At 49.5% G+C, this 283,567-nt stretch overlaps 7 protein-coding genes, 1 long non-coding RNA gene and 2 pseudogenes across 24 annotated transcripts; 6 read left to right on the forward strand and 4 right to left on the reverse strand.

Moving 5' to 3' along the window:
• Nucleotides 1–11,611: 11,611 nt before the first annotated feature.
• On the forward strand, nucleotides 11,612–26,556 carry ASPHD2 (aspartate beta-hydroxylase domain containing 2). The gene is made up of 4 exons (XM_022551081.2): nucleotides 11,612–11,807; nucleotides 15,376–16,473; nucleotides 21,669–21,782; nucleotides 22,379–26,556. The coding sequence occupies exons 2-4, from the start codon at nucleotides 15,591–15,593 to the stop codon at nucleotides 22,486–22,488; spliced, it is 1,107 nt and encodes a 368-aa protein (XP_022406789.1). The 5' UTR covers nucleotides 11,612–11,807; nucleotides 15,376–15,590; the 3' UTR covers nucleotides 22,489–26,556.
• A 4,991-nt stretch (nucleotides 26,557–31,547) lies between these two features.
• HPS4 (HPS4 biogenesis of lysosomal organelles complex 3 subunit 2) lies at nucleotides 31,548–56,834 on the reverse strand. Of its 5 annotated transcripts, none has more exons than XM_089894627.1 (14): nucleotides 56,656–56,834; nucleotides 54,613–55,132; nucleotides 52,187–52,277; nucleotides 50,249–50,392; nucleotides 45,470–45,577; nucleotides 44,897–45,013; nucleotides 43,324–43,418; nucleotides 42,678–42,750; nucleotides 40,753–40,789; nucleotides 39,983–40,079; nucleotides 38,441–39,353; nucleotides 34,015–34,147; nucleotides 33,454–33,562; nucleotides 31,548–31,825 (listed from the first exon to the last, which is right to left on the reverse strand). In XM_089894627.1, exons 2-14 carry the CDS (start codon nucleotides 54,651–54,653, stop codon nucleotides 31,654–31,656), a joined length of 2,130 nt encoding a protein of 709 aa, XP_089750753.1. In that variant the 5' UTR covers nucleotides 54,654–55,132; nucleotides 56,656–56,834; the 3' UTR covers nucleotides 31,548–31,653. The 5 variants fall into 5 exon arrangements, 4 of the variants coding, with proteins under 4 accessions (XP_089750753.1, XP_022406774.2, XP_089750754.1 ...); XM_022551066.2 differs by having other exon boundaries at nucleotides 56,611–56,715; XR_002641617.2 differs by lacking the exons at nucleotides 31,548–31,825; nucleotides 33,454–33,562 and adding an exon at nucleotides 37,930–38,115 and having other exon boundaries at nucleotides 34,034–34,147; nucleotides 56,611–56,716.
• Nucleotides 56,452–92,455, forward strand: SRRD (SRR1 domain containing). Its single transcript, XM_022551082.3, has 7 exons — nucleotides 56,452–56,880; nucleotides 72,259–72,299; nucleotides 73,840–74,099; nucleotides 74,186–74,284; nucleotides 75,967–76,121; nucleotides 76,628–76,673; nucleotides 77,083–92,455. The coding sequence occupies exons 1-7, from the start codon at nucleotides 56,708–56,710 to the stop codon at nucleotides 77,305–77,307; spliced, it is 999 nt and encodes a 332-aa protein (XP_022406790.1). The 5' UTR covers nucleotides 56,452–56,707; the 3' UTR covers nucleotides 77,308–92,455.
• Nucleotides 77,121–99,415, reverse strand: TFIP11 (tuftelin interacting protein 11). The gene is made up of 13 exons (XM_022551062.3): nucleotides 99,308–99,415; nucleotides 97,408–97,628; nucleotides 85,706–85,859; nucleotides 85,243–85,399; nucleotides 83,954–84,081; nucleotides 83,405–83,557; nucleotides 81,421–81,948; nucleotides 81,211–81,317; nucleotides 80,410–80,578; nucleotides 80,063–80,306; nucleotides 79,494–79,636; nucleotides 78,914–79,079; nucleotides 77,121–77,794 (listed from the first exon to the last, which is right to left on the reverse strand). Exons 2-13 carry the CDS (start codon nucleotides 97,617–97,619, stop codon nucleotides 77,439–77,441), a joined length of 2,517 nt encoding a protein of 838 aa, XP_022406770.1. The 5' UTR covers nucleotides 97,620–97,628; nucleotides 99,308–99,415; the 3' UTR covers nucleotides 77,121–77,438.
• A 4,811-nt stretch (nucleotides 99,416–104,226) lies between these two features.
• TPST2 (tyrosylprotein sulfotransferase 2) lies at nucleotides 104,227–160,512 on the reverse strand. Of its 10 annotated transcripts, none has more exons than XR_016387526.1 (8): nucleotides 160,439–160,490; nucleotides 124,521–124,592; nucleotides 119,234–120,139; nucleotides 115,032–115,230; nucleotides 109,858–109,908; nucleotides 109,377–109,515; nucleotides 106,306–106,354; nucleotides 104,227–104,727 (listed from the first exon to the last, which is right to left on the reverse strand). XR_016387526.1 is itself a non-coding variant. In XM_022551069.3 (7 exons), exons 1-6 carry the CDS (start codon nucleotides 124,625–124,627, stop codon nucleotides 106,313–106,315), a joined length of 1,344 nt encoding a protein of 447 aa, XP_022406777.1. In that variant the 5' UTR covers nucleotides 124,628–124,638; the 3' UTR covers nucleotides 104,227–104,727; nucleotides 106,306–106,312. The 10 variants fall into 10 exon arrangements, 4 of the variants coding, with proteins under 4 accessions (XP_022406777.1, XP_022406779.1, XP_022406781.1 ...); XR_016387527.1 differs by lacking the exon at nucleotides 160,439–160,490 and adding an exon at nucleotides 138,558–138,764; XR_016387524.1 differs by lacking the exon at nucleotides 160,439–160,490 and adding an exon at nucleotides 130,153–130,189.
• Nucleotides 123,360–126,586, forward strand: LOC111162840 (uncharacterized). Its single transcript, XR_002641619.3, has 3 exons — nucleotides 123,360–124,286; nucleotides 125,194–126,181; nucleotides 126,261–126,586. It is a non-coding gene; the product is annotated as an uncharacterized LOC111162840 (long non-coding RNA).
• A 6,284-nt stretch (nucleotides 160,513–166,796) lies between the features above and the next one.
• CRYBB1 (crystallin beta B1) lies at nucleotides 166,797–181,095 on the reverse strand. 4 transcript variants are annotated; one of them, XM_089894633.1, is made up of 6 exons: nucleotides 179,507–179,708; nucleotides 178,238–178,395; nucleotides 176,363–176,481; nucleotides 172,441–172,573; nucleotides 169,416–169,558; nucleotides 166,797–167,502 (listed from the first exon to the last, which is right to left on the reverse strand). In XM_089894633.1, the coding sequence occupies exons 1-6, from the start codon at nucleotides 179,586–179,588 to the stop codon at nucleotides 167,319–167,321; spliced, it is 819 nt and encodes a 272-aa protein (XP_089750759.1). In that variant the 5' UTR covers nucleotides 179,589–179,708; the 3' UTR covers nucleotides 166,797–167,318. The 4 variants fall into 4 exon arrangements, with proteins under 4 accessions (XP_089750759.1, XP_022406570.1, XP_022406569.1 ...); XM_022550862.3 differs by lacking the exon at nucleotides 179,507–179,708 and adding an exon at nucleotides 180,112–181,095 and having other exon boundaries at nucleotides 166,801–167,502; nucleotides 178,238–178,418; XM_022550861.3 differs by lacking the exon at nucleotides 179,507–179,708 and adding an exon at nucleotides 180,112–181,094 and having other exon boundaries at nucleotides 166,801–167,502; nucleotides 178,238–178,425.
• Nucleotides 181,096–181,157: 62 nt separating this feature from the next.
• CRYBA4 (crystallin beta A4) lies at nucleotides 181,158–190,472 on the forward strand. The gene is made up of 7 exons (XM_030764269.2): nucleotides 181,158–181,319; nucleotides 183,803–184,045; nucleotides 184,658–184,708; nucleotides 185,364–185,482; nucleotides 186,368–186,509; nucleotides 188,403–188,545; nucleotides 190,148–190,472. Exons 1-7 carry the CDS (start codon nucleotides 181,158–181,160, stop codon nucleotides 190,293–190,295), a joined length of 1,008 nt encoding a protein of 335 aa, XP_030620129.2. The 3' UTR covers nucleotides 190,296–190,472.
• A 17,080-nt stretch (nucleotides 190,473–207,552) lies between these two features.
• LOC111162733 (uncharacterized) lies at nucleotides 207,553–215,989 on the forward strand (annotated as a pseudogene).
• A 32,523-nt stretch (nucleotides 215,990–248,512) lies between these two features.
• On the forward strand, nucleotides 248,513–250,661 carry LOC149747567 (lactoylglutathione lyase pseudogene; annotated as a pseudogene).
• Nucleotides 250,662–283,567: the final 32,906 nt, after the last annotated feature.

A 283,567-nucleotide genomic window follows, 5' to 3' on the forward strand; every position in this document is an offset into this window, starting at 1 on the left:
TCATGTACGTATTCAAATATATGTACCGAGTCTCTGCTGTGTGCCATGCTCTGTTGTAGGGGCCGGCGATGCAGGAGAAAACAAAAGAGACCAAGTCCCTGCCCTCCTGGAGTTCATATCCTAGTGAAGTAGCCAAACAACAAACCAACAAATATACAATAAATATGCAATATGGTGATAAGCGCACTGCAGGGGAGCCAGGAAGGACAGTGGCTCAAGTGCTGTTGTATATCAAAGGACAAGGAGGTCCTCTCTGATCAGTGGCATTTGAGCAGAAACCCAGCCTTTCTAAGTGCCCTGAGACTGCTGGCTGATTTGCCCATTCCCTGAGTTCTTCCTCATCCTCCAAATTCATTCCTTCACCAATACTGAGGGCGTCTTGTGCGCCAGTAGGATCTCTGCAGCACCTGCTGCCCAGCCTCATCGGGGCTGCTTTGTTTTTGTTCCTGCCATTCTCAGCAGTTCCACGGTTTTTCACAGCCCCTGCTGATCGCCCAAGTCTCTCCCACACCCTCCCCACCCACTGTACTTCCAATCCATTGCTCTGAATTTCCATCTTCCCAAATCAACATGGTGCTCCAAACATCACACTCTGTAGGACACAACCCGCAGAAGGCTTGGCAAGGGGCTAGATGATGGCTGGAGCTCCAAGGAGTAGGGAAGTCTGTGAACAGCAATAAACTGCATAATCACGCCGGCTCCTCTTGTGGTTAAGCAAGATCCTGAAGGCAGCAGCCTGGATGAAAAGGGTTAAAATGTGTGAATAAGGAGGCTGGGAACAGGAGGACACCGGATACCTGCTAAACAAGACTGTGTAAAGGATTCATGTCATCCCATTGAATCCTTATAGCAATACTATGAGGTTGGTATTAAGCCCATTTTGACAGGTGGACAACTGAGGCTCAGTGAGCTTAGGTAACCTGTGTCTAAGGCCACACAGCCAGTGATGGATGGAGATGGGATTCAAACCTGGATCTGAGTCTAAAGCTCCTTGCTTTCTTCCATCAAGTGAAGTGTGAGTTTGTAAAGGAAAAAATTCTCAACAGTGCATCTCAGGTTAAGGGAAATCATGACAACTTTGCCAGCTGAAGACTCAGAGGAACTTGGAATACAGCCCTTCAATTCTAGGTAGGTCATATGTGTCAACCAGCAGGTTGAGTTGATAACAATCACGTCGTGACCTGACCACGCTCCCATGCCACTGCCAGATCAGCTAGATAGAATCTGGCAGGGCTGATAAATTTCTACCTTAGCCAGGTAGAAGCAAGGGAAAAATGCAGACCAAAAGACAGCAAAAAAGGAGCTTGCAACAAAACAAAACAAACCTAAACTAAACCCTAAAGCATCTGGTTCAAGCTGTTGCACATTCCCAGATGCATGAAAACCAAGTTCGTTAATAAGAAATACAAAAAAGGGGAATTCCCTGGCAGTCCAGTGGTTAGGACTCTACACTCTCGATGCTGAGGGCCTGGGTTCAATCCCTGGTCAGGGAACTAAAATCCCACAAGCCACATGGCACAGCCAAAAAAAAAAAAGAAATGTGAAAAAGGCTTAGCTCCATGGAGCTGTCCTAAGTTCATTTACTGAGCCGGAGCTTGTAACAGTGATCAGGTGATTTCCAGTTGTGGCTCCACAGCACTCATCTCCTTCCTCTGGGAATGTGACCTGCAACGACAAGACGTCTACTGTCTGGACTCTTCCAACATGCTTCCTTTTCCCTGGAACCCAGGAAATCCTGGCTACCTGCAGTGTGCAAAGGCAGCTGGCCAGGCAAGGAAGCTGGCGCCAGGTCCCGGGGGCCCCTCCCTGGAGGGAGCAAAGTTTGCCTCTCAGGTTGCAGCTGCAGAAAGAGGGAGGAGACTAGGGGGATGGGTTGGAGAGCCGTGGAGGCAGTGGTTTGGACATCAACTCAGTGAGTCATGCCCGGGGCAGCTTTTTACAGGAGTTGCAAATTCCAGTAACAGCAGATGAGGGACATCTCTCGAGGGACTTCCAACCAATCGAAAGCGCCTCTTGCTCCATTTTGGCAGTCCTGAGTCCACATCCAAATAGCTTACCTTCAAAAGCAGATCCCGAAGTTTTTCCTTGCATGGGTCCCTGGGCTTCCTGAAACCAGGAGGCTTTTCTGCCCTGAAGTTGGAGATGTTGGGTGATAGCCATTGTCAGCAAACACTGCGCCTGAGTCTGGCCCCTCTTCCACACAGGGATGCGATTTCCATTTCCTGTGTCCTGGAGGGTGAGCTGGGTGTTTTTCTTTTGCCCCTCCAGATCCACTCCCTGGCCGCCTCCCTGTTCTCAGCCCTGGGGAGGCTGACCTGTGTGATCTCCATCAATGGGCTCCCTCTCTTGTGGCGTCCAGTTGGTAGAGCCCCAGCAGGAGATGAGAAGGCAGGCAGAGAGTGAGGTCATTCTTCCCAGCTTCCTGTATGTGGGGCCCCACAGGCTGACAGGGTCCCTTATGGGAAGAGTACAGCCCTCTCTAAACAGTATCTCTGTCTCTAGATTCTGGTAACCACTCTCCGTGTCCTTTCCAGCCTAAGGGAGTAACAGCTCCCCCTGTTACTTGCTCTGGGTACTGCACCATCCTTGAGGTTTCCTTAAACTTTGCCCTCTCCCTTTATCAAACCCACCTCTTTATTCTGTTCCACGACAGTGATATCCACCACTCTGTCTTCCAGCTCACTTATTTGTTCTTCTGCCTCATTTATTCTGCCATTGATCCCTTCTAGTGTATTTTTCATTTCAATTATTTTATTTTTTTAAATAAATTTATTTATTTATGGCTGCGTTGGGTCTTCGCCGCTGCACGTGGGCCCTCTCCAGTTGCCTCGAGCGGAGGCCACTCCTCGCTGGAGCACGGGCTCCAGGCGCGCGGGCCTCAGCAGTTGCAGCAAGTGGGCTCAGCAGTTGTGGCTCACGGGCCCAGCTGCTCCGCAGCACGTGGGATCCTCCTGGACCAGGGCTCGAACCCGTGTCCCGCACACTGGCAGGCGGACTCCCAACTGCTGCGCCACCAGGGAAGCCCCTTCATTTCAATTATTGTTCATCTCTCTTTGTTCTTTAGATCTTCTAGCTGTTTGTTAAACATTTCTTGTATCTTCTTGGTCTGTGCCTCCATTCTTTTTCCAAGATCTTAGATCATCTTTACTATCATTACTCTGAATTCTTTTTCAGGTAGATTGCCCAGCTCCACTTCAGTTAGTTGTTTTTGTGGGTATTAAACCCAGTGGGAGTGTGCCATCTCCCCACTTCTGGGCACCTGAGTGATACCAATTATTTAGGTAAAAGCCATCTTGACCCACACCTCTTCTCCCCTGCTGTTACTGCTACTCTAACCTACCTCCGTCTACAAGGACTAATAACCAAGTGTCGTTCAAGAGCCTTTGGAGCCTTTGTGGCTGTCGAGCAGAACACATGTCAAGCCACTTAGAATAAAACCCAAGCTCCTTCCCAGGGCTTAAGAGGCCTGAGCCTGCTCTCCAAACCCCTCTCCCTGCACACTCCCCCAGCCACATGGGCTTTCTGCCATTTCCTAAACGTGCCGAGATTGTTCACACTTATAAGCCTTTTGCACTCACTGTTCCTGCCGCTACCAGGTCCCAAGGTTGTCAAGTTTAATCCTCACTCCTGCAAGTTCCCAGAGGCAGAAATTCATTTTTTAAATTTTTTCAAGTTTTTTTGGCATCGTTTCGTTCCAGGAGCTACAAACTCAAGTGCCTGTGGAACATGTCAGGTAACATAAACAGGGGAAGTGGCCAAGGCTAATAAAAATCATTCAGCTCTCTTGGTCTGGCTTTTGTTTTCCCACTTTTGACAGAGACATGAAAGCAGAGAAACAGTTCTTACTATAAAAACACACACAGTGCAGAGTCAGTGATGGGGGCAAGTGACAGTCCTCCTTGGTGTTGGGGAGCAGTAGAGAGCGGGTGGTGACTGCAGCAAACCTCCTACCAGCCAGTTTGCTGTTTTGCAGAAATCAGTCCCAGTATGACCAGAAATTGCCATTTTTCATGAGAAGCTGGAAATCCTGGTTTGTTTGTGGTGTCTCCTAATTTTTTAAGGTTGACAATTCTTTAAAATTAAAGTGTAGTTGATTTACAATGTTGTCTTAGTTTCTGGTGTACAGCAAAGTTTCATATATGTGTATATATATGTATGTATACAGTACATATATTCTTTTTCAGATTCCTTTCCATTGTAGGTTATTATAGGATATTGAATATAGTTCCCTGTGTTATCTAGTAGGTCCTTGTTGTTTATCTATTTTATACGTAGTAGTGTGTATCTGTTAATCCCAAACTCCTAATTTATCCCTCCCCACCCTTTTCCCTTTGCTAACTATAAGTTTGCTTTCTATGTCTGTAAGTCTGTTTCTGTTTCGTAAATAAGTTCATTTGTATCATATTTTAGATTCCACATATAAGTGATGTCATATGATACTTGTCTTTGTCTGACTGACTTCACTTAGTATGATAATCTCTGGGTCCATCCGTGTAGTTGCAAATGGCATTATTTCATTCTTTTTATGGCTGAGTAATATTTATATATATATACACACCCCACATCTTCTTTATCCGTTCATCTGTTGATAGACACTTAGGTTGCTTCCATGTCTCGGCTATTGTGAATAGTGCGGCTATGAACGTAGGGGTGCACATATCTTTTCGAATTAGAGTTTTGTCTGGGTGTATGCCCAGGAACGTGATTGCTGGATCATATGGCAACTCTCTTTCAGTTTTTTAAGGAACCGCCATACTATTCTCCATAGTGCCTGCACCAATTTACATTTCCACCAACAGTTTAAGAGGGTTCCCTTTTCTCCACACCTTCTCCAGCATTTATTCTTGGCAGACTTTTTGATGGTGGCCATTCTGACTGGTGTGAGGTGATACCTCACTGTAGTTTTGAGGTGCATGTCTCTGATTATTAGCGATGATGAGCATCTTTTCATGTGCCTGTTGGCAATCTGTAGGTCTTTGGAGAAGTGTCTACTTAGGTCTTTTGCCTTCAGTTTGACAATTTTTAAAAGCCCCTTGTGGGCCACACTGAATGTATATTCATGCTGGATTTAACACAGAGGCCACCAGTACTCAATCACTGCCATATATTCAGTGGGCACAGCACAGAGTATATGTTCAACAATTCTGTGTAGAATAAATAGTTCTTCCCATGTGACTTCTCAGCTTCCCTCTGTTGGGAATGTAGAAAAAGTGGGTTCAGAATGAGAGGACGCTTCTCCTTTCTAGCTGGGAGTTTCAAGATATGTCTGCTCCTGAGCTCAGAGGCAGCCTGGATGAGTTCCATGAATATGAGATTTCTCTACCACTTGGTCTGAGGCTGATGTGGCATTGATATGGCCGTGCCTGTATTTTAATAGTCTGCATCCATTCTGATGGTTGGTGCCATGATGTACTGGTTGTTAAACAATTTTAGTATCAACCCCCACTGCGTGCCCAAATGGAAGGCTGTATTGGCCACAGTTTGTGTCCACCAACAAAGACTCTTAGAGGTGGGAAAGGAAGCAAAACACACGCTAGTTCATTTAGAGGTTGAAGTCTATTCCAGGTTTGGTAGAGGGCTGATTCTCCTAAAGACCTTATAAACCTGCTCATGCTTCTAATGGCTGTTTTTCCATCACAGAGGCTGATAGGTTCTCACACCTACCTTCCCTGCCCAGCCAAAGCTACTCCAAAGCTTCTGGAGATTGAGGAATGACTGGTGTAGTCCAGTGAGCCAGGTCAAGCGGGGGCTGGGTGGTGACCCAGTGGAAGACAGTGGCAGAAACAGGTGATGGCTTTGGGAAGAAATTTTAATTAATTCACTTACTCCAATGTCTAAGGCAAGCTATCCCAGTCTTCACAGCAGCAGGCTCACGCCTGGTTCTACCTGTTTGCACTGTAAGCAGAAGTTCGCCGTCTGTTCAAACGCAAAAGAGATGTTAGCGGCATTTCATTGGATCAGCTCAAGGTGATTTAGATTTGTTCTTGGAATCCATTAAGCATTTAATAACGCGCAAGTGTGGCTCTGCTTTCTGGACAGATAGAATTACTCCTCTGTATATGCTAACCAACCAAAGTGTATCATCCAATGTGATAAAGCTATTTGGAGAGATATGCAAACTCATTCCCTAGGATTTCTGACTCAGGCTTATCCTAATGTTGCTCAGAGCACAGCTTCCCAGCTTTTTTTTGTTTTGCTTTACTGAAGTATAGTTGATTCACAATGTTGTATTAATTTCTGCTGTACAGCAAACTGATTCAGTTACACACATATATATTCTTTTTCATGTTCTTTTCCGTTATGGTTTATCATAGGATATTGAATATAGTTCCCTGTGCTATGCAGTAGGACCTTGTTGTTTCTCCATCCTAAATGTAATAGTTTGCATCTGCCAATCCCAAACTCCCAATTCTTCCCTCCCCCACTCCCGCCCAAAGCTTCCTAGTTTTTATTTGGGGTAGCCTAGGGCAATGGTATACAAACTTATTTTAGTTTTAGGAACTAAAATACAAGTACAGAAGCCAATGAAAACCCAGCTGCTCAGAGGCAAGCAACTAAGAGACCCTGGGAGTGTGCCTGTCACCCCACTATCTTCATCCCCTTTCTCTTGTTGCCCCTACCAGGGCTACTAGGAACCTCAAAGTTGGAACACAGTTGAAGCAGCTGTTCTGGAAAATCTCCAAGTAGCTCAAGTCATGTTGGAAACCTGTAACCCAGACCTTTAAAAACAAAGTTCGTTTTACGTAATCAAATTGCCTCCTTGGGCTTCCCTGGTGGCGCAGTGGTTGAGAGTCCGCCTGCCGATGCAGGGGACATGGGTTTGTGCCCCGGTCCGGGAAGATGCGACATGACGCGGAGCGGCTGGGCCCGTGAGCCGAGGCCACTGAGCCTGCATGTCCGGAGCCTGTGCTCCGCAACGGGAGAGGCCACAACAGTGAGAGGCCCACGTACCGCAAAAAAAAAAAAAATTGCCTCCTTATAATTTATAATTGTGTAATAGTTCAAACATTCATAGGGATAACAGGACAAACATTTATGTACCTACCACTTTCCTTTGCAAACTTAACATTTTGCTTTGTTGCTTTGGTTTTTGAAAGGAATAAAATATTTAAAATATTGTTGAAGCCCCCCCCACCACATACCCTTCCCCAATCCTACTCCCTCTCCTGTATGCTCCCTCCCTAGAAATAACCACTCTCCTGAATTTGCATTAATTGTCCCCATGCAAGATTTTTACTATTAATACATATATTAATATATGCATTTTTCCTGAATGTATATATGTGTATATGTACACATATGTAACATATAATATTACATACATATTCCCCAAACAGCATATTGTATTCTTTGCATGAGTTCACACTTAATATCAGTATTATGCTATAATACCAATCTGTTGTTTCCTTTTCCAGCTCAACATTATATTTTGGAGATTTATCCATGTTGAAACATTTAGCTCTGTCTCAAGCACTTTACCTGCTATATCATATTCCTTTGTATGAATTTATGGGTGCATTTTCCTCTTGATAATGTTTGTTGCCTCCAATTTTTCACGAAATGTTGCAATGTATATCCTTGTATGTGTCACACTCTGCAAACTTCTCTAGGGCAAAGGCTTTCAAATTGACCTGACTGCCACCCACTATCAGAAGTGCATTTTACACTGGGACCCAGTGCAACACAAACACACAGTACTCTTAGGACACTTTCAGAAACACTCTTTGTAGTTTTTGATTGTCTGTTGTCTATTTCGTTGTTGCAGATCGTGGTCGTGACTCACTCTGTCAATTCTACAACCATCAGTGGAACCCCCAGTTTGAAAATCAGTGCCCTGGAGCATATACCAGGAAGTAGCATGGCAGGATTGGGGGATGCGCACACCTTCAAACTTTACAAAAGAGGGCCAAAGTAGTTGTGCAAATTTACACTCCACCAGCAGTGTACAAGAGCACCTGTTGCTCCACAGCCTTACCAATACTTGGCGTCAACTGGCCTTTCCATTTTTGCCAAGAGGATGAAAGCAAAACAGCATCTCACTGTGGTTTTAGTTTGCCTTTCCATGATGAGCAATGGGCACGGCACCTTCCTAGTTGTTTACTGGCCATTTGTGTTTCCTCTTGTGTGACTTGCCTGCTCTTATCCTTGGCTCATTTTTATTAGATAATTTTATTTTGTCTTTAGCTTTCTTGGCCCTTTGCTTTTCTCTATAAATTTTAAGATCAGTTTATCTCGTTGCATGAAAAACATTGGGATTGTCATAAAAATTGATTTAAATTTTATAGGTCAGTTGGGGAAACTGACATTTTTGTGATGTTGTCTCTTTGGGGGTTTTTGCATACATTGTCATAATTCACAATTTATTCTGTGCCCTTCAATATTTTTATTTCACTTTTTTCCCCCATCTTTCCCATTTTAGTTAAATTCATTCCTGAGTTCTTTACAGTTTTGTTTTGTTGCTACTATGAATTTTTTTTTTCAGTTACTCTTCCAAATGCCTCCTATTTCTTTTTCTTGCCTTATTGCACTGGTGAGAAGGCCCAATACAATGTTGGGTAGGTGTGGTGAGAGTGACCATCCGTGTCTTTTCCTTTTTTTAAAGTTAAAATACTTCTGTATATTTGCAAATGCATAGCATTTTCCTGGAAAAATGGGTAAGAAATTGGTTATAATGATTTTCTCAAGGAAAAGGAACTGGGTGGTTGAGGGATAGGGAAGAAGGGTAGTCCTAATAAGTCATTTGTCCTTTTTGCTTTTTGTTCCAGGAGCATTTAAATCCTTTTGAAAATATTAAATGAAGTTAAAACATTACAGAAAATGCTGGAATTCCTTTTGTCCACTGTGTCCAATTCTCATTCCTTCTTGACGTCCCTCTAAGTTGCTTTCTTTGAGGGATAGTCTTTATATTTACAAACATTGTATTACTTTAAGTTTTAAAAAGGAGGACATACTAGGGTATTCTGCCAGTGCTTTTCTCCTGCTTTTACATAAATATGTGTATACATCCACAGAAACCATAGAGTAACGTTTTGTGTATATGTGCATATTATGTAAATGAAATTATACTGCACGTAGAATTCTTTTTTTTTTTTTTTTTTTGCTTTATCATTTGTTCAGGAGCTTTATATTGTTATACATACATCTAGCTCTTCCTTTTTAATAGCTGCCCAGTATTATATAACATGAAGATGTTACTATTACTTTATCTACCCTAGAATTTCTCTAGGGCAGATATAGAGGAGTGAAATTATTGGTTCTTAGGAGAAACAGATTTTTTGTTGTTGTTATTTTAGCAAATACTACCAAATTGCTCTATAAAGTGACTATACCAGTTTCTTTCACCCACCAAACAAGTATTTTGTCGAGGGTTTACACATTCCCCTACTGACTTGCTGTGACCTTGATTGAGCAGGGCATGTTTTCTCTCTGGACCCCTAGTGACTCCATCTGTAGGAGGAGGGAGTTGGGTGGACCCCACGAGTGTACGAGATGGTGTAATGATAGGCTGTGCAGCCTCAGAGTGGGTCGGGAATGACTGCCCTAGAGACAACGGGGAGAGGAGGAGGACGCGGGTAACAGCCAAGCTGAAGCCAGGCAATTTATAAGCACTTGGCCCTTATCTCAACTCCTCCATTAGCACAATGAACATTTATCATGAGCTTTCACCCAAAAGCCCCCTCTGGAAGGCCCGGATACCCTTTTCTGGGGGGAATTCACCTCCCAGGGTCCCCCAGAGGAAAGAATGGCAAGCAGGGTTAGCAAAATGTGTGTATGGTAATTTTGCCGTTGAACAAATAAATGCTCTTAACAAATACAGAGCGATATAATTGCACTGGTCAAAGATAATTACAAGATTTATAGACAATATTAATTCATAATGTACTACAGATGGTGTGGTCCAGCAATGGAACACACATTTACAACTGTATGAAGAATATTTTTCTTTTTCATCCCTGTCAGTGTGATGCAGTGACTGAGCATATGTGTCTTTGGAGAAGTCTAAATTTGAGCAACTTTCTGAATATGAGATGCACCAAATACCCTCCCATCTTCTCCACCCTACCCAGGCTCAACCATTCCGAGGCTGGCAGTGAAAAGATACAACATGTTTAATGTTTCTAAATCTGATGCCTGTGTCGATTACCCACACTTGGAGCAAATCCATATGCATTTTATGTTTTCCCAATGTATGCATCCGGAATAAAAGAGAAAAAAAGAAAAGTTCTTCCTCCTTTGGACTTAGAAAAGGGGGGAGATGACAGGGATGAAGTGGATTTTAAGACATGGTAAAGGTAGATTCTGGGCCACAGTAGATGTGGATTCTGAGCAATAATAGAGATGGTAGAGGTGGTTTCTGAGAGAGACAAGGTGGATTCTGGGACATCCTAGAGCTAGGCTCTGGGACATCCTAGAGGTAGGCTCTGGGACAAAGGTGAGGTGGATTCTGGGGCATGGAAGAGGTGAGTTCTGGGACAGGGACCAGGTGGGCTCTGGGAAGGGGCAAGGTGGATTCTGGATCAGGGAGAGGTGGATTCTGGGTCGGGGGGGTGAGAGGTGGATTCTGGGAAGGGGCAAGGTGGGTTCTGGGACACGATAGAGGTAGGGTGTAGGGGTGGGGGTGGTGGGAGGTGGGGTCTGCGAAGGGGCAAGGTGGATTCTGGGACAGAACGGATGGACTGTGGGCTGGTCCTCCCACTCCGTGTTCCCAAAACCCACTCATGCATAGTTCCCCCGGAGCCCACAACACGACCCATGGCCCCTGTTATTTGTCTCCCACAAGCCTTCATTCGAACATCACTTGCTCAGAGAGGCCTCCCTGGAGACTCCAACCCCGCATTAGGCCCCCCTGTTACACATTCTCATCCTGTCCTGTCCTTTCTCTTGGTAACCACTCTGCCTGGTAGGTGACTGTAGATGTGTACCTGTGATTACTTGGGCACCGCCTACTCCTGGCTAGCCGGTGACTCCCTGCGGGCAGGGGCCACGTCTGGACTGCTCGCCAGAAAGCGCAGGGCCAGCCCCAGAGAGGTTGCTCAATAATCATCTGTATCAAGCGAATGAGTTTTTCTTCCATGAAACTTAAGGATCCTGTTTGATTTGCGGTTTCATTCGAAGTGCCTGCGAGGCCTCAAGTAGATGAATGAATCAATAAATAGGGTGTCAGGGCAAGAGGAAGTGAGGGAGGAAAGAAAAGGGAGGGAAAGTGAAAGAGAAGGAAAGGAGGAAATGTAGGAGGGAGAACCAGAGAAAAGAGAGAGACCAAGGGAGGGAGAGCAGACAGAGGCACAGAGGCAGAACCAGGAGCGGGTGAATTAACGCCCGCCGGACTTCATGAATTACCCAACGCCCGCCCGCCTGCGCGCGCCCTGGGACTGGGCGGGCAATGCGTCTCCCCGCTCGGGCCCACGGCCGCGCCCGCAAAAGCCACGCGAGCGGGCGGCGCGATCCCGGCCCCGGGTCACCCCGCGTGCGAGTAGCGCCGCTGGCCGCTGGGGGTCTCGGCCCCGCCCCCCAGGCCGCCGGCGCTGGCCCCGCCCCGCCCGCGCCCGCATCCCCTCCTCGAGCCTCCCGGCTGCGCGCGGCATTGTGGGAGTTGTGGTCCCCGCGGCCCCGCGGAGCGCAGCGCGGCGTCGGCACCGGCTGGGAACCGGCTCGGCTCTGGGTCGGGCTCCGGCGGCGTGGGCCGGGCAGCAGCGGGGCGGTGGCTCCGTGGCGTGGGCAGGGGGCGTCCGAGCGTCCGCGCCCTCGGGCGGCGGCGTCGCCCCGGCCCCAGCGGCCGCCCCCGCCACCCGCGCGCTCGGGCGCAGGTAAGCGGCTTCTCCGGGGGCTGCGGGGCAGGACGGCGGCGCAACGGGACCGACCCTGAGAGAGGGGAGGAGGCGGGGGCCGGGCGGCTGCAGGCCCGCGGTCCCCACGCCCGGCGGCGCGGCCGCGGAGGGTGCTCAGCGCCCCGCATCTCGGCCCGTACGAGGGGCCCCCGCCGCCCAGCGCTCGCTACGTGCTGAGCGCCGCCGCCTTGGCAGTGTACGCGGCCCGGGCCGGGCATCACCCTCCTTGTCCCCTTGCTTCCTCGCGACTCTGTTCACCGTGTTAACATGCCCCATCACCATCACCTTCTCGGTCACCATCCTCCTTGGTCCCTTCTCTTGTTGCTCTTCCCCTCCCCCCCATCCCTGTGCATCACCCATTTCCCTTATTTCCCGTGGTGACCCTCCTCCCCTGTTCCATGAGCCTCCTTCCCTAATCGCCCACTTTTCCTGTCAGTACCTTTCCATCGTCCCATTCCCCCCACCCCACCCCCACTCCCGCCCCGACCTCCTGGTGGTCACCATCTGTATTAACCTATTCTGTGCACTCCCCTTTTCCCCCACTCTCCTGAGTGGGTGGATACTGAAAAAGCTGGACAAGAAAGTGAGGAGGAGAGGTCTCCGGTTCCCCGCAGCAGAGGGCTGGCCCCAGGGCAGCTCTCAAGCTCCTGGGTGCATGCATCACACTCCTTGCCCTGCACTTGGGGGGCTTCTAGGGTACCCTGAGAGTGAGCAGAAGCTCTCTGGCACTGGGCAGCCTCTCGGACTGGTAATGTGAACTGGATTAGCCAGGTTTGAGCCGAGTGTCTCTCTCCCTAGGTGTTCATTGTATCAGAAGTTATATTTGATTGGACTTGCTCACCAAAAAGTGGCCATGAATTCGGACCCTATTCCCCAGAGCTGGCTGACTTTGAAGATCTGGAGTTGCGTATTATTAAAGTGCAGAACTGCAATGAGGTGTCCCCATCCCTGATGAGGACAAGAAATGGAAACAGATGTGTAAAGGAAGCTGGAAGTTACTGTGGTCACAGAGACAAGAGCGGGGGGGGCGGTGGGAGTGGGGGGTGGAATTCATGCCCTCGCAGCTGCAGGGCTGGGGTCTGTGAGGGGCAGGTGTTTGAACCAGTACTTGATAAACTGGCAATCACCCTGTAAAGGTGAAGGTTTAACTTAGTGTCACGTTTCAGCTGTGAGCTTGTTAATCCACCTCCGGGCTCAGGGTCCTGCCAGCGTAGCTTGGGTAAAAGTAAGTGGCAGATGTGAGAAGTCCTTACTTGAGCTCTCAGTGCCGTTTGTGATCTTGTGAGCAGGGTCTGAAGCTGGGGTCCAGGGCCTGAGGATCTTCTGCGTTTTGTTTATAGCTCAGCTTAGGGACCGTTCATGGCCGGTGTTGTACAGAATGAGGCTTCCCTGGGGAGAGGGTAAGTGGTGTGACTGTCCAATGGAGGGTTTCCCTCGTCATCTACCCGGTACTCCGCGTCTTCATTTTGATTGACTTAAACTTCAAGCAGGGCTGATGGGAACTGAAACTTAACAGGTGTTTGTTAAATGATCATCATGTCACTCTTAGAACATTTAAGAGAAACCTCTCTTCCTGAGAGACTGGGTTTTCAAAGTTCCAGTTAGGGCTTCAGCTCAGTGATGGGGGAAATCCTTTTAGTAAAAGTGCTTGTTATCATACAGATGTTAGTTTCACACTGAGCTTCCAGAATCCTGGGGTTCTGTTTGGCAGATGGCTTGCAAACAAAATACCTTTTGTCATGATTTTCCTTCCCTTTTCCTCAAGAGGAAACAGCTGCCAGTTATGGGAGGACTAGTCAAGAACCGGGGCCCCGGGGTGAGTGGGGGAGGGGGCCCGTTTCCATCCAGGGGGCCCAGCCTTTCCCTCTTCTCCCAAATCTGTGAAGACATGGAGAACGTATGAGGAAAAAATTTAGCTTCTAACCTCCCGACTCTTGTATTTTTCCTAGAAACATAAAGATGTCCGTGAATATTCAGCATATGCGTTTCTGACTGAATATGACAGCCAAGCAATTCTTTATCCAACCTAAGCTGGGAAGATATAAGTAGGGAGTTAAGGACAATCTAAGGTTTCCCTTTAGTTTTAATAGCTTTGCACGTCTGGGGACCCGCCCCCCCAAAAAGATTCCTTGAGATGTGTGGCAACAAGAGTTTACCTTTGGCTGTTGGAATTCTCAGACCTGAGATGCCTTTCCCTGATGGCCCACCTGTGGTTTGCTGGCTACTAGAGATGGGAATCCACATGTCACAGCGGTCACTAGCACATTCTGAACTGTCACCATGATGTGATCATCAGTGCTTTCAACCCATCGTTCCCCTTGATCCAGTGAGAGGAGCATTACCCCATCTTAACAGATGAGCAAACTGAGACTTAGAGAGGGGAGTGACCTGCCCAGTTTGGGTTCTTAACGTCTCTGCTACGTTGCAAGAATGTTGGGGCCAAATTTAGTCCCCGGAGAAGGGGGAGGGTACAGCTTTCCTGTTTTTGTTAGTTGCCTTCTCACATTCCTGTGAGACAAGGGAGAGCATGGTACCAAGTGAAATTTCTGAATTATTCTGCTCCTCGAGGTGAGGGAATGTATTACACATGTAGTCGAACATAGACCTGGCTGTTTTCATCCAACTAGAGCAGGATGGACAGAGAGTTTCACCTGGGAAACACGGCCGGGGTTCTATAGACACAGGCAATGAGACAGCTGGGCTTCGATCATCTTTTAGGTTGTTAGGATAATCAACATGCCAGACACCGGCCCAAACCATCGGCAGGATACGTGGCAAAGCACAGCACTTCTGTGTGTTTTGGAGACAGACCGGAAAGGGCTTCTATTTTCATTCTATCCGTCATTTCACTTTCATAATCTCATGGGTGAGGCCAGTAGATAGCCTCCCAAGTGAGTAGACAGAAAATGCCTGGTGTCCGCCACAGATGTGACCCCGGGGAGCCCACTTCCTTTTCCAGCTTGATTTAAGCCCAACCTATGTCAGAAGGGCAAGAGAGATTAAATAAGAATGATGAAGTGCTGTGAAAAGAGCAAGTAAAATGGAGAATATGCAGTTCCAAATTCCTTTACCATTTGTAAGATGCTTTTGAATCCAGATTTCTCTTTAATAAAAGGTACAGAGATTTAAGGAGAATAAGCATTTATTACATACCTACTATGCAAGAGCATAGCAAAATGGATAGATACGGCTTTGAAGTGAGATGGGCTCTGTGTCCCTGTCCCGGCTGCATGAACTGGGGTGAGTTATAGGACCTCTCTGAGCCTCAGTTTCCTCATCCATAAAATGGGGATCACAGCACCTCCTAAGGATGACACAAAACAGATGGGACTACTGTAATGATCAAACAGTACTTGATGCAGATTAAACACTACTGGCCTTTTGGGAAAGGGGGTGGTGATAAAATGGAAGGAGAAAGTACAGGATTGAGAAGCGTGTCCCCTTCCAACAGAGACCTGACAAAACGAGCTGGGGCTTTGCGTTTCACTTGAGGACTTTTCCAGGAGTAAAAATTTATGCCGGTTTATTATTATTTTTTTCATCTCAGGTTTGGACTGCCTAAAAAAGTCATTTCACGGTGACCAGCCCCACTTGCCGACGTGACCTAAAGCTGCTCCTTTGCCCCCACCCGCAGTGACTTTTGCCAGGAGCGGGGGGCTGGGCACAGATGTCTGTCCATGCCACCCTTGGCAGGACCCGAGGAACCGTGGCAGCCATGCCTCCGCCTGCCCCAGCCGCCCCTCACCCCCTACGCTGACCTGCATGGTATGCATGCCCTCGGGACTCCTGAGGACTGACCAGCTGACCTCGCTTCGGATCCCCAACAGCTCCCCCAAAATGTCACTCGAGTGGCTGGTGGCCTGGAGCTGGTCGCTGGACGGCCTGAGGGACTGCATCGCCACCGGCATGCAGTCCGTGCGGGACTGCGACACCACGGCCGCGGTCACCGTGGCCTGCCTGCTGGTCCTGTTCGTGTGGTACTGTTACCACGTGGGCAGGGAGCAGCCCCGGCCCTACGTCTCGGTCAACGCCCTGATGCAGGGCCCCGACGCCACGGGGCTGCAGAACGGGTTCGTGTACTGCCAGTCCCCCGAGTGCGTGCGCTGCAGCCACAGTGAGGGTCTCAACCAGAAGCTCTACCACAACCTGCAGGAGTACGCCAAGCGCTACTCCTGGTCCGGCATGGGCCGCATCCACAAGGGCATCCGCGAGCAGGGCCGCTACCTCAGCAGCCGGCCCTCCATCCAGAAGCCCGAGGTCTTCTTCCTGCCCGACCTCCCCACCTCGCCCTACTTTGCCCGGGACGCGCAGAAGCATGATGTGGAGCTGCTGGAGCGCAACTTCCAGACCATCCTATGTGAGTTTGAGGCCCTGTACAAAGCTTTTTCGAACTGCAGCCTCCCACAGGGCTGGAAAATGAACAGCACCCCCAGTGGGGAGTGGGTCACCTTTTACTTGGTCAATCAGGGGGTCTGCGTCCCCCGGAACTGCAGGAAGTGCCCACGGACGTACCGCTTGCTTGGAAGCCTTCGGACCTGTATTGGGAACAATGTTTTTGGGAACGCATGCATCTCCGTGCTGAGCCCCGGCACCGTGATAACGGAGCACTACGGACCCACGAACATCCGCCTCCGCTGCCATTTAGGTACGTGGCGGGGACAGGGCCTCCCGGCATGCGCTGTTCTAGTAAATACATCCCAGCCCGTCTGCCGGCCGGGAGTCCAGACACCACGAGCTGTAGTCAGTGGCCAGGATTGGGCTTTTTCACATGCCTCACTGTACCCTGATCAAAAATGGATGGGTCACGTGTGAGCAGTGTTGGCAGCAGAGAACTGAGTCAAAAAAGAAACGTGCGGTCAGTATAAACCTAATTTGTGACAGAAACTCCGTCCAAAGGAACTGTCTGCCGAGATGGGAATGGTCTCCATCTACGCTGTCCAGTGCAGGAACCACCAGCTGCATGTAACTTGAGTGCCTGAAATGTGGCCAGTGCAACTAAGGAGCTCAATTTTTACTTGAATCCAAATTTTAAAATATGACACTTGGCTACTGCATTGGACAGAGTAGTTCTAGAGCCAAAGGCTATTGGGGTGGTTCAGGAGGCTGAAAGATACCCAAGTGCTTTCCGAATCTCCAAGGACGAAGTGACGCTTTGTGTGAAGTTGGTTTTATTTGGCTTCTAGGGAGGTTGGTAATACGCGAAGTGTGTGTAGCAGTGGTTTTGAGAACAGGGTCTGGAGTCAGATTGCCCGTGTTTGCGTCCTCACCCCACCATGAGCTGGCTGTGTTACTTTGGGCAAGTCAGTCCACCTCTCTGGGCCTCAGCTTCCTCATTCTGGAAGTGGAGGTATTATAAAAAGATCATCTTTTACAGAGTTATGTCGAGGCTCTGGTGTGATAACGCGCGTCGTGAGGCATTTGTTCAAGCAGAGCCTGATAGTACTTGATAAAAGCAGGCTCAAAAACTACTCGGTGAAGAGGGATGTTAGTTCTCCAGAATGCCTCCTTCCTAGTGAGTCATGATAACATATTGGTTACCAGGGCAGTGGCACCACTGGTTAGCATCCCAGACTAGAGGAGCTGCCAAGAGCCTGAGCAAGGTCCCGCTTTGGAAGTCCGCCCCAGCTTTGTGTTGGAGGGACGAGAGGCGCATGGAGGAGCCCCAGTATAGCCTGGAGAAGGGGGTTCATAACCATGGTCCACAGGGCAGCCTCGGGGCTGCCTGGGGGACCTGAGCCCAATGCCCCGGGCCCTCCAGCCCCTCTTTGCCCAGAGCCCTCTGCTTCTCCCGCTCTCTCTGTGGGGACTGGACAGAGGGCTTCACTGCTTTAAAAAAACAGAAGGAACTAGATTCGAGCAATTGACATCGTTTTGAGTATTTCAAGAGTAAAAGCAGGACAGGGTAGGGGCTCTGGAGGGAGTGGCCTGGCTTCGTGGCTGGCTGTGAGACTTTGGGAAATAACCACGTCTCTCTGGGCCTCAGTTTCCACATCTGTAAAATGAGGAGATAGTACTTACTCACAGGAATGTTGAGAGCTTTCAATGAAGTCATATCTGCCATGGCTACTTGACACGGCTCCTGGCATGCGACGGCATTCGATAAATCGTAGCTAGTAGCTTTTATGATCAAACACTGTGTCGGGCAGTGTGAAAAATGACCCATAAGACATAGTCCCTGCCCCTGGGAAACAGTGGAAAATGCACAGGCTCTGGAAGCAAACATACCTGGACTCAGATCCCGGCTTAGCCCCGTTTGCCGGGTGACCCTGGGCAGGCTCTGAAACTGAGCCTCCGATTTCTCCTCTCTGAAATGGGCGTAACACCTACCTGGAGGGCTGTTTGGAAGATTAGAAGTATGTCCTGTGTGTGAAGTGCTTGGCAGGTAGAGGGCAGTCAGTTAAAGGGGGCTCTGGTTGATCTAAGAAATGAGATGATCGTCTTAGTGATGATTATTGTAATAAAATCTCTGTGTGAGGCACCAGGGCGCACTCTGAGCCCAGGGGACGCAGGGGCTGCCTGTGGGCTGCTCCGGGAAGGGGGCCTGACCCTGCAGGACCTCTGGGACCGCCGGGGTGGAGCAAAGCAGGAGGCTTCCCCTGGGGCTGGGGCGCCGTATCTGGGCTAGCTGGGGAGCCCGCTGGTGGGGCTGAGCTTGACCAGCTCAGTGGGAGCAAACCGCAGGGGGCCTCCCTGCCAGGCTGTGGGCCTCGGGGAGCAATGCTGTTCTTTTTAAAGGTTTCCCTTGTAAGTTTTCTAAAAGCTTCAGAAGGACGTGTAGGGAAGGGCACTTGAGCTGGGTGTGGTAGAATTCCGGGCAGGTGTGTTGAGTAGGAAGGGCTGGTGGACCTGCCTCCTGGGTGTTCATGCCTGTTGTGTATGTGTGCAGTGTACGTGTGTGTGTGTGTGTGTGTGTGTAACATGTGCCCACATGGGCCTCTTTATGATCCGTCATTCCCTTCCCGGCCCAGAGAGTCACTTGCCACCAGAAAAACTGGGTCATCTGTGTCACCCTGGACAGCAGGCGGTGTTGGAAGGCGTCCCACTAGGCGTGGGCTGTCCCCATGGCAAGGGTGAGCGCCAGGGTTGGGTTTGCTCCGTTTCCTCCTCTCCTCTGTCCTTCCACCCAGGAAGGAAAGAGAGGGGTGTGAGACTCACGTGACCTCGTGTGTTGACATAGGGGGTGTCCGGAGAATGAGGTCAGAGGCAGGAAGGGCCTGGTACGTGCCAGCAGCCACACCTCCGCCAGTTACCTGGCAGACGTGGGGAGGCACCTGCGTTCCAGAACTGTGTCCTTGAAGTGCCCCGCAGCCTCCCTTTCTGCCTTCCGTCTTGAGTGGGGGCTGGGGGCGTCGTCCCAGCCGCTGCTCTTCAGCCGTCAGCGCCTCCGGATGGCACACGTTTGCCGAGCCTGCTCCGAGCTTCCGCTAGAGGTGGCATCGCTCAGCACCCCATCCATGCGGCCCAGCCGTCACCCAGCATCCTGTACGGGGCTGCGAGGTCCCCACCCACTGTCACGAACCTCCAGGGAACAACCTCTGAAACTAATGAGGCAGGTGTTAGCCAGGAGGCAGATACCGGTCCAGTGGCAGACCCTCAGGAAAGGGTAGATGAAAGTGTGTGAGCGTATCCAGATTCTCGCTACAAAAGCCCGTTAGGCTCTCATTTTCCTTTCATGAGTGTATTGTTGGATTTCTCGGCCATCTGGCTGGGTGACACAAGCTGGTCAGCTCCTGTCTGCCTTGCCCACCCTGAGTGCCAGCTGCCAGCCTCCTGAAGTGGTGGACAGAGCCCTTTCTCCACCCGTCTTGCGCCTCTGTCCATGGGCATTGGGGACAAAGCAGTGAGCCCTAAGCCAGAGGGGGCCTGGGGATATGGGACTGGCCGAGGCCATGCGTGGGGCCTGTCTGTCCCCAGGAGCTGCCCGAATGCTCTGTTTGGGCGAGTGTTGATCATATCTGCCAGCCAGGCTGGTTTATGGCAGTAGGCGGGGATGGTGGGCCGCTGGAAGGCTGGGGCGCAGTGAGGGGAGGCGGAGGCGAGTGAGCAGGGGCTGGGAAGCCGGCAAGCCAAGCCGTTTTTCTGTTGTACCATTGGGGTGGTGATGAATCATTTCGTGGCCCAGAAAAAGGGGAGCTTCTTTTTGGAATCCTGGGGTGTTCTCTCCCTGCAGAGAACCACCTATCCCTAAAGGCCTTCTCCACTGAACCGAGTGGTGAGGGCACGCATGGAAAGATGTGGTGTGTGGGGCTCTCTCCATCCAGGCCAGTGAGCGGCAGGCGGAGCTCCTTTACAGCCCTAACCTCCCCCAGCAGTTGTTAACAGTAGTGGGAGATCCTGGTTCCAGAGGCAGAACGGACAGTGTCAGCTGATTCAGTGAAATGTACTATTGATAGTTGAAACATATTAACTACAGGGAAGCGGACAACCACTTAGCCTCACTGCTACCGATGTAACAACTAGCACTTATATCCTACTGTCCAGTGTTGTAAGAGCCTGTTCCACGGAGCCAGGACTAAACAGCGACTTCCAGCAGGTCACTTAACCTCTCTGAAGCTCAGTTGCTCCATCTGGAAAGTGTGTGAAGTGATGTCCGTAAAGTGTTTACTTAACACAAACCTGCTCACGGTAAGTCTTCAGTGATTGGTAGCAAGGACAGCGGTCACACAGCCTGGAAGGCAAGTGTGCTCATGGCCTCTCTTTACAGATGAGGAGGCTATAGCTCAGAGAGGTTGAGTGACTTGCTCAGAGTCACCCAGCACGTAAGGGTGGTCGTCTGACCTGAAGTCCTCTCTCCTGCCCATTACTCCACGTGGCCTCTTTGTTTGAATTCTTACTCCATATGTGCCTTCTGGCGCCATCCACTTCTGGTTCAGAGGGTGTGTTAAATCCTCAGGCTGTTAGAGAGTACGGTGTTTCATGTGTGTCATAGGGACATTAAATCAGAGCGGGGATGCTGACTGGCCCAGGGTCGTGATTGTCAGGGTGGGTCACTGAAGACAGACAGAACGCCTTGATCCCAGGCCCTCTTGCAGGGCCCACTTCCTCCCGGCTCAGGGCCTACCCAGCCTCCTCTGAGTCAGTTAGGTGGCTGTGCCGGTGCCTTCATTCACAGATGACCAGGTAGTGCCAGGGGCCAAGCGTTCCTTCAGACCCTTGAGTTGGAAATGGGGGTGTGAAAGTGCATGCACGGCAGCGTTTGAAGAAGACCCCCCTTTCCGGGGTTATATACCCGAGCTCGGGTCCCCCACCTGCATTTTGAACATATGGCTCCCTACGAGGGTGGCAGTCCATTTCCTCTGAAAGCTCAGGTGTTTCTTTAGGGGTGTCACCATTTTCCCAGAATGAGGCTGGGGAAACTTGGACTGTGAACATGCCATCCTCAGGCCTCACAGTGGGTTTAAACGTTGGACCCTAAAGAGGAGGGCACTGTGTGACTCTCCGAGTCTTTAATCTCGACGGAAGCAGCCTTTGCCTATCGGGCAGGCAGGGTTCTGAACCTGGCCTCCCTCGGTTTCCGGGGCCCCACGACTGGGCTTCAGGAGTCTCACACGTGGAGCGCAAACCTTGGTCTGTGCTTTAATCAGAGTAGTCCCTGGCCCAGAACAGATTAAGCCACCAGAGGAATGAGTTTCTCCAGGGAGCACAGTGAGGGTGCAGGTGCACGGCCTGCACCTGTCCTAACGGACTGCCTCCACCCACCCACCAAGCGGGGCTCCCGAGGGGTGAGGCGCAGGGTCGGGGCTTTGGAGGTCGAGAGCTCCCTCCAAAGCCTGCCACTCCCGACTTCCGGCGTCCCTGGCCTTGCCTGCCTTCATTTTCTTTTCTCTGCTTTGCCCCCAGGTCTGAAAACTCCGAGTGGCTGTGAGCTGGTGGTGGGCGGGGAGCCCCAGTGCTGGGCAGAAGGCCGCTGCCTCCTCTTCGATGATTCTTTCCTGCACGCCGCGTTCCATGAAGGTGAGTGTCTGTGAGTGCCCCGTGGCCGCCTTTAAAAATATAAATATATATATTTACATGTATCTTTAAACTTTCTTTTTAGAGCAGTTTTTGGTTCCCAGAAAAACTGAGCAGGAAGTACAGAGTGTGCTCCCTGCCGTGACCCCCATAAATTTCCCGTCTCTTAGCACCTTGTAATAGTGGGGCACGCTGGTTACAATGGCCGCGCCAATTTCGACACATCAGTAACTCAGGTCCGTAGTTTACATGAAGGTTCACTCTTGCTGTTGTACACTCTGTGGGTCTGGACAAACGTGTGATGTCACGCGTCCACCATGACAGGATCGCACGGAGTAACCTCCCTGCCCTAAAAATCCTCCGCGTTCCACCTACCACGTTTTCGCCCTTCCCTCCCTCTGCCCGTTCCCTTGCGTGCACTCTGCTCACAACCTTCTGGGGTCTTCTGATAATGTTGTTGATCAGAGAGAAGGAGAGCTTGCGATCTGTGCCGGGGTCAGCAGGGGTCCCTGCCCGAAAGCTGACCGCGTGGGTGTGGCTCTGCCCGGGTCCTGGCTCCGGGCGGTTTGAACCTCTCCTCTCTCGCCGCCCTCCCCCAGGTTCGGCGGAGGACGGCCCACGGGTGGTTTTCATGGTGGATCTGTGGCATCCCAACGTCGCAGCGGCCGAACGGCAGGCCCTGGATTTCATCTTTGCCCCAGGACGATGAGAGCATTGGTCGTGCTGCAGTCGCCGAGAGTGGCCGCGGTCCGCCTGGGCAGACAGGGGTGCGGCCCGGCCCCTGCCCCTGCCCCTGTTCCAATTCCATGCCTCGACAGAATGCTCTCATTTGGGATTTGGTTTTTAGGTCCTGTTGGGTCCCTCTTTCCTTCGGTTATTGAAAGTGGGAAATTTTCAGCTTGTATTTCCTTAGATTTTTTTTCCCTTCCAATCATTTGCTTCTGCGATTCCTTTCTGCCTAAAAGCGCATTACTTTGCTCTGTGACCAGAGGCTCGGGGTCCCTGTCGTCTGTGTCACGCTGCTACCTGGTTTCGTCAGTGCTCTGAAATAGGGTCGCCAAATGGTTACTTGTCTGGATGTAATAACGTAAATCTTCCTGTCATCTTAAAAGAAAAAAACAAAAACAAAACAAAACACTGCAGATCAGAGAGCTGGAGGACGTGGCCTCTGCTGCTGTCACGGTCACGCTGGGCCTCAGACGCCCGGGTGGGGGGAGCCCGCGGTCCGCATCCCCAGCTGTCCCCTGCTGGCTTCCTCGGCAGGGTGGCCCAGTCAGGGCGGGGCAGACTCACCATTGCTCACCTCACCCTGAACCCAGTCGGGTCCCTGATGGCAAGAGCATCGGGCTGGTGGCAATGGAGGCTTTTCTGTAGACGTTGCTTTCCGACAGAGCTGAGGCTGGTGTCTTCGAGAGCCAAGCTGGGGCTCCCTCGGTTCAGCAGCTGAACATGTGATTCGATTACCTCACTGCCTACAGAAGCCCTACTGCCAAGCCGGGCCTGGAGAATTCCCCATTTGAGCTGTTTGGAGTCCAAGGTGATGAGCATTCAGACCACCAGGCTGGCTGATGGGCGCCGAGGTGGGATAAGACCTCACTCATCCAGTGACGTTCTGGAAAAGCCTTTCTCTGGCAAAACTGGAATCGTAGGTCCGCCCAAAGTGTCTGTTTTGCTTTGGAGTTCTGTCTCCTATCCTATGATTTCCCATTTGTCTGTACATAAGTGTTCAAATGCTGGGCTCAGAGATCATGGCAGCGGCGGCCTTGTGTCTCTGTCAGTGCACAAGGGTGTGGGGAGGGCCACCTAAGCCAGCGTGTGCACGTGAGGACACTGGGGGGGCCTACATACCCAAAGGACCCACGGTCGCGGCGCTGGGTCTCCTGTGAAGGACGTGGCCAGTTTGAGGCACTAAGTCTAGAAACAGCCCCCCATTAGCCGATGTGTGAAGGAGTCTCCTCCAGTCACACTAGAGATGCCTTTTTTGAATAATGTATTACGGCGGAGTCAGGTTTATAAAGCCTTGGAGCGGTACGGAACATACTGCTTGTCCCCCGTCTGGGTCCAGTGTTTCTATCCGAACGGAAACCAGCAGCTTCTGGGAGGAACAACTGTCAGAAGTAAACGCGGTCTGAAACGCACTAGGTAGTTACTAGCAAGTGTGCAAAGAAACCGTGTCTACATTTGAGTACAGTTTCTACACAGATATTTTTCAGCGATTAGAATGCAGGAAAGGGCAGAAATGTCAAACACACCTGAAGTCTTTTTACTTGTTAAGTTTCTTATTAAAGAATCACTGAGGTGCATGATTTCTATATGTACTGACTGCTCTACGTTTACAAAGCCAGCAGCCCACACAGGTCCCTGGCTCCCTGTGCTCACGTGACGCGGTTGGGGAGCAGGGGGTAAATAAAAGATCTTGCTGAAAACCAGAGTGAAGTGGTAAAGCGGTCTGTTGGAGAGGTGAGGTGGGACTTGGGCAGAGGCTCTGAGAGGGCCACTCGTTGCAGGCTCTTGGTTTCTGGATCGTGTCACAGAGACAGGCGGGCCCCTAATGGTGATCATGTACAGGGAATGAAGCAAGATGTAGTTCTCAGCAATGGGCACGGAGTGGGGGAAAGGAGCAGATGCATGGAATGTTCAGGAACTGCAGGTGTCACTCTGGACAAAGAACAAGGACTGTGCTTCAGGAGAGCTGAGGATTCGGGACTCAGTGCCAGGAACTTGCTCCCACGTCACCTTGTGCAAGTCATGGAGCCTCAGTTTCCTTCACTGTAGAGACAGTGCCTGGCACGTGAAGCAGCGAGGTTGGTTCCCTTCCTGACATAGCAGTGGTTCTAAGTAGTTACAGACAAACAGGTGAGGAGGAAGGATGGGTGAGGAAGAGATGGACGAACCCACCGGATCGGTGGTAGAGGCGGCCGGGGAGCTGCGGCTTCTTTCTGTTGTCTGTGTCTAACCTCGGGGAGAAAGAAGCAGGGCCCTTGGTGGCTCTGTTTTGAAAGTTTCCCCTTGTCTTAGAAGAAGGACAGGGAGTTCTGGTGGCCTGGAGCCCCAGGAGATGCCTGGCTGCCAGGTGTTTTCATAGCAAAGCTGGCCAGGCTGCCACAGCAGGTGGGAGGGAAGAGCACCGTGCGCCCTGGGCCACGATATTTCTCGCTCTCCTGAAGCGCGTGTTGCCAGCTAGGCAACTGCTAAAGTAATTTACATGTTGCAGCCGGGGATGCCCAAGGTGAGAGAAGGGAGGCAGCATGCCTGCCCAGCTTCGAATGGGAAGCCCTGCCTTCCACCCAGAGGCAGCCTGCCTCGGCTGCAAGGCCGGATCGGTGACTCAGTTTGACAAGGTCACCTCCCAGGTCTCCCAGGCACCTGCTCATCATCCCCCAGAGTCGCCTAGATTGTCTGGGTTCTGAGCCCTCCTTTGCTGACAGCGGCCACCCTGAGCAGTGCCCTGCAGCGTGTGGTGGGGAGGAGAAGGGCGGTCCTCACCCACCGGCTCTGGACTTCGGCTGCACAGCAGAATCACCCGGGGAGCTTTTGAGAAACACTGACGCTCACACCCTGCCCCCAAGGCATCTCAGTTCTCTGGCCAGGTCTCGGTATTTGTTTCACCTCATCTCCTGGGCTGACTCTAATGTGTAGCTGGAGCTGAGGGTCGACGCCCTGAGTAGCAAAAATGGCAAGGCCTTTGAAATCAGCCAGCTGGAGGTTCAAGGCTCAGCTGTGCCCCTGTGTGATACTGGGATAGGCCACCTAACCTTGGCCTCTAGGGGATGGTCACTGTTTCAGCACTCTCCTCCAGCAGTACCCTGACGAGCCTCTTGCAAGACCGTAACATTCCCCTTTCTCAGTCCTTGGATTTCCAGGACCTGACCCAACCCCAGCTGCAGGGCTAGGCACATGACCCACACCTGACCAATCATCAGAGCCTTCCAAACTCCTGGGTACTAAGGGCTGGGCACATGATCCAAGTTCTCTCCTGGGACCATTGAGAAAGAGAGGCTACTTTTCGAGGGATGGGAGTGGGGCATCCAGTGTAAGAAAACCTGAGAGTGAAACCCACAGAGGAGAGCAGGCCTCTCATCTTGTGGAGATCATCTGAGTCCTCATATAGCTTTGCCTGGAACCAGCCCTACCTCTGGACTTTTCCGTACATGAGCCAATAAACTCCCTTTTAACTCTTAAGTCTGAGTTGTGGTTTCTGTCTGTTGCTACCAAATGTCCAAATCCACTCTGTGAGCTTCATCTCGAAAATGTGCCCAGTGCTTCCTCTCATAGGCTTAAAGTGAGGTCTGAATAAGATAAGATTATGGCAAGTTGTGGGTGGGTGGGAAGTGCTTCTTACATGTTTTTAAAATGTAAATATGAGAAGCAGAGGCTAAGTACAAAATGCTGTTTTTAAGGACCGTCATGCCCTCCTGGCAGCCGCCTCCCCGTGACATGTATGTCCCCGGCTGAATCTTGCTAACCAGACGTAAACACAGGGAACAGGAGAGAATAAGGCTATATACTTTAGAGCTGCTGACAGATAGCAGTGAAAATACTCAAGCAGACTGTAGCACTGGGTGGCAGGAGGCAACACACACAGAGATTGATTGACTTTCCGCCTCCTTCCCAGGCACACACGTTGGTCCTAACTTCGGATCACCTACCCTTCCCCATGTTTCCCACTTCCGCCGCGTTAGCCACCCCGGATTCAAGGTGAGTGTGTTTCGTCCTCGAGTACAGACAGCACTGTTCCCTCTGGAAGATTCTATTGTATACATTATTATCCCATAATGCTTGTGGCCCCGCGGGGGTGGGTGCTGGGACAGTTATGCACACTTAACACGAGAAAACGTAGGCTCGGGGCAATGGGCGAGCACAAGGCTGTGGTGCCGCTGGAGGGCGAGCCGGAAACAGAAGCCAGGTGTCCTAGCTCACGGCTCAGCATCCCCAGGCTTTTGAACTCTGGTCATGGGTTCAGGCCTCTCTCTCCACGGCGGGCAGAGGGACCCCCGTGGGGAGGCCGTTTGCCTTCTCAGGACACACAGGACACTGTTTGCCTTCTCAGGACACTGAGCCCCACTTTCTGTGGGTCCACGACATGCCACACTTTTACGTACATCGCCTTTCCTCTGCATTTTAAAGAAGATACTGAGAGTTTCCAAAGCACTAAGTGGTAGAGCTGCGATCTGAACCCTGGTCTCACACCAGAGCCGCATGCTCCTACTGCCCCAGGAACCAGTTGGGGCTGGTTGGAGAGCAAGGACGCACCCTCTGAGCACACGGGAGATGGAGTGGGGAGAGGGCTCGTCTCACCGTCCCCGTGCCCCGTGCCCTTCCCGGGGATCCCTCAGCCCCGCCGAGTAGGAGGGCAGGGCAGAGAAGGGCTAGCACTCAGCTTGGACCCGAGCGCACTCAGGCTCTCATGACATGGCCTCTTCTTGGCGCCTAACAGGATTCAAAAGGCACTCTGGGTTTTGTTCCCCAGAGAAACACAGCTGGTTTCAAGTTAAGACATTGAAAATAAACAGAGAGGAAGTGTCCTTTTTCAGCCTTGAAGCCCTTGGAATCTTCACCTTAAGCTTCCCAGTTCAGTGGATGTACCGAGAGGAGATCCAGCGTGCCTTTTCTTCCTGAGCTACGATGCCATGCCGAGTGTGGACCTTACACCCCGCCCTCCCCAGGGGGAGGGGACAGGGTACTTCCCCTCCCGCTGCTCTTTTCCCAGGACAATCCACAGTGAAGGGGGTGTGTTTGTGTGTAAGGCGGGAGGGGGTGAACAGATGCTAGCGTTGCACGCAGTTCGCGAGCGTCAGCCATCGGTTCCCTGCTCACCCCCGGGCACCCCTTATTAGTAGGGGTCTCCCTCTCTCCCTCGTGGCTTCCTCCGTCTGGAGACAGTGCCTATCATAAAGCAGGCACATCCCTCCATCTGCCCCAAGTGAGGCGCTTCCAATCTCCCAAGTAGTCCCCAAACCTGCCCATCTCTCTCAGTCATGTCACCTGCCTGCTCCGCGCCACTAACCCTTCCCACCTGGACAGCCACAGCCTCCTGGTGGTTCCACTCCTGCCCTGCTTCTCGCCCATCTGAGAGCCAGTGACGTTTCCAACGGGAACCAAATTGAGTCACTGCCCTGCTTAAAGGCTCCCCTTCGCCCAGTGTCTCGGCCACCTTGCAAGGGCCTTCACGGTGCGAGCCCTTGCTCCCGGCCCGCGCTCCGTGGCACCGCACTGTTGAAAGACAGAGGCTTGGAATGGCCAGAAGGACAGACACATCAAGTTTGCAGGGTGGGCGTGTTAGTTTCCCATGGCTGCTCTAACAAACTACTATGAACCTTGTGGCTTAAAACAACCGAACTCGTTCGCTCATGCTTCTGGAGGCCAAAGTCCAGAATTGGTTTCGCTGGGCCTAAGTCAGTGTGTTGACAGAATCCTGCTCTCTGGGGTAGAGTCCATCCTTTGCCCCTTCTGCATCTTGTGGCCGCATCACTCAACCTCTGCCTCCGTCCTCACTTCTCCTTCTCTTCCGTGAATCACCTGCTTCTGCCTCTCTGACAAGCACACTTGTGAGGGCACTCGGATGACCTGCATCTCAAGATCCTTAATCACACCTGCGCGACCCTGATCACACGACGTAACGCTCACAGGACCTGGTTGGTATCTTTGGGGGCCACTGCTGGGCCCACGACACAGGGCCTGTGGTCCGGTGTGAGGACGCACACTCAGCGGGGAGCAGCCGCACCCCACTTCCTGCAGGATGGGTGTGAGGAACGCAGTAACTGGGGGAGTGTGCAGAGCGTCTCGGCCACATGAGAAAGGCCCACCATGGGGCTTCAACGCTCAGGAGAGGGTGACTGCAACCAAGAGCCAGTCCCCACTGGCTATACTGTCAAGGTGACAAGAGCCATAAGCCCAGATGCTTCCCTCCAGCGGGAGGCAGTTTGATTAGGCTCAACATCCCTCCGGGGACCAGAGAGCCTTTCCGGGCAGGAGTCTGATTGATTGCCACTGTTAATCACACCATGGGACCTTTTTCCCTGAGGTTCACAGAGCCTCTCACTTCTCTCCGTCCTCCCATGTTCCCCGCTCACTGGCGGGAGGCAGTTGTCCTGGATGGGGGGGGGGGTGTGTGTGTGTGTGTGCCGTAAACCAGGGCGTCCTGCAGACACGCCGTCCCTGGGGGGCACCGGTGCGGAGGAGTGGGGCTCGCCCCCGTGGGAAGGATCGGACTCTGGAACTGGCAGGAAGAAAGGGGAGGGAGCGCTCGGTTCCTTCCTTAGTGGTGTGGCCCGGTGGGTGCTGGTGGCTGGATACGGACCGAGGCTGAAGGGTCCCCGGGCCAAAGCTGCAGGGAACCTGGTCGGGGGCTAAGATGTGGGCTTGCGAGTGTACTGTCTATTGCTGTAACAGATCACCCCAAGAGTGGCTCAAAACAACACACATTTATCATCTCCCACACTTCCTGAGGGCTAGGAGTTCAGAAGTGGTTCGGCTTGATGGTTCTGGCTGTTTCTTACGAGGTTGAGTCACATGTCGGCAGGGGCTGCAGTCCTCTGAAGGCAACCGGGTTGGGGGACCTGCTTCCAAGACGGCTCACTCACGTGGCCGTGGGCAGGAGACCCTCACCACGAGGGCTTCTCCATAGGGCTGCCCGGATGTCAGCTTCTCCCCAAAACAGGTGAACTGAGAGAGAGGTGGCAGCTGTGATGTTTCATAACCTACTCTCAGAAGTCACACTGTCATTTGTGCCACATTCTAGTCATTAAAAACGAATCACTAAGTACAGCCCACACTCAAGGGGGAGAATCAGGTCCCTAATTTGTAGCAAAGAAATTGTGGACTTATTTTAAAATGGCCGTCGCACGCAGGTCTCACATTCTGCTGTGCGGACCCGAGGTCACAGGACCTCATACCTGTGATCGCTGAGACTCAGCCCAGAGGGAAGCACCGGGCTGCCTCGAGCACTGATTCTCAGGAACAAGCATTTTGTATTACACGCATTTTAGGCTCAACAGCAGCCCTGGGAAATTAGATGGGAAGAGAGGTTTCTGAAAGCAAAACAGAGGAGATTAAGCTCTGCCAACGGCCTGACAGCCAGGAAAGGGCTCAGAGACAGGCAGGAGATTTCCTTGTGAAGCAGATCTTGTTTGGAAGAGTCCTTGAGCCCAGGTAGTTAGCTGAGGTACCGGGGGCGCAGATGAAAATGGGCTCAGGGGCTCCAAGTTCTGTCCCTGTGTCAACACGTAACAGGTCAGAATTTCACCAAACTCAGGACTTGGAGATCTCACAATTCTGGAGCATCAGTGGCAAGAGGAAAAAAGTGTGGATGCTTGAAAATACCTCAGGACGGAAAGGGAACATGTTCTGTGTAAGGCAGTCACGGGAATGTTCCGTGAGATCTTGGCCCCGGGATTTGTAAGGGACTTTTCCTTGGAGAATCCAGGCAGAGAAGTAGGACACTGTACATCTCTCCTAGCTTGAGGTGTGGTCCTCCTCCATCTGGGAAGCTCACCTCTTAGGCCAGCCAGTGGCAGGAGGGACCCCAGAGAGGTGACAGAAAGGGTGACATGGGCCTGGTGTGCGGTCCAGCCACGCTGAAGCTGGTGCTCCCTGGAACAGCGCGCCGCCCTCGCACGGACCGTTCTGACATGCGCTCTTCCTCACCTGGCCAGGCTGGATCAGGCAGGGCAAAGAGAAACGTGACCACGTGAAATACACACATATGTACACATATACGTACATACCTTCATCCTTACTTTGTCACTAGAGATGTTACTGTTACTCAGAACTCATTAGTGTTTTTGGCTATTTTTATTTTTAGCCCTTAGAAACTTGTTTCAAGAAAAAGACACCATGTCTGAAACATGAGATAATGGTTCCCTGACATGAAGTTACTAACATCACAATTTTCAAATGGAATCTCAGGTACTTCAGTAAACATCTGGTTAGGATTTTGCGAAATATTTCCATCCTGTGACCTGCATCGTATCATCATAAAATGTCAGGCTGTAACGTAATAGAACTGATGTTCTATTACTACTCCAGCCCAGAAACACACACACGAATGCTGTTCCCTTTCATGCAGCCACCGCTGAAAAGCACAGTCCTGCTTTTGCACCAAAACCTTTTAGAAACTCCCGTTTGGGACACTCGCTCGGGAGGAACCAGCAGCACAACCCACTTCCACCCGGGGGCCCAGTCTGGCCTGTCGTCACCCAGCTCTCGGTCCCGGCACCCCAGACTCCCTTCCACGTCATTGAGCTCTGCCCCCACTGCGGCTGAGCCAAAGAACAGGCTGCTCCTTTTGGATATGGTTCCAGAAGATGCAGACAAGGTGGTTTCAGCATCCCTGACTGCTTCACCGCACGAGGCGCCCCGCCCTCCCAGCACGACTGCCGCCCGCTGACAAATCCGCCTCCTGGCTGGGCGCTCACACCTCAGACCGGCCCCCTGGACACAGGGCTGGACAAATACTCTAGACAGGGCCAACCAGGTTCTAGAAAAGATGCCAACCTGGGGTTTTGTGGTCCTAGTTAAGGCTGGGGTGGAACAGCAGCAAAAAATGTCAGGCGCCCGGGGCTCAGTGTGACGGGGGGCTCACTGGCCCTGTGCCCCTTGGGTGTAAGGACCAAGGCGCGCCCAGTCTGGCCGCAGTGCTGCCCACATCATCAAGTTCTTTACCACGTGCTCTAGGTCTGCTGACCCGGAGAGCTACCTCCTCCAACGCCAATCTGCAGAAGGGGCAACAAACACTTAAATATCATTACATTCCTAAAAACAAGGGGCTATTCCAAGGAAAACAAAATAGCGGGACTTTTCCATTTAACAAGGCAGAGCTTCCTTTGCTGGGATTCGATGTGAGAGGCATCTGCTGGGGTCATGAACCCACGGTTCAAAGTAAGTTCACCCCGTGCTTCAGCAGCTTCTGCTTGGCTTTGCCCGGGAGGCTGAAGGCGCTGTCCTGCGGACTTGGGAAGCCGGAGCTCCGCCCCGCCGGCGCCAGCTGCTGGAAATAGGTTTCCTGGACAGGGCTGCAGCAGGCGTACACAGCCGTGGAGGCATTCCTGTTGGAGGAAGAAAGGAGACCACAGTCCGACGCTGCCTGTGAGCCTTCAGAGCTCGGAGACCCGCAGAGGTGCTGTCAGTGACCCGGCAGGACGAGTCATGGACCAGTCACTACGGCCTTGGAGAGGGGGCACCTTGGCCTTCAGGTAACGAGCATGGATCTGGAGTCACACAGACCTCGGTGCTCATCCCACCCCTGCGACTCCTGGCTGTGTGCCCTTGGCTAAGCTGCTCCAGCTTTCTCGCCAGTAAAATGAATATGACAACGGTAAATTCCCTCACTGAGATTTTATAGAGAGCAAATGAGTAGGAATATATACAAATTGCTTAGCCCATGGTGAGCGGTTAAGAAATGGAGCCTGTTTGTTCCGTTTCTATTATTCAAATGAGCTACGTATCCCAACGCTAAAACCCTCTCAGCTCCGAGGAAGATGAAATACTACAGGGCCACAAGGTGGGTGATGGATCTAGGTTGCCAGCGTGGGGCAGCTGTGACTTAAAGCCAGAGGAGACACATTTATTACGGAAGGATATACAGAAATATTGGCTGGAGGTGGCGCTGGGCAGCAGAAGTGTCCGCATTCCTGTGTGGCCGGTGACAGGCATTAGAACCTGGTCAGCACCAGAGCCGAGACCAGAGCCCACACGCCTCCTTCTCAGCCACACTGTCCCCGGAACTGGAAAGGTGTGCGGCCGGGGCATGTGCTTAGAGCTGAGACACCTGGGCTCAAATCCTGACTCAGCCTCTGAGTAAGAATGCGACCCTGGGGCGAGTCGTTCATTCTGTTTGTGCTTCAACCTCCTCGTCCATAAAATGAGGTTCAAAAGAATGCGCTGGACCAAATCATTCCAAGGACTTAACTGAATGATATACACAGAGCAGGCACCCCCCTTCTGACCCTCTAACTTGCCTTCTTTTCTGCTACCGGTTTCATAAGGGAAGCGTGTAGAGAGAAAAAGTAGAAATTCGGTTGGTTAAAGACTGTAAATGACAATAATAACAATAATCTAGATCTGCTGGTACAGCAGCGTTCAGGACATGCAACAAGGTGAAAAAAGGAAAACTGTAAACCAGCACATTAGTATGCTCCAGTTTTCTAGAAGAAAGACCATTAAATAGTCAAAAATTCGAATCGTCTTTTATATGCAAAAAATAAAAACGAAAACCAACGAAACCTGGAGTAACGTACACCGAACTATTAACTGTGGGTGTCTTTGGGCCATATTGCCGGCGAGGGGAGGGCAGCATTTGACTTGGGAGACTTGGCCATGAGCACGTGGGGCTTGTTAAGTTAGCAGATGGAAGACAGCACTTCAGCATCGTTTATGGCAGAGACCGAGGCCCCTCCTCCCTCCCCAGTGACGGATGGAAGCACTGAGGTGGTGAGGGCCTTAGGTCTCCTCCCTGCTGTACCCCAGTGTGTAAAGCAGTCCGAACCCCAGGATGGGACCCAGCAAATACATGACATGGGAAGCATGGGGGCAGATGACAGCAGCCACCGGAGCAGATCAAAGAAAGCCCTGACTGGTTCCTGGACTGTCCTTCATTTGGTTATGAATGAGGCTCTGCCCGGACCCGGGAAGGCGGCTCCTGGCGCAGGGCTGTCAGTGAGCTGGGGACGCTCACCTGATGGTTACTTCGTACAGCGCGGGCAGCCGGGCGAAGTCGGAATGCATCAGGCTGACGGCCTGGAGGAAGCGGCGGTCCTGGGCTGTGGCCACCTGTGGCAGGTTGGCTTCCAGAAGAGGACACAGAAGTCGTGAGTGGCAGACCGCCCCCCTCCAGCAACATCCCCCAAACCCAGAACCATAAACTGGGACAGGGTGAGGCCCCGGCTTGGGGTACAGGTGCCCAGGGGCAGCGGGACAGAGGCCGGGGTGCTGGGCCCTCCAGCTGCGCCCCGCCACGGAGCACACGCCGCCCCCGATGGTGGGCAACACCGGTCTCTGCACACGAAGGTCCGAGTCGGGAGGCGACCTCATCACAGACATTTGAACGTGTGTGCTTCTCTCAAGATGTTGGAGAAACGGCCAAAATAAGATAAACGAGAAACGAAGTGTTTGCCAAGAGAATTTAAACCCCGTGGGAGCTGGGCTCCAAGTGAGAAAGCAGCATCCTGACTGCAGGGCACTCACCCCGTGCGCTGGGCCCCGGTTCCCACTCCCACCCACTGGAGGCGCCCCTTACCCGCCAGCACGTTCTGGACGCGGTCGTAGTGCGCGAAGCCATAGGTTCTGGCCGCAGGGGCCGCCTGGTCCCGGGGCAGCGTCTCGTTCAGGTGCACCTCCAGCCCATTGAGGGACGCCAGGCTGCCGTGGTACTGCGGGGCAGGGAGGGGACAGGCCGCCGCTGAGCAAGCCACCCAAGGGATATCTGCGTGCCTGCCTGACTTAGCAAGAAGGACTCTGACCAGTGCTTTGACCTGTTGTTGGAGAAGTCCTGACTTCGGCCCTTATGTCCTAATGCATTTCAAACTTGTAGAAAAATCAGAAAATAGGGGGGAGCAGAAAAATAAAAGAAAAAAAAAAAAGCAAGGAAAACTGGCCCAGAATCTCACCATCCAGGCAGAGCCACTGGTGGCGCCCTGGTGCATCTCCTATAACCAGGGCTGGCGTCTGTGCCCCGCTCCTCCCCCACCCCGTGCTTCTTGACTGTCTGCAGGGAGGCCACCTACCTCCCGTGTACCTAGAATGGTACCAGCCACTGTTCTCGAAGGACTGAGAAGTGTGGGTGAAATGGTTTTCTGTGCTCTCTGGCTCAGAGGAGGAACCCAGCTGAGGAAGGCTGTCCGGGAGGTGAGGCCCAAACACCTGTATTTTAAAACACCTCCCAGGGGATGTCACCTGCAGGTGCAGTTGGGAACACTGGACTGTCCCACTTTGTACGATTTGTTGTTTATAAACTAAAGATGGAGTCAGACCATAAATAACGACTGATGCTAGTTCTGTGACCTAACGATACAGCGTGAACTTCGTCCTTCATCCGTGAACTATTTTCCCGCAACGTCATTTTCGAACGGCTGAACTCCATCTTGGGCCCCGCCAAGTACGTCCGTCACGTCCAGATGGACTCAGCCTGAAACAGGGCCTCCTGGGGCTGCCCCGGGCTGCTAAAGCCACAAGGAGGCCGCGGGCCCTGGGCAGCAGCTGGCGCCCAGGTGAAGGACCTCCTGGCTCAGCCTCTTCCCGACTAGATGACCCGGGGCAAGTTACTGGCTTTTCTGCGCCTCGCTTTTTTTCATCTGTGAAATAGGGATACTACAGGGCTGCTGAGTGGCTGAGGTCAAATAGCATCTATCCATTCTGTCCGCTCTGAAGTGCCGGGAGCGAAGGCATTTTCTTAAAGTCAAGAATATGAAAACTGTCGTTATTAAAGAAGTGGGACCTCTTCCATGAGCACTCGTCCCTGGACTAATACGACTTGTCTGTGGGTTGGCTTATTTCACGACAGCTGTGTATAAAAATAAGCTCACATAAAAGGACCAGAGATGTAAAGAGAATGTTCTGAGGTGAATGTCATGAAACTCAAGTGTTATTTTGGGGAGTGTCCTGGACTTAAAATTAGCATTTCTATCCCATGTCGTAGAAATGGTACTTAAAGCCATTAGGTTTGGCACCAGGGTTTACGTGACACCCTCATCTCTGCGTCCCCAGGGCCCAGCAGCGAGCCTGGCTCCCAGGAGGTGCCAGTCAACAGCCACTGGGTGACTGGACAGCCAGTGTGACCGACACCAGGCACCGTCCACCACGAGCTGTGCGGGCTGAGTCGAGGGTCCATAGTAACGGAACAGGAGGACAAGCACACTGTCCCCTGCTCAGATCCCTGGAACAGCCTCACCAACGCAATTAACAGAGGCAGCTGAGGCTGTGTGTGTGTGTGTGTACAGGATTTACCACGAAGTCAAACCACAGCCTCGCTGAAAGTTTCTGGATCTCAGGAATCTGCAACGGTCATCCCTCCATCCCCAGCGGGTGCCCAGGGAAAGGGAAAACGGGGACAGAATGAGCCATGCCAAATCTTGAGCTTTCTCTGTAGGCACCGGGCCACTTCTGGAATCTTCTGCCTAACTTGTCCTCAGGATAAAATCACTTAACCATCAACGCAGTTAAATCACAAGACGCTATACCAGATGACACGTGGGCAATTTTCTACTGGTAAGCAAGTGCTTTCATATATACGAGGAGTCAGCAAACCATGGCCCGTGGACCAAATCCAGCCTACTGACGCTGTTTTAGATAGCCTGAGAGCTGAGAATGGTTTTTATATTTTTGTATGGTTAGGGGAAAAAAACTCAAAAGAATAATATTGTTATGTGAAAATTATATCAAGCTTCAATTTTTGTGTCCATAAACAATGTACTGGAACACAGCCACGCCGTTTATTTACATATTGTTTATGGTTGTTTTTGTACTACAACAGCAGATTCCAGGAGTTGTACAAAGCAGAAAACACCTGCTATGTGTTCCTTTACATTAAAGTTTGCCAACCCAAGACACACTACCACATACGAGAGCCTCACAGCAGCCCTAGGAGACACGGAGCCGGGGCTGTTCCTGGATCCTCCGCCTTCTAGTCCACAGCAAAGCAAGCGGCTCAATGTCAGTGTGTCCCCAAACACGCAGAAGAAACGATGCAGGAACCCACATTTACTCAGAAGCACCAGTTTCACGGGAGAGGGGTGCTTTTTTGTATTTTATGCTAACACACTATACCCAGGCTTTGTCTACTGTACCCATAGCTCCGTGTCCTACTGTAATGATGAATAATTGAAGGTCAGTGAGAGGATTATCTTGGGTTTTGAGCAGGAAACTATCAGCGGCTCTCTGCTGCCCCCTGGCGTGAGCCTACTCTGCTCCTCTGAACCAGTGGGTTGGCTTTTTCTAGACAGCAAGCAGCAGAGGGTCTGGAGGGAAATCAGGTCGACTGTTTTGTGTGCAGAACCGGGACAAAAAGGCAATGAAAGCTCTCTGCTGATTATAAAATAGACAGCCTTTGGGTCTGATCAACCGACTCCACTCACAAACCAGCAAGCTGATCAAAGTTCGTTAACGCCCTACTCTTCTTAGAAAGGACTAGTTTTCTTTTTCCATAAAATTGCGTTCTCTTTCCTGCCCAACACCAAACCCTACTTTCCATGAAAGCCCAGGGAGGTCGTTGCCCTGACAACAAGGATGGGCTGTGACAGACCAAGTCCCATGTCCGAGTATCAAGGGCCACAGAAGGCAGGGCCTCTACTCCTTCACCTTCCCACCTACCATGCCAAGGTCAGATCCGCGGGGGACAGAGGGTTGAGGGTGGGAGACAAGAAACAGGCAGAAATCCTGGGCCCCACCATGTGCATTAGGTCTTGATCTCAAAGAGGTGGTTTTCTTAAGGGCAAAATGGGAGTTACCGTGCCTGCCCCCAGAGCTAGCTGTTCCAAGGTTTGGCTAAAGTAGCAGATGTAAAGTATTTACCTACAGCAAATGCAGAATATATCTTAATTTACCTTCTTCTCCCCGCGCAGCCTGCACTATTCTTTTTCTTTTTGGGGGGGAAAGTAAAAAAAGAGGGGTGGTATCCACTGTACTGCATGCCAACACTGGGCCTGCAAAATGCCGCATCTAAGCTCGGTGCTAAGCAGGACAGACCATGAAACTAAGGCATCGGCCGGGAGATGGATGCACAGAACTGCAGCCCTGGATCCCTGAGCTGTTGTGAGGAGGTGGAGATGTCGCTCAGAGCCTTGGGGAAGGAGGTGGCGGGAAGCCGCCACTCGGGGAGGGTGCTGCGGGGCCTGTGGAAAGGGGAGAGGAGCCAGGCAGGTGCGAGAGGCGCAGGCTCTGTCTCCAGGCTCCGCGCGGAGGACCCGCCGCCCTCCTCCACTGCGTTCCAGGGGACCCGCTCATGTACGGAGGGCCACGGGCCTGCCTGCTAATACGATGGGCTTAGAATAATATAGATTTAAGAACAGAAACAAGGCAAGCCCCAGGACACCGTTCACCCTGCAGCAATTTTAACCTGCTGTTTTTATCGCTGCCGTTGCCCGGCCAACTAAAGCAAGGCTGTTACTATGGCGACTGGATCCAGCGTGGGCCCAGGCCCCAGAGAAGGTCAGCTTACCACTCGAAGTGGGGAAGGGGCTGCAAAGGTTTGAGAGGAGCCTTCTGGATCCAGTTAGCATTTCAGACGTCCTGGGCCTTCTAGGAAGGAGCTCCAGATGGACGGAAAGTCAGGGCTGGTGGAAAACTCCCAATCCAGGCGGTGACACGCACAGACTCCGGCCATACAGAGTCTAGAGCTGCCGGGCTAGGGAGTGAGGCCGTGTGTGGTCATGGCCTGCATGGCTGCACTGCACCCCACACTGCTGATGACGAACCAGAGGTGCTGAGAAAATGGAAGAAGCTGGAAAGGGCAGCACTTGTTGATGCCTTTGCACTTGGCTCTGTGTTCAGCACTGGATGCTCACTCACCCCCCACAAACAGCCGAGGAGGTGGGCACCACCCGCACCCCACTGCATGGACAAGGATGTTTGGCACGAGGTCACACAGCTGCTGGCCGAGCGCCCCTGCCTGTCCCCACTCCGAGGAGGCGGGGGCGGGCTGCCAGGGGCCAGGGGATCTGCACACTCACCACGTCCTCGACGGCCGCGCCATCTCCCAGAAGCGGCTCCTCGGCCAGCAGCAACAGCGCCAGGCCTCTGACGCTGTGAGTGTAGAGGTTCATCCGCACGAGCCGCGCGAGGGACACGGGGGTCGCCCTGGATCCGGTTCTGTCTGCGGAGGGGCCGTCGCCTGGGGGGTCTGCCGAGCCCGAGGCGCGTTCCGGGCTGGAGGCTGAGCGGCCCTCAGGAACCCCATCGCCGTGCTGCCCCTCGCCTTGTTCCCCCACGGGCAGCTCAGACCCCGTCTGCCTCGAATCCAAGCAAGGCGACGGCAACGGCCCGCTCGTCGGGCTGAGGAGGTGGTCCCTGGGGACGGGGGCTTGGCTGCTGTTGCCAGGATGGTCTCTGGGCCGTTCTAGGGCTCCATTCTGGGTGAGCATCTCAGCAGTGGAGGGAGGGAGGGGGCCGCCCACAGCTGTGCCCACAGGCAGGGCCTCGGGTGGCTGGCTTCCGGGGTTGCCAGAGTCACTGACAGATGCCCTGCAGCCAGGAGGCCCGCCATCGGAGGCAGAATAACCCAAGGATGCTCCCGTGTCCTGAGCTTCTGGAACGTGGATTTCAGACAAGTCCAGTTCCTCTTCCCCCCTGGACAAACCGGTTTCCTTCACCAGGGAGAGGCCGAGCCCAGGCCCCCGGCCCCCGGCGGCGTGGTGCGGTGTTGGGGGCTTGGTGCTCTTCACATCACAGCCTGACCAGTGTCCGTTCTCCCCCCTGCCATTTGGCCAGGTGACGTCAGGAGACGTGGGCTCAGGGCTGGTCGCTGAGATCCGAGCCGTGGATTCCACGTGTCTGGGGGCGTTTTCTTTCAGGGCAGATGTGTTCAAACCCTTTGGAGGGCGCTGGGCTGGGGGCTCCGGGAGTCTGGCTGGAGATGCCAGAGTGCTGGCGAACAAGGCGGGCATGAGGAAGGGCAGGCGACTGAGCGTGGGCAAGGGCCCTGCCCTGGGGGAGACTAAAGCAGTGCTTCCCTAAAAAGCATGGGCATTGGTGACAAGTGGGTGCTGAGGCCACAGAGCCTAAGAGGTCATGGTCAAAGCACAGGAGGAAACCTAGGGCAACGCCTAGCCCTCGGGGCTTCACACAGTGACACTGGGATCACCTACAGGAAACAGCAGAGCCCACTGAATCAGGGACACCCACGTTTGGAGGCCGACTGTGAGTCAGGCCCTATACTGGGTGCTACACACATACTATTCCCAACTTTCGCAAGGAACCCGTGAAGTAGACATTACTGGGTCCATTTTACAGTTGAAAAAACTGAGGCTCAGGCAGGGAATGGACTTGCTCAAGGTCACACAGCTGATAAGCAGCAGATCTGGGATTTGAAACCTATGCTTATCTCACTCTGCCAGATACCTCTGATCTCTATGCTGAAGCTCCAGATGCCCCTGCCAAGGCAGAGCATGGAGAAGACGGAATCAGTTATCAAATGCCAGGGGCTCACCTGGATAAATCCTTGGGAGGGAGTGCCCAATGCATGGGTTAAGAGGAACCCCTGTGAGCTCCCTTACCTGGTCGTGGGCTCCCGGGGGAACTCACGGAGACTGACAGCTTCCTCTTCGGTCAGGAAAACAGGCACAATCTGGACGTTTGGAGGGAGTGCTGCTCCTAGAATTGCAAAGCGGTGTGGCCAGGGCCCTCCCCTGGGCCAGAGAAGACAGAGGGGCAGGGACTGTTCTTGGGGTGACGCATCCAACCCACAGGCGGGCTCAGAGAGCAGCTCTGGGCTTCGTTCCTCAACCCAGAACAAAAGCCACAAAACTGCAGCTACAACGTCAGCCATCAGCAGGGAAAAGCCCGTGTGGGCAACTCTGCACCCAGGGTGACGTTTGGTGGAAGAAGGTTTAGTGGCACTTAAAAAAAAGACAGAAGCTGGAAAAAAGCACTTCCACCTGACCAAACGGGTCTGCCCTGACTTACGATGCAAAATAAAACAAATCCCCCTCTTGGGGGCACCTGCACTGCTGCAAAAGGTCTTCCTGGCAGGGGCTGCCGATGGCAACCATTCCTAATCGTGACCTTCTGGAACTCGTCTGAGTAGTCTCATAATGGGGAGTTAAGGAGGATCTGAAAACGGGGATTTAAGAGGTGTGCCTAAAATCACGAGCTTTACAACTGGGATTTTGATGGGTAACTTTGTCCTTGAAGCTCTATATATTTTCCTAATCTCACGAGCTGATGGAATTACCATATAGGACTACTCGGCCTTTCACGTGACTTGGATAGGGCCAGGCAGCTTAAAGACCATTCCCAAGATGTAGCAAGGCACCTGATTGCTTACCATGTTCCTGCAGGGCATCCCCTCCTAGAGGTTTTCTCTGAAAATAAACACACAGAGAAGTTGGTGCTGGGCACCGCGTTCTCCCCCCCCCCCCCCCCGCCACCTAACCATCAGGACCGTGCGGTGCCATCTGTTCATGAAATGTAGCCAGGCCCAGGATGCTGGTCCCAGCCGCATGCCAACAGCAAAGCAGATGGAACAGAAGCTCCCCCAAGCTGCCTGCCCCCCGCCGTGGCTGGGGTCAGCCAAGAGCCGGGCCCACGCTGGCTGGGGCGGCCACACCACCCAGGCTCACACCAGGCTTCTTCCCGTTCTGATTTCTCAGTTTCTCCTCTCTGGGAATAACAGCAAGCATTCATTCATGTTAACCTCTCAGACCTCCAGGGAAGTCATCTCCTGGAATAAAGCCACATCTACCACAGCCCTGGCCTAGAGCTCACACAGATCCCATTATAACAAAAGTGTGAAGGGCCTGTGACCCTCACAAGGGAAGGATTCAACCTAAACCAGATGTGAGGTCAGATCTCTGGTTCTGATTTACAATCAAGGTGAGAAACCCAGGAATCTCCTCAAAAGAGCTTTCCAGCCATCTCCACCTAAAGGTTCCAAAAGGACCCACCAAAACAAAACAAAAACTGCTCTTCTCACCAAAATGACTTTCACTCCTAAGAAGTGTTGTGGCTTTCTTTTTTTCTTTACATAAACTAACTCTAGACAAAAATTCTTTTCCAAAATATCACATATAATTCCCTCACCCGCAAGCTAATCCTGTTAACATTGGGCACATTTTCCTTTAAGTCTATGCATTTTTTTTATACTCTGAGGCCACATTACGTAAAACTTTCTTTTCTGCTTGAAAGAGTGACACACAATTTCTGTCATGAAGGCATCTTTGGCCATTTGCAACGGCTGACCACAATCTTATGAAGTTTACAGTGGTGCAGGAGAATTCATCGTTTCCGAAAATAGTGAATATTTTCGGCTTTGCGGCCATACAGTCTCTGTCCAACTGCTCAACCTGCAGATGTGGCTCAGAAGCAGGCCAAGAAAATTCTGTCAGAAGGCGACTGGCCCACAGCCCACGGTCTGCCAGCTCCTACCGTAGACATTTAAGTTATATCTGATTTTTCACTTTCGTAAATCCTGTTGCGATAAATTTTGAGTATAAACCTCCTTCAGCAGTCAGATGATTTCCTTAGTGTGGATTCGTAGTGCTGAACAATGAGGAAAAAGGAAAGGGCATCCTCAAGCCTCTCATTATCAAATAGTTTACCAGGAAGGCTGTTCTAAGGACCCCTGCATCACGGTGGGAAGGAGCCGGCGAGAGCCACACACGTGTTTTAAATGTCTACTGATTTAATAAGTGTAAGAAGCTAGCCTGATGACACACTTAAAACCAGAGTCTCGCACAGTAAGAATCAACTAGTAAAACAAAAGAAAAAAGAACTCAAAGGAAATATGCCAGATGCTAGCAGTGATTATCTCTGTGCAGTCCAGCTGTGGGCAGTTTTATTTCCCATGAGCACATATGACTTTTCCTTCATTATAAAAACAGTTAAGTAAATATAAGAAGGAAGTATTTTTAAAGTTTCTGTTGTCCTAAGCCATCTTTTACAGTCTCTCTCTCTCTGAAAAATCCAACATCTCTTTGACATAAAGCCCATCCTTGAGGGAAGTCAAATTCTCATAGCTCCACTTGGATCGAAGAAAACCCAACCAAGTCTACCACGCAGAAGACAACATTTTCTTTCGGCTTTGCCAGTGACCTCACTCGAAGGAAACCACACGGATGGCCCTGGGGTCCTGAGAAGGACAAGGCAGCAGCAGCTGACCCCATCCATCTAGCACGGGGATCAGCCTTGCCCGATATAAAGACAGACTCGCCGGATGAACCATCCCAGCCAGCGGGGTGGGCTTTGCGATACCTGGTCCCGACGTGCAGCTCGATGAAGCAGAACCTTGGCTGTGACAGAGGGTGGGAGCTGGGTGCTAACGATCCTGGGGGGTCAGACACAGGAACAAGGACACCGTGAGAAGAAACACACTCAGGACTCTGAATTGGAATCATTCCTGACACCCTGTGGTGGCGAGGATCTCGGGGACACAGCTGGTGGGAGTTTCAACTGGGAGAGCCCCCGTGGAGGGCTCTTGGGTGCTCAAGCTCACTAAGAGGCCCTCCAGCTGTGTGAAGAGCTGCAGTGAGACCTCAGAGGCCAACTGGAGATGGACCCAGCCGAGAGGCTGCAGGAGCCTGAGCTGAAGCTATGGCCAGCACACCAGGGCCCTGGGCAGCAGAGGAAGGTGCTGTGGGCCTCCTCCATGCCCTATCTGAGAATTTCACGGATCTCTTCAAAGCTGCCTCTTATATTCCCAACTCTTTTCTGGACACAACAGTTTGCAATTTCCCAGCTCTGCCCAAAGGCAGGGACCCTATATCAAATCTAAACTACCCGCTAGCTGCCCAACAAGACCACCCGGAACTGGCCACACACAGAGCTCCCCGCCCCCGATCGGGGTGGTCAGTTCTGCAGCAGGGGCAGGGCTGGAGGGGCAGGACCCGGCATTACTCACAGCCCCTTATAGAGGATGCAGCCGGCTAGAACATGGGGCGAGCGCTGGCAGGTCTGCAGAATGAGGGCCGCCTTCAGCAACAGCAGGGGCTCCACCTGTGCCGGGCAAGAAGCATGCCACGAAGTCAACACGCTTACCATCAGCGAAGGAGGAACAGGAAGGGGGCTCTGGAGAGCAGATGGACAGCTCAGAGCCCAAGCCTGGAGGGAGAGTGTGCCGCACGGTGACAGCTATGTCACGCCTCTGACGCCCAGAACGGCTGCCACCACAAATGCCAAATTCTGGGGACAAGGAGGCCTCTCTGGAAGCTGGAAGGCAGAGCAGATATGGCATATGGCTCTTCACAGGCGACAGTGCAGATGGCCAAGGACACCCTGACGATCAACGCTGAGACCAGAAGGCAGCAGGAGAGGAGAACCTACCTCTCAAATTCAGGTCATGGTGTCGGTGAACCCACCCACCCGTCCTCCACCGTCGCCCTGAAGCTCAGGCACCCCTGTGACGCAGCTGGCTTGATGTCTGACCAGATCCCGTAACTCTGTTGCGTGACAGAAAATGATAACATCATGGCCTTTCACTCAGGAGTATACGCCTCAGTCCACGGTCCTTGTAAAAAGTCCCGAAAAAGACCAGAAAAGGATCTGAGCCTGGTCAAGAATGGCCAGCAATAACCAAAAGCCTCTTCCTGCTTCCTGCTGGGCAGCGGTTAGAACCCAGTGCCAAGGAGCCAAGCATGCAGTTCATTCTTTCACGCTCTCAAGACGCGCCCAGGCCCAGCCAGCCAGTCTGGAAAGCTCTGGGCCAACTCCAAGAAGCCCTCCAAACAGGAGCGGGAAACCCGTCCCTGTTTCTAGCAGCATCCCAGTGCCACATCCCTGTTAAAGGGACACAGTCAACGACAGCAGCGAGAGCCAGCCCACACATAGTGGAAGGCTCCCGTCCCCCGAGATGCTCAGGGCACGGGCCGGCGGTTCTCGAGGGGCAGTGCCTTGCACCTCCCTTTGGCTACCTGACTGTGAGGATGTGATACTCAGCCAGATCAAGGCCAGTGAGCAAGGGGCAGTGCAGGCGGCCAGGCCAGCCACGCAGGTGGCCTCCTGTCACCACGTGCCAACGGCAACAGCGACAGCTCAGGGACAGAACACCTCCCAGCCCCGCAGTCCCAGATATGGCAACCCTGGTTTTAAAATGTCAGCCCTGGGCCTTTTTGGATGTCGAGAATAATTAAATCACATAGTGGTACTATCGAGAAGGGCCCTTCAGATTACTGAGTTCAGCACTCCTGGGCATTAGCAAAACAGTAACACCCTTTACTGAGTATCTGCTTCCTGTCATTTATGTACTGTCCCATTTCATCATCACAACAGCTCTGGGAGGCAAGCCTTATGCTGTGGCCATTTTACGGGCCAAGCCATTTTACTTGTCCAAGCCCACACGGCTCGTGAGGGCTGCATGGAATCTGAGTACAGGTCTTAACAACTATGCGCCCTGAGATACACCTCATTCAAGGGGGAAAACGTGTCCAGAAGCCCTATTCCTATCCATGCAACGAGCAGGGGGCTGAGCCTGTTACTTTCGTTCGGTCCAGGTTCCAGAGGGAGTTGAATATCTTATGCAGGTCACTGGTGTTTCTCAGGATCTGGTCAATGAAGGTGTCCCACTCCCCGCTCAGTTCTTCCCGAGAGCAGCTCTGAAACAGAACAGCTGGAGGTGAACACCCAAGATTCCAAGAGACACACTCTTCGGCAAGGACTCCAACCACCAACAAAATTGTTCCTACACGAAAAACTGGCCAGAAGGGAGGGCCTGTTCTGAGCTTCCCATCCAGGCGAGGCCTCACCCCATGCCCCTGATAACCTGCCCCCCACAGACCAGGGCCCCTCGGGGCGGGGAGTGGGGGGAGGGCGTGACCAGGCCCTGCTCTTCCCAGCCATCCTAGGAAGGAGGGAACGGGCATAAACATTTGGGTGAATGGGACTCAGGTCACCAGGGAAGAAAGGCATCTGAGAGGGGCTCCAAGGGCCCATGACCTTGTCGCTGACATGGTGTGTTTCTGTCAAGTGTACCAGACCCCTGGGTGAACGCTGTGTTCTGCCGATATCGATTTTGCTAAGGAGGTTCCTCTTAAGACTCCTCAACACCATACCTTGTAGGCCAGAGAAACAGGCCCATTGTAAAAATTGAAGAAGCCGATGAGCTGATCCAGAAGCTGCTTGCAGCTGACATCAGGGAGCTCAACAGCACAGCCCAGCACCTGTAAAGGAGGACAGGCATCTTCCTTTTCTCTGAGGCCAAGCTCAGAATCCTGGCATCCAGGGCTCACTAAAGCTGGACTCCACTGGCCCATCAAAATCCATCTTCTGCTGTGTGACCCCACACCCTCCGCCAGCCTCGCTGGTCTCCACAGGAAACAGATACTTTTTGTACCTACTCATGTTGCCCAAGCTGAAATCCCCCCGCCTCCCATTCTTGTTCATTTGCCTGGGACTCCCCCCTGCCTTCCCCCCGACCCCGTGCCTGCCCCCCCAGATGCCAGCCCCCGCAGGATGCCTGTTTTCATCACTCCAGACAATGCCGACCTGTTTCCTGATCCCTTGTATTGTTAGCACTGTTATTTGGACACTGGATGTTTCATTTGGGTTTCACAGCAAACACTGGACCCAGACCGTTTCATGAATGGCCAATCCCGTCTCTCCAGCTGGATGGAGTACTTCCAGAACGGGGACCGACTGCATCATCGTGCCAGCCACAAAAGATAAACACTTGCTCAGTTAGGAAATAATCTGGGCCTATGTTTAAAGCGCCTGAAAAACCTTCGTATTCTTTGACTCAGTAATTCTGCCTGTAGAAGTCTTTCCTAAGGGACTCATCAGAAACTTAAAGCAACCCTGAAAGAAAACAAATAAACAAAAACAAAAATGCTCTCTGAATGTAAGCTCCACCGAGGCAAGGATCTGCATTTTGTTCCCTGATGTAATCCAAGTGACAACAGTCTGGCACCCAGTAGGTGCTTATGTCTCCCCTAATTAATCTATAGAGGGAATGAAATCCTAATAATCCCACCAGCTTTTCTTTAGAAACTGACAAACTGATTCTACGACAGAAATACAAAGGACCTAAAATATCCAAAGCTGTCTTGGAGAAGAATAAGTTTGGAGGACTTCCACCATCTGATTTTAAGACTTACTATAAAGCTACAGACATCAAGACAGAGTAGTACTTGTATAGAATCTTCAGAAAGATCAATGGGAAAGAATATTGAGCCCAGAAGTAGAGCCACACTTAAATGGTCATTTGATCTTCAACAAAGGAGCCACAGGAATCTAATAGGAAAAGGAAAGTTTTCAACAATGGTGCTGCATTAACTGGACACCCATATGGAGAAAAGGACCCTTGACCTCTGCTTCGCACCATACACAAAGATATATCCAAGGTGGATTACAGACCTAAATTTAAAAGCTAAAACTGTGAAACTTACAAAACCAAAAATTGGAGAATGTCTTCTCCAATGGGGTAGGCAATGGTTTTAGACAGAATACAGAAAGCAATAACCATAAAAGATAACACTGATAAATTAGACTTCCTTAAAACTAGGGCTTCCCTGGCGGTGCAGTGGTTAAGAATCCGCGTGCCAATGCAGGGGACATGGGTTTGAGCCCTGGTCCAGGAAGATCCCACATGCCGCAGAGCAACTAAGCCCATGCACCCAAACTACTGAGCCTGAGCTCTAGAGCCCACGAGCCACAACTACTGAGCCCACGTGCCACAACTACTGAGCCCACGTGCCACAACTACTGAAGCCCGCCCACCTGGAGCCCATGCTCCGCAACAAGAGAAGCCACCGCGGTGAGAAGCCCGCGCACTGCAACGAAGAGTAGCCCCCCGCTCACCGCAACTAGAGAAAGCCTGCGTGCAGCGACGAAGACCCAACGCAGCCAAAAATAAATAAAATAAATTTATTTTAAAAAAAAACTAAACTAAAAACTTCCCATCAAAAGACATTATTAAGAAAGTAGGCGCACCACAAACTGGGAGAAGATATTTTTAAAATGTATATCTGACAAAGAACTGGTATCCAGGATGTACGAAGAAACCTATAGCTCAAGAAAAAAAGAAAACCCAGTTTAAAAAATGGGCAAGGGCTTTGGACAAATACTTTGCGAAGGAAGATATACAAATGGCCATGAAGCACACGAAAAAGCCTTAATATCACTAGTCATTGGGGAAATGCAAATTGAAACCACAACGAGATACCGCTTCACATCCAGCAAAATGGCTAAAATTAAACGAACTGGCCACATTACTGCTGATGGAGATGTGGCAGTATCTGAAATTCTCATACACTGTTGGTGGGAACGTAAACTGGTACAACCGCTCTGGGCTAAAGTCTAGCAGTTTCTTGTAAAATCAACACACACCTACCCTATGACCCAGCAATTCCATGCCTAGATATTTACCTATGAGAAATGAAAACATATGTCCACAAAAAGACTTGTATAGGAATGTTTCTAGAGCCTTATTCCTTTTTTAAATTTTATTTTCTTGAAGTACTGTTGATTTACAATGTCGTATTAATTTCTGCTGTACAGCAAAGTGACTCAGTTATACATACATGCACATCCTTTTTCAGATTCTTTTCCATTATGGTTTGTCATAGGATATTGAATATAGTTCCCTGTGCTGCACAGTAGGACCTTGTCGTTTATCCATTCTCTGTATAATAGTTTGCATCGGTTAATCCCAAACTCTCAATCCTTCCCTTCCTCTATCCCCCTCGGCATCTAAAACTCCGTTCTCTATGTCTGTGAGTCTGTTTCTGTGAGTCTGTTTCTGTTCATTTGTGTCATATTTTAGATTCCACACATAAGTGATATATGGCATTTGTCTTTCTCTTTCTGACTTACTTCACTTTCTGACTTACTTCACTTACTATGATAATCTCTAGGTCCATCCATGTTGCTGCAAATGGCATTATTTCATTCTTTTATGGCTGAGTAGTATTCCATTGTATATATGTACCACACCTTTTTTATCCATTCGTCTGTCGATGGGCATATAGGTTGTTTCCACGTCTTGGTTATTGTAAATAGTGCTGCTATGAACACAGAGGTGCGTGTATCTTTTTGAATTAGAGTTTTGTCCAGATATATGCCCAGGAGTGGGATTGCTGGGTCATATGATAATTCTATTTTTAGTTTTTTAAGGAACCTCCATACTGTTCTCCATAGTGGCTGCACCAACTTACATTCCCACCAACAACGTTAGGAGGGTTCCCTTTTCTCCACACCCTCTCCAGCACTTATTATTGGTAGACTTTTTTTAAAAAATTAATTAATTTATTTATTTTTTGGCTGCGTTGGGTCTTCGTTGCTGCGTGTGGGCTTTCTCTAGTTGCGGCGAGCAGGGGCTACTCTTCCTTGCAGTACATGGGCTCCTCTTCCTTACGGTACATGGGCTCCTCATTGCGGTGGCTTCTCTTGTTGCGGAGCATGGTCTCTAGGCGCACAGGCTTCAGTAGTTGTGGCTCGTGGGCTCAGTAGCTGTGGCTCAAGGGCTCTAGAGCACAGGCTTCAGTAGTTGTGGCACACGGGCTCAGTAGCTGTGGCTCAAGGGCTCTAGAGCGCAGGCTCAGTAGTTGTGGTACACAGGCTTAGGTGCTCCGTGGCATGTGGGATCTTCCCCGACCAGGGCTCGAACCCGTGTCCCCTGCATTGGCAGGTGGATTCTTAACCACTGTGCCACCAAAAAAGTCCCATTGTTGGTAGACTTTTTGATGATGGCCATTCTCACTGGTGTGAGGTAGTACCTCATTGTAGTTTTGATTTGTATTTCTCTAGAGCCTAATTCTTTTTTTAAAAAAAAATTTATTTATTTACTTATTTATTTATTTGGCTGCACCAGGTCTTAGTTGTGGCCTGCAGGATCTTTGCTGTGGCGTGTGGGATCTAGTTCCTTGACCAGGGATTGACCCCGGACCCCCTGCTTTGGGAGCAGGGAGTCTTAACTGCTGGACAACCAGGGAAGTCCCTCTAGAGCCTTATTCTTAAGTGCCCCAAACTGGACACAGTTCATGTGTCCACAAAAAGGAGAATGAATAAGTAGACTGTGATACATTCAGACTATGGAATACTGCTCAGCAATAAATAGGAATGAACCGCCGGTACATGCAACAATGTGGATGAATCCCACGAGTGTTAAAATAGAGGATAAAGGGATGAATATATAAATGTGTGATAAAGCAACTATAATGAAGTGTTCTGTAGAATCTAGCAGGTATGTGAGTATTCACTGTAAAATTCTCTCAACTGTTCAGTATGTTAGAAAATTTTCATAACAAAATGTTGGAAATAATACCTACGAAGGTGAAGATACTTCCTTACCCTTAAGCATCCCATCCCCTCAGGAATAAATTTAAAATAAGAGGAGGCATGAGACAACAGTACTTTAGAATCTATAGTACTACTAGCTGTAAATTGTTCTTTTTTTTTCTTAATGGTTCTTTGAAACCTAACATATATGCACCAGTGTCTTCAAGTTTCTGGCTCCCTTCCCCAGTAAGCGTGGAGAGTATAGAGAGTAGAAACAAGAAAAGATGGAGATTAAAAACTCAATTTGCATCACAGAGCAAAGAGAATTTCCAGAGGATGACCAAAAGAGAAGACAAAGCAGGCGTGTGCAATGCAGGATGTGTTAGCAGTGTTTTGGAGAGAGCACTCAGTTCTGATGGGCACCTGCAGAAAGTGACACGAGAATCGCAGATGACCGGGGGCGGGGGGCAGCACACGCGGGGAGAGGAGGAGGTTCTAGGCTCAAGATCCATGGCAAGCATTATTTCTAAACCCTAGCATCGCAATACTTCTCACAAAGACAAAAGACTCTTGGTAGAGGCTACCCTGCAGGCACTGGTTCAGCCTGGTAAACTTACCCAAAGGTAATCGCCGTCAACCTTTATGGCGAACTTAAGTTTCCGCAGACGGACGATGGTGGGAGGAGAGCCGGAAATGTCAGAAATGCAGTGGACAACCCCGGCGATCTGTCCACAGAGCAGCTCCTGTTGGTCAAGCAGGGTCTAGGGAAAAGAGCCAATTCCAGACATTACGTTGAAGTTCCCGAACTCCTGTGTCATTCCTTAGAGCAGGGGTTGGCTAACTATAGCCTGGAGGCCAGATCGACTCTGCTGCCTGTTTTTATATAATCCGGGAACTAATGATGATTTTTACATTTTTTTAAGGGTTGTCAAAATAACAACAAAGAAGAATACGTGATAGAGACCTTACACGGCTTGCAGAGACCAAAACATTCCCACATTGGCCCTTTTGAGACAAAGTTTGCTGAACCCTGCCTGAATTGTCACAAAACACCCACAGTGAATGCATAAGAACTACGTTTTTGTTCCTAGGATTATAGGCCTGTGCATGGGTAGAAGAGTGAGCCTTTATCCCCATTCAAATCCCCTGCAGAGTGGCCAGAGCAGCCTAGACTAATCCCCCCTCTCCAAGTCAAGTGTGATCACATGAGTGAATACACAGGCCTCCTAATCGATCTTCACGTTGACTAAACTGTGGGGCAGACAGACATCATGTGATGCAACGGAAAACAGAGAACTCTTGACTGAAAGAGCTGAACTTGAACCGAATCAAGGCTCTAGATCTTACTACTAGTTTAAAGGAAATGCACTGGGTAGAAAGCATTAAATGATACCATCGTGAGGAAGTAATCAGCCCAGTGCAGAGTGGGGGACGTGCTGACATTCTGCTGCATAAGAGACCTGGTTTCTTCAATAATTCAGTGGCACAGGGGGAAAAAAGGACGTGGGGAGGGGTGAGGAGTGTTATATGATACAAGGGACTTGAAACACAAAATAACCGAATGGGGTGTGTGGGCCTTGCTTGGATGCTGATTGGGAGAGGCAGGGGGAAGGAAGGAAGGACTAAGTAACATCTAAGATAATAAAGGCAAAATTTGAATATAGACTGTATCAGATGATACCATTGTTACTAATTATTGTAAATTTTGCTGCATGGGATGTTAATAAAATACACCCTTTTCGGTTAGAGATGTTACTTGATATTGGTGAGATGACACCATGTCTAGGATTTGCTTCAAAATACTTCAGGAACGGACTTCCCTGGTGGCGCAGTGCTTAAGAATCCGCCTGCCAATGCAGGGGACACGGGTTTGAGCCCTGGTTTAGGAAGATCTCACACGCTGCGGAGCAACTAAGCCCGTGCGCCACAACTACTGAGCCTGTGCTCTAAAGCCTGTGAGCCACAACTACTGAGCCAGCGTGCCACAGCTACTGAAGCCCCCGCGCCTAGAGCCCGTGCTCTGCAACAAGAGAAGCCACTGCAATGAGCAGCCCGTGCACCGCAAAGAGTGGCCCCCACTCACCGCAACTAGAGAAAACCCACGCGCAGCAACGAAGACCCAATGCAGCCAAAAATAAATACATTTATTTAAAAAGAATACTCCAGGGAAAAAGAGTGGGGAGGAGTTAGGATAGCTCATATCACACTGGTCAAGTGTTGGTTATCACTGAAGCTGATGATGGGCACGTGAGGGCCGATGATTCTCTCCTCTTTACTTTGGTATATGTTTGGAGAAAAGTTTTCAATCCAGCGGGGCAGACAGAAAATCATGACGGTAACAGAGAGCTAGAGAAGGCGGAAGTACTGGGCTGCCTGGGCACTTCAACACCAGAACAACAACAAATAATACAACTAAGAATAAGAGAGTAGAAGTGGCGAATGCCTGGACTACGCAGAGAAAACTGTCCACATGTAACCCTCCCCAGACCTTTGGAAAAGTCACCACTTTGAGGCAGTGGGATCCCCACCAAACAAGAAAATGCTGTGTGGCTTACCTGAGGGGGGAAAAAGTAACAGATGGCAGCTCTGGTTGGATCTCCTTCTCCCTTCACCTTGGAACCATCATAAAGGAAAAAATAATTCCACCTGTCAAGAGAACAGAAGGGAGCTGTGTTTCCTTCCATCCGGTGAGCAGGGCCTTGTAAAACACAGCTTCCTTTTGCCCAGCCGGAGAGGGGCTCATGATTCGGCATTTAAAAAGCCCTCTGGTGGCCCCAGAGGAGAAGGGACCCAAGAGCTACAAAGAGATAAAACCATTTCGTAAGTGCAGCCAAGTCAAACTAAAAATACGCCCCTATCCAGCCGTCAGACCATCTGCCCGAAAAGACAGAAGAGCAGCTAAGGAAAGACAGGGCACCCACAATGATGCCTCTTATTTGAGACACTGAACCTTAACTCTATAACCATGTGGTTTGGTCAACTGTCTTTTAAAGCTCTGATAATGAAGTAAGTTAGGGATGTCTTAGTTGTCTTCATAACTGCTGGGCACGAGGTCTCTGGAAATTGCCCTTCTACCAGGAATTCATTTAACACACATTTGCTGAGGGCCTGCGGTGAGCGCTGCGTGTGCCAGCCTCGGGGGCCATCGCGAGGAGAGGGAAACAGGACACATGCAGTTTGCCCGCAGGGCAGCGAGTCCATAACGGGAAAAGCGGGGACATCTGAGAGCTCAGAGAGGCACCACACCCCTCCCTTAACACAGTCCCTCATCAAACTTCTGATTCCCTCCCTGCAGAGGAAGCTCTCTCCTCAATACCCATAACCCTCTGCTCCTCCCTAAAGACTCGGGGTCTCCTCTCTGGTGTAGCTACAATTACTTCTTTAAGACCGCAAAGCAGACTACCCGGGCTGGACCTGGGTTTAAACCTCTCGGTCTCCGAAAGCACATCCATCAGGCCAGAGCAGTGAGTACTCTGTCACCTGCACTCTTCTCGCCTGATCTACGCCCTCCCCGGCTCCCACCTTATCTTCCTACGACAAGCACTAACTCTGTTTCTAGCACAATCCACTTTCCCGAGTTCTAGGTCCCAACGTGCAGCTGGCTGCAGGGCCCGGACAGATCAAAGAGCCTCAAAGAATGTTTCAAACCCAGCTTGGAAACCCCACTGCCAGGTGGTGAGCGTACTGTAATGCATAGAAATAGCAAATCACTGTGTTGGGTACAGTGTTATAGGTCAATTATACTTGAAACAAACTCATAGAAAAAGAGTTCAGATTTGCAGTCATCAGAGGCAGGAGGTGGGGGAAGGGGGATTGGATAAAGGTAGTCAGGGCTTCCCTGGTGGCGCAGTGGTTGAGAGTCTGCCTGCCGATGCAGGGGACACGGGTTTGTGCCCCGGTCCAGGTAGATCCCACATGCCGCGGAGCGGCTGGGCCCGTGAGCCATGGCCGCTGGGCCTGTGCGTCCGGAGCCTGTGCTCCGCAACGGGAGAGGCCACAGCAGTGAGAGACCCGCGTAGCACACACACACACACACACACACACACACACAAAAAGTAGTCGAAAGGTACAATCTTCCAGTTACAAAATAAATAAGTACTAGGGATGTAATGTACAACATGATAAATGTAATTAACACTTCTGTATGTTATATATGAAAGTTTTTAAGAGTAAATCCTGAGTTCTCATTACAAGGAAAACATTTTTTTTCCTTTTATATCTATATGAGATGATAGATGTTCACTAAACTTGTGGTGATCTTTTCATGATTATGTGTGTTACAGTGCTGTATGTCAACTATATGTCACTAAAACTGGAAGCTAGATAGATGAATAATTGAATGAATGAATGAAACCCCACTGCTGGGCCCCATTCTACCCTTTCCTTATGTTACCTGGGTGAAAGTGACCCCACTCTTACAGGCACACAAAAGAAAACCTGAGTGTCGTTTTCAACTGCACACATATAATCAGTCATAAATCCTGCTCATTCTATTGAAACCATGCCTCTCACTTTCCTCTCCTTCATAAATGTTTGCTGAGCCAAATTAAGACACGCTTAACCCATTTGCGGTTGAGAAGGGAACTGAGTTTCAGGCAGACATTGTATAATACCCTTGAAGAGCCAGCCTGGCCAAACCTCTTCTCGCGGTGTAATTCTGCACCGCCACAGCTTCTTGTCTCTCAAAAGTGAAGACTTCAGTGCCCACGGTATTATCAAGGCCGGCTGCGGGATCCAGCCGTGGCTCTCTTTTCTACCTTCTACCAGCAATGCTGGACTCGTCAAACCCTGCAAGAGGCTCGTGTGGTTACAGTACATCAGCTTTGGAGAGAAATGGCCCTTGATTCGCTGCTCTGAGGAAAATGGTATTTTTTTTTTTTCTTAATAAAATCAAGACAGTCTGGCTGGGGATTCTCAGTTCACCCAAAACATCCGTGCAGCAGCCTGCAGGAACTAACCCCCTGCAGGCCCTGCTACTCACCAGGAGGCTGACGTGGTCTCTGTCGAGGTGGAGGTGGCCATTTACTCTTTGGTGGCCCTCATTCTCTTTATTTGGGTTTTCTTTTCCAGTCTGGCTTCTTTCTCCCCAGCAGTGACAGTTCCTCCGCTGAATCCGGATGTGGGACGTTTAGGTGTTTTCAGTCTCCAACAGTCACTTGTCTCGTTCTCATTCAGCATGAAAGTGCTTCTTCCCTTCCTTCCAGGCCCTTCGGTCCCATCAATACCTCCAGCCTCTCAGAGCTCTGGGAAAAAATCAATAAAGCAAGAGAATTCTACCAGAAAGTCAAATCCACCAATCTGGTTCCGTGAGCATCGTCTCCCTGGCCCTCTGCAGAACGACCCCTTCAAAGAACGACCCCTTTGCCAGGGAAGCCTGACAGGGCAGATGCATGCTGAAGGCGGTGCTCTGAAGCGATGTCTAGCTTGTCGGGTTCAAAGCCATTCTGAAGGTTTCTTTAAAAAGTTTTGAAGCTTTCCGTTCAAACATCAGTCCCTTGACCCTAAAATAAACACAAGGAATAGATTATTTCAGAATCCCATGAGTGAGCATGTGACCCAGCAGGGTTAAGCAAATGGTATGCTTCAAAAGAGTTTTCCAGAAAGCTGAAAAGTGTGTTTCAAAATCCAAAAGTGAGGGGAGCAAAACTTCAGAGTAAGTCCCATAGTTAATGTGAAGAGATATATCACACAGAAGATAGAATTAAATAACCGGTGTGAAAAAGCTCTGGGTGTCAAGGACAGCTATACAAATAAGGCGGTTGGTGTAGTAATAACGGAACTCAAATTAAGGAACTGTCACCTTGACAGCCCAAAATTAATCTTAACATGTAGAATCCCAGAGCTGGGCAAGTTTCCAAAAGTCAAAAAGAGAATTTAACAAGTGGCTTTCAAACTCCCACAAGAGGAAAGAGAACTCAGAGTATCAAGAAATTTCAGGCTCAGAAGGGACGCTGGCATCACACACTCTAATCCTTACTCTCCTTCAAAAACTACCTGGACTGGCTCTTGCTTACTCCCTCCAGAGACAGGCAGTTCTCAGTGTTCAATTTATCCTTCCACCAAGCTGAAACTGGCCTCGCAGTAACCTCCACACACTCTCCAGGAAAAAAAAACAAGGTCTCATCCTTCCACAAGTCAACCCTTTGGTCACTTCAAAACTGTATCCCTACTGTCACTTTCTCCAAGCTTAATGTCCCCAGCGACATGGTTTCGAAAGCTTGCTCACCATCTGCCATCCTCCTGGGAACACAAGAGAGTTTTTTTAAGCTCCTCTGGTAGAGGGAAGTCCCTAGAGAGGACACCACCAAATCTTTGATGGCCTGTAAAACCTCTGTCTTTTCTCAGCTCTGGATACCTTGGGGTGGGCCTCCCTAGGGTCATATTCATATTCGGGTGCCTGTGGAGGCGGCATCTAAGCCCGTGGAACCAAGGACTGCAATCTGAAACCCCCATCCCTTGTTCCCATAGGACTGGGCCCTACACTGCCAAGGTTCACTCGCTTAACTCTGAAAGGTCCAGAAGAAGCCGCTAATGGTCCGTCGGGGACAGGGCAAGTGTTGGGATGTGGCCAGAGAAGGCTCTGGCCTGGGAAGTGGCAGTAACGATCGGGGGAGTCGAGACGTGGCCGGCAAAGGCCTGTGGGTGGTGGTGATGGTGTAGGAAGTGGCCTCAGTGTGTCAGCAGAGCAGGAAAAGGGGCGCTAATGAAAGCGATCGGTAACCGCCGGCAGCAGTGGGAAGTGTCTGGCCTCAGCTCCAGGGGGCTGGGACTGGTGGGCAAAGGTGCGGGGATCAATCGGGGCCGGGTCACAGCGCGGAGGGGCCGCCAAAAGGCGCTCTCGGCCGGGGTCCCGCCCTTTGGTGTCCCCGCGCCCCCGGGCGCCGCCCACCCGCCGGAGTAGCCAGGCAGCCCGGGGATACGGGGTCAAGGCTCGGGACTCGGGACCCTGAGGTCCCAGCGACTCCCGCCCGATACCTACGCGCGCGGCGGAGAGGCCCCAGGGTCACGCGCCACCTGCGCTTACCGCCCCCTAAAGTTCCCGCAGAGCTGGCGCGCGCCGATGACGTCAGAGACCAATGGCGGCGGCGGCGGCGGCGCTGGAAGCCTGGCAGGCGGCGTCTCGTCGGGGAAGGCGCTCGGCGGCTCTGCGTCCGCGGCGTAGGGAGGCGGCGGCGGCGGCGGCCCGGGACCCGGGAGCCCAGGCCGAGGTGGACGGCGGAGACGTGCTTCGTCGCATCCAGGAAGCCAGGTGAGTACGGGCTAGGTCCTGGGTCCGAATCTTCACGTCCGTGGGAACCTCCCCAAGCCCCAGTCTCGCCATCTGTAAAGTGGGAATAACTGCAAACTCTTTAAGGGTTATGGTAGGATTTAACGGAGGTAAAGAGCTCGTTACAGACTGGAGCATAGTAAGCGCTCAGTAAAGTTTGTCATTCCTCTTATTGCAGTTGTAGCTGCGTGACCTTGGGCAAGGTATGTAATCTTTGTGCCTCAGTTTTCTCATTTGTGAGATGGACGTGGAAATAGTACCTATATAGGCTTGTTTTGAGGATTCAGTGAATTAGTCAATGGTTTACCATCCCCAACAGTGTCTGGCGTGTGGTACGTGCAGTACCAGTGTTTGGTATTAATATTATGTTAATGTTGGTTATTAGCGGTTTTGCTCACACCGCGGCCGCAACCTGCACACGTGATTGTCATCTTCACGATTATCATCACGCGTTAATTGAGGAGCTGCCCCGTGCCTGGCGCTGGCTTGAGCTCTCTACACACTTTGTCAGAATGAACATCTCAGCCACGCTAGGATCCTGGCAGGGCGCCCATTCTCAGAGAAACATAGGTAATGTGTGGAACCAGGTTTCAAACCCATGTCTTCGGTAACTTCAAAACCTGTGCTTAAAAGCTCTCCGTTATTCTGGTTTATCCCACCCCTCCCGCCATCATTGCTCCGTGCCTTGCTGTGTACCTTACATAGTGTTGGGGAGGAAAAGTTTTTCCTCTACCCTTCTAGGTTCTTTTGGCTGGTCTAATAAGAAAATTGACACAAGACAGGTTAACAGGAGGGAAAACCAAATTTCATCAGGAATGTGCAGGAGTCCCATAATAACATGGCACCCAAGAAAGTGGCCAAATCAGGCACCTTTTATATCTTTCAGACAAGGAAACAATTATTTGTTAGAAAACAGAGGGGCTTGGACTTAGGGTAGCAAGTTCATGAAGTAACAAGCGTCCTTAGCCTTGACTCATCTATCTCTGGCGATAAAGATGCCTTCTATTCTCCTGGTATTTGAGGATCCTTTCATATGCGAGATTTATTTCCTGCCTTCAGGGGAACAAAGTAGGGTCAAAGTGATCTTGCAGTGAATGTTTCTCAAGTAACTATAATTCCAGATAATCAATATGCCACAGTGGCATATTGGGGGTCAGCCTGCCCTGAACCCCACCAATATCACTTAGAACAGTGCCTGACACCCAGGAAGCACTCAATAAATGTTACCCACTTTGGTTATTCAGCATTGTGCCTTTATTTTCAGTCCTTTAAGGGCTCAATCAATAATAGCTTTTGTTAGTGCTTCTTCGGATCAACAGCTGAAGGACCTTCACAACTGAGAGAAATGAGACTAATTTTATGTATTCCCCTCCCCCAGAATTAGGGCCTAGAGTCAGTGGTGACTGAGCCCGAAAAAAAAAGCATCAGTGACTTTTTCTAGGATCTCAGGTGATGCCATTGAGAATGAGTGTGCCTCGGGGCTTGGAGATATCTTAAGAGGTGTCCTGACACTGTTATTCCTCTTCAGCTTTTTCAGTATCCCCTGGAACTCCCTGCTTCTCCCTGTAGCCCCAGGTGTGGTGCAGTCCCCATTGCCCTGAGTAGAGAAGAGCCCAGCACTTTACACGCTGTCCTCCTGTGCACACGCTCACCAGTTTACAAAGCACTGCCTGTACGTCACAGCCCTCCTTTACCCTCTGGGCAGAGCCTGAGGGCAGCCTCTTCAATTCTGTCTCCTCTCTGAGTCCCCTGAACACTGGCTTCTGGCTTGTCCGTTCAAATCCAACAAGTTCAGTTTTTTTTTTCTTTCAATTTTTTTTTTTTTGTGATGAGAGCTTAAGATCTGTCTTAGCAACTTTCAAGTACACCATACAGTATTTTTAACTGAAGTCGCGGTGCTGTGCATTACATCCCCATGACTGATTTATTTTATAACTAGAAGTTTGTACCTTTGGGACCCCCTTCACCTGTTTCACAGCGCCACCCCCCTCCCCCCCACTCTTAGCAACCACCAGTCTATTCTCTGTATCTGTGAGCTTCATGTGTGTTTGTTATATTCCTCATATAAGTGGGATACAGTATTTGCCTTTCTCTGACTTATTTCACTTAGCATAATGCCCTCAAGGTCCATCCATGTTGTCACAAATGGCAAGATTTCATTCTTTTATGGATGAATAATATTCCACTACATATATATAAGTATAGTATGTGTGTGATATACATATATATATATATATATATATATATATATATCACGGTTTCTTTATCCATTCATCCATGATGAACACAAAGGTTGTTTCCACATCTTGGCTATTGTAAATAGTGCTGCAGTGAACATGGGGGTGCATGTATATTTTCAAGTCAGTGTTTTCATTTTCTTTGGATAAATACCCAGAAGTGGAATTGCTGGCTCAAATGGTAGTTCTGTTTTTAACTTTGTGAGGAACCTCGTACTGTTCTCTATAGTAGCTGCACCAATTGACATTTCCACCAGTGGGGCACCAGGGTTCCCCTTTCCTCCACATCCTCACCAACACTTACTATTTCTTGTCTCTTTGATATAGCCGTTCTAACAGGTATGAGGTGGTAACTCATGGTGGTTTTGATTTGCACTTCCCTACTGATTAATTATGTTGAGCATCTTTTCATGAACCTGTTGGCAATCTATATGTCTTCTTTAGAAAAATGTGTATTCAGATCTTCTGCCCATATTTTAATTGGATTGTTTGGGGTTTTTTGGTATTGAGTTGTGTGAATTCTTTATGTTTTGGATATTAACCCCTTATCAGGTATATGATTTGCAAATATTTTCTCCCATTCAGTATGTTACCTTTTCATTTTGTCAATGATTACATTTGCTGTGCAGAAGCTTTTTAGTTTGATGTGGTTCCACTTGTTTATTCTTGCTTTTGTTGCTTTTACTTTTGGTGTCAGATTTTTAAAAATCATCGCCAAAAAAATAAAATTAAAATAAAAAATAAAAAATCATCGCCAATACCTATGTCAAGGAGTTTACTGCCTGTGTTTTCTTCTAAGAGTTTTATGGTTTCAGGTCTTATATTTAAGTCTTAAATCCATTTTGAGTTAAGTTTTGTGTATGGTGTAAGATAGTGGTCTAATTTTACTCATTTTTTGTATGTGGCTGTTGATTTTTCCAAACGCTATTTATTAAAGAGACTGTCTTTTCCTTTGTATATTCTTGGCTCCTTTGTCATAAATTAATTGACCATAGATGCATGGGTTTTTATCTCTGCTCTCCATTCTGTTCCATTGATCTGTGTGTCTGTTTTTAAGCCAGAACCATACTGTTTTAATTAATATAGCTTTGTAATAGAGTTTGAAATTAGAGAATATGATGCCTCCAGCTTTGTTCTTCTTTCTCAGGATTACTTTGGCTATTTGAGGTCTTTTGTGGTTCCATACAAATTTTAGGATTGTCCTATTTCATTAAAAATGCCATTGGAATTTTGATAGGGATTGCATTGAATCTGTAAATTGCTTTGGGTAGTATGGACATTTTAACAATATTAATTCCAATCCCTGAGCAGGGATAGCTTTCCATTTATTTGTGTCTTCTTCAGTTTCTTAATGTCTTGTAATTTTCAGTATGCAGGTCTTTCACCTCCTTAGCTAAATATATTCTTAGGTACTTTATTCTTTTTGATGCAATTGTACATGAGATAGTTTTCTTTTTTTTCTGATAAATATTTTTTATTGAAGTATAGTTGATTTACAATGTTGTATTAGTTTCTGCTGTACAGCAAAGTGATTCAGTTATACATATATACACATTCTTTTTTTAAATATTCTTTTCCATTATGGTTTATCATAAGATATTGAATATAGTTCCCTGTGCTATACAGTAGGAACTTGGTGTTTATCCATTCTATATATAAAAGCTTACATCTGCTAACCCCAACCTCCCACTCCAGCCCTCTCCCAACCCTCGTCCCCTTGGCAACCACCAGTCTGTTCTCTATGTCCATGAGTCTGTTTCTGTTTTATAGGTAGGTTCATTTGTGTCATATGTTAGATTCCACATATAAGTGATATCATATGGTATTTGTCTTTCTCTTTCTGACTTGCTTCACTTAGTATGATAATCTCTAGTTGCATCCATGTTGCTGCAAATGGCATTATTTCATTCTTTTTTATGGCTGAGGAGTATTCCATTGTATATACGCACCACATCTTCTTTATCCATTCATCTGTCGATGGACATTTAGGTTGTTTCCATGTCTTGGCTATTGTACATAGTGCTGCTATGAACATAGAGGTGCGTGTATCTTTTTGGTTTTGTTTTTTATAAATTTATGTATTTTATTTTTGGCTGTGTTGGGTCTTCGTTGCTGCACACGGGCTTTTCTCTGGTTGTGGAGAGCAGGGTCCACTCTTCGTTGCAGTTCATGGGCTTCTCATTGTGGTGGCTTCTCTTGTTGCAGAGCACGGGCTCTAGGCGTGCAGGCTTCAGTAGTTGTGGCGCGCAGGCTCAGTAGTTGTGGTGCATGGGCTTAGTTGCTCCATGGCATGTGGGATCTTCCCAGACCAGGGCTTGAACCCTTGTCCCCTGCATTGGCAGGCACACTCTTAACCACTGTGCCACCGGGGAAGCCCCCACATGTATCTTTTTGAATTAGAGTTTTGTCCGGATATATGCCCAGTAGTGGGATTGCTGGATCATATGGTAATTATATTTTAAGTTTTCTGAGGAACCTCCATACTGTTTTCCACAGTGGCTGCACCAACTTACTTACCACCAACACACCCACAGTGTAGGAGGGTTGCCTTTTCTCCACATCCTCTCCAGCATTTATTATTTGTAGACTTTTTAATGATGGCCATTCTGACTGCTGTGAGGTGGTACCTCATTGTAGTTTTGATTTGCATTTCTCTAATAATTAGCAATGATGAGCATCTTTTCATGTGCCTGTTGGCCATCTGTATTTCTTCTTTGGAGAAATGTCTGTTTAGGTCTTCTGCCCATTTTTTGATTGGGTTGTTTGGTTTTTTGTTGTTGAGTTGTATGGGCTGCTTATATATTTTGGAAATTAAGACCTTGTTGGTTGCATCATTTGCAAATATTTTCTCCCATTCTGTAGGTTGTATTTTCATTTTGTTTATCGTCTCCTTTGCTATGCAAAAGCTTATAAGTTTGATTAGGTCCCATTTGTTCATTTTTGCTTTTGTTTCTGTTGTCTTGGCAGACTGACCTAAGAAAACATTGGTACAATTTATGTCAGAGAATGTTTTGCCTGTGATATTTTCTAGGAGTTTTATGGTGTCATGTCTTATATTTAAGTCTTTAAGCCATTTTGAGTTTATTTTTGTTTATGGTGAGAGGGTGTGTTCTAACTACATTGATTTACATGCGGCTGTCCAACTTTCCCAACACCATTTGCTGAAGAGACTGCCTTTTCCCATTGTATATTGTTGCCTCCTTTGTCAAATATTAGTTGCCCGTAGGTATGTGGGTTTATTTCTGGGTTCTGTATTCTGGTCCATTGATCCATAGGTCTGTTTTGATTACTGTAACTTTGCAGTATTGTCTGAACTCTGGGAAGGTTATGCCTTCTGCTTTGTTCTTTTTCTTCAGGATTGCTGTGGCAATTCTGGGTCTTTTATGGTTCCATATGAATTTCAGGATTATTTGCTCTAGTTCTGTGAAAAAATATCATGGGTAATTTGATAGGGATGCATTAAATCTGTAGATTGCTTTGGGTAGTATGGCCATTTTAGCAATATTCTTCCAATCCAAGAGCATGGGATATCTTTCCATTTCTTTGAGTCATCTTCAGTTTCCTTTATTAATGTTTTATTGTTCTTGGCGTATAAGTCTTTTACCTCCTTGGTCAGGTTTATTCCTAAGTATTTTATTTTTGGGGGTGCGATTTTAAAAGGTGTTTTTTTTTTCATTCCCTTTCTGAATTTCATTGTTGGTGTAAAGAGATGCAGCCAATTTCTGTATGTTAATCACGTATCCTGCTACCTTGTTGAATTCGTTTATCAGGTCTCGTAGTTTTTCTATGGAGTCTTTAGGGTTTTCTATATATAGTGTCATATCGTCTGCATATAATGACAATTTTACCTCTTCCTTTCCAATTTGGATACCTTTCATTTCTTTTTCATGTCTGATTCCTGTGCCCAGGACTTCCAATACTGTGTTAAATAGAAAAGGTGAGAGTGGGCATCCTTGTCTTCTTCCAGATTTTAGCTGGAAGGCTTTCAGCGTTTCACCATTTAATATTATATTGGCTGGGGGTTTGTCATAACTAGCTTTTATTATATTGAGATGTGTTCCCTCTATACATACCCACTTCAGTAAGAGTTTTTTTCATGAATGGATATTGAATTTTGTCAAATGCTTTTTCTGTGTTTATTGAGATGATCATGTGGTTTTTATCTTTTCTTTTTGGTTATGTGGTGTATCACACTGATTGATTTGCATATGTTGAACCATCCTCGTGAACTTGGGATGAACCTCGGTTGTGGTGTATGATCTTTTTTTTTAATTAACTAATTTTATTTATTTATTTATTTATTTATTGGCTGTGTTGGGTCTTTGTTGCTGCACGTGGGCTTTCTTTAGTTGCGGCGAACAGGAGCTACTCTTCGTTGCAGTGCGTGGGCTTCTCATTGCGGTGGCTTCTCTTGTTGCAGAGCACGGGCTCTCGGCACGCGGGCTTCAGTAGTTGTGGCTCATGGGCTCAGTAGTTGTGGCTTGAAGGCTCTAAAGCACAGGCTCAGTAGTTGTGGCACATGGGCTTAGTTGCTCTGCAGCATGTGGGATCTTCCCAGACCAGGGCTTGAACCCATGTCCCCTGCCTTGGCAGACGGATTCTTAACCACTACGCCACCAGTGAAGCCCATCTTTTTTATGTGTTGTTGGATTCAGTTTGCTAATATTTTGTTGAGAATTTTTGCATCTATATTCATCAAAGATATTGGTCTGTCATTTTCTTTTTTTGGTGGTGTCTTTGTCTGGTTTTGGTATCAGAGTGATGGTGGCTTCATCAAATGTCTTTGGGAGTTTTCCCTCCTCTTCATTTTTTTTGGAAGAGTTTGAGAAGGATTGGTATAAGTTCTTCTTTGTATGTTTGGTAGAATTCACCTGTGAAGCCATGTGGCCCTGCATTTTGTTTGTAGGGAGTTTTAAAATTACAGATTCTATTTCACATCTAGTGATCAGTCTGTTCAAATTATCTATTTCTTCTTGATTCAGTTCTGGTGGGCTCTATGTTTCTGGAAACTTAGCCATTTCTTTAGGTTGTCGAATTTGTCGGCATATAATTGTTCATAGTATTCCCTTATGGTTTTTTGTATTTCTGCCATATCAGTTGTTATGTCTTGTTTTTCATTTCTTATTTTGTTGATTTGTGTTCTCTCTCTTTTCTTCTTGTTGAGCCTGGCCAGAGGTTTGTCAGTCTTGTTTATCCTTTCAAAGAACCAGCTCTTGGTTTTACTGAGTTTTTCTAATCTCTTATTTTATTTATTTCCTCTCTGATCCTTATTATTTCCTTCCTTCTGCTGATTTTAGGTTTTGTTTGTTCTTTTTATAATTCTTTTAGGTTGTAGGCTAGGTTGTTTATTTGAGATTTTTCTTGTTTTTTGAGGAAGGCCTGTATCTCTATGAACTTCCCTCTAAGAACTGCTTTTGCTGCATCACATAGATTTTGTATGGTTGTGTTTTCATTTTCATTTGTCTCAAGGTATTTTTAAATTTCTTCTTTGATTTCATCATTGACCGCTTGGTTTTTTAGTGGTACGTTGTTTCGTCTCCATGTAATCATTTTATTCTCATTTCTTTTTCTGTGGTTAATTTCCAGTTTCATGCTTTTGTGGTCAGAAAAGATGCTTGACATAATTTCTGCACCATTAAATTTGTTGAGGCTTGTTTTGTGCCCTAGTATGTGGTCAATCCTAGAGAATGTTCCATGTGCAATTGAAAAGAATGTGTATTCTGGGGTTTTTTTGGATGTAATGTCCTAAAAATACCAATTAAGTCTAACATTTTCTGTGTTTAGGATCTCTGTTGCCTTGATTTTCTGGGTAGAAGATCTGTCCATTGATGTGAGTGAGGTGTTAAAGTCTCCTACTATTATTTTATTACTGTCAGTTTCTCCCTGTATGTCTGTTAGTATTTGTTTTATGTATTTGGGTGTGCCTATATTAGGTGCTTATATGTTGATGAGTTTAAAATCCTTTTCTTGTATTGATCCTTTTAAAATTATATAGTGTCCTTCTTTATCTTTCTTTATGGCCTTTGTTTTAAAGTCTATTTTGTCTGATATGAGTATTGCAACCTCTGCTTTTCAACCTGTGTGTGTCCTTTGCCCTAAGTGGGTCTCTCTTGTAGGCAGCATATTATAGGCTCTGTTTTTAAAAATAAAATCCAGTCTGCCACTCTGTCTTTTGATTGGAGCATTTAGTCCATTGACATTTAAGATAATTATTGATAGATATGTATTTATTGCCATTTTAAACCTTGTTTTCCCATTGATTTGATGTTTCTTCCTTGTCCTTTTCATTTTTCCTTTTGTGGCTTGATGATTTTCTTTTGTATTATGTTTATGTTCTCTTCTTTTTGGTTTTTGTGAATCTATTGTATGTTTTTGATTTGTGGTTACCCTGTTTTTCATGTATGTTACCCCCTTCCTATATCTACTTGTCTTAGACTGGTACTCATATAGGCTCAAACACTTTCTAAGGAAAAAAAATTAGCATTTTCTTACTCTTCTTCCCCGTATTTTATGATTTTGATGTCCTCTATTACATCTTCACGTTCATCCTTTTGCTGTTCACTGTGGTTATCATCACTGTCACAGAAATTTTTTGATTTTTTTTTTTAATCTGTGTACTGGCTTATTTAAGTGATTTACTTTCCCATTGTGATTTTTTCTTTCCTATATGTTCTTACTTCTTTTCTATTTAGGGAAGACCTTTCAATATTTCCTTTAGGATAGGTTTAGTATTCTTTTAGTTTTTGCTTGTCTGAGAAATTCTGTATCTCTCCTTCTGTTCTAAATGATAATCTTGCTGGGTGGAGTATCCTAGGTTGCAGATTTTTCCCTTTCAGGACTTTGAATATATCTTGCCACTTCCTTCTGGCCTGCAACATTTATGTAGAGAAATTGACTGATAGCCTCATAGTAGTGTTCCCTTGTAATTACCTCTTTGTTTTTCTCTTGCTGCCTTTAGAATCCTCTCTTTCTCTTTAACTTTTTTCCATTTTTATTATATGTCTTGGTGTAGGTCTGTTTGGGTTTATCTTGTTTGGGACCCTCTGTGCTTCCTGTACCTGCATATCTGTTTCCTTCTTTGTTTTTTTTAATTTATTTATTTAATTTATTTATTTTTGGCTGTGTTGGGTCTTCGTTGCTGCGTGTGGGTGGGCTTTCTCTAGTTGTGGTGCACGGGCTTCTCATTGTCATGGCTTCTCTTGTTGCAGAGCACGGGCTCTAGGCACAGGCTTAGCAGTCGTGGCACGTGGGCTCAGCAGCTGTGGCTTGCAGGCTCTAGAGTGCAGGCTCAGTAGTTGTGGTGCACGGGCTTAGCTGCTCCACGGCATGTGGGATCTTCCTGGACCAGGGCTCGAACCTGTGCCCCCTGCATTGGCAGGCGGATTCTTAACCACTGCGCCACCAGGGAAGCCCCTGTTTCCTTCTTTAGGTTTGGGAAGTTTTCAGCCATAATTTCTTCGAATTCATTTTCGATCCCCTTGTCTCTTTCTTCCCCTTCTGGAATCCCTGTTATGCATGCTGTATATTATCCTGTAGGTCTCTTATGTTGCTTTCTTTTTTTTTCATTTGGCTTTCTGTCTGTTGTGCTGATTGGGTGATTTCCATTATTCTATCTTCAAGGTCACTTATTCGTTCTTCTGCATTATTCATTCTGCTGTTCATTGCCTTTCGGTCAGCTTTCATATCTGTAAATGAGTTTTCTAATTTTTCTTGGTTCCTCTTTATAGTTTTACAGTACTCTGCATTTCTGTCAATAGCCTTTCTTAATTCCTTCCGTATTTTCATTATCCCATTTTTGGAACAGGTGTCTGTTAGACTGAAGAGGTCTGCTTCATTGTTCTCTCAGGGGAATTCTTTTGGTCTTTTAACTGGGAGTTGTTCCTCTGCTTCTTCGTTTTACTTACATTTCTCTTACTCTGTGAGTTTAGGAGAAGCAGTTGTCTACTGTGGTCTCGGAGGGCTATTTATATGTGGAGGCGTCCCTGTGTAGCTTGTGGAGTGTTCATATATTTGGTGCAAGGGTTGTTTTTAGTATGGATGCTTGTCGCCTCTTTCTTCAGCGTGTGCTAGGCATTGTCCCCTTGATAGGGGTGTACAGATGTGTGGTGGCTGATGCCTGGTCCTGGGGTTCTTGGTGGCAGTGTTGGCTTAGGCGCACCCCCCGAGCACACAGTGGGAGCGGAGGCGGCTCTCAACCGCTCCTGGCATCTGGGTGGGTGGCAGCGGCAGCTCACGACTGCCCCTGGAACCCATGCAGTGTCCTGCCCTCTGCGAATGCGCACACAGGGAAAAAGGCTACAGTGGTGGGTCCCGCCCCTCCCCTGTCACACCCCCCAAACAATGTCACCTGGCCTCTAAGGTGGTCTGGGCTTCCTCTGCATACACCCTCAGTTGTGGTCACACAGATTCCAGCCCCTCATGCCCCCGCCCCGAGCTTTTTTCCACACAGCCACCCCCAGCCCTCTCTCAGGGTCTGATTGAAGCCCAGGTTCCAGCACCCAGCCCTTGCCTCTGCCGGCGGATGCACATCTCAGGCTGGGGAGTGCAGGGCAACGGCACTGACCGTCTGTGAAGTCCTCTGTCTGCCACAAACCAGCTGCTGTGTTCTCCCCAAGGCTCTGAAGCTCTCTGTCTGTCCTGGCCAATCTCCCGACCGGTGAGGGGGCTTCCCAGGGTGTAGAAACCTTTCCTCATTCACAGCTCCTTCCCAGGGGCACAGGTTCTGTCCTGATTCCTTTCTCACTTTCTTTTTTTTTTTTTTTTCCTTTCGTCCTACCTGGTTACATGGAGATTTTCTTTCTCTTTTAGCAGTCTGAGGTCTTCTGCCAGCATTCAGTAGGTATTCTGTGAGAATTATTCCTCACGTAGATGTATTTTTTTTTTTTTTGTACTGTGTTTGGTCTTCATTGCTGCGTGCGGGCTTTCCCTAGTTGCGGCGAGCGGGGGCTACTCTTCGTTGCGTTGCGCGGGCTTCTCATTGCAGTGGCTTCTCTTGTTGTGGAGCACGGGCTCTAGGCACGCGGGCTTCAGTAGTTGCCAACCCACCTGATCTTAAAAGGGCACTGGCCTCCCTGTCTTCCCCATTGGTCCTGGGAATCCTCAACTTCCAGGAAAGCCAGTTGGTCTCCAGTCACCTTTAGGACCTGGTGGACCTATTGGACCTGGAATGCCTCGTGGACCACCACCTCTACTGAGACCTCTCTCTCCTTTTTCACCTGAGGGTCCAGGAGGACCTTGAATTAAAGTGATATTTTTCAATGTCTGAGAATGTTCCCAGTCTTTTAGCCTGAAATCATTAGTGCTATTATTCAGTAGTTTCACTTCTCCTTTTATTTCCTGTTCCAAATGCACTTTTTTTCCCCCAGAGACATAATTTCTGCTTATGCATTATACACATGCTCCTTTAACTTACTCATCTCCTGCCACTATTCTGATGATAGGTACAAGAACTGCAAACACAAGGAGATAAAGGGCAATCAATGCAGCTTTGAAAGACTTAGTTTCTCTTGAAGGGCAAGGCCATTTTTAGGATTCAGAGGAAGCAAAGCTGCCACTGAGCAAGCATCAGACTTCACAAATTCTGAACAGCTATCAGTGTTCTCCTGTTGACTGGGAAAGCTATCCCACTGTGTCATACTTCTGAAGCAGAAGCCACTAGAGCCATAAACTGGTGAGGACACTTAAATGATCATTTTGATGAATTCCTGGAAGCTGAGTGAGGACTCGTGTGAGAGTCTCTGAGAGACTTCTGGGGGCTTCAGTCCTAGGGGCACCCCCAAACTTTCCTGGGCTTTACCTGCAGGAACCCAACCAGGGTCTTACAGTGAAGAGCCAAGAAAAATCACCTGGTGCCTCTGGCAGAGGGAGGGGAAAACTAACCATTTAAAATACATCCAGAGCATTCTTCATAACAAAGGCTTGCTCTCCAGTGAAAAAGCCATATGTATATAGCCTTTACTATGTTATGTTCCCTCTATACCTGCTGTGTTCAGAGTGTTTATCATAAATGGAGGTTGAGTTTTGTCAAATGATTTTTCTGCATCTATTGATGTGATCATGTGATTTTTATCCTTCATTTTGTTAATGTGATGTATTACGTTGACTGATATGCAGTTGTTGAGCCAACCTTGCATCCCTGGAATATTACATCCCACTTAATCGTGGTGTATGATCCTTTTAATGTATTTTTGAATTCGGTTTGCTAATTTTTTAAAAAGATTTATTAATTTATTTTTTGGCTGCATTGGGTCTTAGTTGCAGCACACAGGATCTTCATTAAGGCACGCAGGACCTTTCGTTGTGGTGTGCAGGCCCTTCGTTGTGTGTGGGTTTTGTCTCTCTAGTTGTGGTTCGCGGGCTCCAAAGCACAGGGGATCTGTAGTTTGCAGCACGCGGGCTCTAGTTGAGGTGTGCCAGTTCAGTAGTTGTGGCGCACGGGCCCAGTTGCGCCGCGGCATGTGGGATCTTAGTTCCTTGACCAGGGAATGTGTCCCCTGCATTGTAAGGCGGATTCTCTATCACTGGACCACCAGGGAAGTCCCTGGTTTGCTAACATTTTTGATGAGCATTTTAGTATCTATGTTCGTCAGGGGTATTGGCCGGTAATTTCCTTTCCTTATGGCATCCTTGTCTGGTTTTGCTAGGGTTATGCTAGCCTTATAAAATGAGTTTGGAGGTGTTCCCTCCTCCTCTATTTTTGGAAGAGTTTGAGAAAGATCAGTATTAATTCTTCTTTGAATATTTGGTAGAATTCGCCAGTGAAGCTATTTGGTCCTGGACTCTTGTTTGTTGGGAGTTTGGTTTTTTTTTTTTTTTTTGCGGTACGCAGGTCTCTCTCACTGCTGTGGCCTCTCCCGTTGCGGAGCACAGGCTCCGGACGTGCAGGCCCAGCGGCCACGGCCCACGGGCCCAGTCGCTCCGCGGCATGTGGGATCCTCCCGGACCGGGGCACGAACCCGTGTCCCCTGCATCAGCAGGCTGACTCTCAACCACTGCGCCACCAGGGAAGCCCGGGAGTTTTTTGATTACTGATTCAACCTCCTTACTAGCAATCAGTCTGTTCAGGTTTTCTATTTCTTCATGATTCAGTCTTGGAAGGTTATATATTTCTAGGAATTTATCCATTTCTTCTTGGTCGTCCAGTTTGTTGGCATGTAATTGTTCCGAGTGGTCTTTATGATCCTTTATATTTCTATGGTATCAGTTGTTATATGTCTTCTCTTTCATTTCTATGGTATCAGTTGTTATGTCTCTTTCACGATCTTCCTGGACCAGCCCTGTTTTTTTTTTCTTGGTGAGTCTAGCTAACGGTATGTCAATTTTTATCTTTTCAAAGAACCAGCTCTTGGGCTTCCCTGGTGGCGCAGTGGTTGAGGGTCCACCTGCTGATGCAGGGGACACGGATTCGTGCCCCGGTCCGGGAAGATCCCACATGCTGCGGAGTGGCTAGGCCCGTGAGCCATGGCCGCTGAGCCTGTGCCTCCGGAGCCTGTGCTCCGCAACGGGAGAGGCCACAACAGTGAGAGGCCCACGTACCGCAAAAAAAAAAACCAACCAGCTCTTAGTTTTATTGATCTTCTCTATTGTCTTTTTAGTCTTTATTTCCTTCATTTCTGCTCTGATCTTTTTTTTTAATATAAATTTATTTCATTTATTTATTTTTGGCTGCACTGGGTTTTTGTTGCTGCGCGCGGGCTTTCTCTAGTTGCGGACAGCGGGGGCTACTCTTCGTTGTGGTGTGCAGGCTTCTCATTGCGGTGTCTTCTCTTGCTGCGAAGCACGGGCTCTATGCATGTGGGCTTCAGTAGTTGTGGCGCATGGGCTCAGTAGTTGTGGCACATGGGCTCAGTAGTTGTGGCACACAGGCTTAGTTGCTCCGTGGCACGTGGGATCTTCCTGGACCAGGGCTTGAACCTGTATCCCCTGCATTGGCAAGTGGATTCTTTTTTTTTTTTTTAATGTATTTATTCATTTAATTTTTGCCTGCATTAGGTCTTAGCTGCTGCACGTGGGCTTTCTCTAGTTGCAATGAGGGGGGGCTACTCTTTGTTGTGGGGCACAGGCTTCTCATTGTGGTGGCTTCTCCTGTTGCAGAGCACAGGCTCTAGGCGCGCGGGCTTCAGTAGTTGTGGCCCGTGGGCTCTAGAGCACAGGCTCAGTAGTTGTGGCACACGGGCTTAGTTGCTCCGTGGCATGTCGGATCTTCCCAGACCAGGGCTCGAACCCGTGTCCCCTGCATTGGCAGGCGGATTCTTAATCACTGCACCACCAGGGAAGTCCCAAGACTTTTCTTGTTTCTTGAGGAAGCCACTTATCACTATGAACATCCTTCTTAGAATAGCTTTTGCTGCATCCCATAAATTTTGGTATGTCTCTGTTTTAAAGTCTATCTTGTCTAATAGAAGTATAGCTCTCCCGCTTTCTTTTGGTTTATGTTTGCATGGAATATCTTTTCCTAGCCCTTCATTTTCAGTCTGTGTGTCCTTATGTCAGAAATGATTCTCTTGTAGGTATGGGTCCTGTGTTTTAATCCATTTACCAACTCTATGTCTTTTGATTGGAGAATTCATTCATTTCATTTAAATTAATTATTGACTGTGTTTTGCTCTGGTTTGTGGAAAACAGTTGACTTTAAAGAAAGCCGAGACACTTGGTTTTGTCCCTTTTACTTTCACCTTGGAATTATTTGTAATAACAAAGGCCATTTATTGAGTACCTGCTCTGTACGAGGCACTGTGTTGAGTGTTAACCCATTTCACTCCTACCGTAACCCTTTGTAATGGGTACGGTTCTTATCCCTATTTTAGAGATGAGGAAACTAAAGTTCAGAGAGGCTAAATCTCTGCATCTAACCACCAATTGTGGAGCTGCACCTGTGTGCCAAGACCCAGACCAACGTGTCCCCAGGGGTCAGGGGCCTCCTCCAGGAAGCCCTCTCTCCTGCCATCTCTGAGCCCCAGTAGCTCTGCTCTGGCCATATTCACCTGGTACCCTCCTCCAGTCTCACAGGTGGACTCTGTGTCTGAGGGTGCTCCACCATCCTCACATCCCAGCCAGGAGGAAGGTCTCTGTTAGGGCAGCCCTGAAAGGGATGAGAGATGACCACACCATTTTTTCTCAACAGGGAGGACCTGCTTATCTCTGATTTCTGGAGTTCAGCACTAGGTGGGTACCATCTGGCTCAGGCTGGAGGCAGTCAGGGTGGGAGGAGGGCCTGGATGTGGGCAAAGCAAGGAATCCAGCTCTCACTGGATGAGGTTTTGCTTCACAGAGTGGTGTGCATGCTGGGTTCTAATTCTGACTTCCCCCTTACAACTGTGTGTCTTTTGGCACTTAACTCTGGTCCTCAGTTTCTTTATCTGTGGAATGGACATGAAAATGTGCATATCCTGTAGTGTAATTCTGAATATTAAATGAGGCATTCAGTAACGTGCTTACGACAGTGTGTGCCTGCTGCACAGGAGGCAGTAACTGTTAGTTGTCACTATCAGTGTTGTTACCTTCCCCTTGACTTTACATTGTAGACCCCACCCCCTGCTGTTATACTCTCTTCCTAAACATAATCTGTGGCAACATAAATATTAATACACAATGTGAATATACCATAGTTGTAATTTTTATTGAGGGACACTTAGTTTCCTTTTTTGTTGTTTTTTTAAAATTGTACATAATTTTTCTTTTTTTAAACAGTAATCAAAACTTAAAAATTTGTTTTTAATTAAAAGAATTTTTTTAGCCGCACCGTGCAGCATGTGGGATCTCAGTTCCCCAACCAGGGATCAAACCCCTGCCCCCTGCGGTGGAAGTGCAGAGTCTTAACCACTGGACCACCAGAGAGTTCCCAATATACATAAATTTTCAATGAGCACCCTTATGCATAAAGTTTTTACCAAATTTAGGGTAATCTTCTTAGTATATATTCCCAGAGGTGGAAGTGATCAACCTGATATCCACTGTCAAGTTGTTTTCCAAAAAAAGCTTTTACTGATTCTTTGACCAGCATGGATGAAAAGAGCCAGCTTTTCGTGCAACCTTTCCTAGCCTGGGTCTTACATAAAGGTATCCTTGCTGGTAAGTCAAAACTGGTATCTTATTATGGGAATATAGGGCTGTTTGCTTTTTGTTTTGTTCTACGTACAGATCTGTTCTGCTAAATTCAGTACCAGTGTAAGAGGAGAGACGAGAACTCACCACTCCGTGAAACGACTTAGACAGAGTATTTTCCATTACTGTCTAGAAGCCCCAGCCTACCTTTTTTTCTTTTAGCTTTTTACACATTAAATATTCTTATTCCCAGTTATTTATAGTGTCATTTTGAGAGCTCTGCTCCTCTATTCTTTTTTATTGTAAAAAAAAAAAAGTAGGTATTTCAGACCATCACTTGCATTTACCTGGTTGCCTCTTATTAGATTAGAATGAGTTGACAATGAGCGTTAGATGGAAACCATGCCCATGAATGAAACCTGATTTTTGCTTGAAACATTCTTTTCAGTTGTAGGCTGTGGGTAGCCAGGGAGCGGACAGCCATCAGTTCTGGGTGGACGTGGTAGCATGTCCCGGGCACGTTTGGGAGCGAGGCCAGCAGCCCTTTTCTCTGAGGAGCTGAAGCCTTTTCAAGCCTGCTCCTCTTCTCCCTGGGTCCATGGAGGATTTGGTTCTCAGGGTCAGAGCATGCCCTCTGACTGTACTGGGCCTGCTCTTTCAGAAACCATCAACAGGTGTCTTAGGAAATATCTGGAACAGCTGAAGGCCCCTGTGGGGCCTCTTTCAGAAGCCCTTGGAAACCTGCATCTCGACTCATCACCAGGTGAGTCAGATGTGGCCCCTGGCTCCGTCCCAGAAGAGACCCCTGTCACAGGATCCTGCCGTTTGAAGTGTGTGTGTTACGGCGTTGGGAACTTCGCCACCTGCATCATAGCTAGAAACCAGCTCGCATTTTTGCTTCTCTTTCTGGAAAAGTGCCAGGTAAATTTTGGTATCCTTCTTTATTGTCTCTTTCCTTGGTCTTGTGCACACAGATGTTGACTAAGCCACTCATTTGCCCTCTGCAGATCCCCAGAAGTCACTGCTGGGTGTATGACCCTCTGTTTAGCCAGCTGGAAATTGCGGTTCTTAGCACCCTTGGTGTGGTTGTTCTCAGTGAGAATGAGGTACGTGGTTTAAGAGAGGGGAGCAGGGAGGGCTGGGCAGCTGCTCACCAAGCTGACCCCGGGCCCTGTCCCGGGGCGCCAGGCTCTGTGACTAGCGGTGCCTCCTCCCCAGGGCGTCCGTGTGTGGCTGGTCTGATACCCCGTTTGGACCTATGTTGTGCCTGTCAGAAGAAAAAAATCACACAATGGCACAAACGTTAGGTTTGCAAAATTCTCGTTAAGAATTGTGTCCCAATTTTATGCTTAGTTGGTAGTTACTGTTGCTGCAGGAGAATAGAAGGCACAGTCTCCGCACCTCAGACGAGGTCCTTCCGGTTGGAAGGTGCCCTGTCCTGGGGGAGGGAAGCCGTAGACCAGTCACACGCATAGCACCCGGCTGAGAGTTGCGGCTAGGTCCTTGGCCTACCCTGCACCCCCTAAAAAGGCTGGGATTCAGATTTCTGAGACCTCTGGAAAAAACATCATTGCACAAGCCAAGGGCTGGAGCGACTCTATGCAGGTACCCCTACATTTAGTCAGGCATTGTCTTGGGGATCACAGAATCATCATTTTGTTCCTCTCGGTTCTGAAACCGCCATCCCATTGCTTATTATGAAACGTGAAAATTAAGCCCAGCTGAGAGGAGAGTCAGTCTCTGATGTTGGCGGGGTCCTAAAACACTGCGGTTCAGCTCAGGTCCTCCCGAGCTCTGAGTGCCTGCTCTGTGCGAGGCAGGGAGCTCTGGGGAGCCCGAGGGCGGTGGGCGCTGCTCTCCGCCACTGCAGGGCACGTGGCTGTGAACAGGCGCATGACGAGTGGACAGCGAGCAGAGCCACGCCTGGGAACTGAGACAGAGGACACCTGTGCTCTTCCGGGGGTCCAGGAAGGCTTCCTGGGTCTGAGCTGGGATTTGAAGGTCTCCCGGGAGTTTGCTGAGAGCCAGGACTGCAGGCAGCCTGGGCAGAGCCGCTGCTCAGGAACCACGGCCAGTGTGTCATGGGCCGGGGAAGCTGCAGGGAGAGAAGAGAGGCCTAGGGTCGCCGGCGCCAGACAGCAAGGGCCAGGGGGCTTGTTCCCGCCAGAGAGGTGGCAGAGATGGCATAGAGCAGAGGTTCTCCAGAGGCGGTGACTGGACCCCCAGGGCACGTTTGAAAAGGACTGAGTTACGATAGGGATCTGCAGAAAGTGACTCAGGAAATCACAAGTACCTGAGGGACAGTGACCTCTGCTGTCCCTCCTGCCCTGCTGTCACGGACCCAAGCTGCCCCTTCATTAGTCCAGAGCCTTCTGCGTTCATGGGGCACGTATTTGTTAAGTAAATGCGAGTTCTTTCTGGACTTCATGATTTCTTGACTTTTAGTCCCGTATAATCCTATAGATTTCACATGCACTGCTTATGTAACTATTCCACAAGAGAATGTAGTAGTTTTTTTCCATTTGATGCTTCAACTCGCCTTCCCCTCAGCTCATCATTTGTCCAGCTACATTGACCTGTGGTGACATGTAACGTGTAAGTTGAACGTGCACTAGTTGATTTGATGCATTTTTTTGTAAGATGATTGCAAGCGAGCTAACACATCCTTCAGCACCACACAGGATTACGTTCATTTTTTGGTGGTGAGAACTCACAGCTCATTATCACTCTGCCCTTCCCTCACCTTGTTGTAAGAAGTGTGTTTACACCTGTGCACGTTGTACCCCAGGAAGGAAAACGGAGTGTGTACGGTGAGCCCACCGTCTTTTACATGCTCCACTGTGGGACGGCGCTCTACAACAACCTTCTATGGAGGAACTGGTCCATAGATGCCCTTTCCAAGATGGTCATCGTTGGAAACAGTTTCAGAGGACTCGAGGAAAGGTAAGCCTGGGAACGCCGAGGTGCCACCAGGCCCTGAGGTGAACCCATTCCTCAGACTGACCTGCAAGCAGGAAACGTTGCACACTTGGTGGAAAGGCTTTTCCATGGGAACCTGGACAGGGGGTTGGAGCTGGGAGATGTCAGCCCTGAGTCAAGCTGGGAAGCAAGTTAAGGAGTCTTTCTGCCAATAATTCCTCCCTTCCCTTAGGACAGGCAGAAACGGCTTTTTAAAATGGGGGAAAAAACATTTGATTTCTCTTCTTAAAGCTGCATAACATCCCCCTCCTGCTTCACGATGCCTCGGTGTCTGCTGTCATTTTTCCCTGATGAAAATGGGCAGTGACTGGGGCGTTCACACCTTCTACTAAATATCCTACTCTGCATCCCACATTTTTAAAAGAAAGATTTTTTGATCTATTTCAGTCACCTTGCCCCTCTGTGTCTTAAGTTGAATGAAACCACTCTCAAACCACCTAATCAGATTTTTAAAAAAATTTTTGTTCTAGGTTGTTGACAAGGATTCTGCAGAAACATTATCCGTATGTTGCAAAGGTATCTGCCTGAGTGAAGGGGCTGGGGTGGGACATCATACATACCTCTCCATTACCCTGGAGAATTCTGCCTTCACCTGTAGCAGCGGGAGCTCCCGAGGGGCTAACCGAAGGCACGGCGAGGTTACAGCACCGTCAGCTCTCGCGAGGGGTCTGTGTTCCAGAAAGCTAGGACGTTTTAGTGCATTGCTTCATTTTTTCTTAATTATTTCCTCTATTCTTAGTATCTGGTCTGCAGTAGGCACTGCCCTTGGGGCTTCCAACTCATTGCACAAAGCACTTAAAATACCTTACTCCTTATTTTTTAAAAAAAGTGAGGTGGGGGTGAATAGTAAAACGGGACTAACCCAGGAGGGTGGGCCTTACTGGGACTCTCAAGGTTTTGTTTTACTTCGAATTTTCCCGCTCAGATTTTGAAAGGACGGGAGGAGCTGGCATTCCCTCAGACTTCACAGTACACGGACGTATTTAATGACACCTCCGTCCACTGGTTTCCTGTACAAAAGCTAACACAACTCTCCACGGACACTTGGGCCTTCCGGGAAGAACCGGATTACCAGGACTGTGAGGGTCTCGAGATCATCAGGAACAAGACAGAAGAAGACCCTTCAGCCACTGACTTGAACCCGCTGTGATGTGTCGGCAGAGGCGGTCGCCATGGAGGGACTGCAGTGAGTCCCCGTTCAGACAGGGCAGGAAGTACGTCAACTGTGATTTAAAATACTGTTTGTTTATTCACCAGTCTGTCCGTGGCAGGTGCTGCGGTCTACTTGGCCATGTCAATCAGGCTCTGCAGGGAGGTGGGCACCCAGGTCTTCTCCCCCTGCACGAACACCACGCCCCTATCGATGTAGATGACGATGCGGCCGAAGGTGTACAGCTGCTTCCCTTCGTGTCGCTTCCCGATGACGGGCATGAAGACGATGTTGTGCTCCTCGGCCTTGGTCTCAATGAGGTCTTTAAAGTTCATGGGCACGGAGCTGGCAGCCACGCCGATGCCTCTCTGGGCCATGTTCTCAGCCTCTCGTCGTTCCTGCATGGCCTCGTACTGGAAATCCTTCCTCCGCTCCGTGTGGGTGAGGTAGGCGATGTTCTCCCGTGCTCCGGGCTGCATGTAGGCACCTGGCAGATAGAGGGGGGTGAGGGACAGGTCCCAACATGACAGAAATGGAGACGCCGACTTGGCCTAGGGCTGGGTATGCCACAGGCACCGTCTCCTAAGGCCTCCTGGTGCCTCAGAGCACGGGTTTAAAATAAACCAGATGATCAAGCACCTTGGGGGAAATGTGGCCAGCTGGCTGCAACCAGAGATTATTAAATATTCCACATAATAAAGAAGCATCTATTCTTATGGGCCAGAAACCTTGACAGTCATTAGCCACTGTTCTGTTCCCTTCTTGCTAGAGTTTTCACTCCACACTTCCCCCAGGGCAGCTTTTAGAACCCTGAAGACAATGGCCTATACATTTAACTTACTTACCCATACAGGCCCCTAGCCCTGGAAGAACTTTATATCCGGGGAGCTGAAACACAGATGCTTCAGCTTCACAGATGAAGGGATGATACAGGACCATATTTGCCTCATTAAATGCAGTATGTGTCTATGAATTCTAACTCTGTTTTCATGTAATAGGCTAAGTAGAAAGAATTAAAGCCTCGCCTCGGGAAATAGAAATTACAATCCCAGCTGCCACGCTGTAGTTCTGTGACCTTGAATGAGCTCTTGACCTTCTCTGTGAAACACGGCTAGACTAGGTGCTCCATTGGCCTTTGCTTTGAGACGTGAGCACACTCTTCACAGAGGACTGGCTGAGTGGCTCCCAGGCAGAGGGACTTGCCTAGAACTGAGTAGTTCGGGAATAGATTAGATAGTAAACGAACCAGCTGCCTACTTCTGACACACCAAAGACACCATCTACTGAGTGCCATCCACGAACAGTACGTACCTTGGTCCCCCTAGGTGCTTAATAAAAACCTGGAAGTGGGTCCTTACTACTGCTTTACAGGTGAAGAAAATGGGCTAAAGAAGTTAAGCAGCTACTAAGCGTTAGACTGTCGCCCAGCCCCAGGAGGTGGGGGAGTGGCTGCTAGCTAAATAAGTAATGTGATGGGTCTTGTGGGCAAGAGTCTGTGTGCCCTGCAGGCGACGGTGAGCCCACTGGTACCTGAAAACTCCGTCATTTCCATGCTCAGAAACGTGGAGCTGGCCCAGGATCTCCATAAAATGGAACCCTCACTCACCGACATTGGAGGACACCGCCCTGTTCATGATATCAAGTGCCTCGTTAAATTTGTCCTTGACGGATGGGTGCGCCAGCACTTGGTCTGAGAACATGGACTTCCAACCCAGGTACCACTTGGTGATCTCCTCGTAATTTGGGCTGTTACTGAGCCAGGAGCACAGCACCTGCCAAAAGGGAACAAACATGAAACCTGCATCCACAGTGGCAACGAAGGGGAGCAAAACTTCCAAAGGGGCCACTTGTTTTGTTTGGGTCCTGCTCCTACAAGCTGATGATACCTGCAGGGGGTCAGCTCGGTAGCTAAGCGCCCTGCATGTAAACTGCATCTCGGCCTCCCACCTACACACGCGATAGCAGTCCCCACCTTACAGGGCTGTTGAGGAGGGGGTGGTAATCAGGCCCAGTGCTTAGAACAGCATCGGGCACATGGCAAATGTCCAATAAAGTGGTGCTCGCTGTTCCTGCCCGCCTCGTTCTTACCTTGCCGTGTAGCTTACCTTCATTGTGTGGCCACAGCACTGCCACCCAAGGCTCCAGTGACTCCCTCCCTGTCCCCAACGCACCCCAACAAAGCGTACCTGAAGCCACTTGGGGAAGAAGTGCTTTTCAAGAAGCCCCACCAGGCTGGAGACAGAGATCATCCCTTCCCAGTCGATGACCCAGTAAAAAGCATCCATGTGCTGCTGGTGGGGGTTGATGACCAACTCCCCGAGGCACATCCCTGGAAGAGAAACCCAGCCTCTAAGGCAAAGCCGCATAGCAGTGGCATCACCAGACAATGTCAGCTTTCGATCTGCTTTTAAAGGTCAAGTTTAAGCTCCTGTGGCAATTCTTAAAAATTGTTTTCTTCTCTAATCCAGAAATAGCTCTATTTTTAGAATCCAGTACGACAAAAATTTCAGAATACCTGTGGCTACACTGTCAGAAAAGGCCCGAACCGGACCAATCAGGAGGCAGGCAGGGTCTGATGTGGTTAGTGCAGAAAGGGACCTGGTTAACATTTATATTCGGCCTCAGCGCACAAAACGCCACCTCTTATACTGAGAAATATGCGCTCAGAGCTCAAAGGCCATGTTTTTAAGCAGCACCGTCATTACCGCCAGCCACAGAAACCAGGCACCGAAGCTGCATCTCCCCGTTTCCTTACCCAGTTTGGGCACTATGTTCTTGACCATGAATGCTTCCCAGGAGCCGGGGGTGAAGACATCTTTCCAGGGCTGGAGGATGAGCTTGGCCGAGGAGTCGCTGGGGTGCCACTTCTGCAGGGCGCTGGCCAGCTTGCTGCGGATGGGGGAGTAGAGCGGCTCCAGGCGCGCCTGCATGAGAGGCAGCCACGGGTGGATCCACGAGTGGATGGGGACGGTGTCTGTGAGCGGGTTCCAGTTTTCCACCTGCAGGAGGAGTGGGGGAAAGGCAGCAGTGAGAGGATGAAGAGAAATGCGAAACGAGCCCCCGTGCTTCCTGATGACAACCGTTTCCCACACCCGGCCTCACCTCCTTCTGCAGCTTGGGGAAGACGAGCTGGTCCAGGATGTTATCCAGGATCCACACGGGAATGATGTGCACCCAGCTATCCAGAAAGTCCACCATCGGGTCACAGTTCCTCGGTTGCCAGTGAGTGACGATATTTCGAACAAACGGCATCCAGACTTCCCATATCAGCCTACGCGAGAAAGGCAGGGGGCGGCTGGCTAAAAGCACTGACTGGTTTCCATGTGTGCAAAGTACATCGCCACCTACTAGAGTAAGAAAGAAAATGCCAACAGCGGGGCAATCCAGTCACGGAAAACCACCGGACCGGCCCATGTGTTGGCCAGACGTGCGCCTGCCTGGACCCCGCTCTCCTGGCCGCCCACTCAGCCTTGGGGCCTGTCTCGTCAGTAGCACCTGCCGGGTCCCACCCTCCAAGCGTCGTGTGCTTCCCCAGCTGGAGCTCTATCTGCACAGCCAACGCCCCTCATGCTTTAGGGTCACAGCTTCAACGTCACCTCCCCCGAGAGACCTGTGCCCCCCCCCACAGGTGTGCACCCTTGTCATTCTCTACTGCTGGACCCAGGTGGCAGCCTGGATTTATCTGTCCACTTCCTTGGTTACCACCTGCCTTTTCCCCTCACTGGAAACAGGCTGTCTCTTCACTCCCAGGGTAAGGCAGCACGGAGCACAGGCAGATCCTCAACGGCAACTTGACAGGTGTGGGGTGAACTAATGAATGAATTTAAATTCCCCGAGCAGCATCGGCACGTGGCCAGGGCTCATACAGGCATTGCCCCCCCCCGTCCCCCCCCCGAGGAGCACCTGTGGAAGGCATCTGCAGAGAGGTCCTGCCCCCCGTGGGACAACAGCTGGTCGTTCTCCAGGAGGCTTTTCCACTTGGAGATGATCTCGGTGCCATACGTACAGTCCTGAGGAGAAACACAGCAGCTGAGAGGCAGCCGGCTGATGGCCCCCTTGCCCCCGGGCCTGCCCCGGAGGAGAGGCAGCGCGGCGGACTCCCCGCCCACTCACCTTGAGGGGGTCCCACTCCTTGAAGTAGTCCTTCATGAGCGGGTAGACGATGGCCACGGCCAGGTCCACGCGGTCGGACATCCTGTACTCCTCGTAGTACTTGTCCTGCAGGGTCTCGAAGATGTGGGCGCACTCGTCCAGGGTGAGGGGGTCACTGCAGCCGGGCTGCAGGCGCCGCTCGCACTCCTCCACGAGCCCCAGGACCTTGCTCAGGTTGGAGATGGCCCGTTCCTCGTGCTCCAGGACCTCTGACACCTTTTCCAGCTCGTGGGACAGGTTGACCACCATGTCTCGCTCGTACTGCAGCTGCCGGTCATTCTGGATGATCTCCTGCTCTGTGAGGTCGATGAGCAGCTGCAGGTTGTGCTCCAGCTCCGGCAGTGCGAAGCCGGGGGCCTTGGCCTCCTTGCCGGGCTGGGGCGGCTGCTGTGACTGCAGCGGGAGCCCGTCGTCGGGGACGCTGTGCTTGTGGCTGATCTGGCTGTAGCTGTAGTAGACCTTCTGCTCCCGGCCCGTCATGTCTATGACCTTGGAGAAGGCGGCAGAGGGCACGTGGGTTAATGCTCACCGCTGCTGCCCTGTTAGACACACACCTGAGCCCGGGGAAGGCACAACGCTAGTGGGAACGTGTCAAAACCACACCGTTCAGCAGAGCTGGAGAAGGGCGGTGTTTCTCAAAGTGGGGCCTGGGCTGCGCTAGATTGGAAGAGACTCCAGGGACAAAACAACCAACCGGTTGTTGATTCGGTCCCTCTGGACCAACCGGATGAAGACGACTTTTTAGCAAAACTGATGAAATATGAATGTGGACTATTTAGTTGAGATGAAAATCTATTTTCATGGAAAAGTAGAGGCTGTACTGATCAAAGCAGAAAAAAATGCATATTTAGACAAAAACACCTGGAAGGATGTACATCACAGGTGTGAAAAACAGTCATTTATGGGAAAGGAAAGTTATTTCCTAATTGTCTAAAACGTACTGCATACTGCTCTGTAGTAATAGTTTTTTAAATTTAAAAACAACATGAAACATACAAAAGGCAACCGAGGAAATGAGCTAACTTCAATGTCTGAAGGAGACTGAGGAAACGAGAACGTGGCTGTGCTGAAACAGAAGCATCGCCATCACCTGAGGTGAGAGTGTAATCTCTGAACCACCTGTATAACAAATACCTGGGGGAAAATAACGGAGCATGAGGCCTCAGGCCCCATCTAGATCTACAGCCTCAAAATCTCCAGCTGTGACCTGGACATCTGCGCTTCTCACCAGGTCCCCAAGTAACCTGATACACAACACCCTGACCTTTGAGAACCCACTCGACTTTCTGTAATACACACACACTGTATCTCCTACGCTACGTCCCCTACAACAGACATCTGTCACCAATGTTCTCTGGCCACTAGGGACAGTAATGGAAAAGCTCAGAGACTATCCGTACAGAACAGTGGTAATCATCTTAAATGCGATGCTGGGACGCCCTGAGGGCCCACTCCTGCTCGAGAAGTGAGTTAGTGCAACCTTCCCACGATTTAAGAGCCTTGATGACTTTAACCTGTGACTGCACTTCTAGGACTCTATCCTTAACAGCTGTAAAACAAAGACAAGCCTTTATACACAAACTAACCTGCCCCAAACCAAACCAGAAATGTTAAAGGTCTAGCAACAGAATGACAGGAGCATCATTAAATTCACTGACAGCAAGCTCCAGAAAGCTGGGGACATTGTTCGATTTAGCACTCTCACGCCACAAGGAGCGCTTGGCACAGGGGTGGGACGGCGATGAGCCTGAGCGTGAGTGCGGGGAGGGGGCACAGGCTGCTTCATGCCACAGATGCAGCACACACACAGCCGGGATGGAAGGCTCGCGGGATGGAAGGCCTGCGGGAACCTTACGAGCAAATGTTCGGTGACTGCTCTGGTGTGTGGGATAACTTTGTGTCTTCCAAGCCCCCATCCTGGACCAGGCATCCACGGGCCCCATACCTTGACCTGAGAAAGCTCCTTCTGGGGAGCAGCGAGCTTCTTGCTAATCCTGCCCTTGGCTTTCAACTCTTCCACTGTCTTGTAAGAGTATCTGGGCTTCTTCTTGCTTCCACTGGGGTCTTTCCTCCACTGGCTCAGCTCCTTCTGAAATTCCTGAGTCAGAGGGATACAGTCCATCACAAGAAGGAAGAGCCACTTTTTACCACAGGTGGGGTCGGTGAGACTTTCACAAGGTTCTGTGCTGAGGACCGTGCTGTGTTAACACTAAACCCAGCCAAGGACACTGCTTGACACCCGCTCCCCGCCCTTACCAATGCTGAGACCCCTTCCCCACACACCCAACCTTAAGTTCTCCCCAGGACTTCCTGCAACCACACTGCGGTTACTTGTTGACCGCGTCCCTGTCCACCAGGCTCCACACCCGTTCAGCGTGGGACACCAGCCTCCAGCACGGCGAGTGGCACGCGGTAGCTGGGCGAGTGAGCGAGCAGATGAACAAACACCAGTTGAAAGGGGCACAGACAGCACCCGGCCCGTCTCCTGACTCACCTCCTCGGCTTCTTCTTCGGAGTCAGCCATGGGGAAGTCTTGCAGGGGCTGAGTGGTGCGCTCCGAGCCGTAAGCCCCCACGGCGCCCTTCCCCTTTCTCTGCTTGGCTTCGATTGGGTTGATGATACCTGACAAATTTCAGCAAAAGACGGAGACTTCAGGTCACGGCAGTTGCCATGTGTGTGAGCCACTCGGGGGGACCACACTCCTGGGTCCTTACTCAAGACGACGCACCACCCAGGAAGGAGAGTGCACTTCTGCCCTCATGACGCTGTTCCGCTCCCGGGTGACCGGAAGTGTCTGTGCATTTATGCCGCCACAGAGCAGGGTGCGGATATCACCGTACGTATGTCCTGAACACAGATTTCCATTTCCACTTGGATTCATTGTTTTAGTGGATGGGAATATTCATTTATAACTGGAAACTCTGGCATACTAGAGTCTACACTTCGTTAATTTGGAAGCCTATTAATACAGAAAGGGCAGAAATTCAGATAATATATTAATTCTGATTAAAGTAAGGTGAATCTGCCGTTTAATATGAAACTCCATCTATTTTACTCAGTACTTCATGTCTCCCATGCTTAACTTGTTCTATAACATGTTTAAGCCTTGGAAATAAATGTGTCTTTCCTGTAAAAAAGACACACAGGACTACAGCATTTCAGTGAAGAACTGCCCTCACTCCAAACTTCCCACCACACCCCTTCCAGCTAGTACCGTGGAAATGCCACGTTAGAACGTCCCTCATGCATTCCAGGTCACCTTTTCCATCTTCACTCAAGTCCATGGATTTTTCATACAGCCAACAGTTGCCTGTCCTGCCCCTTTGTGAGCAGGGACCACAGACTCCTATGCCTTCAGGGCCCAGAAACATTAACAGGAACAAGGAAAGTGGGCTGGGGTGTGGAGAAGGCTTCCACAATAAGGCCGTGGCTGCTACCTGGGGCAGGAAGATTCAGCGAAACCACTCACCGCCAAGCATAGAATTCAGATTTTTAAATACTGGCAACCAGTTTGATTTTTTTAGAAAACAGTGGGCGGGCCAGAAAGAAGCCTGTTTTCAGCCTATCAGCCTGCAGCCTATTTGAACCCTAACCTCTCCCTCCTGCTAAAGTAAGTGTATTTTATGTGACTTGAGTTCTGATAAAGTGCAGTGGCTTGGAGCACAACTGTCACGTGCTGCCAGAAAAGCGAAAAGGCAGAGAAAAGGCAAACCACGCCCCAGCTGCTCTTCCGGCCTCTGCCTGGCCGCCCTTGTGTGAGACGGTGGAGTGGGGGTACCACACCTTGTGCATTCTTCCCGAGGCCTCTTCCAGGGACATAGCCCATCTTCTGAAGAAGCTTCTGTCCAATTCCTTTTGTGTGTCTTTCCCAGCTGCCAAAATCCATGAAAGACTTGGTTCCTCCTGCAAAACCTTTCTGGCTGGGTTTAAAATTGCCACCCTGAAAAGAGGAAGAAAAATCAAAAGAAGGAAAAATCTAAGGAAGAAAGGTTGGCTGATGGGAACATGGCTGGCAGTCACAGAGCATTGTGAAAAGTATCCTATTGTACAAACCAAACATATCTGTGATGTGTCTCAGGAAAGAGACAAGACTGCACTGCACATATCACCCCTCAGGGAAACCTACCTCACAGGGAGAGACCCACACAAGCGGCCTCCAGCTGAACCCCTCCCCCAGCAGATGCTCGGGCCAAAGTGATCTTCCAGGGGTATTACTAAGGTCACAATCCTTCAATAAAAATGCTACCGTTTTTAACTTCTTTGGTCCGAAATCCTTAGGAAATTCATCCTGCTTAACAGGTTTCTCCTCATCGTCGGAGCCGTCCAGCTCCGGCTCTTCTGCCGCCCCTTTCTTGAGCCCCGCGCTGATGAAGTTGACTGGCGCCGAGTAGTCGCGGGCCCTGCGGGCAAACACAAGGCCCCACGGGTCCGTGAGAACTCTCTGCAGGCATCCCTTGGAGCAGCTTTGCTGGCCAGAGAACTTCCTTAGGGCGGACCTCGTGGGATCCACTTTAAAGACCAACCCATTGACTCGTATCAAAAGGGCCCCAGTAATCACGTTTGGCATTTTTGCCTGATGTGTTCAAGTCAACTCCGTGGCTTAAGAGTTACCAATAACAGAGTTGACTTAAAATTGTAAATATGATGTGACTGTCCACCTTCCTTTTACGTTTTTAAAAAATTAACTTACTTTAAAAAGCATTTGTGACATTGAGTCGAGATGGCATTCCCCCCAAGACGCCAGGAGCACATGTACAAATGGAGCGGCTCTCAGAGAACACCTGCTGGACACCAGCAGAGGACCTCGGACACCAGAAAGGACAAGAAGGAGCTCCGCGGAACCAGGGAGGACAAAGAAAGACAAAAAAAAAAAAAATGCAGCAGGACAGGACCTGCGCCCCTGGGAGGGGAGGTCTCGTCACAGGCGGAGACCTGCACCCCTGGGAGGGGAGGTCTCGTCATGGGCGGAGAGATCAGCCGGGACAGAAAGGGAGCTTCGGAGGCTCAGAGGAGAACGCAGCAACCGGTCCGTGACAGGCAGGACAGAGTGAGAACTAGGCGGACGGTCTGTGCCACAGCCCTACACACCCCAGCCTGAGGCCTGTGCCCGCTGGGACGGGCAGGGGCTGCGTGCCCGAAAGTGGGGTTTAAAGAACAGACCCGGGAAGAGGCCTGCTGCTGGCTGTGCAGAGACGGGCTGTAGGGGTGGGAGTGCAGAGCTCTGCAACCAGGAATGCTGGTTAAAGCAGCCCAGGCCACCACAGAAGTGAAGTGCCATTTTTAAGAGGCACACAAAGCGCAGGGCCACCACCGCAGCCTCTTCCCCCACGCACGGCCCCTGCCTCCCCGGGCTCTGGGAGGGGCTCCTGTCGAGGCAGCCCGCTCACCCGAGCCGGCTCGTGCGCTCCAGCAGCCTCGGGAGCAGATGCCCGTGGGTGGCCCGCACGCAGAGGTGGGGCTGAAGCCACAGCTGAGCCCCAGGGGCCCTGAAACTACGGAAGAAGAGCTGAAGTCTCTCGTTGCAGCTGCGCGAACTGGATTTACACCTCCGCTGGGGGCTTTATAAACTCAGCTCCTGCTGAATGTCCAAGAGGACATCCGAGAGGACAAGTGCCCCCTCGGCTGAAACAGGCCTGGCTTCAGCAGCCGAGGGCTCCGTGGGCACATACACGCGGGGCGGGGCGGGGCTGGGCCAGGCCGGAGTCGGAGCTGCCCCCACAGCAGGTCCAGGTGCAGCACTGCTGCGGTCCTGGGACCTGAGTTCAGTGCATGTGCACTGCTGGCCTGGTGAAAACAATGCCTGAGCGTCACCGGGGCCAACTGCCGGCTCACCGCAGTTAAGGTGGGACCAGTGCCAACAACAGCGTACTTTGTAAGCCCACGCAGCGGGGGAAGAGTGACACAACAGAGCACATTCACAGGTGAAAGCTCCCATGGAGGAATACTCAGTGGCTCCTCTCCCAGTGGGAGTGCTCCAATCCCACCTACCTTGCACCGCAGATCAGAAACAGCTCAGAAACAGCTCAGAAACAGATCTGGGGGCTTCTACTCCAACAGCTAGGGAGTAGACCCTGCCCCTGACACGGCAGTGACAACCACAGAGCAAAGAGGAGGCCTCACTCGACAGCCAGTGTAGGCTCTGGTCACAACATCAGTCACACCACCTATCGAAGGGATAACGGCCAGCATACACTGAGGAAAGAGGTGGCAGACATCCATACTAAAGGCAACACTTGCACTAAAAACATATTAAACCCACGCAGGCTACACAGGGACATTCCCACTTAAAAAGAGCCTTCCAGGGACTTCCCTGGTGGTCCAGTGATAAAGAATCCACCTCGTAATCCAGGGATGTGGGTTTGATCCCTGGTCGGGGATCTAAGATCCCACATGCTGTGGGGCAACTAAGCCTGCACGCCTCAACTACTGAGCTCACACACCTCAACCAGAGCCCGCATGCTGCAAACTACAGAGCCCAGCCCTCTGGAACCCGTGCACCACAACAAGAGAGAGAAAACCCACACCCACAACTAGAGAGAAGCCCACGCACCACAACAAAGAGCCCGTGCGCCACAACGAAGATCCCACGTGTGCCGCAACTAAGACCCAACACAGCCAAAAATAAATAATAAATGAAATAAATAATAAATATTGAAAAAAAATTGCCTTCCAAGACAGTCTGAGGGCCTGGCGTCAGGAGGAGGAACCTCCAGGGCATTTAGCTTTGAAGGCTAGTGGGGCTTGAGTGCAGGAGTTCCACAGGGCTGGGGAAACAGAGACTCCACTTTTGAAGGGCACACACAAGGTCTCACATGCACTGGGACCCAGCACAAAGCAGTACCTCCATAGGAATCTGGGCTAGACCTACTTACAGGTCTTAGAGGGTCTCCTGGGGAGGCAGGGGTCAGCTATGGCTCACTGGGGGGGGGGGCAAGGACACTTGTGGCAGAGGCCCCAGGGAACACTGGTCAGTGTGAGCTCTCCTGGAGGTCCCCATTTTGGCACCAAGACCTGCCCCCACCCAACAACCTGCAGGCTCCAGTGCTGGAACGCCTCAGTCCGAACAACCAGCCAGATAAGAACACAGCAGAGAGGCTGCCTAAAGTACTGAGCTTAAAGCCACCTCTTGACACAGCCCTCCCCACCAGAGGGAAAACACCCAACTCCACCCACCACAGGGCAGGCATCATTCCCTCCCACCAGGAAGGCTGCATAAGTCCCTTGACCAACCTCACCCACCAGGGGGCAGACACCAGAATAAAGAGGAACCACAATCCTGCAGCCTGTGGAAAGGAGACCACAAACACAGAAGGACAAAATGAGATGACAGAGAAATATGTTTCAGATGAAGGAACAAGATAAAACCCACAAGAACAACTAAATGAAGAAGAGATAGGCAATCTACCTGAAGGAGACACTTCAGAGTAATGATAGTAAAGATGATCCAAAATCTCAGGAAAAGAACAGAGGCACAGACCGAGAAGACACAGAAATGTTTAACAAAGAGCTAGAAGATCTAAAGAACGAACAGATGAAGAATACAACTAAAATGAAAAATACACTAGAAGGGGGACTTCCCTGATGGTCCAGTGGTAAAGAATCCGCCTACCAATGCAGGGTACACAGGTTCGATCCCTGGTCAGGGAACTAAGATCCCTCATGCTGCAGGGCAACTAAGCCTGTGCGCTCCAACTACTGAGCCTGCGTGCCTCAATGAGAGAGCCCACGTGCCGCAAACTACAGAGCCCACGCACTCTGGAGCCCATGCGCCAAAACTAGAGAGAGAAAACCCGCACACTACAACTAGAGAGAAGCCCACGCAGAGAGAAGCCCACATGTCACAACGAAAAGCCCGCGTGCAACTAAGGCCCAATGCAGCCAAAAAATAAATAAATAAATAAATATTAAAAAGATACACTAGAAGGGATCAATAGCAGAATAACTGAGGCAGAAGAACAAATAAGTGAGCTGGAAGACAGAGTGGTGGAAATCAATGCCATAGAACAGAATAAAGAAAAAGAATGAAAAGAAATGAGGACAATCTCAGAGACCTCTGGGATAACATTAAACACACCAACATTTGCATTATAGGGGTCCCAGAAGGAGACAAGAGAGAGAAAGGGCCTGAGAAAATATCTGAAGAGATTATAGCCAAAAACTTCCCTAACATGAGAAAGGAAACAGTCAACTCCAGGAAGTGTAGAGAGTCCCATACAGGATAAACCCAAGGAGGAACCCACTGAGACACATATCAATCAAACTGACAAATACAAAGAAAAAATATTAAAAGCAACAAGGGAAAAGCAACAAATAACAAGAGAATCCCCATAAGGTTATCAGCTGATTTTTCAGCAGAAACTCTGCAGGCCAGAAGGGACTGGCACGCTATATTTAAATGACAAAAGGGAAAAAAAACCTACAACCAAGAATACTCTACCCGGGACTTCCCTGGTAGTGCAGTGGTGAAGACTCTGTGCTCCCAATGCAGGGGGCCTGGGTTTGATGCCTGGTCAGGGAACTAGATCCCACATGCAAGCAGAACTAAGACTTCACATGCCACAACTAAGGAGCCAGCAAGGCTCAACTAGGGAGCCCTCAAGCTGCAACTAAGGAGCCTACCTGCCACAACTAAGACCCAGCAGCACCAAATAAACAAACTAATTAATTAATTAAAAAAAAAAGAATACTCTACCCAGCAAGGCTCCCATTCAGATTTGAGGGAGAAATCAAAAGCTTTACAGATAAGCAAAAGCTAAGAGAATTCAGCACCACCAAACCAGCTTTACAACAAATGCTAAAGGAACTTCTCGAGGCAGAAAAGGCCACAAACAGAAACAAGAAAATTATGAATGGGAAAGCTCACCGGTAAAGGAAAACATACAGTAAAGGAAAGAAATCATCCACACACAAATATGATATCAAAACCAGCAACCATGAGAAGAAGATAGTACAAATGCAAGAAATGGGAAATGCATCTAAAATATCCTTGTGTGTGTGTGTGTGTGTGTAGGCTGCCATATCAAAACCTCATGGAAACTGCAAACCAAAAAACTACAATAGATCCACACACAATCCAAAGCAATCCGAACACAACATTAAAAACAGTCATCAAAGCACAAGAGAAGAAAACAAAAGGAAAAAGACCTACAAAAACAAACCTGAAACAATTAAGAAAATGGCAGTAAGAACATACATATTGATAATTACCTTAACTGTAAATGGATTAAATACTCCAACCAAACACTGGCTGAATGGATACAAAAACAAGACCCGTAAATATGCTGTCTACAAGAGACCCACTTCAGATCTAAGGACACATAGAGACTGAAAGTGAGGGAATGGAAAAAGCTATTCCATGCAAATGGAAATCAAAAGAAAGCTGGGGTAGCAATACTCGTATCAGATAAAAGAGACTTTAAACACTGTTACAAGAGACAAGGAAGGACACTACATAACGATCAAGGGATCAATCCAAGAAGAAGATATAAGAATTGTAAATATTTATGCACCCAACATAGGAGCACCTCAATACGTAAGGCAAATGCTAACAGCCATAAAAGGAGAAATCGATTTTACAGCCCACTTTTATCAATGGACAGATCATCCAGACAGAAAATCAATAAGGAAACACAGGCCTTAAATGACACATTAAACAAGATGGACTTAACTGATATTTATAGAGCATTCCATCCAAAAGCAGCAGATTACACATTCTTCTCAAGTACACATGGAATATTCTCCAGGATTGATCACATGCGGGGCCACAAAGCGAGCCTCAGTAAACTTAAGAAAACTGAAATCATATCAAGCAACTTTTCTGACCACAATGCTATGAGATTAGAAATCAACTACAAGAAAAAAACTGTAAAAAACACAAACACATAGAGGCTGAACAATATGCTACTCAACAACCAACGGATCACTAAAGAAATCAGAGAGGAAATCACACAACACCTAGAGACAAATGACAACAAAAACACAATCCAAAACCTATGGGACACAGCAAAAGCAGTCCTAAGAGGAAAGTTTATAGCAATACAATCTTACCTCAGGAAACAACAAAAATCTCAAACAACCTAACCTTACACCTAAAGCAACTAGAGAAAGAAGAACAAACAAAACCCAAAGTTAGCAGAAGGAAAGAAATCATAAAGATCAGAGCACAACTAAATTAAATAGAGACAAAGAAAACAATAGAAAAGATCCATGAAACTAAAAGCTGGTTGTTTGAAAAGATAAATAAAACTGAAAAACCTTTAGCCAGACTATCAAGAAAAAAAAGGAGAGGGCTCAAATCAACAAAATTAGAAATGAAAAAGGAGAAGTTACAACGGAAACCACATAAATACAAAGGATAAGAGATTACTACAAGCAACTACAATTCAATAAAATGAACAACCTAGAAGAAATGGACAAATTCTTAGAAAGGTACAATCTCCCAACACTGAACCAGGAAGGAATAGAAAATATGAACAGACCAATTGCAAGTACTGAAATTGAAAATGAAAAAAAAAATTGCCAACAAACAAAAGCCATCCAGGACCAGATGGCTTCACAGGCAAACTACATCAAACATTTAGAGAAGAGTTAACATCTGTCCTTCTAAAACTATTCCACAAACTTGCAGAGGAAGTTAACATTCCCAAACTCACTCTATGAGGCCACCATCACTCTGATATCAAAACCAGACAAAGATATCACCAAAAAAAAAGAAAAAGAAAGAAAATTACAGGCTAGTTTCACTGATGAACATAGACGCAAAATCCTCTACAAAATACTAGGAAACCAAATCGAACAATACATTAAAAGGATCATACACTATGATCAAGGGGCACTCATCCCAGGGATGCAAGGATTCTTTAATATCTGTAAATCAATCAGTGTGAAACACATCAACAAACTGAAGAATAAAAACCATATGATAATCTCAATAGATGCAGAAGAAGCTTCTGACAAAATTCAACACCCATTTATGATTAAAAAAAAAAAAAAAGAACTCTCCAGAAAGTGGGCATAGAGGGAACATACCTCAACATAATAAAGGCCACATATGACAAACCTACAGCTAACATCATACTCAACGGTGAAAAGCTGAAAGCATTTCCTCTAAGATCAGGAACAAGACAAGGATGTCCACTCTTGCCACTTTTACTCAACATAGTTTTGGAAGTCCTAGCCATAGCAATCAGAGGAGAAAAAGAAATAAAAGGAATACAAACTGGAAAAGAAGAAGTAAAACTGTCACTGTTTGCAGATGACATGATACCATACATAGAAGATCCTAGAAAACTACTAGAGCTCATCAATGAATCTAGTAAAGTTACAAGATACAAAAATACACAGAAATCTGTTGCATTCCTGTACACTAACAAAAGATCAGAAAGAGAGATTAAAGAAACAACCCCATTTACCATCATCAAAAAGAATAAAATACCCAGGAATAAACCTACCAAAAGACCTGTACTCCGAAAACTTTAAGATGCTGGTGAAAGAAACTGAATATGACACAAACAGATGGAAAGATATACCATGATCCAGTACTGGAAGAATCAGTATTGTCAAAATGAATATTCTACCCAAGGCAATCTACAGATTCAATGCAATCCCTATCAAATTACCAATGGCATTTTTCACAGAACTAGAACAAAAAATTTTTAAATTTGTACGGAGACACAAAAGACCCCAAATAGCCAAAGCAATCTTGAGAAAGAAAAATGGAGCTGGAGGAATCAGGCTCCCTGACTTCAGACTACACTACAAAGCTACAGCCATCAAGAGTATGGTACTGGCACAAAACCAGAAATACATATCAATGGAACAGGATAGAAAATCCAGAAATAAACCCACACACCTATGGTCAGTTAATCTACAACAAAGGAGGCAAGACTCTACAATGGAAAAAAGAGTCTCTTCAATAAATGGTGCTTGGAAAACTGGACAGCTACATGTAAAAGAATGAAATTAGAACATTCTTTAACATCATACACAAAAATAAACTCAAAATGGATTAAAGACCTAAACGTAAGACCTGATACTATAAAACTCTTAGAGGAAAACATAGGCAGAACGCTCTCTGACATAAACGCAGCAATATCTTTTTCGATCTGTCTCCTTGAGTAATGGAAATAAAAATAAAATAAACAAATGGGACCCAATTAAACTCAAAAGCTTTTGCACAGCAAAGGAAACCATAAACAAAACGACAACCCACAGAATGGGAGAAAATATTTGCAAACGATGTGACTGACATGAGATTAATCTCCAAAATCTACAAACAGTTCATGCAGCTCAATATCAAAAAAAAAAAAAAATCAAAAAATGGGCAGAAGACCTAAACAGACACTTCTCCAAGGAAGACATATACATGGCCAAGAGGCAACTGAAAAGGTGCCCACCATCGCTAATTATTAGAGAAATGCAAATCAAAACTACAATGAGATATCACCTCATACCAATCAGAATGGCCATTATCAAAAAATCTACAAACAGTAAATACTGGAGAGGGCGTGGAGAAAAGGGAATCCTCCTACACTGTTGGTGGGAATGTAAATTGGTACAGCCACTTTGGAGAAGAGTACGGAGGTTCCTTAAAAAACTAAAAATAGAGCCATCATATGATCCAGCAATCCCACTCCTGGGCATGTATCTGGGGAAAACCATAACTCAAAAAGATACATGTACCCCAATGTTCACTGAAGCACTATTTACAATAGCCAAGACATGGAAGCAACCTAAATGTCCACTGACAGATGAATGCATAAAGATGTGGTACACACAATGTTCACTGCAGCTCTATTTACAACAGCCAGGACACGGAAGCAACCTAAGTGCCATCAACAGATGAATGGATAAAGAAGATGTGGCACATCTATACAATGGAATATTACTCAGCCATAAAAAGAAACAAAATTGAGTTATCTGTAGTGAGGTGGGTGGACCCAGAGACCGTCATACAGAGTGAAGTAAGTCAGAAAGAGAAAAATACCGTATGCTAACACATATATATGGAATCTTAAAAAAAAAAAAGGCTCTGAAGAACCTAGGGGCAGGATAAAGATGCAGACGTAGAGAATGGACTTGAGGACGTGGGGAGGGGAAGGGTAAGCTAGGACGAAGTGAGAGAGTAGCATTGACATATATACACTACCAAACGTAAAACAGATAGCTAGTGGGAAGCAGCTGCATCGCACAGGAAGATCAGCTCGGTGCTTTGTGACCACCTAGAGGGGTGGTATAGGGAGGATGGGAGGGAGACGCAAGAGGGAGGAGATATGGGGATATATGTATAACTGATTCACTTTGTTATAAAGCAGAAACTAACACACCATTGTAAAGCAATTATACTCCAATAAAGATGTTAAAAAAAAAAGATGTGGTACCTATATACAATGGAATATTACTCAGCCATAAAAAATAATGAAATAATGCCATTTGCAGCAACATGTATGGACCTAGAGATTATCATACTAAGTGAACTAAGTCAGACAGAGAAAGACAAATATCATATGATATCACTTATATGTGGAATCTAATTTTAAAAATGACACAAATGAACTTATTTCCAAAACAGAAACAGACACACAGATCTGGAAATCAAACTTATGGTTACCAAAGGGGAAACGTGGGGGGAAGGGATAAATTAGGAGACTGGGATTAACATATACACACTACTGTATATAAAATAGATAACTAATAAGGACCTACTGTGTAGCACAGAGAACTCTACTCAATATTCTGTAATGACCTATATGGGAAAAGAATCTGAAAAAAAAAGAGCATTTGTTTCAGACACTATTTCAAGTAGAAAAATCAAACAAGAAAGACATTCTCATAAATAAAAATCATAAATAAATAAAATATATTAAGAGAGATTATATGAATGTAAATTACATTCGCAATTATATCAATCAGATTCTTAGAAAATCTCATGTCCATTAAATTTGTTTATGAAAACTAAAATACCTAAGAGGGACTTCCCTGGTGGTCCAGTGGCTAAGACTCCGTGCTCCCAATGCATGGGGCCCAGGTTGGATCCCTGGTCAGGGAACTAGATCCCACATGCTGCAACTAAGAGTTCGCACACTGCAATAGAGATCCCACATGCCACAACTAAAATACCCCACGTGCCACAACTAAAAAGATCCTGCGTGCCGCAACTAAGACCCAGCGCAGCCAAATAAATAAATAAATAAAAATAAAATATTAAATAAATAAATGAATAAAATACCTAGGAAATTAACTCCGTGAGATGGAAAGTATTGATTTTAATCCTGAATGCCTCAAGAACAGTAGTTACAATAAGTCATTAGCAACAGTTCCCTTCTGTATGAACTGGAGCTGATAGCTTTCTATTATGTAGTTAAAGGGAGAGAAAAGATTCCAAAGAAAAGCCCCGGGAATACAGCAAAATAAGGCGATGCTTTACAAAATGACTAACGTAGTAAATAAACATCCCCATGGCAGCAGTAAAATTCAGAGAATTTTTTCCTAAGAGATGCAATATAAGAGCCCAACTCTAGAGTCAGACAGGCCCAGATTCTCAGCTGAGCTGCGTGACTTTTGGCTGCAGTTTCTTAATCTGTAAAATGGGGTGATAATAATGGTACCGTTCTCGGACTTCCCCGGTGGTGCAGTGGTTAAGGATCCACCTGCCAAATGCAGGGGACACAGGTTCAAGCCCTGGTCCGGGAAGATTCCACATGCTGCGGAGCAACTAAGTATGTGCACCACAACTACTGAGCCTGCGCTCTAGACCTCGCGAACCACAACTACTGAGCCCATGTGCCACAACTACTGAAGCCCACATGCCTAGAGCCCGAGCTCCGCAACAAGAGAAGCCACTGCAATGAGAAGCCCGCGCACCGCAACGAAGAGTAGCCCCCACTCGCTGCAACTAGAGAAAGCCCGCGTGCAGCAACGAAGACCCAATGCAGCCAAAAATAAATAAATAAATAAATAAATTTATTTAAAAAATAATGGTACCATTCTCATAAGGTCAGTGAGACCAGGCCTGTTAAGAACCCAAAGATTTTGGCTGCTATTATTATCTTATGATCTTGCAATTCTTGACCCCTGATCTCCTCATCGTCTGCTGTTAGATTTCTTGCCAGAAGAAAAAAGGTTGAACTGATCTCTCCTCTTTCTCCCCAGTTTCTTTTGTGAAAAATGTACAATATCAATGGGCTGGAGCCTCCAAGCCTCAGGTGGGGACAGGGAGACAAGCCCAAATCTACTACCCACTCTGGTCAAGTGAGTTGCAGCCAACACACACACGACTTCACACCAAGGAGGAGGCTTTCAGCCTGAATCCTCATCCCTGTGCTGCCCTCTTAGCCCAGGTCTCCCGCACCTCTGCCAGGACCACTGCCTGGGCCTCCTCACAGAGCCCCCTCTTCCACTGTGGCTCCCCGCCAACTTTGCACATGAGCAAAAGGGTCTTCTACCCTTCTCCCCAGGTCATACCCTCTCTACACAAACCCACGGCCTCTTCTCAAACTATACTCCCCACTCTCCCCCCGCTTCAGCCCACAAAACCTCTCATATCTTCGTGGGTGCCCTGCTGCCTCCCATCAAGGGCCTTTGCTTACTTGTGCCTCCCCTACCGGCCAATCTTCCCTGACCTCCCAGAACAGGTCATACTCCCTAAAATGTGTTTCCCCTCAGGTCCTAAATCAGTTACACCCTTCCACTGTGTGAGCCTGTCTCCATCCACTAGGGTCTGGGCTCCTGGAAAGCAAGGACTGGGTCGACAGCACAAGGCTTAATATACATAACTGCTCACTTAACACCAACTGATGATCAACCAGTCAGAGAGCAGCGCTCTAACCTAAAGCGGAACTGGGCTCCCGAGCTGATGCCCCAGCTAAGGGACTCAGTGAGGCTGGGAGAGAAATTTACTTAGCTGGGTAGCTCCCCAATTCTTAGGGAAGCAGCCCATGCCAGCCATACCGTTTGCCTCCAAAGCTGGGCCTCTCTTCATCCGAGTCTCGCTCTGCCCACACTCCGTAGGTGGCCTCTTCCTTGGTCTGCCAGTGGCGCTGCCGGTTGGGGTTGAATTCATTCTGGAGATCCCAGTCGGTGATCTCAAAGTTCTCCCGCTCGTCCTCGTCATCCATGAGGCCTTGGCCTTCCCCGTCCCGGTACAAGTGGGACAGTGACATGCCCTGTCACTAAAGGGAGGGATAAAAAAAGGTACAGTCTGTGACAAGTCCTGGGAGCAGCAGCATGCTCCCCTCTGAGTTCCCACTCCTTGCTGCCTTCAGAACTTCCTCCAAACTAAAATTCACTAACATCATTGTTACAATTCAATAAAGCAGACACTAAAAACATATTGTAGAAAACAACAGGTACTAAAACAGGTGGAACAAAAGACCGGTCACAACAGTCCATGTGATTCTTAAGCATGTATTTCCTTGTCAATGTCGTAAAACATCACACACACTCACATACACACAATCCACATAAAAACAACTAAGAAAGTATGTTGTTCTATGTATTATTGCCTCAGAAATGAGGCAGACATCTTCCTGGACCCCAGATTTTATTAGTTTTTTCTATTATCGAGTAAAGGGTTTCAACTGGACCTCTGATAGTCGCAGCACAGTGAGTTTTTTTCGAAGACGCTTTCTGAAACACATTATTTGATGAAAGCCTCATCAAATGAGCCTTAGTTTTCTTCACAAAACATGAACCTCTTCTGAGGCGCCAGAAGGCAGTAGTAATTATGAACACGACCTTAACATTACACAGCTGTGAAGTGGAATACAGCTGTCATCTCAGGGTGGCTGGGTGATGAGATTCAGCTGTCTCCTAAGTGGATTAACTGCAGTACCAACCTTAGAGCGTGCTTGTAAGGCAGATTCAACGAGATGGTGCTTTAAAATCACTTAGCTCACAATAAGTGCTCAAGGAAGAGCTTGTTATGGTAATTCCATGATTAGGTTCATAGCCCTTCCTATTATTGGATTCGGGAATGAGCCGAGCAAAGTGGCTGTGAAACCAGCTGCTAAAATCACAGCCCGAGTTCAAATCTCCACTCTACCAGGTACTCAGTGTATGAGTATTAAATGCAGATGAAGTGCCACGCATGGGCCACCACACAGCAACACATTCAATATATGACAGCACTGTGATTCGCCTCTAGCAGTTGCTGCAAACAGCCTTCAGGGACGCGGGGTGGCTACTTCCCCAGGCGGTGTTAAACTCTGGTCAGCTCTGTTTGAAAGTTTTCCCTGCTCACTCTACTCACTGGTGCACTGGTTGGGTGCTGCCGGTCCCAGCCTCATCCAGGAGCGCAAAAGAGGGAAACATTCTCAGAGGAGGCGGGGAGTCCCAGATACATGGGAGTCACTAACACCGCCGCCTCCTTGGGCACAGAGCATGGGGATAACCACATAGTTGTCACGAGTAATAGAGCCCCCGGGGGGCGCTAAGCACTTGCTGGACACTTCAGGCCGATAATCTCACATAGGAATCAAGACACTTCTACGAGGAAGGTACTACTAGCGTCCTCAAGCTTCAGATTAAGTAAAGTGAGGCTAAGTTAAATAATTTGCCCTAGGTTCCACGGCTGGCGGGGCTCGAAACCAGGTGGGCCTGAAGCCGGGGCTCGGGTGTCTCCCTGCCATGCTGTCCAGGCCCCGCGGCGGAGACTCGGTGCCTAACTCGGCCCAGGCCCCGACTGCCCGGTGACCCCGCGCGGCCCGTCCCTCTCCCCGCCTCGGCAGAGCCGTCTGCGAAAGGGAAGCCCAACTGGCGAGGCCGAGGCCCACCTCCCCCGAACCGGAGCCCCCACTCCCACCGGCACAGAATCCCCCGAGTCCCCTGCCCACTCCCGAGAGCCGCTCACCTCTCTCCTGCTCAGCGTATCAAACACAACTGCCCGCACCGGGTTAGAAGCGCGCCGCTTGGGGCCGGAACCCGGATGTGCCGGGACAGGCGCGCCGGAAATGACATTTCTCGACAGCGGAAATGTCGCGCAGGTTGCCATGGCAGCAGGGGAACGCTAGGGCGGCTTTGGATCTAGAGTGGCTGAGCTACCAGGGAGGGTTTTCAGGGCCCGGAATGGAGGAGGGCTGATTTCCCTGTTGCGCCCGCTTCGGGGCGACGCCCAGCCTGTGACGACGGGTGTGGACGTCGTCAAGCCACCCTAGCCTAGGGAGACTCCTTTGCCAGCCTGAGATTCTAAATCTGCAAAATGGGGATATAGGAGTAGCTCATGGGATAGCTGTGTGTGAGACATTTGCGGGGGGCGGGGGGCGAGTTAGAGGTGGGGACGAGACATGGCATTCAAATAGAAATAATGAAGGTCAAAACTGTCTCCTGGATCTTTGGGTCTCTCAGCATAAGCACTGTCGTTGGCACAGATCAGTTGCCTTATACAGGTGTTTGAGGGAGTGAAGGAATGAATGGGCAAACTCTAGAATTCCCAAGTATTCCCGCCAGAAAATCTTTCCATTCTCTTCCTTTCCAACAGGTTGGCAAATAAATCCATTCAATGATCTAATAAAAATGTACTGAGGGCCTACACTGTGCTAGGCTCCAGGGATCCAGGGAACAAATAGGCACCAGGCACTCCCAGGGAATCCCTCACCAGCTCTGGACTCTGTGTGGGTACACAGACTCCAGAGTTCTGGTCTCAGCTCTGCCACTTACCAACTGTGGACCTCGGGCAAGGCATTACATACATACATCTTAAGCCTCAGTTTTCTCTTCTGCAAACGGTTGAGATAAAATATGTAAGCAATTAAAACTGTACCTGGTACGTAACAGGTGCTTAGAGAGTGTTAGCTGCTAATTTTTGCTTTGTTTTCTCTCACTCTCTCTCTAAGATGAAAAGATCCAGGAGGCATTGTTAGAGTATACACAGAGCACTGGACTTGGAGTCAAAAGACTTGGGTCTAAGTTCCCATGGTTGTTATTAATTAAATGAGAACCTACATGAAGCCAATTACATGCCAGCCTCTTGCGAACAGGGACTGTGACTTAATGGTCTCTGTATCCCAGTGACATGTCCAGTCCATGTGCCTTACACATAGACACACACTTACACATAGTATGTACTCAGGAAAGAATCTGGAAAGTGAGGTTTTAGTAGAGGAGAAGGCGGGGGAGAGAGTCTTACAGACTGAAAAGTCTACTACGGAGCAGAGTGAGGGAAACACGGAGACAAGATAAACCATGTTGAGCCTGGGCCTGAAAATGTGTATGCTTCTATTTATAAGTCAAAGTCAAAAATAAAAATAAGCCTGGCTTCTCAGTAGCTATGTCCATAGCTCTACAGCAGATTTTATGGATCTGAGTTACTTTGCTCTTGACAGACGGATGCTAGTGGATTTGTTTCACCAAATGGACCCTACCATGTGGCTTCTGGAAAAGGAAACCTTCTGGATGGTTGTGGGGTCATTGAGAATACAGGCTCTGATCAAGTGTGTGTCCCCTAGAATGGGGCAAATGGGAATCACGTGATAGGATGTCCTGAGAAGATGGAAGCATCACTCCTGTGATTTCCTGCCAAGCTGCATAACCTGAATGGAGTCATGAGGATACAGAAGACAAACCCCATGAAAGGGACTTCTACAAAACCACCAGTCTGTCATCTTCAAAAGTGCCAAGGTCAAAAAAAAAAAAAAGTGCCAAGGTCATGAAAATGAAAGACCCTACAACTGTTCCAGACTGAAGGCGACTGAAGAGACATGACAACTAAATGCAACACATGACTCTGAACTGGATCTTTTTGCTATAAAGGAAGTTATTGGGGCAGCTGTCAAAACTTAAATGGGGTAAGCTGAGGTTTCCATGGTAGTGATGTGTCCATGTTCACTTCCTGATTTTGATGGTTGTCCTGTGGTTACGATGGAGAATGTCACTGTTTGTTGGAAATACTAAAGTATTTGGTGCAGGGTGGAGGGGCATCACATAGGCAACTAAGTCTCAAATGATTAAGAGAAATAATGTTTTCTCTATGTACTTAGAATTTTTTAAAAGTGAAGGTTCTGGAGTAAAACTTTAGGGATCCAAATCTCCACTTTGCTGCTTCCTAGATAGGGGACCTGGGGCAGGTTGCTTTGCTTCTCTACACCTCAGTTTTCCCACCTCTAAAATGGAGATAAAGATAGCACTGCTCTAAAAAGGTTGTTCCCAGGACCAAAATAAAAAGGGGGAAGGCTAATTAATGCATGTAAAGCCCCTGGCATAGTAAGATCTCTTAAATGGTTGTGGCTATTTTCATTTAAAAGACCCAGTCTCATCTCTCTGCATAGATGGTCTCTAGCCTCAAAGATAGTGGTTTTTCCAGATATTTGGACTCAAATGCACAGCCTCAGGAAAAGAAAGGAGAGAGGTGGCCAGAGGTGTAGTTTCATGATCTCATACCCAGCCTGGTCTCCTGGCACTGCCCAGATAAACCCTTGATTTGGGACCCAGGGACATCCAGGCCCATGTCTAGATTCCCAATGAGGTGCTCAGACATGTAGCCTTCCCAGGAGGGGGTTGCCAGGCAATAAGGTCCCTCAGCAGAAGCCTGGCAGGGCTCTCGGACAATCATTGGTCCAGCCCTCCCTTCTCACAGAAGAGGCAACAGAGGAGGCCATGCCACAGGGGAGGTACCAGGGACACACAGACGACTGAAGGACACAGTCAGACCAGTCCTTTCTTTGCTACCCGGTGCGTGCACCCACCCACATCATTTCTGTCCACTTACTTGAGCTAATACTTATAGGGTGACTACTGTCTGTTCAGGGTCACAAAGACCTCTGCATATGTCATCTCTTCGATTCCTCAACCTTCCAAGGTCGTTTCTAAGCCGAATCCACACTCCTAATCACCCCTTAGGCAGCTCACACCGTACAGCACTGTTTCCGTATTGCCTTCAAAAGATTTGGCGGGGGGGGATCCTCACTCAGTTACAACTTTAAATAGGTTGGTACCATAGAAACAATCTGTAAGTGGCATTTCAAAGATGATATATTTAAAGCCTAGCACAAGTACCTTTTCTGGGACATTGACATTCTACAGTTGCACATGGCTTAGTCTTATTTTGAGTTTTGTTCAAAAAATATATATATCATGTCCTGAACTTGGCAGAATTGAAGATCCAGATCAACTGAGATTAGCAAATTTGGTTTCCTTTCAAGTGTTTCTTACAGATGGTTTCTACCCTACTTATCTTCCAAGAATTTGTGAACACTATCCTTAGATAGCAAGCTGGGACAAGGTTCTGCAGGCCTGGGACATTATCTGTAAAGCAAGCGTCCTCAAAAGGACACAGGTGAGGTGAAGTGACACTGCACCAGCTCCAGGCATATCCCTTAACTGCGTGGCATCTACTCTGGGGGAGCCCAGCCGCCATATAAGGAGTCTGCCTAACCATGCTACAAGGAAGTCAAGGCTCGCCGTGTGGAGAGGCTACATGATAATGACGCCTCCAAATCCTCCAACCATCCGCAGCCCAGGCACCAGACATGTGACTGCAGGAGCCTTCAGTGGACAGAAGCCCCAGCCACCATCTGACTGTGAGAACCACTGAGCTCGCTCTAGTTGACTCCTAGAACTGAGAGATTCAACAATAAATGCTTTTGAGTCACGAAGCTGGGGGCTGTTGAGTCATGCAGCAATAGATGTGTAGAGCAGTGAATGAGGCCGGATGTCTTCTGCTAACCCTTGAGGGGTGATCATGAGCTTCCTGTGTCCATGACTCCATCAGCTACCCAGCCCACCTCTGTCTCAAGACAAGGAGAGACAAGAGCTGCCTCACACTGCGGGCTCATCACACACCAGGCACCACAGCCCACGTCACCCATCGGCCCCTCCCAATAAACCCAGGAAGTTCTACCTTCCTCATTTTACAGATGAAGAAACAGGGGAGCCAACCACACAGCTGGTACTTCGGCCTGACTCCAAAACTCCATACCCCACGCCACTGTGAGCCTCACTACCTCCCCAAAGCCTCACTACTGTCAATGAGAGCTAAGGCAAGGCAGTGTGGGTAAAACAGTTAACCCTTAAAGGATAGCAAACTATTCTGGGCCTGGTTGATCCCTAAGCATTTGAGCAGCCAAGGATGAAGTCAGCAGGCTTGGAGAGTTCCAACAGACCCTGCATGTGACAAAGGACCAGCCTGGACCAGCTCCTGGGAGCTCACCTCTGAGCCCTTGGGATGTCCTCACTAGAAGGAGTGCCTTCGAATACCTAGGACCCTGGACCACAACAGGCCACAGAGTCTATGTTAACAATGTGATTTATGGGGGGTCTTGGATCACACTGTATCATTTGACCCCTGGAAGGGCTGGAGACCAAGTAACTATGGTCAGTTGCTGCATACGTTTGTGACTGACGCCAAGTAAAAAATGCTGGACACTAAGCCTCAGGTGAGCCTTCCTGGCTGGCGATACTTCATACATGTTGTCACACATTGTTGGTGGGAGAATCGAGCGTGTCTGTGAGACTCCAGTGGGAGAGGACATCTGGGAGCTTGTGCCTGGGCTCTCCTGGACTCTGCCCTATGCGCCTGTTTCCCTTGCTGATTTTAATCCGTATCCTTTCGCTGTAATAAACCGTAACTGTGAGTCCACCAGGTTTTCTGAGTTCCGTGAGTCCTTGTAGCAAATCGCCAAACCCAAGGGTGGCCTCGGGGCTCCCTGACACAGGAGTTCAGCTGTGCCCTTGTGTGGACCTATTCTCCAGCCTTTGTTCATCATCAATCCACCTGACAACACTAGACATGGAAGAAAAAAATCTATTCACTCTGTAAAGTAAGGCACAGACAAATGAGTCCCTGTTCAGTTTATTCAAATAATATATATATATATATTTTTCTCTGTGAGTAAAACTGAGGAGGAATCAAAGAAAGTCTCATATATTAAATTCTTAAATAGATTCTTTGAATTCAAAAGTAAGGGTCAACAGGAGAGGCACGAGTGGTGGGCCTTGTCCCAGCAAACAAAGCCACCAAGGCAGTCCTGCAAATTAAGGAGGATGGCAAATCCATTTCTTAAAAAAAACTTCTCGAGGGGAAAAATATAAAATACCTAAGTTTCAAAAGCCGGACTACCTCCACACTCTTGGTTCTCTACCCCAGACTATCCTAAGATAGAATGTTTCAAGGTTAAGTTTTCAATGATTCAGCTTTTGCAACCATATGCAAATAGATTCCTCGTGAGCAGTCCTGTTTTGGCGATTAATAGCAAGCAATATGCTTGGATTTGAGGTCCGATTTCCACTCAAATGCAAAGTTTCTTCTCTTCTGGCAACAAAGCCACTTGCAAAGATCTGAAAGGGGAGAAAACGGGTGTTAGGCCCAGAGTCGCAATTCTGAAACAGATCTTGTATATTTATATGTGTGATTGCAGGACAGATGGTCTTCATGCATTCATGTAAGCATGTGAGATTTTCTATAGCATCCAGATGGCTGGAGAGAATTTACCTTTAAAAATGTTTCTTGGGTCCTTACCCACATCTCAACCTGTCGCCACTTGACCTCAAAGATATCACTTTTCTGATTTATGAAGAGCAGATGGCAATGATTAGCTAAAGTACCCTGTCTCTGGGCCCTCATCTAAAGAGTAAAGCGAGAAATAGATCTGGTTTTCGTCAACGAGAAGGTTCAGGATTCTACTAATGAACCTGCAGAAAGAGAGAGAGGGAAATCGAGTTGGGGAAAAACTTGGAAAAAGACTGCTTTCAACGTGAGACTTCTTAGGAATTAAACGGAAGTCCTGGATCTTAGCACAACTCAAGATGGGAATGCTGAGAGTCAGGGTGACTTCGTGTCTCCAGCCTTGTGGGCTGGTGCAAAGTGGATTTCAAGAAAAATGAAAAAATATGCTGATTATTTAAAAATAAGATAAGGAAACTAAACATCGACTAGAGGCTAGAAGCTCTTTTACAGTTTAAAAGAATAGGCCAAATACCCAGGCAAGTTGGTCCTGGCCTCTCTGACTCCCCCAGGTTTCCCTGAGCCTGATCAGAGAGGCTGGGGAGCATAAGGAAGTGAGCTCACTCGCTGGAGCCTTAACTCCAGGGCCCACGTCTGCCGCGAGGTCCCAGCGCTCCCACCCGGGCCGGCTCACTTCATCTCACGACCACCCTTGGAGGCGGACAGTGATGAATCCCCATTCTCCAGATGGGGAAAACAGAGGCCAACAGGAGTTGAACCTCGAGTGAGTCCTTAAATCTTTGACTTCCCAAGTTCAGAACCTGTTTCCCTGCCCCTTGGCAAAACATGGATGGATAAATATGCACTTAAAATCGTTTGTTAAAAGCAAACTCTGGGGGAGATGACCTTTGGTGGCCCTGTGGCCTTAGGCCAATCAACGCCCTTCTCTGGGCTTTGGTTTTCTCCTACATAAAATGGGACAGTCATGTCACCTGCCTCCCAGGGATGCTGAGGGTTAAAGGAGTAACACAGGAAGAGCACTCAGCCCAGTGCAGTAGGGGTTATTCTTAGACCAGAACTGCTTGCGACTATTATTACAACATTAATTGCTTTGGGCCAACCTGATGCTGTTTATAGAAGCTGGGTTGGCAGACAGCATTCTGTGCAAAATGGTTCTAGAATCCCCCCATCACACCTGTCCTCTGTACCCCCTCCCCAATGCCAGATAAACCTTTTTCTGGCTGGTTCAGCATTGATCCCTGCCCACACCCCCGATCCAGAGCTAGGAGACTAAGCCTTGATTCTATAAGTAGCTCCCCAGGCTGGGGCCAGGGAAACCTCCTGATGGGGCTGGGTCAGCCCACCTTGGTGGCCACTCCTCCCCAGGGAGGCTCAGGAAGGACAAGCTTTTCAGAAAAGTGACTCCTGGGCTCAGAAGTGTCGGAAGGTCCCGGCAAAGTCCGCAGGCCTACCTGGAAATCATGAGCTTCCTAGGTGGGAAGAGGTGCTATTCTGGTTCACCTGGAGGAAGGCAACACACAGAGGAAGGGTCACAGCCAAGTGGTGGTACCAGGGCCTCACTGCCCTGAGGTTCAGCCCTCAGCATCACTGAATCGGGCACACTCCTCACCGAGTAGCTACCGTACACCTACTATGTGTCGGGTGCTGGGGCTACTGTGAACATGATAGACCCTATCCTATCCCCACCCAGCTCACATTCTAGTGGGGAGAGCCTGCTCCACAAACATATCCGTAAGACACTATTAAGTCCAGGCAATACAATGGGCTGATATGAGTGACTGGTGTTGGGGCTCCTTCCGATAAAGTGGTTCGGAGAGGCCACTACAGGGGGATGACATTTAAGGTGGAGTGTAATGAAAAACCTACATGTGTTTGCCCTTGGGTTCCTGGCACCAAGCTCCTAGAACCCTTGGAATCTCCCTAGTGAGAAAAAGCATCTTTTGTATGCAAATGAGGTGACTGATGGCTGGGGGCCCCTGGCTTCAGGATGTGGGCTTGGTTACCAAAAAGGCTAAGGCATGATTAAAGGGCTGGAAATTTCAGCGCCCTCCACCCTAACCTCTGGGGAAGGGAGGAGGCTGGAGGTTAATAACCAACAGCCAATGATTTAATCAACCATGCCTACTTAATGAAACCTCCATAAAAATCCATAAGTGATAGGGTTCAGGGAGTCGGGGTGGGAGATCACAGGGAGGTGCCGGGAGGGTGGTGCACCCAGAGAGGGCATGGGAGCTCCACGCCCCTTCCCCCATACCTCGCCCTACACATCTCTTCCACTGGGCTGTTCCTGAGTTACAGCCTTTATGATAAGCTGGTGATCTAGGAAGTAAAGTGTTTTCCTGAGTCCTGTGTGGTGTTCTAGTGAATTACCAAACCTGAGTGGGGGTGGGGCATGGGGACCCCGCAAACGTGTAGTTGGCTGGGCAGAAAGGTAGGTAGCCTGGGCATCTGAAGTGGGGGCACTTTTGTGGGACTGGGCCCTTAACCTGTGGGGTCAGAGGCTATCTCCGGAAATCAGTGTCAGAATTGAACTGAATTACGCAACACCTAGTTGGTGTCCAGATAATCAGAGAATTAGTTGTTGGTGTTGGAAAACACCCCATAAGCAAAGAGCTAAAAGATGAAAACGAAGCCGGCCATGCACGGATGTGGGTAGAAAAGCATTCCCAGCACAGGGATTAGCAAAGCCCTGGAAAGGAGAGGGTGTTTGGAGTTTAGGGATTGAGTATACATTTTTGCATGAGTTGCCATTCTAACGTGTGAGCAGCTTTGTTTTGCTTGCTTCCTATCTTCCTATTTTTGGGGTTTCACGATTACCATTTTTGGATGGCTACATAATATTCTATACAATGTACACACCACCATTACTCAACTGTTGCCCTAAGATTGTTTCCAAGTTTTGCAATATCCTGCAGGAGATCACGTGCACAGTGGGGGACAGTGGAGGAGAAAAGGGCAGAAAGTAGGGGTTTGACGTAATTTGTGGGTCAGCTCTCCAGAGGGTGGGACTGCTCACGATGATGGAGCATATGCTATTCCTCTACATTTTGCTCCTAAGAGAGCAAAAAACAGTCCCAGGCCAGCTTGAATACGCCACACAGTGCAGGAGAGTGTAAACGGGTCCAACTCTTCTGTAAAGCAATTTTAACCTTGTAGTTCAAGAGTCTCAAAAAAGACCCTCCCATGGGGAATGCCCCGGTGGTCCGGTGGTTAAGAATCCACGATTCCACTGCAAGGGGCACGGGTATGATCCCTGGTCCAGGAACTAAGATCCCACATGCCGCACGGCCAAAAAAAAAAAGACCCTTCCATTCTCTGATTCCACTCCTTAAAAATGTATCTGGGGACTTCCCTGGTGGTGCAGTGGTTAAGAATCCACCTGCCAATGCAGGAGACACCGGTTTGAGCCCTGGTCTGGGAGGATCCCACATGCCGCGGAGCAACTAAGCCCGCGTGCCACAACTACTGAGCATGCGCTCTACAGCCCGTGAGCCACAACTCTACGGAGCCCGAGTGCCACAACTACTGAAGCCTGTGAGCCTAGAGCCTGTGTTCCGCAACAAGAGAAGCCACCGCAATAAGAAGCCCACGCACCGCAACGAAGAGTAGCCCCTGCTCGCTGCAACTAGAGAAAGCCCACGCGCAGCAATGAAAACCCAATGCAACCAAAAATAAGTAAATTTATATAAAAAAATTGTATTCGGAGGGAACAATTCCATAGAGGCGCCCCCAGCCCTCGCCCCACAGAAGAGAGGCAAAATCAGGATGATAGGTGCGTGACATCATTTGAAATATCGCAAAATATTGCAAAAATTACATAGGGCAACAGTTAAGTAATTGGTGGCACATAATGGATTCCAGAGAAAACTATGTAGCCATCCGAAATGGCCACGTGAGACCCCCAAGATGGAAAAACAGTAAGAAAGTAAAACAAAGCAGCTCATACAATGGAATTGCGAGGAACATAAAAATGGATATCCAGGTGGGCAAAAAAAAAAGACTGTATGTAAAAATGAAAAGAGTTTCAGACTGTGGCTAATTCCCCTTACCCCACTTCTGTTTGTTGTTCTTGTTACATCCTCTTTGGGCTAAAACAAATAACAGATTAGTGCTGATTAATTCTGGCAATATTTTTTCACAGTGGCAAGAGATGGGTTTCTGATTCCCACAAAGGGAGTGTGGACTCGTCCCCAAAGGACCAAAATCTCATTGCCCGACCCGTCAGTCTTGTGAGTTAGATGATTAAACTGGGGATTAGCATAGCGTGACCCCAACCTTTCCTGGCCAAGTTAAATAAAACACACACACGAACTGAAACTACTGGTTGTAGCATCACCACCCTTCATTTAAAAAGGAGCACTTTGGCACCAAAAGGAGGATGCTACGTCAGTCCTGGGAGCGGTTCTTCTTGACAAGATTCAGGGACAGCCTCCATGGACACGCCCAGGATGCATGGGAGGCCAGCCTGTGGGGATGCGTGTGGGGACACAGGACTGTATTATGTCTACATTTGCACACATACCTGCATCACATGACCCTCATTTTCTGGTAGACTGATGAAATTTTTGTGCTGGGCTGGGAACTGCCACTTCATACTTTTTTATTTTGGCCACACGGTGCGGCACACGGAACTTCCCTGACCAGGGATCAAACCCACACCCCTGCAGTGAAAACACGGAATCTTAACCACTGGACCTCCAGGGAAGCCCAGGAATTGCCACTTTAAATGAAGCTGAATTTAAGGCTAGAGGCAGAAAGTTTGACAGCAAGTCCCCACTAAGTTCCTCCAACTGCTTTCAAGCCAGGGGACAAGGAAGGGGCTCAGGCTGAAGGGCTACTGAGATGTCGCTCCAGGTGGATCAGACACTTGAGAGCCTCTGACCGGAATCCCACCCCCATCCAATTTTCTGATGGACAAACCATCAACCATATGAGAGAAGTGAAGCGTTCAAGGGCACAGAGGAAGCTAGTGGTGACGCAGAATTCCCCCTGGGGTTTCTGACCTGAAGATAGCCTTTCAGATTGGCTGGTGTTTTATAGTCCCCTTTCAAGACCTAGGAAAGAAAAAATTATTGCTATTGTAGAAATGATCAAAAAATAAAATTTAGTCCATCATTTGCACACCCACCCATCCATCCGGGTACCCATCCATCCACCCTCCCATCCATCTACCTCTCCATCCACCCACAACCCCCCCATCCACCCTCCCATCCACGCCCCCCATCTACCCTCCCGTCCACCTACCCACCCATCTACACACCTATCCATCCATCCACCCAACCCACCCATCCACTTATCCACCTGCTCATCCATGCATCCATCCAACAAACATGTATTAATAAGCTCCTCTTATTCCGGCATTATTCTAAGCTCGGGGGTGGGGAGGGGGTTGGGGGCCATTACAACACTGCCCAGACAATTAGAAGTCCCATCCTCCTGGAGCTTCCGTTCTGGAGTGGGGAGGGCCAGACAATCCACAGGTGACAACAAACACAATTAAACAAGAACATATCAAACCATGGGAAGTACTACAAGGAAAGTATGTGATTAGGAGTGCCCAGGGGGCTTCTTCTGAATGGGTGGTCAGAAAGGGCCCCTTGGAACGCATGGCCTTTGTGCTGAGACCTGAGTGACAAGGAAATCCTGCCAGGCTACGCTCTGAAGGAGAAGCATTCCAGCCAGAGGGCACAGAGAGGACAAAGGCCCTGACGTGGGAACCAGAAAATTCCAGGCCTTTCCACTATCTCTCGAAATACAAGGCACTGGATAGACCAGCACTGTCCAATAGAATATAATGTGAACCTAGTCTGTAATTTAAAATTTTCTAGTAGCCACATTAAAAAAAAAAAGTGAAACAGGTGAAATTAATTCTAGTGGGTTTTTTTTTTTTGGCCACACCGTGCAGCTTGTGGGATCTCAGTTCCCCAACCAGGGATGGAACCTGGACCCTCAGCAGTGAAAGCATGGAGTCCTAACCACTGGACCTACAGGGAATTCCCTCTAGTGGTATTTTTTATTTAACCTGATATAGCTAAAATATTAATACCTCAACATGTAATTGATGGGGTTCAGGGCAGGTCGCCCCCAAATCTACCATTTTGGCATATTCATTATTTTGAATTAAAGTTATTTAAGAAGCAGCCGGTGCCAAGGCACTCTGACCCTCCTTTGTGCCCTTGAGAGCAGGGAATAAATCTCCCAGGTGAAAGGTACCCTCCCCACAACAGGAGGTAGAGAGCCATCCTTATCACCAGAGATGGAGAAATCAGGGCCAAAAGGGCTGTGTACACAAACCTTGTTACTTCTTCAGTAATTTACTACCCCAAGCCCAGATGTCTTTGTCTTATCAGTACTTCACAAATGTATTCTTTCTTCGTCTAAAAGGTATGAAAGATGCCTGCTTTGGCCCCTTCTTATGAATCTCCTATTTTTATGAGCCCCTGTATGTACGATATTAAATTTGTTTTGTCTCCTATTAATCTGTCTTATGTCAATTTCATTATCAGACCTCAAAATCCAGTGTGTGTTTCACACTTACACGGCAGCTTTCAATTTGGACTCATCACATTTCACTGGCCACACAAGCCTAGTGGCTGCAATGAACAGCACAGGTACAGACAGTTTCATTAGCACTGGGATCATTTCAGAACTGAGTGTACTGCCTAGGATCCAATACAGGAACATTCTGTGCCTTCAGTATACACACACACACGCACGCACACACACTCGCACACCCTTGTGGCTTTCAACGAGGGGACTTATCTTTGTAGTTACAGCAAAACCACTGTAAAGACTAAATAAGGTGTCTGGCACTTGTTAAAACTTGTGGAACCCCCAAGGAGTAAAGCTCTTTTGTTTTGTTTTTGTTTTTCCTTTTTTTGCTTTCTTGATTTTATTTTAAAAGTACACAGGGTCACAAAACTAGAGCAAGTTTTTGGCTTTTTTTAAACCCAATTTAGTTCTTACAAATGTAAAAATCTGCACCGTTGGGTATTTAAGCCAGAAACTTGAAATGCAAAAAATCACTTTTGAAAGTGACCCTATCAATTCTCTACTTGCATAGATAGATGAAGTGTCAAAATATTTCTTCTCAGTAGTACAAGTGTATTTGTCACAAAAATTCACAGTTAGGGATGAGAATAAGTGAATCAGGGAATTGTGGTTCTCTTAACACTTGTGTCATTAAATAAGTTAGTAGAAAACAGAGTTTTTCTTTGGGGAGTAAACCTCTTTGGAAGAAACCCAGAGACATCTGCTGTTTTAAATAAACAACAGAGCTCCAAACAGCTGTTACTACCCATCACTGCTCATCAGAATATTTTTTATACAACACTCAAGGTCAGGCCTTGCTCTGGGAGCTTCTGACCCATAGTCTAGGACCTGCCAGGGGCCTCTGCCTTTTAGAGGGACTTCAGAGGAGCTGGGCCCCTGGCTTAAAAAAGCAGGTAAGGAGAGGCCAGCTTTCTCTGATGCCCTCATCCTGTCCCAGCCACCCCTTCTGAGAAGCATTTGGGGGCTGGATTTCAAGGTCATCACCAGTTGCTGCTGCTTTTTTAATCCCGTTAATGAATTTTAAAAAATAATATATTTATTTATTTATTTTTGGCTGTGTTGGGTCTTCATTGCTGCGCGCGGGCTTTCTCTAGTTGCAGTGAGCAGGGGGCTTCTCTTCGTTCCAGTGCGCGGGCTTCTCATTGCGGTGGCTTCTCTTGTCGTGGAGCACGTGCTCTAGGCACGCAGGCTTCAGTAGTTGTGGCGCACGGGCTCTAGAGCGCAGGATCAGTAGTTGTGGCGCATGGGCTTAGTTGCTCTGCAGCATTTGGGATCTTCCCGGACCAGGGCTCAAGCCTGTGTCCCCTGCATTGGCAGGTGGATTCTTAACCACTGCGCCACCAGGGAAGTCCCTAATCCCGTTAATGAATTTTTTATTATGAAATATAGCATATATACAGGAAAGTATATAAAGCACCTAAGTACAGTTTAAAGAATGATAACTATTATTAAATAGTAAACATTAAAATTAATAATAAATATTTAAAACAAAAATAATAAAATCATAAAAATAAGCCACATCCAGGTTGCCAACACCTACGCTCTCCATGCACTCTGGGTATCTACCTTGGATCCCTGAGTGTTTCCACAAGTAGATGTTTACAAAATCAACTGATGTCAGGGCAAGAGGAAGTAATGAGACCTATAGATGGGCTTGCATTTCAAGGACAAGGGCAGAGCCGCCTACGCTCAGTGTTAGTAAATTCTCTCCGTTAAAAAGAAAGCTTGCAGGAATTCCCTGGTGGTCCAGTGGTTAAGACTCCGCACTTCCAATGCGGGCGACACGGGTTCGAGCCCTGATCAGGGAACTAAGATCCCACATGGTGCACGGCGTGGCCAAAAAATAGAAAAAGAAAGAGAGAGAGAGAGAGAGAGAGAAAGAAAGAAAGCTTGCACATGTTAAAGACTTGTTGGCATCAAATGGAGTCTTTCTCCTTGAGTCCACTGAAGAATTAAAGGAGAATAAAGAGTAATGACTCTCTTCCTTTCTGATTCAATACAAGAACTGTTGGGTTGGGGGGGGAGGTGAAATGGGTGAAGGGGGTCAAGATAATATAAAATAAACAAGCCACAGGGATGTAATGTACAGCACAGTGATTATAGTCGGTAATATTGTACCGCATATGTTGTAAATTTGTACAGTGACAGACAGTGGGTAACTAGACTCAAATTGTAGTGATCGTTTTGCCATGTGCACAAATATCAAATTGTTCTGTCATACACCTGAAACTACAATAATATAATAAGTCAGGTATAAGGCAATAAGAGAAAGAAAAAAAAGAACTGTTTACTTTCTAAAATCAGCATGTGCTCGTAAATGCCAAACTCGGGCTTCCCTGGTGGCGCAGTGGTAAAGAATCCGCCTGCCAGTGCAGAGGACACGGGTTCGAGCCCTGGTCCAGGAAGATCCCACATGCCACAGAGCAACTAAGCCTGTGAGCCACAACTACTGAAGCCCATGTGCCACAACTACTGAAGCCCGTGCGCCTACAGCCCGTGCTCCGCAACAAGAGAAGCCACCACAATGAGAAGCCCGTGCACCGCAAGAAGAGTATCCCCTGCTCACTGCAACTAGAGAAAGCCTGCGCGCAGCAATGAAGACCCAATGCAGCCAAAAATAAATAAATTAAATAAATAAATTTAAGATGCGTGCCCTTTCTTCTCTAGTTCAACAGACCAAACACAAAGTAGTTCTCTGAAAGTAGAATCAGAGGACTTTAGAATTAATTTTTAAAAAAATGAGAAAAAAAGAAATGCCAAACTCAGCTTAAATTAAAACTCTGGGTCTCAATGACATAAGGGGTAGGAGGGCTCTTCCTCAGGCCTGGGTCCCATTTTCAGATATTTTCATTAACTTCGTGTCTCTGAGGAAGTCAGAACACAGCAACCAGAGTGAAGGAGAAGCTGTGACAGTGACATGTAAATAATATCGACTTGGTAACTGTTCCACACCCAGGATTAGCCTACTTTTATGCTCCAAAAACATCTTCTCAAAGTCATTTCCCCTTGACCACCTACACTAAGGACAACTTAAAAAGTAATTTAACCACCCTAAACTTACATTTGTCTGAGAAGTAAATATTAAACCTTATGGGGGCAGGGACTTCCCTGGCGGTCCAGTGGTTAAGACTCTGTGCTTCCACTGCAGGGGGCATGGTTTCGATCCCTGGTTGGGGAATTAAGATCCCACATGCCTCGAGGCAGGGCCAAAAATAAATAAATAAAATTAAAAATTAAACCTTACGGGGGCAATAAAGGGACCCATCGTTGATTTATTCACACCCAGTCTCAACAGAGACTTGAAGTGCTTTACAAACAGACGAACAAACAGCCAGGGAAGCAGGGGGAAAAGGGTAAATCAAAGTAGAGAAATAGGATGGAATTAGTGCATGAATGGGCCTGCCGTGAGATGCTATACAGTGTGAGAGGCAGCCTACCAGTTGGTTTTGAGCTTCCTTGTGGCCCAAGCAAAAATGGAAATACAAGCAGCCGTACAAACCACCGTGTCCCTGAGACAGAAACAGACCAGCTGCATAGGAATCAAGAAACTGTTTTCTGGGGTAGCTGGAGCCTCCACCCCCACCACAGCCTGAGCACGCATCTCCCTGTGTGCATGTGCACTCACCCGGTGTGTGTTGTTGATGACGATGGGATCGGGGTTGCCGTAGTTGGGCGGGTTTGCATAGGGGTCATAGCCAAGCCGAGCCAGCATGGGGGCGATCTGGGCCATGTCCCTCAACACATCTCCAGGGATGTGGCCAGTCCACTTGGAGAGAGCTTCCAGGTTCACGGGCTTGATGACCTGGTCTGTGGATCGCTCGATCCTGGGGAGAGAGGACAGGCTGGACGGGGCACGGGCAGACCCAGGTGGTGCTCAGGTGGGCTCCCTGCTCAGGGACTCTGGGGCAGCAGGAAAGGTTGGGGGGACTGGTCCCCAGGGCCCACTCGGCTCTTATCAAGTATAAGAATGTGGGCAAGTCATATGGCCTCATCATACCTGCTCTGTACAATGGGGATAAAAGCATGGGGTGGGAAGCTGGGAGAAAGGGCTAGACAATGCACACCACTTCAGTGGTGTTGAAATTCTGCCTCCTTGACCTCTCTGACTTTTTAAAAATTACTTTTTATTTATATGACTAAGATGAGTATTTTGTTCTTGGGAAGTAATTCTAAGACACAAATGGTAAGGCGAATAGCCCCTGGGGTCACCACTCTGAGTCCTTCAGCTCCCTACAGGGACCTGAGCATAGCATTCTGAAGCGTACCCTATCAATCTGTTTTCTGTACTTTTAAAAACAGAGTGGCTAAGCGCAGACTCAGGGGCCAGACTGCCTGGGTGCAGATGCCAGCTCTACCAACACTGGCTGTGTGGCCTTGGGAGACTGACTGAACCTCTCTGAGCCTCAGTGTCCTCACCTGTAAAATGGGAATCATAATAGTACTTACCTCACGGGGCTGTTCTGGGGAGTAAATGAGTTAATAATAAAAGAGTATCTGGTACATTTTAAGGTCTCAGTATTAGCTCTCTCTTTCTCTCTCTCCCACACATATACACACTGAAAATCTGTGGTTTTGCTTGCATATTTAAAAACAGAAATTATATACTATACATAGTACTGGTTTGTAGGTGGGGTTTTTTTTTTTCCCCCGCTCTCTCAATACCTCATTCTTTTTCCATTCCCCTAAAGATGGATATTTACGTTGTTTTCATTTTGCTGTTAGGATGAAACGGTCATCATCTTATATGTGCTTCCTTGCTCTCCCATACAACAGGGTTACCAAGCTGTGTGAATCATGATGATCTTATCAATTATAGTTCAGAGGCTTTATAGGATACAGGGTGGGGAACTCCTAGGATCGAGGACCTATTTCTAGATGCTTCCATCCCAACTAAGAGATAACTTGGGAACAAAGAACAGAAGCAAACAGATGGAGCAAAAGGAAGATGGGAGGGGGGGGTGAGGGGAACTGGGGAGGGGAGAGGGTGTGGACTGGTGGGGAGGGCATGGATCTGGAGTCTGAAGACCCGGATTTAAATCTCAACTCTAGCCAGTGTGTCAAAAAATCACAAATACGGTTCTAGGTATTTTCACCATAAACATCCTCACTGCAAACAGTTTCACCCTACAATTGGCCATAAGGCCATTCTGCCATAAGGGATAAAATCACTGGTTGACAGCTACGTTACACGAGAAAGTGATAACATATCAGTTTCTGCAAATCCTTCGGTGAGCTACTCTAAGCCAGATTCTGTTAGAATTTTCACCGTTTTCAAGGCACATCAGGGATCAAGTAACCATTCCTTTCTGAGGGGATAGGAGGAGCTTGGTTCTTCTTTTGCCTCTTTTTTTTTTTAATTGAAGTATTTACAACGTTGTGTTAGTTTCTGGTATACAGCAAAGTGATTCAGTTATACGTGCGTACGTGTGTGTGTGTGTGTGTGTGTGTTCTTCTTCACAGTCTTTTCCATTATGGTTAGTACAGGATATTGAATATAGTTCCCTGGGCTGTGCTGTAGGTCCTTGTTGGTTACCTGTTTTACATACAATAGTGTGTATCTATTCATCCCAAACTCCCAACCCATCCCTGCCCTACACCCTTTCCCCTTTGGTAATCCTAAGTTTGTTTTCTACATCTGTGAGTTTGTTTCTTTTTCATGAATTAAGTTCATTTGTGTCACATTTTAGATTCCACATATAAGTGATATCAGACGGTATTTACCTTTCTCCGTCTGACTTAATTCACTTAGTATGATAATCTCTAGGTCCATCCATGTGGCTGCAAATGGCGTTATTTCATTCTTTTTTGTGGCTGAGTACCATTCTATTGTATATACGCCACATCTCCTTTATCCATTCATCTGTCGATGGACACAGGCTACTTCCATGTCTTGGCTACTGTGAGCAGTGCTGCTATGAACACGGCCTCCAATGTCTAATACTGTGTGATAAATCTGGCAAAGATGGCCGGAGGGAGAAAGTAAGTGTATCTAAATTAGCTAAAGAATCATCATTAACGCTCTCAAAGGCAGCTGTCCCTTTCCTATGAACCACAGCTCAGTAACCTTTTGGTTTTGACAGGTGGGAGGGATAACTGTGCTCAATGAAGTATTTGCAGAAACTGATACGTTAACATTTCCTAGAGTAATGAAACCAGAACTGTCAATCAACCAGTGATTTCATCTTTTATAACAAAACGCTTGCTGCAAAGATGTTTACAGTGGACATACCAGACACGATCAAACATGTACCTGGCCTTTGCCACAACCCTTGTGTCTCCAGGGCTTCACAGGACAGAAATCACACAGGTACATCCCAGAACTTGGATAGGAGCCAGGCTTGATACGAGTCAATAAACGAAGTGTCCAAAAGTAGATGTTAAATAGAATATGGTGATCGTGTAGTGGAATATTATGCAGCCATTCAAAATGATGTCACTGCAGAGTGCTGGGGCCCATGGGCAAGCGTCCCAGATACAAGGTGAAGAGAGGTTACACAGGAACATGACCAGCAGGACTCCAGTTTTATCAATATACCCTGATCAAGGACGAGCAAGCCACAAATCAAAATCTGGGTGTTGGGATTATGGGTGGGTTTTCTTTCCTGTTTTATGGATTTTCCCAATTTCCTGCAATCAGGATGTATTCCTTTGGTCATCTGATGTCTTGTCATGATGATTTACAAAAATCCCGGCTCCAGCACCAACTGGTGGGGGTACCCAGCCCATGGGCACTTCGCTGCCAGGAGCTGCTGAGAGCCTCCCGCTCTGCTCAGGGATCAGGAGCTCTTGGGGGCAGAGCCTGGGAGGGTCCAGCCATGAAAGAAATGGGAGGCGTTGTCCCAGGAAGGACCGCCCTTCCACTGGGCTGTTAAAGATGCTTGCAACTGACCAGGATGGAGACATGGGGATGGCACACTCTGGTGCTGCACTGTCTCAGGAAAGGGACAGCCTCCTCAAAGGAGGAAAGCAGACAGCAAGGGACAGAAAGGGAGGGAGGATGGGTCCCAGCCACGGAGGGCTTGAGAACACAGGCACTGGAGTCCAACAGACCTGCGTTCAAATCCTGGCACCACCCTTTGCTAGCTGTGTGGCCTTAGGCCAGTAACTTTCCTGAGACTCAGTTTCTCCATCTGTAAAATGGGGATAAGAGCAGTTCCTATGTTCTAGGTGGCTGTGGGGATTAAAGGAATAATGATTGTTTGTGGCTGCACTCAGTGCTGGCCACACAGCAGACACTCAATAAACGAGAGTGAAGGTGAGCCTGATGAGTATTCCAACAAAAGCAAGATCAACACTGAAACGATGATAACGGGAATAAACCACCTAACGTGTATTAACCCATTTGATGTTCACACGTGAACATAGGTAGATTCTATCCCTATGCTACAGATGAGGAAATGAAAGCACAGAGAGGGAGAATTACTTGCTCAAGGTCACACAGCTAAAAAGTGGCAGACCTGGGATTCAAACCCAGACAGCCTGGTTCCAGAAACTATACTCTCAACCTCTACCTGCTACAGCTCACTACAAAGCATATTCACAGTTTGGAGAGGAGTGACTGCCCCATTTTTTGGATAATAAAGCCGAAATTCAGAGAGGTACAGTGACTTATTCAATGCCACAGAGCTATGAGGTGGGAGATCTGGTTCAAGGCTGTGCTCTTAACCACTCTCTTCCCAGATCTTCTCCAGTACAACAGAGGAGGCTCAGAGAGGCACCCTGACTTGCCCAAGGCCACACAGCTTGGAGGGGCAGAGCCGACCTTCCCACTGAGCGTCTCTGACTCCGGGATCAGGGGTCTGAGCGGAAGGTGGGGGCTCCACTCACTTGGACAGGGAGACGCCGCCGGGCTTGCCGATGAGGTCCTCATGGTGCAGGACGGCGTCGCTCCAGGAGATGCCGAGGAAGTCGAGGATGAGCTTGAGGGAGCGCCGGGGGTGCAGTACCAGCTGCTCGTAGTACACGGGCAGGCACTTGTCCTCGCCCACTTCCATGCACTGGGCGTACATCACCTCAATGGCCTTGTTCCACTTGGCAAGGCAGTCACGGTAGCTGCTGAGGTCGAAGCCGGCGATGGTGACCTTGCGGGTGATCATGGAGTGCACGGAGGCCCGGCCGTCCCGCACCATCAGCAGGAACTTGGAGTTGGGGAACAGGCGCGACAGGTAGACAGAGGACTTGAGCGTGAAGGGGTCTTTGTTGCAGAGGACGCGGGCCGGCTCTCCGTGCTTGGCGATCACCTCCAGGATGAAGGCCTGCATGGCGGCGTCCAGCACCTCGTCTGTCACACCCGCCTCGTCCAGCCGCAGCTTCTCCCGGCCCGACTTGGACCAGGCCTGGCGCATGGCCAGCACGCGGGGGATGATGCGGGTCTCCTCCCCGCAGCGCACCTCGGGGTGGGCGTCCAGCATCGCACGCATGAGCGTGGTGCCACTCCGGGGCACGCCCCCCACGAAGATGAGCGGCATGGCCTTGCCATAGCGGTACTCCACGTGGTCCGTGCCCACCATCACCAGGTCCTCCTGCTCTGGCCGCATGGCCCGCCGGGGGCCCCGGGGGCCCCCCAGTGCCACCCGGCACTCCAGCACCTGCTGCCCCAGCTGGACCGCCAGCACCAGGGCCAGGGCGAAGCCGGCTGCCAGCAGTGCCCTCCGCACCGACAGGCGCATGCTGGGCCCGGGGCGGGGGGCGCGCTTCAGCGACAGGTGGGCGGGAGCCCCGCCGGGCTCACATCTGGGGAGAGAGAGGGACACGGGCGGTCAGGGAGGCCTGCGGGCTGCAGGTGCTTTACCATCCAGACCCCAAGAGCGGCAAGTGTGAGGGTGCTGACGTTCAGAGCAGAACGCTGCGGGGCACTGCATCCATCTTAATTCATGAGATCCTCCAACAACCGTAAACGTAGCTGCTACTATTACCTCAGGGGGCCCGATGGCCTGGGTTCAAATCCCTCCTGGCTACTTCCTAGCTGTGAGATCTTGCCCAGTTCCTTAACCACTCAATGCCTCAGTTTCCCCAACTGATAAATGGAAAGAGTAATAATTCTTTCAAAAATGGACTTTCTTGAAATACATTTATGTGAAATTCTTTGAAATGTGAAAATAATAAAGCACTAGAACCTCAGATTTCAGCAGCACACTCGTTTGATAAAGACATGGGTTTTGCCTGTTTTGTTCACGGCTGTCTCCCCAGCTCCTAGCACGGTGCCTGGCCCCTAGTAGATGCTTAACAAATATTTACAGAACGTGCTTGGGTCCAATGAGCGGGGCCTGGCCCAGAGTAAGTGCTAGGAAATGATTATGGTACAGCGAGGAGGGAACCAAGGTACAGAGCGACTGTTCACCGTTGTCCAGCTGGAAAGCGGCCAAGCCAGGGTCCATGATTTTGACCCAGGCCAGCAGGCTCACCAGCCGGCTCTGTGTCTGCTCTGAGTGACCACAGTCTGCCTCTGCAGGAGAGGCTTTTCAGAAGGTGCAAAATATCCTGGTCTGGGCTTCTTCCAGAATCGCCGTCCGTTCGTTCAGCCTTCACTCGGAAGCAATAAAAAGGTTTCAGGCACCCGCTCGAGGCTGGAGACAGGACAGTGGACGAGACAGCCCGGCCTCTGGCCTCAAGGAGCTTACAACTGAGTGGGGGATGTGGACGGTACACAAGCTACCGCCAGACCGTGATAATGGCTTGCAAAGAAATAAGCTGGACACCGTGAGAGAGATCAAGAAGGGGAAGGAAGAGGGAGGTTAAGGAGGACTTCTTGGAGGAGGTGACGTCCAAGCTGAGACCTGGATGAGAGGGAGCTGGCAGTGTGAAAATGTGTGGGAAGGGTGCTCCAGGCAGAGGGAACGGAGAGTGCAAAACCCCAAGATGGGAGAGAGAGGGTTTGGTGTGTTCAAGAACCTGAGAGGAGGCTTCTGGGGCTGGAGGGGAGGGAAGGGGAAGATGGGGTGCAGCTGCCAGGCATGTCCTCAGGGGATGGGGAAGGAGCTGGACTTACTCTACGGGCAGCCCCTGGGGAGAGGGCCTGCAGGGGTGGGAACGGAGGCGGGGAGGTCAGTCAGGAGGCTCCTGCCCGTGTCCTGTGGAGACTTGGGGATGCTCAGACTGGGGGGGTGACGTGCGAACAGGGGGAGGGGATGACTTACGACATGAATTATGACCCTGAGCCTAGCTCCTCACCCCTCCCAAATGTCACTAATAAAGGTGATGAGACCTCAATGCCAATTCTTTAGGTAGGGGCTGTTTTCAAAGAGCAGGGGTCCACCCAGCCCAGCCACCCCTTCTCTAGTCACTCAAATGCCAGATCTATCCTCCTCCCCAATTCACCCTCAAGGCCCTTTGATTACGCAACCTCAGCCCAACGCAAAAGGTGCAGACCCAGATGCTGGTCAGACAGCCCACCTCCGACCACCCAGCCCTTCTCTGCCTCACCCCCGCTGTGTTTCAGAACCTTCGTTTCCTCTCTCACCTCTTTCTAGAATCCAAGTGAGGGCCTGAGGTCTCTGGGCATTCAAGGAGTCAGACAGACCTGGGTTCAAATCCCAGCTCTGCCATTTCCTGTGTGGCTGTGTGAGCTTGGGCCACAGACTTCACTTCTCTGAGCCTCATCTGTAAAATGGGTCTAAGAGTGTCCACCTCAAAGGGCTATTATGAACATTAAATGACCCCCTTTAAGAACTTAAGAATGTGCCCGGCACATTGGGAGCATTTGAAAGAATATTAGCCATGATCACTGACTGGTTATTCATTTACCCCAACATTTCATGAGTTCCTACTGTGTGCGGGAGTTGGGCTATGGAGTTAAGAGACACAGCCTCAGCCCCCCGAGTCCACTCATACTGTGGACCCACACTAGGGAGGGGGTGACAGGTTCGACCTGTGTAGGTGAGGGAAGGCTTCCTGTAGGAGGCAGCCCTTGTGCCGAGTTCTAAGCAGTGGACAGGGAAGTTTTGAACAGCCAGGTGGAGAAGAGAGAGAAGGGAGTTCCTGGCAAAGGGAACAGCCAGTGCAAAGTAACAGGCAGGAAAGAGCCCAGCATGCTGGGGGGTTTCAGGTGGCTTGGCGAATGGGACAGGGTCTGAAGGGAAAGGAGTGGGAGGTGGCTTTCTTCTTTGGATGGGAGGTTCACCGGAAACCACTACAGGACCCGGTTGGCAGCTGGACCAATCCACCCACGAGGGCCTGGGCTGCCTGGGGCCCCTCAGGCCATAGCAAGTGGAAAATAAACATCAAAGCTGAAGAAGCACACAGCCTCGGGGCCTGGGGTCGAAACTGCTAAGAGGCCCTGGCATTTCCTGGCCATGTGTCTTTGGGAGAGTCACTTCCTCCATCTAAGCCACAGTTTCCTCAGCTACAAAGACGGGTGGGTCCACTGACCTCAAAGGCTGCTGTGAGGATTCTAGAAGCAACTGACAAAGCAAAGATGAGTCTCATCCGGGGGTTGCTGGCTTCTCTGAGCATCAGAAAATAGCTGGGGACCCTCTCCCCAGAAACCTGAGCCTCTCATATGCTGCTGAAACTGTTGGCAGTTAATGTGTACACTGGATTCATGTCTGGCATGGGGAAATCTAATTCCAGGGCTACTTTCAGCGGGGAAGCAGGCTGGACAGGACACAAAGTCCCTCAGAAATCCCTCTGTGGAGCTCTCGGCTTCTTTAAATGCTCACTGAAATTCTCCCCTTAGACCTGAGAGTAGAATTCTGCCAATGATTATTATTTCAGTGTCAAAAGCCTGGGGGACTGTCAATCACACTTGAGCTTGAATTAGTACAATCACCCTTTCTTCCTGACACTTGGTGGGGCGTGAGAGACTGAAGCTTTGGGGAACAGATGGCGATGGGGGATGCAGAGAAAGGGAGAAAAGGGGATAATTTGGGAAAGTGGTTTCCAAAAAGGATAGACACAGTGTGCCTGCCCGTGTGTGTGTGTGTGTGTGTGTGTGTGTGTGTGTGTTTATGTACTCTTCGAGCTTCTGTTTGGGGTTGGAAGTGACTTGGATACTAAATACCAGGGGAAAAGGCCTGGAAGAAGGGATAGACAGAATTTTTTTAAATGTTATCAACTCATGAGTTTTGCTTAATACAGAGCATTCATCTGGCTACAGCACTTCAAAACAAAGCAGTGAGTTATGTGTTTTTACATTGACTGAGCACGTCCTCTGCTAAAGCTTATTCCATGCCTCACGTAGCGGGAGCAGCTCAGAGAGAAGAGGCAACTTGCTCGAGAAGGATGGCATGGCTGGAGTGGCAGGCCTGGGTCAGACCAGGCTGAGGCTGAGCTGTTCACTTTCCTTGGACAGCACCCAGCGAAGGGCTCATCTCAGTCGCCAGGAGAAAACAGCTCAAAGCGGGCAAGTCAGCCGTGAGGAGGAGACTGCACAGACCTGGAGGATGGCTTGAGAAGCAAAGGCAGGGCCACGTGGCAGAGGGAAAGCAGCTGGGAGCCTACGAAGCAGAAGGTGGCTTCCTGACCACCCAGAATCAGAGACTCCGCCCATTCCAGGAAGGGCCAGAGGGCCCAGCCCAGGGACTCCGGCCTGCCCTCCGTCCCCACCACCCTGTTGGACCCTGTTGAGGGAGGTGTCTCGGCATCCTGGCAGTGAGGATGGTGGCTAAGACCCTCAGACTTGGAGTCTTACAGCCCCAGGTTCAAATCCAGCCCCTGCCACTTGCCAGCTGGAGAGCCGGACAAGGGACTTCGCCTCTCTGAGCTTCTGTTTTCTCCTCCCAAAAAAGGGGGGATGATAAGAAGCTTTTCTCAGGGAGCTATTATGAGGTTCAGGGAGCTTTTGTGTGAAGGGCAAAGCAAGCACGCCAAGAACACTGAGGCTGGAAGGTGGCACGCAGAGGGCTGGATTCTGGCCGTGCTTGAATCTGCCCACTAATGCCGGGTAAGTCCTGCCTGCTCGGGGACTCAGCCTTCTCCCATCACCAGGAGAATCACTTTCCTAAGGGGTGAGGAAGAACAGAGGCCTGCCCTCTCCACGCTGCTGGGATCCAGCTTTGTCTGGATTTCTAACAGAGGAGAGAGCTGCCTGGGGGAGTTTGCTCGGCTGCCCAATCAGGAGGCTGGGGGCTGTCCCTGGAGAAGCCGGGTCTCTGGGGGACGTTCGGGAAGCACTTACCTCCCCTGGACACTATCATCCCTGGGATCTAGCCCTCGTGGCTGCTTGCTAAGACTCTCCACGGGTTGAGCCCTGCAGAGGCAGAAGAGATGCTGCATTAGGTGCATTAGGGGTGGGTGCTATGGAGAGGGGCTGGGCCCCCTCGGAGGGGCAGAAGGGGATGCTGGGCTTCCCAAGGGTGCCCGACAGTGACTCTGGGAGACAAGTGGCAAGGCAGGGACAGGCCACCTCCGCCCAAGATGTTGAAGCTGGGGTCTAAATTCACTGACTCAGCCAGGGAGTGAACTGGCCCACTTCTCAGGCGGAGGGGTGTCAGCTGAGAACCTAAGCTAAGGCACTGCTGCCTTAGGAAGTAATGGGTCTCTTACAACTGGGCTCTCCCTTCTTGGCCCAGGGACCTTGGGCTTCAGGAAAAGTAAATATAACAAGAAGCAACAACCACCACCACTGTACCACGAATCACCATCTGAAATTGCTGGGTATGGTTGAACAGGCTGTGCACTGCTCAACTCCAAAGGGCACTGCGTACCCAGCCTATGACAAATATGGCGCCCCCTGGAGTTGGACAATGCCGTGCTGCCACTGCCACCTAACACTGACCAAATGCCTGCTGTGAGTGCCTTGTGCCATTTAATCCCCCAACGAGGAAAGTACGATACTCCCAATTTTACAGGTGAGGAAATGACACCAAGAGGAAGAGCAATTGACCCGGGGAACCAGGATCGCCATCCACATCTGTGAGACTCTGACGCCCAGCTCTTAACCACTGCATTAAAGGAATGGGCTGTGAACTCGTGGGGTCTGGCATGAAGCCTGGCTGATGTGGAACCAAGGGGATCTTGGTGTACATGTCACTACTATGTCCTTACCATTTACTGGGGGAGGGGGTGGGTGGCAGATTTTTAGTCCAATTCTCGCCTTCTCCCATTTTACAGATGTGAAAATTGAGGTTTGGGAGCAAAAATCTCTTCACAGAGTCACAGAGTCAGGCTCATCTTCCCTCTGCTTAGTCCCAGCCCAAGAGGTGGGGTAGGGGGGTTTAAGGATGCAGCTCTGGAGTTGGATGATTCCCTGACTAGGTAGATTGTTGTTCTTCCGAGCCTCGGTTTTCCTATGCTGTAAAATGGGCTATCGGGAGGTTTAAACAAGACAATAGCAAATACTCAAAACTCTCAGCAATTATTTTATTTGTGCCATGATGCAAATACATTGGGCGTAGGACCATTTTTGGGGTCCTCTTTCCCTTCCTATTCGCTCTCTCCTTGCCTCCATACAGTTTTTTTTCCTCTCCCTGAAATACCAGGGATTAGTATATTTAACCCCAGGAGGAGAAGGGTTCCCAGACCCTCCCCCTCCTCCCAGCTACAGAATACACAGGCTTGGCATTCTCAGGGCACACGGGTGGCCAGTGAAGAGAAGCCTGGTTCTTGGAATAACAACAACAAACACAATTAGGGACCAGGGCCCTTGAAGCTTTTCCGGAGACGAGATGGCTCAGGCCCAGCTGCCCTCAGGCGGCCCTTGAAATGCCAGAGAGTTCAAGAGGCCTGCCAGGCGGGCAGCTCCCACGGCCCCTTTCAGGGCGGTGAAACGGGGCTGTCAGAGCCTTCAGTCACTCAGAACTGCAACGCCAAGACTCCGACATGACGCTTTAGCCACAGGTCAGTATTTAAATTTAAATTAAGTAAAATGGGGACCTCCCTGGTGGCGCAGTGGTTAAGAATCCACCTTCCAATGCAGGGGACATGAGTTCGAGCCCTGGTCCAGGAAGATCCCACATGCCACGGAGCAACTAAGCCCGTGCGCCACAACTACTGAGCCTGCACTCAAGAGCCTGCGAGCCATAACTACTGAGCCCACGTGCCACAACTACTGAAGCCCACGCATCTAGAGCCCGTGCTCCACAACAAGAGAAGCCACCGCAATGAGAAGCCCATGCACCTCAATGAAGAGTAGCCCGCGCTCGCCGCAACTAGAGTAAGCCGGTGCACAGCAACGAAGACCCAACGCAGCCAAAATAAAATAAAATAATTTAAAATAAATAAATAAAGTAAAATTAAATAAAATTTTAAATCCAGCTCCTCATTGGCACTAGTCACAATTCAACAGCCCAGTGGCCCCCTGGGGGCTACCATACTGGGCAGAGCAGATTTAGGATGGAGTCCTCACATGATGGCCCTTGGGCCAAATCCACCCCTCAGCCTGTTTTGTAAGGCCTGTAAGCTAAGAATGACTTTTACATATTTTTTTTTTTTTAAGGGAAAGAGGAGGAAGAGGATGCAGGGCGGGGCTGGGGGGAGGGGGAGGGGGAAGCAGCAGCAATAAGAAAAATTCTACGTGTTCCGCAAAACCTGAAATATTTACTATCTGGTCATTTATAGAAAAAGTCTTCAGGCCCCTGATCTAGAATATTCCCATCATTCACACAAAGTTCTACTGGACAACGCAGACTTGGAAGACACATGAGAGGCATGGGGAGGGGTCACTGAGCCCTCCTTTTCTTGCAGGAGGAACATCAGCATTTATTAAGCACCACTGTATATTTAACACCTGACCAAGGGAGTTCCACACCGCTACCTCATTTTATCCTCACAATAACTCAATGGCAGGGCGGAGGGGGGAGGGGGCGCCTTGGTTCTCCGATTTACGGATGACAAAGGCCCATGGGGGTTCAGGGTAAGCATGACTGTGCCAAAAAGCGAAACCACCAAGTCAACCGAACCAACCAGCAAACACAAACCCCATGTACGAAAAATGAGACGGGAACAGACTCAAAATGCCACAGGGGTGGTAGGTGATAATATTTTTCTCCTAAAAACACATGGTGCTGGGCTTCCCAGGTGGAGCAGTGGTTAAGAATCCGCCTGCCAATGCAGTAGACCTGGGTTCAAGCCCTGGTCTGGGAAGATCCCACATGTGGTGGAGCAACTAAGCCCGTGAGCCACAACTACTGAGCCTGTGCTCTAGAGCCCGCGAACCACAACTGCTGAAGCCTGCGTGCCTAAAGCCCGTGCTCCGCAACAAGAGAAGCCACCATAAAGAGAAGCCCGCGCACCGCAACGAAGAGTAGCCCCCGCTTGCAGCAACTAGAGAAAAGCCCCTGCGCAGCAACAAAAACCCAACGCAGCCAAAAATAAATAAATAAATAAATTTATTTTTAAAAAAAACAAACAAAAAGAACACATGGTGTTGTTATATTACCTTGATCTATATAATAATAAAATGGCTAATATTTTTTGAATTGTATGCCAGCCATAGTAGGGGGTCAGACTGCTTGGGCTCAAATCCTGGCTCCACCAGCTACTGGCTGTGTGATCTTGGCAAGTCACTTAACCGCTCTGAGCCTCAGTTTCCTTCTGTACAATGGAGATGACAACAATAACTCCTAGGAGGCTCATGTACGGCCCCAGGGCACTAGAAATGTGGCCAGTGTAAATGTGGGACTAGCCTCATATGAGTATTGGGAAGTATAAATGTTAGAACGTGTTAGAACAGAACCTGGCACATAGCAAGTGTGCCTTACTAAGAGGGAAACCCAGTTTCCAAATCTGGTTCTGTCTTAACAATAACATCCTTGGTCTCGTGTCACATGGCTCATAAAATGGGGGCAGCAGGAGAGGATGGGAGAGGACTTCGCTCCCTTCCCACTGACCCATGGGCTGCCCTGAATGACCACTGGAAGGAAGGGGAGGGGAGGGGGGCTTGTCAGTCTTCAAGATGCTCTTAGGCCGGATTCATTCATTCCCCAAATGTTTACTGAGCACGTACTATGCTTGGAAGTAGATGCTGGAACACCTCAAGGGCGGCACACCAAGGCCTCTGCCCTTAACGGAGATGATGTTCTAGTGGGGATCCAGGAAACCAGCACATCAGATAATCACGACTGTGATTGTGTAATGCCCTCCGTGGGAGGGGAAGACATGCCCTAAGGGGTCAGACTCATTTGAACTTTCCAATTCTGCATGATTTCTCCAAGCTCGGCAGATCAAGAGGTTCCCAAGAACCTCTTGAGCATAAGAAGCACCATGGGGTGGCTCAAGAGGAAAGAAGAAAAGCCAGGCTGGAGCGCGGCCTTAGAAATATCAGCTCATACTTACCAAGCACTTTCTGTGCACCAGGTACTGAACTAAGGGTTTTACATATATCACGGAATTTTGTCCTCACTACCCTGTCCATGATCCCATCTGACTCTCCCTTATTAACCATCTCTTTTTTTTTTTTGCGGTACGCGGGCCTCTCACTGCTGTGGCCTCTCCCGCTGTGGAGCACAGGCTCCGGATGTGCAGGCTCAGCGGCCATGGCTCACGGGCCCAGCCGCTCCACGGCATGTGGGATCTTCCCGGACCGGGGCACGAACCCGTGTCCCCTGCATCGGTAGGCGGACTCTCAACCACTGCACCACCAGGGAAGCCCCCTTATTAACCATCTCTTTACTGGGGCTCAGAGAAGTAGGTTCACCTGCCCAAGGCCACACAGCTGGTAAGCAGGGGAGTAAAAGGAAAACCCAAATCTTCCTCTCTCTCCATAGCCCATGCTCCTAGATCTCTCCTTCCTGATGAGCTTTGCATTTTTTTTTTAACCTAAAATGATCAAAGCTGGACCCCCACGTGCCACCCTGCCTCCCTCTCAGAGGCCCAGTTCAGCACCCTGTTGGCACAAGCTCAGGGTAGGGAGTGATGAGGGCGGAGGTTACTTCTTGTACTCAGAGGCTGGGTGTCCTGCGTCAATCCAGCTCTCCAAACCTCAGTGTTGCCATCTGAGAAATGGGAGTAACACTTGGGACAAATAGAGTCATGAGGAATTCCATAACTTCATTGTGCCCAGCACGGACGTGCAGAAATGTCAGCACTGAATATTATGATCATTGTCATCACAGCACGCGGATGAAGACTGGAAGGAACCCGAAGACGAAGAAGCCAGTGGCCCGGTGAGGCAGGGTTGGCAAACTTCTGTGAAGGGCCAGGAAGCCAATGATTTTGGCCCCGTGGGTCAGAGGGTCTGTGACAGCTACCCACTCTGCCTCTGCACCGTGAAAGCAGCCAGAAACAGCACATCCAGTAACACACACGGCTGGATTCCAGCGAGACTATTAACGAAATCAGGCGGCAGCCTCGATGCGTCCCTCAGGCCATCGTGGGCCAGGCCCCTGCTCTGTATGAGCTCCCAGGGGAACTAGGACAAACTCACAAAACGCAAATGCCGTGAGTGACCGTGGAAGCCGGTGCATATTCGGGTTCTGGGCCCAATCTCAGAAGGCCTAGTGGGAGGACTCAGGCAGCCGGCCTCTGGTGAGAAAAATGGACAACTTGGGAAAATATTTGATATTTTTTAGAAAAAGAAATGCATGTGTGCACACAGAATCATCCGGTGTCTGGCCTGTTGCCAAGTAAAGATTTAAGCAGAGACTTGTGTGTGCCTGGCACTTTGCCTCTAACAACCCGGGGAGTAGGGCGAGGCACGCTTATTAGCCCCGTTTGACAGAGGCGGAAGCTGAGGCTCAGAGAGGTGAAGCGTGCAGCCCGAGGTCACACAGATAGGAACGGTCTGAGCCTGAAGTGGAACCCAGCTCGGTCTGATGCCAGAGGCCAAGCTTTTAACCATCACCCCCAAACCTCTACCCTGCCCAACTCACGGATGGGGGCGATGCATGTCCAAGGTCATGCAGCTGCCCGGGGCAGTAACCAGCTCAGCCTCTTGGCTCCCATGTCCCAGCCTTGCCCCCAGTGCCTGGTGCAGCCCTCCCTCTGGGCTTCCTGTTCGGGAACACACGGGCCCCTGCCTGATCAAGAGTATAAACAGGAAAAGGCCAGGGTGACCTTGCAAGGCCCGGGCTTCCTTCACTCACGCCACACACACACACACACACACACACACACACACACACACACACACACGACCTGTCTCCATTCCCCTGTCTAGAAGCTTCCAGAAGTAGGGGTTGGGGGGTGGGATGAGCACTGTAGTGGGAGTTGTACACACTGGGCTTGGAGTCCGGTTCTGGTGGTTACTAGCAATGCAGCCTTGGTTGGAGCAGGGGAGGTAAACAGCGATGTTACCTAACTCCTCTGTGCCTCAGTTTTCTCATCTGTGGGTGCTAACGTGAACTGATAGCGCTCAGAGCTTTGTTACTGTATCACTGTTATTTCTCCCCTTTAAGGTGGTTTGAAACCTCTGCGTGCATCAGAATCACCTGAAATTCTTAAAAGGCAGATTCCTGGGTCCTGCCCCCAAATATTCTGATTTGGAAGTTCCCCGACGGAGCCCAGGGATCTGCATTTACCGAGCGCTGCCCCTCCCCCTGAGCTATGAAACACTGTGTGGGGCACTGAATTCAGCATTTGAGGGCTATGTACTGGCCAGGCTTGGGGACTGCAGTGGTCCCAGCATGGAGGCCAAGAGCCGGACAGGCCCAGGTGCAATCTGGGCTCACCCACCCACTAGCTGTGTGACCCTGAGCCAGCGACTTCTCCTTTCTGGGTCTTACTTGCCTCCTCTCCAGAATAAGGGTGCAAAGCGCACCCGCCTGGTGGGCTGTCGTGAGGCTGGCACACCGCGTGAGCTTAAGTGACATCGTTTCTTAGGAGAGACACAGGTCTGCCAGTGAGGAGTGTCAGGGCAACAGACACAGGACAGACAGACAAGCCACCCAGAGGGGGATGGACCCCAGGACAGGGAGCGTGCACATCCGGGTGCTAGAGCTCCCAGGGCCACACCCAACGGTCAGCCGGACGGAACCCGCACAGGGCAGCGTCCAGCACCATCACTGACTCTCCCACAACCCGGAGGGAGAAAGCACCTCTCTGATCAGGGCACAAATAAGAAATGCAGACTAGGGAAGCAGCTGCGCATGCTCTCAGGGCGGTGCCGGGCAGCGGTAGGACTCGAACTCACGCCCAATGGGGTCTTTGACCTTTCTGTTGCCACGGACCCTGTCAGCCATCTGGTGAAACCTACGGACCCCTTCCCAGAAGAGTGTTTTTAAATGGAATCAATTACGTAAGAGTAAAAGGAAACCATTTATAGTCGAGTCCGGCTAAGAACACACTGATGAAGACGCTGTGATACTGTCACCTATACGCTGCTTGATTAGAGCCATGAATAACCAGATCGAGCGGTGGGCCTCATAATGACCGTCATTTGCGTGTTGTGACGGGTAGAGGTGTCTGCGGCAACAGGAATATATGAAGATACATACGGTTTCTATTGGTGACCAAGGCCCAACTACTGCTGCTACTACTATGACTGCCATTTGTCACTTACACTGATGCCTGGAGATGTTAATTAGTATAAATAAAGATGTCATTTTTTTTTCCTATCCAGATTCCCGGGCCCCTGGGAAACAAAGACTGTGACTCGGGGAGCCAAGAGCTGCACCCCTGCCTCAGGAGGGCCCTGGGTCCCATTCCTCCCTCTCCCTGCCCATTTCCTCGCTCCACCATCAAACGAGAGCACGGGAAGGGTGTGTACCAGGAAAAGCTCAATGGCATATTCTGGGGTGTGGTTTAGCCGTTTTGATTTTATTTAAAAAATAAAAGACACTTCCCTGGCGGTCCAGTGGTTAAGACTCTGCGCTTCCACTGCAGGGGGCCCAGGTTTGATCCCTGGTCAGGGAACTAAGATCCTACATGCCGTGTGGCACGGGCAAAAAATAAATAAATAAATATTTAAAATAAATAAATAAAAATCAGAGACAATGGAACTATTATGAAAGGCATGTGACATCCACCCATGCTGGCCTCACACGCCAGCACGTGACCTTGGAGAGTAACTCCAGTCAGAAGTGGGTGGAGGACATCAGGGACCGGAGTGGGGGTGACCTTGGCCTCAGACACTGCACACAGGGCCCTGAGGGGAACCAGGACAAGGCGTGTGCACCTCCATTGCCAGCAGAGGACAGAGTCCCAGGTATGTGGTCAGTTGGCCCGGGTGTACACCTGCCTCCGCTCCAGGCCCCTACCGGTGTCCTCTCCTCTCCCTGGGCCTCAGTTTCCTCATCTGTAAAATGGGTCCACCAACTCTTACTAGCAAGGCTGCGGCGAGGATTTAAGTGAGATGGAGGCTTAACTGTGAGAAAGCACATAGGGCTGAGGCTGATGCTGTAGCTCTCGGATAAATATGGGTTCCACACGAACATGTGAGACAGAAGTCAGCAATGGGGGGGGCAAGAGGGTGGGCAAAGGAGGTTGGCGGGGCCCAGGCTGCAAGTAAGGAGCTTGGGGTTATCCTGGGGGCAGTGGGAAGTGGTGAGTGCTGGTGAGGTTGGGGCTCTGGGGGTGGACACGGCTTTTTCTAGTGTAGGATGGCTTAGTAGACGAGGGCTGGAGGCCAGGTGAGAGGTGCCGGGGGATCCAGGGACCACCTCAAAGGAGAGGAGAAGGAGGACAGAGGGAAGAAGGTGGCCAAGAGGCCAAATGCTCTGGGCCAGAGGAGGTGATACAGAGACCCCACTCTAGCCTCAGGCCAGGCAAACTCACAGCCTTTCTTGCCATGGGCCTCACCAGCCTCATCTGCCCAATGGGAGCTGGAAGGGGGAAAGTGGCCAGGGAGCGCCTGGCCACCCAATGGAGAGCGAGAGGTTTGCCTGGCAGGGTCGGGATGATGAGGCTTTGACCGCAAAATTTAAGGGGGTGCCCCCAACTCAGTAATCAAGATCAATAACATTTTAATGCAACGTTTAAAAACGAATGCCCAAAAACAATGACGAACAAAACATCACATTTTTAAATAGGATAAATAATGGCGCTATGCTAAGCTGTATTAGAGCCCGAGGCAAAAGGGAAACAAATCAGTAATACTGATCCTGTCTTTGTTTAAAATGTGGACATACTGTTCATCATGGATATTTTTTCATCATTTAGATTTTTTTTGCTAACGGCTTTACTGAGCTCTAATTCATATATTGTAAATTCACCTAATTAAAGTGTACAATTCAACGGTTTTGCGTGCATTCACAGAGTTGTGCAAACATCACCACGATCAGTTTCAGAGTATCTTCAACACCCCACGGAGAAGCCCCGCACTCAAGCTACACCCCCTACCCCTCCTCCCCCCAGCCCTTGGCAACCACTAATCTACTGGGTTGGCCAAAAAGTTCGTTCTAGTTTTTTCATAACACTTTAGGGAAAAACCCGAACAAACTTTATGGTCAACCCAATACTTTCTGTCTCTATGGATTTGCCTCTTCTGAACATTTCATAGAAACGGAGTAACATAAAACAGGGTCTTTCGCTCCTTTCCTTTAGCATAATGTTTTCAAGGTTCACCCGTTGGTTTTGATTTTTTTAAATTTGCATTAAAATAGTATTTATCTTGATTGCTGAGCTTTGGGGCACTCACTCCCTTAAATTCTGTACCCAAGTCAAGTGCCTCATATACCTAATCTCAGCTCTGGGTCTTGGGATCCCCCCAGACTAAACCCAGGTATCTGCAAACCCTAAATTGAGTACACAGTTCTGTTCACACTGTACCCAGGAGCCGGGGAGCTTGGGACACCCCCCAAAACACTCCCGGCCTTGACAGCAGAGGCTGCCGGGAGTCCCTTGAGGAAATCCATGTGGAGTGGTGGAAATGGGTCCCCACAAAGCCCCACTCCTCCTGGAGTGATTCTGTCTCCACCTGCCCTGAGAAATCCTACTGCAACTTCTGCTTTGAGATGAGCATTTACTGAGCTCTGGCTGTATACATCATGTGTCACCTCTCCACACACTGGGCTCAGTGGGCAGCCACTTCATTCCCTTTCCTTGGACAGTCACAGCGCACCCACCTCAGGGACACAGGGCATCTGAGAACACGGGAGGTGAGGCACATGGCAGGGATGCCCAGTGGCTAAGGGCCTGCATGGAGGGCTCGGGAGGGGCTGGGGCCGCATCCGGCTCTGCCAAGGACAGGCCAGGAGACCTGGGCCTGGTTAACGTCAACAGCCTCAGTTTCCTCATCTGTAAAATGGGGCTGAACTGCCCACCTCAGAGGGTTGCTGTGATGACCACTGAGGCAAGTGCTTAGGGCAGGACCCGACAGGAGGATTTCAGTAAATGTCAGCTCTTAATTTATCATCATCTCTAACTAGACACCCTAGTGTCTAGTTAAATATTCCACGGTACAACAATAACAGACCTGTTATTTTTTACGGATACGACCGTATAAAAAGGATTCATTACCCTATGGGTCATCTGGGATGTGATGTTAGGTGATAAAAAGGTTATCTGATTCCACTCTGGTAGACATTTATGTTGGGAAAATACTCCAGAAAGGTATACCCTAAACTGCTAACTGGAGCTTCACTAATTTCTCCTTTTTTCCCTCTGGATTTTCTAACTATTCTACAGTGGATGTTTATCAATGGTGTGATGTAAAATAAAAGAATGGAAAAAAGAAATTGGGTGATTTCTAGGTTTGTTGCACAATATTGAGACCTGAAGCCTCGGAAGGTAGAGCTGGCCTTGGAGGAAGCCTGGTGAAAGCCCGGAGAGTCTGGCCAAGGTCACACAGCAAGGTCATGGGGCAGCCAGGCCTGGGCCCAGCTCTCCAGACACCCTGACCCAGGCTCCTCCCTGCTGGCATCATGCTGGTTCATTCTCCTAGTAAGATGAGATAGGCTGGCCTCTTGGTTAAGAGCCTGGCTCTGGAGTCAGGCTGCAGATCCTGGCGGGGCCATGAGCTATGTGACCCTGGGCAAGACGCTTAACTTCTGTGGGCATCAGTTTCCTCCTCTGTACAATGAGAATCAGACTTGCAGCAGTGCCATAGGGCTTTTGTAAGAGTTAAATAAGATAATGCATGAAAAGCATTTTGTACCATGCCTACCAAACAGTAGGTACTCTAGGCCCTATTATTATTATTGTTACTATTATTATTACTACCAGTATTAGTATTTGGAATCTAGCAATGTCATAGAGAGTCTTTGGTAGGGCATGGAATGCTAACTCAACAGGAAGGAAATTTCGACTTGGGTACTAGGGAGCCATGGCAGGTGTTTGAGCAGGAGAGGAGCAGTACGACTCTGCAGCTGCACAGGGCTGGCAGCCAGCGCCCACTGACAGGGACTGTCTCCGCCAAGGTCCTCCATCACAGGCTCCACATCCTTGGCAGTCCTCCCAGAGTTGCTGGGCCAAACCACAGTGCAACTGCCACAGGCTACAGCCCTGCCACCTCCGGCCTTGCCCGCTTCCTGGGTGCCAGTTGGGCTGGTGAACATCAAGTGATCAACAAGCTGGGGGACTTGAAGCAGCCCACACAGCCTCACACGTGATGATCAGGAGGTCCAGATGCCCGGCAGGGAACACAGGGTGGCAGAGGAGAAGTGGCCCCTACATCAGAGCCATGAAGACCGATTTTCAGTCAAGCCTAGTTCCTACTTTGCTGTGTGACCTTGGGAAAGTCCCTTCCCATCTCTGAGCTCAAGTTTGCCCATATGGAAAGAAGAGCTTAACTGCTTCATATGCTTAGGGGCTGCCAGAGGGATGCAACACAGTAAAACAACGATGGTTTCCTCTGACTGCGCTCCTGCTAGGTGCCAGGCGCTGTGCTGAGCACTTCAGGTGTGTACTCTCACTAAATCCCTGCACTCTAGAAGTGGGTCCCTGCACCATCCCTCTTTTTAAATTTATTTAATTACTCAAGTCACACTTATAACCTCCATATTTAAAAATAATAGAAAAGGCTTAAGTCTCCTTGGAGCAAAATCTCCAGTCTTGTCCTCTTGCCTCATTTCTAAGAGGTAACCGCTGTCTATCATCTTAGGGAGGAGCCCCCCACACCTGCTTTCTATGAAGTTACAGCCAAAATCACATCTGAATGGAAATCACATAAGTCCTCTCTCCCACCCTCCCTGCCACCCATCCTTTCGTCCTTCCATTCACCCTTCCTCCTTCTAGTCACATACTGTCCTATCACACAGTAGATCTCACCTCGGCCTGATTTTGCCCCTCTGGGGCCAACTGGCGATGTCCGGAGACAGTCTGGGCTGTCACAACTAGGGATCATCTGATGGGTAGAGGCCAGGGATGCTACAATGCCCAGCACCCACCACAAAGAACCATCCAGCCCCAAATGTCGGTAATGCTACTAGGGCTGAGAGGTCCTGAATCACACGTAACCTGAAACTGGCTCGGTTCACTCCACACCAGGTTGGGGAGATTTTCCCATGTCAGCATACTGATTCTGTCATTCAGTAAACACTGCCTGAGCACCTACTGTGCGCCAGGCCCTGTTCTAGCACGGGGCCACATCAGTTAATGACACAGGCAAAGCCCTGGCCATCCTCTCGGGAGACAAGACACATCAATGTGCAGGACCCCAGTGGGTCTCCCTCCCTCTTTTTAATTGCTCCAGAGCATCCCCGGCAGGGATGGCTGACCATTCAGCCATCACAAAGGGACATGCCTCCTTGTGCTCGTGAGTGAGAGGCACCCCACGGCCTTGACAATGCATCAGCAGGGTTCCCTGGAAGCTTGCTAGTCCCACTCCAGAGGTGCAGGATTAGAGTCTGCATTTTACCCAGCCCCCAGGCATCCCCAGGCACATTAAAACTTGAGAAGCACGGCTCCACTCTAAGTAGCCACCTAAAAGCAGTTGGCTGGCTTGGGGGCCAGGCATCCTCTACGTTTCAGCAGAAGTGCCTTCCAAAGACCCTCCTGCCAACGGTCTGCAATTTCCCCGTCTGCACCAACTCTGTATTGTCAGATGTTACTGTTTTTGCCGATTCCTCCCATTTTCCAGATGTGCAGACTGAGGCTAGACAACCAAACCCCGGGGCTGATGACTTCTAAGGCCTCTGCCATCTCTGGCTTTTAGGATTTGGCCACATCCTGGGCACGTGCCATGCCAGCTTCCCTCCCAAGCACTCTGGCTCTCAGAGAGCAAAGCTGCTTACCTAGCAAAGGAAAACGTCCTGCGGGAGAGCAGCTCTGTAGAGGGAAGGGGAGCTTCTGAAAATACCACCGGGGAGGCTGCCCTGTGCCCATTCATGTCCAGTCATCCAGGACAAAGGACCAGCTGGATCCTGGTGCCCACTTGCCCTTTAATGCACAGGAGGTGACGCCAGGACTCTGGGATAAGGGCAAGGATGGGGGAAGGAAAGGGCTCTGGAGCCAAGGAGCTGGTGGGGACCCCAGCTTTGCTCTCACATCAGTTTCCTCTCCTGGAAAATGGCTCATGCCACTCACTTCGGAGAGCTGCCGTGAGGACTTATGTGCAGATCAGTCACCGAACAGCAGCCGCCATCTGGAGCCCTGCCTTGGGCTGGCACTGCGCTGCTGCACTCAACTTACGACCGCCACACGGCAGTCGGCTGTGCTCAGCATCGCCATCCTCCCCACTTGACAGATGAGGAAGCTGAGGCTCAGAGAGGTGCCGCACCCTGCCCTTCATCACACACCGAGCTATGGCCATGAGAGCGGTGGCCGTGGACCTTATAGGTCAGGCTCCTCATAAGAAGCCTGCCTCTGCTGTGCCGTGTGACACGGGGCAAGCTGCTTCGCCTCTCTGGGCTTTAGCTTCCAAAGCTGTGAAATGGGAACGTAGTGCAGGGATCGGAGATGGGAAAACCCTGCAAACTGGAGAACGTACAAGATGTTCCTCCCCCCCGGGCTCCATGCTGTCATCCCCAAAAGACCCAGCCCAGGAAGACCCGTTACCTGTCAGCATCTATAATCTCTCCTGTACTCTCTGTACAACATGGGTGAGGTCAGGCAGAGCCGGTGGCCCGCTGGGAGGGAAAGCCACCTGCTCAGGGTCGCACAACTGGTAAGCAGTGGAGAGCAGGGCCAGGCAGCAAGAGGCGGGGTATCCAACCTGAGTGGGGTGCAGGCAGCAGCCAGCGTAGGGGTGCAGGCCAGGCCGGGGCTGGTGGGTGTCTGGAGCGGTGGCCACCAGGAACAGGTGGACCTGTACCGGCTGAGGTCTCTCCTACCGGCTCTTAGCAGTGAGGCCCCTTTGAAGGACTGGTCAGTCCCAGGACGTGCCCGCTTCTCCCCAAACGCTCCTCCTCCCTGGGGGCCCAGCCTGGCCACCTGTTCATGGGCTGGCAGTGGACACTACCTGTCTGGGACATCACAGCTTCCCTCTGCGGCCAGAGCTCAGGCCTTCCAGGCTATTCGGCCTCCCTATGGCTGGTCTTGACCTGTTATCTGGAATCTTCTCTCACCACTGTGGCCAGACGGTGTAGCTGCAATGGAAGCCTGACCATGTCCCCCCCCGTCTAAACCCTTCCATGAGCCCTCAGCCTCGGCACGACGCTGCAGCTCCTCCCCACGGTTTATAACAGCAACATCCAGTAGAAGTTCAAGGTCAGCCACACGGTGAAAGTCAATTTTCCAGCAGCCACATTAAAAAGGTAAGAAGAAAAAGGTGAACTTAAAAACTTCATAATAGATTTTATTTCACCCAGTATATCCCAAAATATTATTAATCAACATAAAAATGATTAATGAGACAATTTACGTGCTTTCTTAGTACTAATTCTTTGGAATTGGGGCTGTATCTTCTATCATCAATGCATCTCAATCTGGATGATCAACTTGTCAGTAGAAATACCCAATCTGTAGCTAAAGTTCATAAAATTCACAGATGGAAAAGTACATCCACATCCCCGAATAGTTCTACACATATTTAAAAGTTTGCCAAGAATGGAATGGAGTATCTGTTTTGAAATCTAAATTTAAATTATATTAATAGAAAATTCAGTGCCTCAGCTGCATTAGCCACATTTCGAGGGCTCAACAGCCACAAGAGGCTTGTGGCTCCCGAAGCAGACACACAGGTTCAGTCCTTAACTGTCTGGTCCCCACAGCCCTCTCACACCTCCTTTCCAGGCCTGGCCTAGACACGAGTGGAATCTCCAAGCATGCCCTGAGCTCACATCACCGTGATTCATCCGCATTCTTCCTCGGCATCCCCCATTTCCTGCCAGTTCCACTTCCTTCATCCGCGTCCTTCCTCGGCATCCCGCACTTCAAGCCCTCTCTGACATCCACTGCACAAGATCACATTCCCGGTCCCTCTGCTCATCCCATCACATGGCATTGGCATTGGCCATCTAGAGGTTCCCCAACCTCACCACTATCGACATTTGGGCCAGGTAATTCTTGTTATGGGGCTGTCCTGTGCATTGTATAGCAGCATCCCTGGCCTCTACTTACTAGATGCCAGTAGCGTCCCCTCCCCAAGTGGTGACGGCCAAAACTATCTCCAAGTGTCCCCTGGGGACACAATCACTCCTGACTGGAAACCAGTGCCTGGAACACAGAAGGCACCCAAGCGTGCACCTAAACAGAAGAGGCTTACCCAAGTATACTCCACTATGAAGCTCGCCTACTCTGGGAAGCCTTCCATGATGCCCTAGCCCGGTTAGTGTTCTTCTGGGCTCCCACAGCCCCCCGCACTCACCCTGGTGCAACCTCCTCCAAGGGCAGGAACTGGGTCTTGTTCACTGCCATACTGTCAATCCCTAGCTCGGCGACTGGTATATAGTAGATGCTTAATAAATATTTATAGAACTGATCCAAGAAACAGGGATGACTTATGCTGAAAAGCCCCACGGGGCTAGTTTTGCCTGTTTTAGTTCAGGGCTTTCATCCCTGCAAAGGTGCTAATAACAGTCCCAGCTCTGTTTACACACCAAGCACTAGGCTAAACACTCCAGCCTAGCAGAGTGTCGAGAGAGGGAAACTGAGGCTCAGACAGGTGAGTGCTTGACCTGTGTTCAAATCAGTGACTTGGAGGCTCAAAACTCCTGGTTCTACCTCTTACTGATCAAAAGAAGTTACACATAGAAGAAGATATTTGCAATATATATGGCAAACAAGATATCTGTATCCAGAATATATAAAGAACTCTGGGAAATCAATAAGAACAGGAAAGGCAACCCATTAGGAAAAGGGGCAAATTTTAAGAGACACGTCATCCAAGACGTTATCTATATAGTTAATAAGCATGTGAAAAGGTGCTCAATCTCATTATCCAGCAGGGAAATAAATGCAAAATAAAAGTACAACGTGGGGCCACTATACCTCTGAATGGGTTTAAAAAAAGAAAAAAAAGAGCGTAATACCAAGTGTTAGCAAGGATGTGATTCGATCAGAGCTTTCATGTTCCACGGGTGGGAGAGTAACCTGGCACAGTCTCTTTGGAAATACTCTTTGGCATAAGAGACAAAAGCTGACCTTGCACCTTCCCTATGACCAGCAATTCCACCATTAAGGACATATCATCAGAAATGCATCTAACTGTTCACCGCAGAGCACATGTCATGTTCCTGGCAGCATTATTTGCAACCGCCCCCAACCGGAAACCACTCAAATGCTCACTAACAAGAGGATGGATAAATAAGCAAATACAAATAAATCCATCCATACTGAACAGCCAGGAGAGAAAACAAGCCAGAACTTCACAAAATATGGGTAAATCGCTCAGATATTATGCTGAGATATTAGCCCCAAAAGCCAGTACAAAAGAGAACATAAGCTTTTATGTATGTAAAGCATTTTTATGTATGTAAAGCACTTTGTATGTAAATAAAGTACAAAGACAGGTGAAATTAATCTCTAGTAGGAGACTTTGGGATGGTGGTCACCCTTTGTGGAGCCTGGAGGGGGCACAGATGTCTTGGGGGGCAGGTGCCGGTCATGTGTTTTTCTTGATCTGGGTACACACGGGCATGTTTATCTTTTGAAAATTCATCGAGCGGTCCTCTTATGATGTGTGCACATTTCTGTATGTCTGCTTGACTTCAATAAAAATAGCCTTAAAGAATCACACTTTGCCAAATGCAGCTGGGCATCCTCCCACCCACACCTTTCCTGTCTGTTCCAGAGGAACACACAGGACTCCATTCATTCATTCAAGGACCTCTGGCTGCCAGACACTCTCCCGGGGCCCAGTTTGGTGCCAGGTGCCAGGGACAGAAAAGTGGATTGAGCCTCGGCCCCCGATTTTGCCACTCACACCCCAGTGCCTGGCACACATACGCCCCAAACCCACACGCAAAAAATGAACCACCAGGCCGGGGCGGCTTCTGATCAGGGGCCAAGGAGGTGATGTCTGCTTCTTTTGCTCTCTCTCTCCCACTTGGTGCGAGAAAGTTTTCAGGCTTTTTCCTTATGCTGGACCAATCCCGGTCATTCTGGCACAGGTAGAAAGGTTTCGTACTCTGCTACTTGTCTGCCACCGTCTTCCCTCCCTCCTGCCAGGTTTTCCTCTGCTCCCCACAGGATGATGACTCCTGTGTTGTCACCTCCAGCCCAAATCTCTCTCCTCGACACCAGACCTGGCCAGCAACTGACTCCGCGTCACCTCCACTTGGCGTTGAGCTGGGACTTCAAACTTAACGTATCCAAAGCTAATCTCCTCGTTTCTCCCCCTAACTCACTCCACTCCAGTTGTGGGCAGCTCATTATGCCCGGGCCAAAAGCCTCAGAGGCAGCAAGAAGGCCTGACCCCTCTCTGTCTCTTCCAACCCAACCCAACCTTGCGGCCAATCCTGTCAACTGCACCTTCAAAACAGAGCCAGGCAATGATTTCTTGGATCTGACACCAAAGGCACAGGTAATAAAAGAAAAGAAATAAACAAACTGGACTTCATGAAAATGAGAACGCTCTGTGCTTCAAAAGATACTATCCACCGAGTAATAAGGCAAACCACAGAACGGGAAAATAATATTTGCAAATCACACAACTGATAAGGGATTCATATCCAGAATCTATAGAGAACTCCTAAAACTCAACAACCAAAACCAAGCAACCCGATTCAAAAACTGCTGAAAGACTTGAAAGGACATTTCTCCAAAGAAGACATACAAATGGCCAAAAAGCACATGAAAAGATGCCCAGCATCGCTACTCATCAGGGAAATGCAAATCAAAACCACAATGAGATGCCACCTCACACGGATCAGGATGGCTAGTGTTAAAAACAAAGAAAACCCAGAAAAACAGAAGATAACAAGTTGGTCAGGATGTTGAAAAACTGAAACCCTTGTGCACTGTTGGTGGGGGATGTAAAGTGGTACAGCCGCTGTGAAAAACAGTATGGAGGGTCCGCAAAAAATTACAAATATAATTACCATATGATCCAGCAATTCCAGGGCTGGGTATCTACCCAAAAGAATTGAAAAGCAGGGTCTCAAAGAGGTATTTTTACTCACAGTATTACTCACGATAGCTAAAATGTGGAAGCAACCCAAGTGTCCATCGATAGATGAATATATCAACAAAATGTGGTAGTTTATATAATGGAATATTATTCAGCATTAAAAAGGAAGGCAATCCTGATACATGTTACAACATGGATGAAGCTTGAGGACATTATGCTAAATGAAATAAGCCAGCCACAAAAAGACAAATACCGGATGATTCCACTTATATGAGGTCCCTAGAGCAGCCAAATTCATAGAGACAGAGAGCAGAATGGTGGCTGCCAGGGGCTGGGGGAGGGAGGATGCGGAACCAGTGTTTGAAGAGTACAGAGCTTCAGTTTACAAGATGGATGAAAGAGTTACTGGGGTGATGGATGGTGGTGATGGTTGAACAGCAATGTGAAGACATTTAATACCACTGAACTGCACATTTAAAGATGGTTAAGATGATAAATTTTATGTTGTGCGTATTCTAACACAATAAAAAAAGAGAAAAAACTCCCCCCCCCCCAAACCAGAGACAGAACCCACTTGCTCCACATCACTCACACTTGCTGGGCGTTTGTATTTTGTGTATCCATGTCTCATCACCCTGGACCAAGGTACCCAGGTCTCTTGTCTGCCTAATTCCTAACTGGCCTCGCTGATTCCACCCTAGTCTCCTCCGTCCATTGTCAGTGAGCAGCCAGTGACTGGATGAACATGGAAATCAGGTCTCGGCCCCTCCTCTGCTCTGAATCTTCCCATGGCTCCCACTTCACTCGGGAGAAGCCAGTCCCCACACGGCCCACAGGCTCTGGAGGCTCAACCCTGCCCACTGCCTTCTGTCCTCATTCCGCACCTGCCCTGCCTCGCTCTCCGCCAGCCACACGGCCCCCTTGCTGTTCCATACACACACGTGTGCGCACACACACACGCACACTGCCCGGATGCCCTTTCCCCAGACATCCACTTGGCCTTCCTGTCCTCGTTCATGCCCCTGCCCCATCACCCATTTCACACTGCAACCTGCCCCCAACAACACAGCACCCCAGACCCCCCTAACCTGCACCATTTGTCTTTCCTCCCCAGCACTTCCCAGTAGCTAACACGGCCCGTAACTGACTTCCCATACTTAACTGTCTGGGGTCCTTGAGTGCTTTGCTCGCCAGAGTGGAGCATAGTACATACTTAGCACTAAATACTTACTGAACAGAATTCTCACCCTGGGCCCCTCTCCGAGCCCCTCTCTGCACAGCAATCATGAAATACCCAACTTCCCAGGGCGACCTCAACTCACCATGTTATCTCCTGACCTTGGTTCCCTTCCAGGCTTCCCTGTCGAACAAGATCCCTGTGAACCCCTTCTCTTCCATGAGCCTGGTCCAGCTCACCACTCAGCCCTGTCCAGCACCCCAAACCTGGCCCCCAGCTCTTGCCCATCTCTACACAGCGGGCCTGTCACTTTCTGCTTGTACGACACTGCTCAGACTCCCCAAGGCTCCCCACTACCTTCAGGAGGTAATTCTTCACATGGCTTATGGGGGCCTCACCATCTGACCCCGAGCTCTGGCCAAACAGAACTACTATCAGCCCGGAGGGTGGCATGCACACCTGATTTTCCTATCCACATTCTCAGTCTACCTTAGACTCCAGGTGCAGACACCTGACCCGGGCCTGGATAATGATAGCATTCTGCTCCCAGGTCACAGTACTGGTTCAGGGATGGATACATGACTCAATCTAGGTCAATGGCAGTTGGCTAGAGACTCTTGCAAGATCCTCTGGGGAGGCGAAACAATTAGGGTACAGGGCCATTTCTAGTCACCACTTCAGAGCCTTCCTGAGACTGAAGCCAACCCAAGAAGGTGGTGCTGAGAGATAGAGACATGAATCACTGATATTAGTTGGGCTCCTGGATCCAGCCATGCCTGAAGCCATCCCGACCCCTCAACTTTTTACATGAGCCTATAAATTTACTTTTTTGCTTAATTCCATGGAAACTGGGTTTCTGTCTCTGTTACTCAAGAGCCCCAACTAACTGGTACCTACATACCCTCTCCTCATCCTTACCTTGGCCTGTTTGTTATTGCCTTTGCTTAAGCATCACCTTTTCCAGAAAATCTTCCCTGAACACCCAGCCTGTAGTAAGCACTCCACTATGTCTCCCAGTCCCCTATGTCTACCCCTTACCATTCTCTATGATAACTGCTGTTTGCACCTCCTTGAATGTCGGGAGCTCATGGACTGAGGGGTCCTGCAGTCTTAAAATAATTTTTTTTTCTCTTCCCAACCTTAACACAGAGCTTGGCCTACCCAAAGGCATTCATATTTTATTTTTTGAGCTCACTTTGCAGGTTACTAAGTTTCCCCAGGTATCAGGGAGCTGTGAAAAAAAATGCGTTTTGCAGGAAGATGGAGGTGAGTTTAAATTCTCCACCTGTCAGCTTTGTGACCTTAGGTGAGTCACTTAACCTCTCTGAGCCTCATTTTCTTACCTGTGAAAGAGGAGAACAACTAAATACACATAAAGGCTTTAATACCATATTGGAGCAGATTAAATACTCCATTAAGGGCGGTGCCTGCTTCCACTTTCTCCCCCAGGACATAAACCCTGCCTTTTCCTTTCATTGTTGCTCCACCACTGGTGTGGGCATCTGTCAACCTGCCTGCTGAGAATGCATTCTCCAGTCTTCTGGGATCTGTCCTTGTGACTGGGGTAGGGCTGACCCAATGCCCAAGACCAGCAGCTGAGGTCTGGTCAGTAAGAGGGTACAGATGCTCATGGATGGGTAAGAGACTCCAGGTGGATGAATCGGAATCAATCCCAGGATTTGCAAGAATTATTAGAGAAATAGTTCTCTTATAGCTGAGATAGCTAAATTAGCAGGATGTATGCCTGGAGATGTTACTGGGGAGAGCATGCCTGAGAAAGAAGCCGTCACAGAAGAAAGCCCATCTGAGAGACAGAGAGCAAAAGAGAGAGCGCTCTGAGACAGTGGAGTACCTGGATACAGCTGTACCTGAAGGCAGTCTACCTTTGGACTTAACCATTTACCTAACTCAATAAATGCCCTTATTTTTCACCTTAACTATTTTAAATTCGGATTTTACCACTCAAAGCCAACTGATACAGACACATAACAGGCTCTTTTTGACCTTTGCACACTTAGTACTCAAGTGGTCTTCTCCCAGGCCCTAGCATGACTTTTTAAAAAATTTGTTTTGACAATCTAAGCAACATTGATTTCCAAAGTCTTATTTGAAGACTCACAGTGATGGCTGGAGCCAGCTAACCACTCTCACTTCTGCCCCAAGGGTGTGGATCTGAGTTTTCCTCAAGCAAAACTAACCAGAGAATATCCTTACCAGACGTCAGAAAGTTGCTCTGATACTTCATGCTTAGAAAGTCTTTGATTAACTTCCCCCTTCCCCTGCCCCTTAATTGTAGTTTATGGCTTTTCTGATTGCACTTCTTTGTTGTAGAGGTTTTGCAGTGGCAGACAGCCAAAAAGGTAGAAAGGCTTGACCAAGGACAAAGCAAGCGGGTTATAAATACTTGCTGATGTAATGTTCCCAGATAAGACAGGTCTTTCGTCCAGGTGATCTTTAGGGCATCTGAGCAGGGGACAGGGGTGGGATTTGGGTGGGGGGTCTTAAGAGCACAATTTGCAAGCAGCACATCCCTGGGAATCTAGTTTCCTGGGACATCAACCTGCCCTGCTGCTTCCCTCTTGGACAAACACAGCCCAGGACTGGGAGACCCTCCTCCCTCTCACGTGCTCCTGAAGCAGGTGGAAGAGAAAGAATTTCAAAGAGCTGCTCAGAACAAGAACACTTCAAAAATCAAAGGGAGGAACCCATGAGGAGAACCGTCTCCTCACAGTCCACTGACTTCTGGAAGCCAGATTCAGAGTGAGTGAATGGCCTTTCCTTAAAGGAAAATGGTTTGGGGCTCTGAGGGGGCCTGGGACCTTGTTGGAGAGTACCTGAATCTGCAGACTTGCCCAGACATCAATAGGAACAGAGCCAGGGAGCAAGATGTGGTGGAGAGAGTCCCTGAACTTCTCTGAGTCTCAGTTTCCTCATCTATAAAATGGGTGAACAACACAATCCTTATTGCTGTGAATTACTGAGCATGTCTATGCATCAGGCACCACATAGCCTTATCTATAATCGTGCCAGGAACTCAAGACATGGTCACTAATATGATCCCCATTTTACAGGTGAGGAAACTGAGGCCCAGAGAGGGGAAGGGGCTGGCCCAAGGTTTCACAGCTTGTGCACGAGCCAACTCAAGTGCGTCTGACCCAAAAGCCCCATCTTTCCACCAAATAAGGGCTCCTCTTGATGGCTGCCTCATGGGTCTTTGTGAGGGGTCAATGACATCACACACAAAAAGATAAAGATGCAGCTGTTTGCTCAGAAACTGGCAAGTCATAGGGATTTAGGTATTTGAGAAATGGATGGATGGAGACACAGAGAAACCTCTTGAGTCCTCATTACCCACTTCATCTGGGCTCCTTCTGTCCCTAGTCCTAAGTGGAGGAGGTCCCAGACAGCAGAGCTGGGAGACAGTGACAGTAAGCAATCACATCCTTTCAGTAAAGGTGCACACACCTGGGTGTCCTCACCCTCCACAATGTGGGCTTTCCGCCATGGGTCTGGCTGTGCCCACCACTTCCTGCCACACTCCCAGCCCCATGGGGAACTTGCCACCCACCAGCCGACCTCACCAGAAGCGGGCCAGGGAAGAGCCATCCCTTCTCACCCATCCGTGTGGGGCTTTACCCCACACTGGTTTTTCTGGACCATAAGATGAGAAGATGATGTGCTGTGGATCTCCCCGCCCCAAGCAGCCCAGGACCACCCAGGGTCTCCAGTAGGAAGACATGCTAAACGACCTCTGGGGTTCAAGGCAAGAGTCCAGCCTTCCCCACCTGCCCCGGCCCCACCAGTTTCACCTCCCACCACTCACCTATGGAGCCCGCAGGCCCCCCGAAGAAGGGCCCGGTTCAAATCCCATCCCTCCACTTCCCCAGATAAGAGGCCCAATTCCCCTCATCTGAAAATGGGGATAAAAATGCACCTCCCTGGAGGGTGAGATGACTTTTGACCCTAGGAGGCCCTCAGCGGAATACCTGGCACACACTGGGGCATCAGTAAACACTGGCTACGAATATCATGATTGTGACACCAAATGCCTTCTTGTCCCTATACTGTCACTGACACTATACCTTCTTCCTATGACACTTCCCTTCCCTTCTCATCTCCTCTAGTAATTACGGTAATAACAATAGCAATAATCACAATTACCAATTGCTGAGGGCCTCTTATTTGCCAGACTGTGCCCAGAGTTCTTCACACGGACCACCTCCTTCCCAGCACGTCCTCCTGGAACAATGCCACTGTGATTCCTGTACTTCTCCTGTGATGGTTAATTGTATGTGTCAACCTGTTAATTGTAGGGGCAACCTAAGGGATGCCCACATAGCTGGTCAAACATTCTGGGTGTGTCTGTGAGGGTGTTTCTGGAAAGGATTAACGTCTGAATTGTTAGACGGAGTAAAGATCGCCCTCAGCAATGTGGGTGGGAATCGTCCAATCGACTGAGAACAAAAACATGGAGGAAGGAATTTGCTCTTTTTCTGCTGGAGAGGCACCTGCTTGACATCCGTCTCCTGCCCTCACACGCAGATGCTCCTGGCTCTCGGGCCTTCAGACTCGGACTGAGTTACAACACCGGCGTTCCTCGGGCTCCAGCCTGCGGATGGCAGATCATGGGATTTCTCTGCCCCCATAACTGGGTGAGCTAATTCCTGCAATAAATCTCCTCTTAAAATACATCTCTCGGGCTTCCCTGGTGGCGCAGTGGTTGAGAGTCCGCCTGCCGATGCAGGGGACACGGGTTCTTGCCCCGGTCTGGGAAGATCCCACATGCCGCGGAGCGGCTGCGCCCGTGAGCCATTGCGTCTGAGCCTGGGCGTCTGGAGCCTGTGCTCCGCAATGGGAGAGGCCACAGCAGTGAGAGACCCGCGTACCGCAAAAATAAAAAAATAAAAAAATACATCTGTCTCTCTATATAGGTCCCATTGGTTCTGCTTCTCTGGCAAACCCTAATACATCTCCCTGTGCATCTGTCTTTCCCCCTAAAACGTCAGCGCCCCAAGGGCAGGGATGGTGTGTCTCGCTCACTGCTGGATCCCCAGTGCCTAGCACGGGGTCTGGCATACAGAAGGTGCTCAATATTCGCTGCATAAATGAGACCCCATTGAATCCTCACAAAAACCTACTGACATCAATGATGATAGTGTCACTTTAAACTGAAGATATGAAGGGTACAAATAACTAAGAAAATTACCCAAGGCGGCACAGCACTGAATGGTAAAACTCAGATGTGAACTGGGGCTTTCAGACGCCAAGTTCATACTCTTACGAATTAGGGAAATCTCACATCCAAAACAGGGCTCCACCTTGCAACCTGGGAGGCTGCCGATGGGGCCGGCCTTCTTGAAACACATCAAGGCTGTACTTTGGGGGTAACGTTTCCAAGGGGACCTTCCTCGTGCCATCAAAGCCTGGAGAAGTCGGCTCTGAAGGAACTTGTGGGTCACCACGGGAGACTGATGCCCAAGTAACTGGATGACGGGCTGAATGAAGTGAGAGCTGGATTAGGGAAGTAAGTCATGTGATCAGGGAAGTCAGAAGGCTGTGGATTCTGGCTGGGGCGTGGGGTGGGGGGCGGTGTGTGTGTGGGGCGTGGTGAGGCCCAAGCAGGAATCTGTGCTGAGTCTAAAAGGATGGGCTGCGTTTTAGCAGGTGCAGAGGGGAGGGGAAGCACCCCAGGGGGAGGGCAGAGCTTGATCACAGAGTCCTGGAGGTGTGAATTTGCGCTGGAAATTAGGAGACCGGCAAAGGATTCCCCGTAAGCAGAAGTCTGGGGGTGGGAGTGGGGGAGAAGCGAAATTATAATTGTAATAAAAATAACAACAACAGTAATTGTAATAACAGCAAACATGGATATAGCGCTTACTCCGTGCCCGGGCACTGTTCTAGGCAGTATACACGTATTAGCTCATTTAATTCTCACAGCTAATCTACGAGACCGGTGCTGTTATTATCCCATTTTACAGACGAGGAAGCCGAGGCACAGAGAGGTAAGTCCTCGCCTGAGAGCTCAAGGCAGGGAGATAGTGGAGCAGGGTCTTAAGCCTACACTACCTGGTTTTAGAGCATGCACTACCATGGTGGTTCTCGAACTGGGTTCCCAGACAGCTGCATCCTGCAGCACCTGGGAACCGGTAAGAAATGCAAATTCTCGGGCCCCTTGCAGACCTGCTGGATGGGGGATTCTGGGTATGGGGTGCAGCAAGCTGTGTAGAACAAGCCCTCCAGGGGGTGCTGCTGCTTGTTCAAAGGCACTGCACTACCAGGAACCCTCTCACAAGGGGTGGGGAGGCGACAGGCGGGCGGGAGCCGATCTCGGGGCCTGGAGTCGGGGGAGGAGGAGTATCCCTCAGTCCTCTGCAGGCAACAGGGAGCTACGTCTTCTCCTGGGTTTCCCCAGCGAACCCACAATAGGCCTGTGATTACAACAGCACCCTCCGTGTGATGCAGACCAGGCAACATATAACCAGAGGACTGAGGTTCCCAAGGCCAGGGCAGCCACAGACCCTGCTGAGAACAAACACGCTGTCCACCCGCTGTGAGGTCAGCAGCCTCTGACCCCAGAGACCCGACCCCATCTGCAATCCCCAGGACTGTGCGTCATCACCTGGAGGGTATGTAGAGACAGAGAGGACCTCCAGGGAGGAAAAGCTTGCCCACGGTCCCCCAGCAGGAGGGCAAGGTGGCCTCAAACCCGAGTCTCCCGCCTCCTAAGAGGTGGTTTTCACAGGACACCTACAGAGGGCCACCAGAGCACCCACCTGCTCTCCCTGTCTTGCTGGGGGTCGGGGACCCAGACTCTGCTCTGTGCTCCAAACCTGTCTGCATGACCCTCAGCAAATCACCTCAACTCTCTAGACATCAGTTTCTGCATTGGCGAAAGGAAGGGGCTGGACCCAACCTCTAATCTGGCTATGCTCCCCCAAACTCTCAGCCCTTAAATATGCACTGCTGGCCTACTGTGTGCTCAAGGGGAGCCAAGGACACACTGCCTGGTGCCTGCCCATGGAGCTCACAGCCTCTCGGTGGCCCAAGGAAGGCCGAAGGCGACATGCCATGGGCCTCGCACCTACTCCTGGGAGCCAGGATCCTCGATCAAACCCAAAGCGGCATTCAGCCCTCTTGCTGTCAACCCAGGCTTCCTCTCCGCACCCCGGGCCCCCACGGCCCTGGGTCCAGCTGGGCCGGGCGAAGGGCCCGGGGCCAGGGCTGGATTCCAAACCCTGGACTACGGCATGGCCTCCACAGACCTCCTAATCTCCCTCTCTTCACGGGGGACGTGGCCCACACCAAGTCTCCCACACTTCCACTGGGGATGCTTGGCCGCGTCCCCGGGCTCTGCAAGGGCTCTGATGGTTCTGAGGCAGGATATCACTCACGGCCAAAGGAAGTGGGACGGAGATGGAGGAAGGGAAAGCAAGGAAGAGTGGTGTTAGGGTGTGTGCGTGTGGGGAGGAGAAGGGGAAGCAGTGCAGGTGGGGGAGGGAGACGACAGACAGACAGGGATAGAGATGGGGGAACCAGGGATGCGGAGAGACAGAGGTGGGAGAGAGATGTGGGGAGAGAGAAACAAGGAGAGACAGAGATGAAGGGAGACAGAGGCAGGGGAGACAGAGTCAGGGGAGAGACATAAACAAGAGGGAGACAGGGATCGGAGAGACAGACAGGGAGCAACAAAAACAGAGACGAAGACAGACACACGGCGTGGGGGAGGAGCAAGACGCGGAGAGGGAGTAGCCTGGAACAGGAACCCCAGCTGCCCAGCAAGAACCAGGACCCGCGCCTGCACCACCATGGCTAACGGAGTCCTTCCCCACCCCCACCCCAAGTCAAGGCCCCTGCGGCTTCAGAGAAAGAGCAGAATATTAAGAGGAAGGCTGCTGCTGGTCTGGCCCCCTCCTGCCACGGGGCTCCCCAAATTCCCACCTGCTGAAGACCACCTTCATTCATGACGCTGGCTACAGCCAGAACCCCCTTTACTCTCACCTACTTTTTTTGTTAAATGGATTCAATATCGTTAAAACATTTTCAAAGGAAACTCTACCCCCCAGCTTAAATTAAAAACACACTCTAATTAAAAAGTAACTGCAAAAACACACGCAAAGGAAGCGATCCCTCTCCCTTCTAGCTGGAGACTGCCGCCTGCCCAAGGATCCCAGGGGGGCCCAGTGGGGGTCTGGGGTCCACAGGACTCTGGAGAGAAACATTGAGGTAGCACCTAGTGAAGACTCTGTCCAGGGAGTCATCAGAGGGTAGAAGGGGACTTGGAGAGGAAAACTCTTTTTCATTCTCCAGGGTAAAATCCAGGTTCTCTGACCTGGCCAATTTTAACACCCTCCCACCCCCAACATACACACGCAAACATACTAAAATCTCAGTGCCATGAACTCTAACCTACAAAGCCCACAGTTTTGTGGCTGTGGTTCCCTTCCCCTAGAAAACCTTTCCTGCCTTCCTCTACCCAGCTAACTCCTATTGGTAAATTTATACCCCCTCCTCCAGGAAGCCTTCCCTGACTGCCTCCCATTCTTGCGTCAATGGGAGCGCTTAGCAGCCTGCATGGCCTCCTGCACCGCAAGGCGAAGGGCTAGGCATCCCCCACATCTTCTCAGGACTCAGCAAGGCCCCCAACTCCCAGCATGGGCTGCGAGGATATTTGTTGACTCAATGGAAGGACAAATAAAGAAATGAGGGTACCTGAGCACCCTTGGATGGGTTGAAATCAAAACAAAAGCTTCTCTGTGCTCCGTAAAAAATGTCCAGGCAGAAGCTCTCATGTAAAAAGAATGAGCTGACCTGGTTCCAACCGGCCTCACCCAGCTCCTGGCCCCCCAGTCTCTGGGCCAGCGACCCAATCCCTATGAACCTCAGTTTTCTCACCTATAAAATGGATACAGCAGTGAACTACCCGTAAAGAGCTAAGTACCCTGGAGGCCCTCAAATGTTAACTGCAATCATTCTTTTTATCACCACCTTATACTCACCAAATCACAAAATATTATTACTTGAAGGAACCCAAGAGATGAGTAGATTGAGACTGCCAGACTTTCTGTAAATCGCCCAGTAATTGTTGTATTTTCAGTCCTGTGGGCCACAGGGCCTCTGTTGGAACTACTCTACCCTGCTGTTGTAGCATGGAAGCAGCCACAGACAAAATGTAAGTAAAAGCATGGCTGTGTTCCAATAAAACTTTACTTACACAAACAAGCAAATGGGCCGGATTTGGCCCAGGGGCTGTAGTTTCCTGACCTCTGATATAGGCTGTCACTGCTCCAAGTGTGGTCTTTAGACAAGCAGCACTGGAGCCTGCTAGGAGCTGGCAAGAAAGGCAGTCATAGGCCCTGTCCCCACCCGACTCAATCAGAATCTACACTTTGGCAAGAGCTCTAGGCGATTCGTGAAAGTGTTTAAAAGTTTGAGAGGTGTGGTCCCCAATTTCCCAGCTTAGCACCTCGGGTCAGAGATGTGGTTTACCCTTTTTCTTGTTTGCTGCCTCCACCAGAAGGTGCACTGCGGAAAAAGTGGGACCTGGTGGCTTCCTGAATCCTGCACCCAGCCTCTAGCTGAGAACCTGTAGCATGTCCCTATTCAGCAAGTTACTGAGTGCCCAGTATGACCCAGGCCCAGGGCCAGGTGCAGGGGACACGCCAATTACTGCAGACATCACTCCGTGGCTCTCCGTGCAGTGATGGGATGGATGGATGACTCGCTCGGGCAGCCAGTGGAGTTGGGCAGATCTGGGTTCGAATCCCGGTGTTGTCACTTCAGGCCTGTGTGACCTCGGGAAAGTGACTTGAGTCTCAGTTTCCAGGAAATGGAGTTGTCAATAACAAAAATGTCTCCCTGTGAGGACAGGGAGAGGGTATGGGATGGTGTCCCAGCAACTGTGCAGCTGGTGTGGATGCGCTGGTACACAGACACACACCCGCCAGTGCTCATGGCACAGGGACCTCGGCTGGCCCCAAATAGCTCTGTGGGTTAAGCAGGGACCTGGACCAGGTAAGGCGGGACCCTGGGGCCCAGAGACGGGGGCTCCTCACCCGGGGAGTGTGGGACGGGGACAAGGGTGTGTTAAAAGCCTTGAGGGTTTACAGTGGCAGAAGAGGTATCAGAGGCCTCAGACAGCCTCCAATAACCTAGAAAAGCAGAGCTGGAAAGACTCTTGGAGAACATCAAAACCAGTGGTTTAAAAAATATATCAATTTTTTTTAACTTTCTTTTTTAAATAATTAATTAATCATTTTGGCTGTGTTGGGTCTTTGTTGCTGCGCGTGGGCTTTCTCTAGTTGCGGTGAGCAGCGGCTACCCTTCATTGCAGTGTGTGCGCTTCTCATTGCGGTGGCTTCTCTTGTTGCGGAGCATGGGCTCTGGGGCGCTCAGGCTTTAGTAGCTGTAGTGCGTGGGCTTCAGTAGTTGTGGCTCACAGGCTCTAGAGCACAGGCTCAGTAGTTGTGGCGCACGGGCTTAGTTGCTCTGCGGCATGTGGGATCTTCCCGGACCAGGGCTCGAACCTGTGTCCCCTGCATTGGCAGGCAGATTCTTAACCACTGCACCACCAGGGAAGCCCTATATTATTTTTTAAAGCAACGGATCTGCTTGTTCAAGTGACACCCAGGCAGGTCCCTGGCGTCCTCAGAGCCCTGAAGGCGTGCACTGGGCCAGGGGGCTCTCGGGGCCAGGGGACCGTGGGGAGCGACCAGGACAGCCCAGGCCATCGATGGGGCAGCTTCAGGCCACTCTAGTTTTGCCCAAGCTCTTGAGTTTCCATAAGAAACTGGAATTATTCTCTAAAAATATTTGAATGTTTTCTCGTTTTAAAATACAGCACTAGGGGCTTCCCTGGTGATGCAGTGGTTGGGAATCCGCCTGCCAATGCAGGGGACGCGGGTTCGTGCCCCGGTCCGGGAAGACCCCACATGCCGCGGAGCGGCTAGGCCCGTGAGCCATGGCCGCTGGGCCTGCGCGTCCGGAGCCTGTGCTCCGCAACGGGAGAGGCCACAACAGTGAGAGGCCCGCGTACCGCAAAAAAAAAAAAAAATACAGCACTAGATTGGGATTGACACATATACATTATTGATACTATGTATAAAATAGACAACTAATGGGAACATACTGTATAGCACAGGGAGCTCTACTTAATGCACTGGTAGTGTCCTAAATGGAGGGGATATATGTATATGTATGGCTGATTCATTTTGCTGTTCAGCAGAAGCTAACACAACATTGTAAAGCAACTACAGTCCAATAAAAATTAATTAAAATAAAATAAAATACAGCACTGTGGGAGCGACACAAAAACCAACCTGCAGGGCAAAGCCATTGACTAGCAGCTTGCTACAGCCCTACCTGCCCATTTCACAGGTGGGGAAACTGAGTCTCAGAGAGGGGAAGCACCTTGCCCAATGTCACACAGCAATGTGGAAGCAGAGCTGGGACTCAGTTGCCTCCAAGCTCTTGTCCAGCCCCCAACTGCTCATGAGAGTGGGGGGAGTGGGGGGACATTGGGGAGGGGGGTAGGAATCTAGTCTTCACAAGCCAAGAACCCTGCTTGTTCTGTCCGTCCAGGAAAGAATGTGGGCAAAGAGGCAGGAAAAGGGATGAACAATTATTAATAACATAATTTTACAATCATATAATATGTAAGAATAATTCTATAATAATGTAATAATAGCAACTGACATTTTCTGAGCGTTTTCTGTGTGCTAGGCATTGAGACAGGGTATCAAGAAGGGGGTAAGATGAAAATTAAGAGTGTAGACTCTGGATTCAAACCCTATCTCTCCCACTTCCTAGCTCGGTGACCTTATGCAAATTACTTCACCTCTCTGTGCCTCAGCGTGTACATCTCAGAGGGCTGCTGGGAGAATTAAATGAGTTCAAGTACATAAAGTACCTAGAACATTGTCTGGCACCCAGTAAGCCCTGTTGACATTTTATTTATAATTATTGCCTCTGGACAGATGGGGAAGCCGAGGCTCACAAAGGGACACGTTCAAGTGTATCCGAAGATCCTGTCTGACCTTGGGGCCTTGCATTTTGCCCGATAGAAGGGTAGGTATTAGGTTGGCGAAAAAGTTCGTTTGGGTTTTTCCATAAGATGTTATGGAAAGGGACTTCCCTGGTAGCGCATTGGTTAAGAATCCGCCTGCCAATGCAGGGGACATGGGTTCAAGCCCTAGTCCGGGAAGATCCCACATGCCGCAGAGCAACTAAGCCAGTGCACCACAATTACTGAGCCTGCGCTATAGAGTCCGCGAGCCACAACTACGGAGCCTGAGTGCCACAGCTACTGAAGCCTGTGTGCCTACAGCCCAAGCTCCACAACAAGAGAAGCCACAGCAATGAGAAGCCTGCGCACCACAATGAAGAGTAGCCCCCGCTCACCACAACTAGAGAAAGCCTGTGTGCAGCAACGAAGACCCAATGCAGCCAAAAATAAAAATAAATAAATAAAATAAAATTAAGAAAAAAAAAAAGTTACGGAAAAACCCGAACGAATATTTTGGCCAAGCCCAATACTTTATTCCCAATCCCTCCCGTCAACAACTGCAGGAGGTAGGTCCCATTTGCACTTCTGTTCTGCAGATGAGAAAACTGAGGCATAGGAAGGCAGCTAGGGAACCCAGACCCATTGCCCCTAAGTGGAATGGCCGGATTCTAACACAGGCCTGAGCCCTGGAGGATGCTATCACCCAAGCCCACTTTCTGGCCACCTGCCCACCTTCTGGCTACAGCCACGTGGGTCAAAAGTCTGGTTGATGCAAAATTCACTTGGCAGCCAGGGCAGCTGCCCTGCCCTTGCTGCCCACCTTCTGAGCATGCAGGATAACAAGCAGCTTCTCCGGGTGGCAGCCCCAGACGTCCCCCAGGGCACGTGGGCACTGCCCTCTTCGGTCCTTCCCTGCAATTTTTGGCCCAGCTCTCGGGCTGCTCTGAATGAATCATTCCCACAAATCATCCTCGGGCCGCAGTAGCCCAGGGTGGAGGAGACCCAAGCAGGGGCATGGGAAGGGGCAGGCATCCCAGAACCTTCTCCGGAGCAGCCCCATTCAGGGTGGATGTGTCTGCAGAGAGCAAGGGGCTTTGCTGCAGGCAGTAGGAACGGGCGGTAAGTGGGGAGGCCAGGAGCCAGCTACCCAGACAAGCTTCCACGCCGCCATAGGGCAAATCAAAGCCACAAAGGCCACACCCGGGCTTTCAAGTCGTCAATACCAGCCACTTCTGATCTGCCACTCCTGCTACAAATTGATCCACAGAGTCACGTCGATAAAGCATCTGAACACTTTATGATTCCCAAAGTGGTACTGCATTCAGTCCATGCCCATTCCCCAGCAGGGTACACTGAGGCCCAGCAAGGGGCAGCCCCTTGACTAGCCTCCTCAACCCTGTTTCCGTTTCCCCAGGCTGCCTTCTTCGTGCACAGGAAATCAGGACTTTAAAAGGCCAAGAGAGTGAAAGTATGCACAAGTGAATAAAGCGGGAGGGGCTGTACATGGCCACCAGAAGGCCTGGTCTCCACAGCCCTCCCAAAGAGCAGCTGCCCAGGTGGGAGGAGGCCGGTGGCTGGGACCCGGGAACGCAGAGCCCAAGGCTGGTTGAAGTTCCCGAACCAGCAGGTTACAGGTTGAACCTCATGAAGAACGGATGACCTTCAAGCCCCTTTGTTATCCTGTGATGCTGCCACCCTCTGACCTAGGATCTTCCCTGCAGCCTGGCCTCATGGAAGGCAAAGAGCATGTGGGAAGAGGTGGGCGTCCCAGGTGGGGGGACGATACCCGAGAGGAGGGACGGGGGTGTGTGTGTGTCCAGCGTGTCACGGGTGGGGCATCTGTCGCTCAGGACTGCTGGCCTCAGGCCTAGGGGTGGCAGCTCTGGAAATAAGCAGTGGCTCACTTAGGGTATATCTAAGGGAACCACGTGGCCACCAGGGGAGGTCACCTTCAGAATGAGCATAGAGTAGCGGGTGGAACACAGGCAGGACCAGACCCCACTTCCGAGCCAAGGGACAGGCCTTCCCTTAGAGCTGCAGTCTAGGAAACCCGCCAAGGGTCTCCCTGGCCTCCACATGGAGTCTCAGCTGTCAAAGGACCCCCGCTGGCCTGGTGTGGGAAGGTCTGAGCTGTCCCCGCCTCCGCTTTACCTTCATCCCATGCAGAGGTCCCTAAAGGCACCACCAGATCCTGTGCTGGGTCCTGGGTTGGGCACTGCGAGCCCCTGGGTTCCTCATGGCCTCCTCTGGTCCCGCTCAGGAACAGAAGGGACACAGTGCACACGTACCTCGGCTAAGAGGCCCACAGGCTTGATCTGTTTCCCTAACTGATGGTGCCAGAGGCATTCCCAGTTACTCTGCTAAGGAGGAGCTTAATTTCATGTGTGTTAGTTTCATGTACGTTAATTTCATGTACGTTAATTTCATGTGTGTTAATTTCTAACTAGCACATCAAAGCCAGTGATTTCAAAGATTAGGACTGCTGAAGACTAAATTTGTTTAAGATTATACCCCAACCCTCATATGCTGCTGCTGGGATTATAAAATGGTGAAGCTGCTTTGGAAAATGTTTTAGCGGTTCCTCAAAAGGTGGAACACAGAATTATCATATGACCCCCCGATTCCACTCCTAGGGCTGTACCCCAGAGAACTGAAAACATACGCCACACAAAGACGTGTACACGAATGCTCACAGCAGCACTACTCGTAACAGCCCCATAAGTGGCAACAACCCAAATGCCCAACAACTGATAAATAAAATGTGGTATAACCATGCAATGGAATATTCTTCAGCCACTAAAAAGAATGAAATGCTGAAATAAAATAGTAATGAAGTACTGCATACTAGCATACGGACAAACGCTGGAAACATTCTAAGTGAAAAGCACCAATCACAAAAGGCCATAGTGCATGATTCCATTTATAGGAAATGTCCAGAACAGGCAAATCCATAGAGGTGGAAAGTAGATTAGTGGTTGCCAGGGGCTGGGGTGGGGGGGTGGGGGGATTAGGAGTGACCACTGATGGGCCCAGGGTTTCCTTTTGGGTGATGAAGATGTTCTAAAATTAGACAGTGGTGACGGTTGCACAACTCTGAAAATCCTAAAAACCACTAAATTAAATACTTTAAAAGGGTGAATTGTATGGCATGAGTTACATCGCAATAAGGCTACTATAAAAAAATTACATGAGATTTAAAAAAAGGTGATATATATATTAAGTAAATAATAGTATCAATATTATACAATTGGGATTCGATGAGTTAAAACGGTTCATTTATAAATGACACAATAAACCCGATTTCACAGTCATGGAAACTGAGGCTGAGTGAGGGGGAATGACTCGTCCAGGCCACATCACTATTAAACCAGAGTGAGTCACACCAAAATTTGTCCAAACACAGAAGCTTGGCCTAACCATCTAGACACGCAGCTGAATGAAGGGATTTGAGATGGGATATGGGGAGAGGTGCCCACAGCCCAGAATGGGGGACAGACCTGCAAAGAGGTTAATAAGTGAGGGAAAGGGCCAGATACCTCTGTGGGATTCAAAACACGAAGCACCCAACAATGCCTGGGGAGTGCCAGGGAAGGCTTCCAGGAGGAGGTGCTGCCCAAGGAGGCTTCTGAAGGATGAGTAGGAGTTTACCAGCCCTCCTGCCCCAACACCTCTATAAGACGCATGAAGTCAGGGGGCCTAAGGGTGAGTTTCAGCTCTGCCACATAAGGGTGAGTTTCAGCTCTGCCACATCCTAGCTGTTGGACCTAGGGCCGTGGGCACAAGACCTCTCTGAGCCTCAGTTTCCCCGTCTGTAAAAGGGGAAGTAGACAAGGTGATCAGCCCTTCTAACTACTGCACTCAATCGGATGGTTCCCACCCTTCCTCCCGAGGGGACCAGCCTTTGAGTGGAAAAGCCAGACCTCGACCTCTGTCCCACATAATAATAACAGGCTTTGCCAGGTCAGGCGTGCCCAACCTTGATGACCATGCCCCCTTTCCCTTGCTGCCACTCACGTCCCAGCTTTACAAGGCACCTCCCGTTCAGCTGTGCACACTGAGAAGGGGAGGTTACTGGGCGGTGGGATCCTCTGGTCAAATTCCGCCCCCCCCTCCTTGCGGGTGACCCCCAAGTTCACCAGGGCTGCCCCTATCCCATGCTCTCGTCGCCCCCCTCCCCAGGCAGCGATTTCCTACCCCCACCCCCTTCACTTTAGATACGCCTGGTAACTCCACGGCGGCTGCAAGTTAACTTCAACGCGTCCCCCGCGCGTCCAGGCGCCCGCGTGTGGGGCGCGCCGGGGAGGGGTCCGGGGCTCAGACAGCGGAGACACGCCGCCTCCCCGCCAAAACACACGCACGCTGAGCGTCTCCCCCGCGCAAGGTCCGAAGCGAGAATCGCGGTCACGGGGGCCGGGTGTCCGCCGCACCCGGGGGAAAGCGCTCGCAGCGCCGGGCGGGTGAGAATTCGCGAACCTCCCGCCCGCCCGCGCCGCCTCCCTACCAGCACCCAGCCGCGGAACCCGAGCAGCTGCGCCGGGCCCGGGAAGAAACTGCGAGGGCCGAGGGCTCCCCGCCGCCCGAGGCCGACCCGCAGGCGGCCCCCTGCCGGGAGCTGCAGCTCTGGCCCCCCCTCGCTGCCCCGGAGACACCTACCACGAGAGGCACGACGCGGCAGCCCCGCGTGCCCAGCGACTCAGTGCTTGCCAGCCGCACCGGCCGGGGGAGGCGGGACCATGGCGCCGTGATGTCGCACGGGGGCGGTCCGGGACGTGGCCCCGCCCCCAGGTCCGCCCACGGCCGCTCCCCGCGCCTCCCGTCCCGCCTCCAGACCGCGCTGTGGGGCGGGGCGTCCATGGCAGCTGACTGCCCGCCCCGGAAACTCTGGTCGGCCGGCCGGCTTACCCACAGGGCGGGCAGCTCATCGCTTTCCCCACCCCCTGCTACTACTCTGCTTAAGAGAAGTTCCCTCTGTCTACAAGCAGGGGAGTGGAATGATCGCCAAGAAGTGGTGTGAAAGAAGAAAACTAGACCCTGAGCAGCGAGTTTTAATGCTACTGTCTGTAGAAAACAAAAGGAAAACTGGGAAGGGCTATCATACAATTCATATACATCACTGGTTCTCAAGGAGGGTGTGATTTCGCCCTGCGGGCCACCAACCTCCCAGGGAGACATTTGGCAATGTCTGAAGACATTTTGGGTTGTCACAACTGGGGGGTTGGAGGGGATACGTTTCTACTGGAATCTAGTGGATAGAGGCCTGGGATGCTGCTAAACATCCTACAATGATCAGGACAGCCCTCCACCCTGCCAACCAAAAGCCATCCAGCCTAAAATGTCAGTAGTGCAGGGTTGAGAAACCCTGTTAGATAAGAATAAAATAAAACTCCAGGCTGGTAGAGCTCAACTCAGTCTAACCTCTCTGTGCCTCTGTTTCTCCGTCTGTAAAACTGGGAAGATAATAGATCTATCTATGCATCATATGCATATGCATTGAATACCTGAAGGAAGGGGAGGAAAGGATGAAGGCTTACTTCTCACTGTGAACCTTTGTTCTTTTTGAATTTTTTTTTTTTTTTTACCATTTGTATATATTACCTATTTAAAATAAATTTCTAGGACTTCCCTGGTGGCGCAGTGGTTAAGAATCCGCCTGCCAATGCAGGGGAAACGGGTTCAAGCCCTGGTCCCGGAAGATCCCACATGCCGCAGAGCAACTAAGCCCATGTGCCACAACTACTGAGGCTGTGCTCTAGAGCCCGTGAGCCACAACTACTGAGCCCACGCGCCTAGAGCCCGTGCTTTACAAGAGAAGCCACCGTGCTCCACACAAGAGAAGCCACCGCAATGAGAAGCCTGCGCACCACAACAAAGAGTAGCCTCTGCTCGCCGCAACTAGAGAAATGCCGTGCGCAGCAACGAAGACCCAACACAGCCAAAAATAAATTAATTTTAAAAAATTAAAACAAAAAATAAAATAAATTTCTATAGTAGTTACCACCATAACAGCAAATGCATATATATATATTATATCTCTATAATTACCTTTATAGTATATCTATATAATTACATACTATTTAGGCATTGCTCTAAGCACTCTATATTTACACACTTAAACCTTTAATAACCTTGTGAGAGGTCTATTATCATCCCCATCTTACAGATAAGGAAAAGATGACATACAGATATGAAGTATTTTGTCCATGACCAACCATGTGTTTATTCATAGCTCATTAATTCATTCATTTATATGTCTAATAAATAGTACCTGCCATGTACAAAGTGCTGGAACTGACAAAATGAATTCGCCTGCTTCCATGGAGCCAGCTGTTACTGGCCTGGAAACAACGGAATAATGTTATATAGTGTTTATTGTGCACGTATCACAGGCTTTGTATGACTCACTATGGGGTAGCCCTGCTGGATGTTTTATAATGTCCCTTTCTGGGTGGAGAAATGGAGATCAAAGGAAGAGGTCTGAATGGGGCATGTGTTTAAGAACATTCTAGCAACATGCATTTCCTGAGCGCCCTGTGCTGGGCGTTGGGAGTCAGCAGGTAACAGGAGGTCTAGGGTCCTGCATCCAGTTGGGGTAATCTGGACCCTCCAACAATGGAGTTGGGAAAAGGGTGATCAACCTGGTCCAAGGAGGGAGGGCCGGGGGTGTTTACACTGAGGCCTGAAGCACGGCTGAGGGTTCATAGGAGATTGTGCTAATCACAGGGCCCCGCAGGTGCAAAGGTCTGGCAGGAAGGACCTTTGTCAAGGGGCCCTGCATGAAGTGCAGAGTGGACAGGATGTGGGGCGGGTGAGAGGAGGTTGCGGGGGTCTGCAGGGGCTGATGCTGCGGGGCTTTGTGGGCTAGAAGGAGTCAGGACTTTATCTTGCAGAGGTGGAGAGATATGGAAGGCGTTCAGCGGTGGAAGGACGTGCCAGCTTTGCTTTCTGCAGAGATCCTCTGGCTATTGTGCAGAAGAGGACAGGCAGGGAGACTGGTTTGGAGGCCGTTAAAATTCTCCGGGGGAAGCCGGTCAACCCAGGTGGGGCTGGGGACATACTCGGGTTCCAGAGATGTCTGGAAGACAGAACTGGCAGATCTCAGCGGCGGCGCTAAAGAAGGGGACCAGAATGATCGCCTGGTTTCTAGGTTGCACCTCTCCTCTCAGCACCCCAACTCAGCGAACCCCCTCAGGTCTCAAGCTGGCTGTCCCTGCCTTGAGGAAGCCTAACCCCACCTCCCCACCCCTGACAAATGTCCTGATGAGACGGGCACTGGACCAGGCAGCCGGGGAAATTGATGTGACGTTGAAGGCAGATGAACGAGCTCATTACTGTTTGCTCCTCCAGCCTGTGAACAACTGGGTCAGGGGCCTCTTTTCTCTTCCCCAACCTGTCTCCCCAGCTTCTAGACAAAGCCTGGCATATGGGAGCCCCTCAGTCAATATTCATCGAAAGCAGGAAGAATAAATGTAGCATAAAGCACATGGATTCTGGGACTTCCTGGTGGTCCAGTGGTTAAGACTCCGAGCTCTCAATGCAGGGGGCACAAGTTCGATCCCTGGTCAGGGAACTAAGATCCTGCATGCTGCACGGTGTGGCTAAATCAATCAATCAATCAATCACGTGGATTGTAAACCCCTTTCCATCTCGGACATTCAAGAAGATGATGCCAATGATGATTCAGACGCTTGCTATGCTCTAAGCACCTTATAAGGATTACATTCAAGCTAATCGTTTACTCCTTCCAACAACCTCCAAGATTCTATTACCATTACTCCCGTTTTACAGATGAGGAAACAGAGGCTCCATCAGGTAACTGGGCTTGACCAAGGGCAAGAGCTAGTAAATGTCAGAGCTGAGATGCAAACTCAGGACAGTGGGGGAAGGAGGTGGTCCAGCAGCAGGCAGGAAGCTAGGATAGAGGGGCAGGTTCCCTCCTCTTGCTGGAAGGATGTGGGGTTATCCTTCCTAGTTGGGTACCCAGGCTTCATAAAGTACCCTGATCTTGGGTTCTTGATCCAGATGACTGGCTGTCATGGCAACATGGCCCTAAAAATATGTTCATCTCTCTAAAACCTCCTCAGGGCACCCTGGCACCATGCCCTCTTTCCAAAACTCAGTTGCTGTGTATCCATCACCATCTAGCGCTGGCACAAAAGGGATCACGCCTCAGGTGGTCCTTCTGTCCCCATCCTGCTCTTGCACACACATCGCTGACTTTGTGTCCATGTCTCTATGCCCAAAAGGCTGTGGGCTGCCTCTGATCACTGTGGGTGCGAGATGATGTTCCATAACCAAGGTGCTTTATTTTCCCAAAGGCCTGAGACTCAAAGATTCATGAGCTGAGATCTAGCGTGGAAACATGGTGACGTCCCAGCTTGCCCAGGCATTGCATCCTGAAGCCAGCGTTTACAGCAAAACTCATGCAGAATCAAAACAGCGCTGAGAAGCCCCTGAGAAGGCTGTGAGCACCACGGCCACTCAATCAAGTCCAGCTCTACTGCTATCCTCCAGCATCGTACCCATCATCACTTCTGCTGAGCACCTGATGAAGTCGAAACTGAAAGTTTGTGTTTTGAGGCAAATATGTGACATATTTAAGCTCTGAAATTCTGTTCCAGGTGGTAAGATGCTCACATTTCAAGAGACGTTTTGGAACTAGGACCCACGGAAGGAACCATAGGCTTATAACTCTCATGTCACACTCCTGGCCCTTTTAGATGTTCTTTTCTTTTACTTGTTTCTTTTTATCTTTGTTAATTATTTTTGCTTGTAATTTTTATTTGTTCTCTGTTTTCTATTACCGTGTTTCATTTATTCATAAATTCAGTAGCAAAAGTTACATAAATGTATGGATAAAACAAATTAAATATAAAATAATTGCTTTGTCATTTTCTTCCAAGTTATGTTGGTTTGTTTTGCCAAGTGTGCATATTGTTTCAGCAATGCTAACGTGCATATTTTTTATATAACACCTGTGAGAAAATAAGGACATCAACAGCTTTGAGTTGAAAGCAATCTGGAAGGTCTAGACTATGAATGCAAAGAAACTTAAGGACTCGCTTCATTGATGGATGTCTATTGTGTTTTTCTTTTTTTAAATATTTATTTATTTATTTATGGCTGCATTGGGTCTTAGTTGTGGCGCGTGGGCTCTTCGTTGTGGCGCACGGGCTCCAGAGTGCGTGGGCTTTGTAGTTGTGACACGTGGGCTTTGTAGTTGTGACACGTGGGCTCTCTAGTTGTGGCACACGGGCTCAGTAGTTGCGGCGTGCAGGCCCCGCGGCATGTGGGATCTTAGTTCCCAGACCAGGGATCGAACCTGCGTCCCCTGCTTTGGAAGGCAGATTCTTAACCACTGGACCACCAGGGAAGTCCCCTATTGTGTTTTCCTTTTATAGGACTCACAAGATTGATACACTGAAAAAGTTATGTCTAAATAAGTTTAAATAGTTCTTTCAATAAGGACGAAATAAAAATTCTAAGTGATCAGAAAGCAGCTGTGTTATATTTGAATGGATAGTAATTCTCTTTTTCTTTCTCAAATCATAAAATCATGGGGCATCTTGCCATCGATGAAGTCTTAGCATTGAAGAAATGTGAAAGTTGGTTTTGTGTGATTCCACCACAGTAGAATTTTAGAGCTGTCCTCACACACCTTAGGAATCGAGGATGGGAATCTATGTAGCTCGACACCAGAATCAGAGAATAGTGGACACTTAGACATAAATTACAGAATCTTGGAGAATCACAGAACTTTGGAACCATAGAATCCCAGCATCAGAATCTTGAGGCTGGATGGACATTGGAGCTGTCATTTTACAGATGAGAAGAATAAGTCCCCGGGAATGGAAGTGATTTGCCCAACACTTGGTAGCTTCTAGCAGTAGAGCAGGGCTGACACCCATATCTCCTGATTCCTACCCAGGAGTCCTATCTTCTGGTCCAAGACAAGACAGCCTGTCTTCTAACACAAGATGCTGGTCAAACTGGAGGGTGGATGTTGGGAGAACTAGGGTGGGAAGAAGATGGAAAATGCATGTCTCAGAAGGTAAGATCTGAGGTGGTGCTTCAACTTTGAAGCTCAGCAAAACCACGGAGCGGGGTGTCATGAGGTCCCACTTTTCTTTCCGGCTTCCTCTTCTGCCACACTTAGCATTCCCTTCCCACCCCTGACATCCATCCACACAACCACCAAACTACTCCTCCCACCTTAATAAGCTTGGACCCACCACAAGCTCTCTCAGCCTCTGTGCCTTTGTGCATGTTGCTACACGGCTGCCAAGTACAGCTGTGCAGGTTGGGCACTGCACAAGGGTACCATAATGACATCGTAGACATCACAGATTTATTCCAATACTTTCTGGCAGATGGCCGTCAAATGTCCTGAGGAAGTAGCATATTTTTATCATTTGCACAAAGGTGCCATATGGGGTAGCAGGGACCACACTGTTTGCTCTGCCTGGGATGTCATCTCCCTCATTCGCCACCAGGCAAGCTCCTACTCCATCCTTCAAGACCCTCTTCAAATATCCCCTCCTCCAGGAAGATATCCATGGCAACACCTCCCCTAGGCTTTCTGCATAGATTAATGGTTAATAACATCAATCAATGCTACTTGTTGACTCAGGAGTCAATACTGCCTGATGGAGATTTCCAGAGCAGGGCATGTGCCATTTGTAGCAGGAGAGATGATTCTAGGTGGAACTTGGACCCAGGATTAAATAACACTAAATCAGATACAAGGAAATAAGCCTCTTTTTACTCTTCTTTGATTAAACCAGGGAGAAACATGTCAGTTTGGGCAAGCGTGTCTTTCAGACCTCTCTCTGACTCTTGCTAATCACCCATTTTGTCAAAGAGCAAGCGGGATGCAGGCTAAAACCTTCAGCAAGCGGTGATGTCTGCTGAGAATTCAATACTTGGCCTTTTTAAATTGTATTTACTTATATGACTGCTTTCTATCTATACCATATGATGCCTGTTTTCCACATCCTGTAGAGTTATCAAATTTTATTTACAAGTCAGTGCATTTAAGCACACAATATTATTTATTTAAATAAATATATTAAGTAACTAACAAAACAGGTGGTAAGCAGAGAAGGCAAAAATCAGGAGAGCGGTACCTGAAGGAGTAGAATTTGAAAACACAGATTTGTTTAAGAGCGCGGCTCTGGAACCAGACTGCCTGGGTTCAGATTTTGACTTGACACCTCTGTGACCTTGGGCAAGTCACTTTCCCCCTCTGAGCCTCAATGTCCTCACTTTTTAAATAGGAATAATTATATAGTACTGGCCTCCTAGAGTAGTCCAAAATATACACTAAGAGAATGTAAAGAACTTAGCAGTGCTCACTGTTTTGATTATTATTATAATTATCAAGACAGAGGAAGTCACATGCCAGCAGTGACAGGGGACCTTGAGGCATCCATCTGTTCACAGACCCAGGAGACATTTTGGCTTCAGGAACTTTTATTTGCATGGGGAAGATGAGCCTCCGGAAGGGTGGGTCACGAGGGAAGAGTGGTGTGTAGACTCACTTGGGGGGCTCAGCAGCCAGCACGGGGAAGCAGCCTTCACGGTGCCACTGTCTGTCACGCAGGCGGCGCACAGCCTGCATCTGGGGCTGGAAGGCTCCCCACTCATTCCAGTGCCGGAAGTCACCAGGCTCCAGGAGGTACTGGTACCCGCGGTAGCCAGGATACTGATAGCCGACCCAGCTGGTAGGAAAGCAAGGACAGCATGGAGATGGCTAGCCTCACTACCTGGCACTTGGACCCCCACCTTGACCAGTCAGTTCTCCATCCATCCATCCATCCCTGCAGTCTGCTCTCCAGCCCTCACCTGTGAGGGTTTTGGCTTGGGTTCACCGGGACCTCCTCTGTCCTGGCTTTGCCCCTTCCTGCTGGCTTTGGCCAGTGATCTCACCTCTCTGACAGATCTCAGTTTTCTCCTCTAGAAAGTGGGGATGGTCATGGGAGCTGGTTTATTAGGGTGTTTGGGGGCCAAATGGGAAAATGCATCTAAAGTACTTACTAAGTGGGTTACATGTACATGGTAGGGAGATTAATACACATCCCACTGAAAGTGGTGACCCAGAGCTCAGAGAACAGGATTAAAGGGAGTGAAGATAGGGCTTGGGGACTGGTTAGCAATGAGGCAGATAAGAAGGGGGAGCTTTGTTTCAAAAAATGGTTTCCTTTGTGTGAAAGTGAATTTGCCTGTAGTGGTTGGGATCACACATTCTGGTATTGGATATAATCGGTTCAAATCCTAGCTCTGCCATTTACTAGGTAATGACTTATCAGAGCACCAGCTTGCTATCTATGAAGTGGGCATGATGACATACCTGCCTCATTGGTGTGTTGTAAAGACTCAATAACTATTCATTGAAAGTCGTTAGCGCAGTGCTTGGTCCACAGTAAGCAATTAATACCAGTTATTATCCATGATTTATTTCTAATTCTGTCCTTGCCTCTGCTGGGAGGGTTTTTCCAGGCCTCTCCCAGAGCCCCTGCCCATCTTTCAAAGTCTGATTTAAGTTCCAGCCTTGCCAGATAAGCCTCGGACCCACCCTCCACTCCAGCACACATACCCCGGTCCCAGAAACCAACCTTCCTCCTCTGACCTCCTGTGGGGACCATCACTTACCTATTATTGTTGGACATCATCTCACAGGTGTACTGACATCTCCCTGCTAGACTGAGTAAGCCCCCTGAAGGCAGGAACTGGCCCTTCTTCATCTCTGCCTCCCCCAGTGTGCTGAGCACAGAGCCTGGCTCACAGGCAATGTTTAGTAAATTTCAGATTGCTTGAATGCAGGGATACTGGGTTTCAGGGAAGGAGAAAATAGCAAGAAAAAGGTCAGAGCCCTGACTGTGTTACAGGAGCTCAGAAAGAGTCTGGGGTGGAGAGGTAGACACCTTACATTTGCCTAGAGGAGACCAGGGGTGTCTGGCATGGTTGTTTGGAGGCAGGGGCATCGATAAAGTGACCTCCTTCGGGTATCCGGCCCTTCCCTGTGTTCTCATGGACATGGGGACGTGGGGCTCTGTTTTGAAAGCTTCAAATCCTGAGAGTTCAGAGCAGAAGGAGTCCTTTGGAATAAGGAGTCTGCTGAGCCCATTGTATAGATGGCAACACTGAGTCACAGAGAGGGCATGTGGATCACCCAGGTCCCACAGTGCATCAGTGATGCGGTTAAGGACCTTTCATTACCCAGTCTCACCTCTCAGATGTCATTCTACTCACGTCCCTAGAGGCTACAATTTCCCTGAATATTCCCTTTCCCTAGACACATCCAGACTCATCTACTCACGTCAACTCTGCCCCTTGCACTTAATTATTCCTCCAACCCAAATACAGGGTTAGAAGCCGCTATTCGCTCCATCTTCCCACTTTTTAGAACAACTTGCTAGGTCTGTTTACATTGACATGTAGTTCGTCAACAAATGACTCCACTCCCCAGAGGGATGAAGCTCTCTTTGTGGAATCCCAGCCACTGGCACAGAGAGAATTTAGGAGGAGCCGGGGCCTTTCCTGTATGTCTGATGTCGCATCCTGTAAGGGGAACGGCGTCCGACTCTGTCTGAGCTTGAAGCAGGGGATGAGGGCCCACAGGAGGGACTCTTACGTTCCGCTGGCGACCTTCACGCTGCCCACGCGGTCACAGAAGCCATAGACCCAGAGACTGGGCACATCGTCCTCCTGAATCTCCATGGTGTTGCCCTTGAAGTTGGCACCTTCAAACAGGCAGAGCTTGTGCGCCTGGGCGTCCTAGGGAAGGAGAGACTGGGTCAGGGCTGTGAAGTATGAATGGGGCAAAGAGAAGTGACTTAGCAGGGCCTTCTGGGTGTGGAAAGAGAGAGCGGAGTCTGCTCAGGCCACCATGGGACTCGCCCAGGATGGCAGTTGTCCAGCCTCAAAGCGCCCTCCTCATCTGGGAAAAGGGAGTGTCAGCCTCTACTTCCTGGAGTTAATCCATACAGAGCACTTAGCATGATGTCTGGTATACATACACCAAGTGCTCCAAGCAAATTTATTATTTTTATTATGATGATCAGGGATGCAGAGGCTCAGAGAAGTCAAGATTCTTGATCAATGTCACACAGCCAGCGAAGGGCAGAACCTTCCAGAGAAGGATTTCATTCTTCCCATCCCATCTTGCACCCTGTTCCCTTCCACTCCCTCTGCTGCAGCCACAGTGGCCCTATTTTAGTTCCTTGGTCCCACCCACTCCACCTTCATTCCAGGAACTCTGCCCTAACTGTTCCCTGGGAGACTGTTCAAATGGCTGACTCAGTTCCCATCCTTTGCAAGCTGTCTCTCCTGATCACCCCTGACCCCTCCCACCCCCTCTTCCCCAACATCAGAGCTCCGGTTTCCTCTTCCCCTCTCCTAGCACACTGCATGGCCCCCGTGCAGCACGTGCAACAGCTGTTCACCATTACAGATTCATTTTTGTGATGAGGTTTTCAGTAGATACCTCCCACGAGGGCAGGGACCTTGCCTGTCCCAAGCACAGCTGCACACCCAGAGCCTACGACACAGCCTGGCAGAAACACATCAATGTGTTTGTGGTTGAATGAATGACTGTAGGTGGAAGATGGTTGAGATAGAGATCCCTCTAACTTCCCAGGAGAGAGGGCTGGAAAGGAGTCAGGGAACCAGCTGGCAGGGAGTTGGAGCCACTCAGATATGAGAGAAGATGGGCCACGTTAGGATGGTGGCAGGGATACAGAGGAGGAATTAGACCAGTGGCTCTCAGCCCTGGCTACCCAGAGACTACCTAGGAGGCATGAAAAGATATCAGTGCCTGCGACTCAGCCCCAGAGATGTGGATTTAATTGGTCTGGGGTGGGGTCCAGGCATTGGGAATTTTTTCTTTGTTTTAAAATTTTACTTTTATTAGAGTATAGCTGATTTACAATGTTGTGTTAATTTCAGGTATTCAGTTATACATACATATATTCACTCTTTTTTAGATTCTTTTCTCATATAGGTTATCACAGAATATTGGGTAGAGTTCCCTGTGCTACACAGTAGATCCCCGTCAGTCATCTATCTTATATATAGAAGTGTGCGTGTGTTCATCCCAAGCTCCTCATTTTTCCCTCCCCCTCGGGGATTTTTTTCTAATAATATATTTTATTTAAGCAAATGTGTCTAAATTATGATGATTTCAATATGTAGCCAACATGGCAATATTAATGAGGTATTTTACATTCTTATTCTTTTTTTTTACTATGTATTCAAAGCCTGGCATGTCTGTTACACACCTCCATTCAGACTAGCCAAGATTCAAGTGTTTAATAGCCATATATGGCTATTATATTGGACAGCAAGGTTCTAGAAGCTACTGGAAATGCCCTAGCTGATCGCTCTTCCAAACAAGGTCCGTTGACATAGACCGCCTTATAAGGACCATTGACTGAGAGATTTCTACGAATTCTTACGAAGAGTCCATTAGTAAGGCTGATAAGGTTCTAGAAGCTACTGGAAATGCCCTAGCTGATCGCTCTTCCAAACAAGGTCCGTTGACATAGACCGCCTTATAAGGACCATTGACTGAGAGAGTTCTACGAATTCTTACAAAAAGTCCATTATTAAGGCTGATAATTCAGCCTCAATTTGAGAAAAACACTAGGAATGATCGGAATGGATAATCCATTAAGGTAAGTTTGGTGGTGCCAAAACAGCTGGCTGTGGGCACATGATAGCCTCAAAAGGACATGCATGAAAACTCTTCACGGGGCTTTCCCGGTGGCGCAGTAGTTGAGAGTCCGCCTGCCGATGCAGGGGACACGGGTTCGTGCCCCGGTCCGGGAGGATCCCACATGCCGCGGAGCAGCTGGGCCCGTGAGCCATGGCCGCTGAGCCTGTGCGTCCGGAGCCTGTGCTCCGCAACGGGAGAGGCCACAACAGTGAGAGGCCCGCGTACCGCAAAAAAACTCTTCACGAAAATTCCCATCTCAGATGGCAAAAGTTGGTTACCATCAGATACTAACATTGGTGCGTGAAGATGTGGCTGGTTCATGAATCATCATCAACATAATTCTAGAAGAAACCTGTGATTGGCTTGGAGATAACTCCACCTATTTTGGCTTTGAGTCTTGAAGTTATGCTACCTACTTAGTTAAACATTATGAAGGGGCGAGTTCAGTATATAGTCTTATCATCAGGATAAGGTGCCTTTCATGGGGCCTTTCTACAATATCCCTCTTTTCGGCTATCACACGAGCTTCAACCTGCATGTCTGATGATTTGGATGGACCTTGGGATTTTTCGAAGCTCCCCAGGACTGCCTAATGTGCAGTCAGCAATTAGAAACATTCCACAAAGAGAGTCAAGGAAGACAACAACTGAGAGGTTCAGTCCATTCTTGACAGCAGCAGAGAAGGAAAAAACTAGGTTCCATTGGCCCTGGGCTCCTAGTAGGAGCTGGACACACGATGAGTGTATCAGGGATGCCTTATGAATTGTTGAGCACAAGAGCCAATTGCCCTTGGACAACTCAGAGGTCGCTGAGCCTCCCTGCCCACCATTCCTTCTTTATTTTTCTTGCTCACCTGACTCCTTTGCTCTCCTGGCCATCAGACCTCACGCTTGCTGCTGCCCTGCCGCACTAATCCCCCAGGCCCGGTACAGGAGCCACTCACCATCCTGATGGGCCGGAAAGACATGAGCCGGTCGCTGCGGTAGCTGCTGGACCACGTGTCCCATCGCGGGTACTCGCCCTTCTCCAGGATGAACATCTCCCCCCGGAAGTTGGACTGCTCAAAGGCAACCCAGCTGGACATGAGAGAGATGGGGAGGGCGGGGAGAGTCAGGAGGGGCAAAGGCAGAGAGGAGAGGAATCCTTAGCAGAAGCCCCTCCCACCACTTGCCTTCCAATCTTCCCCTTGCAAGGCAGCCCCAAGGCCGGTGGGTTTGATCCCAGGCTATGCCACTGACTGGCTGTGTGACCACAGGAAGTTGCTTCACTTCTCTGAGCCTCGGTTTCCTCATCTAATACGCCTATTTTCTTGAAGTTGGTGAAGGATTAAATGAGACAATGTGTGTAATGATACGAGCAAAATGTTTCCCCAGATGTAGGATTTACATATAATTTAAGTATTATAAGGACTTGGGAGAAATAACACACAAGAAGACATTTTTTAAAAAATGGATTCCAGCTAGGAGAAAGTCTTTGTTGGATACTAATGTGTCTTTAACACTTATTAATCTCTCTTTGTAGCAAAGGAAGAACAGGCCACCAGCCCGGAGCCTTGAGCAGGCTATTATACTGTGTTCATTGTATAAATTTGTTTACGGATACCTTTTACTTATAGAAGATGATATCAGCTGTCCATTTGTAAAAGTGATGCAAAGGTTCTTTTGATATATGTTTACTTGTGTCAAAAAAGGGTCATTTAAAATGAAATATATTAAATAAATAATAGTCCTGGAGGTATGGGGGTAGGGAAAAATTGATACAGGTGCTTGAATCACCTGTATTTTTGGTAAAGACCGGCCTGGCATACAGAAGGCAGTAATCGGTATGAGGGCAGTGGGAGGGAAACGATAGTAATATTCACCTCTCAGATACCTATGAGAATTAAATGTGATTGCGCATATGCAGGTGTTCAGTTCTCTAAAAGGACTAACTAAGCTTGATGTCAGATGGGGGCTTTCTCAGTGCAGCCTGATTGAGAATGGCAGTGAGCTTGTGTTAGAGGGACCAGGGATTCCGGGGGAGATAAGATGATCCCCATTTCATAGATGAGAAGGCTGAGACTAAGGAGCCTCTTGAACTTTGCTCTCTATGTGTTCAGGAGTTCTGAGGGAACATGAGAGGGCTGAGGGGTCACTGACATTAGTCTTATCTCCCTGGGGGCTGCTGGGACCTTCCTCTACCCAGAAGGAGATGCGGCAGATGGAGGAGGGATGGGCTACCACCACAGACTGAAACAGAATGTGTCCCAGGAGCCTCAAGTCTTGTCTGAGGAATGCACCAACCCACACTGGAGTGACAGAATTGAAGATGCAGACTGATTCTTCCAGAATAGAGGTGAATCTGCCTCAGTCCTCCCTAGTCTAGAGTAGAGGAGAAGAGGGGAGGAGGGAGGGAGGAAGGAAGGAAGCTAAAAGGAAGGAAGGAAGGAAGGAAGGAAGGAAGGAAGGAAGGAAGGAAGGGAGGGAGGGAGGGAGGGAGGGAGGTTAAATGGATGAGTAGATAAGTGGATGGACAGGTGGATGGGTAGGTGGATAGAAGGATAGATGGCTGGATCTATGGATGAGTGTATTGATGGATGGATGCATGATGGAGAATGGATGGATGGAGGGAGGGGTAAATAGAGGGATAAAGAAATGGGTGGAGAATGAATGGACAGATGGATGGATGGGTTGATCTACAGATGGATGAATGGGTGGATGGGAAGGGAGCCTTGGAAGATGGTGCCTTGTAGGAGTTAAGAACATAGACTTTGGAAACAGATGGACCTGAGTTCTAATCCCAGTTCATCATTTATTTTCTGTATGACTTCCGGCAAGTCACTTAAGCTCATTAAGCCTCCGAAAAGGAGAAGAAATGATTGCATCTACCTTGTCAGGAGGTTATGAGAGTTTAAAAGAGAAAGCATAATCAGTAATATCTTTCATGACTAAAGAGGAAGGGAAGCTGCTGGAGATCTGAGCTTATGGAAAGACAGACACTGATGTGGTCCTGCCACCCTGCCACCCTCCCCCAAAACTGTCTTATTCAGGAGTCATAATGCCCAGTGAGGACCTGTTACATGAGTGAGGAATTGTCAATATTTATTTTAGTGCCTTTTCTCATCTCCTACGGTTCATTTGAGTCTTACAAGCAAGGAGAGAGGTAGGGCAGAAATCTGAATTCCCAGATATGGAAACTGAGGCTCAGAGGGGCTAAGTCACTGGTCTAAAGTCACATGATGGTGTCAGGTGTCAGTTGAGGCCTCCTAGGTTTCAGGCAGGCATGCCTCCCCTCCCCATCTATGTGAGGGCACACCTCTCCTCCCCTCCCCCGGCCCACCTCATCCCCTCATTTTTTTTTTTTCCACCACTGTTTTTCCCATGACTCTGCTGGTCCTGACACAGAGCCAGGGCCCTGGAACACAGGATCTTTTCTCTCCCATCAGGTGCAGTCCCAGAGCACACACCAAAGACCAGCCGCATCTTTGTTTGAGGAGAGATACTCTGGGTTTGAGTCACAGACAATGAAAAAACCTGAAAACCCAAACTGGCCACATCCAGCAGCTTCTGCTCCCAGCTGGGCAGTCTGAGGGTGGGGCTGAGGTTACCAGCCTACCCTGGCCCAGGGTAACTTGGCTAAACTCACAGGGCAACAGGGTGGGTAAATAATCCTCACTGCCACCTGCCATGTTTGGGCACCCCCAAAGTGCCAGGCCCATGCTGCATTATCCCCTTCAGACCTTAGAATAATCCAGTGGAGGGTAGTGAGGACCATTACTCTGCCCATTTCAGAGATGAGGAAACTGAGGCTTGGACACTGAACAAGGCAAACAGGGGAGCTGGGACTCAAACCCAGACCTGTCTGACCTCAAAGCTTATCTCTGCTCTTTGTATGCTGGGTGTACAGGCTGATCACACTCCTTGAGGGCTTTTTTGCTGGAGAGACAAGAGGCAAGGGGGCCCTGTGGGTCTTATCCGGGGGCTGGCCCTGCACCCTGAGCTTAGTGCACAGGGGCTGAAGTTGGTGCAGCCACTATGTCCAAGGGACAATTATTCTTGTTTTATATGGGGGTCACTAAGGCCCAGAGAAGCCCAGAGAGTTAGGGGCAGGCTGTGGAGCATGGTGATTAAAGCGCTAGAGATGAAACTGATCAACCTGAGTTGAACCCAGGGTCTACCACTTACCACTAGGTGACTTTGGCCAAGGGACTTAACCTCTCTGAGCCTCGGGTTCCTCATCTGTCAAATGGGAATAAGAATCGCCCCTACCTCATACAGCACTGTAGGATCATCTAGGTAAAGCCCTCAGTCAGTGCCTGGCACTAACGGGTACTCAAGAGATGCTTATTATTACCTTTAAGGCTGCTTGATGCCCAGGAGAGGGGACAGCTAATGGACACCTGGCTCTTTGGCCTCCTCCTGCTATCAGCGATGGGCAGGGTTCCTTCTATAGCAGAAAAAACATCTCTCTAGAGCCTGGAATCATGACTTACTGTCAATGTGACCTTATGTTAATCAAATCACCTCTCAGAGTCTCAGTTTCCTCACCTGTAAAATGGGAAGGAGAATCATACCTCTCTTTCCTCCCTCTTGGGTTTGAAAGAAGTACTGGAAATAATATACAGTTGGCCCCAGTACCCATGCATCCAACATCTGCAGATACGGAGGTTCGGCTGTACTACGGGGACTTGAGCATCCGAGGATTTTGGTATCCACTGCGTATCCTGGAACCAATCCACCTCGGATACTGAGGGATGACTGTATGTGTCTCTAATAGCATGGTGATAGGCATGGAGTGGAGCAGGTGGCCAGTGAATGGCAGCTACGGTCGTTTTCTTATTACTTTACTAGGGCTGTGGGAGCGCCCTTCCACTGCCCAACACTCACGGTCCTGAGATGACAATGAGGCTGCGCACTCGGTCGAAGCCGTGGTCTCCCAGGTTCAAGCACTCCCCGGAGAATTCCACCCGCCGGCCCTGGAAGTTCTCCTGCTCAAAGACCACCAGCTGCAGGAGAGAAGCCCCCATGTCAAGGGGGTAGAGTGAGCAGGGAGAGGCTCCAGGTCAAATATGCATTAAGTACCTATGTAAATAAGAGCAGGCTGTGCCCAGATCACACGAGAGCTTGCCATGAGCCAAGATCTGTGAACTTAATATCTGTACCATCTTTAGGAACTGATGGATCTTCCTTCCAGGCCATTATCTGTGCTCTTTCTCCTGTCTGGGATGCCTTCTTCGTCACATATCCCCATCCTGGAGCTCATGTCCCCTGTCCTGTCCTAGGCTCAGATGTCACCTCCTCCAGGAAGCCCTCCCTGATACCCTCTCCCTGGGTGAGCTTGGTTGAGTGCCCCCCCCCACTGTGCTCATCCCATCAGCAGCACAAGTAACACACCACACAGTCACTGCTGCTTTGCTTCTGGGTATCTCTATGCACGCCTCTCCCCTTTCACTCAACCCTTCCAAAGACCAATGGGGTGGATCCATTTCTTTATCTCCAAGCCCCAGCCCCTGCCACAGAGCTGATGCTCAGGAAACATTCACCAGTCTACCCAACAAACCATAGGGGAGGCCAGAAGCAGGGGCCCCTGTGTAAACGTGGGCTAATCCCCTCCTCTCACTAAGCATCCAATTTTGGTTTTTATCTGTTTGTTGTCCCAAGTTGGGAAAACGCTGCCATTCACTTGGACCGAGGCAAGTGGATGCCTTCTCTTGAGCCTCAGTTTCCAGCTATAAAAGGGAAAGAGGTTCACATACCCTTGACCCAGCCCTTCCACTCCTACACTTATCTGCCCAAGAGAAACTCTTGCAGGTGACATGGCTGAGAACACCCTGACCAAGCCGTTCACGACAGCAAAGTTACCAATCACCCAGGAGTGACGGTCACACTCTGAAACATCACACAGCAACCAAAACGAATGACCCACAGCAGTGCACAACAGTATCAGTGACTATTAGAAATCTCATAGGAAGAAAAAAGAAAAATCCAGAAAGATTACATATGGTACATTTCAGTAAGTTAAAAACAAATAAAATACACATGTATACTTTTAAAGGGACAATGCATCAAAGTACATAAAAAAGCAAAGCAAGCAGATAATGGACGGGGTGAGGATGGCAGTTGCCCCGCGTAGGGGAGGAAGGAGGTGGGCTCACGGGACGGTGCGGGGCGGGTAGGCGGCTGGAGAGGTGGGAACGGAGTGGGGCGGGAACACTTTGAAGTTAGATTGAGGATGTTTACCAAGTCCTGGCTTTTCACACAAGTGGTGGTTTGCAGGTGTGTGTTGTATTATTAAAAATTAAATTGAAATTAACCGTTAAATAAGCGACTACATAAATAAAATCTGGCCAGGGGTGGACTGCATGACAGCCTGTCATGAACCAAGGGTGGTGAAATGACCCAGTTCTGTGCACCCGAGGTTGAAACCCAACCCAACCCAATCCAAAGGGACCGGATGCCTCGCTTTCCAGGGGCCCTTTCAGCCTGACCGACCGCTTGGAACACCTTTCAAGAGGGTCTGAGGCCGGCCTTCTGCCCTGGAGGACCTCCTGGGACAGCCGTTTCCTGCTGCTAAGCCAGCCCGCTTTCTCTCCTTCTCCATCTGTTTCTTGCATGCGACAAACTGCAAGCAGGTGCAAGCCGGTTGCGCAGACTGGCGGGGAGGGGAGCGGAGGAGGGGGAGGAAGAGGGAGGGGCGGGGTAAGGGGAGGAGGGAGAGGAAGCGCGGGGTGGAGCCCAGCCACCCCGCCCCCAGGTTCTCACCTTGTAGCTCCCGGGAGGCAGGTCCCCTTTGGCAGCGGGCACCCGCTGGGCTGGGGCCTGGGCGGGGCCGGAGCCCGGGGCTGAGCCCTTCCCATCAGTCCCTGGGTTCACCGCAGCTGTTGCCGAGGCCTTGGCCGCTGGCTGAGACATGGTTCCCAGCTGCAAAAGTCTGTAAAGAACCCTTCGGCCTGGGTTCAGTCAGGGATGGCGCCCCCAAGCTGCCTCCCTGGCTCTCATCCCCCATCACCCTGTGTGCTCAGGCTTCTCTGAATTCATCTAGTCTTTCTCCTTCTAAAACAGAAGCCTGAATGTTTTCTGTCCCCATCTCCCTTTGCCGTCAAGGATTTCCTGTCTGGGGACCACTCATCCCTGTTATGCTTTTCTCCAGGCCTCAGACCCTGCCGGTGCCTCCACCAAGCCGTGTCCTCGCTGTCCCCCTGTATGTCCTTCCTCTGCCCCCCCGGAGTCACTTATCATGCTTCTCACCACTTATCATGCTTCTTGGCTTGGGCAACCTCCACTTGCCTCAGCAGATTCATAACAAGAAGTCCCGTTTGGGAAAGCCTAAGGGAGGCCAGGCTCTGTTGCATTCATGAATGAACACATCCGTCCCTCACCGTAACCTCTTATCTCCTCTGAGCAATCTGAGGCTGGTGGAGGTGGTGGGGGTGGTGGGATGACCTGCCCAAGGCCACATAGCTACTAAGTGGTAGGACTCCAATTTCAGTGCAAGCAAACCCAGCAACTGGGCTTTGCCATTTTCTTATTCGGATTGATTCATCCTTCCATCCCCAGCACCTGGCTCAGCACCTGGCCCACAGGAGATGCTCAGTTAACATCTGTTCAGAGATTGCATGAATGCATGTTCCTCTCTCCTTTCCCAGTCAAACTGCTCCCTCTGGTACTGCCTGGGAACGGGTGTGTGGGTGCAGACACAGGCCTGGGACTGGGGCGTAAAGGAGGCTCCAGGAGGACGTGTTTAGCCCATGGCAGGGTTCTAAAAGGAGGCTGTGGCTGTGTAGGCTTTGGGTGGAGAGGACTTTGGTCAATTCCAGTGGTTCCTCATTACTTTGGGGTCATGGATGCCTTTGAGTGTTTGAAGAACGCCTTGTCCTTGTCCCCAGGGGAAAAAAATGCCCCCTTTAATTTTGGAGACAATTTCCAGGGGGCTCCAGGACCCCCTGATGGCGCAGATCATCAAGACCCTCTGGCAGTGGATTCCTGAACACTTTCTGTAAGAAAGAGCTGGTTGGGGCAAGCAGATCCCTCCCTGAGTCTCCCTCTGAGAAAGACTGCGGTGACTCTGGGGTGCTCTGCCCACGATGCGCAAGGCCACACATCTGGGCCACATCTGTGGCTTCCAGGCTCTTGCTTACCCCCACCCTGACCCCGGCCAAGTCCGTCTATGAATCAACATTCCCCTCGTATGGTAGCTGGGTTCCTTGCTTTCTGGACATGTGCTCATTCCTTCAATATTCTCTGTCTCCTCCCCCCCCCACCCCCCGCCTCCTCCCTTTCCCCTCCCCCTCCCTCTTGCTGCCTTCCTGTTTATTTCTGTTTTTACTTCTCTCTCTGCCTATGCTTCTGTCTTTCTGTTTCTCTCCCCAGTATCTTGCTCTCTTTATACCTCTGCATCTCTCTATCTGTTCTTTGTCTTTCTTCTCTTTCTTTTCCTCCCTCCCTCTCTTCCTCTCTCTGCCTGTCTCTATTTTTATCTTTTCTCTCTCTCTTTCTCTCTCCCTCTGCCTTTCTCCTGATTACCCGGTCTCCCTGACTCTTTTCTGTTCCTGATCTCTCTGCCTCCCCCTCTCTCTGCCTCTGTCCTGTCCCCTCCCCTCCCCTGGGGCTCTTAACTGCGGTGGGTCCCCTCTTACCTGGGGCCCTGCTACTTCCTGCTGGAGGGCAGGCAGGAGGGCAGGCTGGTGCAGTGGGTGACGAGGGCCCGACCCCCCATTTTATAGTCTGGCAGACACCAGACCCTGTGGTCTGTGGCACAAAGGGGGAGCTGGCTCAGCAGGCCCAGGCAGAGAGTCAGGGGCCTCAGAGGCCTGACCCTGCCGGGTTCCTGCAAAGAGCAGCACTTCCCATTGTGAGCCCGGCAGGCACAGCAGAAACCCTGGCCAGTAGCCACATCGCTTTGCCTCTGCCCATTCCCTGCCCGGGTGCCGCTCTCACAAACCCCAGCCGGGGCTGGGCCCACAGGGTCCCCACTGGCTGCCAATCCTGGGGCAGGGAAAAGGGGAGCCCCCAGAAGGTAGGGGACCTGGGTTTGAGTCCAGGCTCAGTCACTCTGCACTGTGTGGCATTTGGCAAGTCTCTATCCCTCAGGGCCTCCGTGTCTGCAGTTATCAGTGGCGCAGGTGTCCCTATGGGGTGCTGCACAGGAAAGAAGGGGCCGTGAGTAGCGCTAAATGCATTACCGCTGCCCTCTGGTCAGGTCCCAGGACGACCCACCTTATTTGGCACTTTCATTATACCCATTTGGCAGATGAGCAAAACTAGGGTACAGAGAGGTCAGAGTCAGGAACTGGCCCGGGTAAGGGGGAGCTAGGGAAACCAGGTTGGGAGAGAGAAACAGGGAAACAGATTGGGAGAAGTGGAGAGCGACAGAGAAAGAGACATGATGGAGATGGACATACAGAGGGGCAGACGGACGGTGATGGGGAGAGAGACAGACAGAGAGAGACGGATGTCAGGTAGAGGCCCGGGTAGAACAATGGACTTCAACAAGGTCACACAGGGCGAACTCATAGTAGAGCCAGGGCTGGAGGGACCCAGGGGCGCTGCTGGGCCAGACCAGCCTGCAGTCTGACTCCCTGGCCCCAGGTGGTGGGGGGGCGGGGAGAGGGGATCCTGCATAGGTTTTTGCTTCTTCTATGGGGGTCCAGGAACCCAGATTCCCCGCGGAGCCCAGCTGCACATGGAGGTCACCGTGGCCTGGGGCCAGCTCTGCCTTGTGCCCTTCCACCCCCGCCTCACTTCCTGGCCTCCCCCTCAGCCTTTCATCCTGGGCCAAGGCCTGGGAGGGGGCCAGCGACCGCAGGATGGGGCAGCCACTGTAATGGGGGCCAAGATGCCTGTGGTAGGGGCCACCCACAGGTCTGGGTTTCAAGGTCAAGATGTCTGGGGCAGTTCCATGATCCCTGTGGCAATGGGCTGCCAGCCAAACACTGAGGGCAGACGTAGGGGGTGCACAGCCCCATGCTGGATGGCTCCACTGGGAGCATCTAACTGGCTTGGCTCCTATAATCCTCATTATGATGGTGGGGGCTCTGCGATCAACCCTCTTTGCAGATAAGGAAACCGAGGCAAGTCCCTTTCCCCTCTCTCAGCCTGTTTCCTCACCTGTAAAATGGAATTAGGACTCACATCTTTTTTTTTTTTAAGTTTTTTTTTTTTTGACGTGGACCATTTTTTAAAAAGTCTTTATTGAATTTGTTACGATATTGCTTCTGTTTTATTTATTTATTTTGGTTTTTGGCCACGAGGCATGTGGGATCTTAGTTCCCCAATCAGGGATCGAACCCACACCCCCTGCATTGGAAGGCGAAGACTGAACCTCGGGACCACCAGGGAAGTCCCAGTCACATCCTTTTAACTCCTGAACCCAAGCTCTTAAAAACGATGCCCTCCTGTATTTAAGGGTAATCATGTTCCCCAGCTTTAGTGAAATATAAATGACACACAACATAGTGTAAGTGTAAGGTGTGCCATACGTTGATCTGATACATTTACAAATTGCAAAATGATTGCTACCTCCATCCCATCACATAGTTACTATTTATTTTGTTGTTGGGAAACATGTAAGATCTGCTCTCTAAGCAACATCCAAGTATACGATACATATTAGCTGTAATCACCCTGTTGTACATTAGGTCCCCAAACTTGTTATTCTTATAACTGGAAGTTTATACCCTTTGAGCATCATCTCCCTGTTTCCCCCACCTCCCAGCCCCTGGCAGCCACCATTTTACTCTCCACTTCTCTGATTTTGTCTTTTTAAGATGCCATATGTAAGTGAAATCATACAGTATTTGTCTTTCTCTGTCTGATTTATTTCACTTAGCACAATGCCCTCAAGGTCTATCCATGCTGTCACAAATGGTAGGATTTCCTTCTTTCTCAAGGCCGAATAATATTCCATTATATCTATATAGCACCTCTTCTTTATCCACTCATCCATTGATGGATAATTAGGTTATTTTCACTTCTTGACTATTGTGAATAATGCTGTAACAAACATGGGAGTGCAGATGTGTCAATAGTAATTTTTTTTTATTAGCAATGATGATGGAGACACATGATAAATGTTATGTTCCAGGCGAAGTTCCGGAACAGCAAGTGCTGTTCATGTGTAATTCACACTTACCCTCACAATACCCCTGTCTCTTAGGTTAAACCCAATTTACTTTGTTATACTCATTTTACATATGAGGAAACTGAGGCTCAGAGAGATTAAGTAACATACTCGAGGTTACTGAGCCAACAAGAGTGGGACACAACCCTGGGCGGTCTGGCTACAGAGCCTACATTCTTAGCCTTTAATCTTCATGGCAAACTAATATTAAAGTTATGCTTTTTTTTTTTTTTTTTTTTTTTTTTTGCGGTACGCGGGCCTCCCTCTGTTGTGTCCTCTCCCGTTGCAGAGCACAGGCTTCGGACGCACAGGCTCAGTGGCCATGGCTCACTCTGCGGCATGTGGGATCTTCCCGGACCGGGCCACGAACCCGTGACCCCTGCATCGGCAGGCGGACTCTCAACCGCTGCGCCACCAGGGAAGCCCTAAAGTTATGCATTTGATAGGGCTACCTTTAACCCTCTCAGGAGGGAACTAATATTGCCATTTTAGATGCCATGAGCTGACCTAGGACATCCTCCAGGTCACCCAGAGCCATCTGGTTTCCAGCCATGCTCTTTCCCATGCTGTGAAAGCCCCCTCTTAGGCCAACTCAGAGGGTGGGAGTGTGGGGAGAGGGCGCACAAAGCGAATTCTACAAACCCTGGATATTCAGCGGGTGTGGTACAGTTTGCAAAGCGTGTTCACACCCACCAGCTCCTTCATTCTGCCCACAGAGCCCTCTGGACTCCTCTCTGAGCTTTGTGGGCCCTGGAGGCCCTGGCCCAGCCACCTTTCCTGCCTGTGTCCCTCTGCTCTCCTTCAGGGTCCCAGAACTCCAGCACCATCAGGCCACCAGCCCCATATTCCTACCTCTACAGCTTTGCCCAGCAAAAGCATTTCCTTCCATCTCACTTTGTACAAATCCTCCTCACCCTTCAGAGCCTAGTTTCAATGCCACCTCCACCATGAAGTCTACCCTGATCGCTCCCACTGGAAGAGGAAGGGACCTGGGAGGGGGAAACGTATAGGCATTTGTTGAATGTCTGTTCCAGGCATGTTACATAATCTCCTGTGATATAGTTTATTCCTGTCCCATTTTCCAGGAAGAAATAGGGGAAACGACCTGCCCCAGGTCACACAGCTAGGAAGGACGAGGTTTTTAGACTCTGTGTCTACCGCTTGTTATCCCTCTCCAGTCAGGAGTCCCATGGAGCTGATTAAGGCAGACCTTCCTCCTCTTGCCTTCTTCATGGGTAATCCCTGAGTGGGAGCAATCTGACCTTTCCCTCCCAGCCGAAGCCAATGCTGCTGACACCTCTCTATTGCAGTTCCAGCCAGGGCTGGCTTTTGTTCCCGTTGCTCGCTTGCTGAGTCAGGGCTCTGTCCCCCAGGGGCCCTCTCTCCTCCCTGCCTATAAGAGCCTGACCTCCGCTGGTGCCAGGTCTGGCATGTTCTCTGGGTCCACCTCGGTAAGTCCCAGGCTCGGAGAAGGAGTGGGATCTGAGCTCTGGGTGAGCATCCTGGGAGGGAGGGGAGCCCAGGTCCCCAATCCTGGGGACATCACTGTGCCGTCCTGAATGCCATCCTAATCCTAACCAAGGCATCCTAACTAGGATCCAGACATCAAGACCAGTACCTGCAACCCCCATTTAAAACCAGAATTATTCCTGCAATCCTGTTGCCTCAACTTCCACTATTAGAGTTCCATTTTTGGGTCAGATGCTGTCTTTGGGAGGCTATCTTAAGCTGAGCACCTTGGTTCTTGCCTGGGGTGAAACATCCGCCCACCAGCAGCTACAGAAAATTTCCCATAGTGAGCAGATAAAACAATACAGAGCAGGGCTTAGAGGAATGGGACCAAGAATGGGTACATTTTGAGATAGCGGTAGGCTGGAAGAAAAGGAGATGGTATTGGTCACAGATGGAAAGGGTAGGAGAGGGACAGGCCAAAGCCACACTTTGCCCCCAACCTCAGGCACATCTGGACCCCATCTGGATCCCAATCAGCCCAAACTAGACTTCAGCCTCAAGGAGGGGAGCAGAGTCAGGGCAGAAGCTTATCACGTTCTTCTCTTGTGTAGGAAACAAGCAACATGTCTCTGCAGTGCACCAAGTCAGCGGGACACTGGAAGGTAGGAAGAGGCATGGGAAGGGGGCGATGTCTGGGAAGTGGGAGGGCACAGGTCGAACCCAGATCCTGGGGACCACCGCCCCCACCTTCATTGAATCCCCACCTCACCCCTGGCGGGCGGTAATGAGGGCCCATTTCACAGAGGATGCAGTCAAGGCTCCAAGAGGGAGAGGGTCTTGCCCAAGTTCACACACTGGGGTCTTGATTTGAACTTGTGTCTTATGGTCCCAAATTCAACCGTCTCTCCGGCAGAGATGGCAAACTGGTAATGGCACATAGTCTCTGGGCATGATTGCTTTGACTTCCTCTGTGTTAAAAAAGAGAAGAAAAAAAAAACCCAACCTTTGAGTTTGTCATCAGCCTTTGAAAACATGGAAGATCCACAGAAAAGTCCAGATATAGGGGTTGTCTTGGGAAATTTAACAGTTGGTCGCATTATCATGTGGCAACAGTAGGTGGCGCTGAGCAGATGCCGCCCACTTCCACAGGGCCTATGCTCCTGGGTCCTCAGCCCTCACGCTCCTTTCCTGGCCCCTGGAGGCATGTGAGTTTGCAATCCCTGCTTTACCTGATCTGCCCCACCCTGAGTCCTGGGGTGAAGCCCCAACCGCTCACGGGACTCTGATGCGCGTCTCCACCTTTTCTCTCCGGCATAGATCGTGGTGTGGGATGAGGAGGGCTTCCAAGGCCGGCGGCATGAGTTCACAGCTGAGTGCCCCAGTGTGCTGGAGCTTGGTTTTGAGACTGTGCGATCTTTGAAAGTGCTGAGTGGAGCGTGAGTCCAGGGGGATTGGAATCGGAGTGGGGGAGACAGGAGGTGATCTAGAGAGGGGTGCTGGGACTTTTAGATGTTCTAGGTGTTATCTTCCCAGGCTCTAACTGTACCGGTGTGCCTTCCTTGTGTCTGAGATGCTGGGGAGTGTGCAGGATGGCAGTGTAAGGTCGTGCAGGTTGTGCACTGCTCAAATGTAAGGGGCGCCATTCACGCAGAGCCTTCCCACAGGATGAGGCAGCCCTGCGGGGGCAGACCTTTAAAACCCAGTGTTGCATCTGAAATGTCCCTCTTAGGCACAAATCAAAAGCCAATATCACTCACCAAAAGTAAAAGGTAACTATAACTAAATATAGTAAAAAAAAAAAAAATAATTGTAGCATTCTGTAGTTGAACATTGTTGCCTGACTGAGGCTCTGAGCATGAGATATGTTTTGTTAAGAGAGAGAGAGAGAGTCATGAGATGGCCAAGGCTTAAGTCAGCATGTGGTCAAGCCTCATCAACATGGCCTAGAGGGACATGTGCAAGAGTGCCAGCTACCTGCACGGAGCCGGTCCCCTACCTACAGTATGCACAGCGAGGCAGTGGGCTACTAGGTCTAGATTGGACTCCTCCATGTCAACAGGCTGGATGTTTGGGGCCGGGTAATTCTGTGCTGGGGGGCTGTCCTGTGCCTTGGAGGACGTTTAGCAGCATCCCTGGCCTCTACTCACTAAACGCCAGCGGCAAAACCCTCTGCTCCCTCCTCCCAGCACGAGGACCAAAAATGCCTGCAGCCATTGTTCCATGCCTCCTTGGGGGCCAAAGTCACCCCTGCGTGACAACCACTGGTCCAGAAGTCAGGGTGGGGGCCTCTTAACCTCTTGCTCTCTCCCCTCTGTCCGCAGGTGGGTGGGTTTTGAGCACGCCGGTTTCCAAGGGCAGCAGTATGTGCTGGAGCGGGGTGAGTACCCGTCCTGGGATGCCTGGAGTGGCAACACGTCCTACCCCGCCGAGAGGCTCACCTCCTTCCGGCCCGTGGCCTGCGCTGTGAGTCCTGCCACTGCCTGAGCCTGGGGTGGCCTGAGCCCCTCCAGTGCGGGTTTGGGAACCAGATGTCCCAGAGTTCAAATTCTCATGTCACTGCTTCAAGTTGTGTGAGGTGGCAGTCCCTCCCCTGAGCCTCAGTCTCTTCATCTTGAAATGGGGCCATAGTACCTATGTTGTGGGGTAAAGGGATGTACGTATAGCATCTGGACAGAGCCCTCCACAAACGTTCTGCCCATTGCAACTTTGGTTATAATATGAGCTCCTCCGTGTTCTGTGTCCTTCTTTTCATGACTGAGGGACAGTGGGAGAGTCTGGGTGCCAGAGATGGCAGGGCAAGTGAGGAAGAAGCGTTCTATTTCTTGTTCCTAATTCATTATCAGTGTTCTTGATTTTATATTTTTGCTACTGTTTACAGAGTATGGGTGGAGGTGGGCATTATTACTCCCATCTTACAGATGAAAAAACTGAGGCTTGGAAAGGTGTACTTTTTTTCCTTCAAAAACAACTTTTATGGATTTTAAATCACATGGCACACATATTTATCACTTAAAGTTCAGGGAAAAACCTGATATGGCCGAATAAGAAAATAAAAGTCACTTATACCCACACCTCTGAGACAAAAGCTCACTGTTGTCAGTGCTGGAGATTTCCTTGGTCTTATATGCCACCCACAGATTATATCTGCAGTGTTGATATCAGTATCTATGTCTAGATCTGTATATCCATCTAGATATATATATCTATACATGCGTAACACTCGGTTATAAAAGTTGAATCATAACGAACCTAAAGTTTGGAAACCAGCTTTTCTCCCTCTGCAAGTATATCACAATCACTCTCCCAGATGATTAAATCTCACCTGTGGCATCATTTTCCATAGCGCCCTAGTATATCATTTGGTGAATGTTCATTTGTTTCACAAACGGCCCAGGTGTTGCGCCAATGCGGGGACTCGGAAGGACTCTCACAGATGCAATCCCTACCTTTACCCAGTTTACGACTTCTCGTTTCATTTCGTTCTCAAAACAATCCTGAAAAGCAGATGTGGTTAGTTTCATTTTAGAGATGTGGAAACAGGCTCAGAAATGCTGTGTGACGTGTTTTTGTTTTTTTTAAAAATAAATTTATTTATTTTTGGCCGCGTTGCGTCTTTGTCGCTGCGCGCGGGCTTTCTCTAGTTGCGGCGAACGGGGGCTGCTCTTCGTTGCGGTGCGCGGGCTTCTCATTGTGGTGGCTTCTCTTGTTGCAGAGCACGGGCTCTAGGCGCGCGGGCTTCAGTAGTTGTGGCACGCGGGCTCAGTAGTTGTGGGTCGCGGGCTCTAGATTGCAGGCTCAGTAGTTGTGGCGCACGTGCTTAGTTGCTCCGCGGCATGTGGGATCCTCCCGGACCAGGGCTCGAACCCGTGTCCCCTGAATTGGCAGGAGGATTCTTAACCACTGCACCACCAGGGAAGTCCCCATACTTTTTTTCTTTAGACGATTAAGCTTAGTCAGCTGCTAAGTGGAGAGTCAGGATTTGAACCCAGCTCTCCACACCCTTCTCTTAACCGTAGTGCAATATCCCAGTGTACCTGATCCTCTGTTATCGGGTATTCAGGTTGTTTTTCCTCTTCTCTTCCCCCTTCCCTTCCCTCCTCCGCCCCCTCCTGTTATCAACAACGCTTCTTTTCTCCTTGATTATCTTCTTTGTGTAAATTTCTGAAACAGGAATTTCTGGAAGGACAAGCAGTACACCTCTTGTAAGGTTTCCGGTGCCTGTTGCCTTACTGCCCTTCCAGAAAGTTTCAAGGAAGGCTGATTTTGGAGACAAGAACAGGGGTGTAGGGGCCAGCAGAGGCTCCTGGGTTTCCGACTGAGGACCTGATACTCTGACTCTCTTCCCTGTACCTGCAGAACCACCGCGACTCGAGGCTGACCATCTTTGAGCAAGAGAACTTCCTGGGCAAGAAAGGAGAGCTGAGCGATGACTACCCCTCCCTCCAGGCCATGGGCTGGGATGGCAATGAAGTGGGCTCCTTCCATGTCAACTCGGGGGCGTAAGTGGATGCAAGGCTCTGCTTGGCAGGGACAGAGAGGATGTTGAGAGGGATGGGGACACCTCCTGTGAAAACAGTATGCTGGGGACTTTGGGGATCTGATGCCCACATTCCAGAGGAGGATACTGAGGCACAGGGAGCTATCAGGCAAAATTTCTGGATTGAAAGTAGTGGACACCCAGATCACACTGATATTGAGCTCAAAGGTTATTTATTGGCCCCTGTAACTAGCTTCAGGCACAGCTGGATCCAGCTGCGACAGTAGGGATCTGTCTTTCTCCCCCTCTTGCTCTGCCTGCCTCAGTGTGGCTATATTCTTAGGCAAGCTCTTCTCCTGTGAAGATAAGATGGCAGCTTCATCCTTATATTCCAGCCAGTCCCAGGGAAAGGGAGTGTCTTTTTCTCAGTGATTCCATGAAAAGTTCCAGGAAAGGCTCTCATTGGTCCAGCTTGGGTCACAGGTTCAACTCTAAACCAATCACCATGCCCACAGGAATGGGGTGCTCTGGTTGGCTAGACCTGGTCACGTGCTCATTGCTAGAGTGAGGATTTTCCCACATTGACTGAGGCAGGTGGATGTGACAGGGTCTGTCACCAGAAGAGGAGAGGATGGATGCCCAGGAGTAAACAAACAGGTGTGGGTTAAGCAACTTGCTCCACATCCAACAGCAGGTAGGTAACTGAATCCAGCTTCAAGCCCAGGACTCACTGACCCTTCCCACCCTTTTCACCCAGGGGATGGCTGAGGTGTGAGATCCTCAGTTATATAGGATATGAGAGTCACCTTCTGAGGTACCCCTTGGCTCCTGGCTGGCAGGGACAAAGATGGGAGGTAGGGTTACTTTATTTTTTTAGTTTTCTCGGGAAGCACCAGAGGATCTTGTTTCAGAGTAGGATGGACCTCTTGTGATTCTTGAGTCCACTTCCCTCTTACAGAAAGGGAAAGGGAAGCTCAGAAAAGGAGACACCAATCCTTATCTAGTCCTGAACAATGCAGGGGTCGATGAATTGAAAGAATAGCCTTTTCCTTGGAGGTACCCCTGAATAAGGCAGGAGGGGGAAAAAATAAGACTCCCCACTTCTTTCTCCCTCCATCCATCCCTCTGTCCTTTCCTTCCTTCCTTCCTCCCTCCCTCCCTTTCTTCATCAAATATTTATTGAGCTCCTCTGTGCTGGGTGTCATGTTAGGCACTAGATAATGATGAACCAGCACACACCCCCCTACACCCAGGAGCTTCCTGTTGGCAGAGGAGCCTGACATTTTTACAGATCATCTGTTAATTACCTAATTACATGAGCGCTACAAAGGTTCAACAGGGGACTGTCAGACCGCCCTGATGAAGTGATGACTGAGCTGAGACCTGAAGGATAAATCCAACTTAACCAGGCAAAGAAGGGTTGGAATGGTGTTACTGGCAGAGGGAACAGCGTGATCAAAAGGACCCAGTGGTGGGGAGAGCAGGGCACATTCTGGGCAGGAATGCCAGGGAAGGAAGTCCAGGATGGCTGGAGTGTGTTTGCAGCATGGGGTCCCCTTGTCCCTGTCTTAATCACTATGCTGGTGCCTCTTCAGGGTAACAGTCTGCCTCTTCCCTTTTCCAGCTGGGTTGGCTCCCAGTTTCCTGGCTACCGAGGTTTTCAGTATGTGCTGGAGTGTGATCACCACTCAGGCGACTACAAGCATTTCCGGGAGTGGGGCTCTCATGCCCAGACCTTCCAGGTGCAGAGCATCCGAAGGATCCAGCAGTGAGCAGGGGGTCCAGCGCTGAGCAGTGAACATGTGCTTGTCTGGAACAGAGGAGCTTTGGAGGCTGTTACATGCTCTCTCCTCTGCCTCCCCCTGTAACCCGTACGACCCCAGCACCCATGTGGGCAAGTCCATGCACAGTCAGCACGAAAAACTAAAAGTAATTAAAAAAAAAAAAGTCTAGGGTTAGCCTGTGGTTTTCAATTTTATTAATCCCTTCAAAGAACCAACTTTTAGCTTTGTTGATTCTTCTCTATCATTTGTGTTTTATTTTACTGAGCTTTGCTCTCATCCTTAACGTTTCCTTTCTTCTATTTACTTTGGGTTTCCTTTATTCTTCTTTTTTCCAGCTTTTAAAGGTAGACTCTTGGGTCATTAATTTTGGCCCCTCTTTTCTTTCCCCCCAGTATGGTCGTTGAGAGCTATAAATTTCCCTGCAAGTACTACATTAGCTGCTTCCCAGAAATTTTGATTTGATGTGCTTCCATTATCATTCAGTTTGATATTTTCTAGTCTCCCTTGATTTTTTTCTTTGACCCATGGGTTAAAGGTGTGGTATATAAATATTTATTTTCTAGATATTTTATTGGGATTTTCTAGATAGTTTACTGTCATTGATTTGTTATTCAAGTCCATTGTGGTCAGAGAACATACTCAAGATTTCAATATTCTGATGAACGGAAACTTATTTTATGGCCCAGCTTATGGTCTATTCTTGATAGACTTGAATACTGTTTAAATCCTGCAGTTGTTAGCTACAGTAAGTCCTCTACATACAAACCTTCAAGTTGCAAACTTTCAAAGATGCGAACGTGCGTTCATATGTCGAGTCACGTCAGTTAGTTCGTGTGTCTGGCGTACGTTGTCACATGCGTGCATCCTCGACAAGTGGTTGTGTTTCTGTGTACTTTACTGTACAGGACTGTATAGAGTATAGTAGTGCAGTATCTTTATTTTAAGCCCAGGATGTCCAGAAGCAAGTGTAAAAGCGGCAGTATATAGCTGACTGTATTCGTTGGGTACCTAGGCTAACTTTGTTGGACTTACAAACACACTCTCGGAACGGAACTCGTTCGTATGTAGGGGGCTTACTATATCGTGTTCTACAAATGTTGATTAGGTTGAGCTGGTTCACAATGTTGGTTAAATTTTTCTATATCCTTTTGCCAAATTTTTTAAAAAATCAGTTTTTCATCAATCCCTCAGAGAGGGCTGTTAGTAACTCCCACTATGATTTGGCTCTATCCGCCTCTCCCTTTAGTTTTGTCCAATTTTGCTTCCTGATTTGTTTTTTTTTCTTCAAGAATCTTGATGCTCTGTTATTAGGTGCACATATATTTGTGATTGCTGTCTTCCCGATAAATTGTCCCAAGCTTGTGTTTCTTAAAGCCACGCATGGAGGGAGCCAGTTCTCTCCCCTAAAGCTTCTCACATTCCTTTTCTCTCTCCCCAGTTCTTTCTCACACATACTACCCTGGAGTCTCATTTAACATCTTCCACCTGAAAAGTTTTTAAAACAAAGAAATAAACCCCTATTCCATTTGCAGCCTGAGTGGCAAGATCTACACATACGTTCCCCACCCCCACCCTTGCTTACTCTCTCTCCTGGTTCTGTACGTATAGATTGTCTTAACGATCATAAGCCACTTGGCTATTCTTCTAGACAATCTTCCTCTGTCATAAGTAAGTCTGACAGAATCAGGAAGGGGTGGGGTTCTGAACAGCCTGCTGGAAAATATAACATTCTCTGGCTCAGGAAGGGGAGGGGAGTGTTTGGGAACATTTGCACTTCGGTAATTTTTAACCCCTCTTTGTGGCATCCCATTCATTCAAACAATCGTTTGCTTGGGACCTACTGTGCACCAGGCCCTGGGGAATGGTAAACAAGCTACACAAAGTCCTTTCTCTCATCCAGCTGGATGGGGAAGACAGACAAGTCTACAGTGGACTGTAGTATCCTGCGATACGTGCTGTGATGGGGAAGCACAGGTGTGAAGGGTAGATAAGAATGGGCCTGGGCCGGATGATGGGAGAGGGATGGGGAGGCAGGTCTTCCTTGGAGCTTGTCTCTACTCAGACCTCTCCTCTGAACTCCATCCCTGAATATCAGCTACCTCCTTGGCGCCTCCGAGTGGATGTCTAATGCACAGCTCAAACAGAACCCATCCAAAACCAAGCTACACTTTCCCAGCTGTCTGGGCCAAACCTTTGGAATAATCCAAAAACTCTCACACCCACAATCCGATCCACTGGCAAATACTGATGTCTGCACCTTCAAAATGTAACAGAACCCAGTCCCTTATCACCATCCCTATTGTTCCCACCCTGGTCCAAGCCATCCTCCCCTCTCTCCTCAGTCTCCCTGGTCCCACCTTTGCCTTTGAACAACCTGTTCTCCGCCCAGCAGCCAGAGTGGTCCTGTTAAAAATGTAGGGCAGATCTTCACTCCCCTGCTCAAAACCCTCTCACTCTGCCCATTCCACTCCAAGAACGAAACAAAACATTTCCTAGTCCTACAAGGCTGGCCATCATTTGCCTCCCCTGTGATCTCTCTGACCTCATGTCCCTATAGCGATGCTTCCTTAAACATCCAAGGTGTATTTGTTCGCTATGTTTGCCAAGACCAAATAGCACAGAGCTTCAACAACAGAAATTTACTCTCTCACAGTTCTGGAGGCTAGAAGTTCAAGATCAACGTGCCATCAGGGTTGGTTTCTGGTAAGAGCTCTCTCCTTGGCTTGCAGACGGCCACCTTCTCCCTGTGTCCTCCCGTGACCTTGCCTCTGTGCGTCAACCCCTGGTGCTTCTTTCTCTTCTCATAAGGACCCCAGTCCTCTTGGATTAGGGCCCCACCCTAAAAGTCTAACTTAACTACCTCTTAAAAGACCTTTTCTCCAAATACCCTTATATTCTGAGGTATTGGGGGTTGGACTTCAACTTGTGAATTTTGGGAGGAAACACTTCAGTCCATAACACCAGGTTTATTCCTGCCTGAGGTTTTTGATTCTTGCTGTTTCCTGTTCGCTCAGACATTTCCCACCAATCCTTTCACTTAGAATCAGGGATTCACAGACTGTCAGACCTAGAAGGAACCTTCTAGATCAAGCCTAGTGTTTCTCAAGCTTTTTTTCATTATTGCCACCCTCCGGAGTCTTTTTAGACATTGTTTTCCAAACTGCCACCCCTCTCCTCCGTGGAATCTTAATACCACAGATATAATGTGTATCTGTGTATGTCCAATATGTATATCTGTGCTTTATACATAAAAAGAATAAAGTTTAGGGGGTTTCTTTGGTTTGTTTGCTCCTCAAGAACCAATTTTCACCTCTTTGGGGGCACTATTGCCCCCACTGTAAATGTGTAATGTAGCCTCATCCGTTTCTTACATGTAGGGAAGTGGAAAACAGGGAGGGATGGGGACTTGCCCAAGGACATACAGTGAGTTAGAGGCAAAGTCGGGATTAGAACACAGACCTCCTGACATTCTCCAACTCACCTCCATTCATTCATTCAACAAACTTTTATCAAACGCCTACTATGTACCAAACACTATTACAGGCACTGAGGATCTAAAAGGGAACAAATCAGATACAAATCCCTTCCCTTGAAGGATTTACATTCTAGTTGGAGGGACACTGATGTTATCCCCACACTCCAGGGTTCCTCGGTTAGGATTTATCAATGGCTGTTTGGGGATATTGTTACTTTGTTCCTTGAAAAAATATTATGTCCTATAGCTTTGGGTACCATTGGTGTCGACACTGCAGGAGTTCTCACAGCTTGCAAGAGTTTAATGTGTATTATGACTCTCTGGAAGGGAGAATAGAGTATTCAGAGTTTCCCAAACTTATTTGACCACACAACTATTATTATCTTTTATTTTTTTGGCGGAGCATCTTGCATCATGAGTGACCTGAGGAATATAGGTGGGAAAATCGGCAGTTAGCTGTGATAGTCATTCACAGCCTAGTATGAATTAGTTTGGGGGGCGTTTAGGTCCCGGCATTCACCAGGGCTTTAGTAAAGGCACTGTGGAAATGCTAAGTGCTGCTGTGGGAACAGGGATACTATCCAGGAAGTGGTTTCATGGTCAGTCCTAGGGAATGGGCATTAGAAAGACATAGGGATGAGGACAATTTAGAGAGAGGGTCCTGAAGTCAATCTCTGTGGATTCTGAGGTTTTGCTGAGGCGTAGGATGGAGGTTGGGCCTGGTCACCATCTTCCAAACAGAAGTGTCTTCACCCTGAGCCCCTGAGACCCTAGAAGGCACTGGATGTAGGGAGGTTGTACCCCTAAAGCTGTACCCACCATGCAGGGGCAGCTGTCTGACCCTGACAGCTCTGAGTCGGTACCACCCTCTGAGGCAGAGGCCATCACAGCCCTGGATTTGCATCCTGGGCTTACCAGCTTGTCACCTCAGTTTCCTCATCTGTTACCGGGGGAAACACGATACCCACCTCTTTGTCTGTGAAAAGTTAAATGACATATTACACATGCCTGTGCCCAGAACGTATACAAGGTACTTGGTAAGCTGTCAGGAAAAGCTGGTGGAAGTTGTTGGTATCATTCTCAGTATTGTTATCAGTATTAGTCTACCTTCCTCTGTCTTTTTGCTTTCATAGCCCCCATCTCCACCTCAACCCCCTTACCTGGGGTATGCCTTCCTCGTAATAATGAGGATGGTGACATTGATGATACATATTGCGTTGGTTTCTTTCACATGGGATATAATTTAAACCTCACAATAACTCCTTGACATTATTATTATCCCTATAAAACTCATCAAGAACTTGAGGCTCAGAGAGGTCAAGCAACTTGCCTGAGGCCACCCAGCCTGTATGAGCATTGAGCTCACTACGGGTTGTATAAGGTTTCATGAAGTATTAAAGAGATACTAGGCACGAATGGAACTTATAAAGAGTAAATTGCTAGGTTCATGTCCTCCTTTAAAATAGTTAAGAAAGTAGCCCCTCACACTTCAGTATGAATAACTAGGGGACTTCTCATCTACCATAGGAAAGCTGTGGATCCCTGGGGTCAAAGCAGGCAATATTTGCTTAAGGAATGAATGAATAGGGGGAGCCTCACTGGCATTTGATGGCGGCCCTATTAAGAGTCAGCCCCAGTCAGAGCCAAGAGTGAGACTGGCAACTACAAAAAATGGGACCCCAGATGCGAGATGACGGCTGGAGAGACAGGCAATAAAGAGACAATTTTTCAGGGATGATCTTGGGAGGGAAGGAAAGAGAGCGTGAAATTATTTTTCTTATCTTGCTGGGAGACAAATTCTCCCAGGTTATAGAGGAGGGCGATCTGCATTATTGATGCTATTTGTTCAGAAGCAAGTGGTAAGCACCGAACACCCACCATCCAGAATCCCACACGTGGAGAACATGACCGACCGAAGGGTCTGGGACTGCGGATCTCAAACCAGCGTCCTCGTAGCCCAGATAGGGAAAGGGGCTTGTCTAAGACCACACAGCAAGCACTATCCACGTGGCTGGTCCAAAGCCTCATCGCCCAGATACTCCCACCCCAAGTGGGTGGCATGGCACAAAGGATGGCAACACATTTGGGACTGCACACACCTAAGTCTGAATCCTGGATCCTGAGTTTTCCAGACAGGATGACCTTTTCTGTGTGTGTGTTGGGGGAGGGTGCTTTGCCTCACTGAGCTTCAATTTCCTTATCTCATAAAGGGGAAACTCATACTTGAGAAAGTGCTGTGAGACATAGAAAGCAAACTTATGGTTACCAAAGGGGAAAGGGGAGGGATAAATTAGAAGTTTGGGATGAACAGGTACACACTACTTATATAAAATAGATAAACAACGAGGACCTACTGTATAGCACAGGGAACTATATCCAATATCTTGTAATAACCTATAATGAAAAAGAATGTAAAAAAAGAATATATAGATACACACACATATATATGTATATATGTATAACTAAATCACTTTGCGGTACACCTGAAACTAACACAACATTGTAAATCAACTATACTTCAATTTAAAAAAAAAGTGACAATACCAGAAAAAAAAAAAGTGCTGTAAAAAATGAGATGGGACATTGTGTGCCGTTTCTTTCTTATTCTTCACTTGCTCTGCACAGCCGCCCCCGCCCTTCCGGTTCTTTCTCTGGTCTACAGGGTCCTCACAATACTGTCTTAGCAAGCAAAGAGGGTGTGACAAAGATGATGGTGGGAACGGTCAGAAGTGGAAGATAGATAGATAGATAGAGAGAGAGGGAGGGAGGGAGGGAGGGACGGAGGGAGGGACGGAGATATTGGGCTTTTTCCTGCAAATCCCGCCATAAGCGGCTGCGTGGAACTAACAAGGACCAAAGCAATGGTGATTACAGTAACAGAGCTCATCACCGCAGCCCTTTGTAAAGAAACAGCATCTATTGAGGTTTGCATCAAGCTGGGCACAGGGCCAGGCATTCAACCATTTCCTCCCCCACTCAACCCCCAAGCAGGCCATCGCCCCCAGCTCACCAGCTGAGGGACTTGAGTTTGGGAAGCCGCCACCCAGCCACAGCACCCGGGGTGGGGGGCGGAGTCTGGCACAAGCCCACTCGGTGGGTGATGACCGCCCCTCATCCCTACTTCCTGGGGCTGTTTACCTGTCGCCTAATTACAAGACTAATGGAGATGAAATACCTCAAGGTGCAGAGGCTCTTTCTTCTCTTGACACAAAACCTCGGGGAGGCAAGCCAGCAGGTCATGACCTTTTCCTCCCTGAGGTGGCAGTCTGCCCTTTTCACCCCCGTTTCGGTTTAGAGAATTGCCCATTCTCCTCTCCGAATCAACGCATCCAATGAGGTTGACTCACCTGATTCCAGAGGTGAAGACACCAGCGACCCAGGTAACAGTCACTGTGATTGGGCCAAGGGATGGGCACGTGACCCAGTGGGAGCCAAATGACAGTTTGCTCTGGAAGTTTGGTTGGAACCGTTCGGAAAGAGACGCTTTCTACGTTCTGGGCTTGTGAAGTTTACAGGTGTAAGCTTGTGACCTGCCTTTGAAGGCAGCCCTGAAAGCAAAACCAAGGTGGGGAAAACCCTAGAGGCCAGAAACGGAGAGAATGAGTCCAACCCTCCTGTTATGCAAATGTCGCCTGTGCTCTTCATCACATGAACCAAAAAACACCTTCTCCCCGTTTTTTGTTTTGTTTTGTTTTTTTTTTAAGACATTTTAAGATGGGTTTCTGTAATTTACACTTGAAAAAGTCCTGGCTCTTCCAAACCCACCAGAGGGGAAACAGAGAGGAGCTGACCACTTCCCCTCCTTGTCCCAGCAAGGGGCCCTGGTGGCTTTTCTTTCGGGGAATGTGGGCCCCCTTTTTTTCTCGCCCGTAGCTCGGAAGCTTTCGGTCTTTTACCCTCTGGCCTTTCTCGACCTTGGTGACCACGATCATTCTCCATCCCGGTCTCGGTCTCCTCTTCCCCCAACAGGCACTATTCACACCCTTGCTGCGGTGAGAAGACTGAGGCTGGGACGTGCAAGCTAATGTGCTCCTTTGCAGAGCACCGGAAGCAGAGCTGGGACTCGAACTGGGGACTGACACTCCGGCCAGGGTTCTTCCTCCTTTCCCCTGTGGGGAAGCAGTGCAGCCTAGCTCTGCCGAGTATGAGACCGATTTCTTCGTTGAGGTTCAACCAAAGTCTGGGCACCAACTCGTGGAGGTCCCTCAGGCACCTCCCGGCCTCTTCAGCCCACCAGGCTGCCTCCGGATCTAACAAACGTCCACCCAAGACCTGCGCCGCACCGCCACCTGGTGGTCACATATAAAAGCACACGCTCCAAGGGGTTGTCAGGAGATTGTTCTGCCCTGGGGCGGATGGGATAGGGAAAGGGGTGGTGGGATAGGGATCGATGGGGCAGTTTTTAGGAATTTTGGAATCTGAGATTTGATTAGGGGCCTGAGATTCCTTCTCCGTTTCTCTGCCACACCTGTGTCTCTATACTCTTTTTCTTCTCCTTGTAGTCCTTGGACACCTTTGAAACGAATTGCATTCCCTCTTTGCCTTGGCTGCCAGGATGCTCAGACCAATGTACAATCCACTACTGGCAACTAAATTACCATGTGGCAGGCATCTGGAAGAGGAGCTTAATCCCTGACTCCATATTCCTTTCTCTGAGCCTCATTTTTCTATCTTATTTTATATTTAGTTTTCTGCTTGGGCTGAGGGCATCCTTATAAACCACCTTAATTCCCCTCTTTGTGGGGAAGAGGGATGAAAAAGCAGGATTAAAAATTCAGAAAGCACTTCCTACCTTCTGCAAGCCTCAGTTTCCTCCCCTGTAAAGTGGGCACAAGAATCCCGGCCCTGTAGGGTTTTGTGTGGGTTTGGGGAGATGCCAGGTAAATATTAGTGCCTGCCTTATTTCCCATCTCTCCAACCCCCTGCCCTGGGCTCTCTGCTGCTTGCCTAGGGCAGGCCGGGATGCAAAGGGGATCCAAAGCACAGATCACTTTGCCTGCAGACCCACTCTGTGCTCTGTGGACCTACTGGGTGCCCCTGCCTGAGCCTGGCGCCCTGAGCCCAGTCCCTGTCTACCTCCTGGAAGACTTTTGGCCTCCAGAACCTTCTGCCTCCTGCCTGAAGACGCTGCAGCATTCCCAGCTGATTTGCAGAGAGTCCAGGTACATCTCATAAATAAAGTATGTACTCTTCCTGCAGAAAGGCTGCAGCGTGGCTGCGCGGGGGTGAGAAGCCTGGGTTAGAAGGAGCCATGGGAGGTGGGGAGGACTCTATGTGCTTCTGGTCCCATACCAGCGGCGGCTTGGGGGTGGGGGGAACGCTGAGAGCCTAGGAAGGTGTAATGGGGCCAGGGTGGGGAAGAGGCTCCATGAGGGCAGGAGCTGGATGCAGCCTGTTGAGGCTGAATCTTGGTTCAGACACCTTCTAACTGTGTCCCTTAGCTTCAATTTCCTCATCTGTAAAATGGGGATAATATCAGTACCGGTGCCATTGGGCTGCTATAGCCATTGCACTTAAAGCATTTAACTCATGAGCTGGAACACAGTAAATGCTCAGTAACTGTTATATTTGCCCCGAATTTCCTTAGTCTCTTCCCCAAGAGCTTTGCATTGCTTCTGCTCTGGGGAGCAATGAGGATGGGGTTCACACTGCGCCTGAGTGTGGGGAGAGGATTACAGGCTACAGGAAGGGTAGGAAACAGGAAGAGAGGCTCAAGGCGACAGGAGCAGGTGTTTGGAACAAGAGATGAAGACACAACCACCAACGCACAAGGGCCTGACCAGTTCCGGAAAGGGGACAGCATTTCTGCAGCCATTTCTGCGTAGGTGCTTGAACTGCTTGATTGGCTTCTAAAGGAGAGTGTGATCTTTGGAAGACAGAAGGAGCTGGGGACCCTGGGGACATAGATTACACCGTTAGCATGGCTGCATTGGAAGAGAGGCCTTGGGTAAGTCACTTTCTTTCTCTGGGTCTCTGTTTGTCCATCTATAAAATGGTTTCTGAGAGGCATTCCAGAAGTGTAGCATTTACACTTCAAGGTTCACAGATGTACTTCCGACAAACATACATGGAGGGCCACCTGTGAGTCAGACCCTGGGCCAAGCTCCGGTGATGCGATGGTGGAAAACCAGCAGGTTCCTCCCATGAAGGATCTTGCGAGCTGGTGTGTGCGTTGTGTGTGTGTGTGCGCGCGCGCGTGTACACAACAGACAAGCAAATGAATGTATAATCTCAAACTGAAATCAGCCCTGAAGGAGCGGGACGTGGGTCAATCAAGGAGTGTGTATAAATAATGGCCTTGACTTTGACCAGGAGGCTGGAGAAGGTTTCACTGGAGACAAGGATGCTTGGGCAGGGCTGGGGGCGGCCGGGCGGTGCATGGCTGGAGGAGGAGCTTGGTGAGGGATGGATGTGGAGCCATGATCAGGAATCAGCCAAGGCAGGGCCTTGCTGGGAAAGGTAAAGAGCTTCCTCTTCATCCTGAGACCCTGAAGGGCTGTGGGCAGGGGGAGTGATGAGGTCAGCTTTGCATTTCGAGAGTCTTCCGGCTGGAGTGGGGGGAACAGATTGGAGGGCCCTGGCGTGGAAGCTGGAGGTCCCAGCTGGGGACGATGCAGGGAGAGACCCTGGTGGCAATTGGTGGGGTGAAGAGGATTTGGTGAAATGACAAGAGGATGCACTGATGGGGCTGCGGGCGCACTGCATCTGGGAGCGAGGCTCTGCAGGGCTCATCTCCCCCTTTCCAGTTCCCTCCGGGCCCCATCTCTGGCTCTGCCAGCGTCTGCCCTTACCGGAAAGGAGCTGAGGTGGGAGGGCCGGGGCGGATGGGGAGGCAGCGGCTGCGCTGGAGGCTGCAGGCGGCGCCTTGCTCTCCACAGCAGCAGGAGAGGCTGGCTGCAGCCCCTGCTGGAGCGGCTGCGGGGCAGGTGTGGGGCGTCTGGAGGGGCTCTGTTTGCAGATGGATCACGAGATGGGATGGATGAGAATGGCACACACGCTGTCTGCCTTCTCTGTTGTCTGGACACAAAAACCCAGACAAAGAAGCAGCAGGGACACAGGGCACAGCCCCGCAAGGAGGCAGGCCCACACGGCACGTACACACCGGGGACAAAGGAGAGGAGGACAGAGGCAGGTCTGCGCAGAACAAGGAGCGAGGGAGGGGGGAAGGCTCGCGTGACCTCGGGCAAGGCCGCCTGGTGTCTGAGCCTTGCTCTGGGCACCGTAAACAAAGAGGCTGCGGGACACCAGTAGGCCCCGGACCTTGCCAGTCCGATGGTCTCTTCCTCAAAGGAAAACCGATCGTGGACTCCATAAATTTGAGAGTACACTTTCAGGTCCTGTGGTTGGTGATGATAAAGAAAGTGACCGTGAATGTGGTGTGGGGTCCACGCCAACCTGCATTTAGTTAAACAAACGGCTTGGACACACACATGTGAAAGAGCAAGTGATTTGTGGATAGGACTTGCTACTTATACGCTCTGCAGACAGGGTTGGTGTCTGTGTTGTTTGTAAGACCCACTGATAATAATTTCCCAGGCCTAAGAACTCCAAGTTTTGTATAGTCTGTAATGGTCCTTCCAACTGAGAAAGAGAGAGAGAGAGAGACAGAGAGAGAGGATGTTTACTAATCCCATAACCATGCCATGTGTTTTCTGCAATCAAATCACTTATTCTTTGGAAAGCCCTGCAAGACAGGTTGTGTTATACCCATTTTACAGAAGAGGAAACTGAGACCCAGAGGGACGTCGCATACTGAGTAAAGGGCAGGTTCAAACTCAAGCCTGCCTGACTCCCGCGTCTATGTCTTAGCTGCCAACCGAGCTGAGAGGAAGGCAGAGAAAGGAAATAAGACAAGGAACCGAGTGGCAGAGAGCCTGGCAGTCTTTAGTGAGTGCCTCCCCACTGCTGGAGAAAGATGGATGCCTGGTAATGTTGTTTGGACACCTGGATACAGCTGTGCCTGAAACCATTATAGTGGTGGACTTATTTCTGCCACTCGAAACTGAAAATGTCCTGAAAAACAATAGTTATACTTCTTGTGACTTTCAATTCTCAGTCCCTGGTACAGCGTCTGGCACTCAGTAGGCCTTTTGACTTCAAAGACAAGTGGGGTCACTAATGTATATTCCCATAAGCTCCCTGAACTTCTTCCATGATGGTTTGCTCACAGTGACTTCTGCCCTCTCCTTGACTAGGCTGCGAGCTTCTAGAGGGCAGGACTCTGTGTTACTCACCATCCTATACCAGGTTGGCACATAGAGGGTGGAAGCTCCTCAAACTGGGGAGACCTTGGATTCATGGAGCCCAGGATGGGCTCTGCTGAGTGGCATTGGGCCGTGGTAGGTGATGGGAGTCTGCATGATCCATTGACCCCATGGGATGTCCCCTGGACACTCACTGTGCCCAGGCACACCAGTGGCTTCGTACTGCAGGCCCCTGTGACTCCCTGCTGACGGTTTTCTCTGGCCAAGGGCATGTGTTTGGTCTGCACCAAGGGCAGCCTGGAGGTGGCAAGGGGTTGATGCATGGGGAGCATCCTTCAACCATGACAGATAAAAGTCGGTGAGTAAGTACCCTGGTTTCCTGGACCTCAGGTGGGACAACTCAGGCGTGTCCCACCCAGTCTCCTAGAGGGACCCCAGCAGGACTGTGTCCTAGTTGCCACAACAACTTGGTTCTTGTTATGGACTGAATTATGTCTCCCTAAATTCATAGGATGAATTGAATATGACCCCAATGTGACTGTATTTGGAGACAGGGCCTTTATGGAGGTCATGAAGGTTAAATGAGGTCAGAGGATGGGGCCCTAGTCCAACAGGACTGGGGTTCTTATAAGATGAGGAAGAGACACCAGGGGTGTACACACAGAGGAACGGCCAGGTGAGGACACAGGGAGAAGCTGGCTGTCTGCAAGCCCAGGAGAGAGGCCTCAGGAGAAACCAGCCCTGCTGGCACCTTGATCTTGGACTTCCAGCCTCCAGAACTGTGAGAAAATAGTGGCTGTGGCTGAAGCCCCCTCATCTGTGGCATTCTGTTGCGGCCCTAGCAGAGTGATGCACTCACTAATCCACCTAGTCTGGCTTTTTTCTCTTCCTTGCCTCAGTACTTTACTCCACTCTCAGTGTTTCCTGGGATCGCCTCCCAGATAAACTACACGCACTTGAATCCTTGTCTTGGAGTCTGTATCTACGGTAGTCCAGGCTCAATCTCCTGTCCATGCCTTATCTAGCGGGACTGCTGGCCTTTGCACAGGAAGGCAGCCACTGGGGGCAGGACAGAGATAAAACTGGAAAACATGAACTCTACTCGCCCATGGCAATGATCCTGAACCAATGATGTGCTTCTTGGACGGATATTAACCGTTGCTGTGCATGCCCAGGGCAGGACAATGAACGGACCCCAGCAAGGTGGTGGGGCTGAGCTGACTGTGGGCCATTGCATCCTTCCTAGGGGAAGGATCGGGTGAGCGTGAATGCAGATGGTTTTTTCAGAGATCTGAGCGCAGCTTTTGGAAACAATGCTGAGTTTGAATCGCAGCTTCAACACTTTCTAGCTGGCTGACCTTGGGTAAATCACTCCCCCTCTCTGAGCCGCTCTCTCCTTATCAGATGGAGATGATGTTGACATTTCCTCAGACAATGCCAGGGGCAGGGGATGTGGGTAAAGCCCTCTGAATAGTGTCAAGTAAGTGGGCCAGGGGTTAAGTTCATTGCTTCTGAAGGTGATGACAAGGGAAGGCAGAGGTCACGGTGGGGGGGGGAACTGTTGAAAAGCATATGCTATTCGGGGCCACACCAAAGGCGCCTCTCCTCTGCTGTACAAGCACCTTCCCCTGAATTTAGGGAGCTCCACCCTCCCCCCAGCGAGGATGAGTCAAAATGAAATTTCTATCTGAGTGAGCTGGGAGCTGCTGGCTCGGGGAATAGCCCTCAGAGAGAAGCTCCCCTGAGGCCCCGACGGATGCACACAGACTTGGTTAATATCTTGGCTGGAGGGCAGATGAAATCTGGCTTTTCTCAGAGCCCTTCCTTAGAGGGTACGGCAGGTGTGGCCAGGAAGAGAGGTGGTGCTGGGGAGGCGGAGGGGGTCTGTGTGATTCGTTTAGGTAACAAGGTGATGAAGCCCATCTTGTCACCGTTCCAGAATGCCCTGACCAGGTGCAGGGTCAGGGGGGTATAAAAGGAAATGAAGCACGGAGAGGCATGTACCCAAAAGACTTGAAAAGAGGGACGCAAACAAATCCTTGTCTGCACATGCTCACAGCAGCATGACTCACAGTTGCCAAAAGGTGGAAATAACCCGCGTGTTCATCAACGGATGGGTGGACACACAGATATCCTGTATCCATATGATGGAATACGATTCATCCATAACAAGGAACACAGTGCTGGTATGTGTGACAATGTGGATAAACCTCAAAAACATTATGCTTGGTGAAATAAGCCGGAATCAAAAGAACACATATTATATGATTCCATTTATAGAAAATAACCAGAATAGGTAAAGCCATAAGAGACGGAAAGCAGATTCGGGGTTGCCAGGGCCTGGCGGGAGGGGAGAATGGGGAATGACTGCTTAGTGGGTGTGGGGTAGTATTTGGAGGGGATGAACATGTTTTGGAACTAGATAGAGGTGGTGGCTGTACAACACTGGGAATGTGCTAAATGCCACTGAACTGCTTGTTTTAAAGTGGTTGGTTTTACATTATGTGAAATTCCCCTAATTTTTTTTTTAGGTGCAGCCACTATGGAAAACAGTATGGAGAGGTTACTCAAAAAACTAAAAATAGAGTTGCCACATGATACAGCAATCCCACTCCTGGGCATATACCCAGAAAAAACTATAATTCGAAAAGGTACATGCACCCCTATGTTCATAGCAGCACTATTCACAATAGCCAAGGCATAGAAACAACCTAAATGTCCATTGACAGATGAATAGATAAAGAAGATGTGGTGCATATATACAGTGGAATATTACTCAGCCATTAAAATGAATGAAATAATGCCATTTGCAGCAACGTGGATGGACCTAGAGATTATTATACTAAGCGAAGTAAGCCAGAAAGAGGAAGACAAATACCATATGATATCACTTATGTGTGGAATCTAAAATACGACGCAAATGAACCTATCTACGAAACAGAAACAGACTCACAGACGTAGAGAACAGACTGTGGTTGCCAAGGTGGGTGTGGGGGAGGGATGGATTGGGAGTTTGGGATTAGCAGATGCAAACTAGTGTATGTAGGATGGAGAAGCAAGGTCCTGCTGTACAGCACAGGGAGCTATATTCAGTATCCTGTGATGATCCATAACGGAAAAGAATATGGAAAAGAATATATAGATGTATAACTGAGTCACTTTGCTGTATAGCAAAAATTAACACAACATTGTAAATCAGCTATGCTTCAATAAAATCAAAAAATTAAAAAGCTTTTTTGAAAGGAGGCACAGTGGGGTAAGTGACTACTCAGAGGCACCGGGCAGGCTGATGACAGAGTTGTAATTGGAACCCTGGACTCCTGGACCACCTGAATGTCTCCAGGGGCTGTTCTAGGGATAAAGAGAAACCGGAGTCCCCTCTCCTGGACATGTTACCAGCGTCAGAATTCCCTTGGAAATCTTGGGCTGCGGGGTGGGGGGTGCAGGTGTAATGAGTCCAAGACTACCTAGGCTTGCAGAGCCTCATGTGAATAGGTGAGGTAACCACCTGGTCCAGCTTACAGGAGGAAACTTTATTTTGAAATGGATCTCCAGAATGATGGCGCCTCTTCCAGTTGCCATGGCAACCGGCACTCCATTATAAGCAGCTCAAGCCACTTTCAAGACAAGCAGAAGAGAAGGCATTGACACTTCCCTTTGGGGTGCCATCTGAGGCTCTTATCCACTTGCGGGTTGCCCGGGGCCCAGGTTAGCCCCGTAAATGTCCCCTGGAGGTTGGGGCTCTTGGTGAGTTGTGGTGAGAATGACACCTACCATGTTGGGGATGTACTCTGCCGTGTCATGGGTCTACCCGCAGGATAAGGTGAGGGTTAGAGACAAGAAGGATGCCAGCTCTCGATATCAGACGAGGCGTGGATCCCAGAGGAGGCGGCAGCGGTGCCTGGAGCATAAAGGAGATGACGGAGACCACCGTGGGTCCCTCCCCTTCCCAAGATAATGGAGAATTCAAGGGAAGGTTTTGTTCACTGCAAAAGTACTCAGCAGGTGGACAGAGGAAAGGCAAGGGACCAACTGAATCCCTCAGGAGAACCAGTTTGAGCTACCCGTGATAAAGAAATTAGAGAACCAGGGACAGAGGGCAGCAGGCAGGACCACACCTCACTGGTTTCGGTACCCGCTGGACATGGGGTCTGCCTTCTCCCTGCATCATTCAGTTTATGATCCATGCTGAATCCACCTGTATCAGACACGGTGTCTTCGCAGCAAGTCCACAGTAGCTTCTGATGACTTTTTTGCCCCTCTCCTCTTCCCGCTGCTCTCCTTGAAAAGATATCCCTAGAACCAAAGATGCTTGGGAATAGGATCACAGGATCATTATTGTTCATCTTTGAGGAGCCCCAGAGAACAGGAGAAGCATTGAAAATTTGTGAGCGGCGAGTGCCTTGATTTTCTTTCCCCCCAAATGGATATTGGAAATGACGGGCGGATCCTCAGGAGGATTTGGGAACTGATTATGAACTAGGTGGTTTGGGAACGCTTAACAAAGAAAGAGTGATCCCTATGCACCCCTTGTGTTAATTTAGAACCTGTCACGCTGAACCCCATTTCCTCTTTTGTTTGTGGTCTGGTGATAGAGGGGAAAGTCGTAGACCTGTAATGACAGCAGTTTGGCTGTGGACTCTGGGCTATGCTGTGACCAGACCCCATCTTGCCTGTTCTCTTACTGTTCCACGTGAGTCTTACTTCTCTGGCAGGACTGCCAGGTCTGTCCGGGTGGAGGCAGTATCTCTGGCCTCCCTGGGATCTTCGTGGTTCCTGCAATGGCCTTGGGCTCTGCACACTGGAAATGCGCTATAGGTTTGTTGAATTGGGTCTGGATTTTCTGAAGATCAAAGCTGGGGGTCCCAGCAAGAGGTGTGTAGTAGAGTGAATAGCTAGTAAACTTGGAACCTGAAATGGTGGGTTCAAATCCCACCTGAATCCCTTACCAGGGACCTGGGCAGCTCTGGTTGCCTCTCTGAGCCTTAATATCCTTTTCGGAGCAGAGGAGATGATAAATAATATACACAGAGGGGTGAAAATTAAAGGAGATGTCATAGTATTATAGGAATAAAAATATGTTTTGAGCCCTTGCTAAGTGCCAGGCTCTGTGCTAAGCATTCCTCCCACCATGTATTCCTGCATTTAACCCACACAACCCTATGAGGAGGACTCCGTTATTATCCCTACTTTGTGGACTAGGAAACTGAGTCTCAGAAAGGGAGTGAAGCTTGCCTAGGGTCATCTGCTAAGGGGCATGGACAGAGCTGAAATCTAAACCCAGGATAGCCTGGTTGTAGAGGCCACTGGAATTGTCTAGCCACAGTAGTTCTCAAGCATCAGCATCCCCCGGAGGGCTTGTTAAAACACAGATCTCTGGGCCCGCCACGCCAGCGTTTTTGATCCAGTCGCTCTGCGGAGAGGCCTGAGTATCTCCATTCCTAGTGATGTAATGGTGCCTGTCTAGGACCCGGTCTAGAACGACTGCTCTAGGACCATTTTCTAACATTGCTACTCTAGAAAAATAGTAGGTACAAAGGAGTGGGCAGTTTGGGGAAAAAAAAAAAAGCCACACCTATAAGAGCTGTTAGGCCAAGCGGTATAGTGGCACGAACACGGGCCATGAGGTCTCAGACATGGGTTCGGATCTTGACTCCACCATAACCACGTGCAGGGTTAATTGAGAGGCATACACCCAAGTCGTGCTGGTTAAGCACCTGGTACGCCGGCACCAGCCTCTTCGTCCTCCCATGCGCGGCTCCAGGCTTTTGCTCCCCGTGTCCGCAGTCATGCGCCGCTCGCCTCTCGTCTCTCCATCCCTGCGCGCTCGCGCTCCGCTGTCGAGTCCAGCCTGGCAAGCGTTGCCATGGCACCGCTGCTGGCTGGGACGCTGGAGGCAGAGCGCGCTGCCCGGCTCGCCCCTTTGTGCCGCGGGGGTGGCTGTGCGCTCCCCCCACGCCCGGCCGCACCCCGCCTCCCCGGCCCCGACCCCCGGGAGGGGGTAAAGGGTAGGGTGGGGGGTGGCAGAGGCGCGGTGAGGCAGGAGGAGGGCAGAGGCGAGGGCCGGGGGTGGGGCGCCTCCGCCCGCCAGCCGCTCTCGCATTAAAATTTCATGGGCGCTGCAGCAGCTACAAAGACGACGCCGGCTGCGCTCGGGGGACCAGAGGGAGGGAGGCTGCGGACGAGTGCGGGGAGGAGTTTGCGATGGGAGGCGCTTGCAGGGGCTCCCCCAGTTCTGCGCTGTGAGCTGGGGCACAAAGAGCCCTCTGCACTGGCGCCGCAGGACCGCGGACCCGAGGTAAGCCGCCGCCCCATTCTAACAGCCCTCCCTTCCCAAGCATCCTTGTCTGCACGCTGGGAACAGCCTACTTCCCCGAGCTTGGGGTCCCGGGCAGGGTGCAGGGGTGGCAAACACTGCCTGAAGTGCCCCTCATTTGTTGGACGAAGAACCTCTCCAGCCCGCAGTTGTCAAATGAAGCCAGGACTCCGGTCTGGGTGGGGCATAGGGGTTAGAGGTGGGGAGGTTCGCAATGGAGTCTAGTGCCCATGGGGGTCTTGCAGTCATGATCTGAGGGGGAACAAAGACCCTCCCCTCCCCCCGCTACCAGACAGAACAGGAGGGGTCCCCCTGGACCTTTTCCACCCACCGGAACTGGCGAAGCCTTGGAGGGACCCTCAATGGTATCAGAACTGGAGATGGGGGATGGGATGGTGGAGCAGGGTTCTTGAGTCCCTGTTGTTTCACACCAAACCCCCCACCCCGACCCCCCGCCCAGCACCTGCCCATGCTCCACTTCTGGGACTCAGATTCTAGATGTTCAGCTTCCAAAAGGATGGAGAGGGTCGGAAAACCTCTTCAGTGAGCAGAATAGTGATATTGACAATGATAATAATAATACATCAGTTTATGGAGAGCTTTCTGTATGCCAGCAACACGCTGGTTGCATGCATTGTCACAACAGTCCCAGGAGATGGTAAGAACCCCATTTTAAAGATGAGGAAATTGAGCTCCGGAGAAGGTTAGCTACACGTCCAAGGTCACACAGACAGTGATTTTGAATCTAGATATGTCCAACTCTAAAGCCTATGTTACATCCTTAAAACGATCTGGGGAGACCTCAGAACCCACCAGCTGCCCACCTATTCCTCCCCAATACACTCTCTAGAGAGGCTGGGAATTTAGGAGTGAGGGGGTCAGATCTCTCCTCTCCCCCACCGGAGGCTCGGCTAGAGAAATTGCTTCTCTGCAGCGAAAGGGGAGGCCAGGGGCCTAGATTCCTCACCGTCATCCCAGACGCCAGACCAGTGGCTGCCCTGCTCCGGGATTGCTGGGGCGCACACCCCACTGCAGTGCCGCGGCGGGAAGCGGGGGCGGGGAGGGGAAGGTGGTAGTGCGGGGAGAGGTGGGGAGAGAACGGCTTTGTTTTTCTCGGTGCCAGCCTCAGTCTGAGTGAGGCCCAGAGCCAGACGCTCATTCAGGCTACGGTGCTCTACCTTCCAAAGCGCAGTGCCATTTGGGAGCGCCTGGGAGCTTCGCGATTGCCTGGGCTGGTGGGGGAGGGAAGGGATGAGTAATTCCTCTTGACAGACGGGGAAACCTGAGGACAGTGGTTCTCAGACTTTAGGGGCGTTGCTTCGGATACGCCGATGTCCAGGCCACGTGGCCAGGGGGGTGAGTCAGCAGGACTGGGGTGGGGCTGGGCATCTGGATGTTTACTCAGACCCCCTCCTCCCCTTCTTCATGGAGATGATCACACCTCTCCCCTCACCCCAGCCCAGAACCGTGTAGCACTCTGGGCAAAAAGGTATCCTCGGGGACACTTTGGCAGTGGTTAGCTTTGAGTTTGGTTAATTTCACGATGAAAGAATTTTAAGGGTAACATCTCCTATGCCTTCCTTGCCCACCTATTTTCTTATTTAATGACCGTTGCCACTGAGTAAGTTTCTGAAATCTACCCTATATCCTTCTTGCTGCATTTTTGGCCCATCTCTCCACTCCTTCAGGGAGGAGAGCGGTGAAGTGTTCGGAGCCCCCCAGAAGGAAGCATAACTTCGGACCGCGAACTTTAGAAGAAACACTCTCTATGCTGGCATTCAAAATGAATTCAAAAATGTAATTTTTTGGTGATCTTTAAAACGACCATAGTAAGTTTAATAGAATGCATGATAACTGTAGAAGATTTGCAAACGACTGAAAAAAAAAAAGAGATGAAAACTCCATCATTTCGTTACCCAAGAATAGCTACAGTATTTACTATTTTCACATATTCCCCTGCAGTATATTTTCTATTCCTGAAGATACTAATTGAAATTGTGCTCTATGTATACTGCTTTTAAAAAGTTACATCAGAGGTGTTTCTCTGTGTTTTTATGCCCTTGGCAGAAATCATTGTAAGCGGGTTGGTGTTTCCTTATTATTGGTCCTGCCAGTTGTTTTTTTTTGCGGTATGCGGGCCTCTCACTGTTGTGGCCTCTCCCGTTGCGGAGCACAGGCTCCGGACGCACAGGCTCGCCGGCCATGGCTCACGGGCCCAGTCACTCCGCGGCATGTGGGATCTTCCTGGACCGGGGCACGAACCCGTGTCCCCTGCATCGGCAGGCGGACTCGCAACCACTGCGCCACCAGGGAAGCCCCCTGCCAGTTGTTTTTAACATCTCTGCGTTTAAGATCCTTTCTCTGGACCTGATCCCTGCTTCCACCCAGGGCAGGATTCTGCTCTTTGAATTGGTCCCTCCTGGATGCATTGCGGTGTGGTAGAAAGAGAAGGCATCGAGTTACACGGATCTCTGCGTGAATCCTCCTCCCCACCTACACGGTGTCAATTTCAGGAAGTAATTTCCTTTCTCTGAGCCTCAGTCTCCTCATCCGTCAAGTGAGAATCATAAGCCCTGCTTTCAAAGGCTGTTGTGAGGCTCTGAACCCGTGTGTGTAAAGCGCCCGACACCCAGTAAAGGCATTGCCGCTTTAGTGCATGAACTATCAGCTCAGGTCACTTCTACCGCCCCTGAATCTTGTAGAGAAAACTTCGTTATTTGCTTTTATTTGTACGGGGCTGTCGGTTCCTCTCCTGGGTGAAACTCGGGCTGTTCAAGCAGCAGTGTTTCTGGGGCATTGGGGCCGTTGTGCAGGTTCAATGGGCTGGTGAATAACTTAAAGGCTAGTCCTTTGTTTGGAAACGATCCTTCCCTGTGTCTCTGAGGCCTGGCTCATCTGTCAGCTGGAGCTCCGTGGAACAATAGCCAGCGATACTCAGGGGCAGAGGCAAAGGCCGGCTGAGGGTGACATGTCTCCCCATCCCTCTCCAGGCTGATTGGATCAGATGAGGCAGGTGTTCCTTGCTCCCTTGTTGTGCCAGGTGGGCCCCTCTGGAAGCTACCAGGTGAGTCATGGAGGGGAGGGATGGGCTGAGCTATCCTGTACTCAGGGGTGTGGAGTAGATGAGTAATGGTGACTGACTCCAGCCACCATTTATTAACCGTTTACCAAGGTTCTTGCTGGGTGCTGCCTCTTGGAGACCCCACAGTAAGGCTGGGAATTGGGCATTACGGATGGGAAACTGAGACTCAGAGAGGTGAAGTGACTAACTCAGGGTCACACAGCATGTTAGTTGTAGAGCCAGGATTTGAACCTGGAACTAGTATGGCTGTGAAATGTGTCTGTGCACCTATCGCACTACGCCACCTCCTCTCCTAAAAGTGAACATTATCAGTTGCCTCAAGACTACAGAAGCCACTGGAATAAACTGACCCAGATGGTTTAGCCATCATCCGGGATTCCCTCACAGCAACACTAACAGTGATGACTACTGTTTGCATTTGACACATCCCTTCCTCAGGTCTTTTCTCCTTTAACCCCCACCCCCATATCTGAACAGGAGCCTTCTGCCCCTTAGGGGTTCAACAGGCCTGGTTAGAATCCAGAGGCATCATTTTCTAGCTGGGTAATCGTGGAGCAAGGCACTGGACTCTGAACCTCAGTTTCCTCATCTGTAAAATGGGAATAAAAACCCCACTCATTGTTTTGTCAGGTAAAGGCATCCCCCACCCGCAGTTCGGGGGGGTTCCCTTGTTTGAGGAAGAGGTGAATACTGAAGCTCCTCTTTTGTGTAGGTTGTATTTGAATACTTTGTGAAACAGTATGTTCTGCGCATGCGCAGAAGCCCCTTCCTGTGCGAGTCTCCTGCAAGGCGCCCTGCACATCCGCTTATTCCCAGGAACTTCCGTTGTGTCTCAGCACTCACTCGTCCAAAGCAATTTAGGCCAACGTCTTTCCTATGCCTCAGCTCTCTGAGCAGCTATTTTATTCCAGAGTCAGGGAAAAAAACAACAACCCCAAACCCAGAGGGATCCTAAGATGCAACCAAATGCATGTTTCCCTGGCAGCTGGTCGTCTGTTACCAGGAACAGCGCAGATTTTAGGGGAAAAAAATGAGTATCCATGGATGGTATTAATGAGCACTGTGGACAACGGTAGTCATAATAATATAAGATCATAAGAGAATGCAAGCTAATAAATAATAGTTACCATCTCATGTAATCCTCACAACAGCCCTGTGTGGTGGGCACCATCATTATCCCCATTGCGTGGATAGGAAGACCAGCCCAGGGAAGCAGCGGATTTGCTAGAGGTGGCAGAGCAGGACGGGAAGCCACACCGTGAAGCCTAAGTCCTTTCCAACGCACTTGGATGTTTTGGTTGGCGTGGGCCCCACCAAGACACCTCCTGGTTTCTCATTTCACTTCTGATCTGCACCCGAGGAGATCAGTTTTGGCAAATGCTGTGATTTCAGAAAAGGACCCTGGCATCTATTGTCCGATGTGTCCATGGCTACATCTTTATCCCCCCATCCCTCTTTCTTTCTTTCTCAATGACAGATGGAGGCATCTCCCTGCCCACCCATGTGGTACCAGACACATTCACATGGCCACCAGGACCCTAACAGCATCAAAGGAGTAACCAAGGTGACCCTTCCTCTCCTTCTGTGCACCCCTGGGGGTGATGGAGACCAGCCTCATGCTGTGTGGTCAGGTCCACCACGAAATCCACACGCACAGGAGACCTTGTGGATTTCAGCAGTAGGAGGGACCTCTAGGATTCTCTGGTGTCCAATCCCTGGATCGAAGCTTTCCTGATGGGGCCCCCGACCTTGGTTTGAAGTAGGGGTGGGGTGGAGTCTGTCTGGGCTAGTGGGAGCTGAGATGCTGGGACCCGGGAGCCCACCACCAGGTCCCTGGGTGGCCTTCGATCTGACCCTTCTTGATTCTTGCCCTCTGTCATCACATCTAAGTGAGTTTTGAAAAGCGAACTATATTGAGGTATAATTTACGTGCAGTAAAAATACACCCATTTAAAGCATCAATGTGTTTCGGTAACTGTATACACCTGTGTAGCCACCACGACAATCAAGATACGGAACATTTTCATCACCCTAAAATGTCCCCCTGCCAATCCCCTCCCAGCCCCTGCCCCAGGAAACCACTGACCTGCTTTCTATGCCTATAGATTTGACATTTTCCCTAACGTTTCATTGTTAGGGAATCTTTTGTTCTTGGCTTTTTTTGCTCAGCATAATGTTTTTGAGGTTCATACCGTTATCACCTGTGTCAGTAATTCACCCTTCTTTGGTCTGACTTCATGGAGGCATATCGTGTAACTTACCCATTTCAAGTGCACAGTTCAATGTTTCTTTTTCGTAAATTTACCAAGTTCTGTATCCATCACTACATATCAGTTTTAGAGCACTTCCCCTGGCCCGGTAAGATCCCTCACCCCCACTCGCCGTTAAACCCAGCCAACCCCTAATCCCTGGCAGCTGCTAATCTGCTTTCTGTCTGTATAGGTTTGCCTTTTCTGGACATTTCATATAAATGGACTCATACAGCATGTGATCTCTTGGGCCTGGCTTCCTTCACCCTGTATAATATTTTCGAAGTTTATCCTTGTCATAGTGGGTAGCAATAGTTTGTTCCTTTTTACTGGTGAGTAGATTTCATTATATGAGTGTACTACAGTTTATTTATCCATTCACCTAGACAGGGGATTTAAATTTAATCCGTGCCTCCTAAGTGGGGTGTATACACCCCCCGCCCCTGGAGACATATAATCCTGAAGGATAAACATGGCCCATATTTCTGGGACATCAGCGTTACACAAAGATTTACTCCAAGTTTAAATCATTAACTGGGGAAAATAAATTTTGGAACATGCACTGTGTGCCAGGCACTGGCTAAGCCTTTGAGAATAATTAACTGAGTCATACATCGGGTATGTGGGGTTTGGAAGCCATAATCTCACCCGTGTTTTGTTTGACCTCAGAGCCCTTTATACCCTCCTAGACAGCTGTCAGCTTGATGCAGGAGCTAAAGTTCCCCTTGAAACCCCTATTGCCTTATTCATAACAGGGATTCTGGGTCCACAGGGTGAGGGGAAAGGGTTTTTGTGTTTAAACAATGTTCCTCTGAGCAATGCAGGGTCTCTTTACAGAGTGCAGCAGGTTCCTGGGATAGAGGAGAAAGAAAGGGATTTCCGCTTTCTTCGGGACCACACTGGGAAGCAGCCTTGCAGATAAGTATTCAAACTTAGCAGCCCACAGCCTACCAGCCTGCCCTCTCCTGGTCCGTACAGGAAAGTACAGCATCCCCGAATCCCCAAGTCGGGGGAGAAATCAGTGCTGCGGCTCATTCACTTCTGTGCCACAAAGAAAGAGCTTGTCCCCGCTTTATGGGGCCCCAGAAAGTAATTTTCCTACCCCACTTTTGGCATCAAGGCTAGAATTTTACAAACTCCACCATCGGGAACTTCTGAGGAACCGAGTTTAATGACTTCATCTTGAGCACCTGTAGATCTGGTGTCAGAAGGAGACTGGGGACTCCTGGTGATTTGGGCTGGCCCTTCCCTTCTCAGTTCTGACCCTCTGTCATCATGTTTATAAAACTTGGCTAGGACCCCTTTGCCTGGCAGTCAAGTGGGGACCTTGGCACTGTGACCCTATGGCATGTGCTTCGCCATGTAAGTGTCTGAGTATATCTCCAGGTCTGGACCCATGCCCTAAGTCCAGGTGCTGACAGCAAGCTCTGAAAATATGCCAAGAGGGCCCCTGACTCTCCTGGCCCAGGTCTGCTAGTGGACTGGAGACCTGGGGTAGTCATCAAAGAGCCCCAGCCCACCATCTGACTCCCCAAACTTTTCTTTTTCTGGGGCATCAGAAGAGAGAATGGGAGATGAGGGCGGGGCCATAAAGATAACTGAGGCTGAGCAGAAGGGCGCTTCCTACGTCCCATCCACTGCTTCAAACTACGGGTTATTACTGTGCGCTTTGGGTGAGTGTCCGGACGGGCTGGGCTCCACAACTCAGAGAGAGGGGCAGACTTCCCACGGCTACACGGGATGCCAGAGCTGGGAGCACATCTCCAGATTCCCGGCTCTGTTTGCCTGTCTCACTCAAGCTGTTTCCCCTTTCTCTGGGGTCCCATTCCGCTGCCAGCAGGGAACAGGGAGGCGGCTGAAGGGAGCCAGGGGTGTTCTGGGCTGGGAGGGAGGGAGGGAGGGGTCGCGGAGCCTGGGCCCGGCCTCCCTGGCTCCTGGGGCGGGGCCATCTTGTTAGCAGAGACTCGCGGCCCGGCCCGGGCTGGGGAGGGGCCTGGGTGCGTTTTTCTCCCCTGTCGTGGTTGGCTCTTTTGTCTTCCAGGATGGACCTGTAGGGTCTGCGTGGGGTAGGAGCTGGGAGCTGCACGCTGCCAGGTAAGCCCGGGTAGGTGTCAGGGAGGGGTTCCGCTGCGCTTCGTTTCTTGGAGGCTGATTCTCCCCCCATCCAGGCCCGGGTACCCAGGTCTGGCCCAAACACTCCTGCCGTTGTGCGTGGTCTCGTGGAGGTGGTGGGACTGAATCAAGAGCACTGCGGGTGGGTCCACGGCGGAGATTTCAGCACATGCCTTTATCCAGCGCAACCACGGACCAAGCGCCTTCTCCCAGCTAGAAGCTGAGGATCCGGAGGTCAGCGTGAGATGCGGTCCCGCCCTCTCAGGTCTTCATGTAAGAACGTGCTTTATCACAGTCTCTGTGAGGGAATGAGCTCCCCGTCCTGGGAGGGGTGTGTGTGTGTGTGTGCGCACGCGCGCACGCATGTGTGTACGTGTGTGTGTTGGGGGAGAGGCGTACTGAGGTCCCCTCAGCGGGACTATTGTAAAGGGAAGCCGAGCCTCCCGAGGACTGTGAAGGCCCTTTCTGCCCACCTGGACACTTGCTGCTTGTCTGCCCGTGAAGCCTGTGGGCCGGCTCCGGGGCCCCTTTATTGCTTTTACACCCCTTATGCGAGCCCTGCCAAGATGGGGCACCCTCTGTATGCGTTATGAGCATCCGAAGCCCTCACGCCGCCCTGTCTCAGTCTTGGTGGCACAGGAGGGAGACTGGGGGTCTTTGAAGGGCCCCCTCAGAGGTGCGGCTCTGGGAAGCCGGGGTGCAGGCTAGGCCCCCATCCTCACGTGCTGTGCCTGCTCCGGCTGCCTCTCCAGGATTCCCGGGTGACCCTGGACTCTGGCCACGGTGACACAGGGAGCAGCCTTTGGTGGTTTTCTGGAACCCTGGACAATTCCCCGGAGACCTCATCCTTCCCTACTCCTGGGCTGGAGACCCTGGGGATAAAGGCCCCCTCCTTGTTGGTGCTCAGCCGAGGACAGGACCTGGCTCTGGAGGACAGCGCGAGGGCTGTGAGGGAGGCTGGCAGCTCACCGTACCCTCCGCTTCTGTCTGGACCTGCCTGCTGGGCCCTACGGTCCAGGCCTGGAGGCCCTTCCTGACCCCGTGAGGACTTGATTTCTCCTTGAATCCCTGCCAGCGACCAGGCAGAGTTGGGCCTGGGCCAAGGCCCCGCTGACCACACCCTCGCCAAGGCTGGGTCTCCAAGGACCCTACAGGACAGGGGCAGGAACCTGGGACAGGAGTCGGGGAGGAGCTCCCAGTGGGATGGAGGGTGGATGCAGCTCCCGGGGCGCCACTGGCTGGAGTCTGTCTTGCGCCGTTTGCTGTGTGAGTGATTCTCGTTTTTTGTGGGAGCTTCTTGGACGGGGCTTTTCCTTGCTTCTCTCCCTGATGGTGACCAGGAGGGGGCAGGTGGGCCTGGGGGGAGCTTGGGCCTTTCCCTAGTGTTACGGAGCTCTGGGAGGGGCTGTCCTGAAAGGAGAGAGTTTCCAAGAGACCCCGCTGGAGGCAGGGGAGGAGTGTGCATCGTCGTGGCACTCAGCAGAAAGAGACAGACACCGGGCCTTGCTCCCGACATCCAAAGGGAATGGTCTGGAATCAGCCTCACCCCAGCCCAATCTCAGACCCTGCCCCTTGCCACACCCCTGTCCCTGGGGAGCAAAGGCAGGCAGGGCAGGCTCCCCACACATGCAGCTTCCGCATCACGCGGCGCAGACTCACTTGCACGCCCCCCTCCTCGTCCTCCACTCCCTCCAGTCCCCGCAGCGGGGCCAGTCCCAGTGCTGGCACAAGAGCTGCCTCGGCTTTCCTTAGGCAAGCTTAAGAGCCCCAACGTCCTTTTCCCAGGGTGGGGAGGGGACCTGTTTTAGTCAGCTTGGGCTGCCATAACAGAGTACCACACTGGGATGGCTGAAACCACAGAAATGCATTTTCTTATAGTTCTGGAGGCTGGAAGTCAGAGATCAAGGTGGCAGGGATGGTTTGTGGTGAGGCCCGTCTCCGTGGCTTGCAGATAGGAACTTATTGCTGTGTTCTCACATGGCCTTTTCTCTGTGCATACAGAGAGAGAGAGAGACAGAGAGAGACAGAGAGAAGTAGTTATCTGGTGTCTCGTCCACTTCTTATAAGGGCACCAGTCCTATGGGATTAGGGCCTCATCCTAATGACCTCATTTAACCTTAATTACCTACATAAAAGCCCTATCTCCAAATATAGTCACATTGGGAGTCACAGCTTCAACCTATGAATTTGGGGGGAAACACAATTCAGTCCACAGCAGGTGGTCACCACAAACATGGACAGCTGGAGCCAACTCCCCTTTAGAATTCCCACCCCCAGTAGGGAGGAGGAGGAGGAATAGAGGCCTGGGAAGTAGAAACATTGGGAGATTCTGTGCGAGGGTGGCCCTGGAGGCCTCGGGGAGACACCGGACCCAGTGCAGCAAGGAGGTGCCCCCAGCAGAGGGCTGTTACGGGAAGAGCTTGGGCTTTGGAGTCTGAGGGTGCGCAGTCTGCCGTACAACCTTGGGCAACTCACCTCACCCCTGTGAGTCCAATTTCCACTCTGAAACTGGAGCCATCTGCTCACCTGGGCGTGTGTGTGTGGGGCGGGCACAGGAAGAAGTCAGTGAGATCATGCACCTGGCACAGCGCCTGACTCTTAGTAGGTGCTCAATAAACACTCCTATCCATCTTGGAGTTTAGATTTAGGGCTTCTCTCTTTTTGGTACTCTGGACTTTAAACTCCTCATCTTTGATCCAGAGGCATTTCTGACTCTTGTATTTTTAATATCCCTCTCTAATCAGATTGAGGAATTGGCTGCATTGCATGGCCTCCATAGTAGCTCCAAATGCTTCCTGGGGAATTTAATATCCACCCCTCTCATCAGAATTGAGCACCTACTGTGAGCCCTTCCCTGTACTACTCGCTTGGGGGGAATATAAGTGAAGATATGGCCCTGATTCAAGCCTGCAGGATTTCACAGCCATGCCGAGTGGGAGAAAACCAGCTCACACAGAGAATTAGGGGATGGGGCAGGAAACAGTCGACTGAGGCACAGGTTCTCAGTGCTTGAGTGGGTGGGAGTAAGACCCCAGAGCAGGCTGAAAAGGCTTCCCAGCGAGGCTGAACTAATCAGGACCTTGGAGGATGAGAAAGGTGTGGTTTAGCTGAGAGTTTCCAAGGGAAAATTAGAGCAGAGATGCCCAAAGTAAGTTCTAGGAGACATCATTGCTCTTTAAAAAAAAAAAGTTCAAATTCAGTAGGTTTCTGTAGTGCAGGGCTTATCAGAGCCTCTGAAAGTGCTGATGGGAATTGTGAATACTCAAGGATAGACAGAAGATTAAGTGCTTCCCCCCAAACTTTACTGGCAACAGAACCCTTTTCTTACAGAGCATGAGTTAGAACCGTGGAGAGTCTACATGGGGGTTTATGTGGGAAAATTACAACTGTGAAAAGAGATGACAAAACTAGGGCACACTCAGGTGCTCTGTAGCAGCGGCTGGAAAGGCAGCCCTTTCCCTGGGGCTGGGAAGTCTGAACTTGGTTCCAGGAGCCAGGTGAGCTCTATGCAGTTTTAGTATTTGGGGGAGGGCAGGCCATTGGTTGGAGTAGCCAGAGGCCTGGCAGTAGGGGACGAAGAAGCTGTCCACTGGACCCGGCGGCTCTAGGGCAACAGACTTTCTGTGGGAAGATGCTGGTGTGCGCGCGCGTGCGTGTGTGTGTGCGTGCGCGTGCCTGAGTGTGACAGGACCCAGCCTTCTGGGAAGGGGATGGCCAGAACCGGGCAGGGGGTTTCCAGCCAGAGCAGCAGGGCCCATTTTCAGGGGAACTGAAGTGTGTGGGAGGGCCCCTGAGGCCCAGAGCTGAGAAGTAGGGAAGCCAAATTCTTCTGGGCAGGGTCTACGTGGCTAACCTTGATTCTGGCGGGGCTGAGGAGCTGGGAGGCAGACCCCCTGCCCTGGTCAGACCCGGCTCCCTGGCTGGTGGGGGCGGGGGGCCTCTGGAGCTGCGGCTGGAGGGGCGGGGGCAGTGTTGCACGGTGTGATTAACCTACTAACACAGGGCTCGGCCGGGGGACGCTGTGGCGTGTGACGAGGTGCCTGGCCTTCTGCCAACCGACTAACCCACTAACCAGGCCCGAGCATGCCCTACTAACCCCCTGCAGCCAGACCCTACTAACCTTGCAGCTCGTGGGCCTTTCCCGGGGCAAGGATGTGGGGCAGACGAGGCTCCGGAAGCCCCTGCCCAGGGCCTGGGATCTCTGTGCAGACCCACATTCCAGGACAGGGCGCGCAAACAGGACTCGCCAACTCTGCTGCTTCCTGCTGGGTGACTCTGAGCAAGTCCCCTCACCTCTCTGAACCCGTTTCCTCGGCAGTAGGGTGGGAGGCCCGTTCCTCACCTCGCCGGTGGCAGTGAGGATTCCCAGGAATATGAAGCTCTTGACACATGGTAGATGCTTAAAACGTATATATGAGACCCAGAAAACCCAACCCATCATGTACCCTGGCAGACCCTGGTCGCTCTGGGTGGTCTGCACACAGACCCCTCTGCCTGGGGCTGGACACTTGCTTTGAACCCCTAACCGTCTCTTCCCCACACTCTCCCTCCTCTTCAGCTTTCTTTCCGTAGACAGCTCTTTTTTTCAATTACTAACCCATCTAACCCCGGGGGGTCTCAACTGCACCCCGACCACCCCTTAACAAACTAATGGACCTGTGTGTGTTCTTCCTTTTCTCCTAGCGACTCCCAGTGTGTGTCTGCTGAGGTGCCCCTGTCCGCTGGTGCTGTGCTCTGACTTACTAACCCAGCCCCTACTAACTCTGTTTTCTCTTACTAACCCCAGCCCTGCCGAGCTCTGGGCCCCCCCTCGGGGCTGGTCCCCCTCCTTTTGGCAAGCAGATGTCCTGGGGCTGGGCTTGCAGACAGATGCCCCACTTTGCTGCCCCGATCGGCTGTGAGTTCAGAGTCCACTGGGCCGGTTCTACTAACCACACCAGTGGCCCAGAGGAAGAGGTGGTCCTGCGGGTGTGGGAGGGAGGCCGACCCCTGAGCACAGCATCCCTCCTCTGTGCACAAGGCTGGTTGCCACTGGGAGTGGACGGGAGCAGGGCAACTTCTGGGGTGTGAGTGTGGAGGCCTGTGGGTCTAGAATGCGGAGCTCTGGGCTCCTCCCAGCCACGGGAGCAGAGAGAAGGCGCCTGTGTGTTCTTCTCTGGAGGGAAGCGAGGGTAGAATCTTCTACATTGGCGAGTGGCCGGTAGAGGCGCGGTGCAATTAATGAAAGGCTCGTCCTGCACAGGAAGTCAGCAAAGGGGCGTGTCTCGCACAGGAAGTTAGTAAAGGGGTGTGTCCCACACCGGAAGTCAGTAAGTGAAAACTTCCCCACATTGGAAGTCGCTGAAAGGGTCTTAAACCACAGTGGAAATCAATGAGTGGAACATTTAGTACAGGAAAGTCAGCCAGAGGGGGCATTTCCCACATTTGAAGGATGGGAAGAGGGGTATCTTTTACACCAGAAGTCAGGGAGAGGGGACTTTTGGCCTTATCACAAGGTGCTGAGAAGGAATGGCCAAGAGATCAGTGAGAGGGGCCTTTCCTAGAACGAGAAGTTGGCTAGAGGGGCCCTTCTCATCCCTGGAGCTGGGAGACCCGGGTTTCCCACACTGGAAGTAGATGTGGGCCTTTTTTCCTACTGAAGTCATTGAGAAGGGCAGTCCACAGGGGGAAGTTTGAGAAACCAGGCAAGAAAGCAGATCTTGGGTTCGGGGTTTGCAGGAGAAAGCGGGAAGCAACAAATGAACCCCAGGCGCCCACAGAGCCCTGCAGACCGTCGGGCCAGCCAGAAATTCATCCCTGGCTCCCCGTCCTGTTCACACCCATGTCCCTACACCAGCCTGCCTCCCCAGAGCCCGCCAGCTGCTAAGCCAGGGCCACACCTGGGGGTGATTTTATGCCTCACCTCCAGTGGGCACCTTGGTCTCTTTGGGCTAATCTCTGGCTCCTTTGCACTAACTCTTGCTCTCACCCAGCTAATCCCTGTCTCGCCCTGGCTGCCCCAGAGGGCTGACCACTAACAGCCAACCTACCCATCTGGGGGCTCCAGCCTCCTGGCCTGGCTCTGACCTGCTCTGAATGAACCCCTCCTTCACCTGACTAACTCCTACCCTCCTGATCTGTTCCTTTCAGCAGAAACTAACGGCTTGTGGATTTCTTTCTGACTAACAACAGGTCTAACCCTCCTCAGTCACTATTACTATTAACAGCTTGGATGTCGGCATGGCTGGGACTGGGCTAACACAGGTTTGGGACTTGACTAACACAGGGAGAGGCGGAGCTAGTCGTGTTGGACGTGGTCACTGCTCTGGGGAAGAAGTCAGGAAAGTTCTCAGTGCTCTAAAGGAGGGGCTGGGCTGTGGCTCAGGCCTGATGGAGGAGTGGTGTCTGCTGAGGTGGCGTCAGAAACACAGTCAGCCTCCCAAGATTTTGGCCACTGGACATACGCTATCAACCCCTCATAACCTGCGTTTGGGCTCTGACTCTTTTAAACAATAGCCTGACAGTTGCCATAGTGGATGCAGCGTTTGTGGCCCTAAAAATGCCCGTCTGGTGTGTACAGAGGATATGCCATTGCGTATGGAATTATCAGTCATCAGGTGAGGGCCTAGACTCCTTGATTTGGGGACTTTAGAGCTTTGGAAGCTCTAGGACATAAAACTTTAGATTGGAATAGTCAGACCGGCTGTAAATCTATCACCCGTTTACACCCTGGTGTAAATTAGCTCAGCTTTCTCCTCTAACTTCTGTGCAATTTAGCTGCCCTGAGATGATGAGAGTTTGGCTGGGAGGGAGTTTGGATCTCTTCAGTGCTGGGGGAGGGTCCTCTGGGCGCAGAGAGGAGAAGCAACGAGTCCAGGGGTTCTTGGGTGGGAGTAAGAGGGGGCACCAGGTGGGGGGGGATGGGAAGAGGGGGCAGTTTTGCTGGCTCAGTCTGGTAGTCAGGGTCTGTGGGAGAGGACAGCTCAAGGCAGGGCCTGGAGGACTGGATCAGCTCAGGGGCAGGGTCAGAGGCCTGCCTGGAGGGCTTGCAGGCAAGTTGCTTGGGTCACTGAATACTGCTCTGGGGTTGAAAGCTTCTCTGATAGGCAGGGACTCAGAGCTAATTTAGCGGAGCTGGTGGTGAGGGCTGAAGGGTGATGCAGAGGCCTGAGCTGCAAAGGGAAGGAGAGGAGAATGCATCCGGAGGACCCTGCAGAACCGGGGCTGGGGTGGAGCCTGCACTGGGGAAAGCGCGTGCCTGCTGCCCTCTAGTGGCTGCCTTGCCCCATTTCACTCGAAGCATTTCCCATTCCGGGGGCCTTTTTATTCAACCACAAACAACACTTGATGCTGCTGAGGACCTACTATGTGCCCAGCACTGCTCTGGGTCTGGGACCCACGCACGGGCTTTTCCACAGTGCTCGTCTAGCTCGGTGGGGGAGATGGAGAAAATACACAGGTAATGCAGTAAGATGGGTGCCATGATAGGGATGGTGGGGCTGTGAACGCACCCAGGAGACAGACAAGGATGAGATGCACCTACTGTGTGCCAGGCACGGTGCTAGGCGTTGGGGATGACTGGTGATTAAACATCACACAATCTTCCGGAACTTTAACGCTAGCGTATTTAGTGGGGGCGGGGTAGAGTGAGGTGTCGGCAGTCAGGGTACATTTTCTAGGAGGAAGACCTCTAAGCCGAGCCCTGGCTGGGCAAAGTGTAGTGGGGATGAGTTCCAGGAAGCGGGAACGGCGGACACAAAGTTCTGGGGATCAGAGAGGATCGAAGAAATTCTGGAAAGGTCGTGGAGAGCGCAGCAGGAGGCAGGTGGGAAATGGACAAATACCAGATGGTGCTGCCAGAGAGTTTATCCCAGGACAGTGGCGGTGCGCTGTGCATGTGATCTGCGGAGGTGAGAGGTTAGATTTGAGTTCTAGGCTGACCGTGTGACCGTTTCAGCCCAGGTGGAATTCTGGGGAGCTTCTAATACGTTCTGGCCAAATTTTAGAAAACTGGTTCGAAGTGCTTGAAAGGAGAAGGACCCTCAAATCCACCTTAAGATAAATAAGGTGAGCCATGCTCCTGCCAGGCGGGGGCCTGGTGGAGGGAGCACAGACGGCTTGGAAGGAGAACAGCCTTAAAGGCACATCATCCCCAGCCCCTGGTGTCTCCATGCCACAACAGGAGAAGATCTGAGGGCATGTGGTCACTGGCTGGGAGAATCTCACTGGAGAGGGACCCTGTTAGTCCTGTGGCTGCTAAGTGGAGGCAGGCAGGCGTGGAGGAAGCTTCCGAGAGGCTGGTCCCGGGGAGGGAAAAACGCGTCTTGGTGGGTAACGAACATTCTGGAGGCAGAAGGATTGGGACCAGGCCACCTTTGAGACTGACGATGGTGGTGGGATTCTAGGATCCTGTGTGAGTGCGTGTGTCCTCGACTTCATACTAGAGGAAGCTGAGCCCAAGAAGGCAACTCTGTCCTCCACCCCCTGACCCGGCTGTGCTGATGTTCACCCTGGCCTTGACTCCACTGAACAGCCAGCTCGTTAGGAGCAGGACCTCGGGAGCTCGGGAGCTGGCCTCCCAGCTGGAAGGGGAGGCTTAATCCTTTAATAGGCAGCGTGGAGGGACTGGCGACTGTGGTCCCTGCCGGGGGGCTGTGCTTGAGTAGCCATTCATAGTGTACATATTGAGCTGGAGGGATATGTTGCAGGGGATGGGGCTGGCCCCATCCCTACAGAAGACCCCAAAGGCCCTCTTGAGAATCTACCCAGGGACCCACTGTTTTACTTGAATAGACCAGAGATGACATTTTCCACGTCATTGCCTCCGGGGACGCTGAAGGTGGGGACAGAAATTCTGCTGTTGATTAAAAACAATATTTTTACGTGGATCCAGCAACGGAGTTTGAACTTGGCATTTTGTTTTCACCCACGAATGTAGTTTCTTTTGTTGAAAATACCATTTTTATATTAAAACTAACTCACACCCAAAGGATGACTGTGGCTTAAGAGGCTTGGAGGCGGGGTGGGTGGGGAGGGGAGAGCCAGTGGCATTTTCAAGGAATAGGAGTGGGCTCTGCCAGCCTTTCCTCAAGACTGTGACCTTAAAAGTCAACACAATAGGGTACAGATTTCATTTGTAATTTGTGGGAAAACACACAAAAGTTACCATCTTAAATAAATTTATTTTTAAAGTGGTTATTTGATTTTATTTATTTGTGGCTGCCTCGGGTCTTCGTTGCTGCGCGCGGGCTTTTCTCTAGTTGTGGCGAGCGGGGGCTACTCTTCGTTGCGGTGCACGGGCTTCTCATTGCGGTGGCTTCTCTTGTTGCGGAGCACGGGCTCTAGGCACACGGGCTTCAGTAGTTGCGGCTCGCAGGCTCTAGAGCACAGGCTCAGTAGTTGTGGCGCACGGGCCTAGTTGCTCTGCAGCATGTGGGACCTCCCGGGACCAGGGCTTGAACCCGCGTCTCCTGCACTGGCAGGCGGATTCTTAACCACTGCGCCACCACGGAAGCCCTACCATCTTAATCATTTTTAAGTATACAGTTCAGTGGTACTGGATTACAAAGTTACAATGGTAACACTGTTGTACAACCATCACCACTATCAATGTATTTTTAAAATAGCACTACTTTGTGCCTAGGACAGTGCCTCAGAAAATCCATCTCTCTGCTCACCTTCTCTCTCTTTCCTTCTCTCCCTTTATTCACCTAGAAACCATCCACTGAGTCCATCCTGTATATCGGGCACTGCCCTACTCTCTGGGATGCCAGGCTGCCTGCTTTTCTGTTTCTCTAAGGCAACCATCTTTTTCTCACTCCAGGATCTTTGCACTGGCTGTTCCCTTTTCCCATGGCTGACTTCTTTGTGGCCCTGAGGTCTCAGCCGAATGTCACCTCCTCACAGACATCTCCCCTGACCACCCCATCCATAGTGATTCTATCGTTTTTGTTCTCAAATATTTTGGTCCTAGGACCCCTTTATACTCCTATCATATAGTAAATGGTCACCCCCGAGTCCTCTTGGGCTCTGCCCACTCACAAGGCTCAACTGGTTTCCCATTTCATGCATTCAACAAAACCTCCTAATGGCCGAAAAGCACATGAAAAGATGCTCAACATCACTAATTATTAGAGAAATGCAAATCAAAACTACAGTGAGGTATCACCTCACACCAGTCAGAATGGCCACCATCAAAAAATCTACAAACAATAAATGCTGGAGAGGGTGTGGAGAAAAGGGAACCCTCTTGCACTGTTGGTGGGAATGTAATAGTTGGTGCAGCCACTATGGAAACCAGTATGGAGGCTCCTTAAAAAACTAAAAATAGAGCTACCATATGACCCAGCAATCCCACCCCTGGGCATATATCTGGAAAAAAATGAAAACTCTAATTCAGAAAGATACATGCACCCCAATGTTCATAGCGGCACTATTTATAATTGCCAAGACATGGAAGCAGCCTAAATGTCTACTGACAGATAAATGGATAAAGAAGATGTGGCAATGTATATACAATGGAATATTACTGCGCCATCAAAAATGCAATAATGCCATTTGCAGCATCATGGATGGAGCTAGAGATTGTCTCACTGAGTGAAGTAAGTCAGACAGAGAAAGACAAATATCATATGAGGAATATTATATGAGGAATCTAAAAAAGTGGTACAAATGAACTTATTTACAAAACAAAAATAGAGTTCCAGATGTAGAAAACAAACTATGGTTACCAAGGGGGAAGGGGGGAGGCATAAATTGGGAGGTTGGGATTGACATATACACACTACTATATATAGAATAGGTAATAGGTAAAGGACCTACTGTATAGCACAGGGAACTCTACTCAATACTCTGTAGTGACCTATATGGGAAGAGAATCTAAAAAAGAGTGTGGATATATGTATATGTTTAACTGATTCACTTTGCTGTACAGCAGAAACTAACACAACATTGTAAATCAACTATACTCCAATAAAAAATTTTAAAAAGATCTTCTTATCCCTGCTGTGTGTGAAGCACCACCTTGGGTGCCCAGGGCACAGGCAGAAGCAGACAGGTATCACCCCTGCCTTTGTGGAACTCACAGCCCAGGGGAGGCAGCTGCGCTTAGCTCTTCAAGGACAGGGAACACCTCACAGGGAGAAAAAGAGGAGAGAGAAATCGGCATAGAGAGAGTCTACCATATTATAAATTAGAACTGAGATGTTTTAGAAAGACTGGTTTATCCATTCATTACCATAATAGAAATGAAAACTGAGACTTTTAGAAGACTTGTTTATTAATTCACTAAAAAAAGACAATAAAAATAAACATTGCATGCAAACACAAATAACGCTTTATGAAAAACAACTGTTTCCAAAACAAAGTTAGTGAGAAGACTCTTTTTCGGTAAATCTCTTTAATGTCTGGCTTAATAGCTACTGCTCTGTCACAGAAACCTGTTTATTTCTTGCAGAAAACTTGTGCCCATCTGACATGACCTTGCTTACTCCTCTGATTCCTTGTTTACTGTCTGTCTCTGGTCTTGTTTATTGTACGTTCCTAGAAGGCAGGGTCCCAGAGCCCATTGGAGGTGCTCTAAGTGGCTGAACCAGAGCTGCAGTTCTCAGGCATGGCCAGCAGGTGACGGCATTGCACCAAGACCACCGCACTCTCTACTGGAAACCTGGTTCCTCTCTGGGGCTTTTGGGGGAGGCTCTGTGGGGATACTTTTTGGATTCCAGAGTTTCAGGGCATTGGGTGGGCCTGGGTGGGGGAAGGGAAAAGGCGGGAGAGAATGGAGTTTTGGACAGAAGCTTTGGAAAAGCTTTGCTCATTTCTGCTGAGGGCTTCTGTTCTTAATAGAAGCCAAGCCAAGTGACTTCTCTTGAAGCCTCAGTTTTCTTCTCTGCAAAATGGGCAAACTATGATTTTGGCTTCCATTTCACCATGGTCCTCTCGGCAGGGGTCACTTTATTTTGATGACACTTGTGTTTCTGACAATTCAGGGTCCCCTAAGGTTCTCCCCCTAGAGTATTCCGAGAACCAAGCTGATGCTGTGGGCTCTGCCTGCAGGCAAGACCATTTCTCCTCATCCCACCTCCAAACCCCATGCTTCAGCCCACCCGGGTTGACATAAGATGGCCGTTGCCATTTTCCACGTGCTTACTGCGTGCCACGATCTGTGCTAAATGGTTCCTACGTGTTGGCTCCTGGAGCACTCACAGTATTTGAGAGGTGGGCTTCCTTACCCCCATTTTTATGGGAGGGGGGCACTGAGGCTCAGAGAGGTGAATAGACTTGCCCAGAGATGCACAGCTGGAGGATGGGGAATCCTAGGTCCAAAATGGTTACCATGGCGACAGGGGTACATCATCCCCAGATGCTGAGTCCGTCTTCCCAGTAAGACTGAGCCCAGTCACTGTCTCTACACTGGCTTCTCTCTCCTGTTACTCCTTCTCCCTGCGAGGTGTCCCCTGTCCTCGGAGAACTGAACCTAGTTTGTGCTTTCATATTTGTTTTGCTCACGTGCTGCCTCCTCCGGTCTGTGAATTCCATAAGGATAGGGATGGTGCCTGCCTGCTTCATGGCTATACCCTGTGCTGCACCCAGCATCGTGCTTGGCACACAGTTGGGAGTCCAGAAGATTTTGTTGAATGAATGAAATGGGGAGCCAGTGGGAACTTGAAAGTGGGCGGTGCCCCAAGCTGACTCGGGAGCAGCCAGCTCCACCCCTCGCTGGCTGCATGACCTCCAGCTAGTGATCTCCCCTTTTCACGCCTTAGTTTCTTCATCTGTAAAATGGGGATAACACCATGTCCCTCTAAGAAGTTGTGAGGATTTGATAAGAGGAGATGCAAAGTATCAGCACGTGAAGGGTCCCCAGTCCCTTTTCCCCACACCTGTGGTTTCTACTGGTGCCGGGTAGGTAAGGTTTGCCAATGGAATCCTGGCAGAAGGTAGACCAGCCTGAGGATCTGACGGGGGAGCAACTGGGCCAAGTCACTGAGCAAACTGACAGGCAGCCCAGCTGGGGCTCAGGCCGCCGTGTCCTCCCAGCTCCTGAGCCCACCTGAATGCAGGCACCCCAGGAGCCGCGGTCCTGGTGGTCAACTCCCTGTGGGCATTTCTCACCAGCCCGTGGCAGATAAACAGAATCTCCAATGCCAAGTGGTCACAACAGGGTCAAAGCCACACAGCTGGGGTCGGTGGGGAGACAGAAGCCGCAGTGGAGAGCTGGTGCTGTTTAGCCTAAAACACAACGAGCTTTCCAGTCCTCTCCTGTGGGAAGGAGGCCTCCTCCCAGAGAAAAGCCCTGGAATGTAAGGAATGTTCTGGAGCCTCCAGCCTGGGCCCCAGGACAGGAGCGCCTTGGAAGCACAGGGCCGTGGGGGCACTTTCCCAGGGATTATCTCAGGGCCGCTGGGCCACCGGGGAGCTCATACCAGACATCACCTTTTGGCATTGGAGTCAGGCCTCAAATGCCTCGAAGCTTTCCCAGGTTCTCAGTCTGGCAGCGACGGAGCTCCTGCTGGTCTCGTACTGTCTTGACTTCAGCCTCTCATCCAGTGCCAGCCCCCTGGGGTCTGGGGCCGGGTCCTGTGCTGGGCACTGAGGGGTACAGAAAAATCAGACTGAGCTCTGCTCTGAGCCAGCTGCGGGTGGGAAAGATCTAGTTTCAAATCTGAACTCAGATACTGTGTCATGTGGGACAAGTCATTTCACCTGTCCAGGCCTGTGTGTCCCCATGTGTAAGATGGGGTTAATAATGGGACCTCCTTCTTGGGATTATCATGAGGGTGAAAGGACCCCATGCATGGGCAGGTCCTGGTGCAGAGTAAGTGTGCAGCAAATGTTCGTTATTATTGTCACTGTGGTTGGTTGTATTTTCCAATCTCTCCCATCCCCTTCCATTCTCTTGAAGCTCAGTGGGTTTGTGACCATGGCAGAAGTGATGGTATGTGATTTCCAAGGCCGAGTCCGGCTCACTTGAAGCCTAGCCACCATGCTGTGAGGAAGCCCAAGCAGCTGTGAAGAGGCGTGTTGAGGACCTAAACCCCCAACCCCTTTCCCCATCCACAGCCCTGGCTGAGCCCCCAGACCCATCAACTGGGCCATCTCAAAGGCAGATCCTTTAGCTCTAGCTGGGCTGACCCAGCTGATGCTGCATGGAGCAGAGATAAACAGTCCCCACTGAGCCTTTCCAAAGTTGCAGGTTCAGGAGCAAAAGAAATGATTCTAGTTCTAAGCCGCTAGGTCTTGGAGTGGATCCTTATGCAGAAACAGACAACAGATACAGTTCCTTTTAGGAAGTGTCTTTGCTTCTCTCTTGCCTGGACTCAGGATGTTTCCTCCCTCATCCTGGTCCTCTGCCAGCATCTCTCATCTCAGTGAAGAGCCCCACATCTCATCTCTGGTTGCCCAAAGATGAAATCTGGGAGAAGTCACAGATAGCTCTTGATTCTGTCCGTTTTCCTCCATCCCTCTGCCATTCCCCTCACCCACGCCTCCAGCACTTCCGTCTTGGGCAGCCGGGGCAGCTTCCTTTCCTGACTCCCATTTTCTTACACAGAACAGGAATCTGATATATAAATGATGGGCAGAGTGGGTAAATCACAGGCTTACAACTTCATCTGCCTGGAGTGCTGGGTCTCAGCTTACAACCTTCATCTGTCTTTTCTTGGCCTGTCTTCTTCCTGGCCTGTTCCCCAAGGCCCAGGAGGATGCCACTCTGGCCACCATGTCCTGTCTGCGCACAGCACCCTCAGAGGTCAGCAGGGGAAACAGACATGGAAACTAACACGTGAGGTACTTCCGGCCATTCACTGCTATGGAAGAAGTCGAGGAGAGCGATGGGGAAGTGTGTCTGGGAGGTGGACGGGGTCAGATGGTGGCACTGAGCTGCTGGGAAGGAGCCAGCCATGTGACATCAGGAGGAAGGGAGTGTCAGGCAGGGGGAAAAGCAGGGGCAAAGGCCCCAAGGTGGGGATGGGTTGGTGTGTTGGAGGAAAAGAGACAAGGCTGGGGTACAAGAGGCTGGGACTCAGGTCATGAGGGTGGGGTAGGGGGCAAGCAGGGAATCACGTGGAATAGAGAAGGTGATTCAAAGTTATTTTATACACTTGTTTTCCCAACCAGGTTACTAGCCCCTTGGAGGGCAAAGAGACGCTGATTGTCTCCCTGGTGGGGACAGCCAGCCATACCACTGGTGGTGCCTGTTAAAAGTGACACTTTGTGGGGGCAAACTGCTCTTCAGGCTCACCTTGGAAATTCCTACTCAGTGCCAGTGTCACCTGCTCCGTGAAGACTCCCAGGTTCAGCTGACCTTGCTTGCCTCGTGTCCCGCTGGACCCTGGAGCAGCTTCCAGCCCGGCACCCAGCGCTCTGACTTTTGTTTCCTCATGTGGATCTTTTTTCCAACCAGGCCATTGTGTCTTAAAATGAGGTTCCCCCACTGCCTCTCAATCTCTGAGGCTGGGTGGGCTTGTTAAAAATGCAGACCCCTCTGAATCAGCATCTCGGAGTGGGCTCAAGAATCTGCCTTTCTAACAAGGCTGCCTGCCAAGTAACTTTTTATTTTATATTGGAGGATAGCTGATTAACAATGTTGTGTTAGTTTCAGGTGTACAGCGAAGTGATTCAGTTATACATATATATGTATCTATTCTTTTTCAAATTCTTTTCCCATTTAGGTTGTTACATGACATTGAACAGAGTTCCCTGTGCTATACAGTAGGTCCTTGTTGGTTATCCGTTTTAAATACAGCAGTGTAGAAGCAACGCATCCCAGAATGAGGTCCTGAGCAGAGGGGCTGTATCGAATACGGTCCCCAGGCTCCCGGCACAAAGCTCATCCCACTCAGGGTGTGTTGAGTGAAGGAATGAGGTTCTAGCAGGCATGTGGGGAGAGCAACTATCCCTCTTAGGACCCTCCCTTCTCTCATGCATAGTCCCCAAGTAAGCAGGCAGTCTCATCATGTTTTTCTGCCAGGGGGAAACTTCTCCAGTAAGAATTCCCCTACCTCCCCCACTGTATAATCTTCTCATTAATACACAGTATTGTAAAAGTGATCTATAATTAGATGCTAACCGAGTTTGCCCGTAAAATTGGGTGGGCGAGGTCAGCAAAGCAAGCCGGGAGCCAGCTGATTGTTATGATCAATCAATAACCTATTTATTTCCCAACATTTCTATTAACCTCTACCAGCCAATCACGGTTTCAATTTGAAAGGCTGGGCTCCGCTTTGCTGACTGGACACGTCTGATTGAAAGCGGGACCCTGACACGACCCCGAGGGCAAAATCCAATTAAAATCATTTTCACTTGTAGATTAATATTTTTAGCATGTTCTACATCCTGGGATTCATCATTCCTGGCAATAACTAATGTCTTGAGACACGAGCAGGTGGATTGGCACTGCCATAAATAACAATTGTGATTAATTAGCTCATCACGTCCTAGGATGGCTTTGGGGCGGTGGTCGGTGCAGCTTCTGAGAACTTTTCCCATCACAGGCTGGTTATGCGGTCCTCTGAATCCTATCATTGGATGGTCTTTTCTAAGTAGGAATGGAGTTTGTCCCTGGGTCTGCCTCCCTCTTGAAACTGAGCTCCCTGAGGCCAGGTATCATGCCTCGTTCATCCCAGCAAGTCACTTATTGTTTAGCATATCCAGTTCTCCTGCTCTGGAGATGGTCCCTTCCTCTTTACATCTACCTTGTTACGATAGGAATCGCCATGTTTGTGCAACATGGCCCCACCCCTGGACGCTGTTGATTGGATCAGGGGTAAGGCCCAGCTCAAGGTGGGCCAATGAAAGCCTTTGGGAATTTGGAAGTAGGTTTAAGGGAAGTGGTCCCTTGGCCCAGCATGGGTATTCAGGGGAGTGCTGACTGCCATTATCTGTCCTGTGGGCTGGGAAGTAGTTATAAACGAAAGCAATGCCAAGAGAGGAGAAAGGGTGAGAGAAGGCACAGAGAAGGGATACAGGTTTCCTAGCACACCCTGATCCCTATTTCCAGCCCTTTTCTGAGACCTAGTTGCGTTCCAGCTCAGGTTCTATGAGTCACCCCTGCATTTAATAATAATTATTCTTTCTCCCTACCTCCCCTGCTTGAGTTAATTTGAATGTCAGTTCCTTTCCAACAAACGTATTCCTCAAAATTCAGAGCCCAAGAGATGTCCAATGTCACACACAGGCTGGTGGTAGAACCATCCTCTTTCTCCTGACTCTCTAATGAAGAGCCCTTTGGGGGAAGAAGGGAGTAAGGAATAACTCCCATTTATTGAAGATCTACTCTGTACACATCTGCTTAATCTCTCCCATCCTGGGAGGTAGATTTTATTCTATCTGTTTGCAGGTGAGAAATCTGAGGCTTGGAAGTGAACAGCCTGTCCAGAGAAGAACTGGGGATTTAATGATTTTGACTAGTTCTGTGACTGTCCAGCGCCCTATGCTGCCTCGCTGTAAACACCGGGGTGAGGCTTGCTGGGAGATAGTTTGCCCATGGGAACTCCAGGAGGAAATCAGCCAAAAGTCAAGGTCAGCCCCTTGAAATCCTGCAGAGGAGACACAGGGCCACGAGTTCAGACATGACCAAGACCCCCTATCCTTTTTTTATATATATATAAATTTAGTTATTTATATTTATTTTTGGCTGCATTGGGTCTTCGTTTCTGTGCGAGGGCTTTCTCCAGTTGCGGCGAGCGGGGGCCACTCTTCATCGCGGTGCGCGGGCCTCTCTTGTTGTGGAGCACAGGCTCCAGACGCGCAGGCTCAGTAGTTGTGGTGCACAGGCTCTAGAGCGCAGGCTCAGTAGCTGTGGCTCACGGGCATAGTTGCTCTGCGGCATGTGAGATCTTCCCAGACCAGGGCTCGAACCCATGTCCCCTGCGCTGGCAGGCGGATTCCCAACCACTGCACCACCAGGGACGCCCAAGGCCCCCTATCTTTAAAGACCATCCCCTATAGGACCCACTCATTGCTGTGATCGCTTCAGGACCCCGTCAGGGACCACCCAGGCAGCCCCACCTCCAGCCTCTGGATGTCTCATCGGCCACTGTTGTCTCAGTGTGGCCACTGAGATCATGCCAGCATCTGCACCTGTGTGTTAGGAAAAGCAAAACCAGATCTTCCCAAAGAGGCTCTGCAAAGGGGAAATCCAGAGGACCAAGGTCATGATCTGCTCTGATGCTCTCAGTGATTTTTGTCTCCCGACACTGAGCTATGGTTGTGTGTGTACCAGGCTCTCTTTAATATGCACATCTGGATTGGACTGGGATTCCCACAGCAGATTTCCTAATGGGGAATGGATGGCAATAGGGAAATAAACACAGCTAGGACCAGGTATCCAGACTAATGTATACTGAAGTGTTTCAGCACATATATTCAGGAGTCCAAGAAGATTGGGAAATTCCTGTAGTCCCTGTCTGAACTTGGGCTGCTAGAACAAGACTGGATGGTATATAAATGGAAATTTCTCATAGTTCTGGAGGCTAGAAGTCAGAGATCAGGGTGCTAGCATAGTGGGATCCTGGTAAGTTCTGGGTTGCAGATTGCCAGCTTATATCTTCACATGAGGAAAGTGAGCTAGCTTTTTTTTTTTTACCCCCCTTATAAAGGCATTAACTCCATTCATGAGGACTCCACTATCATGACTTAATTACCTCTCCAAACTCTCATATCCCAGTACCATCCCAGTGGGGACTAGATTTCAACACACGAATTGGTGGGCGCGGGGGGAGGGACCACAGACATTCCAGTCCCTAACAGTCCCAAATTCTAATCTCCAAATCATTTTGGCTGACCATTAAAAAAACCAACCAACCAACCAAACTGGAGGCCTTGTAACACTGCGGTTTCCTTAGCCTCACTTCTGGGGGATTCGGATTCCATAGGTCTGTGGTGCATTTGTCCTTCTGAGATGCTTCCCAGAGGACTCTGACAATCAGCCAGATTTAGAGAAGCCCAGGGCATATCCTTACATTAAAGGCACTGATAAGTCCTTCAATAGATACACCTGTTAATTTCACTCGGTTGATTAAAGTTACTTAACGTGAAATAAATAAAATATATAAAGGGATACGTAACACCTGTTTGTACAAGGTCCACTGTTCAGAGTCTACCAACATTTTTCCTTAATAATTCTATACGCATATCATAACTCCAGTGATTCTTTCATGTCTATCCCACCCTTTTACTGAATCCACTGGGCTGTTCTCTCCCTAAGGGTAAGTATAGTATCTGCCTTACAGTGAAACCAAGAAGGACCCTGCAGGGCCCTGCCAGGTACAAAAACCCTTCTGAGTCCCCTCTCTTACTAGTAGAAAAGCTGTAGTCTCCCGGACCTCGCCTGAGTCCCAAAAGAGCAAGTTCAAGCAGTTAATAATTAGGGAAATAGAGTCACAGAATCTTTAGTTCTTCCCTGAAGGACATAGATAAGTGTCTGAAGCCCACTCCTGAGTTGTTTTACGGATACTAAAACCACCTCCAGAGGGAAAAAGCTAACTGCATGATGACCAGACTGTAGCCATGACATAAGCTGCTCCATCTTGCACAATTCCAAGAACTGGTCTCAAGGAAATGGGAACCAACCAACCCTGGAGCTGAAGATTAACTGCTCTTAAGACAATCAAGATGGCGCTGACCAGACCACCACGTGATCAATTTCAAGATGATCGACGGAGCCGAGTGTGCCGTTCTGCACGTAAGCCCTGCCCGCACACCCTTGAAGCTTTCCTTTAAAAGCTCTTGCCCCCTGATTGACAATGGGGAGCTGGTTTGGGGGGATGCTAGTCTGGCATCTCCCAAGGTCACCGGCTTCCCGAATAATGCATCTTTTTCCACCAATCCTTGTCTCTTAAACATTGACTTTTGAGCAACGAGCAGGTGAAGCTGAGTTGGGTTCCAGCTCTGGCTGGTAAAAACATCCCCCCCAAACAGAGCCTGAGCAAACTAATGTCTCTCAAAATCAGCTCTGAACAGGAGACATGACCCCCTTCTCCTCTTCCTCTCTTCCTACCAATGGCAACACTGATCTCTGGGGGAGAGATTTAGAGCATAGGGATGACGATTTCCCCTTGATCTTCCCAGATGTGAATCTGATTTTCACCCTACAGGTGGTCATAGTTGGGACGCCTATAAAAGCGCTTTTGGTTGGCTGGCAGCGTTGGGTGTTGGGTGCTGGCCACCCGCCTCATTCTCCCAGGTGTGTTCTCCCACTGCTCTGGTATTTGCCTCTGAACAAACTGGTTCCCAGGTATGAGCCCTCCTGAGAGAAGCGGTCAAGACAAGAAGTTTCCCTTTGCTCCATTTCCTGTGCTTTCAAGCCACCAGGGGATTGAAGAGAGTGGTGCCAAGGCTACTGAAATGGGCTTCTCTGTGGAGGGAGCTCTTGTGTTGGAAATCAGGTAAAATTCAGCACGCATAAACCATTCACAATGGCACTTTACACCCCAGGAGCACTAAGATCCCACTAATCTTCAATCAAAATAATTACACCATGAAAGGTGGCGTATACATCCCAAAGGCACTTGGGCATCTGGAACTTAGGGAGAGACCGAACCACCCACATTTGGGGCTTTGCCTTTTAAGGGGTGCAATGACAGGGCAGGACACCGGAGAGCCAGAGGATTCTGCTGGGTGTTGCGGAAAGGGGGCCTGGTCAGCGTCAAGTCCACTCAGCCCACCCATCTCTCCCTCCGAGTAGGGAATGGTTAGCATATGCAAGGCACTTTAAATGCACCATTGGGTTGCACCTGCAGGCCTGTGAGGCTTGTAGTTACCCAGCCTCGAGACCGAAGAAAGAGCCAGGACAGCGAGAGAGACGTCAAATGACTTGTTGGACGGGGGATCTTACACAAAAGGTCCTGGAGCAACACGTCACCACGTGCAGCCAACGGCAGGCAGGACATGGCATCTTCTCCAGCTACTTGGGGGAGAAGGAGGCTGCCATTTATAGGGGGGAATTGACGTCAGGTCAGTTAACAGGGACTTAAGGAAGCCCTATAATGAAGACGACTGGGTGGTCATGTGAGTGAAGCAGGGGCTGGTCGAGCAGGGGGATGGACACAGAGCAAGAGAACATCCATCTTGAGGGGCCTGACCCTACTCTCCACCCCTACAGACCCCACACGACCCTTGCAATCCGGGTCCACCCCTCTGCCCCGATATCCCTGGGGTCAGGCCGGGGCGCACTGCAACCAAACACCACAAATGCAATCTAGACACCAGCAGCTAAGGAGCATCACAAGTACGCCAGGTGCTTGTCGGGTCAGTTTTTCACGTAAGTCCAGCGGAGGACCACAACGGCAATCAGACTCATCTCGCAGGGAGGGAACCACTGCCGCCCCGTCTGAGAACAGATTCCCTCCACTCAGACTAGGGTCGAAACGTAAGCTTCAACAGGCGCAAGACAGGGAATATCACGACCATCGAGCAAAATACAAACAGTCACGGCACTGAGACAACCCACCTGCCTGCAGGCCACACCCCCTGTCCACCCTCGGTCCCCACAGCCGGCGCTGAATACTGAAGAGGTGGTTAAGCAACAGGCCACAGGGTTAATATAATGGCGCCTTTCTCCAGGAGGGGCCCAGGTTAATTACCTTAGCAGCCCTAGGCGGGGTCGGGGAGAAGACAGGGGAAATCTGTAAGCCCCTTTCTAATGCTGTTCTCCACGAAGCGGCAGACACAAACCACCGGGACTTACCTGTCAGTCCCAGGCCACTTTATAACTGTTCCCCGGGGATAGATCCTGAGCCAAGGCCAAAAGTGAGTTGTTGCCCTGACAGGTGGCTGGCAACGGTCCTTTGCTCCCTCGGTGTCAACAGTTGAGCTAGTGTTGACTAGTTGCCTCTAGGTTAACACGGCGTAGGCGCCGGGACGATGCTCCGGGGACGCTCAGTGATATTTCGCAGGGCTCAAGTCAGCCTCCTGGTCCAGGTGTTGAGAGCGAGTTCCCCTCTCAATCGTTCAAGTGGTCCCTTCATAGCCCCGCAGTGGTGGGGTAGCAAGGCAGGTGGAAAAGCGAGTGTATGGCATTTTTATTCAGCCCATCCCTGGGCTTCATGGTCCTTGGTGGCTATCCATGTCCACGCGGGTCCTGTAGGTCACGCACAGCTGTTCTAGACCCAGAATAGTGGTTGTGATGCTCGATGACTTGGGTCAGCTCCCACCTGTGGTAACGCGTTGTAGACGGCCTGTAGCTGTGGTCCCATCCCCCTATATCGTTGCTCTGCCCCCTCCCATAGCTGGGACCAGAAACCCAAGGGTTCTCTTATTATTTTGCCATTGTCACAGACCCTAACCAAACCCCTCTGGGGTAACTGGCCGCGTCCAATTCACAAGGCTGTCCCTGAGTTAATATCCCTAAAGCCTGTGTCTGTAATTGCGTTGGGGTGCTGTTTCGGGGTAGGCTTGTCTTACCCGTCCAGATAACACCCAAGTATCTGATGGATAATCCAGGTCCTTGTGTTTCCTCATTCACCAGCCATCCCCGTGCAGTCAGATGAACCCCGAGGGTGGAGCTGCTACTTCTAAACTGGAAAGAGACTCTGAGTTGAACAGGGCATCCTCAATGTAAGGAAGAGAAAGGCGGCTCTGGTGGTGGCCAGCTGCCACAGGGCCCCGCGTGCTAGTGGACGGCCGCCTCGGGATCACCCCCCCCAGCTTTCCGTTCCCGACAGCTCGGCGCTCACGGGAGTTTCCTCGGCCTCCTTGTTGGCCGGCCAATTGTTGGGCTGCACCAGCGGGCCTGTGAGCCTTGTAATTGCCCAGGCTTGAGCCTGGTACATCAACGGTCACTGTACACGGGACCTTACACGTCCGAAGCAAAGGGTCCTGGGGCGACACCCTGCCATGCGCAGCAGACAGCGCGCAGAACATGGCGGCACTCTTTACCCCGGGTTGGGGGTGGGGGAAGGAGGCTGCCATTTATACGGGGCTCATCAGTTACCAGGGAAACCAGCAGCTTGGGCACGTCCCTCACGGCCCTCAGGTTAATGAGCACCACAAGGGCAGGTGTTTCCCTTTAATAAACTAGCAGGTGGAGCCGCTCTGGGCTAAGGATTAGGACAATCACTAGCTGGGGGCTGGAGGGGGGAGGGGCAGGTACGGTCACGTGAGCAGGTGCAGGTGAAGCAGGGGCTAGTCGATCAGGGGACATAACAGAGAGCAAGAGAACAGCCATACATGCACTGCTTCATTGCACCCTTGCCATAGCTTTGTCACCGTTATCTCCTATTACAGGTGAGGAAACCGAGGCACAGAGAAGTTAAATAATGCACCCTTCAAAGCCCCACAGGAAATGTACCCCACAGATGGTACATTCGAATTAGCCTAGTTTAATAAAGGTACCGTTTACAGAGGTCAGGGTAGTGTATTCGTTTTCTATCGCTGCATTAAAAAGTAGCCCCAAACTTCGTGGCTTTAAATTGCATCCGTCTGTCAGCTCACAGTTCTATAAGTCACTAGTTCAGACATTGTGTACTTCGATTTTCTGCTCAGGGCCTCCCAAAGTTGAAATCAAGGTGTCGCTGGGGCTGTGGTCTCATCTGAGGCTCAGGGATCTCTTTCAAGTTCATTCAGGGTGTCAGCAGAATTCAGTTCCTTGTAGTTGTAGGACTGAAGTCCCTATTTTCTTGCTAGCTGCTTGCCGAGGGACAGCTGTTGTCTCCTAGAGACCACTCTCAGACCCTTGTCATGTGTCCCTCTCCACAGGCAGCTCATGGCATGGATGTTTGCTCCTTTGAGGCCAGCAGGAGACACTGTCTCACACTTCCAATCTCTCTGATTTTTTTAAAGGATCACCTGATTAGGCCAGGCCCACCTGGGATAATCTTTCTTTTGATGAACTCAAAGTCAATGGACTAGTAACTGAGTTACAGTGTGAAATCTCATCCTATTCACAAGTCCAGCCCCCACTCAAGGGGAGGGGATTATATAGGGTGTGTTCACCAGGAAGCAGGAATCATGCGGGGCATCTTTGTATTCTGCAACCAAGAGGCAGGAGATCAGAAACTACCAGGCTTTGTGGGTTCCCTGGGGATAGTCATGGAGGGACTTGCTGACCATCCCTAGTCATGAATAGATGAGAAAAGGGGGTGGTTATAGAGCTGGGAGAGAGGGATGGCTGTGGGGGAGGGCTACCTAGCAGAAGCTGGACCTCTAGTTGAGGGGCACAGCTGGTCCATGACCTAAGCATGGGCTTAGGGTGTCAGAAAGATCAGGACACAAAAGGGATTAAAAATAACTTCAACCAATGGAACCAGGAAATCTAGAAAGGAGTTCATTTAACCTCCGCATGTGCGCACATTTTGTGTTTTATGGTTTACATTGTTTTAATTTTGATTTACATAGGGGATCACATGGGGATCCATAATCTTTTCTGAGCGTAGGGCTTCTGAAGATCTGTACCTGCTCCTGCCCATAAACAGCAGGGCCAGGGGAAGGGACTAGGAGAGTCCCTCATCTTAGTGATCTAGGATGGATAAGAGCATCCCCTTTTCCAGAAGGAAGAAAATGAGAGGAAGGTTGCTACTGACCCCCTTAGGCTCCCTGCATGGTGCTTAAGTACATGGCTTTGGGGTCGGGCTGCCTGAATTTAAGTCTTATTTCTGCCACTTACCAATTCTGTGATCTTGGACATGTCATTATTTACGATTGAGCCTCAGTTTCCTCATCTGCAAAATGGGAATGATACCAGCTTGCTGCGTCATTGTGAGGGCAACCAAGGCAAATGCACTTTGTAAACACTGTAAAAAGATGGATAATCACTCATTCCTTATTTATTGTATGTCTGCTATGTGCCAAGTTCCATGAGAGGCACTGGGGATGCAGAGGTGACCAGGACAGACTAGGTCCTTGCTCCCATGGAGTATATTGTATTTTCATAAACAAATAATGAGTCAGGTTGTGGTAAGGGCTACAAAGAAAAAAAAAAAATCAGGGAATTCCCTGGTAGTCCAGTGGTTAGGACTCAGCACTTTCACTGCCGGGGCCCAAGTTTGGTCCCTGATCGGGGAGCTAAGATCCTGTAAGCCATGCAGTGTGGCCAAAAAACAAAAATATAAAATCACAGAAGAAAAGTAATCAGGGGAACAGACTGGAAATTAATGGTGGGGCAGGTTCTATTTTAGAAGGTGTATTGGTCAGGGTTCTCTGGAGAAATAGAACCAATAGGATCTATAGTTTATTATAAGGAATTGGCTCACGTGAAGTCCCACGATGTGACATCTGCAAGTCGGAGACCCAGGAAAGTTGATGGTGTAGTTCCAGCTTGAGAACCAGAACCGGTGCTATAAGTTCTAGTCCAAGTCCAAAGGCCTGAGAACTGGAGAACCCATGGTATAAATTCCAGTCTGAGTCTGAAGATCTGAGAACAGGGGCAATGATGATGTAAGTCTAGGACTTACAGGAGATGGTATAAGTCTTCTGGGGGGCAGGAGAAGACTAGGGTCCCAGTTCAACAGTCGTACAGTGGGAGAAAATTCTCCCTTCCTCTGCCCTTTTTGTTCTATGCAGGCCCTCAATGAATTAGATGATGCCTACCTGCGTTGGGGAGGGTGCTCTGCATTACTCAGTCTACTGATTCAAATGCTAATTTCACCTGGAAACACCTTCACACACACAGACACACACACACACACACACACACACACACACACACGGAGAGAAATAAATAATGTTTAACCAAATAAGTGAGCAACCCCGTGGCCCACTAAAGTTGACACAAAAATTAACCATCACAGAAGGGACAGTCAAGGATGGCCTCTCTGAGGAGGTGACATTTAAACAGAAGCCTGAGTATTAGTTATCAAAGCCGTGTAACAAATCACTACAAACTTAAAATAACGTACATTTATTATTGCACAGTTTCTGTTGGTCGGGGTCCAGGCGCAGCTTTGCTGGGTGCCCTTCTTCAGGATCTCATCTGAAAGCTACCATCAAGGTGTTCGCTGGGGCTATGGTCTCATTTGAGGTCTCATTGTGGTCTCTCTCTTTTATTTTTTTCTTCCTTAAAGCCTTTACTTTTCAGACATGACGGAAAAATCTCACAGGTACACATGGAAAAGCAATACATGATCACAGCTGAAAGTGAAGACAATCTAGTCGGAAAGCTTTTACTCCTGTCAGCTAATGTTGAAGCTGAAGGATCCACTTCCAAGCACACATGGCTGTTGGCAGAACACAGTGCCTTGCGGGCTGTAGGACAGAGGGTCTCAGTTTCTTGCTGGTTGTCAGATGGAAGGTGCCCCCAGTGCCTTAGCTGGTTGTTGGCTGTTGGCCACTGTCAATTCCTTGTCCCATGGGCCTCCCCAGCATGGCTATTCGCTTCATGGAAGCCAGCAGGGAGACTCTGCTGTAAAGATGGGCATTACAGTCTTATATAATGTCATTATGAACTTGATGGGGACATTTCCCATCCTCTTTACTGTATTCTATTGGTTAGAAGGAAGTCACAAGTCCTGACCACATGCAAGGGTAGGAGATTATATGGCGGGGGGGGATAAGCACTGGGAGGTGGGGATAATTGGGGGGTCACCTTAGCATCTGTCTGCCACAGCTTATATGAAGTGGATGGAGCCAGCCAAGTGGAGATCTGGTCTGCCAGAGGGAAACGGCAAGAGCAAAGGCCCTGAGGCAGGACCCTGCTTGGTGGGTTTAAAGAACAGCAAGAAAGGAGGGTGAGAAAAGAGGTTGAAAGGGTTGTGGGGAGGGGGTCAAATCACGTGGGTCTTGCAGGTCAGAGCAAGGCTTTTGGATTTTATTCTGAATGTGACAAGGAGTCACTGGAGAGTTTTGGTCAGGGGAATACTAAGATCTGATTTATTAACTTAATTTTTTCCTAAATTAAAAAAATGCAGTAGAATACACATTACATAAAACTTACCATTTTAAAGGGTGCAATTCAGTGGCATTTAGTACATTCTCAGTGTTGTGAAACCATGACCATTATCTAGCTCCAGAACATTTTCATCGTCCCCAAAAGAAATCCTGTACCCACTACCCGTTACCCACTAGCAAACACCCCCCATTCTCTCCTCCTCCCAGCCCTTGGCAACCAACTAATCAGCTTTCTGTCTCTGTGAATTTACCTATTCTGGGTATCTCATGTAAATGGAATCATGTAATATGTATCTGGATTTTTTCATTCAGCATAATGTTCATCCACGTTGTAGCATGCATCATGACTTTCATTCCTTTTTACGGCTGAATAATATTCCACTATATGGACATACCACATTTTGCTTATCCATTCATCCATTGATGGATATTTGGGTTGTTTCTACCTTTTGGCCATCGTGAATAATGAATAATGCTGTTACGAACATTGGTTTACATGTGTCTTTCGGAACACCTGATTTCAGTTCTTTTGGGTATACGTCTATACAAATAGCAGTTGAATTGTTGGGTCATATGGTTACTGTATGTTTAACTTGTGCCAGACTGCTTTCCACAGTGGCTACACCATTTTACATCCCCACCAGCAGTGTATGAGTGTTCCAATTTCTCCACATCCTTGTCAACACTTATTATTACCCATATATATATATTTTTTGCAGCACGTGGGCCTCTCACTGTTGTGGCCTCTCCCGTTACGGAGCACAGGCTCCGGACGCGCAGGCTCAGCGGCCATGGCTCACGGGCCCAGCCACTCCACGGCATGTGGGATCTTCCCGGACCGGGGCACGAACCCGCGTCCCCTGCATCGGCAGGCGGACTCTCAACCACTGCGCCACCAGGGAAGCCCTGTTATCCATATTTTTGATTCTAGCTATCCATGTGGGTGCAAAGCGGGATCTTCCTGGGCCTTTGATTTGCGTTACCCTGATGACTGCTGATGCTGAGCATCGTTTCATGTGCTTTGGGTCACTTGCGTATCTTCTTCGGAGAAATCTCTGTTCAGCTCCTTTGCTCATTTTTTAAAAACTGGGTTGTTTGTCTTTTAGTGGTTGAACTGTAAGAGTTCTTTATATAGGTTTTGTTTGTTTGTTTGTTTGGCTGCGTTGGGTCTTCTACATGCAGGCTTTCTCTAGTTGTGGCAAGCGGGGGCTACTCTTTGCTGCAGTGCGCGGGCTTCTCATTGTGGAGCAAGGGCTCTAGGGAGCACAGGCTTCAGTACTTGTGGCATGCGGGCTCAGTAGTTGTGGCTCGAGGGCTCTAGAGCACAGGCTCAGTAGTTGTGGCACACGGGCTTAGTTGCTCTGCGGCATGGGGGATCTTCCCGGACCAGGGCTCGAACCTGTGTCCCCTGCATTGGCAGGCGGATTCTCAACCACTGTGCCACCAGGGAAGCCCTATATAGATTTATTTTTATGGAACTATTATCACTGCTCCCAGTAGGGCTCTGCCTGGATCCACAGGCATCAGGAGTGTCCTCTGCTTAATAGGAAAGGGGCTAGAAATGTCCCTCTCCTTGAGCTGCCCACTCGCTCACTAATCTCCATCAACTTCTCTCCAGAGAGCAGAGCCAATAATCCCTTCTCCCATCAGCCTCAGGCTTCGTTGAAATTTACTGTGAAGGTTCCTAGGGGTCCTCTCACCTAAATGCCTCCCTGGGGCACTGCTCAGCCAGCTTTGTGGGGAGCTCTCCAGCTAAGAGGAAGGGGTTCTCTGGGGAGGAGTGTGGGTGTACAGCTCCTGTCTCACCTCCCACCTTGTGGGTTAGAGACTCAGACCCTGGGGTCAGCCCAGAATTCTGCCTGCATCAGGTCTCAGTGACGTCACGGCTTTTGCCGAGGCTTATGGACAAATTAGGAAGTTAATCCAGCCAGGAGAGCCTGGGAGCCCCCTAGGGCTTTTGGTCTCTGGTCTGCCACCATGGAGCTCTGCGGCTTTGCCAAAGTCACCTGGAGTACTTGGGCCTCATCTCTGAAATGGGCCTGTATCCCTGTTAGAAGGAGTTGGTTTGAAACTTTCAAAACAGATTCTGTGATAGATTTAAGAAATGTCCCATTCAGGGCATCACCTCCTCCAGTAGCCTCTGACCCCTCAGATTACATCAGGCGACTGCCCAGCTACCTGGATTACCCTACCATCCATATCTCTGTTTGGTTGTGATTGCCTGTTACATGTCTCTTACTCTCATTGGCATGTCCCACCACCTTGAGGGTACGAACTGATCACGTCAGTTCCTGCTCAGAACTCTTTGAAGACTTCCCATCGCTTCCCAGCTCTTTGAAGACCAAATCCTTACTTTGACCCCAGATCCCTGCATGGGTTTGCATTGTTTCCCTCTTCTGTGTGAACTTGCACAGCCCTTTCCCTCTGTTCCAGCCACAAGGGTCACCTTCAGGTCCTTTATGCTTCCTACCACAGGGCCTTGACACATGCCATTCTCTTTGAATGGTTGCCCTTCCTTTCCCTCCTCCCTTAATCATGCCCACTCATCCTTCAGATTTCAGCACAAGCTTCACTTCTCCAGGGATTAGGTCAAATTCTCATTATCAGCTCTGAGGATCCCTCCTTCCTAGACTAGTCATTGCTTTCATGATTGGATAAGCAACTGTTTCCCCTTGCAGAGGTCCTGAGAGCAGGGACCATGCCTGTTTGTCTTCCTTTGTAGCCCCAGCGCCTTGCCCAGTTCCTGGAGCAGACTAGGCATTAAGTAAATTATGTTAAATAGCGAAGGAATCTTTGTGCTCTTGGAGTCAGGCCCTGGCACGTCGCAGGTGCAAGATAACTGGTTCCGTTTGTGCTGAATAAATGAATGGGTTCTCCGTGGTCTGGTGGATCCCATCTCTGCTTCTATGTGGTGTCAATGGCACGGCTTTGGGGTGGACAGACCGGAATTTGAATGCAGCCTCTTCTACTTTCCAGCTGTGAACTTGGCAAGTCTCTTCCTTCTTTTCCAAGAACCCATTTCTTGGTCTGTCCACTGAGGGTCTTCATTGGGGGCTGCAGAGAGGATCTCACGGAGGATGGTTTCAAAGCCCTCGGTTAGCCAAAGTCCTTTGCAAATGTACTTGGAGAAATACCGTTTCCCCCAACATCCTTCCATGGAGATCGGTGGTTCAGACCCTGCTGAGTGAACCCACTTCTGGGCCTGGAGGCCAGGGCTGCAGTCCTCAAGTCTCCTCCCTTTCCTGACCCTCCTCTGTCAGAGATGCTTGATAAACAGTGGCACTGGCCGAATTTCCTGGTACCCTGAGTGATTGGGGTTTGTGGTCACAAATTTGAACATCCTGGATGTAATTCCTGAGTCTGGTCACCTGTGTCTTGCAGGAGGGAGGAAGGTGGACAGATTTAGCAGTGGGATGTGCTGCAGCTGCTCTGGGTCCTGTCTTCTTGCTTTATGGGCGTGAGTTCTGAAGCACGGTCACGTGCATGCAGCTCCTTTCTCCTCCACTGTAGTCCATATGGAGCTTCCCCCACCCTCATCCCCCAACTAACTTATCTATTTTTATTGTTTCTTATCTCTTAATTATAACAGAAGGCATGCTTGTTGTTTAACAGAGGTTTCAAACAATAGAAAGTGAAAGCTCTTTTCGCCCCACTCGAATCTCACATTCTAGGGTAACCAGCGCGGAGTGTGGTGTGGGTACCACCAGCCCCTGTCTCTATGACACTCTTAAAACTTGTATGTGGGGGCTTCCCTGGTGGCGCGGTGGTTGAGAGTCCGCCTGCCGATGCAGGGGACACGGGTTCGTGCCCCGGTCCGGGAAGATCCCACGTGCCGCGGAGCGGCTGAGCCCGTGAGCCATGGCCGCTGAGCCTGCGCGTCCGGAGCCTGTGCTCCGCAACGGGAGAGGCCACAACAGTGAGAGGCCCGCGTACCGCAAGACAAACAAACAAACAAAAAACAAACAAACAAAAAACTTGTATGTGAAATGCTGGAGGGGGTGTGGAGAAAACGGAACCCTTTATGGGAGCAAACTGCTCTTCAGGCTCACCTTGGAAATTCCTGCCCAGTGCCAGTGTCACCTGCTCCGCGAAGACTCCCAGGTTCAGCTGACCTTGCTTGTCTCGTGTCCCGCTGGACCCTGGAGCAGCTTCCAGCCCGGCACCCAGCACTCTGACTTTTGTTTCCTCATGTGGATTTTTTTTCTAACCAGGCCATTGTGTCTTAAAATGAGGTCCCCCCACTGCCTCTCAATCTCTGAGGCTAGGTGGGCTCATTAAAAATGCAGGTCCGGGCTTCCCTGGTGGCGCAGTGGTTGGGAGTCCGCCTGCCGATGCAGGGGACACGGGTTCATGCCCCGGTCCGGGAAGATCCCACGTGCCGCTCCAAAAAAAAAAAAAAAATGCAGGCCCCTCTGAATCAGCATCTCAGGGGTGGGCTCAAAATCTGCCTTTCTAACAAGCCACCTGCCAAGTAATTCTTTTTTTTCTTCTACTTTTTATTTTATATTGGAGTATGGTGGATTAATAATGTGTTAGTTTCAGGTGTACAGCAAAATGATTCCATTATGCATATACATGTATCTATTCTTTTTCAAATTCTTTTCTCATTTAGGTTGTTACATAATATTGAGCAGAGTTCCCACTTCTTTTTCATTTAACAATGTATCTGGAAAATTGTTATACCTCAGTCCGTATAGAGGTCCTGTGTTCACATTTATTTATTTAATTTTGAGGAAGTAATATATCCACTGTTAAAATATATAATAAAATATATTAAACGTATTTATGTGTAAAATATATAAATATATTTGAAGGAAGACAGTAAGAAATCTCCCTCCCATGTCTATGCAACCCCTCCCCCACGAATAACTATGATTCTTAGTTTTTTATATCTTTCCATATATATATATCCAGAGTATATTTATATTCTTACTTTACCCCTCTTTTTTACTCAAGAGTGATACACTATATATGTGTATTTTGGAGATATTTCCATTTTAGTACATAAACAGTTTCCTCATTCTTTCCTTTCTTTTTTTTTTAAACAACTGCATATAGCACAGCATTCCACAGTATGGATAAATCAAAATGTGTTCATTCTTTTAGAAACTATTATTTTATTTCACTAAATAAGTGATACAGCGTAGGTATAAAACTCAAGGTGCAGAGGGGTAGCCAGTGAAAAATCAGTTTCTCCCACTTCTGTCTCCAGATTACTCAGTTCCTCCATCTGGAAACAAACACCATTCCCAGGGTCACACTATCCTTCTTGAGTTGGGCTGTGTAATACGTGGTGTACACACACACATGCATACATGCACACTTACACTTTTCCCTTCTTTTTCAGCCTCAACCAATGAGGCAGAGATTAGCCTGCACAAACACCTCTGTTCTCAGGTGTGGACGGATTGGGACGTGTCATCACTGAGTTCAATGCCAAGGGCATTGCCAATTTTGATGGATGTTTCCAAGTTTCGTTCCTAGGAGGCGCCATATACATCTCTACGTGGATCCTTCAATGCCCAGGGTCTGGGCTGGCTCTGAAGGGATGGGAAGCCAAGGGGAAGTCTGCCTCCTCTTCTTTGCTCAGCCTTACCCTCTGTGTCCCTCCTTCCAAACTTTCCCCCAGCTCCGGCTTCACGGTCAACCTTTTCTGGGCAGTGTGCTTGCTCCTGTATCCCCAACAAACTGAAGCTCCATTCACGGGTCTTTCGTATCACCAAGTCCATATGTCCCAAAGGGTCTTCTCTGCAGGTGAATAGGTGGAAGGGAACCATTTTACTCCTCCAGTCAAACACATAGTTTCACCAATTCGGGGTGAAACTACGTTAAAGCGGGTCTCTTTACTGCAGGACTTTTCAGTGCCTCTAGTATGCTAACATACACTGGGATCTCTAAGAAGTCTTAGAGTCTGTAGACTGCTTTGACTACACAATTTCAGACATGCCAATATGGTTTCACTGCTTTATTGTCATGAAGGGGAGCCTGAAGCCCAGAGAGGGACTGCTACTTGTCCAGTGTCACACATCGATGGTGGAGATCTGAATTTCTAGCCTTCCCGTGTCCGTGACAGCAATGTAGTGAGTCCTCAGTGCCTTCTCCCTGCACCAGCAGCTCTAAACGTGGAGCATCAAGGTGTCCTGGTGACCTTCAGGGACACCAAGACGTGTAGATTCACTAAATTTTGTTTTCTGGGCCACGCCACGCGGCTTGTAGGATCTCAGTTCCCCGACCAGGGGTCGAACCTGGGCTACGGCAGTGACAGCGCTGAATCCTAACCACTAGGCCACGAGGGAACCCCCTAGATTCATTAAATTTAAAATAACTGCATAGGATCCTTCAAAAGTGTTAAGATCACAAAAACAAGGGAAGGTGAGAAACTGTCACAGACTGGAGAGAGTTAGGAGACATGACCACTAAATGCAACGTGCTTTCTTGGGGTGGATCTGCTTTAGTGAAAAACCAGGTGAAATCCAAATAAAATCTGTAGTATAATTAATAGTATGGCACCAATGTCAGGTTCTTAGTTTTGATCAGTGTACCATGGTCATGTACGATATTAACACTGGGGGGTGCTGGGTGAAGGATACACCAGAACGCTCTGGGTTTTTTTGTTTTTTCTTTTTGCGGTATGCGGGCCTCTCACTGTTGTGGCCTCTCCCGTTGCAGAGCGCAGGCTCAGTGGCCATGGCTCACGGACCCAGCTGTTCCGCGGCATGTGGGATCTTACTGGACTGGGGCACGAACCCGTGTCCCCTGCATCGGCAGGCAGACTCTCAACCACTGCACCACCAGGGAAGCCCCAGAACACTCTGTTTTATCTTTGCAGCTCTTCTATAAACCTAAAATGATTTCTGAAAAGGGAGCTTCACGGCCTGCAGAGTGTGGGTGGCTGCTGCGTTCCCGGGGACCGTCGTCCGCGATACAGCAGTACAGCCATGGCAGAGCTGCAGCCCACGTCCAGCAGACTCACCGACGAGGCCGCCCTTGTCTGCTGCACCTACCCGGGCCCCAGCACCAAGGATCTTCTCTTGCAGCAGACCATGCTGCGAATTAAGGATCCTAAGTAGTCACTGGATTTTTATCCTAGAATTCTTGGAATGACACTACTCCAAAAATTAGATTTTCCCACTATGAAATTTTCACTCTGTTTCTTGGCTTATGAGAATAAAAATGACATCCCAAAAGATAAAGATAAAAGACTAGCATGGGCCATTCTCCAGAAAAGCTATGCTTGAACTGACACACAACTGGGGCACTGAAGAGGATGAGATGCAGAGTTACCACAGTGGCGATTCAGGCCCTCGGGGATTTGGTCACATTGGAATTGCTGTACCTGATGTTCACAGTGCTTGTATAAGATGTGAAGAACTGGGAGTGAAATTTGTGAAGAAACCTGATGATGGTAAAATGAAAGGCCTGGCATTTATCAAGATCCTGATGGCTACTGGATTGAAATTTTGAATCCTAACAAAATGATAATTTTATTTAGTTCTGTGAGAATGCTGCTTTGAGATTTCAGTGAAGACATTGTGGAAGGTGAAAAAGGAAACAATGTGATTCAAGATATTCAGTTAAGGGCTTCCCGCTGGTGGTGCAGTGGTTGAGAGTCCACCTGCCGATGCAGGGGACGCGGGTTCGTGCCCCGGTCCGGGAAGATCCCACATGCCGCGGAGCGGCTGGGCCCATGAGCCATGGCTGCTGAGCCTGCGCGTCCGGAGCCTGTGCTCCGCAACGGGAGAGGCCACAACAGTGAGAGGCCCGCGTACTGCAAAAAAAATAAAATAAAATAAAATAAAAGATATTCAGTTAACAGAAGCATCTAGGACTGATGGATTATTGTCTCAATTCAAATTATTCTTAAGTCCATTTCCCTTTCCTATTTCAGCTATGTTTTTCACCTAACTGTTCAGCCATTCTAGTTTTAAAGTAGTGGTTTGTCTTATGTCCTTGAATGTAGTTGTATAACTTTTTTTTTTTTTTTTTTTTTTTTGCGATACGCAGGCCTCTCACTGCCGTGGCCTCCCCCGTCGCGGAGCACAGGCTCTGGACGCGCAGGCTCAGCGGCCATAGCCCACGGGCCCAGCCGCTCTGCGGCATGTGGGTTCCTCCCGGACCGGGGCACGAACCCGCGTCCCCTGCATCGGCAGGCAGACTCTCAACCACTGCGCCACCAGGGAAGCCCTAACTTTACTTTTTTTAGGCAATAATTAGAACAATTCCTTTCAGGGGCTGCATTTGCCTTCTATCTCCTGAAGAGATACAAGTCTACAAGTCTGCCTTTGAATCATCATTTTCAAAAAAAAAAAAAAAAAAACCAACACTTAATATGTTTTTGTTGTGGTTACCTTCTGGGGTTTCAGTTCCTCAGAAGTAACTTTTCAGAATGGGAAGTAAAGAACCCCGAAAGAAAGTGAAGCTTCATGTATATTTCCAAAAAAAAATAAACAAACAAATAAAATTATTTCAAAATAAAAAGCTAAAAATGCATATATTAGTTATGCCAAATCAAACTCCATCCTGCACTGGATTCAGCCATAGAAAAACAGAGGCAAGCCCAAAATCTATGTTAGAATGCTGTATGAAAATATCTTCGGGAAATATACCCAAGCATGCTGATCATCTTGGTTACTTGTGAGCAGGGCCCCGGGTGGCTACTGTAAAAGGAGGGAGACTTTTCACAGTTGATTCTTTAATACCTTTTGGATTTTGAACTATGTACCTGTATTCTCTTTCAACAATTAAATCTTAAAAATAATTGAAGAGAGAAATTGGAAAAACATTACTTCGGACTTCTGGGGGCAAACAGAACGAATGAGATAGTAACAATACTGCTCATTGCTGTTAGTGTTTATTGGAGGTCCTGTGATGTGCTTGGTGCTGTGGTGAGCACGGAACAGGGAAGAACTCATTGAATCCCCTCAACAATGCAAGACCCCCGTTTTATAGAAGAACAACCATTTGTTCAAGTTGTCATGTAGAAAGTGACAGAGCTGGAATTTGAGGTCAAGTCTGCCTCATTCCATCACCTGAGCTTTTAATCATTCTTTCTACTACTGTGGGATAAATATGCATGCAGGAGGCTATGGGAGCAAACAAGATGAGGCATGCAGCAGACGCTGTTGGAGTCCAGCCCATAGTCCCTTGCCCTGCATTTCTTTCCCTGGGGTGGGGAGAGGCTCTCTCTGACCATTGGACCTGCGCTACCCATGCTCTGGTCAGCTAAAAGAGCTGGTGAATTACGCCCCAACCAATGACTAATAGAAGCTGGTGTATAGATAACCTAGCTCCCTCCCCTCTGGGTGACACCCTGTGTCATTTGAGTGACAGGATTGAGCCCTGTTGCCCGCGGTGGTAACCTGCTTGATAACATATCCCTTCCCTGTCTCACTTCTCTTCTCTCCTGCCAAATAAATCACCTGCGTGCAAATATTCATCTCTGGGTCTGCTTCTGGGAGCTTCCAGGCCAAGAAGAGCCCCTACTCTAGTCTGGAGGAGGTAGAGAAGACTGCCAAAATAAGTGAATTTTATTTATCTTTACATCCTTAAAAATGAGACGTATTTTACATTTAGTGAAATCTTGGTCTTTAAGCATATAGTTAGATCAATTTGATGGAGGCGTACGCTTGTGTAACCCACATACCCATCGAGAGAGAGCATGTCCGCCACCCCAGAAAACTCCCTTGTGCCTGTCTCGGGCAATCCCTCCATCCCCAGAAGCAACCCCTTATCTGATTTCTGTCACTATAGGTTAGTTTCTTCTATTCTAGCACCTGTAAATGGAATCATACAGTAAGTGCCCTTTCGCATTTGGCTTCCCTCACTCAGCAGAATGCTTCTGAGATGTATCCATGCTGTAGCATGTGTCAATAGCTCATTTCTTTTCTATTGCAGTAGAATATGAATATCTCATAGTATGTTTATTTATTCTCCTGTGGATGGACAGGTACCTGAGGTATTTCCGGGTTTTGCCTATCATGAATACAAGCTGCTATGAACGTTCTCGCGCAAAACTTTTTTGAGAATCTATGTTTTCATTTCTTTTAGATAAATTTCTTGGAGTGGGATTAATTGGTCACATGGCAAGTATATATTTAACTTTTTAAGAAATTGCTCAATGGTTTCCAAGTGACTATAGCATTTTTTATTCCCAACCATAATAAATGAGCACTCCAGTTCCTCCACATCCCTGCCAACACTTGATGTCATTGGGCTTTTTCATGTTATCCATTTAGCTGGGCCTGTAAGGGCAAACTGGACTTCGGAGGATGGGGGAACACAGGCCCCCAGAGTGTCAGGCATTACCCAAACAGCATTACAGTTGCCAAATATGGGTGATTTCTTTGACAGTTTCAGCAAGCAGTGAAGTCCTCCTGTAGAGAGCCAACTCTGAACACCTCTCCTCTTTTTCCCACTCTGTGCTTGCAGCAGACAGCATGCCTCTCAGGCTCAGACCAGGAAGTCTAGTTCTGAACTCTGTCTCTCGGGTGTGAGCAAGTAAAACAAAATTTTTTGTTTGGCTTTAAACATTTTTTTCTTTCTGAGTCTGTTGGACCAAGGGAATCAGATTATTTACAGAGTACAAGCGATTTTATGAGAAGTTTAAAAGCAAATTCATCTGTGCTAAGCTACAATCTGGTGATGGGGTCAAAGCTCTGCAGTCACACATCCACTGAGCGCAGAAGGAGACGTTAGCACCAACAGTGACAGATCTTAAATCCTGATCTTCCAGCTTTTTGAAAGCTCATTCCCCTGCTTGAAAAGTTTTATTGGCTCTCATCACCAGAAGACTAAAATACACACTCCACAAACCCTTGGGTGGAGAGTACTCTCCACCTACTTCCTCTCTGTTCCGGTTCTACTGACTCCCTTGGGTGTCTCAAATACGCCAAACTCACTCCTGCCCAGGGCCTTTGCATGTGATATCTCCTCTGCCTAGAATGCTCTGCTTCCTGCTCTTAACGGCTGGACTTCTTAACCCTGGGTCTCAGCTCTTCAGCATTTTTGCCACCTTTTCAAGAGATTACTTTCCCTAATCACCAAATCAAAGTCGTTTCTTTACAGAACTAGATCCCTCATCTTTCTGTTGCAGAAAAAGAATCTATGGGAGTCACAGGCCTTCCCCTCCATCCACCTGGAGGGAGAAGAGAGAAACACCAATGACCCACCTCTGGTTTGTCTTTCTGTCGGGAACACAGAGATGTGCGTTGCAACATCATTCCAAGGGCAGTCCACCATCAGGTATAAGATCATCAATCCAAATGCCATGGTTTTCTTGGGAAGTTATTTTTACAGGATGTGGCAACCATTTCTAAAGTCTTAAGAATTTTTCAAGACCCTTTTGCTCTCTGTGTACTTTCAAGACAAGTTGTTAATAGTTATAAATGTTAACTTGTACGAGCCTCCACGTGGCACTGAATAACGAGATCGTGTGTTCCTAAGATGGTCCTCAATTTCACATCTTCTCAAATCTGGCTCTCTGAACTTTGTTTTCTAATGCAGGAAGAGATCTGTGCCTTGGTCATTACAGGGGAGAAGAGCCTTTTCTTTCGTCTCCTTCTGGGAGGACTTAGTAGGAACATGCATGTGCGTGCAATAACTGGATGGATGCACAGCGGTGAAAGCTAAGCTGAAATGTCTGATAAATTGGTTGGAGGCCCAAGGGCACAGGGGGCCTGCAGCTGTGTGTGGGTAACTGTCCCCATTGGACCAAGAACCTGCCCTTCCGGGTACTTCCCCGCTTGGTGCAGACACCACAGTGGCCAAGTGCAGACTGAGGTCACCTTCCTGGGCAGAATGGGGGAGCAGGGAGGCATTGACAGTGGGCAGAGGGAGGCCAAGGGGCAGAAGGGCTCTGGGGAGGAGGATTCAGCCTCAGCTCAGACCCCTGTCTATTGTCCCAACCATGAGAGCTGACCGTTGTCACCATGAGTCACAAGATCTATGATGTAGCCGTCTGAGGCCTTGATGGAAACTCTGCAGGAGTTCCCAGGCTAGGAAAACCCTCTTTCCTGTTTTAAAGTTCTTTCTTTACACTTCAGAGGGTTCATTCCCACCACTCACCCCTACACGGGATTTATCACTGTGTCCCAGCTGAGAAGCTGGGGATGCCAGGCCTTGGCCCATGAAGATGCCCCTTAGGGGGCTTCCTACATGGACACCAGGAAGTCAGGGTGAGCCCCCGGAGCTGTGGCCCAGGCTGCCCAAGTGAGCAAAAGTGACCCGTTGACCATGGGAGTGGTTTCTTGCTTTGGAGGATGGGCAGTGCCACCCATTAGACATCGTGGCTCTCGGAAGCCAAGCTGTCACCAGCAGGTTGGGCAAAAAGTCAAGAGTGAAAAGAAAGATAGAAGTATTTCCCCCAGCACTTCTCTGGGTGGGGAAAATGTACTGGCCAAAGTTCTTATATTCTGGGCTGCGGAAGAATAAGAGAATAAGGGGAATACCCTTCCTTATATACTTCCTCAACCTATGTCTTGGCTTAGCCAGTCCTGCTGTTGTATTGTCATGTATTGAAGGTAGATGGAGTCCTGTCTCAGTCTGGGTTCCCCCCACAAAGCAGAGCCCAAGATGAGGGTTTGGATGCTGAGGTCTAGTTGGAAGGAGGTGCAGGAAGCAGGAGAGAGGGGGCGGGGACGTGGGAAGGAGGAGAAGCCAGCATGGCGGGCTGTAGGGAGCTGGTGTCTCTCTGGGCAACAGGGCTCCGCCCTGTGAGACACCCTCTGAGGAGCTGTGCTGAGAATGCCTCAGAAATGTCCCTCTGAGGGACTGGGGCAGCATTCATCCCCCAACTCTTGTCCATGCGCCCCCCCCCCCCGCCACCGCCAGTGGAGGGGGAACTCCCCCTACTTCCTGGCTGCACCTGCTGGAGAACTGAGCTGTTTCTGCAGTTTGGGGAAGACCCATTGGCAAAACAGTGGAGCGATTCCCTGGCTTGTCCTTGAGATGGGACACGGCCAGTGTGCATGGAACTGTCTGCCACAGAGACACCGAGAGGATGTGATGCAGCCCCCACACTCTCCCTTTAGATGTGGCTAATAAGGATGGCAACCAAGTCAGTCTAGAATCCAGGTGGCCTCTGGAGCCAGAATGCCTGGGCTGGAATTCCAGTGCCACTCTATGGTGTTGGGTCAGTTCCTTAGCCTCTGTGAGCCTCAGTTTCCTCCTCTGTACAATGGGAACAACCCCAGGGCCTCAGTCCTGGAGTGAATGTTGGCTGGAATAAGACACAGGAGGCTCTTCGCTCAGCCACAGGCACAGAGGAAGTTCCCAGTAAGCATTTGCCGTTGTGTGTATGGTTCCATCGTGGGCTTTGAATTCTATCCTGATGGAGCCCATGGTGGGAGGAGGTGGCAGGTGTGGACATCTTTTAGAGTGCTCTGTGATGCGCAGGAAAGTGTGGGAACAAAGGGCAGAAGGTGAAAGGCAGTTATGGACAAAACCAAATGGACCAGGAGGGATTTTGCCCTTTCAGGCACTTTTTTCTGGCTCGGTTCCCTGCCTGCACCCCAGAGCTTCCGTGATTCACTGGGAGCACCAGGCACTCTCCCTCTGGCCCCTCCCCGCCCTCCTCTCCGAGTGCGCATCCATCTCACGGCCCCAGCACCTCAGCCGATTCTCCTTGTTAACAATAAACACAAATCCTGTTATCTCCCCTCTCTCGCAGCACTTGCCCCTTGATTTAAGCTGCCTTCTCTTCCCCTTTCATCAGCCCTGGGCCCCTCCCGTCGTATATCTTGCCTTTATCTACTTCCCCAGCACTAGGTAGCCTTGCGCACAATCGATTCGCGGGCGGGGGGCGGGGGGGGGGGAGGGGGAAGGGGAGGAGATGGCAGGACACCTGCTCGGCCGCGAAGGCCCTCTGTTCTTCTCAGGAGCCCGGGCCAGTATTTCTTGTTAAGCTTCTGTCTGGCCATGTTCGGTTTCTCATAAGGTTTCTGGCCGAGCTTGGTAGTATTTCTTGCTCCTCCGCGGCACAGCCTGGAGATCCCTAGTAATTCTTAAAGGGCGAGATGGAGAGGCGTACCTTTAGAGCGCTCTAGAATCCATCTGGCCTGTGGCTTGAAGTGGCACGTGGGGGTTTGTGGGCAGAGGGATGATGGGGAGTGGCTCCCATGATGGGGACTTGGTGGGTCCCTGGGTCACACTGTGGGTTTGCTCCTGTGCCTGCTGCGGCCACCTCTCCCTTGCGTCTCTGCATCAGAGTGTCATCACAACAGTCTGGGAACGGGTTCTCCGGTGCCAGCCTCATCCCACGCCCGCTGGAAAGACCCCAGCAGCTCTGCTAATAATCCAGGTGTGGCAAGTTCTTCCTATCCCCAACTCAGTTTCCTCGCCTGTGAAATAAGTTGGTTTCTCTTTCTTTTGTTCCTTTCTTCATTTATTTAACGAACACGAAAGATGCAAAGTGTTCATGATGTCCCAGGGAGTGTTCTAAATACTTTACAAATATTGACACCTTGAGATTCTCCTCGCCACCCCATAACAAAGTTTTACAGATGAGAAACCATGGCACAGAGAGGCTAAGCGACTTGCCCAAGGCCACACAGCTAACAAGTGGCAGAGCAGGGATGCAAACCCAGGCACTGGCTCTAGTGCACGTGCTCTCAAGAGATGTTTCCTCTTCATGGTCTTGTGGCCTCCATCCAGTTCCCAAACACTGCTACAGTTGATTCTTGTTATTCAAGCTAGTTAAGTTTTATAAAGTAGTCTCAAACACTGAACTGGTGAATATCGAACCATTGCTCCTAGGGGACATACAGGGTTAGGTTCCTGAAAGCCTCATGTCACGACATTTTTATCAACTGATCAATACATAAACTTGTTTTATGTGTGTTTCTGTTTAAAGACACCTGAGTTAATATATATTGTTGATTCATTAACATTGAACTCACAGCCAATAGCACTATAGCTCCTGCCTGAATAAAGGTTCTCCAACACATGTATTTTCTCCATAAGGTACATCACAGCCTTCTTACGCTTAGGAACACTAGTTAGCTAAACAGCAAAATGAAATGAACAAAGAAACAAGAGCAACAAAATCACCAACGAAAAGCCTACAAATGCAAAAAATGTGGCACCATTTAGACCACAAAAGGACACCTGTTCACAGCATGAGAGCTGAAACAGGAAGGCAGAGCGCCACCTTGCTCAGCCCAAGCTGGGGATGTTCACAACGGGTGACTTAAATTTTTTGCTGCTCTGCACATGACCACAAATGACAGTGGAAATTTATCTGGGGGTTACAAGTATATTTTAGCAAGTAGGCGAATTTGCAAATACAGAATCCATGAATACTAAGGATTGATGGTATTTTGTATTACTCCCCTGCTTAAACACCTGCTGAGGCTCCTTACCATCTACTATGTCAAATAAATAGAAACTTCACCTGCCTGCCTTTCAAGGGTTTTAATAATCTAGCCCCATTCCATCATTCCAACGTGTTTCCCTTTACTCCTGGGGCCATCTCCTTTCTCCCTGGGCCTGGTTCCTCTTCCTTACTATTCTGCCACAACACCAACTCACTCCTAACTTCACACCTTTGCTCTCTGTTTCCCCTCTGGGCATGTCCTCCCTTCTTTCACTTATCTACCAAATCCTACCTACAGTTTAAAGGTCAGATCAAATTTCTTTTTTCTTTGTATAGCTTTGTCCCACTGATTATCCTTTCCTGGATGTTGTAGACTCATACCATACTGGAGGTTCATTTTTTTAAATGTCCTTCTGTGATTCTCTCACAAACAGCCTGCATGCGGGGAATTTCCCACAAAGCACTGTTTGATGACACTCTCAGAATAGGAGGCATCCAAGTTACACTGATCACGTTTGAGCTTGGATAGTGAGGATGTTTTGGTTACAAGTGTAGAAGGAGGGATAACGTTGTACCCACCATTGAGACCTGGCTGGAGGAATGTGTTAACTCTTCAGAAACACCAATCGGTCTCCTTAGATAACATAGAACAGTGAGCCGAGGATAATTAGACCGTCAAAGGGGTCTTATCTAGAATTGATCTGTTCAGAGAGGTAAGCCTCTGCTTCTAACAGCCTCAGGGCGAGCTGGCCATGTGTGCAAGGAGCGGGGGCAGGGTGGGAGTTCTGAGATCTCAACTTGGGTAGGGGCTGGTCACCACAGGAGGACTTCAAGCTCCATCTCTGGGACCCGGCTTAGCCCTAATGATGCTCGTCCCCCTCTTCCGTCCTCCACGGAATAAGTAACTGGAAACGGAGCCCAGCAACAGCTGGTCCAAATCATAGTCTGCGACGGGTATTTGTCTTGCTGGTTTTCCCATGTCTTCATCCTGAGGGAAGAGACCTCCCCAACCCCAGTGCCTTTGCTCTGGGGCACAGATGAAGGACAGGTGAGATGGGCAGAGGGTGCCGCCTCTTTCTGCCCATTACGTATACCTTCCTTTCCTCCTTAAAGTGGTCTTTGTCAACAATATTCAGTTAGGTTGAAACCTGCCGATCGACCAGAGTGGGTTTGGATAAACTAGTCTTGAATTCCATCAGTGAATTGGCGGTGTGCAGAACGTCAGAGCTAGGAGGAAATTAAGGGGGGGATGGTGGTCAAGTTCAGCACTTTCTTCTTGAAAAGAAACTGAGGACCAGCTCGGGGAAGATCACACAGCTAATTCATGTCATAGAGCCTCTCAAAATTGGGGCTGTCCTTCAAATGTCTCCACTTTCTGTTTCTACCTCTTTGGACATTTCCCCCTAGGCTTAGAGTAGGTTCCCCAACCTTAGGTGTTAGTAGGTGTGATGGAAAGTAAGACAGGTTAGGCATTAGGGCAGAGATCCAACCTGGCCCTGTGACCCATCGGCTGTGTGACTTTGAGCAAGTCATTTACCCTCTCTGAGCCTTGGTTCCCTTATTTGTAAATATAAAGTTAGTGACGCCCACCTCACGGCCCTGTTGTGAGGAATAAGTGATACGATTTATGTGATATTAAACTAATATTGACTGAGTCCTCCTAATTGAAGGCCCATAGTAGATGCTCAAGAAATGTTGGTCCCTTTATTCCTTACCCTTGACGTGTCCCTACATCCAGGTAATTTACACACATTCTCTGTTTTCCACTGAGGAGCGTGTGTTATCCTCTGTACAAAAACAATTCTAATGGTGGGGTTTCAGGCTGGGGGTGTGTGTGTGGGCCACTTTGAGAGACTCTCCTGTCAATTCTGAGCCCTTCTCAGGAGCTAGACTGACCTTGGCTTCTGCATTGTTTTCATTCCAGCCAAAAATGTTTTGAAATTGGGGCCCAAACCTGGCAGATCCGAGAGGCTTGTGCCCACCCCCTGCACTTCTCTCCTTGTTCTGTCTCAGGTGGACGATCTGGCCACAGAGGATTTTCCTTATGCTCACAGGATGATGAAGAACCATGCACTAAGACACTTCTCTGAAGGGTGACATTTTTCATGGCCCCGTCTTCTCTGAAGCAGGGGGAGAGGGGGGAGAAGGGGAGAGGAGGAGAGGTGCTGGATTCAGTTCTACACATCCCGGGTTCCAGTCCCAGCTCTGGCTCTTGCTGTGTGATTTTGGGCAGGATGTTCCATCTCTCCAAGCCTTATTTATCAAGTAGGGGTAACAATCGTTCCCACCTCACAGCTGTTAGGGGATTCAGTGATGGGATCTATGTAGCCAAGGGTCCAGCACCCAGTAACAGCTCACTAAATATTAGCCATGCCTAGAAACAAAGAAGGCAGGATTCCAATTGTAGAATCGACTTCCAGAAGGTTGCACTGTCTTAAATATTGGGCAAGTCCCTTTCCCTCTCTGGGCCTCAATTTCCGCATCTGAAAAATAAGGGTGGGCCAGATGGAACCAGAGAGCAGGTGTTTACATGGGTCCAAGGAGCTCAGGCCACTGGCCCCACCTCTGCCACCTGTAAGACTCTACCCTCCAGCTGGCAGGAGCCCTGTTTCTCTCCCTCCCCAGTGCTTCTTTAGCCCCCAGCATGCGGCGTCTGGCAGAGGACAGACACCAGACAAATGCAGGTTGCATGGATGGAGGAGCCCTGCCTTGGTCTGTTTTATCTACTGGGTTTTTGCATATGATTTTGTCTGAACAAAGAATCACATGGTTCATCAGTCAGTCCCCAGCAGGAAACACACAGCACACACAAATCGGGATAATTCAAGGAGAGTTTAATAAAGGAATTGCTTACAAAGGTGTGGGCAGGGTATAGGGAAACCGCACAGCATAGTAGCTGTGTCTCTGGGGTCTAGTTACAGAGCATCATTCCTAGACCAGAAGATGTGACCAGGGAGGGATAAGGGTTACGTGGTCTCCAGGCAGGGGCTGAGGTTCTCAGTGAAGGGATGCAGCCACCTCCCAGAGACCCTGGCGGGTAGGAGCAGAGGGGATAAGTACCCTGACCTCCATTCCCCCTTCCACCACCCACCTCTCATTTCCTTCTGGCAGAGCCCAGCCAGAAGGCAGAAGGCAAGACAGTCCACCGCAGCCCATACGCGTCAGCCTCTGGGGTAGATAGTTGGGGGAGAAGCGTAGCGAGGGGATGGGGGTGGTGAAAAAGGAGGATGCCCGCGGCCAACACCCCCGACCCTGCAAAACACACGCCAGGATTAGCTCCCAGATCGCCGCTTTCCAAGGGTCCTTCCAGGTCTATCGTGCACAGACTCTTCAATATGTCCAGCCTTACCAAGGTCCCATTGTAGCAGCTCAGAGTTGGAGGGGGCTGGTCTGGTACCGATGGCACAAATTTGTTACATTAGGTCAAATAACGCCTATATTCAGATGTCAGGTTTTTGGATCATGGGATTTTTCCTCTTTCCTTCCTCCTTCCTTCCTTCCTCCTTCCCTCCCCACTCTCCTTCTCCCTCCCTCTCTCTTCCTTCCATCTCTCTCTCTCTCTGTATTTTCTACACATGAACAGATATTCCTCCTGCCGCTCTGGGATGCTGATACTGGGAGCAGATATACACCATTTCTGCCATGATATAAGGGCTGCTGCAGTGCACAGCTGTCTCCTACGAAGGCGCTGCTGGGTGTAAAACTGCACTTCCTTGTCAGCGTTGGTTTTCTTGGCTGTCTACTGACTTTTCCAGAAATTCTTGCAGAGCAGAGTTTCTCAAACAAGGGAAATTTTGTGCCCGTCCCCTTCTCCTGGGGGACACGTAGCACTATCTAGAGACATTTTTGGTTGCCACAACTAGGGGTTTGTTACTGGCATCTGGGGAGTAGAGGCCAGGGATGCTGCGCAACATCCTTCAATGCACAAGACCGCTCACCAGCCCCACCCAAATAATTATCCAGTCCAAAATGTCAGTGGTCCTGGAGTGGAGAAGCCCTATTGTAGAGGGAGCCTCTTCATGTGGCTTTGGTCTTGGAGTCTCCCTTTTCCTCAGTTCTCTCTACTACCTTCTTGCTATGTGATTATGAAGACTCTTGGATACCTCCAGCAACGGGGAGCTCACTACCTGTTTTGAAGCCAGTCAGGCCTGGTCTTGATCTCGGCTCTTCCACTAGCAGCCATGGAACTCTGGGCTTCCCCACAGGTGGGAGTGGCTCCACCACTCTGCGCCTAAATTTTGTCCAGGACCACGGGGTCAGCAGCAGCCCTGCCTCACAGGTCATATGAGGCTCAGATGAGTTGACGCTCTTAAGTGGCCAGCTCAGCGCATGGCACAGGGTGAGTCTGCTCGGTAAATGTTCTCAGCTATGAATGGCCCGCCCTGGCTGGTTTCATCACCTGGGTCGTGGGTGCATCAAGGGAAAATGAACTGCAGGGTCTCTCATGCCTGGGAATTTTCAGAAATCTAGAGAAGTTTAGCACTGAGTGAGGAAGAAAATATAGGCTCTTGGGGGGACCTTTTCCTTTGGGGTTGTTTCCGTTTGGGGGAGGGGTGGTCTCTGCAGATGCTCGGAGGAGACCTGATAGCAAGGATTTGTTTGTTTGGTTTTTAAAAAAATTTTAATTAATTAATTTTTGGCTGCATTGGGTCTTCGTTGCTGCGCACAGGCTTTCTCTAGTTGCAGCAAGCGGGAGCTACTCTTCATCGTGGTGCGCGGGCTTCTCATTGCAGTGGCTTCTCTTGTTGCAGAGCATGGGATCTAGGCGTGCGGGCTTCAGTAGTTGTGGCACATGGGCTCAGTAGTTGTGGCTCGCGGGCTCTAGAGCACAGGCTCAGTAGCTGTGGCGCAGGGGCTTAGTTGCTCTGCGATGTGTGGGATCTTCCCAGACCAGGGCTCAAACCTGTGTCTCCTGCCTTGGCAGGTGGGTTCTTAACCACTGTGGCACCAGGGATGTCCCAGCAAGGTTTTAGGATCATTTGTGAAGGAAAATCAGAATTGCTAACGAAGGCAATGGCAGGCACCAGTTAAGTTGGCAAGTGGACGGTTCTGACCACCGTTCATTCCATTTCCCTGCAGGGCTCAGGATTCCATAGCGCACCCCAAAGATGGGTACCAGTGGGACCTACCTGAAGAGGCTCAAAGGTGGTGGGATGGAGAGGGAGGAGGAGAGGGAGGGGATGACCCAGGTGAGCCCAAACATCTCGGTCCAGAGACCCTTGCACCGCCGGAGCACCACTTAGAACTGTCCCTCTGCTCTCCCCAGTGCATGACCTTGGAAGGATACGTAGGGCTTGGGGAGTAGGTGTGCATGGGGCTTAGGCCTAGGTGCCTGGTCTCTGAGTGATGACCTCTCCCACCTCCATTCCTATAATGCTAACAGGTAGAAAGCTCTCATACTGTTCAGACTCCACGCTAATTCTCTCACCTGGTCCTCAGAACATCCCTCTAAGTCGGGGTCTCCATCCCCATGGAACGGATGAGGAACTTGAGGCTCAGAGAAGTGAGGCCCCGTGCCCGCGGTCACACAGGTGAGGAGGGGCACAGGCGGGACCCACTGTAGGCAGCCGGGTTCCAGAGCTCGACTGCTCAGTCCTCTCCCAAAGAGCTCCCGTCCGACTCCATCCATCTCCCCTCAGCACAGGATCCCCTAATCTATGTGAGAAACCGACTGTTGGCGACATTTCATCTTGCTTGGAGCCTGATGGTGATAATTTGCAGCCTTGCCAAGGTGGGGAGATTATATATATTATTCAAAGCAAATATAAAGTAAGGGATGTAGTGTAGAGGGCAGTGTGAACATGGATGTGGAGCCTGCAGGGCCAGGGGCCCAGATCTGTGGAAATAGCTACTCATCCCGGCTCACCCACCCACGGCTCCCTGGACCAGGGTCTAGTCTATGGTCACATGACCATACAAACAAATACAGAATCATGAACTGTGATGGGTTCTGGGAGAGATCAGAGCAAGTGTGTCCGACATCCCCAAGACAGCCCTCAAGTTCAATGAATGAGTTGCATAGAGTCCCTGCAAGTGCTTTACTAGAAAGGACGCATGGTTACAGTTTATTACGTGAAAGGATGCAGATTAAAATCAGCAAAGGAAAAAGGCACATGAGGCAGAGTCCAGGAGAGATCTGGCGTGAGCTTCCTGTTGTCTTCTCCCAGTGGAGTCGTGAGGACGGTGCTTCTTTCTCCCAGCAATGGTGTGTGACAGCACATATAGAGTATTACCACCAGGGAGGCTCACCTGAGCCTTGGTGTCCAGCATTTTTATTGGGCGTCAGTCACATAGGCATGGAGCACCTACAAATTGACCTTAATAACTCAGTCTCCTGCCCCTCCAGAGGTCAGATGGGCCCTCCATAAATCACATTGTTAACATATGCTATCTGGCCAGGTGTGGCCCAGTGTCCCAGGTATACAAAGACACTCCTATTAGTGAGAATATCTCAAGGGCTTAGAGGTAATCTCCCAAGAGCCAGTCGAGTCCCTTCTTTGGATTATTCAGGGTTGAATATGCGAAACCTGCTGAGTTAACCCTTTAATGCACGATAGGATTCTACAGGTGAGAAAAATAAGGGCTTTTCAAACTTGGAAATTTGGATATGGTGTCAGTGATCTTTACCTGAGCAGGTTCCTACCTTTCTCAGTGCCATGTTCCTACCATTAGACTTATGGTAGTTGATAATTATTCTATTTATTGGTTTACTTGCTTCTGTCTGCCTGTTTTGCTAAACCAAGAGTTCCGTGGGGTAATGTGTGGGTCTGTCTGGTTTTTGCTGTTTTCACTAATACTTGACATACTTTACACACTGCCCTGCAGGACCAGGACTGGGCTGGAGCAAGCAGGACACTCTCCGGGGTGCAAAATTTAAGAGTGGTGGACACATACAATCTCAGCCATCAAGATAAATAATGTTTTAATGCAATATTTTAAGAAATCAAAATTAATACAAAAATTTACAAGAAACAAAGTGTTAAAATTTTAAACAAATACAGGGTCAGTGCTATTGCTGATCTTTTCTTTGGTGTCCAGCTCTACCATGGCTTGGCTCTGTTTATGGATCTTGTCTTTGTATACAATTTTGATGTTTCGTTCATTATGGATTTGGGGCATTCATTTTGACTTAAAAAATATTGTATCAAGAAGTTATGTATCTTGGGGAATTCCCTGGCGATCCAGTGGTTAGGACATGGGCTTTCACTGCTGTGGGCCTGGGTTTGATTCCTGGTCGGGGAACTATGGTCCCACAAGCCACGTGGCTCAACCAAAAAAAAATTTTTTTTTGTAAGGAGTTATTTATCTTGAGGACTGAGTGTTTTGGTGCCCCCTTAAATTTTACACTCAGAGAGAATGCCTCGCTCGCCTCACCCTCATTCTGGCCTTGCTGCTCCCTGCACAGTAGGCCCCCAACAAATATTTATTGAATGAATGAAACACCCACCTGTGAAGTGGATAGTCATATGTCCATTTTTAAAATGAGGAAAGGGGGACTTCCCTGGTGGTGCAGTGGTTAAGAATCTGCTTGCCAATGCAAGGGACATGGGTTTGAGCCCTGGTCTGGGAAGATCCCACATGCCGCAGAGCAACTAAGCCCATGTGCCACAACTACTGAAGCCCGCGTGCCTAGAGCCTGAGCTCTGGAACAAGAGAAGCCACCGCGACGAGAAGCCCGCGCACGGCAACGAAGAGTAGCCCCCGCTTGCTGCAACTAGAGAAAGCCCGCGTGCAGCAATGAAGACCCAACACCGCCAAATAAATAAATTAATTAATAAATTAATAAAATGAGGAAAGGGAGGCTCAGGGAGGTGAAGCCACTTGCTCAAGACTCAGGAGAGGGGCTGGGATTCCTTCCTTAACTGTCTTTCTCCGAAGCCTGAGTTTTTATCTACTGTGTCCAGCTGTCTCCCCACCTCCCTGCCTCTGAGCATCAAATCCCGAGGTGGACCCTCCTGAGGGTCCCCTGGGGGACAAATCTCAGGGGAAAGGAGGCCAGCGGTGAGGAGAGAGGAGAGGAAAATCGAGAATTGGAGAGGGCACGACATATGTTCAAGGCATCCGGATGGAGAAACACGATGGGCACATTCCAGGCAAGACAACCCCCTGCCTTGTCACTTAATGTAAATTGTCCCCCAATCACTGGGCTGACAGAGATGGATTCCCAGGGCTCATGGCACAATTAAGCTTTCTCAGGCGTCTCATGGGGGAAGGAAGCAGTTGGTTTACTTGCGAATGCTTGGGGATAATTTTCTAACGTCCCTTCCGCCATTACAGAGGCTTGGCTCCAATCTCTTATCATATGTAATTCCTAATGATTTCTCTGTTATGTCCTGTTTTATTAAAGCGTCATTGAACTCTACCCTATTGATTTAGATTTCACAGACAATTGAAATTTAAATTGACTCCAAATTGAATGTCTCCATGTAATCTCTGTTCTGCAATAAAGATAGATAAAATGCTTCTGTTTTTGATAACAAGTTATACTGGAGGCACATTTTAATTTTGGGAGGGAAGAAAAAAAATGTGACTGAGTCTTGACTTTCTTTGAAAAGTGGCCGATGGTTCAGGGCCCAGGAGGTAGTTGTTGGGTTTATTTTCCCTCTGGGGCACAATGCTGGAGTTATAGAATTTTGGAATGTCTGAGCTAGCTCACACATGGCAGCGGGAGGTGATCTCATGTGACCTATGATTGAATTAATAAGGTGATCCATCCACAAAATTCCATCCATTTGTCCAGTGAGGACAGTGTGAGGGGCGGGGAAGCAGGAAAGAACGAGGATCACTCATCCCATGATGGTGTGCGTGACTCATGTCATTTTGAGGGTTGGGTCTGGAAAATCATCTTGGGAAAAGGAGGGAGATACGTCACTGCAGCCAGTTATGGGGTACTGTCATTCAACATCTGTTCCCCCCAAGCCAAATGGTCACTTTTATGATGGTGGTCACTCTCAAATCTTCTTTCCTTTTCCACTAATGATGGAGGACAGCAGTTGGGGCATGGGAAGGATGAGTGGAAGAGGAAAGGTGGTATCATCCCAGAGAGTCTCTATTTGTTATGAGATAGATTATCTAGAAAAGGAAGAATCAATCAAGTGTCTGTGAGAACCTGGAGAGAAGTTGAAGTCGTCAGATGCCTGAGATCCTTCCAGAACAGTTCTAAGGGAACAATCATTGCCTCTAGAGGGTTCTAGAACCACCATGAAAGCTACCTCATCTGAGTCACAGCATTCAGGAGATATAGGTTCAGTGGTGGGAGGGTGTATCTGTTTCCTATTACTACTGCAATCAACTACCACAAACTTATTGGCTTAACAGAATACAAATTTATTATCTCACAGTTCTGGAGGTCAGAAGTCCAAAATGGGTCTTACAAATATATAATCAGCGTGTTAGAAGAGCTACATTCCTTCTGGAGATTCTAGGAGTGAATCAGTTTCCCTGCCTTTTCCAGCTTCTAGAGGTCAGTGCACCTGCATTCTTTGGCTTGCAGCCCCTTCCTCCATTTTCAAAGCTAGCAATGTACCATCTTCAAACTTCTCTCTGATCTCTGCTTCCATCCTCACAACTCTTTCTGATATTTTTTTTTTTTTTGCCCTCACTGCCCATCTTGTGAGGTCTTAGTGCCCCGACCAGGGATTGAACCTGGGCCCTTGGTGGTGACAGCATGGAGTCCTAACAACTAGGCATCCAGGGAACTCCCTCTTTCTCTGACTTTGTCCCTCCTCCTTCTTGTGGTGACATTGGACTCAGTTGGCTAATCTAGGATAAGCTTCCCATCCCAAGATCACTGATTTCATCATACCTTCACAGTCCTTTTTGCCATGTAAGGTAATAATTCACAGGTTCTGGGGATCAGGGGGTAGATGTCTTTGGAGGGGCCATTTTTCTGTTTACCACAAAGGAAGTGGAAATGACCCCATTTAAGCCATAATCCTAGCTACTGTGCGCCTTTCACAGCAAAATCCACTGGAGCTGTCCCGAGTTGGCAGCCTATGATGGAGATGAGGGCAGAAGATGGAACTCAGGACTCCTGTGCCCCTCCTGGCTTTCTGTTATCAAGTCATCTCTGTGCTCCCGTGCCTGCGTGGAAGCTGGGTCAGACGGACCCTGGGCTTTGCAAATGCAACTGGAAAGCTGATTTGAGTTTCTTGATGGAGGTCAGTTTTCAATGCCTCCATCAAGGAGGAATGGCAGCACAATAAGGAGAAAGTAGAGAAACACTTATTTTTATGGAGAGTTAGCGGACCCCAGGGTCTGCCAAGCAATGAATGAGACTGAACAAAGGGTAAGGATTTGACTCATCTGTTCAATACAACTGATGTCACAGTGAAATTCCCAGCCTAGTGCAGCAGCTAGAAGCGCAAAAGGCAATCACTCTCCAGTGTGGATAGGAGAATAGTAGGGGAGTACCTAGCCCACACTGGGGGCATTGGGGCTGGCCACTGGAAGGAAGTGACCTCGAAGTTGACACCTGTAGGATCAGGAGGAACTAGCTAGGGGAGGAGGCAGTGGAGTGGGGGGAGACTTCCAGGGAGAGAGAACAGCATGTGCAAAGGTCCTGAGGTGAGAGTGTGCTCACTCAGGGAACTGCAGCAAGTCCATCCAATCCAGCAGGGGCACTGAGTTTGACGTTGAGACCGGTGGTAATTACAAGGTTATTTATGGCATTCTCAATGCCACGTCTGTTTTTCCCTCTAAACTGTGAGCTTGTAAAGCAGTCGTTGTATCTGTCTTGCTCATGGTTGAATTCCCACCAGCATGGTACTTAGCATCTATACATAGTGTTGCATGAATGAATGAATAAGTGGATGAGGTCAGAGAGGCAGGCATGAGGCAAGTCCCACAAGGCTTTGCATGTCATGGTCAGTGGTACAGCTTCTCTCCACAGTGGGTGACCTGGAGCTGAATTAGGCTTGGCTTTAGGCTACTGGAGGGTCAAGTACATATCTGCTGGTGGGGCTGAGGCTGTTGATTATGACACTCCCAGCAGCTGGGGGCTGTCTCCAGAGGCCTGTGTTCAGAGCTTAAATAACCAAGAATGACCGACTCCTGCCTGCCGTGGCATTTACTGGTTTTTGTCCCTCACTGACCAAAATGCCAGCCACGTGCCCCACCCATCCTCCAGCACAGCTTCCACCAGAACCTCGTTGTCCAGCTCCGATGCAACTCCCACCCATGCAGGTGATCCAGACTTGAATTTACCCAGACTCATTCAAGGCTGGGTATTTATTTCATCTGCCGCTGAGATTCCCCTGGTGCTTGGACCCCAAGTCCACCCTCTAGCCCTGAAGATGCTCTGTCTTCTCTCTGTCCCCACGTCCGCAGCCTTTCCCAGGCCATATCCTGCTTGCCCTTGAGTCTCCTGGGCTTGGGAGTGGGAAGCACCAGGCACATAATGGCAGCTTAATAAACGAATCAATCCTCCTTAAGACTTGATTGGCCATTAGCCTCATTATCCTGTGAGCAGAGGGCTGGGGGAAATTCTAGAATGCCAAAGAGGGGACAGATCAAGGGGAAGGGTGTGTCCAGCCCCCATCTGTGGACAGGATTACACCCAGAAAGAAGGCAGTCTGACCAGGAATCTTCATCGCTGGATGCATGTCAGATCCACAGGGGAAGCCTTATAAATACCAATGCCCAGGCCCCACCTAGAGCTTTGGAAGCTGAACCTCTAAGGGAGGGCCCCAGCTGTTGGTGCTTTAAAAAGCCCCCCAGGTGAGTTTAATGGGCTGCCAAGGAAGGCTGGAATGTTATTTTTAATCTCTCGAGTGAAAGAAAGTCCCAGATTTGGCCATCACGGCTTTGGCACATGGAGGTGCTTAATGAATAGCAAGTTTCCTGAGATCTCAGATTTTCTGGTACCATCAGATTAGCCCTGATAACAGTCTCCCGTCACCACCGTCCCATGTCACACTGATATATACAGCATCTCCTGTGACCCTTTCCTGCACCCGATGGTTGCCATACTCTATATGATTCTGTGCTTAAAATCTTTCTTCAAATTGCATTTTAACCCACTTCTCTTATTCTTTCCTTAGTCTGTTCTAAACTAATCTCATGAGAGTGTGGGTTTGATATTCTGCTGCTATTTTTTTCGGAACACATGAAAACATAAACATATAATGATGAAAAAGAAAAAATAGGTTCATATCTCTACTACCTAAAATCACTTTGCCAACAAATTGTGCTTATACTACTCTGTGGAAAATACTATTTTATAGTTACCAAAAATGTTTCACAAATAAAAGGATGAGGGTGAGCAGTTTTAAAAGTCTCCATCTCTCTCCATGAATAAGATATTGTTATTCTTTCATTACATCCTTCTGACAACCTTTGAGATATTAAAAATAGCACTGTTTCTAATTAATTAAAATAGAGCCCCCTGGGGGTCTAATTTTGTGTGAGTTTCTTTCTTTCTTTCTTTCTTTCTTTTTTGGTATTTGTTTTAGGTCACAAATCAGTTTCACTCCTAAAACTTCATTTAAGTACAAACCAGATTTCTCATTAAGAATTTAAAAAATATTAATACCCTTAGACCCATTCATTGCATTCTGGGGCATTTATAAGAAGGAAATGCTTCAGAAGAGAGATAATAGTTTATATACAAAAATGTCCAGTGCAGTGTTCTGTACAACTATGAGAAACATTAATCCACCCAAATCTCCAATAACAGAATGACTAATTTAATATATAATTAATATATATATTTATATATATATTCAGTTTAATGAAAGGTGTGATTTAAAAGATTAGGAACACTATAAGATTCTAATGTTTACTGGATTCTAATTTTTACATCTCCACCACTTAGCACAGTGCTTGGTACAGATTAGACCCTCAAAAATACTTGTTAGGGCTTCCCTGGTGGCGCAGTGGTTGAGAGTCCGCCTGCCGATACAGGGGACGCGGGCTCGTGCCCCGGTCCGGGAAGATCCCACATGCCGCGGAGCGGCTGAGCCCGTGAGCCATGGCCGCTGAGTCTGCGCGTCCGGAGCCTGTGCTCCGCAACGGGAGAGGCCACAACAGTGAGAGGCCCGCGTATCGCAAAAAAAAAAAAACAAATAAAACAAAAAACTTGTTAGAGGTTGAATGATTTATTAAAATGATAGTCACAGAATTTATAATAACACAAAAACCCATTTTTTAGTAAGTGAAGAAACCAGGTTGCAATAGGAAACATAAAGTATTGTCACATCTGTATTAAAATATGCATTGGCTTTGTACATGCCAAAATAAAGGGTGGATTAGTGAAATGTATATCAGGCTATAGAATTTTCTGCAGCTACTAAAATGATGTTTGCAAATAATATTTATGATATGAGAAACTGTGATAAAGACGTAAAAAGCCGCATGCCATATAATCCAGTTTGTGTGTGTATGTATAGAATTCTAACATCATATATTATAATTTAATTGTAATTATGTTATATTTATAATAATGTAAATATTATTAATATCTATAAATACTATAAAATAATAACATATTATCTTTAAACATTTACATAAATTTAATATTAAATATATTCATTTTATTATGTATTATATATAGGTATTTGTATTTTACGTTTTATTTTATTTATATGTATATGTATGTACATATATATGTATACACATACATTCACAAGACTGGGAATAACCTCAAGTATTAACAGTTGTTTTAGGTGGTAAGATTAGGATAAGTTTTTTTTTTCCTCCATTTCATTGTTCCCAGTTTTCCAAACATCCTCCTTCAGTGAGCATGAGTTACTTTTATCATCAAGACAAAAGAATAACCTCTAGGTATGTTTTAGAGACAGAGCGGGTGGGAGAGTTGGGGGGGGTGGAGGCGCGCAGCCTTGAGGGATGCTGGAGGATAGAGGTCTGCGGTCACATCGCATCAGCTGGTGTGACTGATTCTGCCCAAGTTCAGGTCCGCAGGCTTCTCTGGGCAGGAACTCGTGGCGGAGCCCGGCGGGGGGATGTGCACTGTCTGCGCCCTGGACTGTCTGCTTGTGGATGGTTTTGGGGACCAGTAGCCCGGGGGCCTGGCTGATCCTTCCAGAGGAATGCTGCCTTCCCCTAATTTGCCGGGTCCCTCCAGTTGCTAAGAATGATGGACAGTAATTAAAACTAAGCTAATAACCTCCTCACTCTTGACATTTCTGTGGGGTTTTGTTCACCATTATCTACATATAGATTAAAAATTGTAATTGGACTGGCGATCGGGTTAGGAAAATCAACCGCCTTCTAAGTTGTCGTTTGCCAGAGACTGACACTTTGAAATTTTATTTAATCTGAGAAAATTGAGTTGAACTCTGGCACCCTGGGAGGCAGGGATGGGGGTGGAGAGGAAGGGGGAGAAATGAAGCAACATTTATCTTGAAGGACTGATGCTAGCTGAGAAAATATTCAGGCTCTGGGCTGGAAGGAGTGGGTCTGAGGTCAGAGGGGTGCAGGGAGCAGCTGCAAGGATACAGCAGACCAGGTATAGGGTGGAGGCCTCCTAGGAGGCAGCCATGGGAGGGTGACCAGATGCCCCAGTGGGATCCTGGATGAAGGAGGTTTAGGGAGACCAAAGCCACCTTCCCGAAAGGATTCCTGTGTCATTTCATAGGGCTTGGGCTACCTCACCCCACCGAGTCCCCCTGTGCTGGTGAAGAGTGATGTTATTGGTTTATAATTCCATGATTACAGGTCTCTGCAATGCTGTGATTATAGGGGTCCAACTTATAGCCTTCTGTTCTCTGCAAGACTGAGGTGCCATGCATCCCTTTCCCTGGGTCTAAGAGGCAGGGGTTCTCTTATTTCTGAGTCTATGCTCCTGGAGTGTGAGGACTCTAGAAGTCAGGGATTATAATATCGACTTTAAAAGGGGGGACATTGTCAGAACTGCTCAGCTGCCCCTCCCACCGAGTCGTGAATTTGTCTAAATTGAAAGCCTTAAACTGATATTAATCTTAGCTTGTGTCCCCTAGGTGATGGGCCAGCTGAAGATTTCTTTGTAATACACCATGTGGCGGCATCCATGCTGCTGCTTAAAATACTTCAGTGGGGTCTCATGGCACGATTTGGGTCAAGTCCAGTCTCCTTAGGACGGCTTCAAGGCCATTCTGGATTGCCTAGTGCCTCAGTCTCTCCAGAGTCAGCCTCCTGAATCCTCACAAACGTTCCTCCCCTAGCGTGCACACTCTCTCTCCCTTTCTGACTACAACAGTGCCTCCAGATCTTTGCATTACTCTTCCCTCTGCCTGGAATTACCCTCCTCCCGCCCCATACCACCCCCTTAACTTTGCCTCCTTCACTCACCAAATTTCTATTAATCTATCACTTATCTTGGGCTTTACCTTCTCCAGGAAGTGTTTGCTGCCTTCCCAAATCGTGTCCTCTGCTCCCTCGGCAGCCCCGCCCCATACTCACTTTGCGCCAGTTCTGTGTGTGACTCTCTGCCATCTTCTCCCATCTAACCAGGATCTCCTTGAAGGCAAGAAGAGTTTCTCGTTTACTGTTAATTCTTCCATCCCATGGTGCAGTAGTGCCAGAATTAAAGAATGAACGAATCTGTGTATAAAGGCAGGGAATTTGTGACTCCTTTACCCTTGGAATAATATATGCTCATTTATTTATTAATCTCAGAAGTATTTGTTGACTGTCTACTTTGTCCCTTGGGCTGTGCTCAGCCGTTTGGTGTCCTGTGAGCGAGGCATAAGTCTCTATTGTCTACCGTGTTTATGGGGGAAATAGATTAGAAAGATGGATTGGGGTAAGGAGTTACGGGAAGAACATTCTAGGCAGAGGAAACACATGTGAAAGATCTTGAGAAAAGAAGGGGAGAGACACAGTGTGAAACACAAGGTCGGTGGGGCTGGGGCACTGTGAGAGATAAGGAGGGGTCCAAAATGAGCCCAGAGATGTGGGCAGGACTTGAATCATGAGGTCCTTGCAGGGTTTCCAGCCTGGAGCTACGGGATTAATTTTACACTGTGAAAAGATGGTTTGTTGAATGAATTAAGTCCATGTGTAAGATATAGACAGCCTTGTCCCTTTATTTTGAGAATAATTATTCTCATCCTTCATGCTTGTTGCTTTAATCTTTCCGGCACACATTCACCTCTGGAGAGGACCTATGAATTTTACCTGCCTAGAAAGCTTTCCCAATACCCTTTTTCTGGAAACAGATTCTGCCGGCTGCAGAGGCGGTCCCAAGACCCAGGCCTGACCAATCATAGCATCCTATCCCTCTGGTGATAGTGACTGGTGCAAGAGGCAAGCACATGACCCAAGCAGGGCCAATCAGAGCCCTTCCATGGGATTGGTACGTGGACCTGGTAGGAGGAAGCTTCTCCTCCTCTTAAGTTTGTAGGGCAGGTACCAGCCACGTGGAGAAGGTGGAAGTGGAAGGTGTGTGTGGAGAAGGAGAGTGAAGCCACCGTCACGAGATGAGGAAAAAGGGAGAAACGAGAGCGTTTTCTTCGAATGTTTGAACTACCCCAATATGCAAATATTGAGAACCAATGAATCTCCCCTTCCTCAGCTAAGCTAGCTTACACTGGATGTCTATCACTTACATCCAAATGAGTCAGCTCACTCATGCCGTGCCTGATTCCCATACCTCTCTAGGATGTAGTCAAGGAAGGCATCTTACCCTAATTTTATAGTGGAGAAACCTGGGGCTCAGAACATTGCCTGAGCCCATGCGTATTTAGTGGCAGAGCTGGAATCAATTGATCCATCCCTCCTTCTATCAACCAATTGATATTGTCAAGCTATTATTCCAAGAATGGTGATTCTGAGGATTTTCTGGATCAGCCCCAATTTCAGATACTCCGTCCCAGTATCCTCACAGACCACCTGAATGGGCCACTAATTTGAAGTGACAAACCACCTTCCCTTAAATGCTTTTCCATGTCCAGAAATAATTTGAAAAATCCATTATAGCCATAGCTCTCGATTTTTAATTTGGAAGGCGCTATAATGACTCAGTGGTGTGCTGGTACGTGTTTAGCATTCAACGTGTGGTTCTGACATTAATCCTGGTTAATATTTTTGTTTACATTAGTGAGTGAGACAAAAACAAAACAACAAAGACATATGTTGGGACTTCACTTGTTCATCGGTGACGTGGGCAACTTTTTTCTGAATTGAATCATGGTTTTCAAATACTGGAAGAATATTTCCTCGATTGTGCTTTCACAATAGAATGGCTACAGACACATCATATCTTTAATCTGTTTTATTAACATTTTTTACATCACTTTCTAAGGAATTAACAAAACAATAATAAATTGAACCCTGGCTTGGAGCATTTACTAGGGTCTGTAAATATTCCTATTGGGGCTGATTTCAAGCTACCAACATGATGTCATTAAAGTGAAGTTGGGGAGATGCACAGATACCATTATATGTATTTCTACCAGATAAGTGCAATGGAAGTAAATAATTTCAAGAGTATAGATTATAATAAAATGGGGTCAAATAATTAGGAAGTGATGAGTTTTGAGTAGTTTTAATGTCATTTATTTAACTGTAAGTTTATATAATTTAATTTTTAATCATGACCACATTTTACAACCAGCTCACAAAATTCCTGAAAATTTAGCCGTTGGCTGTCATGGGATGGTATGAGCTGGTACAGCGTACAGCCACAAGTCACTGTAACCGTGTATTCTCTGATAATTGGATGTTAATTGAAACTACCTGCCATCGTTCTGATAGCCTTTCTTCTTTTACTGGGAATGAGCTTATCCTGGAGGTTCCTTCTAAGGGCATCCTTCTGGTTCAGATCAAGCAATGCCCTCCCCTTTTCTTTCACAGCCCCCTCCTTTTTCCCTTCATAACACTTAACACAGATTGTAACAATGTTACAACCACAATCAATAGATATCAGAAAACTCCAGGCTTCCCACATCATTTTCATGAGATAGAGTGAGTACCTGTTTCCGTTTTTGGTCAGAACAGAGATTACTCAAGAATAGAGTCATGGTGATGATGATGGGATGACCACGGCAGGTACAATAAATTGTGCTCTTATGATGACAGGCTTGATTCAAAGTGTTTCTCATGCATGAATACTTTACAGATTACCTCCATCTTATGAATGTGGAAACAGAGGCTCAGAGAGGTTAAGTGACTTCCCCAATGTCACACAGCTTCAATCCAAGACTGGTTGACTCTGAAGCACCTCCTCTCCAAACCTTTCTCCTATCTGGGAGGGAAAACCTGGATGCCAGGCAAGCACAGGACCCCCTTTAGCTGGCAACCCCTTGCTCATTTCCTTCCCTGAGTCATCGTCCAGCCACGGAGGCACAAACCCCACTCCCTTTGCCGTGTAGCGCATTCGCCAAGCTTGGCCAACCCAGCGCTGAGACTGAGTTGTCAACCAGGAGATAGAAAGAAAGAAAAAGCAATTTCTTCCATTTCTTGGCTCAATCCTATGTAGTCAATACTGTTAACAGTGAATCAAATATCAGGACTGCATTGACCCAGGAAAAGGCCAAGGAGAAAAAAATTCCAGAGCAGAATCCAAAGAGCAGAGAAAAAATGTTCAGCCAGAAGCATAAATCATACCTGGGGAAGTGAACCTGCAGGGGCAGCAGTAACAGCATGAGAATTAGCTGCCCTAGCAAGCTGGCTCGCCAGGGCCCCTGCTTTTGGTGTCCAAGTTTCTTGGACCCCGGTTCCTGGTAGATCCAGAGGGTGAGAGGCCACTAGAGGCAGGGCTGGGGATCTCTGATTTGAGGTCCTTCTGATTTGCCACCTCACCCCACAACCCTTGGCGGAGTTGGGAAGGGGTATCTGCAGAAAATGGCTTTTGGGGGCAAAGCGCCCCCCTCCACCCCTTCAGCCCTTCATCCTTCCATACGTGCCATCCTATAAGATTTTACAGTGCAGAGCACTGGCTCCAAAAAGTATGAGGCTCAAATGTTCTAAAAAATATTCAGGCATGTCTGAGTCACGCTGCCGACTGACCTGTGATCTCCTTTCATAAATGCAGCTATTCAACAACTTTTCATGAAGCACCCACTGTGTGCCAGGCATTGTTCGAAGGCCCTGGGGATTCAGCCATGGACAAAATAGACACAGATTCCTGATTCCACTGAAGCTACAGTCTAGTTAGTGATGCAGGGGAGATAAGATAATTAAGACTTTTATAGTATGTCAGAGGGTAGTAGATGTTATAAGGAAAAACAAAGAAACTAAAAGGGACGTAGGGTTTTTTGAGTGGGAAGAGTCAAGTTTAAGGTAAAGGGACATCTGAGGAAAGACAAAGCAGGTGAGGATGTGAGCCTATCAGAAGGTGGAGAAATGTGTTCCAGGCAGCAGGTGCAAAAGTCCTGAGGCACAGTGTGTCAGGGGTGTTTGAGAAATGACGGGGTGTGGCTGGAGAGGAGCGAGGGGATGGTGACAGATGGTGGGGTTGATGTTGGAGAGGTGACCAAGGACCAGAACAGGCAGGGCGTCTGGGCAGTACGGACTTTGGCTTTCCTCTGGGTCGGTGGGGATTGTTGGGGAATTGGGAGCTGGGGAGAGACCTAATCTAACATGGGTTTCAATGTCTTGTCAGTCCCTCAACCCCATATCCTGACTAGTTAAGATTATAAAAAACCAGATGGATTTGCATGGCAACTTGTGCACCCCTGAGAACCCATCTTTCTGATAGTCACCTGTTAACGCCCTTGCACATTCTTGGCATATAATAAACGCTCAAACATACTAGATGAGCATAGAAAGATGTCTGGATGGCTAGTCAACAAAGAGTTAACGGTGCTTCCTTTGGAGACTGGAATGGGTATGGCAAGTAAAGGGGAATTTCCTCTTCTCTTTCTTATGTTTTTGTAATGTCAGAATTATTTTTTAGCTTTTTTTTTTTTTTTTTTTTTTAATGTGTTGAATGGCTGGATAAAGACCGGGAGCTCTGTGTTAGGTTGTGTGACCTTGGGTAGGCCATGCGTTTCTGAGTGTCCACTGCTTGTTTTGATTATGGAGTAGCCCTCTCATGCCTGCTCATGAGGGTCTCAGGGAGATTAAGCCCAGTGATGTCTGTGGAACACCTGGGACAGCATCTGGTTTGCACTGATTTTAAACCAGGTTCTTAAGGAGAGACCTGATGGGGAAGGACCTGGGCTTTAGGGACATAGGTGCCCGCACTAGCCCCCACCTACTGCTCTGAGCAGGCCCAGCTCTCTCCATCCTCCTGGGCAGCTGGGAGCTGGCTGACCATTCCTTGTCTCCCTGACTCCCCTACCCCAGCCTAGTACCCTATACCCTCCTTGGGGAAAACTGGCCACCTTCCCTGCAGGCCCCTCAGAAACTGAAGGACATCCTAAGACCTAGGGGAGAAGCCACATCACCCAGTGGAACTCAATAGAATCTTCTTCCAGGTGAATTCCAGAGACTTGTAAGGTGTTCACCTTAGAAGGAGCCTGGGGGCTAGCCTCACATTCAGCATAGACACCTGCTGCACAGTGTCCTAGCACCTAGGCCCCTGAAGTGGACACTTGGCAGTTTTGCCTCTTTAGCCTCTGTTCCTTTTTCTGGTAACAGCATCCTACTTTTTTTTTTTTTGGCCACACTGTGTAGCATGCGGGATCTTAGTTCCCTGACCAGGGATCAAACCCATGCCCCCTGTAGTGGAAGCGTGGAGTCCTAACCACTGGACTGCCAGGGAATTCCCAACAGCACCCTACTTTCTTAAGGAGTCCTCTCCCATCCCCACTCCACCAGTTTTAGTGGGGTTGACTGCCCCTCCCCCACATGTGGAGGCGAGCATGTGAACCAGGCCTGAGCCAATCAGAGCACTGCTGTCCTCTGCCTTCAGTGATTCGTTCGGAGATGGCACTCATGACCCAATCTAGCCAATGAAAGCCAGACTCAGGATTTTGGTTCAGACTGTTGGTGTACCAGTCAGAAAGGGTTGGGATATGCTGCAGTAACACACAGCCCCTAAATCTTAACTAGGGTGGTGCAAATCTTAGTGGCACAAAACAGCAAAACAGTGGCACACGTTGATTTCTTGTTCATGCTCCATGTCTTCCTCAGGCTGGTGGGGGCTCTGCTCTTATCTCCCTCATTCAGAGATGCAGGCTGGTGGAGACTCTACCATCAGGGACATCATCAGATACCATAGCAGGGGGGAAGGGGATGTGGAATCAGATGCATCTGACTTCAAGTCCCGACTTTGCTGCTTAAAGCAAGGCACCTGCCTGGTAGATAGTTATCGCTCAGAGAGTATCGATTTCCCCCTTGTCCACTTTCTCCAACCCTTATATGTTGTATGTCCAAGTTGGATTTCCAGAGCTTGGCTCAAAGGCCTGCCCCTCCATGATGAGTTCTCAGACCCACCTCATTGCCCAACACCTTTCCATCATCTTAGCACAGAGGGAAGCACCTAGTAGGGGCTGTAGTCTGTGCCCCTTCAGTGTCTAGCAAAGACCTAAGCACTTAGTAGGTGGCATTCTCAGGGCCACGCAAGGTGCTTTGCGGTGTCAGGCACATAGTAGATGTTATTAGTTGAACTGTTAAAATGTCCAGCCCAATGCCAAGCAGACAGTGTGTTCTTTCCTTGTGTCTCTCCCGGCAGTGTTTCTAGCAGTGTATTTTTCGAAGATTACCCCCCAGAACACCTCCTCCCAGCCCCCAGCCTCTTGCATCTTGGGACCTGGAGTTTGTGACCAGGAGTTGCCACCAGGGTATATTTGCTGAAATGGGTGGGGTGAGGTGAGGGGGCCTTGAAGGGGTGGTCCAGGGCTGCGCTGCCCTACGCGGGTCATCAGGGGTCAGTGAGCAGCAACTTGGCTTATGAATTTCCTTGGAGGGCCCCAGACAAAGAGAAAAGTCATTGGTGATGCAGTTACCTTGGCAACTCTTTGTGCTGGAGAGCGGGAGAGAGATGGGGAGGGAGGAAACTGAGGGAAGGGGGCAGCTGCTGGGGGAGAGGGAGGTGCCGTAGGGGAAGTTTCCCTTTAAAAGAGGTGAATGACTTTGCTTCTGACTTCTGAACAAACTGAAGGAAGGGGTCTCCATGCTGCAGGATGGAGGCTGGTCTGGGTGGGATGTCCTGCTTCTCGTCTTCAGGCCTCTCTTGGGATTCTTCCAGCTGGCCTAAGAACATGGAGAGAACTGGGTTGGAGTTCTGGCCCTTCTTCTAACTTGCTGTGTGACCTTGTGCAAGTTACTCTCCCTCTCTGAACCTCAATTTCCTCTCTTATAAAATGAGGAAAGTAATCCACAGCGAGGCAGTGAGGATTAGGAGATTGTTTTATGTAAAGTGTGGAACAGTGCTGGGCCCCTATGAAGTCTGAACTACCTGGCGGCTGGTATTTATTTGATTGCCTCTCACTGGCTACATGGATTTAGGCAAGTGACTACCTTGAAATAAGGATGGGGCATTTCTAGGTAACATGCTGTGAGCAAAGTGGGAGCTCCTGGTAACTAGTGATTATTGATGATTATGGATGTTTCTGCCAGATTCTTGACATTGGGAAGGGGGTATGTGGGAGAGTCATTACTGTTGGGCCTTATGGATCATTATTATGTAGATGGAGAGACTGAGGCCCAGACAGGGGCGTGAGCCTGAGGTGCCCTTGAGGGAGACACCCGGGAGAGGGAACCAGCAACACAGCAGCAACGTTGCCCAGCTCTCTGCATCGTGAAACGGAACAGCTCTCTCGCAGCCCCCCGGGCAAAATTCCGTCCGTCCCCACCCACCTCGCATTGCGCATGCCCAGGAGCCAACCTCCCTTTCTGGGCCGCTGAGACCGTGAAAGGTAGGCAGAGGTCTGAGTAGAGACATATTTGGGTGGGGTGGGAACCCCGGCTTCATGAGGGCAGGGATGGTGGAAACCTAGAACTCCATATTCCAGGGTGGGGTGGCCTCGGGCGCAGTGCCTCTCCTACCAAGGAGGCTGACCGGTTCCTGTCCATTTGCCGGGGCCTTGGGGAGATGTGGTTCTGGCGAAGGAATCTACTTCCCCGTGTACACTGTACACTGGCAGCCTGTTTATCAGCCTGGCTCTAAGGAGGGCGGTTTTTCCGGAAAACAAGTACCTGGAGTCCTAACCTTCATCGAGACCCTCGCTTAGCTCCCCAAAGCCCTTTTGTCTGTTTCTCCGTCCATGTCTCCCCATCTTGAGGAGCTGTCCTGTCCCTGGGCAGACTCCCTAGGCTCTGCTGGGAAAGACTCTCTGTCTCTGATCCCAGATGGTTTCTGACTGCTGTGGGCAGACACACTTCTCCGTGTTTTAACTACTTACTATGGGTGTTACCTGGGAGGCATCACAAACAGGAAGTGCTTCTGGTGTTCAGAGGGCTGGAGATGTGAGGGAGGGCTGCCTGGAAGAGGCAGCATGATTCTCTGAAGGAGGAAAGAAAACAATAGGTGTCAGGGCCAGGCACTTTCAAGACACTCCTCATTTAATCCTCACAGTAACTTGGTGAGTTGGACACTATGATGATCCCCATTTTACAGGTGAGCAAACTGGGGCTTGGAGAGGTCAGGGGCCTGTTTCAGCCTGTCCAGAGGTTGCAGAGGCCAGGTTTTAAGCTGAGTCTGTCTGATCCAGATCTGGGACATTTTGCTCTACTACAGGCCAAGATAAGTGTGTCTAGGTGGAAGCTGTAGGCAGGGAGAGAGTGTAGAATGAGGATCCAGGAAGATTCTGGATAAGGGAAGTGGCAGGGACTAGTGGGGTCATACTAGCCTGGGGGAAGGGGGAGGGCAGAGGGGTTTGTATTTAATGCCGTGGGAAAATCTGACCATGCCACTCCACTTGCATAAAACCCTCTATGGCTCTCTAGAACCCTTGCAAAAGCTATACGTTCTCACCACAGCCTTCAACATCATGCATGACCTGGCCCTGCTCCCCTCAGCAGCCTCATCTTCCTGTGCTAACACAAGCACACCTCCTCCTCTGCAGAAGTTCAATCTCCACCTGGGACCTTTGTCTCACAATTCCTTCTTTCTGGAGAATTCTGCCTCTCTCCACTGCATGGCTCATTCCACCCGTTCTTCCTGTCCCAACTTAAATGGCACCTCCTCTGGGAAGCCTTCCTTGATTCCCCAGGTGGGTCTGGTGCCTCCTCCTAGTGCTCACAGCCACCTTGGATTTCCCCATCACTCTGCTCTGATTATCTGTCCCCCTTTCCCTGTCTTAGTCTGTGCACACTCCTTGAGGGCAAGAACCACATCTATTTGTTCATCACTGACTTCTCAGTATCAAGAGCGAATGATGCCAACGCATAGCAGATACCCAATAGGAATTTATTTAATAAATGAATGAGGTAGGGAACCAGTGAAACTTTTGGTGGACAAGCAAACTGGCAGAAATTGGGTGGTGGTGGGCAGGATCTGGTGGAGAGAATCCTGATTCAGACAGGATGTCACCCCACTATACCTCAAAGTGCCCAAAGCACCCCCCATTCCATCCCTCTCCCTTTGACCTTTGTGTGGGGAGGAGGCTTCCTTAGGTCCTGAAGAATTCCCTGCCTCACTCCTGTCTCCTATCCCAGCCTCCACTGGGGCTCTTAGAGTCACTCCCCTGCCCTCTTGCCTGCCAAGGACACCCATTTCTGGAGAAATTCTTAATGGAAGTCTCTCCAGCTATTTTTCTGTCTCTAGGAGGAATTAGCAACCACAACATCTTCTTTTGTCCCAGAAGTGGAGCAAATAGGCAGTGCTAAGAGGCTGCTCTCTCATCCCCTTACCATGGCTTTTTCAACCACTGGGGAGACCATCAATTATTGAGCACCAGCTGTGTGCGTTTCCAATGAATGTTAAATTCATTCACTCCACTTTACGAATGGAAGGAATTGGAACTCAGAGAAGAGAAGAGACTTTCTGAGGTCACTCTCTGGAGAAGTTTAGAACCGGTGTTCATGCCCAGAGTGGACTGCCCCACTCAAGCCCCTGACTGGAGCCACGGTGAACTGTGGGCACTTGAGCCAGTGCAGTGCCCTGGTTTAGGTGTGGTTTCTCCACGTGCAGCTGTGTCATCTTGGGCAAAGGGCTTTACTTGACTTCTCTGTGCCTCAGCTTCTTCATCTGTAGAATGGGCATAATAAAAGCATCTACTTCACTGGCTTGTGAGAAGTTAATTGTTGAGAATGTGTCTAGCTAAAGTGTTTGGCAGAGGGCCATATGTACAGTGCAATCCAGATTAATTCAACAAATCTTGTTGATTTGGATGTTGGGGCTACAGCAAGGGAGCAGAGCAGACCCCACTCCACCCTCCGGCACTTACATTTTGGTTATTGCCATGTCACAAGGTATAAGATAATAGTCTCTGAGCCTTGAGCTACTATGTATATATTCGCCCATTCTGTTGAGTACCTACTGTACTCCAGCATCTTATGCCTCTCCAAGGAAGCCTGTGAATGGGCTTACAAACAGGGAAGGAGAGAGTCAGAGAGAGCCTTCAGTAGGCTGAGTCCTGGAGGGCCAACAGGAGTTAGGTCCGGAGGGTGACCTAAATGCCTGCACTGCACATGCAAAGGCACAAGCGTTGTCTTGCTTGTTCACGTTTAAACCTTAGTGGTTGTTAGACTCCTCCATTAACGTTTGGCCATTTCTTCCCTAAACTCAACGAATTGTGTGTGAACATGAGAACTTTAACCCCGCTAGCTTTGACCTTGATTCTCTTTACATTCTTTTAAATATCATCTCATTTAATCCAAACAACAATCCTGTTGGTATCATTATATAAGTCCAGGAATAGATGATCACTTTATTTTACA

This window comes from Delphinapterus leucas, chromosome 14 (assembly GCF_059928025.1).
Source record: "Delphinapterus leucas isolate spDelLeu-1000000601 "Yukka" chromosome 14, BTC_Dleu_Yukka2, whole genome shotgun sequence".
NCBI classification, from domain to species: domain Eukaryota; kingdom Metazoa; phylum Chordata; class Mammalia; order Artiodactyla; family Monodontidae; genus Delphinapterus; species Delphinapterus leucas.

What these genes read in the sequence shown, in the direction of transcription:
- ASPHD2 (XM_022551081.2), top strand. Translation starts at nt 15,591, where the DNA reads ATGGTATGCATGCCCTCGGGACTCCTGAGGACTGACCAGCTGACCTCG. An exon ending in CCGCCTCCGCTGCCATTTAG is followed by an intron (nt 16,474 to 21,668) that starts GTACGTGGCGGG and finishes CTTTGCCCCCAG; the next exon opens with GTCTGAAAACTCCGAGTGGC. An exon ending in GCACGCCGCGTTCCATGAAG is followed by an intron (nt 21,783 to 22,378) that starts GTGAGTGTCTGT and finishes GCCCTCCCCCAG; the next exon opens with GTTCGGCGGAGGACGGCCCA.
- HPS4 (XM_089894627.1), bottom strand. Translation starts at nt 54,653, where the DNA reads ATGGCCACCTCCACCTCGACAGAGACCACGTCAGCCTCCTG. An exon ending in TTGACGGCGATTACCTTTGG is followed by an intron (nt 45,578 to 50,248) that starts GTAAGTTTACCA and finishes CCTCCTTTACAG; the next exon opens with GTGCTGGGCTGTGCTGTTGA. An exon ending in GCGCGGCCGTCGAGGACGTG is followed by an intron (nt 34,148 to 38,440) that starts GTGAGTGTGCAG and finishes CCTGCCCCGCAG; the next exon opens with TACCACGGCAGCCTGGCGTC.
- SRRD (XM_022551082.3), top strand. Translation starts at nt 56,708, where the DNA reads ATGGCGGCGGCGGCGGCGGCGCTGGAAGCCTGGCAGGCGGCGTCTCGT. An exon ending in CGTCGCATCCAGGAAGCCAG is followed by an intron (nt 56,881 to 72,258) that starts GTGAGTACGGGC and finishes TTTTCTCAACAG; the next exon opens with GGAGGACCTGCTTATCTCTG. An exon ending in TTGTTCTCAGTGAGAATGAG is followed by an intron (nt 74,285 to 75,966) that starts GTACGTGGTTTA and finishes GTTGTACCCCAG; the next exon opens with GAAGGAAAACGGAGTGTGTA.
- TFIP11 (XM_022551062.3), bottom strand. Translation starts at nt 97,619, where the DNA reads ATGTCACTGTCCCACTTGTACCGGGACGGGGAAGGCCAAGGCCTCATG. An exon ending in CCCAGCTTTGGAGGCAAACG is followed by an intron (nt 85,860 to 97,407) that starts GTATGGCTGGCA and finishes GTTTGCCCGCAG; the next exon opens with GGCCCGCGACTACTCGGCGC. An exon ending in GGCGGTGTCCTCCAATGTCG is followed by an intron (nt 77,795 to 78,913) that starts GTGAGTGAGGGT and finishes TCTATCTGCCAG; the next exon opens with GTGCCTACATGCAGCCCGGA.
- TPST2 (XM_089894629.1), bottom strand. Translation starts at nt 124,627, where the DNA reads ATGCACCTAATGCAGCATCTCTTCTGCCTCTGCAGGGCTCAACCCGTG. An exon ending in TCATCAACAACACACACCGG is followed by an intron (nt 109,909 to 115,031) that starts GTGAGTGCACAT and finishes TTTCTTTCCTAG; the next exon opens with GTCTTGAAAGGGGACTATAA. An exon ending in ATCTGAAAGGCTATCTTCAG is followed by an intron (nt 109,516 to 109,857) that starts GTCAGAAACCCC and finishes TTTTCACTGCAG; the next exon opens with GGGTGTGGGTTTGATCCCTG.
- CRYBB1 (XM_089894633.1), bottom strand. Translation starts at nt 179,588, where the DNA reads ATGTGGCCCAGATGTGTGGCCTTGCGCATCGTGGGCAGAGCACCCCAG. An exon ending in TTCTCAGAGGGAGACTCAGG is followed by an intron (nt 178,396 to 179,506) that starts GAGGGATCTGCT and finishes GACTTTTGCAGC; the next exon opens with TGGGAACCATGTCTCAGCCA. An exon ending in TGCCTCCCGGGAGCTACAAG is followed by an intron (nt 176,482 to 178,237) that starts GTGAGAACCTGG and finishes TCTCTCCTGCAG; the next exon opens with CTGGTGGTCTTTGAGCAGGA.
- CRYBA4 (XM_030764269.2), top strand. Translation starts at nt 181,158, where the DNA reads ATGGAGGTCACCGTGGCCTGGGGCCAGCTCTGCCTTGTGCCCTTCCAC. An exon ending in AGTCAGCGGGACACTGGAAG is followed by an intron (nt 184,709 to 185,363) that starts GTAGGAAGAGGC and finishes TCTCCGGCATAG; the next exon opens with ATCGTGGTGTGGGATGAGGA. An exon ending in TTGAAAGTGCTGAGTGGAGC is followed by an intron (nt 185,483 to 186,367) that starts GTGAGTCCAGGG and finishes CTCTGTCCGCAG; the next exon opens with GTGGGTGGGTTTTGAGCACG.